Source organism: Diabrotica undecimpunctata, chromosome 2 (assembly GCF_040954645.1).
Source record: "Diabrotica undecimpunctata isolate CICGRU chromosome 2, icDiaUnde3, whole genome shotgun sequence".
Taxonomy (NCBI): domain Eukaryota; kingdom Metazoa; phylum Arthropoda; class Insecta; order Coleoptera; family Chrysomelidae; genus Diabrotica; species Diabrotica undecimpunctata.
Window position 1 is genome coordinate 4,985,182 of NC_092804.1, and position 288,358 is coordinate 5,273,539.

General features: G+C 34.0%; 6 protein-coding genes across 7 annotated transcripts; 4 read left to right on the forward strand and 2 right to left on the reverse strand.

The window, feature by feature from the left end:
* Window positions 1-6,348: 6,348 nt before the first annotated feature.
* Window positions 6,349-27,409, forward strand: LOC140434118 (para-nitrobenzyl esterase-like). The gene is made up of 11 exons (XM_072522157.1): window positions 6,349-6,459; window positions 6,518-6,652; window positions 7,030-7,164; window positions 8,206-8,359; window positions 11,287-11,472; window positions 11,557-11,756; window positions 13,283-13,460; window positions 16,596-16,765; window positions 17,207-17,336; window positions 24,175-24,316; window positions 27,198-27,409. The coding sequence occupies exons 1-11, from the start codon at window positions 6,415-6,417 to the stop codon at window positions 27,382-27,384; spliced, it is 1,662 nt and encodes a 553-aa protein (XP_072378258.1). The 5' UTR covers window positions 6,349-6,414; the 3' UTR covers window positions 27,385-27,409.
* An 8,835-nt stretch (window positions 27,410-36,244) lies between these two features.
* Window positions 36,245-55,037, forward strand: LOC140434120 (juvenile hormone esterase-like). Its single transcript, XM_072522159.1, has 11 exons — window positions 36,245-36,394; window positions 37,147-37,281; window positions 40,167-40,310; window positions 42,661-42,814; window positions 43,180-43,365; window positions 43,480-43,682; window positions 45,068-45,245; window positions 45,313-45,482; window positions 49,330-49,459; window positions 51,710-51,851; window positions 54,799-55,037. Exons 1-11 carry the CDS (start codon window positions 36,347-36,349, stop codon window positions 54,983-54,985), a joined length of 1,677 nt encoding a protein of 558 aa, XP_072378260.1. The 5' UTR covers window positions 36,245-36,346; the 3' UTR covers window positions 54,986-55,037.
* Window positions 55,038-60,295: 5,258 nt separating this feature from the next.
* LOC140433115 (uncharacterized) lies at window positions 60,296-120,536 on the forward strand. Its single transcript, XM_072521168.1, is given in 22 exon segments — window positions 60,296-60,452; window positions 64,939-65,073; window positions 66,742-66,891; window positions 67,755-67,908; window positions 68,146-68,331; window positions 68,574-68,776; window positions 69,397-69,574; window positions 69,629-69,798; window positions 70,097-70,226; window positions 79,124-79,265; window positions 87,476-87,659; window positions 95,948-96,091; window positions 97,306-97,455; window positions 100,185-100,338; window positions 100,851-101,036; window positions 108,324-108,446; window positions 108,449-108,522; window positions 108,907-109,084; window positions 111,514-111,680; window positions 113,649-113,778; window positions 119,804-119,945; window positions 120,316-120,536. Coding segments are annotated over 22 exon segments (3,315 nt in total). The 5' UTR covers window positions 60,296-60,404; the 3' UTR covers window positions 120,503-120,536.
* Window positions 120,537-124,423: 3,887 nt separating this feature from the next.
* Window positions 124,424-143,456, forward strand: LOC140434119 (venom carboxylesterase-6-like). Its single transcript, XM_072522158.1, has 11 exons — window positions 124,424-124,543; window positions 127,143-127,286; window positions 127,481-127,624; window positions 132,445-132,598; window positions 134,425-134,610; window positions 135,299-135,501; window positions 136,434-136,611; window positions 137,718-137,884; window positions 139,793-139,922; window positions 142,274-142,415; window positions 143,213-143,456. The coding sequence occupies exons 1-11, from the start codon at window positions 124,496-124,498 to the stop codon at window positions 143,400-143,402; spliced, it is 1,686 nt and encodes a 561-aa protein (XP_072378259.1). The 5' UTR covers window positions 124,424-124,495; the 3' UTR covers window positions 143,403-143,456.
* A 42,769-nt stretch (window positions 143,457-186,225) lies between these two features.
* LOC140434121 (venom carboxylesterase-6-like) lies at window positions 186,226-205,953 on the reverse strand. Its single transcript, XM_072522160.1, has 11 exons — window positions 205,819-205,953; window positions 203,378-203,521; window positions 201,867-202,016; window positions 201,546-201,699; window positions 200,357-200,542; window positions 199,701-199,903; window positions 196,072-196,249; window positions 191,269-191,435; window positions 190,311-190,440; window positions 188,275-188,416; window positions 186,226-186,483 (listed from the first exon to the last, which is right to left on the reverse strand). The coding sequence occupies exons 1-11, from the start codon at window positions 205,873-205,875 to the stop codon at window positions 186,294-186,296; spliced, it is 1,701 nt and encodes a 566-aa protein (XP_072378261.1). The 5' UTR covers window positions 205,876-205,953; the 3' UTR covers window positions 186,226-186,293.
* Window positions 205,954-216,147: 10,194 nt separating this feature from the next.
* On the reverse strand, window positions 216,148-240,937 carry Herc4 (HECT and RLD domain containing E3 ubiquitin ligase 4). 2 transcript variants are annotated; one of them, XM_072522162.1, is made up of 18 exons: window positions 240,781-240,937; window positions 240,374-240,648; window positions 237,109-237,345; window positions 233,870-234,052; window positions 233,373-233,590; window positions 233,008-233,257; window positions 232,462-232,796; window positions 230,958-231,140; window positions 230,659-230,772; window positions 230,222-230,407; window positions 229,317-229,403; window positions 228,831-229,010; window positions 226,234-226,411; window positions 226,088-226,180; window positions 224,203-224,392; window positions 223,311-223,514; window positions 219,952-220,087; window positions 216,148-219,618 (listed from the first exon to the last, which is right to left on the reverse strand). In XM_072522162.1, exons 2-18 carry the CDS (start codon window positions 240,597-240,599, stop codon window positions 219,466-219,468), a joined length of 3,153 nt encoding a protein of 1,050 aa, XP_072378263.1. In that variant the 5' UTR covers window positions 240,600-240,648; window positions 240,781-240,937; the 3' UTR covers window positions 216,148-219,465. The 2 variants fall into 2 exon arrangements, with proteins under 2 accessions (XP_072378263.1, XP_072378262.1); XM_072522161.1 differs by having other exon boundaries at window positions 240,359-240,648.
* Window positions 240,938-288,358: the final 47,421 nt, after the last annotated feature.

Here is a 288,358-nt window from a genome sequence, read left to right on the forward strand (position 1 = left end):
CTGTAACTAATATCAATGCCTTATCATTACAGATATCTTTTAATATTAGATGATGATGTATTTATGTTATGTTAATGAGGTGCTTTACAGATAAATGAGCCACTTGATATTTAATAATAAATAGATTAAGATAAGTTTGTTATAAGCATTTTAAATTTTTTAGACACTCTTTAACCTAGGAATATACAAGGGATTTTTAAGATTAAAACAGAAAGTTTTAAAAATTATAATTATTATCAAATAATTTTTGATAATAATTCGCATGTTATGTCTCTGTTTACTTGTTATATTGTGAATCTGGTGATACAAAGCAGATTTTTAGCAGACTTTTCAAATACAAACCATTTTTAATAAACAAAGGCATATATCTCTGTGAATAGAAGAGAAATGTTCAAAGCAATGAAAGAGCTAGAAATACCAAATCAGTTGGTAAATTTAACAAAACTAAGTCTTGAAAAAGTTGATTGTAGAGTACGAATTCAGGGGAACTGTCTGAAACTTTTTAAACAAATAACGGGCTGAGCCAGGAAGACCCTCTTTCCTGTATACTGTTCATTCTGGCTCTGGAAAAAGTAATACTTAGTCACATATCACAACTATTGGTTTAATCTATAATATAAAAATGAATCGCAAAATGTGTTGGTAAGCGCACACATAACTTAACAACGCATGGACCAATCTTAACAATTATTTTTTTAAAATGTTCCTTGAAGTCTAAGGATGGTTTTTACGGCAATAAAAATTAAAATAATTTCCGGGAAAACCTTAAAACAGCCCTTTTCTTTTTCCCATACAAATATTTTCTAACTAAATTTCTATTTAACTATTTATGAGAGATACCCTACTGTTGTTCATTTAGCTGTGCATTTAGAAAATGGACAAAGACAAAGTATATTTTACAGCACAGAATGCAGTACAAAGAGCTGCTCAGCCACCATCTACTACATTAACCAGTTTTTTTACATTATACCAAAACGATGCCTTTGCTCAAACATTGTTATATTCTGAAATGCCAAAATATTATACTTGGAATCAATCCTCAAGAAGATTTATACGACGGAAACAAGAAAAACCAGTTCCAAGATACCCAGATGTATATTCTACCGATGCGATTGGTCGAATTTATTCAGTACATCCAATCAATGGATGTACTGAATAAATTCGACAATGGATAAAATTTTCATTAAACATGCAAAGCAACGAAACTCCAACCTGCAACATTTCAAAGAACGCTACAATGGCAAAGGTTTTGCAGCAATGTGAATTGATTGTTTGGGATGATTGCACGATGGCACATAAAAAATCTTTTAAGGCTTTAGATAGAACCTTACAAGATCTACTGAGCAATCATAACTCATTTGGTGGTGCAATAGTTTTTTTAGCAGGAGATTTTTGTCAAACATTGCCAGTGATTTCTCGATCAACGCCAGCTAATGAACTCAATGTATGTTTAAAGTCCTCCAATTTGTGGAAACACGTCAAGGTATTGCACTTAAGCAAGAATATGAATGTCGAGTTGCAAAATAACCAATCTCGAGACATATTTCCTAAACAACTCTTTGACATTGGTAATGGAAAATTTCCTATAGACACCTTGACTGGTTGCATTAACTTCGCCTGCATTTTTAAACTCGCTGGAGTTACCAGGATTGCCACTTCACAATCTTCAATTGAAGGTTGGATCGGCAGTTATAATGTTGAGAAATATTAACGTCTTTGCAACGGCGCACGGTTAGCGATAAATAATTATTGAACAACGTGATAGAACCAACTGTACTGAAAGGAAAGTATAAAGGAGAAGACGTTTTGATACCACGCATCCCAATAATTCCGACTGATGTACCATTTGGATTTAAACGACTACAGTTTCCAGTGCGGATTGTTTTTGCTATGACCATAAATAACTCCCATGGCAATCCATAAGTGTTTGTGGTATTAATCTTTTTTTTTTTTTTTGGACTGAGGTGGAAACGTTCTAAACGGACTAGGGAAGGTGTCCCTAGTACTGTTGGACTCGATCCGGAAGGGGACACATGCTAACGCACGCTACCCAGTGTAGGGCCTCGTGCCCCGCATGCCCCCCTGACCGGTCGCCTACCAACTAAAACCACCCCTTCTTCGACCCAGAATCCCCCGGACGAGTTCCTTAGAGAACAAAACATGGGAGTATCCTGCGCTGTCTGGACGGAATGTGCTAGGACTGTGCCAAGATTATCGTACAATTTACCTATGCTGCTATCCTGATAACGGGTAGCAGATAGGGAAGGTTCGGTTTCCTTACAGGCGAGGAAGATGTAATATAATACTTGTCGTTGTTAACCGGGAGTAGTGATGGTGTACGCAGACTAATGAGAGAGAGAGAGAGAGAGAGAAAAGGAAAAAAGAAAATATAGTAGGGTACGTGCTTAATGGCTAGTAGGGCCATCACTTTTTTTTAGAACCTTTATTATCAATACATAGCCCAGTTTATGCGTTATCACGTACTTACGTTATTATGTTACGCGGCGATTTTCAAAGATTGCGCAGCACGTGCCGATAAAGTGTAAGGTGCGGGAAGACACCTCCCTCATCTTGCTTGTTGAGCTCTTTCTATCATGGTCTTTCTTTTCATTATCTTTGTGATGTGGTCTATTATGTACTCAAAGTTCTGTTTATTAAGCATCTGCATTATGTTATTGGGCGTTATTGCTCCTAGCCTGTTCAGCAGCCTATTTTGTTCGGGTGCGAAGACATTACATTGGAAAATGCAATGCTCCGCGTCATCCTTTACGTCGCATGTTGAGCACCTATCATCGTTGGATTTTTTGATAGTATGTGTGTAAGACCTGAAAGATCCATGTCCAGTCAAAAACTGTGTAAAGTAGTAATTTACTCGTTTAAACTTACATTGGTACCACGCCACCACATCAGGGATGAGCGTTTTGGTCCATTGACCTTTCGTCGTCTGTGCCTCCCATTCCGTTTGCCATTCTATAAGCATTTGTTCCCTTATGGTAGCTCTGGTCTGTGGGATGTGGCCGTTTTGGTTTTCATAGAGCAACTGCCGCTTTCTGGCCAGAAGGTGAATGCGGAGTGTACCCGCGATTGTCTGTAGGGCCACCGTGGACGTAGTTCTGTACGCACTCGTGACCTTAAGAAGAGGTTTTCTCTGTGCTCTTGTTAACAAATCTTTATACTTTTTATATCTAAGGACATCGATCCAGACGGGGGTTCCATATAGGAGGGTCGACTGCACAATATGTAGGTAAAGTCTTCTTTTATTGCTGCTTGGCCCCCCTAAGTTTGGTATTATTCGCTGGATGGCTGCTGTCTGTGCTTCCGCCTTCTTGGTCACTCTTGAGAGATGGCTTGAGAAACGCAAGCCTCTGTCCAAATCTATACCTAAATATTTAGCACAGTTGGTTGCTTTAAGCTCATTGCTACCTATCCGGAAGATCAATTCCGGTCCGTCTCTCGGGGCTTTAAGGATGACCGCTTCGGTCTTTCCACCCGACAATTCTAAGTCATTATTCATCATCCACCTATTTACTTTATCAAAGCAGTTGTTTACTGCATCGACGACTTCCAAATAATTGTCACCCGTTGTTAAAATGGCTAAATCGTCAGCATAGGCTATTGCCATGCTATTTCTACCGTAGTCTATGTCTAATACCCCATTATATAACACATTCCATAACGTTGGGCCTAGTACGGATCCTTGCGGTACACCGGCTGTCAGACTGATTTCTACATTTTTTGCCACAATTAGGTGTCTATCACTTAGATATCTTTTTATGACATTTACCAGGTATGCCGACACCTCGGCGATCTCTAGTCTATTAATGATGTGAGCCCAGTTTGCGGAATTAAACGCGTTCTTCACATCAAACATTGTTAGGACAGCCCATCTTCTTCTTGTGTTTTTTACGGTGTCTGTAATGTGTTTGACCGCATCTATCGCCGACCTTGATTTCCTAAATCCGTACTGTCTAGTCGAGATGATGTCTTTTTCACTCAACTCCTCTTCAAGGCGATTTTTAATAATGTTTTCGTATAGTTTCCCCATGCAGTCTAAGAGACAAATCGGCCGATAAGAGTTGGCTTTGTCCGGATCTTTGCCGGGTTTCGGTATGAGTGTCAGTCTCGCACGTTTGAGGTCTTCGGGAAACTCTTGTCTCACAAGCAGCTGATTAAAGATGCGTATTACCGTTTCTGGTTTTAGCATTGTGATTAATTTGATCGCCTCTGGTGGCACACGATCTGGTCCAGGGGATTTACCTATCTTAATGGACTCTGCCGCTCTGGTGAATTCTGCAGTACTAATGCCTGCCGGACATTGTGGTATTAATCTAGAACCATGTTTCTCACATGGTCAATTGTATGTTGCCTATTTGAGTGTTGAAAAATCATCAGATTTGTTCGTATATTCACCAGGTAATCAAACAAAAAACATTTTATATCATAAAGCACTACAATAAAAATAAAACAGATTTTTGTTAAAAAATATGATTCACAGTGAACGAATTTATATACCTGGGGGCGTTCCTTAACACTGAAAATAATAGTACCACACAGATAAACCGCACAATTTTTACGGCCAACAGATGCTGTTTTGGATTCAATCGCATACTTAAATCCACAATTATATCGAGAAATACAAAAATGTTGGGACGTTTCGAAAGAAAAATACTAAGGCGAATCTATGGAGCAGTGAATGACAATGGAGTGTGAAGAAGACAATACAACTTTGAACTTTATAAAATATACCAGGGATCTGATATCGTAAAACATATTAAGATAGGACGTCTGAGGTGGATAGGAGAAGACGATGGATAGGGATGACTGGAGAGAAATTCTTGAGGACGCTAGAACTCACGCAAGGTTGTAAAGCCGGAATTATGATGATGAAGGCAAATATCAAGGTACCTACTATGCCCCTAAAGATGCTCTGTCCGCGAAAGTACTTCGGCGAGATTTAATAAAAAACTTGATATCTGCCTTTTATTTGTAATGTTTAAATATCCAATTGCTATCGATGAAAGATACTTTAGAACCTTGTTTGTTATTTTATCTGGTCCAATTGCTTTTCTTGGTGAGCTTATTCTAATCAGCTAACTTATTTATCTACGTGATGTAAAGCGTATCTTTGGGCGTTTCTTGTTGTGTTTCGTCGACTTCTTCTTGTTGGTGATAATTCATTGCACACTCTCTATTGGTAGTCCTCCTCATCACCTCAGCTTTCTCTTCTATGCAGCAAACGATCCCGTTGTTACTGTATAGTGGGGGAATGATTTCGTTCTTGTTCTTTTGGCCCTCTTTTTAGCTCTGTACTTTTCCCTTATAATTTGGCTTAGTTTCTGGTTAAAATATGTAAATCTTTCCATTTGTATTGTATATTCTTCTTTGGTGCTGATTCTTAGAGCTTTTTTATACCTAATGTTTGCGAACTTTTGTACTTTTTCTTCTAAATCTTATGCGTTGCCTATGGTTGGGATGTTTCTCATTTCTATGCTTACAAATCTTCCAATATGTGTCCACTTTGTTTTCTTTCTTCTCTTTGTTGTTGGTGTGGTCTTCTTCCTATGTACCTATTTATAGGAGTATGAGGTTATGATATCCTGATTCTTCGTTTAAGGTTTGGATTTCTGTCTGTAGTTCTAGGTTATTTACTACTACGAGTACTATATCCAGAAGGGTTGGTAGAGCATCTCCTCCTGGAAAATGAGTTGGTTCGATGGGCCCAATTGCCATGGTGTGGTAAAGCCATAAATGTAGTTTTAAGCCTTTCGGATGGTAATATTTTATTAAATAAGCAACATAGATGTTTTTAATTCCTTAATTTTATCATCTCAGCTTCTCCAGGCGTCTTTCCGTTTTTAAATTTTTGATCTATTTCTAATACCAGCATAGTCTGAGTTAGGTGTAGAATTGCTAAAGTAAGTTAGATTTGATGCTGTTCGGGCATCGAAATATATGGTGTTAACATATTCCTCCCCATTCTAAGTGAATTTTATTATTGTCTGTCAAAATTTTGTTTTGTTTAAAGACGGTCATGATTTTATTCTTACAATATCCTGTGATCTGTTTTAATTTCTTGTAAAAATTAAGTGAGTTATGGTTCTGCTTCTTGAATTCCTGAAGCCAGTATTCTTTTGTTGTCTTATTTTATTACGTATATCGCTATGTTACTCTACTTTATTGTTTTTCAGTTAAGCTATATAGTTTCATTCCCGTCTTTAATGAAAAATATGTTAGAAGAATCATTTATTATTACAAAAATGAAATCCTCTTTTATGTTTTGGTAACGTCAATGCTTAATTGAGTATTGTACATATATTTTTTTATATAATTTTTAATAATCTGCATAAGCCAGGCTATTGATAAATACCTTTCGAACAATTGGTTTTTTGTAGATATTTCAGTTAACTTATCATCATGTTATTGCGAATATATTGTTTAGTACTAATCTGTGTATATACTGTAAGTACGTTATACTAAATGTAAAGTATTACTATTTACAAAAAATATTATTTTTTAGAATGCACAGATTATTGTTAATACTCCTAATGGACAAGTTAAGGGAACCCAGGAACCTGGTACAGAGGGTAGCTCCTTTTATATGTTTCAACAAATTCCATATGCTAAGACTCCAACAGGATCATTGAGATTTAAAGTAAGTAACACAGTATGATTTTTAATGTTTATAAAAGATATGGCGCTTTATAAGAGACCAAATTACGGATATAAAGAAACTAATAGACACAAAATACGTAAAAAGGAATACATGGTTTGAATATTTAAAAAAGCTGTATATATAGGGAGAACAAAGGACAATCGAACAAGAAACACCAGAAATAATTATAAAAAAATAAGTTTATATAAATACACAGAAAGTTCAAAACATATTTGAAAGAGAGTAGAAAAGCTGCAGGTAAAAATGGGAGACAAAATGTAGAGCATCCATATGCATTCATAAGCGTACATAAAAACAACAACAACTTAATTCCACATGCTAAATATTGTAAAATATACTTGCTTTTTATTTTTAAGGAACCACAACCAGCCGATAAATGGGAGGGTGTCTTCGACGCAACTATTGAAAATAAAATGTGTTATCAACAAACTGCCGATGAACAATGGGGAGCTACTGAAGATTGTTTATATGTCAATGTTTACACCCCAACGGTAAGTATATATAAATATATAATAATAATATTATTTAGCTAAAGATGACAGGCTTATTAGTCAAAAGGTCACCAAAAAAGGATATAATGAGACATTCCTCATCATCAGCAATGTTGTGGGTCTTACGGTGACATTTTTTTCTATATATATATATATATATATATATATATATATATATATATATATATATATATATATATATATATATATATATATATATATATATATATATATATATATATATATATATATATATATATATATATATATATATATACCCGGTATTTAGGCGTTCCACGCCCTTCCGGTAGGGATCTATGGAGCAGTATCACCTAGCCGCAAGCCCTTATCTCTTGCCGTACTGCTCCACCATAGGCCGATCAGATACCAGCATATTCTAGACTAAGCCGCAGATTCATTTTAGAATTTTAAACTACTGCGTTAGCCTTTTTGTTTGCTATTCACCGAGCCGGGGATTTGAACTGACATCTCTCGCATTGAAGCGAAGGAGAAGCCAGCCGCCCAGCCCGCTTGGCTATCCGACCGAAACATTTTTTTCTAAATTTTTTAAAGAGAACGTCTCTTTGAGACCTCTTTGACGTCTTTTTCAGGGCTTCCAAGGTCTCAGTCTCTTAAGCCCCCCGACACTGCTATACTGATCATTAACCAATGCACTAATGCCACTGAGAAGATGACAGTTCATTTGTAGCGTCGATGGTGACGTGCTTTGGGTGGAGGTTGGCGTGGAAGTTAGCGTGAAGATTGGCGCGGTGATTACCGAGGGGGTTGGCGTAAACATTTCTAACAGTAAGATTTTGATTGGCGGGTGGAGTGGACGATATTTTTTATGAGAGGTCATAAAGCACAAAAATTGGCTTCTTTTAATTAGTTATTTGACGTCTATTTTTATTAGGTATATAGAAACCTGCTGCAGCTTTTTACTTTGGATTGAACGTATTGTGTTTTCTTCTAGTGTTTGAATGTCGAGTTACTGTAAGTGAATATGTTAGTTTATCTATAAAAATATTAAATCGCTTTTAGTATCCATCACCAGACCAAGAAATGCCAGTTATGGTCTATTTCTATGGAGGAGGATTTATAAACGGCGCTGCTAATTTTCATGGTTACGGACCACATTACTGGATGGAACAAGGAGTTATTATCGTGACAGTTTCATATCGTGTAGGTGTATTAGGTAAGTCAATCTGGACTTATTATAAGTGAGTGTGTATTGTAATTATTACACAGTACAACAGCCATTTTATTGTCAAAGAAATAAGAAATAAAAAGAATTAGGTTATTTACTTATAATATGTAATCCGGAATTAATAAAAAAATTAAAAATGGAAAGACAAATGGCAGGAGCTGGACACATAGGAAGGCAAGAATCTAGACAAGCTTGAAGATTTATAAATAATGTAAGGACCAACAAAAGAGAAGAAACTGTGATAAACTCCATAACAAAAACGAAATGGAAAGGGCATTAAAAAACATAATTGGTAGTATAAAAAACACCAGAATATAGTACCGTATCACAAAACATAATCGAGGTCGCAGGAAAGCCAATCAATATAAACAAGGAACCGACCTAAAAAGCAATAGCCTTATTAAAAAACTGCTGCTGCCCATGGCCGAAAGAAAGAAAGAAAAAATCAGAATTTGAATGGACAAATCCTTCTTACCATCTCTGTTATACCTAACCGGTACCACAGACATGGAAAGAAGGATTGCTAACATCTATACATAGGTGAAATGTAGTAAACAAAAGCCAAATAACTACAGAGGTATTAACGTAACTAGCACACTAAGTCAACTATACGGATGAAAAGGCCTCATAAGTAAAGAATACCATCTCTCGTCTCCAGGACACTGTCGCCTTAGTATTATAAACTCGAGCCTAATGACTTCGTAGAATAGTCACCAAAGGCCATAATAGACTTTGTTAAAAAGGCTGGGCTGAAAAGAGAACTTTAACCTAGGGATGAGCCACAATATGTCTTATGTTTTTATGAAACAACTGGCATTTATCTAGTAAGGAAGCCTGTAGTATTGAGATTAATAACTCTTAATTATTATCAAGACTCTTATAATATAAATCCTTAATTCTTAAATATTAATCTTAATTGACTGAGAGGCCACTGGCATTTACTGCGCACATAAATATACACCATACACCCGTTGACACTTAATTTTTTGGCAACATGGTAGATTTACATTAAGAATGAAACGATAACGTTGTCAAGAATTTTTATTAACAAGTAATCAAAAAAAAAATTAATAATGTGTTTGGCGACCCCGTAGCTGAATACACTCCTGTATACGTCTAGGCATTAACAAAATGGGATGATCGATGTCTGCTTGTGTCATCTCGTTCCAAGCAACTTGAACTTCATGTATTAACTGTGCCAGAGTCTGTGGAGGATGGTGCAAAGTGGACAGTCTCCTTCCCATCATATCCCATACATATTCGCTAGGATATAAATCCGGAGCACGGGGTGGCCACGGCAAAACATTAACGTCAGCTTCTTGGAAAAAGTCCATATTTTGACGAGCAATATGGGGACGCGCGTTGTCTTGCTGAAAAAGGACGTCTCGATATCCGTCGAGATAAGGCAGTAAAGTGGTTTGTGAGATGTCATCAACATAACGCGTAGCTGTCATATTGCCTCGAATAAACACAAGTGGTGATCGGCTACCATAGGCAATAGCCCCCCAAACCATTACTATAACTGTCCTGTGTACATATCTCTCAACAGCAAACTCGATATCTCGTCGCTCTCCACGGCGGCGTCTTACCATCCTACGACCATCATGCATTTCTAAACAGAATCTTAATTTATCGCCGAATGCTACATTACGCCATTCTGCCACCCAATGCTGCCGTTCTCTGCACCAATTCAAACGTTGATGAGAGTGATCCACAGTCAAAGGAAGCACTAGTCGTGGGCGGAATGAAACCAGTCCAAAGGCTCGAATGCGACGATATAGTGTACGCATACTAACAGGTCTACCTACTACTCCAAACCATTGATCAGCAATTTGACGCGTAGTAGCAAAACGGTCTCGCAGAGCAAGTAATCTAAAGTGCCTATCTTGACGGTCTGTGGTACGCTTCGGTTGACCAGTAGGTCTTCTTCGTATTCCTCTACCTTCGTTTGTCCACACACGACAGACACGCATAACCGTCATTGCCGTACAATTAACGCAACGGCCTATTTCGCGATACGACAAACCCATATCTCTATACGCAGTAATTCTGCCCCTGTCAAAATCGCTTACATGATGGTAATTTTGATGTCTTCGAACTCAAGGCATTTTCTTACACTGAATACGATTAGACTGAGGAATAATAACTAAAAATTTCAATACAAACCGGTTTTTACAAATCAGTATCTTCACAAAAAAATTTAAAGGTAAAACTTTATTTTTACAAAAAGTAGAAAAGATAAAACATTGATATTGTTATCGTAGCATGTTTTAAATGTTGTCATTCTGTTGCCAAAAAATTAAGTTCAAAAATTTATTCCTTCTAGGTGTAACACTTCTAATGTCATTGAGTATATATAAATATGGAGTACCAAAATAGGAGGTATTATTATCATTTCGTTACAGTTTATTTCGATGCTTTCCTATATTGTTTTAATCAATCATTCTTGTAATTGTCAGCAAGTCCGATCAGTATTGTTGTTTTTGTTTAGAATTATGTTCGTTTACCATTCGATAATATAAACAAGTTAATCTGCTGGCGTAATGAAACTAAATATTATAAATTCAATAACTAACTAAGAAACAAAGGCGCATCACATCATTACAATTGCGTTCTTTAACTTAATATTATGATTTTTAGCTGACAGATGCTTGTTTTCCGCAGTAGTTCAGCCCCATTAGTACAAATATCCGTCCTATATACATTTTGCTACGTGTTTGACTGGGTATGTTTTCCCGATAAGATGAGAGTTATGTTGCTTTCAGATCCAGGCTTGTTTCCGGTCACGGATGATGCTTATCGGTACTCCTACGACCGGATCTCCATCGAAGTATTTTGTAGCTAATACTCTTCTGCACTTGCATCAGCTCTTCCGCTGCCGTTATAATACTAAATTTATTTTCAATAATTTTCAGGATTTCTTTCTACTGGTGATACGGTTATTCCAGGAAACTACGGTTTGAAAGACCAGCAGCTTGCATTAAAGTGGGTTCAACAAAATATTCAATCATTTGGAGGAGATCCAAATAAAGTGACAATTTTTGGTCAAAGCGCAGGTGGAGCGTCTGTAACTTTCCATCTAATAAGTCAAAACTCGGCAGGTGAGCTATTTTAGTATAAAAGTCTAAATTATTTGTTCAAAGTTTAATTTTCATGGGTAGATATAACTGATTTTATCTTTCTAGGTCTTTTTAGAGCTGCTATAGCACAAAGTGGATCTGCACTCTGTTCCTGGGCGTATCAGTGGAAGCATAAATCTATAGCTTCCATCATAGCAACAATTATAAATCCAAATTTTAATCCAAACGCAACTTCTCAAGAAATATTAGATTTTTTGCAAAATGTTGCTGTAGAAGACCTTGTATTGGCATCTACAAAAGTTCCAGTAAGTAATCATTATCATAATCATAGAGTCTATAGCAGCCACTATTGTATGAAGAACTATCTTAGTTGGAGTTCTTACTACGTACTTTCCCACTAAAATATATACTCTAGAAGCAATAATAGACAGTTATGGTAAATTGTAATTTTCAATTAAAACTTTTATGATCATATGAAGAGCATTTGTGAATCTACACTGATGTTAACCTCTTATAAAAACAGCTTTTTAGAAGAATTTTACACATATTAGAAGACATATTATAATTTTGTATTAGAAGCTATGATAAGAAACCAAATCGATTATTTTATCGCTAACAGAAGATTTAAAAATGTGATTAAAAGCTTGAAAACATATCCTAGTGCTGATGCAGACTCCGACCACAATTTACTTCTTGCCAAAGTGAACATTAAATTGAGAAAACAACAGAAAAAAAGTAACATTAGAAGCTTGAGGGTGAAAAATGTCAACAACAAATAAATGAAGCGAAGTTTGTGGCACCAAATATAGTTGCTTTCCATTCATTCTCTTGAAAAATATGTCATTTTCTCTTGGATTTGTATCGATTTTTTCGATACTCGTGCTCATTTCGTCCATTATTAATTCTGTTCTCGTGATATGCGCGGATAGTGCTTCGATTCTGGTATTCTCGATATCTGTCCTCGTTCCATTGGCGGTTTTGTCTATTTTCGTTTTCCCTCCTGGAAATGAATTCTCTTTTTGTATAGTTCCTCCTATAATTTTGTCCTCTATCTCTGTACTCGGGGTGTGTTTCTATGTGTTTCTCTGGGTCTGTAATTTTCGTGTAATCTTCTCGCCTTTCTTTCTCTCAAGCATTTGCTTTTTATGTGATACTCATCATATCTTTGTATCTTCCATCTTGCAATTCTTTGTTGATTTCTAATGAAAGTTTCTAAGTTTCTAAGTGAAAAATGTCAACAATAAATAAATAAAGCAATTGCACCAGCATTCACAGAAGCGTCAAAAAAAAAGATATTAAGAGTGCCTGGAACGAAATGAAGGCAGCAGTACTTAACGCTGGCGAAACGTTAGTGGGTAAAAAAGAATTAAGTGCCAAAAAGACTGCATGACACCAAATATTATAAAGCTCATAGAAGAAAAACGAAAATACAGAAATACAAATAAATAAAAATACAAGCAAATGAAGAAACTAGTAGAAACGCAGATCAAGATATCGGGGCCACATACATAAACACTATTTTCTACACGTCATCGTGCAAAGAAGAGTAGAGGGAAGGAAAGGCTTGGTTGAGGAATATCAGAGATTGGACTAACCTCAGTATTGAACAGATATTTCACGTTGCAAAATATAGGGAAGCCTTTAAAGAAATGATCGACAACCTTCGTTAGAAGACGGCACATTAAGAATAAGAAGCTTTAGGTAGGACAATGAAATTCTTTCTCAATTGCACTTTTGCAATAAATACCTACCTTTCTTTTAAAAATCTTTTAATATATCTTTTAATTTATAACTACTTAACATATCGGTATTTAGTATATTAATTTTACAGGCAGAATGGCATGAGTCTGAAATAATTAATGGATTTCTTTTCACACCAGTGGTTGAAAATGAACACGAAACGGCCTTTTTGACAGAAAGGATGTACGCAGCAATCGAAAACGGCCATGCGCAGCGAGTTCCTTTACTGATGGGAATCAATTCAGAAGAGATGATTTGGGATGGAATGAGTAAGTCACTTTAAAAATGATGAATTGCTTACACATTTGAGTCCATTTCTAAATAAGTAAATAGAGCAGTAAAGAGATTTATTCACAATCAGTTTATTATTATCTTGGATGTCCGGTTTCGATATTTCAATGTTTTGCTCATCGTTAGGTTCCCGATTAGGTTAGTTAATAACTAAAAGAGAAATTACAGTTGTTCTAATTAATAAATTATGACAACGTTTAATCAAAATTTTAATTTTATGAGTGTTTCAATAAATTATACTTATATAAACGTATAAAGGATATGCTCCGTGGTGAGCATACTGTATAGTCAAATAGGTCAAGACAGTATTTATGGAGAATATACTTTTTCGCACATCGATAATAAGTAGACTTAGGCAAATATGCAAATTGCATATTTTGCATATAATGCATAAAAAATGCAAAAATGTCAAATTTTGCATATTTTTATAAAAGTGAGCATAAAGTGCATATAATTTGAAAATTTGGCGTTAAAAATATATTTTTATATTCAAACTTACAGATAGCATAAAAATGCCAATATTTAATTTTGTTTTATAATCCCTTGGTATTCAAATTCTTGGTATAGTAACTAATAAAAGACAGCGGCTTAAAGTTTTTTCACGTTTTGTCCTGGAAGTAAGGGTTTGTGTTTGCCAGTTTATGTCTCTAGGTAAAAATTTTTATTTTGACGGTCAGTTTCACTTGGTTTCACTTTTGTTGTAAAATTGGAGGCGTAATCAACGTGTATTTCTAATTGTGAATAATTACTATGCTTTGAAAATGCCGAAAATAAGCAATGTTTCAACTTGGATAAAACCCTTACAAAGATGGATAATCCCTATGGATATGGATTAAGTTTATTGCTCATGTTGTGGCAAAACCGTGAGTACATACGTATTATTTTTTATTTTATTTTAAAAATTTACACGGTGGTACCAACAAAGATTTTAAAATTGGAGATTATGTTTAAAAAAGTACCGACACAAGGCTAGTTCGCAATAAATCGATGTATTTTTCTTTTTTCAAGCATTTTTTAAACTCCTTGCGATAAAAAATAGGATATTTAAAATTCAAATCATTCAATAGTCTACTGAAAGGTAGCTAACATTTTTCTTCTAACAATAGCATAGTTTGCTTTAATTTTGCTAAAAACAAAAACATACCATATATTGGACTTAATTAATTAAGTGCTTTTAATTTATGCTCACAATATTTTTTCTTTAAATGTAAACAGAAAAGACCAAGAGCCTCTTTTATTACCAGGTTCCTTCTGAAGTGATGTTCATTTTTAGACCTATTGTTGAATATACCTTTTCTAATTCTTGTAGCATTTGTCGGCAAAACGCAGATGATTGGGCATTTCCCGTCTATTTTCATTCCTCTATTTTCCCATTTTAAAGGCATATTCTAGGACCGTTATAAATAATTTAGGTGAGAGAGTGTCGCCCTGTCTCACACCACGCTTTATATGAATTTCTCTGGTTGTATCATGTAGTTTTAAACGTATTGTGGCGTTTTGGTACAATGTTTGTACTAACTTTGTAAGCCGGTAGTCTATTCTATTATTGTTCAGAGCAGTTTTAATGCTGTCTAATTCCACAGTATCGAAGGCTTTGTGAAAGTCTACGAAGATCAGTACCAGTGATCATTTATATTCTATCGATTTTTTTATTAAAGTTTTTACTGTTTGTAGGTGATCGTTTGTTCTGAATTTTGAGCGGAAGCCAGGTTGTTCTCGGGGCTGGTAGAAATCCAATTTTTTTTCACATCTTGTAGATGTGCTTCAATAAGCTGATTGGCCTATAGTTTTCTAGGTGTGCCTTGTCCTCTTTTTTGTGTAGTAAAATTGTTACTGCATTTTTCCATGTTTCCGGTAAGCAACAATCTGTTAGACAAAGGTTAAACAAAATTTTTATTTGGTTGAGAAAGACACTTCCGCCAATCTTTATAGCTTCTATTACGACATAGCACGCATGGTGCTTTGACTTGTGTATACTTCTTGATAGAAGTCTTCAACTATGTGTAGTAGTTCTTCTCTATTTGATGTGGAGACTCTTTCTTTGTTCTTTAGTTTGTTTATTTCACATTATCCATTGTTTAGCCGTCTTCTCAGGACTTTCAGACTTTTATTCTCTTCTATAGTTCGGTGGATCTTTTTATTCTTAAATTTTCTTAAATCTACATTATTTATGCATTCATTTTGTTGTAGGATTTTATTGATATTGTCGTAGTATTCATTTAAATTTGTTGGGTCATTTCATATCGAATTGGCTTTCTTTCAAAACATTTGGATCTAGTTTGGCTCTTACCATTCTATGATCGCTGCCTGTGGTAAAGCTATTAAAGACTGTGACATTTTGAATGTATGTTTTTTGTCACTGATTACTTACTTCTTAACTTAGTAGAACTATTTTTAAAGGCTTTGATCAATTGTGGAGACTTAAATTATGCTAGAATAAGTTGTGCGTTCATTCAGATTATAAATCTTTAAAAAACTCAATAACAGAGAGATACACTGAGATATGAGACACGAATATTGGTGTTACACTTGTCACTTTTTTTTAATTATTAAGATTAGTTTTTACGATCTTTGTCAAGAGGAAGATAGACATTTTAGAAACTTTTTTTGATACCCTTTTGTGATAACTGTCTTTTTTATCGAACACGATTACTGTTGACAGCTCTTCTTCTAGATTTTTTTAATGTGGCCATCATTTCAGTAGGTTTATATACATAGTTTATTATTTAGAAAAGTTTTTTCTTATATTAACATGTTTTCCTTAAAAATTATTCCACCCGTACATGTGCACAAAAGTATAGTCCTCAAAATTGCTATCTTAGCCTAATTAAGCACATTATTATGTTTACCACGCGCTACATACCTTGTACCGTAATAAAAGTATACTTTTAGACCACAACCTCAAGTTATAGCACCTGTTATTTCTATTTTAGTAATTTAGTAACCTTATGCAGGTCCTCACGATGAGCATAAAATCGTCCAAGGTAATATTATACTGATTGTGAGTATTTTCCAATTTACTCACTTAAAAAATGTTGTTTCCATTATTAAATAGCTTCAAGTTATTTTTTCTTTTGAAACTTTTGAAAACCATCTCATATCGATTCTTGTAGATAAAGACGACTTTAAATGGACAGCATACTGGCTTGACAATAACGCGAATGGGCTCGTTAATGAAAATATGCAGATACATGACCAAAACCAAATAGACACTGTAGGTGCTGCAATTAGAGAAGTGTATACAAATGGAAAATTCGAAGATCATCTTGGTGATGCCATTGAAGTAAGTAAAGTTTAGTATGATTGAGTAAATGAGTTGGATCTTACCGATCCTATATCTACAATTGTTAAGAAAGAATTCTGTCATAAAAAATTTAAATTCACTCCTCCATTTTTCGTTTTACGAGCTGTGTTTTATGAATTTAAGATACAAAATTTATTTAACACTAATGGACAGAGAAAAATACCTATAGATACTTATATAATCTACTTTTCCTCGTTTTCAGCTATTGTTTTTTGCACTATTTATCATTTTTTATTATTAAAAGTAAGGTACTGTTATTTGATATACATTTTTGGATTTATGAATTGGATTTGGAAAAGTTTAGTAATAAAAAATATTTCTTAGACCTAGTATAAATATGTGTTCAAATTTAGTATGAAATTTTACTGAACTTTATAAAATATAAACTACGAAGATTCAGAATTCAGTTCTGTTTTACAGTTTTTCAGTGATACCTCATTTGGAAGAGCCATTATTCAGCATGCCAAGCTTCAGTCCCAGTTTAGTGATGTATACTTTTACCAGTTTTCATACCAAGGAACTTTACCAGGAGAGCGCCCATACTACGAAGGTAATAATAATTTGTTGTTGACTTTATCCTTTAGCCCTTGTGTTAATTTTCTTGCAAATGCAATAATAGCTTAGGCGTTATATATATAGTAGCCAAATCAAGAGCACCTTGCCCAAGCACCTGCACCAAGCTGCCTTTATATGGATCCCCTCTCACATTGGTACATCTGGCAAAGAACTCGCAGATTAGCATGCTAAAAAAATTTCAATAGATACCACTTTAATAACTCATCCAAATTTGCAAATATTAACCGGGAATATCCTTACATGCAATCACCCTCATTGTATAAGCCATTATATGCTTGCCCAACTGGACAATCTAGACAAGACCTTACAATTATACGAAGAATTCATATAGGCACACCAACTAAGACACAGCTTCCTGATGACATCAGATGTCCGGCTAATCTGTCAAACACTCCAGTGCCAACTAACAGTGAAACACATTCTTACCAAATGTCATTAATGTAGTGAAGTAAGATGTCAGCTAAATCTTAAACCGCAGTTTTATATGGGCATAACTTATTAATGCTATTAGGTATACCTTTTGTAAACTTGTTTGTAATGGCCCCCGTGTGAGTGGCTATAGTTGCCGACCACGTAAATGTAAATAACTGCAACTGGAACCAAGGGGTGTCTGGGCCATACCTTTTTCATTCTTAAACTGTAAATGTATTTAAGTTTTTTGCTGTTGGCTGTACTACAAGAATGTGCTTTCCCTCCAAACATTAATTCTAACCTTCATATTACTTTCGGTTGCTGTGAGAAGTTCCAATTTAAATTCGTAGTTATTTTTTATGAAATCAACGTGGCGTGCTTGTGATTTACATTATTGTTTTGATTATCAAGGTAAGTGTTTTACGATGTATTTTAGTGTAAAAGTGTTTGATTATTATTCTATTAACAATGTTTAAATTGTAACTGGGACAATGACTAACAATTGACTGGGACCCATATTGGAAGTAACTGGGACAAGTCCTGGTCCCAGTTACCCCTCAGGACACCCAGTACCTAAAATTTTTTCCATCCTTTACTTTTCAAGCCTAGGTTATATCAGATTGTTTGTATTTCAGAAAATGGTCGAACGTACATAAGAAAAACTCAAAAAGTCTTAGACCCTGCTAAGACAATTGAAGATATTAGAAATAGCACCAAGACGATACGGGGTGCATCATTATTTTGCAATATTCCACGATCTACACTGAAGCATCGAGTCAAAGGAACGCGTGGAACTGGACTGACTTCAAAAGAAGTACCACTCAGTAACTATCCTTCCTCAGCCACAGTACAATCAGAAGACAGTTTAGGCCTACATTTTCAGTAGCACTACAACAGATGCGAGTCCTGTTATAGCCACTGGAAATCAAGAAGACTACAATTATTCAAATGTAGGGCAACAAGTATCCCATACTTCTTCAGATACGGTACAATCAGATGTCTCGAACGCTTTAATCCTAACAGAACAGCCAGGGAAACCTCTGTCTCTACCTTTGCAATGGTTGAAAGAATACAAGCTAGTTCTGCAAACGAAGTTCAAGTAGAAAAAGAAAGCCTTGTCTCGCAATTGAACTTCTTTACAAACACGTAAATCATTTGAGAAATTGTTAGAAATTATGAAAATCGATAAAAAAAATCACAGAATTTAGGGAAGAAACGAAAAAACTGGTCATTAATGTGAAATTATCACCTGAAAGGAGGAGAAAGAAAAAAATGAAATAAATTGAAAAAAAAAAAAATATGAAAAGAAAGGATATACCGAAAGCTAAACGAAGTAGGCCTACACTAAGCTTTTTAAAACACAAGAAAAAGAACAGCTTTGATTGTATATCAGAAGTAGTGATGATGTTGATTTGCAAGATATTGTAAAAGAAAATGAAAAATATTTAGATTTCAATCTTGAAATATTGATGAGCAGACCTGCGACATTGTCAAAAAAGTTGGTGAATATGTAATCTTAAGTATGAGAAGAGTATTTTCCAGGAAAAAAAAGCTTTACAGATGCCCAGGTTGAAATTTCATCGATACAGAAATCTTTGAAGTCTTGGAAGTGGCCAGATAAAGCAGATATTGGAAAATATGATTGGGATGACGTTATTGGTGCAATTTAAGAACCAAAAATTATTTCTAAAAGAGGGTTTTTGCATGTGAAAGATAGCAGCATTTGTGGGACATTATATGAGACTATAAACGCTTCTTTACTAATCGTATTTTTCAATTTGCAGTTTCTGTTGCATGAAGAATCTTGTTTAGAATATATTAAGATATTAGTTTTGATTTGTTCAGTTTTAATAAACTCTTTAAATGTAAGTTTATAAACTCTTTAATTTAATGGAATTAAATACAAGTTGTTAGCTGCAAACTGTGTATAATTTGTTCATAAACCTTATCTGCTATGCGAGACGATACCCTTACATTGAGTCTGGTTTTAAATCCGCTCATTTAAATTATTGTTTGAGGTTTCTTTGAAAAGTGTAAAGATGTGCAATCAGGCCCAGATAGCCCACAATGATTTCTACCAGCTTTTATGAGATTTTAGGCTGGCTGCTTCAGTTGCCCCCTGTTAATTCAGGTAACTGGACCCACCGTACGTACAATATTATTATTTATTTTATTATTACTGTAATACTATTTAATAAATAGTATTAAATAAAGTCATGTTTTTATACAAATAGTTTAAAATTGACTTATACTTTGATCATTAGGTAACTAAAAATTTGAGCCGAACGCAGATTGTTGTAAAATCATGATCCAATTCTAAATTCTCCTTTAAAAGTGGCCTATTCTAAAAATTGTAAAAATTAATTTGTCCACCGAAAACTGAAATTAGAGCAAAATCATTGTTTATTTTCAATGGTCCTAAATCTTTAATATTTCGACTATCCAAAACCTAAAATTTTAAATCTATTCATATAAAAATTATACCCATGTGAAAACTTGCTATTAATCAAATAAAAACGGAACAGGATTTTTACTGGTTTTACAGTGAAACCGGATTTATTGATGAATACTAGTCACACCAATAACAAATAACGTAAACATTATTCGATAAAACGTTAAACCAATTAAAACAGACAGGTGTAACTCACTTACTGCGAAGCAGGTTTTTTATTATTCTTACAGGTAAAAACCAAATTTACGTATTTACATTTTTATTGGTGAATCGATAGTTTTGGGTAGGTCCGTGTATTACTGGTCAGACCACTGTCGAATAACTATTTAATTTGGTGTTTTTTTGAAGTTGTGTGAGTAACGCTTGAATATTATTCGATAAAACTGTTAACCAATAAAGAAAGAAATGGCGTGTAATTTAGTTACATTTAGTAAATGCTAAGCAGGTTTTTTATATATCATTAGCGATAAAAGTAGAAGTAATTATATACAAAGTGACAGTTTATTTTTTTATCACTCCGAGATATTTCGGACTGAATGTTTGTTCTATAAGATCGATTCAAACACATCAGTCCCATCACAGATCCGACGCCGAACTGGTACCATCTCGTCACAGAACTTTTATAAACTATAATAAAACAACTTACTATCTTGACTTCAAGTTGCAAGATATGAGTTGGCCTACGAGATTATTCATATTAACTATATCGAATGAAGCTTATGAACCTCCTCTTGAAATTAGAAGAAATTTATTAAGCGAAAAAAAGGGAACTCAAAGCCCATTCAACAAATCCCAATTATTTTCCAGTATATGTCAACTTAACGAATCAGATCTCACTCACAAATATTGGATTAAAAAGCCATCTCCACCTTTGTGCACTGCTTTACAGAACAATTCAATTTTTCAAAGAATTTTGCCAAAGTGCAACTGAAGTTATAATACCCACATATAGTGACAACATCAAATTGAGCAACAATATTCTGAGATCTGTTTTGAACTGTAATAGTGATGCCACAGTTATATACACGGACGCATCTAAATCAATAGAAGGACTGGCTGTGCCTATTTTCTACCCTCAGGAGGTTCTGAATTAAGTACCAAACTTTCCAATGAGTTTTCAATTTTCTCGGCTGAATCATTGGCCATACTCGAAGCTTTAAAATATGTTAAAAACTCTTATATTAAAAAATCGTTAATTCTTTCAGATTGTCTTTCAGTTTTACAGAACATAAAAAACACTTGTTTGCTCAAAACATTCAGTAATCCTTATATTTTTTTAATAAAGGATCAATTAAAGCACTTAGCAGACTCTGGCTTTAATATAAAATTTATTTGGGTTAAGGCACATATTGGACTCAAAGATAATGTAGATTACTTAGCTAAAACCAGTATAATATCAAGCACTTATTGTCATATTCTTTATGTGTATCAGATGCCATTACGATTTAAAAAAAACAGCTATCGACATGAAAAGATGAATGTAATCTTTACTGCTTTACAAACCAAACAAGATACACCACTTTACAACCAGTTATTCCAAAAACTACTTGGTTTCTTCTTCATGTGCCTTGTCCGTCCGACCGTTGGCAATCAACATGGCTATTCTGACTTTGTTTACGGCAGATCTGAATAGTTCAGCAAGTTTTAGAGCACGAGTGTCTTCTCCTCCCTGGACCCCTTCTGCTGTCTACTTGGTTTAAGAATTTTAAATCTCTCCACGTAAATATATAACCACCATAAATAGACTACGTCTTTGGGACATGTTTTATCCGTGGTCCAGTTTTGTTTGTCTACTAAGAATGTCTTGATAGGCCCCTAGACGAGAAGCAAGTGACCCTGTAAGTTTCCTTGTCGCATATTCTTCTATTAATTATCCGTTAGTGTTCTATTAGGGATAGAGTTGTGTATTTGTCTGATTGGAGGAATCTATTGCAACTGGCTGAATAACAAATGTCTATGCCATTAAAAAAAAAAAATTTATATCGAATGCACCTTTTTTGAGGTAGGCCTTACGACATTATTACGTTAAAAATTTACAATTATATTTTTGGTAGATACATGGTTATATTTCCTGCACTTGTGAGCTACTCAAGACAGAGCTAGCTAACAGTTTCTTTGAATTAAAATCTTAGGGATACAGTCTGCACAACAGATGTTACATGTTATTTTTTATTATGAACTTATATCTACCTAAAGGACATGAAATTTACCAATAAACTGTTAAATTGTATTTTAAAGTAGTTTCGAAACAAATTCAGAGTTCTGCTTTAATCTGAAACCTTCTAAAAATTGCAAGGTATAACAGACGTTGATAAAGATGTTAATAGAGACATGGGGAATCTAAAATTTGCATTCCACGACATGTCTATCAACTAAGCAGAAATCCTTAACGAATTTGTTTCCTTGTACTCATACAGAGTAGATCCGAATAAAATAAAAAGACAGCAAAGATTTGATTTCACGCACAAAGCGGCTATGTATCTGTTGATACGTATTTAGACTTAATAAGTCTCATCAGAACAGTTATTCATAGGCGTTCTCAACGTGAAAAATAAATCTTTTCTGTCTTAAGAAGCAACAATAAAATGGCTTCGTTATGGACGCAAGTCATTCTTCGCAAATCTTTGTTCTTTTTCATTTTATTCGGATCTACTCTGTATGCGTATAAGAAATAAATTCGTTAAGGATTTCTGCTTAGTTGATAGACATGTCGTGGAATGCAAATTTTAGATTCCCCATGTCTCTATTAACATCTTTATCAACGTCTGTTATACCTTGCAATTTTTAGAAGGTTCAGATTAAAGCAGAAATCTGAATTTGTTTCGAAACTATTTTACGGATGTTTCTATCAGATGTCGCTTTTGCGTCCATAACGAAGCCATTTTATTGTTGCTTCTTAAGACAGAAAAGATTTATTTTTCACGTTGAGAACGCCTATGAATAACTGTTCTGATGAGACTTATTAAGTCAAAATACGTATCAACAGATACATAGACGCTTTGTGCGTGAAATCAAATTTTTGCTGTCTTTTTCATTGTATTTTAAAGCTACAAATTGAAAAAAAGGCTATTAGACTCTTTTAGGCATGATCATAACCAGTGATCGAATAAACCGTTGGTTCAAAGCTTGCCGCTCTTCTATGAATGTGTCAGAAAGCTCTTGAAGTATTGGATAGTTGAAGATCACGAATATTTAGTTGTTTTCCACATTTCTGCAATCGGATTACAATCTCGCCAAGGAAGCCACTTCATACGAGTAATACCTCTAAGGCATAAAAATAAAATTTAGGCCAATCTGACCAGCAAAGAGCAGTAACGAGCAACTTATCTGTAACTATTTATTGTTTGTCTGTCAAGAATAAGTAGGTTCGTGCGTGATTCCAAAGCAATTCCAGTCCAGACAGAAACACATCCTCTTTTATAAATGCAACACTTGAAGCTATATATTTTGCGAAGTATCTATCGCCATGTTCTTTCCATAATTAGAATACGGCCATCTAAATGATGCAAAACAAATCTAAATTAATCCGCGAAGAAATCGTTACGCCATTGCACTGCAGTCCTGTGTTGATGTTAAGTAATTCAAGTCTACGGATTAGATGTTTGGTTCTTGTTAACTGGGGATGTCGAGCACCTCTTCTGGCTCTGAGTCCACTTCTGTGCAATTTTTTGAATGATAGATCAGCTTTGGGGAATGCCCTTGTCTGTTCTAAGCATAGAAACCGATAATCTAAGATTTCTTTTAAAAGTAAACTGACGGAAAAGTGGAAATTGCCAAATTCTCTTTGTAAAGAAAAGTATTTTCTCAGTCAATTCTCTTAGTAAATAATACCTTAAAAAGTATTAAGCGGCATTCCGTTAATATGAAACAGCGCACTAAAAAACCCTTTAAATTATAATGTTTTTATATCTACGTAGATATATTTTTCACTCAAATGTTTTTATTTTAGGAGCATATAAAGTAGCCCATAATGACGATAACAGTTACCTCTGGGTGTTTGGAAATTACACGAATTTGAATACCTTTCCACCAGGTGATGTTTTGACAAGCAAAAGATACCGAACGTTATTTAGTAATTTTGCAAAAGACTTGTAAGTATCTGTGAAAATTTTATATTATTTTTCTATTTATGCAAGTGCATTAACAAATTATGATATACATATAGCTTTTTTCAAATGCAGCGGAGAAAGGTTTCACAAAATATTTTATCGCATAAACAATAGAAAAAGCTATGCAGTGGCGTTGCAATATTTAACAATTTAAACAGAAAATATTATATCTGAAACCGCAAAATATTGTATTACTCACTCAAAAAATAACTGAAATTTGCTTTACAAAGTTTTTTTTCACCTTTTAAATCATAATTATATACTCATTAAGGAGATGAAAAGAACTGATAAGAATTATTTCGGAAATTTTTAATCATTGGATTTAAAGGAAGATTGTAACTCAGTTCCAATAAGTATTTTTAGTCTCACAAAGAAAGATGCGAATACGCGATATAGAAACTATTTTATAAAACTATTTTATAGAAGAAAGACGGCTAATAGTAGCACGAGTAAACCTGTAGTAGAGTATTTCTGAACCTTAATGAAGCAGCCGTAAAATCTAACAATGGAAATTTATTTGTTCTTATTTTCCGGCTTGTTACATCACTTGCACAACCAATAGAGTTTGTTGGATGAAGAGGATCTGATGAAGTTTTGGAAATCGTCATCCATCAAAGATGGAATTTGGAAGGAATCATTAAATATGATGATAAAAAAATTATTACACCTAAATCAACTGAATTGGTGTGCAGTTGAATGAATGATAATGAGTTTGAAGAAATATTGCTTCTTCTTCTCCTTCCTTCTTGTATGTAGGTTTAAAGCCTGTTTCTTCTTCAATATTAGCCTCCTAAATTGTTTATATTATCGCACCATCTTTTTCTTGGTCTGCCAATACTTTTTTCTTTCTCGTCCATTTGGTGACTTATCTCTTGCTATTCGCACTATCCTATCCTCTGCCATTCTACTAATGTTTTCATTCCACTCCTATTTCCGTTTTATCACCCATTCATTTACGTCTTTTATATTGCATGCTTTTCTTATGTTTTCGCTTCTCTCACTATCCAACAGACTTTTCCCTGATATTCGTCAAAGTATTTTCATGTCTGTTGTTTCTTATAGTCGTCTCATTTTGATGTGTCAGGTCGTGTCTCCGCTGTGTATGTTAATATAGGTCTAATTGCTGCTTTATAGATTCTTGTTTTTTGTGTCTTGTCTTAGGTGTTTGTTCCTCCAGATTGTGTCATTAAGAAATCCCGTCGGTTTAATTGCTTTTAAGCTTTGTTGTCTTACTTCTTCAACATTTCCGTAACTAGTTATATCTATTCCTATATATCTAAACCTTGCTTCCTGCCTTATTATTTTCTCATCAATTTCGATTTTACATCCTAGTGAGTATTTAGATGTTGTCATATACTTGGTTTTTTCTGCTGATATTTACATATTGTATTTCTTGGCTGTTGTATTGAAGATATGTGTTAATCTTTAGAGCTCGTCTTATGTCTTGGCGATTAACACAATATTTGGAATTCTTTGGTTCCCATTCTGTAACCATGACTTTGACATAGTGGGGCTTAACGAGTCACCCTGTCTGACTCTGCTTTGTACTGGTATAAATTGTGTTAGTTTTTCATTTATCTTTGCCTATATTCCATTATGGAAGTAGATGTTTTCGAATATTGCCATTCAAAGAAATTTTGAATCATCCCGGTACGTCACAATCTGATATATTAGAATTAAGAATGAGTAATTAAGTGAAAATGAGAGTCAAGATGAAGAAAATGATGACACGGTATCGATAAAAGAATAATTCACCAGGAGGCTGAGAAAGCTAAAAATGTTCTACTAGATTATTTTGAGCAACGAGAACTTTCCGATAATATCCACACTTTGAACTTGCGCAGAATATATCAAAAGATTTAAAAAATCATGACTTTTAACACAGGCCTAAGTGACTGACTCTTTTTTGAAAACCATAGCTACCCAAAAATATATAAACGCTTTATATAAACTCAAGTTAATCTACATACCTACGTGGTTTTTATTTTTCTTACTCAGTATAAAAGTTTATTTATGTAGAAATCTATATTTTTTCTAATGTATATTTTTATGCAATTTAAAAGTTAGGTTCATCCCATATTGGTATCACAGGCAACGAACTTGCAGACAGCCATGCAAAACTTGCCTCAACATCATCTGATAATACGGTTAATATACAAATTAGTAAAGATTTCAAATCTCACATTAAGAAACGAGCAAGAACCCGATGGCAACAACACTGGGACACCAATAACTCAGCATTACATCAAATCCAACAGTTAGTCGATAGCCCCCTTGATTTGATCTCTGCCAGTATGTCCAGACGAGATGCTATTGTAACACGAAGACTTCGAATAGGACATACAAGATTAACACACGGATACCTGATGTCATCCAGCAACCAACCCACTTGTGAGACCTGTCAATCACATCTAACAGTTAACCATATTCTCACCGAATGTCATCAATATTCAGCAAAAAGACTATTTTATTGCCTTAAAAGTGATATAAAAGACATACTCAATAACTTGGATCAAATAACCTCAAGTCTAAAATTCCTCAGAGACGTTCAGTTATATTATAAAATATAATTTTCATTGTATTCTAACAATATGTACTCTATAACATATTCTTGTAATTTATTGTAACAGTTTTACATTTGTAACCGTTTTCGTGTAAGTGGCCTTTGTTGCCGAGCACGTTAATTTTCAATAAAAAAAAAAAAAAAAAAGTTAGGTTGAACTTATCAGATTTATTTTTTCTGTTATCTTTTTATGTTTCATATGTGTATATAGGTATATAATGTCTACGTATGTACAAAAATAAAAAATAACACTTTAATACAATAATGTTAATATTTTCATTTAATAAGCCATTATTTTAGGAATCCAACATCTGAATCTACTGACATTTTGGGAATAAACTACTGGCCAACAGTTAAACCAGGCAACTTCCAATATTTGGACCTTAACGAAACCCTGACTATAAAAACTGATCTTAAAAAGCAGAGGCACGATGGCTGGGTCGATATTTATAACAGATATGCTGCAAAGCCTTATTATACTTTTTGAAGGATTCTATTCTATAAAATAAAAACTATTTAACAAAATTTGTCTTATTTTAAGAAATATCATTATGAGCAGTTAAAAAATGTGCAATATATCTTCTTGAGGAAGGTTCAGCGGAGTGAGAACAATGCCTCATGAGTTTGCAATCTCAGCTGAGTTTTAAATTTTGTTTTCACCTATTATACATTAAAAAAAATAGTGAAAACCTTTAATTATCTACGTCCGTCTTCCAGTAAACTTAACTATACCGTTATTAGAACAGATAGAATGGGAAATGAGATGTCCAACGAGAGATTACAACTCAAAGATGGTATTAAAGGAGAGGAATTGGACCCCATTCTTCTGATTCCAGAGTTGTAACCAGAATTTTAACTGGAAGTATTGTTTTATATCAATTTTTTTACATTAACTGGAAAAGTAAAATGAATTTTTAAATTCTGTTTAGTTCAATATTTGAAGAAGTGCTTGTTGTATAAATCGCAAGCATTAAAAACTCTATAATCGACCATCTTGTTCCTTAAACTCTAAGACGAAAGCTTTTGATTCTGGCAAGCCAAATTAGGTAAGATGTTTCATATACATAGAACTTTTGGTTCAGGAGTTGTAACCGGAAGTACCACATTATAGTCGCAGAAACAGTACATGTGATATATCAATCCACGAATATTGAAAAGTTATGACCGGAAGTTTGGCAAAAATGATTCAAAATTAGTGACATCGTGTATCAATTGAAGAGAGTTTAAATATCGACTTCTATTTCTACTTCCAGTCACATTGGGTGAAAACCTAATATTTACCAAGTCCAATTATTTGTTTCGGTTTCCTTTGGTGTAAGCAGTTGGTTAAATCAATGTTTCAAGTAGGAGCTGGTGTTTATATTTTTCTATGATCTCTTGGAAAGCACTCGTTGACCGCTAGCGTTGGACGTTGGTAAATCAATAAAAATAATACAGCACTAGGCCGAACATTTTTAATTTACAGGTATACTAGGTTTACGCTAGAGCGGTGATGTTGTATGCATTATCAATATGGAATTCTATGGCAAAAACCATATCTCTTTTTGGACCTATCAAAGGCATATGACTGTTTAGTGCATGACCTATTATTTGATAAATTGGAGAAATATGGTATACGTGGACCAGCATTGAACTGGTTTAAGTCCTACTTGGCAAATAGGAGACATTTAGTAAAAATACATAAAAACACTGAAATAAGCATCTCATCTGAAAGCACTATCAATATTGGAGTACCACAAGGAAGTGTGATTGGTCCTTTACTGTTTGAGATCTATATCAATGATCTTCATGGTCTAGTGGCTAATACTACTTCCAGCATAACAAATTATGCAGATGATACAAACATTTTAGTCAGTGGTAAAGACATGTCTGTTCTAAGCGTTAATGCTAGTTTAGAGTTCCAGAAAGCTAAAGACTGGTTTTCTATGAATAGGTTGGTTTTAAATCAAAATAAAACAGATCTTCTTTTGTTTAAGACAAATTATGCACATTCAGATATGCCAAACAGTATTATTGTAAATAATGACACTTTAAATATTAGCAGCAGTACCAAATTTTTAGGATTATATATTGACAGTTTTTTATGTTGGGATAAACATGTTGACCAGTTATGTATGTCTTTGAGTAAAGTGATTTACAGCTTTAGAGTTCTAAAAAAATACATGAATAGTAACTCATTAAAAACAGTGTATCATGCTAATTTTGAAGCAAAATTTAGATATGGTCTAATAAATTTTGGCCACAGTAGGGACATAAATAATGTATTTCTGGTTCAGAAAAAAATAATCATGTTATGTTTAACTTAAAAAGTAGGGAATCATGTAGAGGGCATTTTAGGAGTAATAATATTTTAACAGTTTACGCTGTATTTATTCAAGAATGCTTACTGTTTCTATATAAGAATAAAATACTCTTTAGGAACTTTGAGCCCAATAGTATAGTAAATACCAGGTTATATAATTATAAAATTCCAATACACAGGTTAAGTATAACAGAAAAAAACGCTCTTTATTGCTGCATCAAATTGTTCAATAAACTGCCTGAACCTATTAAAAGGGAGGAAAGATTAAGTTTGTATAAACATCAAATATTTAAATTACTGGTAGCTCTTGAGCCATATTCTGTGGAGGACTATTTGTATATGAAACGGTTAGGAATAAGTAAATAATATTTTCGTTTGTGACTCTGTTTTTTTTAAATAATTTTATGTTCACGGAATGTATATTATTTTCTAAAAATGAAGATATTGTTATGTTATGTTATGTTAAAACAAACTGGATTTGTCAAGACAGGGTAACAAATGTATCCATTCAAAAAATATTACAGTACAGACCTCTCAAAGAGGTGGCCGTCAAGATGAACAGTAATTTTTGCCATCATGTCATAATATACAAGTAGTACGTAAAGGTCATGGTTACATAATGGAGAATAAAGAAATATTATGTTATGCAGACGACGCCGCATTAATCGCTGAGATAAAAGACGAGCTTCATAGATTAACACACATCTTCAATAATACAACAGCCAAGAAATACAATATGATAATATTAGCAGAAAAGAAAAAATACCCACTAAAATGTAAAATCGAAATTGATGGAAAAATAATAAAGCATTAAGCAAGGTTTAGATATCTAAGAATAGATATAACTAGGTAAGGAGATGTTGAAGAACAAGTACGACAACAAAGCTTAAAAGCAAGTAAAGTGGTGGGACCTTTTAATGACACAATCTGGAAGAACGAAGAGTTTAGACAAGACACAAAAACAAGAATCTACAAAGCAGCAATTAGACCTATATTAACATACACAGCGGATACAAGAGCTGATACATCTAAAACGAAACAACTGAGATGAAAATGCTTCAACGAATATCAGGGAAAACTATGTTGGATAGGGAGAGAAGCGAAAACATAAGAAGAGCATACAATATAGAAGACATATACATGAATGGTTGAAAAAACGGAAACAGTAGTAGAACGAACACATTAGTAGAATGGTAGAGGATAGGATAGTACGAATAACATGAGCTAAGTCACCAAATGAACGAGGAAGTATTGGCAGACGAAGAAAGAAGAAAAATATGGTGCGATAATTTAAACAATTTAGGAGGCTAATATTGAAGAAGAAACAGGCTTAAAAGCCTACATGGCGCTGCGATTATACCAGGGAAAACATATACTAATAAATAATCTGATCAGGGTCTAGTCAGGTGGTTGCTGAAGACGACCAAGCAGACATGTAGATAGAGCGCTAAAAATAGTACTTACTGAAGCAGACGTCCAGGAACCAAGCAGCAGTAGAACCAGGTGCCCAAAAAAGATAACAGGATCTAATTTATGCTCAAAATTAAAAATCCTGATAATTATGTATTTTTAAATTATGGTGTAATGACAATATAATTTTTTTGTAGTTTTTTAACTACAGCAGATATGACATTTTTATGGACGGATTCTTTTATAAATAATATTAATGTGTGTTGTCCAAGTATAGTTTTGTTGTTATTCTGTATTCTATCTATTGTGTTAATTAAATTCTAACAGGAAAGATTAATGTTAGAAGATGTTATGACAAGTATCTTACTTAATGGTAAACAAAACGAGCAAACAAAACTATTTACAAAAGCAATTTCAGCACAAGGTCAATGTCAGATTATTTTCTAATCTATATACACAGCATACGAAGAGGTTGTGGTAGACTTTAAGTGATCCTCTTGACCTTCATCACAATAACAATACTTAATTTCATAAGAAATCATTCATATAAGCTTGTCGCGAAAATGTTTATCTATAATATATTATACATAATCATATATTGAGTTTTAAATTCAAAATTTTGAATAATGCGTGAATTATGTATGCTGAGATTTCTTAAACACCATCTCTTACTACATTGATGTAATATGCCTATCAATATTAAAAGGCATAAATAATATTACTAATAATAATAAAAGAAATTGTACAAATTAGTTTTCCCTTTTTATTTCTAGAGGATCTGCTTCATCTAGAATTTCCAAATGGTCCGTTGGAATTGGTCCAAATCAATTTTACTATACAAAAACGTAAAAGTAGCTTTCAAATTACAAAAGCGGTCAGGTATCACAGCATACAAACAGAAATTCAATGAGGTATCAAAGCATACTAACCACCTGAAATATTCTCAAATGTTGTTATCTCCTCTTATGAACGATCTTAAACGCATTCCTTGATGATTGAGGTTGTCGTATTAGCCAAGACAGTGCCATTGCTTCTTACCAGAACCTTGAGAAAGGCACTCTGCTGAAACAGCTGTAGTGATAAAATATTATAATAAATTTTGTTGAAGTATTAAAAACAAAGTTTTCAGTGCTTTATTGCTATATAAAATGAATTTCCATAAAGCCAACATTTTTATCCTAACAATTCCGGGATGTTGGTCATGCAAAAGCCTTAAAACTTGGCAGAGGCGTAACAAAAACCTTCGCACCTTGAAGCTGGTGGGGGTGCACCAAATCAGGGGCCCCATCTTGTCATCTAATATATAGAACCACATACGTAGATTTTTTTGTTGTGTTGAACCACTTACGTAGATTTTTCAGCCAGGAAATCTGTCTTTCAAAAAATTAAAGTTCATGAAAAATCTTTTTTTAGCTTAACGTAAACCTTACTTATCTTAATCATTCATTTGGAAAAAAGAATAATTTGTAACTTAACAGAAAAATGACTCGGCTGTTGTGTGGTATGTTTATAAAAAAAATACCGAAATTATATTTTCAAGGACTATTTAGACAAACTAATACAGAGTTCTATATATTTTAGGTAAATATATTACAACACAACTTAAAAAACTAATAATCATCTTTAAAAGTATAACAAATTAAATTATTTACAAGAATTAACAGTATACTAAGAATATTCACATGTCTTTGTCAGAAGAAGACTCACAGTCACTGTCACTCGAATAGTCCTTATGATTAACGAAGATAGGATTAATTTCCTAATTTAGATTAGTTTGTATTTCTCTTTCAAAATATTCTTCTTCTATTTTTATAACCTGATTGCACCGTTTTTTCCTTTCTTTAATATCGCTTTTATTAATATTTTCTGCTAATTTTCTTACGACCTCCAGGTTAAACGTGACATTTCTTTGACTTACGTTATTCTTAACCGTTGCCCAAATTAATTTGATTGGGTTCAAGTCTGGGTAATACTGGGGTAACCGTAAAGTAGTGTGGCCATATTCTCGACACAATTCATCAAATGCGTATGTTACATATCGGTACTTATGAAATTAAATGAATTCATGTAATTCTGGTTTTAAAGCCGTTGGAGTAAAAGGTATATTGTGCTGTGTCAACCATTTAATCATTTCATTCTTCAAACAATTGGAATTCTATCTAATTAGCCTTCTTCGGTTCATCTTTGGACATGTGCCTCTACAATCCTTTTCCATTCTTCTCTGTCTGTCGCTACACTCATCCACGTAGAGCCCACGTTCTTCTTGATATCATCTACCCATCTCATATGGGACCTTCCTCTGCTTCGTTTATATTCCCACGGTTTCCAACTTATAAGAATTTTGTTCCATCGGTCTTCTTTTTGTCTTATATTGTGTCCGGCAAATCTCCATTTCAATATTGCAACAACTTATCTAACATCCCTCACTTTTGTTTTCTCTCTTATCTACTCGTTTCTCTTTTTATCCATTAGTCTTATGTGCAATATTTGTCTTTCCATTGCTCTTTGGATCTTTATGATTTTGTCCATGTTTGTTTTTGTAAATGTCCACATTTGAGAACCATAAGTGAGAACAGGGAGTACGCATTGATTGTATATTTTGATATTAAGGTGCTGTGGATATCTTTTGTTTTTAAGACTGTAGCTTAGTTTGCCAAATGCCCCCTATGCCAGTCTAACTCGTCTTTTTATCTACGCTGTTTGGTTTTTTTTTGTTATGTTTTATAGTTTGACCCAGATATATATAATCTTGAACTTGTTCTATTTCATCTTGTCCGATCCTCATTGTGATGTCTTCATCAGTATTTGTTATGATTTTGGTCTTGCTGTAATTCATATTAAGGCCTATCTTTCCAGCTTCTACGTAAAGTTCTTTCATCATTTCAAATAATTCTTCTTTTTTATCGGTTATCGATCCGAAGTCATCAGCGTAGCTTAGATGGCTCAAGCGATGTCCACAAATTTTTATAACTTTTTCTTCCCATTCTAATCTTTTAAAAATATCTTCCAGAGCCTGATTGAAAAGTTTCGGTGATATTGTGTCACCCTGTCTCACGCCTCTATTTACTTGTATTGATTTTGTTCCTTCATATAGTTTAATTGTTGTTTTGGCTTCCTTATATATATTGAGTATTAATTCCGTATATCTGTGGTCAATTCTGCTGTTAATCAAAGAACTTTTCACTGCCCAATGTTCGACATTGTCAAAAGCCTTTTCGAAATCTATGAACGCTATATATAGAGGAATGTGGTATTCATTTGCTCGTTCTATAAGTATTTTGATACTTAGTAAATGGTCACTTCTGCTGAATCCATTTCTAAAACCAGCTTGTTCTTTCGACTGGTATCCGTCGAATTTTGTCGTCAATCTATTGGTTAAAATTTTTGTTAGAAGTTTATACATTATATTAAGGAGTGTTATAGGACGGTAGTTTTTTTATATCTGCTTAATCCCCTTTCTTGTGTAGGATAATGGTTACGGATTCTATCTTGTTAAAAAGGGAATGTAGAGTATTAATTACCACTTTTCCATCATATTTCAGCATCTCTGCAGTTATTCCATCTTTTCCAGGCGATTTGTTGTTTTTCATTTCTTTCAATGCCTTTTTTATTTCTGATTTGTTTATTTCTGGCTGTAGCTCTGAGTTGACATTTTTTATTTTAGCCTTAAGTTGGTTTTTAATTTCTTCTAATGGTTCCTTTTTTGTTTTATATAATTCTGAGTAGAAATCATCCTTTATTACATCCTTTAATTTTGTTTATTTCACACTTACCTAATTTTGGTCTTAACAATTTCAAATTTTTGTTGTTCTGTCTTTCTTCTATTTTTATTTCTTGTTATTTTCTCTTACTTTCTTTTATCATTCTGCTTATTGTTTAATTGATTTCTACATATTTTCTAAAATTTCGTTTTGCCTTCTTCGTTCAGCTTCCTTATATTTTCCATAAGCTTCTTTGTTTCTGTTGATATATAGTTGTTTTTTTTAGATCCATTTTTGCTATTTCTTTTCGTGATGCAATCATCGTTGCTGTATGTTGTCTATTTCGTCTATATCTTTATCATCACTGTCTAATTTTTGGGTAAGTTGTTCTTTTAATAGGTTTTTGTATATCTCTATATTGCCCTAGTTTGTTTCTATCTACTATATCCCAGTTTCTAACTCTTTTTCTTTTTATTTCATAGTTACCGTCAATACTAATTTTTGCTCGGACCATCCTGTGATCGCTACCTGTTGTGAATCTGTTAAGAACTGTTACATCTTGCTATAATGATATATCGTTCCGTGGACAGTATTTGGAATTACGCGCTTGATTTATCTGTACATTGTGATAACTAGCATTATCACAAATTATTACTGAATTAGGTGGTACGTTGGAAAAAAGTTAGGAATTACATGTAATTAGCATTTCTAACAGGATTTTTACGCATGATTAACGAAAACGAAATTATCTTATTATTTCATGAATTTGATTATTGTGCTAAATGTCAGTAGATTTATTGCGATGAAAGATACCAAGAATTTCTTATTTTTTTTTTCACAAAATTGTCTTTTTGTATATTTTTTAGTAAGCTGGTTTTTATATACATAAAAAAAATTTTAATGTGAACATATTCAATATATTGAAAATTACTGTTCGTTATAAATAAATTACCTGTTGCTTATGAAGTTTGTCGTTTGATATATTCTAAAGTAACATCTTCTTTTTTTGTTTTATTAAAATGTTTAAATATGTACATTAAATATTATTTCATGACTGTCCTGATATCACGGATCTATACTTTTTATTCACAAATCACCAGTCACTTTGCAAATACAGACACAAGAAACAAACAATTATATCTGTACATGTACAATCGTTACTGGCAAGTAGGTACGCTACTGACAGTAAGCCAGAATAAGGTTAATAAAGTGTAAGTGGGCGTGTCGACGCCCATTCTGCGGGGGGGGGGGGCGAAGAAGTTTATTTATGCCACTCCGTCTCCTGGTGATTTTAAATTTTTTAATTTTCCTATTGCTTCTTTTACATCTACTCTTCAATGTATATTTCTTCGTTTGTGTTGTAACCACTTCTAGTGTTGGTCGTTCATTATCGTCCACATCTGCCAAGATGTGGAAATCCAAAATAAGCCAAAATAAGAATAGGAAAAGCTTAAGTAAATATTTCTGGATACATAAAGGGCTACAACAAGGCTGTATTATTTCAAATGATTATTTGTAAAATAAGTTATTGAAAGGTAACAATTAGGGTGGTATGGCCAAATATGCAAGACGGCGGATAGCAGATGGGTCAAAGTAGTTTATGAAGCAAAAAATATAAAAACAAGGAAAAGAGGAAGACTAATGGCGGCTAAAACGTATGTACAGCAGACGTACGAGATCGGAAATAAAATCATTAAATCGTTAGAAGAAATGAACGGATTATTAAAGTTCAGAAACAATGAAAAAAATCGGTAAAAGAGATATAGAGAGATCATAGTCATCACTTGTAAGGTAAAGAAGGAGAAACAGAAAGAAGATGAAAAATATATATTTCTACGTAGAATTTATGTTGAGTAGTAATCAGTCAGCAAATCGCTAGTGAATAATCCTAATCAGCAAAGTTTATCATGAGATGATCCTAAACTGCATAAATGAGCAGATAAATTTAATATAAATAGCCCACTAATTGCATCAATTAAATGTTTATCTAATATTCGTACATTCGCAGATGAGTTGCATTTTAAGTTATTTATAAAATGCGTACGTTGCACTTTTTAGGACTTTTCTCGATATTATTTTGCATTGTAAGTACTTTATTTTATTTCCTGTAGCTCATTAAGTAACAATAATAACGTCAAAGGTCTGAAAGTAATAATAATTTGTATTAATTATTTATTATTAATCTGTAATCTTTCGTTTAATTAATAATTTTTTATTTTTTAATACCGATATCTAGACTAGATTATTCATAATTAAATCAATGAATAAAATGTATTTATTAATAGTATCTTCAAACCTTAACATTTATTTACTTTTTTATTCTTCTTTAATCTGATAGAAATATATGTACTGTATAGAACACATAGCTGTAGTCGGATATTTCGCCAGAATGGATGGTAATCGATAAACAAGAAAAAAATTAAATTTGGACCAATGGACCAAACAGGACAGAGTAGATCGGAATGGACATTTCTTGAGGAGGCCTACAGTCAGCAGTGGTCTAGATTGGTCCGATAAATATGTATATTGTGGTTACTTTGTCACAGAGCTTCTTATAACATATAAAGAACAAGTATTTCAAACAGATAAAAAGTATTTCTGATGTTCCAAATTCTTTCTTGAAATTAATTTGTAGTTCTTGTTTTTCCTATAATGTGACTGGGGCTAAAGGTTCAAACCCAAAGTCAAAATAATAATAATAATAATTTGTTAAGGTATGACTTATCTGATCTAAATAATAGTTTTTATAAATATGTGTTTCTTTCTTCGTTTGTATAGTTTATATATAAACGAATAGCTACATTGATAATAATTTAGAGTCGCTTATTTTTTTCAGAACGCTGAGGTAATTGTAACAACTCCAAATGGGAAAATTCGTGGAAGACAAGAATATTCCCAAAGGGGAATATCGTTTTACGTTTTTCAACAAATACCTTTTGCCAAACCACCCGTAGGATCCTTGCGATTTAAAGTAAGTAGCAAACTTTTCATAACATTGATGAACAGAAGTTCATCGAAAAACATCGTAATTTAAGAAGGCTATGATATTAGTTATTTCTCTCAGTTTATAATGACGTGAAATTTATAATTGGACATGTCATTGTAATTTTTCGTTATGCCTATATGTTTACCAAAGATTTTTGGCAATACTAAGTAAAAATGGTATTCAACGCCGTAATTATAATAACAAATATTACTTTTAAATACATGCAAAGCAAGCAGCCAGTTGCAAAATTGTGTGTATTTCAAATATTTATGACAGAATAATAGGTTGGATCCGTGTGAAGTTGTCTGCCTTCAATAGGACGCGGTCCCAGGTTGTGGATACGGGAACGCCCTAACCGATCCTAGGACAGGCGGGTAGGTGAGAAACAAAATACCACCCACGAATCAAGACATACTAAGGTATGGTAACCCCAACAAAAGAATATCTGGTTCTTCAGAGAACCCTAAAAAAAAAGAATTGTTACGAGAGTTGAAAGAACCGGACGGACCTTATGAAGACTGGCAAACGGAAAAATGATATTCGATTTATATAGAATAGAATATAGAAATATGCTTTATTGTCCAATTTTACAATTTTATGGACAAAGCTTAGAAAAGTAAAAAAAATATAATAATAACAATAACAATTAAAATTTAGGTACTAAAATTAGATAAATCGTCAATGTTACCAAATAAAACATAATAAAATATACAATCCATTGCAAAATTTCACTAAATTGCAAATTGCATAATAAAATAATTGATGGATTCTACCGTTACTTGATGGAAATTCATTTTAAGTAACAATAAAACAATGAAAACTTTGTTTTCAAAACTTCCACAATATTTATTTCAAACTCTTATCACTACAGCTATCTTTGTTAGAATCTATGGAAATCAACAAATTAAAAAACACAGATATAATTCTGAATGACCAACTTGAGACAAACAGTTCTCCCCTCCTCAACCTATTTCATTAAAGACTATAAAGTGTAAACGCATGCCAAAAATAGATCACTAGAAACAATTTGAACATTACAAAAAATTATTTTTTGTAATATAAGTGTGTACCGCATAATCATAATACCTTTTCTCTCACGGTTTACTTTATTCTCGCGTGATTATCTTAATTGTACCTTACCTTTCTTCCTCTGCTAAGAAGAATGACAATGGATAATTAACGAAAAAATAAGTTACGTAATACTGGAATGGCATATGTGGGCTATAAAGATAAAGACACCGCACACGCGCTGTGCAGGAGTACAATTATAACTGCAGATATAAATGCAACGAAAACATCTCTGAAGGAAAACGTTTAGTTATTCAAAAGCTTTTACAAAGAAGAATGTACCTAGATCAAAGTTGACAGGGAAAATAAAAGCGACAGTACAGAAATATTACTTTTAAATAAGCGAGTTCGCAAACTGTTCTTTCTTCGAACATTAAACATAAGTAATAAAAATTTCGAACTGTTTGTAAGAAAACTGATCAGGTTGGTGTATGTGAAAAAGATCTGAGAGGGCAACAACCTACTAAAAGAATAGATACACAGAAAGGTAATAGTGTTATTGAGCATATAACCAAATTTCCAAAATATATAAGTCGTTATTCAAGGAATTTGAACACAAGATACTTATTTCCGGATTTAAATTTAAACAAAATATACCAGTCATATGTTCCACAAAATAAAGAACATGAGGATCTAGTGAAGCTATCATGTTATAGACATATTTTTAACACGGAATTTAACCTACGATTTCACATAGCCAAATTAGATCAAGAGCTTTTCATCGTCGAAAAGCGAAGACGGCTGAAACAATGAAAAACAAGATAGTAAAAAATACAGGGCATCGATACAGGGCAGATACGAACGTCGTCTGTTTTGATCTTTAGCAAACCCTTCTCACTCCCTTAGCAACTCCTTCCAAAGCATTTCATTTTTGACAGCTTTGGGCATACAATTTTTGAATTGTATTGCCACCACGAGTTTTACAACAAACTTCCCCATGAACACAAAAAAAATCAAAAATAAATATCATTAACGAAGTTTCTGAAGAATCTCAAGAAAAAACTGAAACGGTTGAGTCAGCATCTTAGCAAACTAAGTTTGGAGAAGATATTGCAGTGCTGGACTCTGATTATAAGTGAAACCTGCTTAGTGTAGAGTTAGATATAAGATATTTTTGTCGATAATTAACCCAATAAAGCTATTTTTCAAAAATCAAAAAATATTTTTTTTCTTGCAAAGATCCTTAGTGTATATTTTAGTCCGGATATTAATTAGCTGGCCATTCAGAATAAGAAGGGTACAAGTGCTTTTTTTCAAAACATAGCTAAATTGGTTATTTTTTTGGAAATTTGCGTGGGTATGTTAATGTAAAGGGAATTTTAATTATCCAAAGGACTTTAATCTTAAATATCTCAAAACTAGTCAAATTGCACTTGGATCCCTTTTATTCTAAGCCCCTCAATTGCTTTATTGAGTTATGTTTGTACTATTTTTCAATCATTTCACTTTATCCAAATGCGACTTTAGTTTAACAAACTTAAACAAAACGAGCGTTTAAACAAATTGTAGTTAATTGTATGCTTAAGTACATAATTATCTTTTTATGTGACCAAAGAGTTCGACGTATAAATAAGGCAGTTTGCTTCTTGTTTTGCCAAACTGTCAGATTGTTATTTGCTCCTGATCTATTTATGATATAGCATCAATATCGAGGTTACATTTTTGCTCGCTGTCAGTCTCTTAAAACTTGGCTTGTAGTTTTAAACCACTATGACTCAAGTAAAAGATGTTAGAGACTTTAAAGTGAAAGTAAAAGTGGTATTTTATTAAAAAAAACACTAATTCTAACTTAACTTGTGTAGGCTCCTATACCAGTAGAACCATGGAGCGGGATTCTAAATGCTACCAAAAATGACAGGGTATGCTTTCAACAAAAATATCCGTTTCCTGGGCCAGAGATACCTCAAAACGAAGATTGTCTATATTTAAACGTCTACACTCCAGTGGTAAGTAAAACTTAGATATTTCTGACTTCTTGATAGTAGATCAGTAGGTGACAACACTAGATACTGAATCCAAGAAAATATTTTCTTCCAACGTATTTATTTAAAACCATTTTGTTCTTATTAAACTGAGTTTATTAGTCTAATTTATTACATTTATTTATTATAAAGTATTCTAACACTTAGTTTATTAAAGTCATTATTTGTACAATATTACACAATATTGTTTATGTACAACATTTATTACAATTTATATTCCCGACAATACGCGCGTCACATTTCAAAACTCGACTCGATATTATTATTCAGACTGACTAACACAATGAAGATTCCTCTATATATATTTATTAAACGTTGTTCTGGAATCCCTTCAAAGCGGACGGATAATGACCTGTGCTGACCCTTCGCGAATGGTATGGAACGAAGACAGGTTTTATAGCGGCTCGCAGAACCTACGAGAAAATACTTGAATAATAAAATGTTTACAGGTTAAATATGGGTCATATTTAGCGTAACATTATATTATAATGTTGATAATGAATATATAGTTAACAACTCGATAAACCATCGCCTCAAAATCCATTGATGTGGATATAATTTCTTAAATAATAAATAACTTTAGTAATTTTCCTAGTGAAGTAGTAAATATCTTAGTGTTAACTAAAACTGTATTAACTGGAAAAAGTTTGTGATAGAGTACCCTTTAATAATACGAAAATGGTTGCGTTTCGATTTAATTTGAGTTTCTTACCACTCCCTAACACGTGTTTCTGGGTCTTCCCGTCATCAGAGAGAGCTTGTAAGAAAACTCAAACTAAACCAAAACGCACCGACTACTCTGGCAATTATAGAAAAAATAATTACCAGAGTATGCTACTAGAGACATCTAGTGATGAAAGATGAAGTTAAATGTTTAACTTCATCTTTACCCTTTAATAAGTTGTGGCTTGCTATGAAACATTCAAATATCTCACTTACTTATGTAGACGCTGTTAAAAAATTCTATGAAGGTAATTTTAGCTATGTGAGAACACGGAACGACTTCTAAAAAATGTTTTAGTGAAATAAAAGCAAGAACAGGGTTGTTGCATGTCACCAAATATTTTCAAAATATACGTCAATGCTTCTTTGAAACAATGGACAACGAAATGCCATTACCAATCAACCAGGTTGTCATTACTGAAGATGGGGATGATGCGAACGACATAAAAAAATATTTGAAAAACACTCAACAGAAAGTTCTGAAAATTATTGTTAATAAAACTGAGTATCTCACAATAAGAAAATATGACGAAAATGATATAAAAACCAATACAAAAAACATTATAAAATTACAATGTTGCCAAAATTTAGGAGTTCAACTAAATGCATATGGAAATAAAATAGGAGCAGGTAAAGCTATAACAAGAATATTGGAAGCAAGTAAAATAATTGCAGCCACTTACCGAATGTATGTACTTTTACCGAAAGTAGCTCTGAATAATCTTGTGTATACGGTTCGTGTGCGGTACTTAAAGAAATCTGACGAATGCAGTAGTAAAATTAAGGGTAGTAGTTATGTTGAAGGATCTGAAAAATATTAAAAATACTTACACACTTAATAGGCGTAATAGGTAAAGCTATAAGAAGAAAGTTTCCTACTATGGAATAAACGTTTGTCAAAGAAAAATTTGTTCAGATCGTTAGTAGAAAGCACTGTAAAATACAGAGCAGAAGTGTGAACATTGTCTTCAGAAAATAGAAAAAATAATACGTTTGAAACAGGGTTTTATAAAAGAAGTTGTCAATTTGCATTATTAAACTGATGTCAGAAATGAAGAAATTCGAAGTAGAATGGGAATAGAAACAATTAAGTAAACATGATAGAAGCGAAATAACTGTACGAGCATTTGGGAAGAAGGCCACACAAAATATTACCAAATCAAATATTATTGAGTCACACAAAGAAGAAGAAAGAAAAGCCGTTTTACAAAAAGATGGAAACAAAGGATCAAAAAGGTGATGAAAAAAAGAAATTTTGATGAAAACTCCCGGAATATAAGTATATACAAAAGAAACTTGTTAATAAAATCTTGGTGTATTAGCACCTTGTTAACAATGAAATTTTCGGCAATGTAGTACTAGGTGATTTGATTGGCTTAAAAAAACTCGTTGCAAAAGAAACCACCCAACAGACTGCTAATTCCCTTACCAATGTAGCTGATTTCTTTTCCAAAAATAAATACGTCATTGTTTATCCCAATTGCTATTCAGCCAGTAAAGTGGACTCTAGATGAACCTGAACAAGTACTACGTATTTTTCTAAAATTATACATAATAGCCATTTTATTACAACAGAATCCTTTTTTTTAAGGACCCATCAAAGAATGTTTCTCTTCCTGTTATGGTCTATATCTATGGAGGAGGATTTGTAACCGGAGCCAACCACTTTGATTTCCACGGTCCTCATTATTTAATGGAACATGGTGTTATCATTGTCAGTGCTAATTATCGCGTAGGTCCTTTTGGTAAGTACTCTCCTTTTTAAATAAGCAATGAGCAGGCTCGTAGAATGATAACAGTTAAAAAAAGATAGTTGAGCTCAAAGGACAAAAGGAGTATGGCAAATAATATTAGGTTAATAATGTAAGTCCTTTAAGTTTTCTACGGAAGAACACAATAAAGTGACTCACATGATATTTTTGCTAAGCAGACAATAATTCATAAATATTTTATATTTTTTTTTCAAAATTTTTAGAAAAAAAAATTGGTGGTTTGAAGTAGTATATAGATCTATAACCATTTATCTATTTAGCTCATTCTTTAGATGATATATTCACATCGACTCTTATGCTAGTTATAAGATATAATCGAACATGTCGTCTGTTTCAAGGTTTTCTTTCAACTGGAGATTCAGTTATTCCTGGTAATAATGGATTAAAAGATCAGCTGCTAGCTTTAAAGTGGGTTCAAGACAATATTGAATATTTTGGAGGGGATAAAACCAAAGTTACTATTTTCGGTCAAAGTGCAGGAGGAGCATCTGTAACCTATCAACTTATGAGTGAGAAGTCTAAAGGTATATATTTATAATTCAGTAGAATTAGAAAAAGCATATTGGTCTTCATAACTTATCCACTTTTGATTAAATAAAACATTGTTAAATTGACTGAAACATTTCAATTTTTTTCAGGACTTTTTAGAGCTGCAATCTCTCAAAGTGGATCTATTCTTAGTCCGTGGACTTTCCAAAGAGACTATCGTAAAATAGCTTATAATTTGTCTATTGCGCTTGATCCAGCCTTTAATCCAAATGCTAGTTCACAAGAATTGCTAGAGCTTTTGCAAAAGAAATCCGCCAAAGAACTTAACGATGCAGCCGTTTCATTGATGTCGGTAAGAATCTGACTAATGATTTTATTATATCATTTATGTAATTTATAAATTTTTATATATTTTTGTTTATTCTTCTTGTGTTGAATCAGGTACGTATATTTTTCAGCCAGGAAATCCTTCGCCTTTCTGGTTCTCGTTTTCCTTCTAGTTTTCCTTGTAGATTTAATAGCAGCAACCCATATCTTTCGCTGTTCCTCATGATATGACCGAGGTATTCGATTTTGGTTGTTTTTATTGTGGTTAAAAACTCTTTTTATTTTTGCATTCTTAATAAAACGTCCTACCACACTTCGTAAGACTCAATTTTCTTGCAAGTAGCGTCTGTGAGAGTCCATGACTCAACTCCGTACAATAGTATAGAAAAAAAAAACATCGTAATAACCTGATTTTTACGGGTATTAATTAATCAGGACATTTGAATAGCTTAGCCATTTTTTCGTTCCGAGTTCCGAGTGGAATGTTTGCCGTTCTTACTTAGAGCTCTCTGATTCGCTTATTGCGATGAATAACTCCGCATTCCACTTGTATGTTGTCAAAGTTTGTTGTCTGACTTATCTTTCGTTACAGCTTTCTTCCACTCATTTCGATATGTGCATAGTTCCCTCCAGTTTCTCACTTTCAGAATTTTGATATTTCTCATGACCTGGTCCTCCCATCTCTCTCTGGGTCTTCCCCTTGGTCTTTTAGTTGCTGGTATCTATCTGGTGATCTTCTTAATCAGTAGGTCGTTTTTACCTCTCTCTGTCCCAGCCATCTCAGCTTCTGTGCTTTAATAAATCTAACTACATCTTCTCCCTTCATTATGTCTCTTAGTTCATAATTCATTCTTCTTCTCATTTCTCCGTTGTCCATTTTTATCGGGCCCATAATCCGTCTGATGATTTTCCTTTCGAAAAATCTCAATTTTTCTTCATCATTTTCCGTCAGGCACATTGTCTCAGCTGCGTACGTATATCATAAGCCGTACGTATATCAAGGAAATAAAAAAGCTATAGTTTTCTGAAGCCAGAACTGTTGATACCACTTTCTGAATTACACCTAATTTTATTCGTAAGTGCTAATTGCGATCAGTTCTTCTTATGTTATGATATCCATTTTTTGCAATGCTACAATATAGGATGATAATCCACTGTTGTAATTCCATACTCAAAATATCTTTAAATCTGGTAGTAAAATCTGTAGGAAAGGTATTTAAATATTGAACGTGGACTCAACATTCTGGACATTTAACAATGACAATTTGAAGAACTGATAAAATTCCATTTGTCAGATTGCTACCCCTCAAAAAGATGGAAGATAAAGAAAAGCAGGACCTTCGTATTTGATACCTACAATTGGTTTCGTTCTGTTATCAGAGTAAATCCTGTAGATAACTTTCGTTTTAGGAAACGGATTATAACAACCAAATAGTCCAAGGATTTCAGTTCACTCCAGTGATTGAGCCCAATCACGACGATGCGTTTATAACCAAAAGAATGTACGATGCTCTAATAAACGGAGAAATGCAAAGAGTACCATTAATAATAGGTATTTGTTCCGAAGAAATGATTTGGAATGCTTTAGGTACGTATTCTTCTCTTTTTAATGTTCCATGTCTTGTTTTTATTAAAACATTGTAAATTCTTTAAAGATCCCGAAATATTCAAGCAGACTGCTCGTTCATTAGACAGCGATCTCAGCTTATTGGTCAATAACAATATGCACGTATCAAATGTAACTAAGAAGCACGATATAGGAGCTGATATAAGAAATGTATACACTAATGATTCATTTATAAATAAAATTGGACATGCTGTACAGGTAAGTAATTATATTGTGTTAAAATTTTACAAACTAGATAACATTAGGGATAAGGTTTAGAAATTTGAGCTTTAAATAAAAATATATTTTAATAACAACATATTCTTCTCCTAACTGGAGAAGTAAAATAAATATGTGACATGGGAGAATATCAGTGTGGATTCAGAAGAGGGCGCAGCACAATAGCAGAAAGCTACTAAAGTGGCCATGTTAATTAATTTTAACCAAGCTTTTGACAGAGCAAAATGTAAATAAATATACAAGGCACTGTGAAAAGGAAATTAATGAAAAATTAGTAGAAATAACACAGAATAGGGTTAATATAAATGGACGAGTTATGAAGCAGTAACGAAGAAAGCAAAACAGATCTGCAGAAAAAAGAAACGAGAATACTGTAAAATGAAGTTCCCAGATATAAAAAATCATATGATAAACAAAAAGATTAAGAATCTTTACTAAGAGATCAAAATCAATACAGCTATGGATCTCGGAGTTGCATGCTTCTACAGAAGTAATACGTGAGTAAGCTAATATGTGACTTATCAAGAAAACTAAAGCAATGAGTAGAATACTTTAAGGAACTGCTACACCCAGAGAAAAATACTAATACATTACAATCATAAACCGGACCGGAGCAAATCAACAATGAGGCCGAAATAAATAAATCATCGGATCAGGAGAACAAGGGTCTAGGAAAAAACGGTATCACAGCAGAAATATTCAAGGAAGGTGGTCAATTATTACTCAAACAACTAAATAACCTAATACAATAAATTTGGAAAACTCGGAAATTGCCTCAAGGCTGGAAAAATGCATCCATATACCCTATCCATAAAAAGGGAGATAAAAGTTTATGCCAAAATTATAGAGGACTAGCTCTATTAGATGTAGAGCATCTAGATGTGTATGTAATATAATATTGGCTTTATGTTACCGACTAACAAAGAATGAATCTAAAATAATAGGTGAAAATCAGGGATGGCTTAGAAGAAGCAAAACTACAATGAATCAGGTTTTTACGATGAAACAAACATTGCTGTTGTGCAATGCTACGAACAAAATCTAGGTTTACGCAGCCTTACGACTAAATCGATAGAAAAAAACTTTACGAAGCGATGGATCTTTTAAAAATACCAAACTTAATAATTTAATGAAAATGACTAGAATTATTATTCAGTAAAAATTTATCAGAGTCTTTTATGGCAAGGAAGTGATCATAATAAGAAAATCCACTGTCCACAATTTTATTTAGTTTATCCTAAAAGCTATCCTACAACAAAGTGGTGTAGAGACAGATGGTATAATGTACTACAAAAGACAATTGCTTTGGAATAGAAAAACAAGTAAGGAAATGATGGAGCTCTACAGTCTACATTCAACCAAGCATAATAAAAAAAGTAAAAGCACAAAGATCACGTTGGATGGGATATGTTTATAGGATGCCCACAAACAAAAACGTTTATTGAACTTGTGGGAAATTCACGAATATGACTTGTTATGCAAGATGGTGCCCCTGCTCACAAGGTCAAGGCAGTGTCAAAGTTCTTGAATGATCACAATATCAACGTATTGGAAAGGCCAGGTCACTCGCCCGACCTTAATCCCATCCATAATGCCTGGATCAATCATTTTAACCTTCCTACTCTCCCGAAGTAAATGTTATATTCTTTGTCTATGGGTACGGGTGGACCCAGTGGATAAAACTCATACCTGTTGTGAATTAAATCGGTGTATCAAAACTAAAAACCTTTTTTTTGTAATAAAAAATATAATAAAACTTTATACTCAATTAAAATATTATATTTACTCAATGCAACTTTTACAAAAGATATTTGAATGATCAGGACAAATAAACCTCTTACATGCTTGACGTCTTGTACGAGATTTTCTTTCATCCGCAGTCTTTACACCTTTCATGTTTTGGACTTTCATTTGAATTTCCACTTGTTCCAGCTACTGCATGTAAATTTGTTTGGATTTTTGTGGAACTTTTTTTGTCATTCGGGTAGTTCGGAATTTTTCTGTTAAATTATATGCCAATTCTTTTATAAAAAGCCTTCTTTTATGTAGTTTCTTCCTAATATATCGAGGATTTACATGCATGTATAACACATATGCGGTAATTACTGCCAAATCTAAAATATTATAAAATAAGCAAAGTGGCCACTTTTTTTTGCAGGTATAAGCTGACGCTAATTAATCTGTTGTATCTACACCTCCTTTGGTTCTCTTGTATTCAGACAGAATATACTGTCTGAAGGGACACTTACCTCTAAATGGTACAAGTTGTTCGTCGACAGTGAGGCTTTCTAAGGAACAAACATTTTGGGAAGTTGTGCTACAAATAAATTAAAAAAACTTCTAATTGGAGCTAACTTATCGTGCCTCCGTCGAATAGGCCTATCCTTTTTATAATCAAATCGCAAAAAGCAGCTGATATTACAAATGACCTTTATGAACACCAGCCAGAAGAAGTAAACCTTGAATAAAAATGCAAAATTTCAAGTTAAATTATTTTATAACTGTAATTAAAGTATTCACCTATAAAAGCTTTTAACTCTTCCAGTGATATTTCTTTTACATTTAACATTTTTTCATTACATATGCGACCACGTTCTCTGTTAGTTTCCACTAAGAGTAAATTTAGCATTTCGTCAGTAAAAATCAATCTCATTGAAGATATAGGTTCATCGGTAATTCGTTGAGTGGCAAATCTAGTGGGACCTGGCACAGGATTTAGTATATTCATGGATCTAACCAATATATAACGCAATTAGTAAAACCCACAAATTTAGTAAGAAAATATGTGTAGCACTCTAGCCACCACTTACCTTACACGTGATTGAGGTGGTAGATATTTATTCCAAACTGTCCCATCGCGAGCAGTTATTGTAAATCTTCTCGTTCAGGAACTTCTATTTAATTTTTCGAATTTTTGCTTTCATCTTTGTCATCATCAACCGTAGATACACGATTTTCTCCAGAAAATTCTTCATCTACTAACTCTTCATCACTAGTGACGGTTTCTAAATTGGTAGATTCATCTTCATTTTCTGAGTATTTTTCAAGCATTTTTCATAATTCCTCTTTCGTGAGTCCTCTGCTGGAGCTCATTTTTCAGCAAGCGCTTATTATTCTGTTTTTTACAAGTGATTGTACACCACACTCTCAACTTTAAACTTCAAGCGATCAAGTCTGGTACAACACTAAAGATACTTGACAAACGCTTCCGAAAATAGAACCCATAAAATCTAATCACCCTTCTAAGAAAAATAAACAAAACAAACATTACGTACATTTGGAAACACCTCTGGGTACAGTTGGACCCATAAACAACAGATGTGTTTCTTTCATTTCAAAGAAAACCAAACTGATCTTTCAAAACGCAAATACGTTAAATTGTATATAAACTTATCTTAAGAATATCATGAAACATCTAGTCTCAAATTTACCAAATATTAAATATATAAACATTTAAATTTTACTACTGGTCCAGGCGTACCCAGAGACAATACAGAGGTTAATAACACCCTCGGTGCATAAATAACCATCAAATATATTTAACATATATTTTAAGAGCCTATTTTACACGATTAGAAAAATCGTGAATTTTTGGATAAAATATGAGTTTGGGATTTTTATTGACCAAAAACCTCCAACCCTTGAACGCGGCTCGAAGCAAAACTTATGTATTAGTACTTCACTTTACTTTGCATTTTTAAATAGAAACGATTGCCCTTATGACGAATGGCCTTTGTATTCATTACTATTTCGATGTAAAAAATAAGATCTTTTAGTAAATTTGCAGCAAGTTGTATAAAATAATAAACGTAACGATCAATTTTAGTTTTATAGTGACACTTCATTTGGAAGACCAATTATTCATCATGCGAAGAAGCAATCACAGTTTAGTGACGTCTACTTTTATCAGTTTTCTTACTATGGACAAATTCCAGGACCGCGACCTTATATAGAGGGTGAGATATATTTTTAGATAAAATTATAATGTCAATCAATATAGGGTTAATAAAAATGCTGCTTTAAATAAATGAACTAACATTAAGTAAAGCTTTAGTTAAGAAAACTTTCTATATGTAATAAATGTTACTCTATTTTACATTTTTTTAAAAGTTGTTGGAAAAATTTAAATTTTTGGCAAAATTATAAACAAATTAAGATAGCAATAAATAGAAAAAAAAAGGAAGTAGTTTAATAAAGCTTATAGTGTAATTTGTTTTTGACAATTATATTGCCAACTCGAAAATTTAAAAAGATTGAAATAATCCGAAAAATTTTTTTTCTCTAATTCATAGATACCCCAAAAGAATGCAACGAGTATATGATAAATAAAGCTAGCAATGTAATGTCTTGGTAGTGTTATATAGAAATAATTTAGTTATAAATTTTACTTAGAATTTGAATTTTTATCTTTTGTTCAAATTATTATTACTTTTGTTTACAGATACACATACATTTCACTCGGATTAATATCAATTCATCATCATGATTGTGGTTTACAACCCTGTGTGGCTCCTAACTTCCTCAAGAATTTCTCGCCAGTCGTCACTTCCTCCACCAAGCACGTATTTCCATATTTCTCATGTCTTCATCGATGTTATCAAGGAACCTTGTTCTGGGCATTCCCCTTCTTCTCTGACCTATGGATCCATCAAGGAGCGTTGTTCTATCTGGGTCATGTTGTTGCATCCGCATTACATGCCCTATCCACCTCAGACGTCCTATCTTAATATGTTTTACGATATCTGGTTCCTGGTATATTCTATAAACTTCTATAGAGTTCTCCTCACTCCATTGTCATTCACTGCTGCATAAATTTGCCTTAATACTTTTCTTTCGACACATTCTAACATGTTTTCATTACTTTTTGTTAGAGTCCAGGTCTCTGAACCATAGGTTAGGACTCAGCGTATTATTGTTTTTAGGAGTTTTATTCGTCATCTATGTATCCGTCAAATTTCGCATAAAATCACGATACTATGCTATGCCGATGATGCAGTACTAATTGCTGATAACGAAGATAACCTACAAAGGCAGCTCCACACCTTCAATATCACAGCAAACAAACTTAATATGAGAATATCAGTAGAAAAAACTAAATGTATAGTGATCAGTAAAGAGCCGCGTAGATGCAAACCAGAAATAGACGGCAAAATTGTAGAACAAGTAATGAAATTCAATTACCTAGGATTAGAGATCACTAGTGACAGGGATATAAGAACAGAGACCACAAGGCAAGCATCAAAAGCGGCAAGAGTAAGTGGTTGCCTCCGAGAAACCATATGGAGAAACAAATATCTGACCATGGAAAGCAAAATGAAAGTATACAAGACAACAGTAAGACCAATCCTAACATATGCAGCGGAGACACCGATACAAGAAAGACGAAACAACAAATCAACAATATCGAAATGAAAGTATTAAGATCAATAGCGGGCATATCATTAAGAGACAGACAAACCAACAGAAGTATACGCGAACAATGCAAAATTCAAAATTATTAACCGGTGGATAAAAACAAGAAAAAAAAAACTGGAACGAACATGTAAACCGAATGGGACCAGATAGATTAGCGAACATCTGTAAAAACAACAAGCCGCATACCAGAAGACCCGTTGGAAGGCCGCCAAAAAGGTGGAAAGATAATGTACAGTCAAAAACGACTGAAACAAAATAAGAGGCAGACAAACAGGAGTAATCCTAGTCGCGCGAAGAAGAAGAAGAAGAAGGAGTTTTATTTTTGTATTTCTCGATATAATTGTGGATGTAAGGAGGAGATTGAGCCTAAAATATCATCTGTTGGTCCTACAAATTCTGCGGTTTATCTCTACGGTAGTATTATTTTCAGTGTTAAGGAGCACTCCCAGGTATACATATTCATACACTGCTTCGATGACGTCGTTTTCTATAACAAGTTGTCGTAGGATTTGTGGTTGACAAACCCATGTTTGTAGCTGAATTTTTTAATGCTACATACGCCTCTCGTACACCGTTTTCAGTTCTTCCAACAATATTGATCCGCATAGGCAAGGATTTGCACTGATTTATTATATATTGAACCAATGGTTGTGATTTCTTCGATGACGTTGTTTTCTATAACAAGTTGTCGTAGGAATTGTGGTTGACAAACCCATTTTTCTAGCTGAATCTTTTAATGCTACATACGCATAATCATTTCTATTATTATGTTTATAAATAATTTATTTTAGGTGCCTACAAAGTCGGCCATTCAGATGACGAGATGTACGTTTGGGCTTTTTTGAATAACTCCAACTTAAACTCATATCCAAAACCAGACATTCTGACAAGTGAACGATATCGCACCCTGTTTACAAATTTTGCAAAAACTTTGTGAGTATTTTGTTATATTTTGTTTAATTAAGTTATTTCAACTTAAATTTTTTTAGTTAATAAACAGGAAGCGAGTGGTGTGTTAAATGTTAATGTAATACAAAGATTCCAATGAAACTGAAATGAAAATTATAAAAAACAGCCATAAAACCAGTTATATTGTACGGAAGTGAATGTTGGATAATTAAGAAGAAAGAGGAATAACTAATGCTTGTGACGAAATCGAGAATGTTTAAATGAATGAGTGTTTAGAGTAAAAAATAAAGGTTGAGAATGTGTTTATTGCGGGAAGTCTCACCAATTAATGTTAAAATTAGGGAGCGTATGTAAGGTGGTTCGGGTATATACAACATCGTGATACTAATCCCCCAATACGAAGATTTGCTAATTTGTAAGTTTTTGAAACGAGTAGGAGAAAAGGCCTGAGGCCTGAGGAGGACAGGACATGTCGATATATTGTCGCCAAGGTAACCAATCACGACAAAGATTGTTACTTTGGCTGGCCAACCACAGCGCATGTTATTAACTGCGCTGTCATTGGCCTCTCGGCGGAAGATTGCTGCGAATGCTCAAACAGGATGTGTATAAAAGAGCAGCACATCTTCCGATCGGGATCCACTCGTCATACACTACTAAACTTGAGAATCAAATTTGTAGGCAGTAAATTCTCCGAACTGTGAATGCGATAAACCAACAACATCGTTGCCAGTTTGTAATAATAGATATTCTAGCAATTTATCATTTAATCATTGACATGCAGCAAAATTATCATATTAGTATTATAGAAACAAATAATATACCGATTGCGAGAGGGGTTAGGCAAGGATGCGTCTTGTCTCCGACGCTTTTCAACGTGTACTCACAGGTCTTATTCAGAAAAGCCTTATGGGAAAGAAAAGAGGGAATAAGAATTGGTGGAGAAATCATAAACACCATGAGATTTGCAGATGACACGGTAATTATGACTGAGAGTATAGAAGATCTACAAATTTTACTAGATGCAGTAAATAGTGAATGCATTCAAATGGGACTTGACATCAACACAGATAAGACCAAATTTATGATAGTATCAAGGAGTCCAATAAATAATGAACAACTAACTCTTGGTGGACAGCAAATAAAGAGAGTGACAAAATAAAAATATCTGGGAGCTTACATTAACACAGAATTAGATCCAGACCAAGAGATCCGGGTACGAATAGAAATGGCAAGGGCAGCGTTCTTAAAATTCAAACAATTGTTCTGTGACAAAAATCTGAATATTGAGCTGAGACTGAGGTTTGTTGAATGTTACGTCTGGTCGCAACTATTGTACGGGGTAGAAACATGGACACTAAAAGCGCAAATAATTAAAAAGATTGAAGCCTTTGGACTTTGGATATACCGGAGAATGTTGAGAATCCCATGGACTGCCAGGGTCACCAATGAGGAAGTGCTGAGAAGAATGGGTCGAGACAAAAAATTGTTGAGAACGATAAAAGTACGCAAGACTGCATACCTTGGACACATACTAAGAAATAATAAATATAGCCTTCTGCAGGTCATCATGCAGGGTAGAGTCGATGGCAAAAAGGGAATAGGTAGAAAGAGGAAGTCATGGCTGCGAAATATTCGAGACTGGACAAACATGACTGTAGACGAATTATTCCACGTTGCAAAAGACAGAGAAGCTTTTAAAAATGTGGTCGCCAACCTCCGTTAATGGGGACGGCATAGGAAGAAGAAGAATATTATAGCCCGTGAGACCTTGTTGGCTCGGTGTGCTACCACGCTACCTTTAAGTTTTATTATTTAACCAATATCCTGCTATCGTCGAAGACGTCGAAATTCAAGAATAATTATCCAAGGATAGTTATCCAATTTAGAAGTTAAATCATCAAGAGTGCAAGAACCGGCTTGTCGACTACAAAACGCTTCCTGGCAGTAGAACACGACTTTCTGAGATAGAAAAGACATTGATCTAGAATTCTAGAATCAATGAGATAGAACTATTTCAAATTGTGTCGAACTGACCACAGCGTTATTTGGGCCTGTCACGGTAAAGAGCAAATGAAAGCCCCGACGGGGACTTATAATTGCTTTTCCGATCAGGTGAGCTGCAATAACACTTCGTTTCCAGAAATCTTATGCAAATAGTAACTATAAGAATTACTGTTAGCGAAAGGTAACAACACGAAGCGACTGGCAGCAGGAAGAGTCGACATTGCCGGCATTCTTGTGCTTCTCTTGAAGAGAGGGAACGCGGCTTCACGAAGTGAGAAGGCCGACATCTCTGTGGAATTTGAGGTATACACCACGCATCAGAATTCTAACACAAATTAAGTCATTGTAAGAATATTTTGTCTGTAAGAAAGCTCAAACTGTTAGAGAATTCTGATTGCTGGTGCCCCTCACCTACCACAAAGGCTCGGTGGAACTTCTCTCCCGTAGAGGCAGGTATCTCAATTTAACTCCTTGAAACCTCGAAGCCTGAGATACTCTTCGAGAGTGGCGGTCGTAGATCGTCCAGAAACCCCTGAAAACCAGGAGGACACTACGGCCGTACGACAATATAATGGCATTGATTGGGTTGGGATGGCCCAAGATAGAATTTTATGAATACATGCAATTTGTAAAGCCGATCCACATACGGATCTAAGATAAAGGAAATAACGATGATGATTAAAATCCCAAAGGTTTAATCATCAATGGAAAGGTTTCAAATAAAATTTGACAAAACAAAAAGAAACTACTGGTCGTACGATTGGAAAAAATTAGTTACGTTAGAGATACGATATTGAGAATGAAGAAGATTCGTGAAAAGATCGAATAACGATCATAAGAAGCTAATACTGTCCATTTTCTGATTAAAATAATAAGTTTGTTTAACATTTAGTACGAAGTCAATTTATTCCAACCAGTTTTCACTAAAAAGAAATAATTTAATCTAGTTTTCTTCTTATTCTAGGGATCCTGTTTCAGATAAAACAGAACTACTAGGAATAAAATCTTGGCCGAAGGTAACACCAAATGAATTTTACTATTTAGACATAAATGAAACGTTGACGATAAAAAAAGATATCAAGAAACACGTATACGACGGTTGGGTAAATGTGTATGAAAATGATGCTATAAAACCATATGATACATTTTAACAAAGCATTAAAATAATAGGTATAAAAAAAAATAAAATATAAAGTTATTTAAGTTTAATGTATAAGTGTTTTATTTATTTTCCATTAATTAATATTTTATTGTTCAAAATATTGTCGATTTTGATCTAAGCAATAATAAATTGTATTTTCGAAATCGTCTCGGCCGAACATTTTGGAAAACTTTAGATGAACAGAAGATGAAGTTAAATTAAGCAAGTTCGGATTTTGATATATATTTTCCATACCTACGTTTCTATGAGCAGTAGATAACTCTTAAAATAAAAACGCAACTACATACAATATATTGAAAAAAAAATCAAGATTATGGTCTGCAGCAATCACTGACTTTTCTCACGTTTATGTTTCCTCGTATAGTACAAGAATTTTCATTATTGTTGTTATAACAACAAAAACCTGATAATTTACAGCTTCTATAGCGCTTGCGCTGACTAAAAATCCGCACTCTAATCCACAAACTCAATGGACCTGTATCTAAATGATTACGAACCAGCTAGAAAAACTCCGCGAACAGCAAACTTTCTGTCAAAGTCCCAGATTTTTAACACCACGAACGCTCAACGCAAATAAGCATGCGCATTAATCAAAAACCAGTCATGGATTGTGTCCGCGAATAAAGCTATAATTTCTCGGGTCGCTTGAATACCACGTGTTGGTTAGTTGGTTAATAACGCTGTAACTACATGACCTGCCGCCAAAATGATGGGATATTTTTTGTCATACGCAAACTCGAAATGGAGGTAAATTTATGAGTTTGCTGTTTTTATCGAGAGATCCCTTTTGGTTCAAACGCTTTATTTCATTAGAAAATGACTGTGATTTAGAATACGGTTAAATGCAGAATGTTTTTTATCCACAGAAAGGGGTTCAGAAGTCCTCTCCTTATTTTTACACATGCGGATGAATCTGAACACATATGCAGCGGTTCTTATTAAACGTAAAATATTAGAAAAGCACTCAAATAAAAATACTTCCCTATTCTGTGTTTTATCAAGCCTGTTAGTAAAAAGCTTTATGTTTTTTCTCGTTTCGCTCGTTTCAGCAGGAGCAACTTGTAAATTTGGCCACTTATCTGAGTCTTGCATGAGCCACTCCGTTCCATGTCACTATAAGTTGCATTCCATTATTTTATCTGGTTCCACGCCTATGGACACTAGATCTGCAGAATTATCCTTGCCTGGCAGATGACGCCACTGCGCAATCAAAGTGGTTTCAGAAGTTTTTAGAACGAAATGATTCAGGAAGCTCTCGCAGAATATGTCCAAGTAAGAAACGAAGTAAACGCATTAAAAGAATAAAGAATAAAAATAATAAAATTAATCAAAAGAAATTATTGGGCTAAATTCACCAGCGACATGGACTACGACCTACATGGTGCCCAAAAGAAAGTATGGAAAATGCTTCGGAACAGGAAAAACCCAGTTAACGAGTTCGTGCAGACCAAGGGAGTACCTATAGAGACATGGCAACAGTATTTTAAGGAGCTATATGATGCTGAAGAAACACTGAATATAAACGAATACAAAGTAGATATAAGTGCTACAATCAATGACGAAGAGGTAGGAGCAAAGATCAAGAAGCTAAAAAACAGAAAATCACCTGGAACAGATGGTATACCCAATAAACTCCTAAAATATGCAGGCCCTGAACTTGCAAGTAAACTGTCACATCTATTTAACAAAATCTTTAACGACACAGAAACACCAGATGAATGGCATAAGAGCATCACAATTCCCATATTTAAAAAAGGACAAAAAACTTGCCCACAAAACTAAAGAGGAATAACCCTCTTAAATACAACGATGAAACTTTTCACGAGTATTCTTAAGGACAAATTGGAAAGACAAATCACTAATGCTGAAGAAAAACAAGGTTTTACAAGAGGGCGGTCTATAACAGATGCAGTATTCATAATAAAACAAATAAAAGAAATAGCTGTAGAGTTCGGCATGCCAGCGTATATGTGCTTCATTGATCTGACGAAGTCGTTTGACAGGGTTCGCCTGGGAGACATTTTAAATATATTAATAGAAAATAAAACACCGACCAAAATAACCAACATAACAAAGATAGTCCCTAACCTAAATAACAACAATGTAACCAAATTTAGAGCAGGAGACCAATTCACTGAAAATATTTCAACACCGAGAAGAATTAGACAAGACGATAGTTTAAGCCCCTTTTTGTTTAACCTACTCATGGGCAAAATCATAAACAAAGTAACATCTCTCAATCTCGGATACAGATTATGCAACAAAAGAATTGGTATGGTGTGTTACGCAGATGATGCAGCAATTATTGCCGAATCAGAAGATGATCTTCAGAGACAGCTTTTTCAGTTTTTTTAAATAAGCTGCCAACTAAATATGAACATTTCTACCAACAAAACTAAATGTATGACAATAGCAAAAGATCCGCTCAGCTGTAAGTTAGTGGTTGAGAACAACCCCATAGAGCAGGTGATACAATTTAGATGTCTTCACATAGATATATCAGGGGTTTAAATGGGGTAGTGATGCGCATTATAAGGTGTTGCTTCCAGTTAACACCTCTAGCCTCTCCTAGTCAATTCCTATCCTCACCTCCTAGAAGTGTGATCCGGATCACACGGGTAAACCCCGGTAAACCTGAGCAACCCTACTGGAGACTGGATAACCAACCCCAGTGGAAGGTGGGGTCAGGGCTGACGAGAAAGGGAGAAATGGTCCTCCGAAAAGGGAGTTGGGCAGTGGGTTAACACCCCCCTCCCGTAAAAAAATTTTACGTTACGGAAAATTTACAACAATCTGCCGGACGGTCTATTTGTCGACGACTTGGCAAACGAAATAAGGCTAATGATATTGGATAATTCACTTGAAACGTTCGTACGCTTTATAGCACAGGGAAGCTAAGATGTCTCTTAAAAACGCTAAATGAATACTCAGCAGACATTATAGCACTCCAAGAAATTAGATGGACAGGTAGCGGCAGCCTGGAGAAAAAGGACTACGCTCTATACTACAGCGGACATGAAAGCAATCACACTTTTGGCGTAGGCTTTATACTAAACAAACACGTAAAATCAACAGTCATATCTTTCGACCCAATAAGCCCAAGAATATAAGAATAGAAGCCCAATAAAGACTCCTCCCCTACGCCGAACAAATAGTGGTAGGATATCAGTGCGGTTTCCGTCCTAATAAATCAACAACGGACCAGATATTTACAGTGAGGCAGATCCTTGAAAAAAACCCTAGAGTTCGGCGTCGACACCCACCACATATTTGTTGACTTCAAAGCCGCATACGACTCCGTTAATAGAAATAAACTTCTACTTGCTATGGTAGAATTTCGCATTCCATTTGATCTTGTCCGGTTAACTGAACTTACACTCACAGGTGCAGAGAGCATAGTAAAAATCCAAAACGATCTCTCAAGACCCTTCCATTGCAAAAATGGACTAAGACAGAGTGATGGACTATCGTGTCTCTTATTTAACCTGGCATTAGAAAAAATAATTCGAGAGTCGCAGATTACTACGAATGGTACTATCTTTAACAAATCAGTACAAATTGTCGGATACGCAGATGACATAGACATCATAGGTAGATCCACAGAATCTCTGACTGAAGCATTTCGGTCGTTAAGAGCATCTGCACACAGAATGGGACTAAATATAAATGTTCAAAAGACCAAATATATGTGTTGCACTAGGTCAAGCAACCCGACACCTACACGAATAATAATTGATGACCTAGAACTGGAAGGTGTTCACACCTTCATATATTTAGGGTCGCTGCTAACCAAAGATAACAACGTCAGTGAAGAAATAAAAAGAAGAATAGTGCTCGTCAATAAGTGTTACTATGGCTTAAGAAGACAGATGGCCTCAAAAATGCCTAGAAAAATTAAACTGACTGTATACAAAACACTAATAAGACCAGTGCTAACATATGGTTCAGAAACTTGGACACTAACACAGAATGACCAAGAATTGCTCAAACGTTTTGAGCGAAAAATACTAAGACGAATATATGGAGGCATAAAAGAACAAGGTTTGTGGCGCAGGTGTTACAATTTTGAGTTGTATAGAAGATTTGGAGAACCTGACGTTGTAAAATTCATTAAGGTAGCACGCCTCAGATGGATAGGTCATGTAATCAGACGAGAGGAAGAGGGCCGATCGGACAACGAAGAAGAGGAAGACCGAGACTTAGGTACCAAGAGAACCTAGAAAATGATTTGAAGTCTATCGGAATTAGAACATGGAGAAGAGTTGTCTGAAGAAGGCTTTGGCTCATAAAGAACTGTAACGCCACTGATGATGATGATGATGACATAGATATATCAAATACACACGACCCAGTAAAGGACCTAAGGAGTCAGATCAACAAAGCATCCGCATTGTCGGGATGTCTGCGAGAGATAGCCTGGTCAAATCCGTATATGCGCACAGATAGTAAAATTAGAATATACAAGACTTGCATACGACCGATCATGACATATTATGGCATAGAAGTGCGCAAAGATACCAACAAAATGAAACAGATGCTAAGGGTTGCCGAAATGAACACCCTAAGAACAATAGGGGGCAAAACAAGAAGAGACAGGGTGAGAAATACAAACGTCAGAGAGCAGTGCAAAATTCAAGATATTGTAAGATGGGGAAGGCAACGTAAGAGGATGTGGTATAATCATGTAAGACAAATGGATGCGAATAGACTCCCAAAAATTGCCCTAGAAAACAACCCGCCCGGTTCAAGACCTCCGGGAAGACCACCTAAAAGATGGAGGGATAGTTGGCAATCTACCTCCAAGGAAATTAACCAGAGGCAGCTTCAGAATTAAACAGATCGAAAGATCTCCAAGAATTAGAAGACGAAAAGAAGAAGAAGATTTTAAGGTCATGTTAATAACTCCTCCCAAATCACCCCCGAAAGTTTACAGGTGTTTAATTTAATTTAATTTTCCATAATATACCCCCACCCCCTTCCACTTTGGAAACTTTAGACAATTTTTTTAAAATTTTAAATGCGCTTATTTGTTGGTGTTTACAGTGTATATTTAGAAAATAATTCATTATAGAAAAATATCTCATACCTACAATCATTAAGAAACACAATAAAAACAACTTATGCCTGGCATTTGTGCTTGAAAGTGCAAACTTCCATTTTTTTATACTCCATCCTACATTTATCTTCCTTTGGGTTTGTGTAATTTAGTATCACCATCAGCGATTCATTAAATCGGTAACGAGTTGAACTCATTTAAATATGTTTACCGGAGATGAACTTGAAGTACAATATAATCAGCTGACAAATTAAGTGGATTGAATAATTGACTGATTACATTAATCATATCAGCACACGTAATGATTCAAATATTTGTAAAAAAATTTTGATACTAGTTAGTTGCAAGCAAGATGCGCTGGTTTTACTTTTTGGGCCTTTTTGCAGGGTTTTTGCATATTGTAAGTACTTTATTTTGCTATTTATTTGCATTACGTACGTTTGCATTTCGTAGACGTAATAATTAGAGTATTTTATTATAGCCAGATGGTAAACAATCTAGGTCATCTACTTCAGTTATTAGGATTTATCCTTGAACATATACTTTTTTTTCTTCTTTTACTAGAATTTTCTGACATGGCCATTTTGTAAATCGATAGTTGTTTTAACCCTTAGATCTTAATGACCTTTTTAAATTTGATGCATATTTAGTAATTTATATAATTACTAACTACTTGAATTCCTTTAATAGTAAGTGTGACACGATGTGTTTTAATCTAAGAAACATTTTTGAATCATATTTGATGTATCCTCGATCTGTTACTAACTTCCTAATAGTGGTATTTTTCATATATTAACTTCTTCTTTTAATATGGGTAACCAGATCCTACTGAATTCTGCCGAGGAATTCGCGACACAATTGGTCTCATTTAGCATAATTCGAGCAGCTTCTATAGAGGCTTCGCTTCAAAAACTAGCCCAAATCTAGTCTGTTATCTCTTTACGAAGACAACCAAATTCCATGATGACAGTTATATTCTCCTGTTAGTGATTCCATAATAAATCATGAGGAAAAACCAGAAAAAAATACTATCCCGACGTGGTAAGTATTCGGTCTTACATTTAGTTTACTTTCAATAAACACCAAATTCTGATTTTATACAGGGTGAGTCATGAGGAACTTTACATACTTCTACCATTCATATGTAGAGTCCCTCAGGGAGCATATCATGTGGCCACTAAAAAATGTCAACTCATCTTCTTTATTAATTAACAGGGTGATTTGTGTAATTGACCATTTATTTCATTTTACTGTAGTGTTTATACGGCTCATTTGATTTTTTTAATTTTTGCATGATACAGTACACTACTATCAAGCATTCGACTGGTATTAGCTAACCTAAAAAATTCCAGGACTGGCTTTGGAAAAATTAATTTAGGGATTCGTATTAAATATTACACCCTGTATAATTTTTTTTTAAAATGCAATAAGTGATTTTCAAACTACATAAATAGCCAATGAAAACGACATATGCGACAATGTTGTCGCACTTTTATTAAATTTTTAGTGAACGATCAAATCTTACCAAAAATAGAACAACCATAATGAAGTATCAAATTATAAGGTATTAATTTAAACAAATGTTATAAATTTCAAACATTTTAATTAAAATGAGTTCCTACAACATAATCTAATATGTAGAAAATTAACATCTTTACTATTACTTTGTATTATCTCTACGATAGAATCAATTGTTTTTCAATTTTAAATTTTTACTCATAGATCGTATTGGGGCATTATTTTCGATAAATAATAAATTAAATTGATTAAAAAGTCAAACCTCTTGTATGTGTTAGTTTTTGTTGATTGTAAATGATTAAAATTTTATGTCAAATAATAATACATTGCATCAACTGTACTAAATAAAAATAAATCTAAAAAAGTTTAAAATGAAGGTTAGCGTTGACCGTTTGACGTTTTTTGATATTTTATACCCATTGTCATTATTGTCATTATCAATTGTTACTTATGTGTACAAGAATACATATTTCTTTTGTCATATCTACGTTAAGTACATTGTGTTAGTTTTGGTAGAGCTTTTGTTACTTTCGTTCAAAATGCCACATCAGTTTTCGACCACAGAATATGCAGACATAATATTTGTTTATGGATTCTGTAATGGGAATGGTAGGGCTGCTAGTAGAGAATATCGCAGGAGATTTCCTAATCGTCGAACATCCAACATTTGGGCCAGTTTTTATTTATTTGCGAGAAAATGGCACTTTTCCTAGTGGAACAACAGAGCGACATGTAGATGAAGCGCAGGAAGATGACATTATGGACGCCGTTACTATGAACCCTACAATAAGCACTAGACAAGTAAGTCGAGAACTCAATGTTACTCAATCAAAAGTAAGTAGAGTCTTACAAAAAAATAATCTATACCCATATCACATTCAAATGGTTCAGCGACAACATGCTGGAGATGAGATCGATAGGTTGGAATTTTGTAGATGGATTAACAATAATCGACCAACGCTATACAGGACACTATTTACAGATGAAGCCCAATTTACCAGAGACGGGATAAATAATTCACGAAATTCACATGTGTGGGCAGAAGAAAAGCCCCATGCTATTCGAGAACGTCGTTCTCAGTTAAGGTTTTCGGTTAACGTGTGGATTGGTGTCATAAATAACCAATTAGTAGGTCCTCACTTTTTTGATGGTCCTTTAACAGGGCAGGTCTATTTGAACTTTCTACAAAATATTTTGCCGAATTTGCTTGCCAACGCGAACGTTGCTATCCGAGGGATGTATTTTCAGCATGATGGGGCACCCCCACACTTTTTACTGGCAGTGAGACAACATCTCAATAATGTTTATGGCAACAGGTGGATAGGACGTGCAGGTCCTATTTCCTGGCCTTCAAGATCCCCTGATTTCAATCCCGTTGATTACCATATTTGGGGACGATTGAAGCAACTAGTTTACGCAGTGAATATTAATAACCGACAACAATTAATTGATAGAATTATACATTATTGTAATACTATTAGAAACGATCCCCAGAGTATCCGTAATTCAATACGTCAATTAACAATTCGGCAACAAAAATGTGTACAGGCTGCAGGGTTCCATTTCGAAAATCTATTTTGAATTATTTTTATTTTGTTACCATTATTGTATCTTTTCCAGTTCTAATTTATGGGTTTATCATAACTATGTACATATTTTTAGTTTTTTTTAAATTGTTCTTCGTTATTGTTAGTAGTTACTGTTTTTTGTTGTGCAGTGACTCAGTTTATCATTTCAATTAAAATGTTTGAAATTTGTAACATTTGTTTAAATTAATTACCTTGTCGACGACCTTGTTGACGACAACATTGTCGCATATGTTGTTTTCATTGGCTATTTATGTAGTTTGAAAATCACTTATTGCATTTTAAAAAAATTCTACAGGGTGTAATATTTAATACGAATCCCTAAATTAATTTTTCTAAAGCCAGTCCTGGAATTTTTTAGGTTAGCTAATACCAGTCGAATGCTTGATAGTAGTGTACTGTATCATGCAAAAATTAAAAAAATCAAATGAGCCGTATAAACACTACAGTAAAATGAAATAAATGGTCAATTACACAAATCACCCTGTTAATTAATAAAGAAGAGGAGTTGACATTTTTTAGTGGCCACATGATATGCTCCCTGAGGGACTCTACATATGGTAGAAGTATGTAAAGTTCCTCATGACTAACCCTGTAACCCTGTATGTTTGTTATTTAAAAAATATGAATAATGTATCGTCGATATGTTACGGACTTACTAATAGTGGAATTTTCTTTTACTAACTTCCTCTTTGAATATGGGTAACCAGATCCTACTGCTGAGGAATTTGCGACACAATTGGTCTCATTTAGCATAATTAGGGCCGTATCTTTGATTTTTCTCTTTTTACCATCTGTGTCCTTTTGGACTATACTTAACCTTCATCGGATGAGTCCCGAAAAAAACTGTACCACTAACACATTATTTTTATAGTATTGAACATGTATTAGACTAAAGCATACACAATACTACAAAATACATTCTACTGCTGACGCTAACTGACTAAATAACAACTACATACTATTTGTACAATGTACACAAACTAACTATGATTTTGCGTGTTCTAGACATACAAAATTGTTACATTTTACACATATTTTACTAGTTTTTCTGTCTTTGCCTCTACAAAACACATGGCACCGCCTCCTTATATTTTTTGTTTGTTCTACTCTGAACTCATTAATATTCATAAGTTCTGGGAATACATCTGCCATATGACGCTTTTTATTCTTTTCGGTGTGCTTAACGTCTGAAAACATATTCATAAGTTCCTTGCACAGTGCCAAAATATACATTTTACGCTTACTCATATTGTGCTTTTTCCAATCAGGATATTTTAGTAGCCACAATTTATAAGAATTGATACCTGCTACATCAATAAGATGAGAGAATATAGCCATCGGCCAACGTTTTGTTTTTACTTACTTACTTTTAATTACTTATTCAATACTGATACCATCAATGTTTATTTTACATCTGGTTGGTTCTTTACTGACTACTATTGTTGTCATAATTTCAAATATATCAAATTGTCTATTTATAATATAAGATTTTAACTTATTCCAATTAAAATAGTAATTCCTTGAAGATGTCACAAGAAAATAGCTTCAGAACAATATCTAAACTAAAATCTCCACATTGTGAGCTTTTCTTTAAATTTGTATGTCTAGATTTTAAAGTGAATAATTCTTATTTTGTCCCATAAATCTGCATCTTCAGAGTTTTTATTTTTTATTGTACTTTTATAGATAAGACTTTTGTTTTTCATGTATTCAATTTATATAAAACACTCAATTAATTTGGGGTAATTTAAATAAAGAAATATATTCTTCCTGTTTTAGAATGCCGAGATCATTGTCACAACTCCAAATGGAAAAATTCGAGGAAGAGAAGAATATTCTCAAAGAGGAATATCGTTTTATGCCTTTCAACAAATACCTTTTGCCAAACCACCTGTGGGATCATTGCGATTTAAAGTAAGTAGAACAAAATTTAGTTTCAAATCTCATCAAAATATCATAGCTACTATATATATATATATATATATATATATATATATATATATATATATATATATATATATATATATATATATATATATCGATTTGAGTATGCGTTTAAAAGACTAACATGGCAACAGAAAGGAATATCAATCGATGGAGAAAAATTAAACCATCTACGTTTTGCGGACGATATCGTGCTTCTGTCAGATAATCTGGGAGAGATCAAAGACATGCTCCAAGAACTGAATTACATACTACAAGAAACTGGGCTGAAGATAAATTTCGAGAAAACCAATATGATGACCAATATGGTTCCCAGCGAAGAGATACAGATCAATAACAACAAGGTAGAATTAATCGATAAATACACATACTTGGGTCATGAAATCAGAATAACCAGAGACAACCAAACCTGCGAGCTAAATAGACGAATCACGTTGGGATGAGCGGCATATGAAAGGATGAGAGACATTTTTAAAACAAATACCCCAATTCACCTGAAAAGGAAGGCATTTAACCAATGCATCTTACCAGTCTTGACCTACGGAGCAGAGACCCTAACTTTAACGAAAGCTACTGCCGAAAAACTGAGGGTAACACAAAGGCGAATGGAGAGATCAATGCTGGGCCTGACCTTGAAAGATCGCGTGAGAAATGAGGAGATACGCCGACGAACTGGCGTAGACGATATTATACTGCGAATCAATAAACAAAAGTGGAGGTGGGCTAGACATGTTGCTAGAATGGAAGACGGAAGATGGACAAAGAGATTATTGGAGTGGAGACCAAGAGCCGACAAGCAAAGTCGAGGCAGACCACCCATTCGATGGACCGACGACCTAAGGAGAATAGAAACAAACTGGATTGCAGCAGCTAGAGATAGAGAGAACTGGAGACGTTTGGAGGAGGCCTATATCCAACAATGGATGTGAAAATGGGGCTGGATGATGATGATGATGATGATATATATCGACACAGTATCACAATAAATCGGTTCGTCTTAGAATCATCAAGAAATATTTGCCAAATAAACATAGGACTCAATAGGTCAAAATGTGACCAAACATCATTCTAAATAACAAGATTGATATAGTTACGATTTAAGAGACGATGGACCAGAACAAGGTTGAGACAAAAGGGGGACTACTGAGATAGGAAGCACTGGAGTCACTGGAAGCTTAGGCATATTCTCCACCCTCTCTGCGCAGACGGCAAGCTCTTGTTAAAGGAATACAATAATATTATAAACGACAATAAATTAGCCACTTACCAGGATTTAGCCCGGCTGGTTACAAAATCAACTGCAATCCCGAAATCCACTTTGGTTTATTGTTAAACAGCTCGGTGACGACCACTTCGTCCTCGAAGCTGAATGGTTTGAATTGTGGAATGAAAACGATAACGGCTACCTACGAGATTCAATAGATGCTGCATATGAAAATGCCAGAACATAATTAGCACAAAACATGGTTCTCTGCACCTGCGGAATTATAAGCCAATCCACTCGTCATATTTTCAAGGAATGTGAATTTTTTGTTGACTCAGTGACCCAATATTCTTTCTCGCTCCCATGTCTATGTGTCTTAACCTGCATCTTATTTTAAAATATAATATGAAATTACACATACTATCTTGTTTTAGGCTCCTGTACCAGCAGAACCATGGGATGGTATTCTAGATGCTACAAAAAATGATAGGTTGTGTTTTCAACAAGCAAATCAGTTTCCAGGACCAGATATAACGCCACTTCAAAACGAAGATTGTCTGTATTTAAACGTATACACCCCAGTGGTAAGTAAAAAAACAAAAATGTCAATATTTAGTACAGTACCATCTTTAAAGTATGTGTTTGGCAATAATGTGGGATTGGTTCGTTGATACACTTATCACTCAACACAAAGCATTGCTGAGTTATAAGTTTTTGTAAGAATGAGGAGAGCTTATGTAGAATGCCAAAGAAGACCTAGGGGAGTCTCTCAGAAAATTGAAATTATATAGTTAGTACTAACATATTAATTAATTTTGCTGTAATCATTTAACGAACATTATGAGCTCCATAAATTCACAAATCACTCAGTATATCCGTCTTCTCTTTAAATACAGCTGATTGTTCTATCACGAAAGTATTAAAATACCATTTTAACCATAGCTGGAGTAATAGTCTTATTTGAAACATTCTTTAATGATTTTTTCCAAATGACATCTGTGAATGGCCTGTGAAGATAAATCTTTTCCTCTACGCAACCTCGCAAAAAAATGAAGTGGCGTCAAATCTGGAGACCGACGAGGCCAAATATTTTCAGAAACCCGATGTATAACTCTTTTATTAAAACGATTTTTAAGGTATTGACTTACATAACACTTAACTAATTAAAAGGTACTTTACTCTTGAGCGAAATTCATATTTTTGACATACCTCGTATAAATTTGAAAAAATTTGCTATCTGATGATGGTTTTATCTTAGGTTTTATTCCATGCAGTACCTTTTAGGAAAAATAACTTTTTTTTTTCTAGAATTAATAATAAAAAAGTTTCCCATATGTTGCCAAGTTAAATAGACACTCTGTATATATATATATATATATATATATATATATATATATATATATATATATATATATATTATACATATGAAGAATATTTTATGTTTAAGGATCCATCAAAAAATGGTTCCCTTCCGGTCATGTTTTACATATACGGTGGAGGATTTGTTAACGGAGCTAACAACTTTGATTACCATGGTCCCCATTATTTAATGGAATATGGTGTGATCATTGTCAATGTTAATTATCGTGTAGGTCCTTTTGGTAAGTGAATAATTATTATAAATTCTGTTCTTGGTTTAAACAAGAAATATGAAGCCTTGCATAATGAAGAAGCCTGGAAGAAAGAAAGTTGGGCTCAAATACAACAGGGGTATTCACGTCAAATATAGAAAATCCACATCTTAAGAAGTTGACCCATATGATCGTCTATTTATTGCAACATAATTAGTTTAATCGCTTTCTAAGCAAACTAGATTTAATAATTTCTGTTGTTTCTAGGTTTCCTTGCAACTGGAGATACCGTTATACCTGGTAATAATGGATTAAAAGATCAACTACTCGGTTTAAAATGGGTGCAAGAAAACATTGAATATTTTGGAGGAGACAAAACTAAAGTGACCATTTTTGGTGAAAGTGCAGGTGCAGCATCGGTGACGTATCAACTTATGAGTCAAAAATCTCAAGGTATGTATCTTTTTCCGTGTAGAAATATCCAGGATAAGAGTGGCACCAGAGGGAGAAGATATCTTACCTTAATGTTATATTATTTATTAGTAGACAGTTCCTGGAAAATGTTCCTATCAAACCAAATCAAAAATGCCTTTAAATAAATTCGTTGCAAATATAAAAAAAAACTAATTTCCTCCATCAACAATTCTTATAAAATCTGTCTTTAAAAGATTTATGCCATTTATTTTAATTTCTAGGTTTGTACAGGGCTGCCATTGCACAAAGTGGATCTATTCTCAGTCCATGGACCTTCCAAAGAAACTATCGTGACATAGCTTACGGTTTGTCTACTAAGCTAGATCCTACCTTTGATCCAAAAGCTAGTTCCCAAAAATTACTGGAGTTTTTGCAAAGCAAAACTGCAAAGGAAATTAATGACGCAGCCAAATCTATGATGTCGGTAAGAATTTTATTTCTGAAATTATATATATATATATATATATATATATATATATATATATATATATATATATATATATATAGAATAAATATACCAACTTCTTTCCTATGGTGTAGCCATCGCCACCTCCAGAGTACACCACCTATACAGAGAACTAAATATAAAAATAATTAAAATCCACAGATTGAGATGAGGATCAAGTCTTTATGATGAAAGATGAAGATCCAGTCCGAAAATCGATGTTTGAAAAGTCTGTCGGATAGAAACTACGAGTAAGACCATGGCTGACCATAGTTTATGGTCAATATAAAAGCAAAACTAGTAGCACTGGAAATAAGAACATGAAGAAGACTGTCCCTGAATAGGGAATGCTGAAAAGATCTTTTAAGAAAGGCCAAGGTTCATCAAACTATGAACTAAAATAAATCTATCTTACCCTTGTGCATACTAAGTCTGCATTTAAAATAGTTCTGTTTTAAACAATATTATAGAGATGTACAAACCTTTGTGATAACCTATAAATTATATAAAACTGATGACAAAACAATTCTAATTTTGGGTTTATAGACTTATGTAACGTGAAGTTTCGGAGCCCATTTTACATAAAACTTTTATTTTAGCAAACAGATATTAACAACCAAATCGTCCAAGGGTTTCAGTTCACTCCAGTCATCGAACCCAATCACGACGATGCTTTCATAACGAAAAGAATGTACGAAGCACTAGTAAACGGGGAAATGCAAAGAGTTCCTCTAATATTAGGAATTTGTTCGGAAGAAATGATCTGGGACGCCCTAGGTAAGCATTTTATGATTAACTACTTGATGCCAAACTAAGTGTATATGTTTTAAGATCCCGAATCATTCAAATGGACTGCTCGTTCAATGGACAGTAATCTTACCTTGCTGGTTAATGACAATATGCATATAGAAGATGCATCCCAGAAACAAACTGTAGGAGCTGCTATAAGAAAGGTGTATACTGATGGGTTATTCATAGATAAAATTGGAAATGCTGTAGAGGTAAGTACCTTATATTATTTTACAATACCTGACATTTGGATAGAAGGAAAATAAGTTTTGAACAAATTTAAGTAAAGATCAAAGGCATTATGAAACAGCTTAATAGATAAAAATACAGTTTAAACTATTCCCTACATTCTGTATGCCATACTTGCCCGTTTCGGCGGCGCCTCCTTTTGGGAGCATGTAATTGGATCCTACGTGTATGAAGTTCTGCTTGAAATAAGTACTGGTTTACTAAGAACATATGAATTATTCAATTTTATTGTTATATAAACAAAGTAACAGTCTACTTTAGTTTTTTAGCGATACGTCATTTGGAAGACCAATTATTCATCATGCCAAGAAACAATCCCAGTTTAGTGACGTCTACTTCTACCAGTTTTCTTACTACGGAACCATTCCAGGAGTGCGACCTTACATAGAGGGTAAGCTGTTACATATTATATTAAAACTGAATAAAAATATTTGTAGAGCAGCTATTTTGGATTTTTACATGTGACTTTTGACATTGTCATACTTACCAATCTTATCAGTTTGACAATAATTCCGAAATGTTGCATTAATTCATACACCTTGCTTCGTACAACGCTATAATATGCTATATTGAAATCCTCAAGTGAAAGATGTCGGTATAAAAGTCTCTGTTTTTTTTCAAAGATCTACATTACTATGAAAATCTGGTATAATCGTTTTCATCGTTCTTGGCGTGTGCGTGTAAAAACACTTGCAATAAGTTGTTTCATCTGTCTTTGGTTGTCTAAGCTCGATTCGTTTACCTCCTCCAGTGGCGGAGCAAAATGTAGCATGTCAAACGAAATAATAGTTATAAAAGAAAATTATAAATTATTTTTCATTAAATTTCTAATAACGGAATATACGTATAAAATGCGAAGAAGTATTTTTCTAGCTTGCAGTACAATAGGACAGTACATTACAAGTACATTTTAAAAGGATTTTGAAATATACCCAAAAAAGTGTTAATTATTTAACCCACTTTAATTAAAAAATGATACAGATTTTTTAAGTTTTAAGCACTGTAGCGAATTCTGAACTGTTACAACGTACTGACCTTGATTAATTAGCTAATCAGTCAGCGTCTTCACTGGAACTGTCTTCATCATTAGAATCTTCCGCCAAATCGATGATAATCCTACTTTAATTTTCACCATATGTGATCATTTTTGCCCAGTCGTCCTGAATTAATTTTTCAGTATGGTTAACACAACTCGCCCACATTGCAGGTGTTGCCTCAGCTAATGCATTGCCCCAAACTTTTTTCACTGTTTCATCTCCACGTCCATGTTCTCCAATATGACGATCATAGTATTGTTTAGAAATGCCCCAGACCAACTCAATCGGATTATATTGACAGTGATATGGAGGCAATCTCAAAACCTGATACCCATGTTCTTGGAGTAGCTCGTCTATAACGTACCTAGTATTTTGTGGTTTATTCTGGCGACAAAGACTCAATAGCTCTGTCTTGCCGGAATCGTCGTCAAAAATTATTTTTTTCGCTCGTAACCATTCTTGTAAGTCCGATTTTTTCCAACTGGCATTCGGTAACTTTTCTATTAAAGAGCTATGGTATGAGGCATTATCCATAATAATTAGAGATGGTTCCTCCAACATTGGTATCAGCTTTTCGGAGACCCACTTTTTAAAAGACTCTTTATCCATAGAATCATGATAGTCTGCACTTTTCGATTTCGTCAAGTACGTTTATATACCCCTTTTAGGAATATCCATGTTTCATCTAAAAAAACGAACTGAAGTGGGCTTGGACTTAAAAAATTTCTCATATAATGCCTCAAAAAATACAGTCGTTTGGAGACAATACATGGTCGCCAAACGCATCGGTGTTATTGCTACAAAACTGGGAGACGTGAGTGGTCTCTTCATTCCCTTCTAATCGCACTTTACCATGACGAACGTGACTCGCACAATTGAATTACGCATCTGTGTATCAGAGAGAGACGAATATTAAAAATTCCGTAGTAGCTTATTTCAGGCACACTCCAAGAACGATAAAAACGAGTATATATTGCTAACCATCCAAGTCTGAATCCACGTTAATACCCACCAAGAAATTCCTCAAAAGATGGGCTTAGACCTGTGTAAATTATATCAATAGATCCCTTATGCTTTTCGTGTCCTGAAAATGTCATTTGAAAAAACCAAAAAAAAAAAGAAATGTAGAGTAGAACCAGAATGCATTTTTCTGAAAATCGATTTTTTTTAATTTTCCACAACTTTTCCGAGGTAAAATTTTTCATTTAGACGACCTGTCGTTATGTCTTTTTTGCAGGGTTTCTTATTGTGAAAAATAATAAACTTTCAAGTAAATGGAAGAAAAAAACCACTGATATTGATCTATTAATATTATAATAGTAACAGATAACCTAGCAAATTTACAGTTTTTGATGGAAAACATAAACACACATACCAATAAGTATGGTCTAAAACTGAACATCAAAAAGGCTTAAATTCATGATTGTAACAAAGAAGCTATACACCGATGTGAATTTAACCATAAATAATCAGCCAGTTGAAAGAAATTTACGTCCTACAAATATTTAGGAGTTTGCTTCACTGATACTAATGACCAGACAAGAGAAATCAAAAGGCGAATAGAGATAGCGAGACAATCGTTTGTCAAAATGAAAAAGTTCCTATGCAGCCGGGATATAAATATAAACTAAAAACGAGAATGTTAAGGTGCTATGTTTTCTCCGTTCTGCTGTACGGCATGTAAGCCTGGACATTGAAAAAGATAAACATCAAAAACATTAAGGCATTCGAGATGTGGTGTTACAGGAGAATGTGAAAAATACCATGGACAGAAAGAGTAACAAATCAAGATGTTCTGCTGAAGATGGGGAAGGAATGCGAAGTCATAAAAACCATACAAACGAAAAAACTGGAATATCTGGGACACATAATGAGAGGAAAGAAGTACTCTCTGCTTAGACTCATAATCCAAGGAAAAATCTCGGGAAAGAGAAATGTGGGACGTAGGAGGATTTCCTGGTTGCGAAATTTAAGGGAGTGGTATGGGTGCAGTTCAATACAGTTGTTCAGAGCTGCAGCCAACAAAGTAAAGATTGCTGTGATGGTAGCCAACCTCCGATAGGAGACGGTACTACAAGAAGAAAGAATATTATAAATTTAGGACATAATTAACACTCTTAGGACACTAGTACCCTGGATGATTGTAAAATCGAATAAGGGAGGAATTTTTACAAAAGAAGGTTTTTTTTTCAAAAGAAAATTCAATTTTTATGCAAATTTTTCCAGTAAACCCCAACTACTCTTCTTTATGTTATCTTTCAGAATTTTCAAACACATAGGGACAAACAATTCAAACAAACAAGTTATTCTCCAAAAACAATTTAGTTTTAGAAATGGTCTTGCGAAACAAGAGTATTAAGTAGTTTCTGATTTAGATAGCACAAAACGTAAACTGTGTTTTCAAAAGTCATTATTATCATCTTTGGCTCTACGACCCTGTGTGGGTCTTGGCCTGTTCAAGAATTAGTCTCCATTCCCCTCTGTCTTTCGCCCTGGCTTTCCAATTTCTGACCCCTAGATTCCTCAAATCATCTTCGACTTGAGTTTTAAATCTAGATCTTGGCCTGCCTCTCTTCCTGGTTCCTACTGGTTCTTGATATAATGTCTGTCTTTGGGGGTCTCCAGTGTCCATTCTTTCAAGATGTTCTAGCCACCTTAATCTATTAATTTTAATAGACCGGACGATGTTGCATTTTTCATAGCATTGATATAACTCAAAATTGTAACGCCTGTGCCATATCCCGCTTTCTTGTACTCCTCCGTATATGTGCCTAAGTATTCTTCTTTCAAAACGGCATAACAGTTCTTTGTCGCTATAAAACCATAGTCCATGTCTCTAACGCGTATGTCAGGACAGGTTTAATAACAGTTTCATATATTAGTATCTTGGTTTTTCTGCTAATTATGTGTGATGTTAAGAGCTGCTTTAGTCCAAAGTAAGCTCTGTTCGCCAGGTATATTCTTCTCTTACTTTCTACGCTTACTAGGTTGCTGTTATTTAGTTGTGTTCCAAGATATATAAACTCCGAGACCCCTTCAAATGTGTGTGCTTCTGTCACCAGATCTTGTGGTGCCGCTATTTGTGTGCTGTTCGTGACCTTCATGTATTTCTTTCTTCATACCTTTCATTGTCTTCGCGGATTTTTTTAATGTTTCAGAAGCCTGTATAAGGTCTCTTTTTGTCCGTGTTACTATGTCAATGTCATCTGCGTAGGCCAATATCTGTACACTTCTACTGATGATCGTACCTCTCGTTATTATGCCCGATTTCTCTATGGCTCTTTCTAGCGCGATTTTAAACAATATGCACGATAGACTGTCTCCCTGGCATAATCCACTATGTGTTTGAAAAGACCTTGGCACTCAGTTTTGTACCTTGACCATAGAATAACCGAACACACATAGAAGCGACGCAACGGTCCAAAAGCGTGTACCATTTTTGTATACGCATGCCCGATTCTGGTTGTTTAACTGTCAAAAACACGTGCTTATTCTTTAATTCTGGTTGTTTTCGATAGTCCGTAGGCGTCTATGGTAAATACTCGACACAGCAAGTGCATTTGACCATTTATATAATTTATTTATAGTTAAAAGGTTATAGTTAAATATATAAGTTTATAGTTATAGTTTATAGTTAAAAGTTTAATTTATATTTAAAATGTCTGGATATATTTGTGCGATTCGCGGATGTTCATCTGTGACAGGAAAAGGAATAAGTTTATTTAGATTTCCTAAGAATAATAACAGGTAATTACTATTGCTTTGTAATTATTATTAGTTATTACATAATAGTATTGGTTTGACTTTCGAACAGTAAGCCGACGCCGACGTATCTGTCCGAGCTATAAAAAATAAACTTTGGTCTGCCAAGGGATAGTTCAAAATTAAAACATTAAATTTGGTGTCAGTGCTATTTCTTTTATTGAAAGACGCAAGTCTCCGAAGGGTCAGGTCAAAAAATCAACAGATGGTTGCCGGGTGTCAGCGCGCTCGAAGACAACAATACGAATATAGTATTTTTAGGAAATAATAATATATAGAGGGTTTTATACACGAGAATATTTAATTTAAGAGAGTAGTCGCAAAATTTCGGGCAAATGTTTTTTAAATGTATTCATTTTTTTCGAATCTTAAAAAAACTAATAAGTATTTTTGAAAAATTTAAACGCAGAATGAAAGACCACACTATTACTGAGGGCCAAAAGTCTTCGAAAACTTCTATAATGTTTATTTTAATAAGTTACAGGGGTAAAAAAAAAAGAGAAAATTTAGTGTGATTTTTAATTTCAAATATCTCATTCAAAAAAACTTTTTGTTTATTCTAAGGGACTTTCGGCCCTCGGTAATAATGTAATCTTTCATTCTGTGTTTAAATTTTTCAAAAATATTTGTTAGCTTTCTCAGGATTCCAAAAAAATGTTAAAAAGCATTGGCCTGAAATTTTGCGCCTACGCTCTTAAACGAAACAAAGAAATTACTAAAATGCTCAAACTAAAAATTGTTGGAAACATAACTAGACCGATAATTGGGAAAATCTTAAAATTACAACAGAACAAAACTTCAAAATTGCAAAAACATGGTTGCAAATAAACAAACTTACATTAAATTATGAAAAAACTAAATAGGTACTCATCTACTTTTTGCTATATACAAAAGTTGTCTGCCAATTTTTAATTCGTTAAATATAAATAAAAAAGATCAAATATATGGATCAAAGTACATAAAATATTTAGGAGTTTTAAATGGGAATTACAAATAAAAAATATTAAAACTTTATTTGTTGCATATCTCAATATTTAGTGACATTTTTGTGATTTAGGAGAAAACTGTAAATTTATTAAGATTAGATATTGACAAAAGTTAAATATTTCATTACTTACAATATACTTAGAATATACTAATACTCTTATAGTTGTAAGTAATAAAGTATTATTTATAAATACAGAAAAAGTTCTTTGTTTAAAATTTTTTCTGTTAAAAATTTGTGGTGCCAATGTGTGGATAGAAGCTTGCAGACGAGAAGATTTGTTATTCAAAATGGATTTACTTTATAATTATAGGATTTTTGAACTGCATTTTGAAGATAATGTTATTGTAAAAGGAAATAAAAGAAAAACATTGGCGCATGACGCAGTACCTTCAATGATCTTTGTTATTTATATTTAACGAATTAAAAATAGGCAGACAACTTTTGTATATAGCAAAAAGTAGATGAGTACACTCTGACTACACTGTCATAAGCGCTTTTAAAATCTATGAAGAAGTGGTTGGTATAGATGATAGTAAAATAGAATAAGGGAGGATTTTTTTACAAAAGAAGGTTTTTGTTTTTCAAAAGAAAATTCAATTTTCATGCAAATTTTTCCAGTAAACCCCAACTACTCTTCTTGATGTTATCTTTCAGAATTTTCAAAGGCATAGGGACAAAATCGTGGTTGAACTTCGTCGAAAATCGGACGGTCTATCTTCTTCTTCTTCAAATGCCATCTCCGCGGCGGAGGTCGGCAATCATCATAGTTTTTCGGACTTTTGAGACGGCTGCTCTGAAAAGTTCATTTGATGTACATCCGTACCACTCTCTCAGGTTGCGCAGCCATGACATTCTACGCCTCCCTATGCTTCTCTTTCCTTGGATCTTTCCCTGCATAATCAGACGGTCTATAACGAATATGAAATAATAAATATGTCTCGTATTTGGGTGAGAAGTTAAGATATTTTTCCTTAGATATTTTGGTAGCAATCTCTTCCACAGGAGTTATTCTCCAAACACAATTTAGTTTCAGAAATGGTCTTGCGAAACAAGAGTATTAAGTTGTATTTCGCTTCTGATTTAGATAGTACGAAACGTAAACTGTGTTTTCAAAAGTACAAGTCAAAAGGACAAAATAGATATCGTACACAAAAAAATCTAGATATTCTTCTTCCTCTTTGTGACATAGACATTTCCGTTCTAGATAAGACATTGAAAAGAAAATTCTCTTTCCATACATTGAATGCCTATGTGAAATGTCATTTAAAATGTATGCTTCTGTAATGGTTTCAAGATTGAGTTTCTCTTCTTTGATTCACATTTGTTCACATTCAATAATCCTTGAGAGACTGACCTTCGAAACTCAAACGTGGTCATCTTTTCAATAAGGTCACAGTGTATGATATATGAATTTATAAATGCAATATCTAAAAATCCCCAAAATAAACGGTGATCTACCCCACCCATGTGACGATTATAATCCTCCACAACTACTGGACAACTTATGTCAGATTTTGTCATCTTTATTAGTTCTTTTGACTGATGTCAGCTCGGTTCCGTGGAAGTTAGTTGCAAAATTCACGATTGTATTGTCATTCCATTTGAAAATACCTATGTTTGTGTTGGAATATCTATAGTGAAAGTCTCCCCTTTTAAGAGTTTTATCTTCAGCTAAAGTCTTAGGAAAATCCTTTCTATTACTGCGAATTGTTCCACATGCTAAAGTATTCTCAAGTCGTAGTTTTTCCAGTAACGGTATTGATGTGAAGTAATTATCGAAATAGATGATTTTATTTTTGCCCTAATGTGGTTTTGTTAATGACAACACAACACGTTCTCCTAATCCATGGCGTCTAAATTCATTTTGCAGTTGTTCATTATTGCCTTGATACACATCAAAATTTGAAATATATCCTTTTTGGTCAGCTAAGCACCAGATTTTATATCCTCGTTTTATAGGCTTCTGGGGATTATATTGTTTTAGGGTCGACCTACCCTTGAAACGTATCATACTTTCATCAACAGCGACCCTTCTTGTTGTTTTGTAAAGAGTTTGAAAATTCTGGTTGAGTTTTTCCAGAACTAGACGTAATTTATATAGCTTGTCTGTGTTATTTTTTGGAATTTCCAAGTTATTGTTGCAATGAATATTTGCCAAAATTTTCTCAAAGCGATTACGTGACATTGCATTAGTAACTAGAGGAATGCCTAAATCGGGACTTCCATTTCAGTAATGTTTCCAGTTCGGCAGTTGGTGATAGGCTATGAAGAAATTGATGCCAATGAAACTGAGGAGCTACTTTTCCGTGAGATCTAGTTGTATATTTCTCTGGACAGCGTACAAATTACTTTGGTAAGTGATATCGCTTTTTGTCGATATTTTGGTTTTAACACTACACTTCTTCCATCTACGAGCAGGTTGTTCTTGAACTTCATTATTAGCAGACTCTTCTACTTCAACTTTTGACAAACGCAGCTTTCTGTTTATAGTCGCAGTGTTTTGTTCACAAGATTTTCTTGAAGTGCACGCTTCCAACGATACAGTAGTGATAGTGACTGACTCAGTTGAAACGGTTGGAGAGAATCCAATATCTTGTAAACCTTATCCTGCTTCTCATCATTATTACCATCCAATTTATTTTCAAGTGTATGTGGATATAAAGAACTAGACTCTGTGGTATTATCTTTATCATTCACTTCACTTGAAATGTTCGGAGGCAGTCTAATATCTTGTAAAATATTCACTTTTTTCTCATCACCATTTCTTTTGAAATTATTTTTAAATGTACTTGGAAATAGTGAATCGAAGTCAGTGTCACTATCGTTATCACTTTCCTCTATATCAGTATCAAAATTATTATCTAAGGGTAAGTCATCACCTGCCATAATTTCATTGGCGATGTCTTGCAATTCTGTTTCAGAAAGAGGTTTGTTGTAAAACCATTTTATTTTTTTATGCTCCATATTCCTGACGGTACTTTTGTGGACTCTGAAACAAATAAGGTTTTCTTAGCTAAACCTCTTTCTAAATACAGAATATTTGTTTTCTGTGCATACTAGATATACCAATTTACATTATATATATACAATTAGAGCTTACCTTTTCTTGCGAAATGTCGAATACACGATAACAGTTAGGACTAGTTTGAAACTAACCTCACACCATGCACTTCAGAACATAACTGATGAAATATGAATGCTAATATTACTTCTGCACATGCGCTGCACCTGAGAGGGAGAAAATAGGAAAATACATTGGACTCCTGTGTACCGTCAGGCAGAAGCGAAACAAATATATGTACAATATACACGCGTTCAAAATCTGTGGTACTTTAAAGTACCGTCGGGCAACAAAGGGTTAAGTTTGAATAATATTTTTTAGTTTTTCTTTAAAAATTTTTTGTGTGTGTTCGTAGTAAAAATATCTTGGTTGTCGTAAACTTTTGTATTTATTATCTATCCATTTCAAACTTTTATTAATAATAACTAAATTTATTCTAGGTGCCTACAAAGTAGCACATTCAGATGACAACAATTACATTTGGGTTTCACTCAACAACTCTAACTTGAATACATATCCTAAAGGAGACGTTTTGGCCAGTGAACGTTTTCTCACCTTATTTACAAATTTTGCAAAATCTTTGTAAGTATTTTGTTAAATTTGTTGCTTGGTGTTTCTTTTATGTTGTTTTGGTGATGCTCATTGGCATATATTATTAAGATTTTAAAGACGAAATATCAGTGACAAGGAAAAGTTATATAGAAAGGGTAAAAATTATAGTTTATTCGTCTTCCGGGTTTGGACCGTGTCATTTGTGAGTGACCCAAAAGTGGGTTCATCTCGACGTTTCGCTACAATTGTATGTAGCTTCTTCAGGAGAACAAAAAAGAAAAGAAACAAAAGAAAGGAAGATGGGTAGTTAGCAACGGTAACTCAGTTACTCAACGCAACCAGAGGCGAATACTAACTACCAAGATGGGCATTTGGTCACAGTAACTCAACTACTCAACGCAGCCAGAGGTGAAAACCAAATGCCAGGACAGGGATTCACGTCCAACAGCTCAGAACACTAACGCGTCGAGAGGCAGGGAGTGAATCCGACGATTACTCCGCTACCGCTCTATTTATAGTCGCGGTGACCTGTCGTGTCGGGACGTATCGGCACACTCCGTGGCGCGAACGTCAAGAAGCGCGCGCTGGCCAATCATGTGGCTGCATTGTGGTAGCGGGACCGGACGGCGGCTCTAGACTGGGATTCCAGATGGGAGACAAGTAGTATCCTTCCTCTCGATTGATATTATGTGGATTTTTTCGGATCTCTAGAGATTCGCGGATTTTCCTGGAATAAAAGAAGGGGCTCTTAGAAATAATATGGGTTTTTTCGAACAATATGGAATGACCGGTTTCTTGGCAGTGTTCTGCAACTGCAGAATGGGAGAAAAGACCTGATCGAATGCATCTTTGATGCTCTTGAATCCGAGTTTTGACGGAGCGACCAGTTTCGCCAATATACACTTGTCCACATGAACAAGGAATAGAATAGACACCACAGGAAGATAGGGGCGGTAATGGGTCCTTAGGAGAGGGTAGATATTGTGAGATTTTCTTGGGTGGTCGAAAGGTAGTCCTGATACCTTCTTTGCGAAGAATTTTGCCAATCCTATCAGTGACACTTCGAATATACGGAAGAAAAGCCACAGGAGTATTACCCGAAGATTCTGAATTTGTCGTCCTAGGGTGTAAAGGGGGATGTAGATGTCGGTGTGTAATATTTTGAATTGTGGACTTGGAGTAACCGTTGGCGACAAGGGTTTTTTGCAGATGGCCAAGTTCTTCTCTAAGGTTGTCAGGTTCAGAAATCGAAATGGCCCGATGGATGAGAGAGTTGATCACAGAATTCTTTTGGGCAGGATGGTGGTGTGATGAAGCATGTAGGTAACGATTCGTGTGCGTCTTTTTTCTATAAACAGAGTGACCCAATCGGCCATTGGGCTTGGAGGTGACTAACACATCGAGAAAGGGAAGGGACCGATTATTTTCTACTTCCATTGTGAATTTTATACTCGGATGTTGTGAGTTAAGATGATCTAGGAAGGGAGAAAGGGTATGTTGACCATGGGGCCAGATGATAAATGTATCATCAACGTAGCGGAACCAGACTTTAGGTTTTAAGGGGTAAGATTCTAGGGCTAAAGACTCAAAGGCTTCCATGAAAATGTCAGCAATGACAGGGGAAAGGGGAGAACCCATTGGTGTTCCAGATATTTGTTTGTAGAAATTGCCTCTAAAAGAAAAATATGTTGAAAGGAGGCATTTTTCCGCAAGATCTGCCAAAACCAAAGACTTGTTATCATTGGTCAAGTGATCTCGCAGAACAACTAGAGAGTCATGTATGGGAATATTGGTAAATAGGGATGATACATCGAAACTGACGAGAATGTCTTGGGGATCGACCGTAAGGGAGGAGATTAAGGTGATGAAATGTGTGGAATTTCGGACATAAGAAGAGGTACGACCAGTATAGGTCTTAAACTTGTCGAATCAGTTTAAGACCTATACTGGTCGTACCTCTTCTTATGTCCGAAATTCCACACATTTCATCACCTTAATCTCCTCCCTTACGGTCGATCCCCAAGACATTCTCGTCAGTTTCGATGTATCATCCCTATTTACCAATATTCCCATACATGACTCTCTAGTTGTTCTGCGAGATCACTTGACCAATGATAACAAGTCTTTGGTTTTGGCAGATCTTGCGGAAAAATGCCTCCTTTCAACATATTTTTCTTTTAGAGGCAATTTCTACAAACAAATATCTGGAACACCAATGGGTTCTCCCCTTTCCCCTGTCATTGCTGACATTTTCATGGAAGCCTTTGAGTCTTTAGCCCTAGAATCTTACCCCTTAAAACCTAAAGTCTGGTTCCGCTACGTTGATGATACATTTATCATCTGGCCCCATGGTCAACATACCCTTTCTCCCTTCCTAGATCATCTTAACTCACAACATCCGAGTATAAAATTCACAATGGAAGTAGAAAATAATCGGTCCCTTCCCTTTCTCGATGTGTTAGTCACCTCCAAGCCCAATGGCCGATTGGGTCACTCTGTTTATAGAAAAAAGACGCACACGAATCGTTACCTACATGCTTCATCACACCACCATCCTGCCCAAAAGAATTCTGTGATCAACTCTCTCATCCATCGGGCCATTTCGATTTCTGAACCTGACAACCTTAGAGAAGAACTTGGCCATCTGCAAAAAACCCTTGTCGCCAACGGTTACTCCAAGTCCACAATTCAAAATATTACACACCGACATCTACATCCCCCTTTACACCCTAGGACGACAAATTCAGAATCTTCGGGTAATACTCCTGTGGCTTTTCTTCCGTATATTCGAAGTGTCACTGATAGGATTGGCAAAATTCTTCGCAAAGAAGGTATCAGGACTACCTTTCGACCACCCAAGAAAATCTCACAATATCTACCCTCTCCTAAGGACCCATTACCGCCCCTATCTTCCTGTGGTGTCTATTCTATTCCTTGTTCATGTGGACAAGTGTATATTGGCGAAACTGGTCGCTCCGTCAAAACTCGGATTCAAGAGCATCAAAGATGCATTCGATCAGGTCTTTTCTCCCATTCTGCAGTTGCAGAACACTGCCAAGAAACCGGTCATTCCATATTGTTCGAAAAAACCCATATTATTTCTAAGAGCCCCTTCTTTTATTCCAGGAAAATCCGCGAATCTCTAGAGATCCGAAAAAATCCACATAATATCAATCGAGAGGAAGGATACTACTTGTCTCCCATCTGGAATCCCAGTCTAGAGCCGCCGTCCGGTCCCGCTACCACAATGCAGCCACATGATTGGCCAGCGCGCGCTTCTTGACGTTCGCGCCACGGAGTGTGCCGATACGTCCCGACACGACAGGTCACCGCGACTATAAATAGAGCGGTAGCGGAGTAATCGTCGGATTCACTCCCTGCCTCTCGACGCGTTAGTGTTCTGAGCTGTTGGACGTGAATCCCTGTCCTGGCATTTGGTTTTCACCTCTGGCTGCGTTGAGTAGTTGAGTTACTGTGACCAAATGCCCATCTTGGTAGTTAGTATTCGCCTCTGGTTGCGTTGAGTAACTGAGTTACCGTTGCTAACTACCCATCTTCCTTTCTTTTGTTTCTTTTTCTTTTTTGTTCTCCTGAAGAAGCTACATACAATTGTAGCGAAACGTCGAGATGAACCCACTTTTGGGTCACTCACAAATGACACGGTCCAAACCCGGAAGACGAATAAACTATAATTCTGACTCTGGCCGTGGAAGCCTACGATTTCAGAAAGGGTAAAATTTGTGAAAAATATAAAAAGTTTTAGGAATAGAAGTGAGAGGTGTTACACAATATCAGTCAAAACATATTTAGAAATTACAGACCGTATTATTCGACTAAAGGATAACAGATGGAATAAGGGGAATATAATACTCTTTTATAGGGATTTTTTAACTGATTTTTAATATGTTTTTCTTAAATTTTAATATAATTAAGGGTCCCAAAACGTGGCCAGACCTATGATAGATAGATAGATAGAACGTTTATTGACCACTTTACATAAAGTTTGAAGTCCGTATAAAAAATACAATAAAAGATATAATAATGTAAACTTAAAATTAACTTAACCATATTGGCTAAAGTAATATACATATGTAAGTATTAGCAGAAGAATTAGAATTAAAAATTTAAGATAAAAAAATCTCTAACCAAAAAAAAAAAAACAAACCTAAACTGTCACATAAAAAATCTTTGAAATATGGAAGTAACAAAAATGTGCAAATAATTAAGAATATTCCCGAATCGATGACTAAATAAACTAATACATAAAACTTAGTACATTTTAATAGCAATAATACAATGTGATATGTAGATAGTAAATCGACAGTATTCTGACCAAACTGGGTACACGTTATAAAGGTGTATTGAGGTATTCTGTCTTTGAGTAAAAACAATATGTTAAAAAATGCTTTCTGATCCTATTTTTAAACAGTGGTGGAGACAGAATTTTTATTTCGTTAGGCAGATAGTTATACAAGTGAATATCAATTGAATTCTTTGTGCTCTTTGATAGTCTGAATCGTTGTGACCTAATTAAATCCCTCGATCTTGTTAGATGATCATGTAATTGGGAGTTTATAGTAAACTTATTTTTATTATCGTGAATTTCCAACAGTGTTGCATACATATAAAGCGAAGGTAGAGGCATAATACCCATGTTCAAAAATAATGGTTTACAATGATCCCTTAAATCCGCTCCAGCAAGTATCCTCACCACCTTCTTTTGTAATTTAAATATTCTGTCGGCATGACCAGAGTTGCCCCAAACAGCTATTCCATATTGTATATGACTATGAAACAATGAAAAGTAACACATTTTAAGGGTACTTTTAGGTACCAAATAAACCAGGTTACGCATTACAAATATTGTACTGGCGAGTTTAGAACTTAATTTGTCTATATGGATGCCCCAATCTAAGTTGTCATCCATAAAAATCCCTAACAATTTGATGCTATATCCAAAAATGTGTCTTCGATCTGAACTGAAAACTATATTTTGATTTTTATCCTCGTTTAGTTTTAGTTTATTATGTGTAAACCAGTTTTTAATTTTAAGCACATCGTTTCCTATTTTGTTATTTAAATTATATTGATTCTGGTCGGTACTAATAACGGTTGTATCATCTGCAAAACATATACACCTTAAGGGGTGGGTATAATGAAATATATCGTTGAGATATAGAAGAAAAAATGTAGGTCCTAATATAGACCCTTGGGGAACTCCATGTTCAACATTGTGAAAATTGGAGTAGTTATTATTTAAAAAAACGGCCTGTTTTCTGTTTATTAAATACGATCGAAATAAATTAAGAGCATTTCCCCTTATGCCATATTTGTGCATTTTGTCTAAAAGTAAAGTGTGTGAGACACAATCAAAAGCCTTAGATAAGTCACACAATGTTAAAGACACGAAGTGACCTCTCTCTAGGCCATCAACTACTTCCCTTACAATTTCCTGAATTGCTTGAGTAGTGCTGCATTTTTTTCTGAAACCATATTGATTACAATGAAGTATTTTGTACTTTTCTATGTACTCTATTAAGCGGTTATTCAAAATACTTTCAAAAATTTTACCAAGAATGGGAATAATAGAAATAGGGCGATAATTTTCAATTTCTTCTGGAGATCCTTTTTTGAGTAGCGGTAACACTTTTGTTACTTTTAATACATCGGGAAAAATTCCTTCGATAAGGCAAAGATTATAAAGTATGACCAGTTTATCAATAATAATATCCAGAGTTTCTATCACTAATTGTTTATTTAAGAAGTAAAAATCAGTGCATTTTGAGTTTTTCAAGCTGTATAATGTATTCCTAACTTCAGTATCACTAACAGGTGTTAAAAACAACGAGTGGCAAGGGGAGTATATTCCCTCCAAAAAATTCATGGCATCATTTTCATCTGTCTCATCCAACGAGTTCAATATATTTCCCGCTACCGAAGTAAAGTAATTATTAAACTCGTTTGATGAAATATTACATGAAGTTACTTTTTTATTTTGAGTTTTATTCCTATGATAATTGATGACTTTCCAAGAATCTCGAGATATATTATCAGATTTTAAGAAAAACTGCTCATATGCCAGTTTTTTCTTTATTGATATTGTTAATTGATAGTGTTTTTTGAATTGATTATACAGAGTGTAATCACTAGTAAGGTTAGCAGTAATTTTTATCTTCGAAAGGTTTACTCGCATTTTCCTTAGTTCATCGTCAAACCAAGAAACAGGTGCCTCAAAATGAATTCTTGACTTTTTTACTGGAAAGCAAACTTCAGTTAATTTTACATATGTGTCAATTATGAACTCAGCTAATTCCGTTGCTGTTATTGAATTGTTTATTAACGACCAATCCACAGATTTTAGTGATTGTTTTAACATTTGGGTGCCTTTACATGTTATGTGTCTTCTGAATATCCTATCATTGTCAATTTGATCAGATTTTATTTTTAAATTCAGGAATTGAGCACAATGATCAGCAAGGCATGGGTCTACAACACCACACCCAACTATTTCATTATCTATATTTGTTAAAATATTATCTAAACAACTTGCTGATGTAGCAGTGATTCTTGTAAATTCATCAATCCTCATAGTTAAACCAAAAGAAGAAATTAGATCGGAAAAATATTTTAATTCATTTGAAGTGCCTTTGAAATCAATATTAAAATCCCCAATTATAATTGTTTGAACATAATTATTAGAACAGAATATTAATAATTTTTCAAATAGGCCTAAGAAAATTTGGAAATCTGCGTTACCTGTTCTATACACTGATACTAGAATAGTTTTTATATCTATAATTTCCAAAGCACAAAATTCACCTTCATATTCACAAGATATATCATTTAAAGAAACTGGACGTGTAGATATTTTGCCATCGCAGAAAATAGCAACACCCCCATGTTCTCTATTTTTTCTACAGTAACAAGTTGATAAAAAGTATCTGTCAATTATCACTGTTGTTAATTCAGATTCTCTAAGCCAATGTTCAGAAAAGCACAAAATATTGTAAGTTTTATCTTTTAAAAAAATGTTAAGTTGATCAATTTTATTTAATAAACTTTGTGTATTTATATGAAAAATGCTTACCAAACTGGTTTGGTCAGGATTTACTACCAACTTTTGTTTATCAGAACTTATCATATCACTTTCACAAAAACAGGTGTTTCCTATATTCTTTTGCACTACCGCTGATTCTATTCGTACACTTTTATCTACATCTCTTGCGGCTTTCTGGGTGTTACGTGAAAAAAACGTTGTACGTGAGCTCCACATGGCCATATTTTAGGAGACATAGCTTCTTTAAAATTGTTATTAAAAATTGTAACTTTAAATGAACTGTAAATATCAGGATGCTTTGATTTTAGGGATTCTACCTCTACTTCGGGAAATGTAGTCTTCATAAGTTCCCTCATATTTTCCGCAGTCATATCGGGATCGACCCTGTATACATGTAGGTCTATCAACTTATGTACTCCCTTGATTTCTTTTCCATTTAATATCATTTCAGTGTTTTTTCCCACAACTAAATGCTTTCTTTTTTTCCTTCTATCTACTTCAGTCCATTCAGATTTTTCCTGGTTACTTTCACCTACGTATATGTACTCATTTAACTTTTGTTCTGTAGTTACTTGTAATATCGCTTCTGAAACATCTTTCTTTGTAACTTCACATTTCTGGGAAGAACTGGCAACAGTGCGATCTTTGTTCGCGTTGATGGGTTGACGAACTGATTTTGTTTCGACTGAATCCATAAGTGTGTCTTTGTTTATTACCTTATTTTGATGTATAAGTTGTTCTTGATTTTCGACAACATTTTTTTGCGAATTTAATTGTTTTAGTAAATCAATATGTTGACTCATAAGGTCAATTTTTCCGTATAGCTCTTTAATTAGGGTATCTTTTTGTCTAATTATATATTTGAATATGTTAATATCAATTACCTTATCATCTGTTATTAAGTTATCCATTGCTTCCAAAAATATTTGATCTTCAGGTTTCACTGGTAAACAACATTCAATCAACTCGTCATTTATAAACTTAACATTGCTAATCTTTCGAGCACAACTCACATGGATGCTAGCGTCACAATTTATGCACTTTACTCCATTTACTACAGTTTTTTTACACTTTTTACAATATTTATTTTGGAGAGACATTTCACACGTCTTTACACCTGCTTGCCGTGTTGCCGAATGCCGACCTATAATGATTAGTTAATTGATTATGTTTTTCCTTTTAGGGATCCTGTCTCTGAAAACACTGAATTATTAGGGATAACATCCTGGCCGAAGGTAACACCAAACGACTTCCATTATTTGGATATAAACGAAACTTTGACAATAAAAAAAGATTTGAAGAAAGATGTATATGAAGGATGGGTAAAAGTATACGAAAATTATGCGGTGAAACCGTATGACACATTTTGAAAGTGTACTCTACTAGGTACAGACTATTAAAAATAATATTAAATGAAAGTGTTTTATTATTTTACTATTTTCCACTACTATATAAAAGTCTGTCGTTTTCATTTAAAAATATTAAAAATGTTTTTAACTTTTGCGTAGATTTTAAATTATCATTTAAATACATAATTTCCCTTTACCATTCCCGACTTAATCCATTCTGTTTGGCTGTTTCTCTGTTCTTTAGGTTTCCACTGGAGTTTTTTCTTTTGAAAAACTTATGTGTACTTCCTAAAAAACAATAATTAAAATTTTTTATCTGAGATGCTAATTAGTGCCTTTTCAAACTAACCGTAAAACTTAAAATTTCGCACTATAGCTGATATAATACATTTCAAAAGGCTTAGAGCGAAAACAAAATACATAATAAAAAACAGTAAACAAAATTCATGAAATTAGTTTACTATAAATCTATTACCAAAGATACCTCCCCGACTCAAGTAGGTATGGTCAAAAATAAAGAGACTGGAAGGACATTATACATCATACAAAATTTTAGCTCTCATCATTTAGGACAACGTAATTGCAGATTACCAAATCAGTGGTATACTTTCCCAACACTTTCATAATAAATTAAATAATCCTACCAATCCTCAGAACAAAATTGGTACTACTCAAAAACTTGAGTAGTACCCTCGCTTGAGAGCCTTGATTTAGAACCTTTAGCCTATGTAATTAATATAAATATTCGTATTCATTCATTCAGGATTATACAGGAAGGACAGTTTTCACTCTCATGGGTTCATTAGATCGACTTCATTATAACACACAAGACATAAACCACGGTTTATGATATAACACACACACAAAGGAAATATCCGTTCAAAATTTAACACGAGAAAGTCTAACAAAAATACTGTCACTTTACAAAGTTTCACGTTTACCTTGGACATATTAGTGATATTTTTAATACAAATAAAAGCTACATATTGATTAAATTTACTGTTAAATTGTAACGAAATTATTTTTCTTGCCTACCTCAGGGTAAGAATATGGGGTAGAAAATTGGGGACAGAAACTATGGGGACAAAGATAAATCAAGCAAAATAAACGCTACTAGTGCGTACGACACTCAGTTGGTTGTTGGAGAGCTGGGGTCGTGGATAAGTTGAAATAAATGGGTCGGATTGGGGTATCTACACAAAAAAATGAAACAACGGGGTTACTTACATAAATCTCCTGGACAACTGAACAATTAAGACAAGAAGAAAGGGCTTCTAGCTATTTTACAGGAAATACAAATATTTTACGTTTATTTTTGTCTCATGCAAACAGTTATCAAACATATAAATGGCACAAAAAATATACTATATAAATAGTTGCCTAATACAGAATAAAAAAACTTACATGTGTCCGTTTACAAACTCCGTTTACAAATGGATTTTAGATACTACAAAAACTTACAAATGTTACCGCACAGAGATTAACCTTTTTTTTAAAACAAACAAAACAAATTAATATCGAAACAAATAAAGCTAGCTGTCATATGTTAACATTAAATTAAAAAAAAAACAATTAAAATGACAGCTAAGTTAAAACATAAGATTTACAATTTATTAAATATTACAATTCCTTTTAAATTTTAATGAAAGCAATTATTAATAATTATCAAAAAAAATTGTCTGTCTTTACTTTAAAATTTAAAATGTTAATTGTTACCTTAATTTCACTTGTTTCACTTAACTTCGAAAAAAACTTGCTACTATCTCTGGGATTGGAGCTGCAAAAGACAAAACTCTCAACTTGAATAAAAAGAAACCATTTCCATACGCAGGCAGGAACGATTAAAACAGGAACTTGGTGGAGGAAATCAATCTGACGACGGGGACATCCTATATACTCATTTTACAAAATTTCTTCAGTGCCGGTGCACAAATCTTATGGTGATTACTCTGTTTTAAACTGCCATTATGCAAAGAGTATTATCACTTAACTGGTCTTAAGACATAACACAAAAAAATTGAATCGACTCGCGATTCAAAATCGCCCAAACATCTATCTACTCTGAAGTTTCTTGCTTGACTCCTCTGCGTTAGATTTTACAAAATTCAACGCAAAATAAATTTCCCTTTACGTCTCACAGCTAGTTTTAGTTTATGAACCTAAACAAACAAAATACCCTCTTTTGATCTCGTTCTTAGCAACGAACCGACACAAAAACATCTTGATTATTTACTTTTAAATTGGTTAACTGGAAATTTTTTACCTCACAATACATACAGAGAATAGGAGAATTTTAATGTAAACAAAGACAAAAACAACTGAATACCAAAACTTGATATTTAGAATCTCAACTTAAAATGCCATAATATATTGATCGTTTTAAAATTTATTTACAAACAGAAAAACGAAAATATTCCACCGACAGGGGCGTCTTTAGAAATTTTTAACATATAAATATTTCGTAGTTTAAAACGCTACAAAATATAAAGACTATGGCGAAATGGCGAAACAAAAAATCAAATATTGTAACTTACCGAAACAAGGTCTGAAAAATATATGAAAAATATAAAAAAAATTTCTTCCCAAAAATACCTAAAACAAAATTTTTTAAATAAACACTCAGTGACTCAATAAAAAAATTTCTGACTCTTTAATTTCCTTAGTTTCGCTCCGCTAGACTAGGAATGATTTTAACACATTAAAAGTAAGAGGCAAGGCTTTACGAGATAGAAGGTTTCCAAAGTACTTAATGAATTTGGTCTCGGACTATCTGTCAAAGAGGAAAATTGTGGTAGAAAAAGGAGTGGTGCATTCTGTTGTGCAATTGACTAGCCTCTACGCTGCTCCTCTCTGTGGTACTAAAGTTTTAACAAAGGCATAAAGAAAGCAGCTTACCCGAGCATATAGAAAGAGTCTGTTGAGGATTACATGTACGTAGAGAAAGTATGTGTGAGGCGCTAATAGCTATCACCGGGTGTATTCCGATGCACGAGCTAGTGAAAAAATGGGGAAGAATATACGAGAGAAGAAATAAAGATATAGTAACAGAACGTTTGAAAAAAGAAGAAGAAAAAGGTTCATTATGGTGGGACAAAAGCAAAGGGACCAGATGAGACGGGTGATGTAGTAGACGAAGATGCTGATTTCTAATCTCAGAAGATGGGTGGACTGCGAGCATCGGCGTTTGGATTACTTCCTGATGCAGATGCTCACGGAACATGGTTGTTTCAGAGCATAATTATAAAGAAAAGGTAAGGCAGACAATGACAAATGCCTGTACTGTGAAATATCGGTCACCGTCTCACATACTCTATTGGTAAGCGATAGATGGTTAGACGAAAGGAGCCTGCTTAAGAGAGAGCTAGGAAGTAAGGTACAATTAGTCAAGGAACTGATGGAGATGCTTAGGTCGTCAGATCGGTGGAGAGCAGTGCAGAGATATGTGAAGAGAACGTTGATAAAAAAGGAACAAGAAGAAAGGCAACACGAAGGGAGACAGGGTACCCAAGAGCAAGAAAGAAGATAAGGCATAATTATAAGGGCCAAGATTAAACATGAACAGGGAGGATCGAAGGAAGAGAAGGGTTCAGTCAAGTGGGAAAGTGCGACAATACGTGAGAATTTTGCGTGAATGAGAGATCGGTTAAATGTCGTCCCGAAGTTGCGTTACAATCAGGGCGGTCCAGCAGGTAATTTACGGTTGAGGAGAGTTATTTTAGCATGTAGGTCTCTGGCATTGACGGCGATAGTGTCTATCATTAGTGGACTCAACTTTGTCTATATTCTCGAATCTGGTACTTGAATATTTCTTATCCAAATGAGAAGGTATTAGGAAGATTAAGGGTTAAGATTGATTAGATGTCAAATGCTTGATATTTGAATTGTCCAGTTACTAATTGTTAATTTCCGATAATATGCTGGACATCCAAATATAAATAAATGATTAAGACAATAACCTAGAAGTAACACATACCGTTGCAAGAGGCTCTGAATATTTAGAGAAAAGTCACGGGAAGATGATGGATTAAGCTTAAGCTACTATATTTGGAAAAACCGGCTAGGTGCTGGTCCTCAAGTGCAAAATTGTCTCGAGCAGAGCTTGATTAAGAAATATTAAATAATATTGTTGACATAACTTCAACGTCTGAAGACAGATACTATCTTTCAGACAGTTAAGCTTTAATTGTGGCTATCTTCAAGGTCAAATAATTTTGATGGCACATTAAACAGAAGATATCTAGAAAAAAATCTTTGCGATAACGAATATAGTAAGTCACTTGTAGTATTATAATTGCGGAACTTATCATTGGTGCTAAGTCATTGTCATTTGTGCCTAATCATCATGATAATTGTACTGAGTCATCGTCATTAATGCTCAGTCATCATCCCTATTTTTAAAAATCATATTTCAAGTGAAATTTCTTTTCAAGTATCTTCTTGTCTACATATATAACAACACATTTTTGAATAAATTTATTCTTGTAGTCGCAAAATTTAACTTGAGTACTACAAAAAGTTGTTTTCCCGTAATTTAGATCTGAATCCATTTTTTTAACATTTAAAATATTAAATCAACCCCAACAATAATGTACACCGTATTTTTTGTGTTTCAAATTTTATTAAAAATTTATGTAGTAAGTATTCATCAGTGTATGTTCTAAAATAATTTGCGCTAACGTAATTTGTTCCAAACAGTAATTTGATTAAAAAGGTTCTGAATCTGTTTTCTTGTAACATGTCTAAATTAAATATTATGTTTGTATGGAATAAGATCACAATTGATTTTAATGAAAAATATATTTATTATTGTTATTTAAGGTTTCAATTTCCTCTTCGAAAATATTTAAAAAAAAATGGAGGCTGTCATCTCAAGTCTTTGTTTTTAATGTATGTTTTATGCTCGTCTATCCTCATACTTAGTTGTCTTGCGGTTTCCCCCACATAAAAATTGTTGCATTCACAGGATATTTTATAGATGCAGTTCTTTGATTTCTGTTGTGGTCTGTTAGGAATGGTTTGGACAGAATATATCTCAATGTGTTAATTGTTTTGAATGTTGTGATGTGTACTTAAATTTGATCTTTTTTAATTTTTCCAATAAACCCTTTACATATGGTATAATTGTTATCTTTAAATCCCTTCTTGTGGGTATTTCTGGACCAATCTGGTGAAATTTCTTGTTCACAAATGACTTTTTTTTGTTAAAACCTTTGTTATCAGGTTTTTCTTCCCGAAGTGCATTTTCATTAAAGCAGGAGTTTTAGGCTCTATTATATAATTTTCTTTTTGATGTTTAAGTTGTGGTTTGAATGGTAATTTAAAATAAACGATCTATTGTTTATTATATAAACCGAGTCAGCTTTTCGGAGATAATTGAAGCTTCTTCTTCTTATTCTTCTTTGGCCCTATCCCAAATTGAGCTTTGGCCTCTTTTATTTTTTGCCTTTACCCTTGCATGTCTGTCACTGATCTTCTCCATACACGGACTCCTAAAAGGGCTTGTGCGTCGCTGTTTACTGTATCCCAGCGCTTTCTTGGCTTTCCAACCGGTCTCTTTTCCTGTAATCTAGCATTCCGTGCTCTTTTTGGTAGCCTATGCTCTCCCATTCGTATCACATGTCCGGTTCATTGCAATCTTTGTATTCTTATGAAGTTTGACAGTGGTGCTTTCATATAAAGTTGATAAAGCTCGTCGTTGTATCGATTTCTGAAGATTCCGTTTTTCCTCACAGGTCCTAGTATTCTCCTTAGTACTTTTTATCTTTTTTAGGTATTCGTAAGCCCCTCTAATTTCGTTGTTTTTAAAATTTTTTTCAATTTTTTCTATTTGTCCATTTTCATAGGCTCTTTTTTTATTTCTACATATCTTGTCTTGCAACTTCAAATGATGTTTGTCTTTTCCGTGTTCTTCTTGTTATATACATTTTCTGTGCTTCATTTCTTTCCTCTATTTCTTGCCTGAATTCGTCATCGAACCATGCTCCTCTTCTCGCCCTTTTCTTGTTTCTATTTTAACATTATTCCATTTGCCCTCTATGGAGTGCAGTTCTAGCGTCCTTAATTCATTTGCTAAGTGAAGCTTCCCATACTTAAAACTCACTGTGTATCATTATGTACATTATTTACTTTTGATACTGGTATGGAATTTGTCATTAGTACTTATTAAAAAAATATAGACCATATTTCAAATAAAACTTAACTTAATTATCTGTGTATCTCAAAATATTATCGTATTTTAAAATATTTATCATTTAGTTATCTCAAAATTACAGTTAAGTGTTTACAATTACAAACTTATATTATAAAATTTAGACCTGTAGATTATATTTGATGTTAAAGATTAATCTACAAAAATAATGTTTGTTATATTATTCGTGTTTCAAATTTTAGTAACAATTTTTGTGGTAAGTCTGCAATGATTTCGTAATAATTTGTCGTCGGAGCATCTACTACTGTTGATTATTTAGTCATTTCCTAATATATTCTTCTTCTTCTTCTTTTACGGCACTACAGCCCACATTAAGCCTTGGCCTTCTTTATTTTTTGCCCCCACCCTTGCTTGTCTTTGGCTGATCTTCTCCGTAAACGGACTCCTAAAAGGGCTTTTGCGTCGCTGTTTACTATGTCTTCCCAGCGCTTTATTGACTTTCCAACCGATCATTGCAATCTTTGTATTCTGAAGAAGTCTGACAGTGGTGCTTCCTTATAAAGTTGATAAAGCTCTACCTTATACAATTCTGCTGGTATTTTGTCAACTCCCGGGGCTTTATTGTTTTTCTGGGCCTTAATAGATTCGAGAACTTCCCCTATTGTTGGAGCTTCTACTCCTTTCTCTACTTCATTCTTTTGCCTCATACATAGTCTATTAAGTTTCTGTGAATAAGTGTTAAAAACATGAATGTAAGAGTATACAATTATATCTGTTTGCTCTGTTTACGCGGAATTTTTTGAAAATGTCTGTCTCCCTTATTTCAACTACTTTTCTATAAAATTCTGTATTTAATATTCTGGGATAGAATTTTTTATTGTTATTTTAATATTTTATCTATAATATATCTAATCTGATGCTGTTTGGCTTTTATATTTTTCTTCAGTTTGCTTGATCTTATCAAGTATGATCGTATAGATTTTTATATATTTCTTATACATTAGATTTTGCTACTGGTGCTTTCGTTTTCTTCTTGGCGACTTATAATTGTAAATATTAGTATCCAACCTATTCTCTTGCAATTTTTTATAGCATTTTCACGTTGTGTTTATTTTTCTTAAACTTCATTTGACTATCACCAGATCCGTTCTACTAATCTAGATCACTATTCTACTATTCTTGATCTGAATAAATCTTCTTTCTAACCTATTATCTAATTGTAGAATTTTGATTTAATTATCTTCTTAGTCTCTGGCTTTTTTTATTATGAGTATCGCATCAACATTTTCGTCTTCCACAGTAATTTATTCTCCAAGTGAACTTCTCTGATACCTCTATCTATCATAGCATTTGCTAAGTATGTTTACTATCTTTCAGCAGATCCCCATCTTCTTCCCGCTGGGTCCCAGTCCAATTTTCTTTTCAATTACTTTGTACATGCCCGTACCACTGCAGAACTCTATCTTGCAACTATTTTGGAATTAAGCCTTCTATCTTTATTCTGTTCCATATTTCCTCTGTTCTTATTCTTTCCTCTCTGGTGATTTTTAGACCCTCTCTTCAATCCTGACTCCCCGGAGGGAGTGTAATGTTCATCGTATCCTTGCATAATAAAATAAGTCTTTCCATGTTTTCTGTGTCTGCTCTCATAACATGTCCCAAGTATTTTTGTACTATTATTTTCCTGTCATTTCCGCTGTTATCATATCTGGACCTAGTACTTTGTTATACTTAAGTTACCTGATCGCCAATCTTATTTTATTTTCGAGTATTTTAGGTTCTTCTTCGATTTTTTCAGCAGGAGTTTTATGAACAAGTTCCTGACGTGTTTTCTCTATCTTCTCTGTTGGTTCTCAGGGTTTCTGTGTGGTCTTCAACGGGCTAAGTTCTGGCTTTAAAGTCTCTCATAAATCTGATTCAATTGTTCTTATTTTATTTCGTATTAATGTTATTATTGACTATACTTCCGTTCCATATTAGGTAATATTCATTTCTGTGCTCTGAAAGATCCTTTTTTTGTTTTCTTTGGATAAAGTGTTCCATATCATTCGAAAATATATAAATGATGTATTTTTGAATATTTTTTAATTTTACACATAACAGTTACTTCAAAGTTCACTTTATCCTGTTTTAAAACGTAATAAACATTCTGTTTTAGGAAGCTCAAAACATTGTAGTTGAAATTCCAAATGGAGCGATACAAGGAAGAAAAGAATACTCATTGAGGAAGACAAAAACCTCATTCTATGCTTTTCAGCAAATACCTTATGGAAAACCACCAATTGGGAATCTACGTTTTGCGGTGGGTATCAAAAAAAATATTATTAAGTCATTTAAAGGTAATACTGAATTGATTTATTGTAGGTATTGATACTTTTAACTATGGATGCGAAACTTGGGTATTTACTTAAAAATCTGTAAACCAGTGGTTTCTCGTTGCCTTCTGCATCCTTACGCCGACCGTTGATCTATTTTTCGGTTCATTCTCCTTTAGGCCCAGTTTCCCAAACCCTGGATAAAAGAGTGCCCCTTCCACTTACTAACTCATCCTCCCGAAGCTGTTGGTCAGTAAGTGTGAGATTGCTTATACCGGCAATCATTCGGTGAATTACCTGTTGGTCCATGGCAGGTATTTTATTTACCTACTACGCATGGTAAATTTGATCAAGCAATGCCCCATCTGCCACCCGGGGGCACGCTTTCCAGAAGTTACTGGTTTCCCCGAGAGAGGGAATACTAAGCTCTAAAAACGAGATCAACAGATGACAAATCAGATACAATTATGACATAAATAATATATACAAAGAACCACCTTTATCTCAACACGTCGGCCTTCAGCATCTTCAACGGATAGATGTATTTAGGATGGAAGAAGGGTAGCAAAAAACCTGTTGAATGCAAGACTGCAGGGAAAGAGACCCATTGAAAGACCGAGAAAGTGACGGGAAGATGATGTTGATAAGGACGCAAAAAATGTTCTTGGTAGTCGATTCTTCTTCTTCAAGTGCCCTCTCCGCTACGGAGTTTGGTAATCATCATTGCTATTCGTATCTTTGAAGCTGTTGCTCTAAATAATTGGTTAGATGTGCACTGGAACCAGTCTCTTAAATTGCGCAGCCAAGATATACGTCGTTTGCCGTGAATCTTTCCTTGGAGTCGATTGTGGAGGAGAATTGCTAGACCATAAAGATGGATGTAAATTTTGGTACTAACAAATATTCGTACACGTTTATCCTTGCGTTATTTGTATATTTAAGTCTGTATTATTGCTGCGTATTTGGCAGTTTTATTTTCCACATTCTAATGTTATGAAACAAGAAAAATGTGTGTCTCAAAATACCAATTGAATGTTTCAAGTATAATAAAGCTTCCGTGATAAATAAAGAAAATATATAAAATGTAGTAAGATTACTCAGTAACATTAAATGTTTTTAAAAAGTCCGTATGTATGACCAGAGCACTATAGGTTAATATTTTATCAAGGTGATTAAAAGTGATTTGGGTCTTTTGGTTTAGGATCCCGAACCAGCAGAAAAATGGGACGGAATACTCGATGCTACCCAAAATACAAAAATATGTTATCAGCAGAGCAATATGTATAACGTACCGAATCTTGAGGAACTGGAAAACGAGGACTGCCTTTACCTAAATGTATATACTCCAAGAGTAAGTATATACAATTACAATTTTTACACATTTAGTCAAAATTTGATTATATTACAAAGAATGTTTGATCTATATAATCGAGTTTTACTTGGTTATAAATTCAGTTTAAATAGGTGGGAATTAAGGGGATAGTAATAATTGGATTAGGGTAACACTTCTTCTGGATTTAGAATTTAACACTTTATTTATTTCGTTTTTTATTAATACATTGTTTACACTTTGTTTTATATTATTTTATTTTCTTATTAAACGAGTATTGTTTAACAAAAGTATTAACTAAAAAATGAGTATGAGTATGAATAAGACAAAGCCACAGGCTGCGAGAATGAAAGAATGGAGGAATAAAAACATCGGGGAAGAAATGAAAGGCAAAATTTACAAAACAGTCATCAGACCAACAGTGGCATACGTGGCAGAAACATGGCCTGACACAGAGAGAACAAAAATAATGTTAGAAACAGCAGAGATGAAAGCTCTTACAAAAATTGATGATAAGACACTACGGGACAGAGCTAGAAGTACAGGTATACGACATTGATGGAAAGTGGAGAATATCAAGAAGTGGATAAGAGATCGGATACCAAATAAGAGAATACGTGAAGTGATGGGAGTCAAGCATACAATAGTTGATGACATAAAAACAAAACAGTTAATATGGTACGGCCATGTACAGAGAATGCCAGATGACAGGATTCCAAAACAGATTTTGACGTGGACACCACAAGGGAGAAGGAAAAGAGGAAGGCCGAGAAAAAGCTGGAGAGAGGGAATTGAAAAAGAACTAGAGGAAAGAGAAATCCCTCCAGGCCTATGGCTGAATAGAGAAGAATGGCGGTTAGGAGTCGAAAGGCGTCGGAGAACGCTGTAAACCGATAGTAGTAGTAGTAGTAGGATAAGAAATAGAAAAGTAGAATGGAACGATAATACTAGCCAAATGGCAGCAAATAGAGGAGTAAAGACGGCAAGAGACGGTTCCCCAATAGGAAGATGGTTAGTAGGAAGACCATCAAAATCATGGAACGACAATTTACTGGAGGCACATTGAAAAACAGACAGACAGAGTCATGTCTACATAAAAAGAAGAAGAAGAAGTTTATAATAACGCTTACCAATATTACTGTGGTCTATGCTAGCGGTGTTTACATAAGCAGGTTTCGCTTATCGCATGGCAAGTTTTCACTTTCGGTATTCACACACGATACAACGTGGAGTACGCCAGGGGGACACCATATCGCCGAAACTGTTTACTACGCTTTTGGAATATATATGTAAAAGGGCAAAACTGACCGACAAGGGCATAAACATAAACGGAGAAAAGCTTAGCCATCTAAGGTTTGCAGATGATATTGTACTAATAGCTGATAGGATAGATGAGGCCAAAGAACTTTTAAATCAGCTCTACCTTTCCTCGCTAGAAGGGGGATTGAAAATAAATATATCTAAAACCCAGATGATGACAAATCTTGTAGTCAGCGAAGATATATGCGTAGGAACAAGATCCATAGACCAGGTAATGGCCTATAAATACCTAGGTCATGAGATTCGCATAGGAAAAGATAACCAAACCGTTGAGCTTCTCCGTCGTATAAGACTGACTTGGGCAGCCTTCGGCAAGCTGAACCATATTTTCAAACCGTCTGATATACCAATATGCCTTAAAAGAAAAACGTTTAATCAGTGTATTTTGCCAGTGTTAACTTACGGTGCCGAAACGTTGACCATGACAAGGAGAACAGTTCAAAAGATCCGTGTGTGTCAAAAGGCGATGGAGCGTGCTATGTTGGGCGTTTCACTAGTAGACAAGATCCCAAATCGCCAGCTACGACAAAGAACAGGAGTGGCTGATGCAGTAGAGAGAGTAGCAACACTAAAATGGAACTGGGCAGGTCACGTGGCTCGAATGACAGACAATAGATGGACAAAGCGGATACTGGAATGGAGACCAAGAGATGATGCCTACCGAAGTAGAGGTCGTCCACCAACACGTTGGACTGACGATCTAAAACGTTGTCATAGGAATTGGATGCAAGAGGCACAAGATCGAAATAGATGGAAAATTATGAGGGAGATCTATGTCCAGCAGTGGATAAGCGAAGATTAAATGATGATTCACACACGGTGATTTCTCATATAAGTTTTAATTTGTCTTTCGCGGATACACGTGTATCCATCACTGGCCATTATCACTAAGATAGGCAAAAAAAGCGTCTATCCTCTACGGGAACCAAATTAAGAGAAGCGACAAACAACGTCGCTGTTCTCTACGGTATCCAATAAGTAAGAGAGGCAAAAAACAACGTCTACCCTTTACGAAACTAATAGGTAAGAGAGACGAAAATAAACGTCTGTCGTCTACGGCAACCAAAATAAGAGAGACCAATAATTGTCTTTTTCATTTTTCAAGAATGTTTGTATTTCTCAATCAGAGATCAAAATAGGTAGAAGGAATTATTTGCTAAGGGTTGGTTTAAGAAATGATTTTGATATTAAGGTAATTATAGGAATTATACATATAAATACATGATTTTGATAATTTTTTTTTATTTAGTTTAATACAAGGAAAGTTAGAGTGTTAATTAATGTTCCTCACGCGCATCCCATGAAAAATATCAGCTTATAGAAGTTAGGAAGTCTTTCACTTCCATAAGCTGATATTTTTCATGTCAATAAACAAACCTTTTGGTCTAATTTTGATAAGAAACTAAGAGTTTTGTTTCTATTTCTTTTAGGAACCATCTCAAAATAATGCACTGCCCGTAATGTTCTTCTTCTTTGGGGGAGGATTTGTAAATGGAGCAGGAAACTTCGACTTCTTTGGACCTCATTACCTCATGGAGCATGATGTGATTGTTGTAACAATTAACTATCGTGTTGGGCCTTTTGGTAAGTAAGATAATATAACGTGAATTTAATTCCAGTAGAATTAAGACCAAACTTTTTGTTAAACACTAATGATATTTGTTTGTTCCTATTAAGGCCTTTTTATTTATAAGTCCCCATAATTCTAAGACTTTTTTCTTTCTGGCTTCCTCTGCTCACAGGAATTCAAATGTTTCTGGACCTTTGCCATTGGTGATGAGGACTTCCTACCATCGCTCACATCGAAATAACAAATATCAAATTTATGGTTTTTTTATCAAAAGGTCATTGTCATCAGGGATCAAGGGAAGACTAAAGTCCAAATCGAGTAATGAACTACATGGCAACAAGGACAAACCATGCTTATGGTTCTATCGTACAGAGATCTAATATATAAGCAACTGGATGGAATACAAAAGTATAAAAACTAAAAATCGAAAGGCTACAAAGTTTATGATAATCTACGATTACTTACTTCTAGAGTACAAATCACAAAGTACAAATAAATAAATAAATTTTCTTCTTAATAATTTTAGGCTTTCTTACCACTGGAGATACAACCATAGCCGGCAATTATGGACTAAAAGACCAACTGTTGGCACTTAAATGGGTAAGAGATAATATTAAATATTTCGGTGGAGATGCAAGCAAGGTAACGATTTTTGGACAAAGTGCCGGAGCCGCATCAGTAACCTTTCATTTAATGAGCAAGCAGTCTGAAGGTAAGACTATATTGAATTATAAATTTTTAATATTTTACTTTTGGTATTTTTGGATAATCTTGATATTGAGCGTTTTTGAACGTTATGAAACGATATGGCTTCCTCTTATACCATTGGAATTTTGCTTCAGAGTTTTAGTTTAAAATACTTGAAAAAATCCTCTATTATCCACATTTATCACAATACCTTACAATAGTCCATACATCGGAAAATGCAGTGCTCATGACGTCACCAACGACAATGGAAATAGAATATTAGGATTTGCAGCATCCAAGGGCATGGTCGTTGGAAGTACCTACTTCCCCCATAAGAATATCCATAAAGTAACATGGACGTCTCCTGATGGTACAACCAAAAATCAAATAGATCACATCCTAATAGAAACCAGGCACTTCTCTAATCTAATGGATGTACGTACTTATCGTGGAGCTAATATAGATTCAGACCACTTCTTAGTAGGCGCAAAAATTGGAGCAAGAATCTCAAATGCAAAAAAAGAAAAGGGCAAGAAAAGTACTCGCTACAATTTAAAACTCTTGAAAGGGCTCCCGTGGACTAGAAAGGTATCAAAATTACCTTGAACATGAAAGCACAACAGATGAGAATTTAACAGCTAGCGAGCAATGGGATATATGTAGAAGAACAATTAAGGAGGCGGCAAACAACGTCCTAGGACCAGAAGAATCCACTCCACGCAACAGTTGGTTCGACGATGAATGTGAAGATATCACTAAAAGAAAAAATTATGCATATAAACTTATGCAACAAAGAAGAACACGGGATAAGGAGCAAATGTACAAAGATCTTAGGAAGGAGGAAAAACGCATACATCGAAGGAAAAAGCGGACCTTCGAAAACCAGATTATGCAAGAGCTTCAATCATTAAAGGGGCAAAATGAAACTAGAAAGTTCTATAATATCCTAAATAAGACAAGAAAAGAATTTAAACCACGGCTGACGATGTGTAGAGACAAAAATGGACATATAGTCAGTACCGCTGACGCAGTACAAAGCAGATGGGTTGAGCACTTCAAAGAACTACTTGGTACCGAAGTGGAAAATGATGCGTCACCCCAAAAACCAAGAAATAACACTCACGTAGAACCTCCTTCAATATTTGAAGTGAAAGACGCAATCACACGACTCAAAAATAGCAAGTCCCCAGGAGTGGATTGTATCCCCGCAGAGTTCATCAAACATGGAGGTAACAGCATTATGCACCAAATTCACAACATAATAGTCAAAGTCTGGGAAGAAGAACAAATGCCAGAGGAATGGTGCACTGGAATCATATGTCCACTGCACAAAAAGGGAGATTTGTTGGAATGTAAAAATTATAGGGGTACAACTCTTCTGAATACAATGTACAAAATATTCTCCAACACCCTGTACAGCCGTTTAAGTACGTACGTGGAAGAAATCCTTGGTGAGTATCAAAGCGGTTTTAGGCCAGGTAGGTCAACAATTGACCAGATTTTTGTGCTACGTAAAATCTTAGAAAAAACCAATGAATTTAATATTGACACGTTCCATCTCTTTGTGGACTTTAAGTCAGCGTATGATAGCGTCCTAAGAGGTAAATTATACGAAGCCATGAATGAACTTAACATTCCCCATAAATTAATAAGGCTCGTAAAAACAACTATGAGTAAAGTGATCTGCAGAGTGCAAATACAAGGCGATATGTCACAAGCGTTTGAAACATTATTATTATTATCCAGATTTAGCCATACGGCTCACACTCCCTCTAAGGGGAAAATTCACTCATCCCAGATACCTACGGTATCAAAAGGATTGAGCTCTGGTGGGACTCTTTCCATGTTATCGAGTCCTAGGTGACTTGGTATGTCGGTGTATCTCCCAAAAATTTTCGTACGCATCTGGACGTCGAAAGTAACACAGCTTTCTGCATAATCTTATATAGATGTTCGTTTAGACCCAGCTTTTTTATGTTTTCTAGGAGGCTCTTCGGGATGACTCCAGTGGTAGAAAGAATAATGGGTATCGTCTGGGTACTTTCCATTCTCCATTGTCTCCTGATTTGTATTTCTAGATCTCTGTACTTGGCGATCTTTTCGTTGTATTTAACACGTAAATTATTGGTGTTGGGTATCGCCACATCAATAAGTGTTGTTTGCCTAGTAATTTTATTAACTAGTATAAGATCGGGTCTATTATGGGCCACTGGTTGGTCTGTAAGCACAGTGCGGTCCCAGTATAGCTTGTAGTTGTCATTTTCAAGCATTCTATCAGGGACGTATTGATAATAAGGAAGATGGTCGGTTTGGAGAAGTCCCAGTTTGTCAGCTAGTTCTTGGTGGATAATCTTTCCTACTGAGTCATGGCGTTCTTTATAATCAGTACCGACAAATACCTGGCAGCCGCCGGTAAGATGTTGGATGGTTTCTTGGGCTTGGCATCCATATCGGCATTTGTCATTTTGGGCTTGAGGATCTTTAACAATATATTTCAGGTAATTTTTAGTTGGAATAACCTGATCCTGAATGGCAAGTAGGAAACCCTCAGTCTCGGGAAACATCTTTCCTGATGTCAACCAATAGTTCGACGCTGTATTGTCGACATATTCTTGGCTGATCTCATTGAGATGTCGCCCATGCAGAGGTTTACTCATCCAGGTGCGCATTTTGTCTTGTTTAGTCAGGTGGTTTATGCGCATTTCTTGTTCCCTCAGTTTAAGCGGCGTCGTATCATCTACTGCGCAAATTGCTCGATGTAAAGTAGATGTCTCAGCCTGTACCTGAAAATAAGTTCTTAAATTAGCAATTTGTTTATCCAATTGCTCACCTATATCCATAAGTCCTCTTCCCCCTTGATACCGCGGTAATGTTGTTCTTTCTACTGCACTGCGTGGGTGATGTTTTTGCGCCTTTGTGAGAAGTGTTCTTACTTTCCGCTGAAGACCCTCTATATCTGTTTTTGACCACTTTATAATACCAAATGAGTAGCTCAGCGCGGAACAGGCGTACGTATTTAATGCCTTAAACAAATTTTTACTATTAAGATATGACCGATTTAGTTGTCTTACTCTTCGTACGAACTCCGAAGTTAGTTCAGTTTTTATTTGTTTATGGTCAATTTTCCGCGCTTGTTTTACTCCGAGATATTTGTACATATCATTTTCACCCATTGCCTCGATGTTTTGGCCATCTTGCATATCGAAACCTCCGGGCTGAATCTTTCCTCTGACTATATTTAGTATACGGCACTTGTCTAGTCCAAAATTCATACTGATATCATTTGAGAAATTTTCTACAGTTTTTAGCATCTCATCTAGGTGGTTTCGAGTGGAAGCCATTAATTTTAAATCATCCATATACAACAGATGATTAAGCTTCGCTACAACAGTGTTGTTATTTTTGATGCTAAAACCTGAGTCAGTAGAGTTCAGCAGCTGAGATAGTGGGTTCATTGCTAGGCAGAACCAAAGTGGACTCAACGAGTCCCCCTGGAAAAGCCCCCGGTTAATAGGGATATTTTCAGTTTCGATATTAATTTCACCCGGTATTTGGAGGTGAATTTTAGTCTTCCACTCTGCCATTATATTCTTCAAAAAGGTCACGAGATTATCATCGACTTTATATATTTTCAATATATCTATAAGCCATTCATGCGGCACTGAATCAAAAGCCTTCTTGTAGTCAATAAAGGCAGTAAAAAGGTTTCTTTTTTTGGTGTATGCCTGGTTAGAAATGACTGAGTCGATAATAAGTTGTTCTTTGCAGCCCATGGAGCCCTTAGCGCATCCTTTCTGTTGAGGCTCTATGATATTGTTCAGAGCACAATGTTGGTAGATACGCCGGGCCACACAGGATGTGACCAATTTGTACAAAGTTGGAAGACAAGTAATTGGGCGGTACTTTGCTGGATCTTGGGTATTACTTTGATCCTTCGGTATTAGATAAGTGGTTCCCTGAGTAAGAAATGATGGTATTTCCTGTGAATTAGAAATAATATTATTAATAAATACTGTTAAAAGCTCATGAACACTCCAAAACTTCTTTAGCCAGAAGTTTTGAACTCCGTCTGGTCCAGGAGATTTCCAGTTATGAAGCTCTTTGATAATGTTCGAGACTTTTTCAGTGGTGAAAGGTTCATAAGGAATATTACTGTAGTGTTGACAGTTGTTCGTCGTCTGTTCAATCCATCCAGCATTGTTATTATGAGTAGCTGGCGTCGAAAGTTGGTTTCCCCAAAACTCATGAATTTCTTCTTGGCTTGGGTGGGATTTATTATTTGCATTTTCTACAGTGGAATTAAGTTTCCTATAGAAAGCCTTCTCTGCTTGCTCAAAAAGTATGTTGTCGCATTTCCGGTGGTTACTAACCTTGTACCTCCTCAGGCGGCCTGAGTAAACAGATAGTTTTTGTTTTAATGTGTCCAGGCATTGTTGAGGTGTGTTGTTTTCTGGATCATGTCGTGAGTGTCTTAGAGTGTTAAACAATATTTCTTCAGCTCTTTTGATGATTTTTCTACTTCTTACTCCTCTTATGTATTCTGTTATTTGTCCAATGTCCCTACGCAGTAATTCAATCTTCCCCAGCAGTCGTTTTTCCCAGGGTGCTATTCTGTTTTATTTATTTATTAAAATTAAATAAAATTTATTATTATTATTATTATTATTATTATTATATTACAAATAAGGGCAGAGGAGCGAGCTCCTATTATGCCCAAAAATCAAAAATAAAAAAAAACATCCTTATAAAACTAATACCAATTATAAAGTTAAGTAAACATAAACAATTAAGTATATCATACAAAAGTTGAATGGTGAGACAATAAATAAATAAATAAATAATGCTGTCAAAGAAAAAAAATCCTATAAATAAAATAAACCACTATCAAGTTTATTTTTAAAGATGTTAATACTAGTTGCCGATATGGTGTCTTGATCCAAATTGTTCCAGATATTAAAGATTCTATTTGGCAAGAAGTTCACCCTGGACCTTGCAGTAGTTTGTTCTTTTTTCAATTTGTATCGATGGCCTCTTAATCTTTCGTCTTGATTCAAAGTGAATATGGTGCTTAGGTTCCCAAAGTTATGTTTTAAAATACGGAAGGACATAATTAGATCACCTCGAAGACGTCGCTGCTCGAATGTCGTAAGATGAGCCATGGATAATCTATCTTCATAGTTAGGTCTTACACGACCGTATGCCAGTCTTGTAGCTTTACGCTGAACATTTTCAAGTAAGATCTTATCGCGAATGAGATCTGGATTCCACACTGGTCCGGCAAACTCAAGAATAGGTCTAACGTATATTGAGTAAAGTTTACTAACAGAAGTTAGAGATATACGTGTAAAACATTTACGGATCAAAAACAGTTTCGAGTTTGCACGTTTACACACCGACACTATGTGATCAGACCAATTTAAGTCACTATTAATTATCACTCCGAGATCATTGTGGGAGGTTACCGAGCTTAAGGGATGTCCATTAATAAAGTACGGTAGTGATGGGTTATTTTTGCCGATATGTAAAACAACGCATTTTTCAATGTTAAGCGGAAGTAACCATTCTGAGGACCATTTGAATATTGCGTCAAGATCTTGTTGAAGAACATGTTGGTTAATGGTTGGATTCACATATAGTTTCGTGTCATCAGCGTAAATGGAAACCTTACTGGATACGATCAGCGGAAGATCACTAGTGTAGACACAAAATAGTAGCGGTCCAAGTACTGATCCTTGTGGGACTCCACTCTTGACTGGCTTATCTAGTGAGTGGTCTTCCCCAACACGAACCCTGAAGTATCTATCGGATAGAAAATCTTCAATCCAAATGTTCAACTTTCCGCGGATACCATAGTGATCCAATTTAGCTAGTAATCGACGTTTTGGAACACGGTCAAAAGCTTTGGAGAAGTCTAAGTAGACATATGCAGGGTTAAGGCAGGGAGACGCGCTGGCGTGCCTTCTCTTTAATATAGCGTTAGAAAAGACTATAAGAGATGCCGAGTTACACAATAGGGGAACAATCTTTAATAAATCAACGCAGATTATGGCTTACGCTGACGATCTGGATTTGATCGCACGTACTACACGAGGACTTAAAGAGATGACTTCCACCTTCTTGACAGCCGCACAAAATATGGGCCTTAAAATAAACGAGGAAAAAACCAAAATGTTAGCATCTATTCCAAATAACAGAGATAGAGCTAGAAACGCCGAAGAAAACTTCAGTATAGACCAATATAATTTTGAGGTAGTAAATAAGTTTACATATTTGGGTTCTCTCATAACAAACGATAATGACACATCTGAAGAAGTAAAACGGAGGGTACTGCTAGCAAACAAATGTTATTTTGGACTAAGCAAGCAGCTAAAAAACAGAAATTTAAGCCAGAAAACCAAACTAATAATATATAGAACACTCATCCTCCCAGTGCTGACATATGGGTCAGAAACATGGACCATCTCCAAAACAGACGCAAATCTTCTGCTCGTCTTCGAAAGGAAGATACTAAGAAGAATAATGGGCGCATTCTGTGAGAATGGTATTTGGAGCAGGCGATATAATTTCGAATTGTACGAGAAGTATAAAAAAATAGTAAATGGTAGAGATGTAATATCCTTCATAAAAATAGGTAGGCTCAGATGGGCTGGACATGTGTCAAGAGCAAATGAAAATTACCCACCCAGACGAACTCTATTATCGGTCCCAGTGGGAAATAGGAGTAGAGGCAGACCACGACTGAGATGGAGGGACGGTGTGGACGAGGACGCAAGGAAAATCGGCGCGGCAAATTGGCAACGGTTGGCGATGAACAGAAACGACTGGCGAAATAGACTGGGGAAGGTCAAGGCTCAACTAGAGCTGTAGCACCACTGATGATGATGATGATCACAATACCTTAGAAAAAAAAAGACAAAAAAAATATTGCAATTATTGAAAAATTTCGTTAATGAGTGATTTACATAAATATAATTCCATCCAATTATTAATAATATAAAATGGTCTGTTTATTAATGAATGATATGATAATAAATTTAAAGTGAACATTAAATAAACTAAAAATCCACTTAAGTGTAAGTTTCAGTGTTCTTCAAGTTCGAATTAATTCAAAAACGAATTTATTTATGTACACGAATCAAAAGTTTACAGAGAAATAATGAATTGCTTAGAATAAGCTATTCAATTTCTGACAGAAGAAAAACATAAAGAAGAAGAATTGAAAAATGTTTGTACGGTAACGATTTAAAGACTGTATCTTGTACTATGATTTAGATTTGTTAAATTAGAATTAAACTTTTACTGTTATTTTTAGGGCTATTTAGGGCAGCCATTGCTCAAAGTGGTTCCATCTTGTGCCCATGGGCGTATCAAAGGGAATATCGTGATATGGCTTATAGACTTGCTAGTGGCTTAGATCCTAGTTTTAAAAATACCAGCTCTCACAAGAGTTACTAGATCTTTTAAGGGGCAAATCAGCTGCAGAGATTAATACAGTAGCAAGCAGTTTTAAGGTAAGTGTACGGGAAAGTAAATAATATTGCGGTTACTTTGTGATTAGCATAAGATAAAAGTATTGTTACGAACATACTTTTGGCATGGCCCAGGTAACGGTTGCATTGCATCTCTAATACTCTTCGAAAACATTCGCGATGTATCGAGTGCGAGAGAGAATAGCCGGTCACGTAGGCGAATTAGAGGTGGGACAACGCCAGAATATTCTAGAACATAGTAACTTTGTTATATATATATGTAACGTTTTTAGGAGTGAGTTAGTTGTTAAGATACTACCGAACTGTAAAGTTATAAATAAATGTATGTATATAAATTCGAACCGCTCGTTGTATTTACTCTCGCTACAGTATATACTTATTAAGTAAATATTTGACTGTTTGTAGCAAGCTATTGGTAATGAGCAGGTTGTCCAGGGATTCTGGTTTACTCCCGTAATTGAACCTGAGCACGAAAACGCATTTATCACAGAATATCAGTATGATGCTATTTCAAAGGGGCATATGAACAAAGTTCCTTTAATGATTGGTATATGCTCTGAAGAATCCATTGCACGAGCCTCGGGTAGGTTATCTTTATATTATTTATTCCCGTATCAATATTTCTATATTTATGCTTATCCAGTCTTAACATATATCCTTAGTTTACATGGTGAGCTCTATCAGTTTTACGCAGATCTTTAGTGAATAATTTTTCCTCTAATCAAATATGGAGCGAATATATAACTTAATATTACTTATTATTGGATTGTGCGCTCGGCACAATCCAAAAGAACAAAAAGAATACTCCATTGTGGTGGACAAATGACATCGCCAATGCAGTACACAACAAGAAACAAGCATATCAAAAGTGGCTACAAACAAATGATCCAGATGATAGACGAACATATGCAAGATCAAACAGAGAAGTAAAAAATTTAGTAACTAAAGCAAAAAATATTTCCTGGGAAAGTAAATGCGAAGAACTCAACAAATATATAGGGTCAACAAGATCAAGGGAAGCATGGAAAACGGTAAAAAATCTGAGAACAAACAGAAAAGAAACGAGAAGAATAGATTTAATAGAAGAAAGATCTTGGATCGAACACTACTCACAACTTTTGACTGAAACAAGACCTCAATTGACAAACATCAGTTCAACAACATATGAACTGGAATTCAGTGAAGACGATGAAATAACAGTACAGGAAGTCGAGAATGCAATACAAACTCTAAAAAATCGGAAGTCATGCGGACCACAAGGTATACCAAATGAATTATTAAAACATAGCCCACAAGTATTACGGCAATTACTGGCGTTTGTCTTCACCTTATTCTATAATGGACACGACTTACCACCGGAGTGGACAAAAGCACATATTAACAACATCTACAAAAAAGGAGATAGAAAGAATTGTTTAAACTACAGGGGGCTAAGTGTCATAAATTCACTCTCAAGACTGTATGGAAAAATAATAAAAAACAAAATTGAAAAAGAGATGACAGATGTTGAAGAACAGAATGGCTTTCGTGCAGGCAGATCCTGTATGGACAGTATATTCTCTCTAAAGCAAGTTATCGAGAAAAGATTAGCCCACAACCTTTCAACTCATATAGTCTTTATAGATCTGACAAAGGCATACGATAGTGTACCACTTTCAATGCTTTGGGTAGCAATGGAAAAACAAGGAATAAGCAAAAAAAATATACAAGCAGTACAACAACTCTACAAAAATATGACGGCAAACATTAAAACTGGAAATAGATTAACTAGAGAAATTCCTATTAGTAAGGGCCTAAAGCAAGGCTGCTGCATAGCACCTACACTCTTCAAAATATATCTAAATGAGGCACTCTCAGTGTGGAGAAGAAAGTGCTGCAATATGGGCATCCCAATCGAAAATGATAGATTGTACACGATACACTTCGCTGACGACCAAGCCATTCTAGCTGAAGACGAGAGTGATGTAGGCTACATGCTTAGAAAACTGGAAGATGAGTATACCAAATGGGGCCTCACAATTAATATACAAAAAACTGAGTACTTAGTTGTAGGAGAAAAACCAGAAAGCCTACAAATCGACATGGGAACTATAAAACCAACAGACAATTTCAAATACTTGGGAGTCCAAATAACATCAAAAGCAGGAAGTAGCGAAGAAATACACTCCAGGATTGGCCAAGCAAGATCAGCTACCAGACAGCTACACGGACTATTATGGAATAAAAAAATAACAAAAAAAAATAACAAAAGAAAATAAAAGAAGAATCTATAAAACAATAATAGAAAGTATTGGGCTGTACGGCGCCGAACTCTGGGAAATAAACCAAAGAAACAAATCAAAAATTAAGGGCATAGAAATGAACTACTGGAGACGATGTTGCCAGCTCACTAGACTTGATAGGGTGAGAAACGAAGATATTCGGAGAGAAATGGAAATCGATCTAGACATAATAGACACAATCGAAGCCAAAAGACTTAACTAGTATGGACACCTTACTTATTTAAAACGGTTGATACTTAAGGAAATAACACTTCTTTGGTTGTTTTTTTTTTATTACGTCAGTTATATTTTAACGCTAAGCACTCAACAATCGCTTTAGCGAAAATTATTGAGTGTCGATCTTATGCTTAACTATTTTGTTTTGGTAATCTTTACAAATTTAATAGAGACTAATAAATTTCCCAAACTTTCTACCTCTAGAAGTTGGGTCTGTTTATTGCAGATTATCCCTACTAATGTCCACCTTCCTTTGTACTTTCTAAGTTCTGATATAATCTAAAAAGAGCAGAAGTAAAAGGTAAAAGTAATTGATATTTGTTAACCAGATAAACAATAGTTTTTTGGCGTCAAATGTGTCTAATGCTAATATGTGGAACAAATCTTCCGTTTATTTCTACTAATGGGTATTAAATTTATATGGGATTGAGTCACAATTGATTACATTTTCTTACTTCTAGTTTAAAATTGGGAGATTATCTTTTAATATGAGATTTTGTGGTCATATTTCTAGCCGACAACTTTTTGTCTATTGTCAGACAATACGAGCATGATGTTACTACATTAGTTAATAGAAATATGCATCTATCTGATCCCGTTCTTAAGAAACAAGCTGGAGAAGCAATAAGAGACATATACACAGACGGATTACTTCAAGATAATCCTGGAAAAGCTGTTAGGGTAAGTTATTTTCTTTTTTTTACATTTAGAGTTAAACGGTTTACAAGAACTATGGATTATTAAATTTAGACAATAATAAATTGATGAGAAATCTCTACAAAAGCCCTGTTAGATGAGCGCTAATGTCGCCGCGCTAATGCCGCGGAAAACAGAGTGTATAATTTCCAATTTATACGTGGCTGTAGTTGCCCCGTTGCCCGACCAGTCGTGCTGTCAAAACTCGCCCTCGGGTTAACGCGAAGACATCGACAGCAATGAAATTTTTATAATTAACTTCATTGTAGTACCATTGCCCGATTGGGCCGATGACACTGGCACAGCGCGGCTAAAACGATCACATAACATAGATGAAATGGTATGGTCAAGACAAATCTTACGAAATAGACAAAAAATATATGATAAAATACTAAAATACTAAAATAAGTCCACTATAATAAAGTAAAGTAGAGACGTGCAATCTACACTAGATTACGTATTAGTCAAAAGAAGTAAGTAGAAATTAATAATATACGAGGCGATCCGATAAGTATTTAGCCTACAAAAGAAAAAAACATTTTGGAAACTACCGAAATACACGTGACCCAGCGACGCCTCAACTTCTTTAATCCGTCTGAAAAATAAGTTTTCTCTTAAGAAGGAAGTAAAATAGACTTCGTGGCGGCCATAACCTCCTCATTCGACTTAAATTTCTTCCCCGCGGGTGACTTTTTTAAGTATTCAACAAAAAAAGTTACACGGGATCAAATCTGGAGAATGCGATGAATGGGGCAGCAGTTGGTAGTCCAATTCGACCAATTTAGCCGTAGCATTACTTTTTAATTATGCTTTGTGAATTTTAGAAAACGGTGGCCATCATCTTTGCGGCCGATAGGACAGTTCTCTTCATTTTTGAACCAGTTTCGCCGGGTAAACTCTACTGTTTTCACCGTTCCTTGGTTTCTGGTGTGTACCACAGTGAATAGCTTTTGGTGTGTATCAGAACTGCGATAAATATAGCCAATATGATAGCTAACGTTCAGTAATGGACATGGTACGGAAAGAAAAAGAACCAATAGATACATATGTAGTCGAGAGTCACGAAATAACGCAGAAAGGTTTTAAGCAGTGTTAAATACTGTTCTAAAGTGGTTTTACGGTCGTCGTACCTGTAATTGTAGTTTGGTAAAACCAACGTGTTTTTTGGGTATCTGGCGAGGCTCATCAAAATCTGATGAGCGACCATGTTGAAACTCGTTAAACGAATTTTTGACGGTTACCATCGAAGAGAACAGTGACCGTACACAGCACCCAGGCGCTCTTTTGCGCGATTATCCTTTCAAAAACAAGAATCGAATCGCCAACCGATGTTGCTCTTTTTCCATTGTTCGAAAATTCGCGAACACGTCCGATTCCACAAGCTGTCAAAACAAAACTACTGGTCTGATTCGGTTGAAATTTTGACATTTGCCGTCTATTTGCAGTGGTAGGTTTTATGCCTCACGGGAGACAAAAGCTGGAAGCAAGTTATAGCGGTAACGCTCAGGACGCTTCATACAGCGAGAGCTCTGCCCGGATCAACAATCTTTCACCGTACTGGTAGGGGAGAGATTTTATAAGAGAGAAGGATGCGCGACCGATCACAGGCTTAAGCACGGATTGATGACGGGGGTTCAGCTGAGTTTTAAAAGAAATCGCCCAACCGGGCATGCTCGGACTACAAACTAAAAGAGGATATGGCTCCACTGATTTTTCTGACGTCTATTCTGAATAAAAGTCCCTTTTCTTCTAAAGGTATCTATCTTGTAATGTGGGTGACTACGTTGACCTATCTAATTCTGTTTACACTAGCTTCAAATATATAAGTTGACGTTAGAATAGTCCATTTTCTAAAATTAGGGCCCGGGCATTTGCCTACGTCCAGGGCTTCTGTTAACGACTTCTTTAAACAAACCATTAATATAGTTGATAATTAATATATCGATATTTCAGTATTTCAGTGATACATCCTTTACAAGAGGTATAATCCACCACGCTCAATTACAGTCACAATTTAGTGATGTATACTTCTATCAATTTTCTTACCATGGACAAATTGGAGGGAACAGACCAAATCTTCCAGGTATGTAAATTAATTCATAAAAAATTGTATCTAATATAATAACCATGATCTGTCATTTCTCTATTATTAGATATGGCGACTATTAACCTTTAAAAATTATTGTTAATAATTATAGTGTTAATAATTTAGTAGTTAATAATATTATAGTGATACAAAAGTGGGCAAAATCAGTCTTGTTCTTCTTAAGGTGCCATGCATTTCTGCGTAGGCGTCCACCGTACATCGTCTTGTCAGGTGAGATGTTAAATATTCTGGATTAAATAATTCTGTTTTTAGCAGCATTGCGAAGCATTTCATAGCTGTGGATTCCTGTCCATTGTCGAATATTGCGCAGCCATGACATTTTTTTACGTCCGAGACCTCTCCTACCCTCTATTTTCCCTTCGAGTATCAGTTGCTGAAAAGTGTATCGTTCTCCTCGTATAATGTGCCCCAAGTATGCAGTCTTCTTACTTTTTACATAATTAAAAAGTTCCCTATCCTGTAAGCCCGCTCTTCTGAGTACTTCCTCATTTCTGACCCTGTCCGTCCATGATATTCTGAGCATTCGACGCAGGCACCACATTTCGAACACTTCAAGTTTGTTAATGGAACTGGCCTTTAACGTCCATGCTTCCATTCCGTACAGGAGAACAGGCCACACGTAACACTTAAGCATCTTGTATCGGAGGTTGAAGTCCAATTTGCGATCAGTCAGAAACTTACGAAGCCTCAAAAAAGCATTTCTGGCTTGTGGCTTGTCTAAAATCAGTCTAAAATAGACTATTTATTGGCAAGAAAACAAGATATACGTAAATTTAAGTAGTGGAAGATAGTAGCTCAAGAGACTAACAGAGAACGACATAGAAGGAAATGAAAAAACCATAAAAATCAAACAATGAATGTTAAAAGGAGAGAAAGAAGCTTTGAATATGGAAAAAATGTAGAATATGGAACTCTAACATGAAAGGAAGTTTTAATACAACTTTTAGAAAGATACTGCTATTGAAAAAAAGACTTAGGAAGAGAAGCTTAGGTATGAAATGTTGATATAGGGGATTCATATTGGTATAAACTAAAAAAGAAATTCATGGAGCAATGTAATTAAGGTAGCCGACTCTGCATAAGGGATAAAAGAAAAGAGAATAATGGTAATGTTGAGATCATGTTCTCATAGTAGTAAAGCAGGTAAATCATTATAAATATTGTGGTGGTTGCATTAACTACAAGCTAAACGTGAAAAAAGAAATTGAGGTGGAAATTGCTCAACCTAAAGATATTTTCTTTACGCGATCTACTTTGAAATACACATCTTGATAAAAAACTGAGATTAAAACGTGTAAAATTTACCGTTTGGTTTATTTTACTTAATGAAGTCGAAAGATGGACTCTGTAGTAGAGATAGGTGATATAAAAAATAAATCCAATAATTTCTAAATATATTAAATACACAGAAACACTCATTGAAAATGATCAGAATAAAGAAAACAAGTTATTTCTGTCGTTTAAAACATCACGACTAAAATATTATATTCCTCAATTATTCATTAAGGGTATAGTAAAAGGAAAACGTATTGGAAGAGAAAAATTGTCCTAATTGCTTAAAATTTAAGATTATTTTAAGTTGTTTTTCTCCCATTTGGTATTTTTTATCCATAAGGAGGTTGATCAATAGAGGACTCAGGGAATCTTCCTGTCTTATTCTATTACCAGCTTCAATAGGATCAGTTAGTTCTTTTACTTTTACTTTTCTCGTGTTGTTTTGGTAGGTATTTTTAATTGTTTTGATTATTCTTAGAGATATATCTCTTGCGTACAATAAGTGGATAACGTCCTTTAATTTTACCCGGTCAAATGCCTTCTTACGGTCCAAGAAACGTAGATATGCCCTTTTGTTGTCTTCTAATAATTGTCGTTGCATGATCTTCCCTACCTAAAAACTTGTTGTTTTTCTGCTAGTGTTATAATTTCATTCACATTATTTGTTATCACTTTTGTTATTAATTAAATTAATTCCTCTGTAGTTTTCAGGGTCCGATTTATCTCCTTTTTTGAAGTGAGGTATATGGATGCTTGATCTTTATTCTTGACGAATTCTGTTTTGTTCTATTATTTTTTGGATTAGTTTTGATAGTTGTTTCAGATCTGGTCCTCCGTACTTTAGGAGTTCGTTCGATATTCTGTCCTCTCCTGGTGATTTTCTATTTTTTAATTTCCTTAATGCTTCCTTTACATTTTCCTCCTCAATATTTATTTCTTCGTTTGTCATAACCTCAGGTGTTGGTGGTTCGTAATCGTCACCTTTAGCAAATAGGAATCGAAAGTAGCCTACCCGTGTTTCCTTCAGAATGTGTTTTGTTTTTATTAGTTCGTTTATTTCTTTTCTTTGTCCTCTAATCGTTCTTCATATGTCTTTTTGTGTTCCGTAGAATTCGTGTTCTATCTGTTTTAAGAAGCTGTGACTGTGTTCCCTTTTTATTTGTCTAACTAAAGTATTTGTTTCATTTCTAATTCGTTTATAGTGGTTGTATGTCTGTTGTGTTTTTGTGTTCTGTATTGTCAAAAGGCTTTCTCTTTTTCTTAATATTTTGTCTTCACTTTCTCTCTTAAACATAGGGTTTTCATTGTTAATATATTAGTATTTGTTACTTTTCTCTCCCAAAGTGATTCTGTTGCTGGGCTACGTTATTTTTAAGTTTCCAAGTTTTCTCGATGTTATCGTTTTCTAATATTTAATTTCCAACGATCTTTTCTGATATTTTTTTTCTACTAAGTATTCTGTGGATTTCGTATTTAGTCCTTCGACTTTGATTTTTGTTTGTGTTGGCGCCGCTCTCTTGGGTGTAATGTATTTCTGGATGATTCTTAGTTTACATAATACTATACTATGGTAGCTACCTACTATCTGCTGAGTTGAGGTATCTTACGTCGATTATTTTTGATGGATATATACCTCTGTTAATTATAACATAATCTTATCATAGCTCTTTGTACACGGATGATATTGAATGTATATTTTTGTTGGTCTTTGTGGTCAAAAAATCTATTGTTTATTCTAAGTTCGTTATTCGTGCAGAAATTTATCATTGGTTTTTTATTTTCATTTTTAATATCTAACATTGTTTCATATGTTTTAACTTAATTCCAAGTATTACTTAACTGCCTATTTGAGCATTAAAATCCTTCAATGTTATCATCATTCTTCTAACTTGATCTACTGCTTGTTGTAATTCGTCATAAAACGTTTTCCCTGTTGTTTGAGGCTTGTTATTTACTGGGCCGTATACTCCGATGTTGATAAGGTTTTCTTCCTCCATTCTTATCTTTTTAGTTACAATCCTTTCTAATATGTATTGACACGCTTTGATATGATTTTGTGTATTAGTAAGGTTATACCTTTTTGGCCCTGTTTGTTTTGCCACTTCACTGTAGATTACATGTTCTTCTAATTTTGATTGTCCTTTTTTTTGTTTACTGTAGAGCGCAAATGTCTCTTCGTTTCTGTTTCAGCAGTTGGCCTATTTTTACTTCCCTTAAGTTAAGTGATCTGATATTCCATGCAGTAATTCTCATGTGGGTTTTGAATAATTTGGATATATTGGTTTTGTTTATGAGGCACATGAAATTTGAGAAATAGTCTTTTTTTATTCTTGTTTTTTATATTGAAGATCTTGATATCTGATAAATTAAATGTGTGGTCTGTTGTGTTGGAATAGTGAGCTATTGCACAAAAATGTTTCTTTATTTTGCATTTACATTTGTGCTACGTTTTTCTTTGTTTTCACCACTATGAAGTATGCCCTAGTATACGTATGCCTAGTATATATATATATATATATATATATATGAAGTATATACTGCCAATTACATTCGAGACAAGAAAAATAAGATGACCCTGATTTAAAAGCGGTGTCTGGTCTCCAAGCTTCGAGAGTAAGCTGTAATTTAATATGCTGTTATGTTTAGCTATTTTGTAACTTTTTGTAAATAACGGGATCTATTGGTCTGTTATCACATTGCCCGTCATATAAATCTGAGTTGCAGATACGTTGCTTATTAACTGTTTTACTAGGAGAGCCGTTATTAAAAAATTAGTTGTATATTGTTTTTAAATTCTATTGTAAAAAAATTTCATTGGTAATGTGCAAAATTCTGTTCTTCATCGCAAGAGTTTATTACTTACTTGACTTGGTTTCTTTAACAGATTATATATTTATCCATACATACCCACGAACATAACCACGAACATAACCAGGAACACGAAACTGCGCCTAATAGCGGCTTCCCACGATCGGCGATTCTACAGATCATCGCGCACAGATGATGAGCACGAACGGCAACGCACCGCAGACAGAGCTCTTCCTACGGTCCGTGACAGTCTGTGTAGGTCCGTGACAGTACTGTTCGATTTAACTTTATTTCAAAAAATTTAACTCTTTTCGAAATAGTACTATTCTTTAATTGATTTTTTATTCGGTTCAATGCATCGTAGGTATATATCGTTCCGGTTCTTATGCTCTGGCGCCGTAAAATTCCATAAGTTTGGTTCATTTTGATACAAATTTAAAAAATCAAAAATAACTTCGTTTGTCCATTCCATTTTTTAGCAAAAACTTATAAAAATACTCCAAAACAACTTTAACAACACTACAGACAACTACTTGTGTCAGCTAATGAACAACTTCTGACTTGCACCTGTCTGTTCAAACACGGACGAGCTCGGAACGTGTCGCACGGGTATGTACGGCACCTTTGATGTTACCGACTCTCGATGGATAGGACGCACCAGCACAGACGTGTCTGTGCTACCACGGACGAGACATTTCCCACGGTGCGTCGGTGCGGGCTGGACGCTTATCTTTCCTATCGCTACCCATGCGTCAGAAACTTGGACCATTAAAAAATCCGACTCAGGACGTATAATGGCCTTTGAAATGTAGGTATGTCGTAGAATGATTTGCATACCCTGGATCGCACATCGCACAAATGTCTCAATATTGACAGAACTCGATTTAAGCTTACCACAATCTTCAACCAAAATATATTGAGGTACTTTGGACACATTACCAGACGAATGGAAGGCATGGAGAGGTTGGTGGTTGAAGGCAAGGTAGATGGTAAAAGAACTCGAGGAAGATCGCCACTCCGATGGTCCGACCAAATAAAGTGCGCCACCGGTTACTCTCTGTCTGAGGCAGCACGCCGCGCCCAGGAGAGAGAAGAATGTATAGCAACCATTCGTCAAATACCATAACGTCACCACATCCTTACGAAGGATAAAGGATAGAGAAGGATATTTATCCATAATTTTCGTGATTATCTAGCCTCCACCTCCACATAACTTTTTAACGTTTTTAGTCCATCCTTTTTTTCTTCGTTCTCGAGTATTTCAGTTCCTTCCTTCTCGATAAGACCTGCAAGTTTTTATGATATTTCTTTAACTTATTTCTGCTTTATCTTCTTAATTTTTTGTTCGGGTTAATATTTACTCAGTACACAGTTAGAAGATTTCTCAAACACTGAACATTTTTACATAAATATGAACATGAATAAACCATGAATGGATTGTAATAATTACATTTTTTTGTCATTTTAACGTTTTGGTTTTCAATTCGAAAGTCGTTTTTAAAAAACCCTGAGAACCAACACATACCAACAGATATTTAAATTACCATTGACATCACATATATGCATATTAAAAATGGTATCACCAACTTAGTATATGACAGAGTGCAAAATATCTGCTTAACGAAGATACTTTTTTAGAAGAAAAAAAACTCTTTTTAGAACCATGTTTCAAACACTTGTTAACAAACGTCTACTGAATTTGCATAATTGTAGAACACAATTCTAACATAGCCTAGAAGCATAGTTCTAAACATTCATGCCTTACAGTACAGAAGCGTGGATGTTAGGCATTAGAGGCTGTCTAATTTCCCTTCAGGTCTGATAAATTTTTCGCCTTTTATTAATACAAGACAACATAATAGATATTTTGACATCTACATGTTTTACATACTTCATCTTATTTTTCCTTACATTTTAGGAGCTTACAGAGTTGGGCACGCTGAAGATAACCATTACTTATGGGTTTCCTCTAATCATTCTTACCTAGATAGATATCCTGAGTTGGATATCAAAACAAGTGACAGATATAGAACTCTGTTTACTAATTTTGCTAAATATTTGTGAGTATTAAAATATTTTATATTCTATAATGTATAATATTCATATAACAACATTAAACACGAATTTATAGTTAGACCAGAGCATTGTTGATTTTTAAAATTAAAGAAAACAAAACAAAAAAGAATTTAGCACCATTAAAATAATTAAGGCAGGTTCAATCCTGAAATGATATTCATAGGACAGATAAGACATGACTTGGAATGGGATTAATATCAATTTTGTACCAGTGTTCAATTATTTCTACAAAACGTTTCAGTGTAACATTTTAGCTGTAACGAGATTTGGCAAATGAATCAAGTCAAAGTTATTATTTTATTGTTAAGACCCTGGATTTATTCTGTAGAGTTTTATAGTTGTACTTGCTTTTAGGAACCCTACGCCAGAACCAAGTGAACTATTGGATAATATCACATGGCCTACAGTAAAGCCTGATGACTTTCAGTATCTAGATATAAACGAAACCATCACGTTGCAAAGAAATCCAAAGAACGATGTTTATCCAAAATGGGTCAACTTATACGAAGAAATGGCTGCCAAACCTTATGATACATTCTAATCAAATAAAAATATAAATAAAGATGTTTATTATATTCCCTAGTTATTATTTAAAATCTTTACAGGTTTTTTAAGCTTAAAACCATATCAACCATAAGGTTATCACCGAATGTTACTGTAATTAATAACAAAACTTTGTGAAACACCATAATTAGTTACTAACAAAAACCATTTAAGTAGTCTCGAACACAGATGTTTTTGGTTTCATATCTATCTTTGGAAACTGGTGCATATTAAAAAAATTAAATAAAATAAAATCAATTCAAATTTTTAAAGAAAAAAATTTGCATTTTTTAAATTGTAATGAACTTAAATATGTGTTTTTATTATAAGAGAATAATAAAAATTCAAGTTAATTTAATTAACATGCATATACACACAAACTTATATGGAATCACTATGTATTTTAAACCAATCTTATAGATTTATAATATATCAGATGGTCTCCAAAAATTTACAGCGACAAACTGCCAGATCAACAGGGGAACATCAAGAAATATGCATATGGAACAGATACACACAAGATATTTTAAACATGTAAATGGAATTTTGCTCATGTTTTGGGACAAGAATCCACTAGCTACACTTTTTTCCAGTGCAACAAACCGCGTTTGATAAAGATTTTTGGCGTATAAGTAAAGACGTTAACACGAAAGTAAAACTTTCTAAAAAATTTGTAGATTAATTAATAAGTATCATATATCAATATAAATTAATAAAATATATTAATATAATTAATAAAATATGAATATAATTAATAATCAATAAATAGCACGTACCGCACTTATGATAACTTTTGTCTGATAATTTTTAAAATCCTTGGTACTTAAATTATTTTGTAACAAAAACAGACGATAAGTTAATTATTTTCACAATTATCTTTTGATAGATACGTAAATGCATTGAATTATTTACTAAGCGTCTTGTATATTTAAATATTAAGTAGAGCGAAGCTCTTTCCTTTCGCTAATGTAGTTTTTTACAGCCTTCCGCCGTGTATACTTACATATTTCCAGAGTCGCCTTATCATCATCATCGTTATGTTTGCCTTTCTTCTTATGTACAGTCAGCTTTCCCTACACATCTTTGTATGCTTTTAACTTGTTTTATATCAATATTAATTACCTTCACAAATGATACATGTTTAGTCAGAACGGTAACTCACATAAAGGACAAAAACACCCCAAGTAGTTCGTAGAACCTGGATAAATTCGACCAAGAACGTACAGTGAACGAACTGGACATCGGCATTACAAAACTTAAGATAGGTAAAGCGGCACGCCAAGATGACATCAGAAATGAAACCCTTAACACATGAAAAACATGGGTATTAAAGTTCCTAAACCAATGTTGGGCTCAGGCTAAGATCCCAAAACTATGGCAGCAGTTTTAATTGGTAGCTGTATTAAAAACAGTAAAGGATCCATATGACGCAAAATCTACCGTCATATCTGTCTCATGTGTGCAAGATGAATATTGTATGACAGATTGATATTGAATAGAATCAGTCCACGCGCAAAAGAAAACCTTATAGAAGAACAGGCAGAGTTTTTAGAGCGGAAAGATCTTGTACTAGCCAAATACTTAATCTTACCCAGTGCATCGAGGACGAACACCAAAAGGTGTTAAAGACCGAAGTCGTATTGATTCATTTAATACCTCTGAACAAAATGTACAAAATAATAAAATGCTACAAAATGGTTAAAGTCCTCCGCTGTGTACGATTAAGGCATGTACATGTACAGCTGGTTCCTAAAAAAACTGATACGACTCTTAAAGCGTATTGTGTAGAAAATTGAGCAATGTATTTTGAAGGATAAATACTTATCCTTACAATAAAATTACAATTACAATAAAAAGTCAGACATAGATAAACTGAGCAACATTTATTGTTACTTACTGGAAAAACATCCAAATTAAAATTAATATCTACCTGCACCCGTACCCGCACAAATTACAGTTATATGCATAACATGTTGCATACCATTAAGACAGGTTTAAAAATTAAAATCACCTAATATGGGCCTCTAGTATTTCTTAAAAAGAAATATGATATTAAGTACACCTAATTACTTTTTAATCATAGGTTTTTTTTTTGTTCTCTATGTGCCAGAGTTAAAACACACCAGTAAAAGATGACAACAAAATTTTTACTATTTTTACCTAAATTTTAAAGAATTTTAAAATGTATTTTGTCCACTATTTTATATTTTATATGTGTGTTATTAATGTTGAGTGTCTATGCTTTTATAAATAATCTCAACGACTAGTAAGTTGCACTGAAGATTTGTGATATTTTATAAATATTTACACTTTTTCTTATTACAGTGTCTTGAAAAAGGAATAAAACCATTCCGAAAGCTAGACAAACAGTCATAAGAGTGTTTCATTAACATCCGGGCAATTTTCTGACTGCAACCCTAATAAACTATGTTGTTTGTATATATTGTTATGATTGTTTATTTTGAGTTCAAACTTAGTTTATTGAGCCAATTAAAAAAGAATTGAAAAAAAGAAGTGAAAAACCAATTTTACTTATAATTTTCTTGACTTGAAAAAAGGAAACCATAAAACTTTATTTTGATTAGCCTAACAAAACCTCAGTTCTTAAATTTGAATGCTAATGACCATGATGTCGAAACGATCCTTCACAGATATAAAATTCAATTGTACAAACACTTACAGTTTATTTTCTTCTTGAGTTGTATGTTGGAACATACCCAGAAAAGTCCAGTCTCCTCAAAGATGTGATCTCCCCTCTTTGGCACCTCGGCTCCTTCTTTACGTCTCTGCAAACCTCCTGCAGAATACACAAAAAACACCTGATTCACTTCTCCAAACTCCGCTACTTATTTATGACACCAGGACCTCCTTTTGTCAACTTGATGCCGTAAGAATACTTTCCCATATACTTTATACAATGCCCACGGTAGATACAAAGACCTCTTTTAATCTACTTGTTATCTCCTTCTTCAAACTATTCACTTCTTTTCGTTACGCCGGTATCCAAACTCACGAACCACACCCTATCTTGAGACACACGACTGTTTCCTTTCGATGACCAAAATATGACTGACTTCTCCTGTCTCATCATCGACTCCCAAATTCCCATTTAAAAACGACCGTCCAATCAAAAAGCTTAAATTGTGTTTACCATGATATTGGAAAAGCCTAATTTCGGTTTCAGAGAAAACTAAATAGCTTACTTTAAAATTGGTTTTTTTCAATACATCATTTATACATATTTCAAAAGATTAGAATATGGTCATTTAATACTCGACTCTACAAACAATGAAGAGATTAACTTACAGGTAAAATGTCTTCTAATTCTAAACAAAGGTTTTTTGATAATTTTGTTTGCAACGGAAACAGGTCGTTTGCCAAACAAATTTCTATTCTTATCTACACTAAATCTTATCTTAAATTACTATATACAATTTGTTTATATTGATTTCTTAAAAATTTATTCCGATGGATATTTTTATTTGTTTTTCTTTGGTTGGGAAAGAAAAAGTATGACAATATATATATATATATATATATATATATATATATATATATATATATATATATATATATATATATATATATATATATATATATATATCTCATCTAGACCATTAGCTTTTCTTGTTTTTCTACAGTTAATAATTGCTCCGATGACTTTTGTAGTTAGTATATCAGATGCCTCTTCAATATGTTCCTTGTTGTTGAACAAACTGGGAATTTGTTTGCAAATAGTTCTATATACCTATTTATTTCAATATTACATAAATGCCATTGTTTATTTAGTAATATATTTTTTATATATTATTTAAACATAAGCTACATATAATACTAAATAAATTTCTATTGTTTTTTATTCATTACTGATTATTTTTGACAATTTAAGTGGACGCACTTATTAGACAGATTAAATCAGTTTCAAAGTTTTCTATGTAACTAACACTTTATATAAATGTAGAATGAGATCTTTTAATACCATTCCATCAAGATGATGTGGAAGACTTTTATTTGTGTGACACTCTGTTTAAATTTTGTTGTAAGTATCTACTTATAATATATATATATATATATATATATATATATATATATATATATATATATATATATATATATATATATATATATATATATATATATATATATATATATATATACCATAGCATATCAGTTCAATAGCATAACAAGTCCAAAATTAGAATATTTGAGAAACCGAAGAAAAAGAAATTTCGTATTTTATATTCTATTTAATTTTTTCAATTTTCATTTTTTATATACGAAAAGAAGTAATTTAGTTTTATAGAAATGTAGAACATTTTAGTGCATGAAAATATTTAAATAATATTTGTTGAAACTAACTGAAATTTAAACTTTAGTGACATTGTTACACTATTGAACTAAACTTCTTTCTTGAATTACGACATACATTAGCTACATTTTGTAAATAGAGGTCGGTCTGATGTTTATAGGATTTGAAATAAAATTAACTTCTTTGAAAATTAAACTTTTAATTTGAAATAAAATTAAATAAATACAAATTATTGTTAGTAGGACTCAGGCTCCTCCTCCACTCCATCTTTTTCCGGCAAATGTTGGTAAAACGGCCAATAAACCGGTCCTTAAACCAGCCGTCAATAGTCTTGAAAGTAACTTGTGTATTCGGGTGCATTTTTTCTATTATGATAATTTTTAAGTTATTCCAAATAACTTTTTCTTTTTCTGTATTTTTACTGAAATTTTTACCCATTTCGCTACTTAGTGACTTTAAATCATAAATAGTGTAAATTTCATTTACATTGTAGGAAATCCCAGTTTTTTTGCTGATTTGAGTATACTTGCCCATTGTGCAGGGACGTAAATTGGACAACTTTTAATAACACGCTTTTTCTCTCTTTCTGTGGTGGCATGCATGCTATTACCTTTATTTTTAGTGTGACCCTTCTCTAAAAATTTGCGTGCAATTGTCTTGATTTTGTTGACATGCATCAACAACCCTGTCTAACACCTCTTTTAATTACTATAGTTTCAGAATCGACATTTTCGATTCTAACCTTTGCTTTTTAATTCCAGTCTTCTTCTTAAAGTTTCATCTCCTATCAAAGGTTGAATATTATAACGGCTATGGCCACTTTGTTGGCTGCTGCTCTGAAAAGTTGTAGTGAACTACAGTTAAACCATTCTCTAAGGTTCTTCAGCCAGGAGATGCGTCTTCTTCCTATGCTTCTTCTTCCTTGGATCCTTCCTTGCATAATAATTCTCAGCAGCTCATATTTTTCTCCTATGGTTATGTGACCCAAATATTCTAGTTTTCTTCTTTTTATGCTGTTCATAATTTCTAACTCCTTATTTAGACGTCGTAGTACCTCAGCATTGGTAATCCTTTGAACCCACTGGATTTTTAATATTCTTCTGTAACACCACATTTCGAACGCTTCTATTTTTCTTATGTGTTGTTTCTTCAATGTCCAAGCTTCCATTCCGTATAGTAAGATGGAAAATATGTAACATCTTAGAGCCCTCAATCTAAGATGCAACTGAAGGTCTCTGTTGGTAAGCATTGTCTTCATTTTCACAAATGCTTGCCTTGCAGTTTCAATTCGGACTTTGATTTCTCTGCTTTGGTCATTTTTGTCATCAACCCAGATTCCCAGATATTTATATGTCTCTACTTTTTCTATTTGGGTTTGCTCTATCATTAATCTTTCATTTCCATGTTGCGTTTTTGAGACAATCATAAATTTAGTTTTTCTCTTATTTATTTTTAGTCCGTATCTAATGCAATAATCGTTAATTCTATTTACCAATTCTTGTAGCGATTCCAGGGTGTCTGCCATTATAACGGTGTCATCAGCGAATCTTATGTTATTTACTATTATTCCGTTTACAGAGATTCCATCACCCAGATCCGCTATCGCTTCCTGGAATATGGCTTCACTGTACACGTTAAACAGTAATGGTAACAGAACACAGCCCTGTCTTACTCCTCTCTTTATATCTATATTTTCGGACTTTTGTTCTTCTATCTTTATATTGGCCTTTTGATTCCAATACAGATTGATAATGATTCGTAAGTCTCGTCTGTCTATATCTTTGTTTCTCAGTACTTCTATTAGTTTTTCATGTCGGAGCCTGTCGAATGCCTTCTCGAAGTCGATGAAACAGGAATAAATATCTAGGTTCATATCTAAGCATCTTTAAGAGAGGACATTAAAAGCAAACAATGCCTCTCTCGTTCCCAGTCCCTTGCGGAACATAAACTGAGTATCATCCATATCATCTTCTAGTTTTCTATATAATCTTCCATGAATCACCTTTAGAAATATTTTGAGGGCATGGCTTATTAGTGATATTGATTCCAGTACGGATTATCAAAACACTGCTATAACGTTATTTCTGTATACCTTACAGCTTCAGACAGTCAAGTAGATATAAACTCATACACGGAAAACCAACGAATGCGTCCTGTTATTTTCACTTCTCCAGTGGTAGCTTATTAAGATCGGATGCAATGGAATTATTTACGGAAGGAATATGTTCAGCATTGGACTTAAAACGGCCAATGATGAGGATGATATTCTTTCTAATATGTTTTATAATATTTTTAAAATAATTTAAAATAAAGTTTCTTATATGTTTAGAGGGCAGATGATCTAATAGTAAAAACTTTAAATGGAGAAGTACGTGGACGAATGGAGTACTCCATGAGAAAAACTGGAGTTCCATTTTATGCATTTCAGCAAATACCGTACGGAAAAGCTCCGGTTGGCGATTTAAGATTCAGGGTAGGTTTTTTAAATATATATGAAATTTGATGATTGTTTTATCCAAGAAAATGGCACTCTTTCTAGGAGATTCTAAATAAGGAAATTATTTAGAAATAGCTAATTCCTCTGACAATAATAGCAATTTATGATGCAGAAAAATTATTTTTAAGTAGCTGTGGTTGAACAATTTTTTATATTTTTGAATTATGTAGGAACCACAACCTGCTGACTCGTGGAATGATGTGTTTGATGCTACAAAGAACACAAAAGTTTGCTATCAGGTTTGGAATTGGTTTGGTAGTTTGGGAGATATAGAAACGGAAGATTGTTTGTTCCTTAATGTCTACACTCCCAAAGTAAGTATTGATTACTTTTTTAATAAATGTTTTAAGATCTTACTTAGATGTATGTTTTTTATTGTATTCTGATTCGTTAATTTCTATATTCAACCATCTTAGGGGAGCTAATCACTTACGAACATTTTTTTCTGGGAGCTAATCATAATAAATTATATTAAAGATAAACAGAAAACACCAGTTATATATCTAGCAGACCATTTAGATGATGAGACCTGGTCCAACGAAGAAGAAAATTGACAAATATAACCAAATTATATCCTGCGTGAGTCATTGAGTTTTTAGCGATAAAAGTTCTAAATTATAAAAGATTTTCCCAATTTTAAATACCAACTTTTATCTGAGCAGTATGAGTAGGTAATTTCTTTTTTGTTTTTTATGTTTCTCCAATTATTGATGTTATTCTTCTTCCTTTGCCCTATCCGTTTCGGACGTTGGCTATTAACAAGGCTATTTTGACTTTGTTTACGGCACCTCTGAACAGTTCGGTCGATGTTAGTCCGAACCATTGTCGCAGGTTATGCATCCATGAGTGTCGTCTTCTTCCCTGTCCCCTCCTACTGTCGATTCTTCCTTGGACTATTAACTGTAGCAGCCGGTACTTAGTATGCCTCATGACATGTCCGAAGTACTCAAGCTTCCGTTTCTTTACGGTGAAGATTATTTCTTTGCTTTTGCCTATTCTCTGCATTACTTCCACGTTAGTGATGTGGTCTGTCAAGGATATCCGAAGAATACAGCGATATATCCACAGCTCAAAGGATTCTAGTTTCTTCAGGGTGGCTTCCGTTGTGGTCCATGCCTCTGCTCCATAGAAAAAGACCGGGAAGACATAACACTTGACCAGTCTTAATTTTAGTTCCATTGAGATTTTGTTTGTGAACCACTTTTTCATATTGTTGAACGCGTTTCGCGCTTTTTCAATTCGTGATCTTATTTCTGTTGACTGGTCCCATTTTGTGTTGACTGTAGTTCCAAGGTATGTGTATGTCTCCACTTGTTCTATTTTTCGGTTGTTTAATGTCAATTGTATCGGAGGTTGTTGTGTTCTGCTGATGAGCATGCATTTAGTTTTGGTTGTATTGAGTTCTAAACCATATTCTTGACTTGCTGTGTGTATGCTTTGCATGAGTCTTTGAAGCTCGTTGCAGTCATTTGCGATAATAACTGTGTCGTCAGCATATCTAATATTGTTGATTACCTCTCCGTTTACTTTGATACCCTCCGAAACTTCTCCCAGAGCTTCTCTGAAGATTTGTTCAGAGTATATATTGAACAGGAGCGGCGAGAGGACGCATCCCTGTCGTACACCCTTTTTAATATCTATCTTCCCACTGTATAAGTTGCCCATCTTTATCTCAGCACTTTGGTTCCAATAGAGACTGGTTATTATGCGCAGATCCTTGCCATCAATATGCATCTTCCTGAGCATTTCCATGAGTTTATCATGTTTGACCTTGTCAAACGCCTTGGAGAAGTCGATGAAGCACAAGTGGACGTCCTTGTGCATGTCTCTGCATCTTTGAATTAAAACTTGCAGACTGAAGATTGCCTCTCTTGTGCCCAATGCGCTTCGGAATCCGAACTGTGACTCCGATATATTTGCTTCGCATTTGTTATATATTCTATTGTGTATGATTTTGGTGAAAACTTTGGTAATGTGATTTATCAAGCTTATTAAGCGGTGTTGATCACAGTGTTTTGCACTTGGTGTTTTAGGTATGGCTACAAAAGTCGATCGAAACCATTCCTCCGGAATCTCCCCTTTGTCGTAAAAGGTGTTAAAAAGGCCTGTCAGAAAATCGAGGAAGTGGTCATCCGTTTTGCATAGGAGTTTTATGATCTCGCCCTGTATGTTGTCGGGACCTGGTGTTTTGTCGTTTTTTTAGCGATGAAATGGCATTTTCCACTTCAGACTTTAGTATTTCGGGTCCAGTCATGTCGTCATCTTGGTCCACTGTCGCTCTGCGTTTATCGTTAAAAAGTCGTTCTACGTAATCTTTCCATGTGTCAATGAGCTTCAAGTCGTCTGATATAAGGTTACCGTCTGCGTCTATTAGTGTCGGGTGGGGATTATTGGTTTTCTTTTTAGTTGTTAATTCTGTGATCTTTTTGTGCATGTTGTGGTAGTCATATCTTCTGTCGCACTCTTAGATTTCATCGCATTTCTCCTTCAGCCAGCGTTCCTTCGCTTCCTTTATCTTTGTTTTTATATTGTGACTTGTTTCTTGATACTTCACTTGATTTTTGCATTTGTGTTCTTCCTGTAACAGAAGTGTCTTGTTTGTCATTTCAACAGCTCTTTTTATTTCTTCCCATTTAGCAACTGCGTCTTGTGCGGGTTCACTCAAGTTTCCAATGTTTCTTCTTAAGGAGTCCTGTACTTGTTGTTTAATGTTGGGATCCTTTAATTTCCTAATGTTTATCTTGGTTTTGTTAGGCTTCCCTTCTATACGTTTTAGTTTGATTCCCAGTTTACCCACCACTGGGTTGTGATCCGATTGAGCGTTAGCCCTGGGATAGGTTTTCACTGATGTCATTGAGTTTCTGAATCTTTCTGGTATGGCAATGAAGTCGATCTGGTTTCTTACATTTGTTTCTTTCGAGTCTGCTGGCGACTTCCAGGTGTAAAGTCTAATTGATGTTATAACTGGTTTATAATCTCATTTTGATGTTATGGCGAAAGAAAAAAGATTCCATAGTTTCTCTTTGTGATTGGTAATTTGAATGATAGTTTCATCCTAAAAATTCTTAAAAATTTCTACCTAAAATAGAAAACAAAATTTATCTACTTTTTCGATTTTTCATAATTACCGTTTGTTTAGGAATATAGGTAAATAGGTATATACAGAAATAAAAATATTAACGCTATAACGTTTCTAAATTGTCAACTTACTAATTTACTATTAGTTATACACCCGTTCGTTGTTCGTTCTTTATTGGTTTACATTTTTATCCAATAATATTCAAGCGTTACTCACATAGCTTCAAAAAACATTAAATTAAGCAGTTATTCGACACTGGTCTGACCAATAACACACAGTTCTACCCAAAACTATCCATTCGCCAATAAAAATGTAAACACGTAAATGTGGTTTTACCTGTAAGAGGAATAAAAAAATAAGTAAGTTACACGCCCTTTCTTTCTTAATTGGTTTACCGTTTATCGAATAAAATTCAAGCTATACTCACACACCTATAAAGAACAATACATTCAACAGTTATTCGACAGTGGTATGACCAGTAAAAAACAGTCCTACTCGAAATAGTCGATTCACCAATAAAGATATAAAAACTTGAATCTGGTTTTACAGCTAAGGTGAGTTAAAAACCTGCTCCTCATTTTACTACTACCTATAACTAAGTGACACGCCCTTTTTCCTTCATGGATTTACAATTTTATCGAATAATATTCAAGCGTTACTCACACAGCTATAAAAAAGCTATATACATTCAGGAGTTATTTGTCAGTGGTGTGACCAATAACACTCAAAACTATCGGTTCACCAATAAAAATTTGCGAACGACAATCCAGTTTTACTGGTCAGTAAAAGTAGTAAAAAACCTGTTCCTTATTTATTTGACTAACACCAAGTTTTTGCATGAATGTTTTTGTTGTATGGATCGAAATAGCTGAAATTTTGAGGTGTTATTAATCACAAGATCCAACTATGAACTCAATGTTAAAGATTTAGGCTGATTTTTATATGATTTGAATATAAATAACGATTTTGCTATAATTTTAGTTTTCGGAGCACAAATTTATGTTACAATTTTCAGAATTGGCCATTATAAAAATTTTCAAATATTTTAAAACATGGTCAGATAGATAAGTGGGGACGGACGGCTGACTCTCATTCATTTTACTGTCGAAATTCTTTACAAAAGTGTCTGATCGAACTGTGGTGGAGCAGTACCTACTGAAAGTGATAAGAGCTTGCGGTTTTGTAAATGATCAAATTATTTGTCAAATTTCATATGTTTGTTAAAGTTTTTGATAGTGTGCCCATATATTTATCGCGTTTGCCGATAGTGTGCCAATGAGAACGTGAAGTTTGACAATCAAAGTGAGCGTTTACGGGGCCATAATACTCTTCCATAGATCTTTATCGGGGAGATTTAGGACAGTTGGTGTCTCTTTGTATAATTCTCCAAGGGAAATCTGTTTCTGTCGCCATATTCATTCTCACTGCAGCTTTTGCGTTATTATATATATTTCGAAGAAGAGTGGTGTACCTATGATTAATACTGTATAATGTAAGGCAGAATCTCGATTCATCGGAAAACAATACACGACTCCAATCCTGCATTGTCTAAGCCAAGTGTTCTCGTGAAAAATTCAATCTGGCATTTCGATGTTTACGGAAAAGCGTCAGTCCAGTTAATTGAGTTTGACAAGAATAACCAGCAGCATGAAGTCGCCTCCTAACTGTCCATTCACTTACGTTTGCATTTCTCACTTCTTGTAGATAATTTCAAACGGATACTGCCGTGATCATTCGGCATCTCAAAGCACTAGAAAGAACAAAGCGCTTATCTCTCGCTGTTATAATTCTGCCTCGATCTGAATCAGGTCTTCAAGTAAGCAGACCGATCTCTTTGTACACTTAAGAGACTCACATCAACGTTTCCCGCAATTTTGCGCTGACCGTGGCCATTTTCTATCGGCGCCACAGTTTTTGCCGCAACAACAAAATTTATGTTCATTCCAATAACATTCATGGATCAATTCAGTTTTTAACAGCCACTATTTTTATTAATTCTTGAATTGTTAAAAAATAAAACGCTGGATTCCGTTACTCTAAATAATTTTATTTTAGAAACCAGTCCATGAAAAAAACCTACCTGTACTGGTATGGATATATGGAGGAGGATTCGTTGCCGGCGCTTCCAACTTTGAACAAGCAGGACCTCACTATTTTATGGAGAATGAAGTAATGGTGGTAACTATCAGTTATCGTATTGGTCCTTTTGGTAAGTCATCATTACTCTTTATTGCAAGCTTACCATGATCAATTCGGTTCTTCTTGTCAACGTAGTCAAATCATAAATAGAAATAATATCACTTTAAATGGTATTACCAATGAATTACTAAACATCCTAGGAGCAAATCTTGAAAAATATTTATCAGATTAATCAAACACATAAAAATAAGTAAGAAGAAAGCAGCAGAGCAGTAAATAAGGTTAACAAATAAAGGAAAACAAGACCAAATATATGGGAATAAGCAAAAAAACAAGAAAAGAGAGAGTCGCTCCTAAAGACCAACAACAATAGAATAGAATTCTTCAAAACTGCTGCAGACAAAGCAAAAATTTGCCGTGATAATCGACAATGTCCTTATAATGGGACGAGGGACACTAAAAAGAAGACTGTTCTTGGCCTTCTTCAGTAACTATCTCTATCTTAACTAGTTTCAGGCACATGTATTATGTCCCTCTAACGAGATTGCCAAAGATTGCATTAAGAATATGGCAGAATTTATGGGAAGAAAAAGATCCAAAAGACGGCAGCTAAGAGCAGTGGAGGCATATGTATGAAAGCTAAACGTTATAAAGTGGAACGGTAGGGCACATAATATAAGAAAATAAAGGGAAATCTGTAACCAAACTCTAGGCATGCAAGACGTGTATAAAATCTATTAATTAGAAGATAATTCTATTATAACTTGTATATAATCTATAAATTAGAAGATAATAGAAGATAAAACTACATTATAAACGAGGTAGAATATATTATGCTTAATCAAGGATTTCAAAAAAGAATATAAAAGTAGTAAACACTTCACGTTTCCCCTAATCATAACTTACTAGAAGCCAAGTTTCAGTTTTCTCTAAAAAAGATTTTGAAAACGAAAAGTCAAAGAAAAGTAAAGGATATAAAGAAATTACATATTACAAAAACCGAATTAAATTTCTAAAGACATAAAAGAAAAAATTGTCAAAGATCGCGGAATAGAAGATTAAGACACGATATGAAACCAGCGAAAAATAATCTTACAGAAATCTGAAGAAAACCCAAAAATAACGCAGCAAACATAAAAGAAATCGTGGACCACGAAAGATTCTAGAGTTAGGAGATGAAAGGTGGCATTACAAGAACAAAAACAGGACATAAAAAGATACGTAGACTGACCAAAAACCAAAATAATTAAAGGTGAAGAAAACTTTATGATAGAGACGTACGATGAACTAGATTTTTCACACAAAAAATTATAATAACCAAAAGATTCGTAAGATTTTGAACTTTATTTCATATTTATTTCGTTTTATTGATGTTTAATTTCGTATCATTACAAGGTATTTTATGCCTATTATCTGTTAAACTGGATATATGTCAAATATTATTTTTACGTATTTCAATAGATGTAAATAGTAAAAATCAAACTTCAGACTTTACAAAAAATCATTTACACTCATACATACCCATATGTATATAGGTCAGACAGATAGAAGTTTCAAAAACCGTACATTTGAACACAAAACTTTAGATTTTCTTCAATGAAAAGACCTACGAGTAATGTACTATGGTATATTATTGAATGGACAGCAGCATTGGACAAAAAAAACTTATGGATGTTATATATTTGATACTTTTCAAAAGTATTTGACCCAGTACTAAGACGAAAATTGCTTTACAAACAAGAAAACTTAGATGTTCTCTAAAAACTTTCTAGTCATTTTTATGTAATAAAAATAACAGTAAGAATTAACATATTAACCAAAACGGACCTAACTTTAAACTGTCAAACAGGCAGACTAATTCTTTTATGTTCTTATAATAAATAATTATTGCTTTAGGCTTCTTGGCTACAGATGATTTATCCAGTCCAGGAAACTACGGTCTTAAAGATCAGAGCCTTGCGCTAAAATGGATCCAAAATAACATTGAATATTTTGGTGGTGATCCCAATAGGGTAACGATTATGGGAACTAGTGCTGGTGCAGCTTCAGTGACGTACCAGTTGATGAGTCCAAAGTCTAGAGGTAAGTTAATGTGTCTATATTAGTCTAAGTGGAAACAATGGAAATCCATGTTGTGTTTCCAAAAGATAAAAGGCGTAGACATTTCAAACATGTCAAAAAAATTTAAACTTTCATAATACAAATAATATTACGTCACTGGAAATGCTTCCACTTAGATGTACTTTATAGTTTTTAAGAACATATTTGTGTAATCGAGAAGAAGCAGTTTTAAACGGTTTAGATCATTTGTAATTAGAAAGATTAAAATTCAGCGTTTTTTGGTTATATTTCAAATGCCTTATATTTGTCACCAAAACTCGATATCGAAATTTCATGTCATAGGTTTTAAAGATCAGGTTATAGAAATGAAAATTCAATAGTGACAATTAAATGAAAGAAGAGCTTATTTAAAGCTTTATAAAAATAACTTCATTTGCTGAAAAACGCAAAAATTGCTTAAGAAAACTTCACTTTTTACCTTTATAACGCATTTTGATTTTTGTCGATTCGACCCTCTGAGAGTTTAACTAGTTTATGAAAATAATAACGACAAGCACTTTATTTGTAAAAGAAGCATGTTAACTGACAATAATTCTAAATTATATGCAAAAATGTGAAGAAACAAGATCATTATAATCTGGACTTTCCTAAATAAATAATTGAGGTGAATGGCTAACACTTTAACGAAAAAATGTCTATATATTTTCAGATCTCTTCTGGGCAGGTATAGCTGGAAGTGGATCGCTGTTAACACCATGGGCGTATCAAAAAGACTCTAAGGCTATTGCATATAAATTAGCAGAATTTATTAATCCATCATTTGATCCATCTTCGTCAACTGCTGAACTAGTCGCTTACTTAAGATCTGTTCCAGCTGATGTCTTAAACAACGCTTCTTCAAAGGCTATTTGGGTAAATATATATCTAACTATTTATTGATAAATATATATCTACAGTTACAAATGCTATATCTGAAAAAACTGTAAAAGTATTAGAAAGAAAAATCGTTAGATGCTCTTAAAAAGATGAAGTGACAGTTGATGCTAATACATGTAAACATGTAAAAAAATGCCTACCTATATAATGAAGAAGATACATTTTCTATTTGTCTCTGACTAGTATCTCTCCAAATTATCTCGTATATTATTTTTGGTTTTTATCTGATTCGTTTTGATTACCACAATCTCGCATAGCACTTCTTTGTTTCACTTATTGTTTCACAATTTTTTTTATTCCTAGTGGCTTGATTTGCGGTCTCTTCTGATCCGCTTGTTGCGGAGATTCACTCAAGAATATTATTTTTTTACATTCTGTCTCTTCTGCTTGTCAGTTTTCTATTTTTCGTTCTATTGGGCACATAACTGTTGACACAATTTTTCATAACAATGTCTTAACCATTTTTTGCCCGTCTAGTTGCTTGCTTATACATTTCGTTACATATTTCTGCTTTGTTTTTTGTCTTTCAATAGTCTTTTGTAACTTGAGTAGTTTTTTCTTGCACTTTATTACCACTTTTTATTTAGTCTGTATCTTCTTATTATAATATAATCTATTTGGTTTCTTACCATTTTATCCTACGTATCCTGAGACAAATTCCAGGTACTTAATCTTCTAGATGGAAGCTTGTATAAAGTGTTAGCTATTACCATTTCTTTTCCATGGACAAATTCGACCAACTTTTCTCCTATTTCATTATATATTATACATACTTTTTTAAAAGCGTACTGCCGGAAGGCCATTAGGACGTTCGATAAATAAGGACTCTAATTAAAAGCCTACATTAAAATTAAACAGAATTGTCCTTATACCAGAAGTATTAGTTACATACTTTTTTATTTTATTAGGACACCCTTGGCAACGAAGAAATCATCCAAGGATTTTTCTATGCTCCTGTGATTGAACCGGAACATGAAACTGCTTTCATTACAGAACATATGTATACGGCTGTTGAACAAGGAAAAATGAATCGACTTCCATTAATGATTGGTATTGAAAGTGAAGAGGCCCTAGGCAGAACTCTGGGTAAAGTAATTATAATATTTATGATTAATAAGATAGAACATAAGTAAATAGAGTTAGGGCGCAACGACACTGGTTTGAAGTGTTATTAATTGATTCCAACCAGATGTCATTAAATGCCCCATCTATTTTTATGAACGCATTATTGACACTTTCATTGATGATATAGTATTTTCAAGAAATATAACAATCCAATGCATGGCATTTTGGTGGATTTATCTGGTTGATAGGCAAAATGTTTTGCATGAGATCGTAGAAGGATTCACTTATTATATAGATGCCTCACATATGATTTTAGTTCGTCTGAAGAATGTTTGTCATTTTTAGATATAAAGGAGATCCTAACATATCATTATTATTTTGGAACCTAACCTAGAATGCATTCTCAAGAGTTTTATTTATTTTACGTGTAGTTAAAATTTCTGTTAATCACTGGTTCATATTGATTGAGAACTCAACAACTATTTTAAAATTATTATGGGCGAAACAGAAGAAACGAATTAAAAAAAACAGCGACTGCTCTCTACCAGAGGCAAATTGGATGTAAAAATTAACATTTTAAGTATGTTTTCTCGTATGAACTTCTAAAAGAACTAAGCACTTAAAGGATTTTATAGAGATTTGTATGATATACAAAGTAAAAAGAAAATACTACAACAAAATGCTAGAAGTAGTGGTTACTTTCACTTCCTCTTAAGGGAAAACGCACTAATCTCAGGTATCTACGGTATTTAAACTATTAGATTCTGTTGGGCTCGTTTTATATTATCGTGCTGTCATGCTGGAGTGTCTTGAAAATTTTTTTTACGCATCACATCGTAGCGAGCAGTACCACTTTATCAGGAGATGCTGACTAAAACTCAGTTGTTTGATTTTTTCCAATAGTTTCTTTCGAATAACACCAGTAGTAGAGAGAGAAAAATAGGTATCGTCAGGGTACTTATTTTTGTCCATTGTCTCCTCATTTATTGCGATCTTCTCGTTATATTAAAGACCCAAATATTTCTGTTTAGTATGCCACATCGATAAGTAAAAAAAAATAATATAAAAACAATAATTTACTAAAAATATAAATTCTTCTACTTATTTCGATTTGTGAATTTTTGTAGGTGAAAACTGGGCAGGAGCGCTTCCTAGCTTCGACGATGATGTTAAACTCCTTGTCAACCATAATATGCGCATAAGTGACAGCAAAACTCTAGAAGAAGTTGGCCAGAAAATAAGAAAAATTGTAACGCATGGATTGTTGCAAAATGATTACGCAGGAGCAATTAGGGTAAGTTTTTATTCGGGTTTTTATTAAGATGATTTTAGAATTGATTTGAGTATGCAGTTTACAGTTTAACTGTCAATATGAGGCCAAGAAAGTAGGAATTGGATTTTAATATTTTTGATGCTCTAATTCCAAAATTTTTTTTCATAGTCGTACTTCTTAAGATAGATTAGGAGATCATCCAATGTTGGACTTTTATAGAAAAGCAAAAAGTCATTTCTTCCATAGTTATGTTTAACACAACATTGTCCAAGTTTCTTTTTAAATAAGATTAAAATTGGTGAATGACTGGACTACAATAATAAATTTGTCATTTAATTAAGAATAAAGATGGTGGACGACTGATAAAAAATAGCTGAACTGCAACGGTTGGTCGCTTACGTAAAAGTGCCCTGCAGACGATGTGATAGATAAAAAAAATTAAGACTTGACAGCCGCCATTTTAGTTTTTCCATTATATAGGACTTTTCATCAGCCGCCATGTTTTTCATATAGACAGATTTGACAATGACGTATAATATATATTATACGTCATATGTACTGGTTTTTAAATTTACCAAGAAATATTTTAATAAAAAATATTTATTTAAAAAAAAATTTATAAATAAATATTTTTTATTTAATAAAGAATTATATATTCCATAATAGCACCTCTGAGCGAAAATGCAGGTGTGTTTCTCCTTACACCTTGTCCTGATGCCTTTGTTTCGCGCACCAGTCTGGTTGGTCGCGCTGGTTTTTTCCCTTGGGAAACAAGATTTGTCCTTAGGGTAATAGGTTCACTTTATATACTTCTTTAAAGTAAACTTATTAATGTCCCGACTGTGTTAAACTTTCTGAAGTGCGGCTGGCGCGAGTAAGAGCCTAGCGCTCATCCAATGCTGGATTCGAACTGATACGAACTACCTTGAATCACTACGCTCGTAATCGTTTCTTAACATTTGAAATCTCCCTCCTGAGCCTCGACGTATATAAAGGATATGTTTACATGTCGAATACCTTTGACTTTTATTTAATTGGTAAAATTACCTGAGAAGGGTAACTTTTGGTAATGTTGGGAAATTTCAAATGACTCAAACCGATAATTTGGAATTACTAATCCTTTCATTGTTATGATTCTTTAACGATTTTAGAAGCTTATGTCTACAAAGTTATTTGTCTTAGAAAGTTTAAATTTGAATGCAAGCTATCGGCGCCGTACAGATTATTAGATGGTACAAAGGAAATTTATAAATCTAAACTAATACACAGTGTGATATAATGATATGATATAAAATAAAATAAGAATATTAAATAGGTATCAAAAACGATTAAAAAATTGATTTGCCAATTGTGGCACTTTCTTTTTTTCAATAACTAGACTTTCTTTGGTGAAGAGATGGAAGCCCTAAGGAAACAGAACAAGAGGAAGGCCCCGTAAAAGATGGATAGACGACGTAGAGAGGGATCTTTAAACCATGAACATCATGCAGTGGCGAAGAAAAGTATCCGACAGGGCAGAATGGAAGAACATTGTTAAGCAGGCCAAGACTCACAAAGGGTTGTAGCGCCATTAGAAGAAGAAGAAGAAGACTTTTTTTGGTATTCTTTATATGGATTATCTACATTATTTTTATTACTAACCCAACCTATTTCTTTACAAAATGTCTGTTCGAAAAAAATGGCTGACACTATTTTTTATGAAAAGTCCTATTCACAGGTATCAGCATAAAGATACTAAAGAATTATTAGAAAAATAAATTCTTATTATGTATTATGTCTATGGCTATCAGCAGCCTTGTTGTATTGCCAACGTGTTGACAGATGACAGCCGCCACCTCATTGGTTAGCAGCTGACTGACCATTCGTCGGTATCATAAAAAACTAATCAAATTATGTTAAGTGTATTAAATTAACCACATTTTGGTTTAGTATTACAGTGACATGTCATTTAATAGACCCATCATCCGTCATGGTGAACTGCAATCAAAGTTTAGCGACGTTTATTTCTACCAATTTTCCTACGATGGTAAACTTGGCGGGACAAAGAACTACATAGAAGGTATGTACTAAGACTAGATTAAAAATAAATAAAGCAAAACATGAAATAAGTAGATAATAAAATAGTTGACCAGTTGAACCAAACTTAAATTTATTTTATCAAGAGATATAATTAACAATATTAAAGTTAATACAATGAAAATATGTGAAAAAACGATCGGAGAACTTTGAGCTGAATTCAAAAAATTTACATTTTTAGCATTACCACTCATTTGCACTCCCATTTTAACAGACCGAAATAAAAAATGTAATTCTTTTGTTATACGAGTTTAAATTTAATTCCAATAATTTACAAAGAGTTTAACAATTATTAATTTATTGTTGATATTCTACTACGAAAACAATTATTATAGAAATCGCACAAAAAATTTTAAATATGCCTGATTTTAATTGTTTTAGTTTTTATTGTATCTTTTATTTAATGAATAGGTATTGTTTGCTTTTATTTACAAAATCCTCAAACATATTGAAATATAAAATTATTTTAAATACAATCTGGAACCGAATCCTCATAACTTTATTTAAAAATATTTGAATAACTTAAATTTCTTCCCAATGTGTACCTGCGTGTGTGCTATTTCGCTCGAAATTTACCAAATAGCTTGCTAACAATACTGCAATGTATGCTGAGGTATACGAGCGGCGGAGAAAGATATCCAAGTCAAAGCAGAGTCACAGCTTTATTTGCATTTTTTTTAGCAATATACTGCGACCGAGGACCAGGAAGAGTCAACGAATTACAAGCGCATACGGAGCTTAATCAGCGAAACTTCACATCAAAATCTTGCACAAATGGATATTACGCACAAATAGAACACATCTTTTTATACCTAATGGACAAATTGGGGTTAAATACCCAATCAGTTAATAAATAGATTGGTCCCAATGACTTTTGTGGACTGTAATTATTCACCAACGCTTTTGTTCAATATCACATCCCATAAGGAGGTGACAAACAAACATGCCCCAATGATATATGCTAAATTATACACTTAGGTGACAATTTTCCTAACTCACTCCTATATAAATTACTTACTTACTTACTTAGACCTAACCCTTTCTACCGTTAGGTGTAAGGCTGGTGGGGTTAAGATTTGCACTGTTGTCTCCATGCTATCCGGTCTTGTGTTAGATTTCGTGCACTTTCCCATGTCAATCCTTTCTTCTCAACTTCTTTTCTGATTTCGTCTACCCACCTAACTCTTGGTCTTCCTCGTTTGTTTTTCCCTTGCATTCTCGTTTCAAACACTCGTTTTGTTAATCTTTCATTCGACATTCTACACACGTACCCGAACCATCTTAGTTGCCCCTCTACTATTTTTTCGTTTAATGGTTCTAGTTTTAGGTTTTGTCTGATTGTTTCGTTTCGTATTTTGTCGGTCCTCTTTCTGTTTGCTATTTTCCTCAGGAACCTCATTTCCATAGCATTGACTCGAGATTTTTGTCTCCCAGTCAATCTCCATGACTCGCTATTATAGATGATTGTAGGTCTAACTACTGATTTAACGACTGCCGTTTTTACCTTCTCCGGTATTTCTTTTTTCCCCAAAAATGTTGTTTTCATAGTGTTAAATAAGCTTACTGTTCGTCCCATTCTCTCATTTATTTCCATGTCTTGTTTACCGTTTGATTCAATTATTGCTCCTAGGTATTTAAAATGTTCCACTTGTTCTAGTTGTTTTCCGTTTAATTGTATTTCGTGTGTCTTTCTCTTATTTGAAATTATCATTGTTTTTGTTTTCTCTGTATTTATTTTCATATTTATGTTTGACAGTTCTTCTTCTAGGATTTCAAGGTTGTTCTGTAGGTCTTCTCTGTTTTCTGCTATCAAAATCATGTCGTCTGCAAATAGAAGCTCTGATAGTTGAGTCTGTTTCATTTGCCAGCATCCTAATGTTAGTTTTCTCATTCTTCTCTTGGCTTGATTGCTTCATCCAGTACCATTGAGAACAGCAGTGGGCTCAACACGTATCCCTGTTTGACGCCTTGACTTGTAGTAAATTCTTCGGATTATAAATTCTTCTATATAAATTAAATGGAGTTAAAGTACAATTATGTTAACCAACACTGTGTTCAACTCGAACAGAGAACTTTAAGGACGGACAAAAACATTTTCTTCCCGCCCTTCCTACTGATAAACGTGGATATAATCCAGCGGCTTATTTATTACTTCGCGCACTAAATTTCGACTTTAAAATCAAGTGCTTTTGGAACACCTACCAATAGTAACTTCTCAACACCTTCAACTAATATGATTCTCTCCCGCACATAAAAACAAGCAATATTCGTTAAAGTTTAAATTAATAAAACAGTTATTAAGTTCCCGGTAATTCCAAACTAACATCTTTTTAGGCGCAGAACGGGTACAACATTCTGAAGACACCAACTACTTTTTGGTCTATGGAAATTGGTCCGTTTTGGACACTCTCCCTCCAGAAGATATTCTCACTAGCGAAAGATGGAGATTGTTGATTACCAATTTTGCTAAATACAGGTAAATATAATAACTTTAAATAAATTCATCGTAAATCTTAAAACAATTTTTCTTTTTATTCTGTGCCGTGCTTGATAATCATGCATTGGCTATCAAATTGGCTATACTATTTTTGTTGACGGCAGATCGAAAAAGTGATACCAAGGATCTGTTAAATCATTTTCTTAGGTTTCGAAGCCAGGGCGTTCTTCTTCGACCTGGCTCGCTTCTTTCGTCTATCTTGAATTGTACTATTAAATAAAGTATAATATTTCTGAGCCTCTGAGACATATAGTATATTATATCAATATGGCTCAGAGGCTCAGTCAGCTATACGCTTCTACAAGCTTGACTGCTAACTCCGCTTAACTCCATTCTATACGTTTACAAAAGACGATTTCTGAATATAATATTCCGAAATTCAAACTCTTGTAAATTGTATTGTGAGTGGGGGCAGCGAGAGACAAGCAAGGAGCGTCTCTTCCGGACAATCTGCTGGTTTCACGTCATCAACCCTTGGTACCTTGACCTGGAGATAGTCTCAGAGTGAGAATCTGAGTGAAGAACACACCCCGCACGTTTTTTCAACTGTTTGCTACTTGTTTCTTTGTTCGTTCTTTTTGTTTCGTATTTGTTTTAGATAGAACCACAAAGGGTCTTGAGATCGTCCGCCTCAACGGACAAAAGTGACTGAAGACGATCCATAACCTCCCCTAGATCAGCCTCAGCGACATGGCTTTTAGATGTTTTACTATAAACACGCGCTTACCATTTTTAGAAGTTTATACCGTAATGTTGAAGCTGCATTTTTTTTACAGGAATCCAACTCCTGAAGAGAGCGAAACCTTGCAAAATATTATCTGGCCCAAAGTACAACCAAACAACTTTGTTTACCTGAACCTCAATAATTCTTTGTCTATTGTACAGGATTATCCAAAAAGCAATACTTATTCCAAATGGGTAAAACTGTATGAGAAGTATGCCCAAAAACCATATATTAACTTTTAGGAACAGATTGCTTGTTGTATTTATTTCTTAAATAAATGTTTGTTGTTGTACTGATTTGTGATGATTTATTTGTACGTTTAAGAAATATAGTGGACACGAATTGTTTCAGATATGGACTGATAATAAAAAACTATCGTTTTTTATTGATTGAATTTTTGATTGAATAAGAAATAAATAAAATATTATTATATAGATATTTAGACCTAAATTTTTTTTTTATTTTATTTCTTTATTCAGTATTAATTGCTATTTTCATTTTTTGTTTTAGTTTTTTTCTTTGCTTAGCCTAATTTTACCTTTTGTGGTGCAGCCTGTTAATTGAGCTACTTTAAACTTTAGATGAGATATGTTCACGTTAAATCTTGCAATTAGTTTCAATGCATTAAATTTTCTGTTACCTTTGTTTCAAATCATTTGTAGAATATGCATTTTCCCGCGACGTAGTATTTTACGTCTTTTATCATTGTCTTGATAGGTGTCTTGGCTAGAAGAGTGTGTTTCTGTTCTTCCAATGTCGATGTAAAAGTCAAGAAGTTTTAACCCAATTTCGTCTTCTTACTTATTACAAAGGCTTTCGTTAGCCTAGTAAAGAGTAATAATTATTTAAGTAATTATTATATATTCCAAATTAATAACGAATAAATTCGACACAGTTTAACGTATACATTTCAAATTAAAAACAAAACAATTGACCCAGTTTAACTCAAGCCTGAATGTTTAAAAAATTACGACACTTAGACCTTGTTGGAAATTAATACAAGGTACGAATTGTTAAACAAGTGAGAAGAATTGAGCTGACTAAGAAGTTCTACATAGCGTGATCCAGTTTAATACATGAAATAGTTGGCATAATCAGCGAAAACGTAAAAACAAATCTCTACTTCGGACGTGACAAAAAGAATCTAAGGTACGAGTTGGCGATACATAAAAAACGGAATGAAGTGGGTCAGACAGTCCAGTAATAGCGCGGCGCCTGAGAGGGCCCCACGCGAGTGGCGGACTAGTGGGAAGTTGGCACTCTAGACGCTCCACGCCATAGTGTGGAGATCGGACGATACGCAGCCAGTGGACGCGCTATTTAACTCGACGGGATAGTGTGACGTATAAGTGTCGGCAGCTGGAGATTCGAAAGTTCACAATCTCAAATCCCTGTAAGACTGGAGGCGTATTCACTAGCTAGAGCCTAGAGCCTAATGATACGGAATTGTCCGACCTTTAATTCCTTGCTTGTCTCTTCTCGTCTCTCTTCGCGCCTGATCGAACATTTTGGTCATAACTGATATTTTGTAGTGTACAGTCTAGTTAATACATTGTAAACTTGAAATTTGTTTTTGTTATTCCTAGCCGTTACAGGTCGAGACTAGAAGAGATACACATTTCGCTTATGCAGTGCTCCGGCTTCTAACGTAAGCCCATAGCCTCTCACTCTTTGCAGGACCTGAGACCGAGAAGTCCTTAATTCCCTTCTTTCCAAAAATTTCCTTACCCTCTTGTAAATCCGCGAGGGCGGAACCAGTCAGTCCAGACTAGTGGAACCAGTAAGCCTTGCCCCGCTCGCAGGAATAAGTAACCCCTAAGAATTGTAGAGGCATTGATAAGGAGATTGAAACAGACGTCTTCTACAATGATGACAGCCTTTATCAGAGTGGAGAAAATTCATTGGAGGGGATTATTCGATTCATTTACAGCTTCAATCCTAAATTATCACACCTGTAACCTCCCAACTTATTAGATTATTTCTAAGGCTTTCGGGATACCCAGATAGCCTTTGTGTGCTTCTTTTTAGTGCCAACTACCTTTAGTTTAATTCGATTCGAGACCAAACCAAAGAAATTAGGACACGCATTGAAATAGCACGTGTATCATTCATTAAACTTAAAAAGTTTCTTTGTTGTCGGGATATAAGGTTAGAACTACGTCTGAGAATGCTTGGATGTTACGTGTTCTCTACTCGTCTTTATGACCGGAAGTGTGTACACTAAAACAAGTCCATCTGAATAAATTGTCAAAGATTCAAAGAATGTTAAACGTGGAAATAACTAGAAGGTTAGGAAATGAGGCGGAAATAATATTAATTATCAAAAGACGAAAACTTGAGTACTTAGGACATGTGATAAGAGGGCAAAAATACGCATTATTACAACTTATTATGCAAGGCAAAATCCGAGGAAAGCGACATGTGGGAAGACGAAGAATATCCTGGCTTAAGAACTTAAGGGAATGGTGTAAATGCAGTAGTGGAGAACCTTTTAGAGCGGCAGTCAACAGAGTCCTCATAGCCATGATGATTTCCAACCTTCGATACAAGACGGAACTTAAAGAAGAAGAAGGTGACCAAGCGTTTATACTAACGCCACTTTTTGATCCCTCGATGTCGACTTTTCAATTCGTCACGCGTTGGATTGTTCACCCATACACATGTGAGCTGGGTCCAGATCGTCGCGAGTCAGGTTAATTTAATCATACTGATGAGTTGTACCAACAAAAAAATTGTCCTGATAGAGAAAAATCATGGCTTAAAAACTTAAGGGTGAAACGGATAATAGACTATATGATTATTTAGACCTGTCATCAATAAAGCCATAATATTGAATATAGTAACCAACACGATATCCAACAATCAATAACGACCATGGAATTAGAAGAAGTATTTAAGGGTTTTCCTTGTCTTTTGTCTCAATTTGTTGAAAAAGCTTCATTTTTCTAACTATCTAAATAAAACACATTTGTCTGGTCTTCTGAGTCATATTTGTCAATATGTTAAATTTTATAGGGATTGCAAAGATTTCTATATCTTTATAAATTTCACTTTTATCTACTCTATGATAGGCCTGTTTGAAATCATTCGATTCTTACGATTCATACGATTCTTTTGCAGGTTCTTGTATTGTTCAATAAAAAAATTCTTATATAGTTTATACATATTACTAATATTCAAATCGCCAGGAAGTTATTTAGCAATCAGATTGTCCTTTCTCGAGTAATGGCTACAGTACTTTGTAAACATCTCAATGTGGGAAATTACCATATTTTTTTAACATTGTTTAATTTTGTTTGAGGGCTCTTTCTTTCCTCACTTATCAAGTTCACTCGTCCCGAACTCGTTGCTTTTGAATAAATGCTTGAAATCTTGCACACAGCAATATCAAAGGTACTTAAAACAGTTCCCGTTATTACATATGGATTAGAGGTATGGACCCTAACTAAAACAGATGAGTCCTCTCTATCGATTTTTAAAATAAAAGTATTAAGCAAAATATTCAATGCGGTCTATGAAAACGGAATATAAAGGTGTGGTTTTAAATTTGAACTCCTAAAACAGGATGCTGGGAAGATCAGTATTGCTAACTGAAAAATCCAGCAAAGTACAGACCAGATTGATGTAGAAAGCGTGAGTCGGTCGGGCCTCTTTAAAGGCTGTAACATTATGATAGTGATGATGATGATGATGACGTAAAAAACATTTGGCTGACACATTTTCGGAGCACAGTTATTATTGCTTTTTCATCAAAGCTTCTGCCTTGTGTCCTACAGTTAATTATATATTATTAACCTATTATTTAAAACATACCGTGCATTCTGTAATCTAAGATTAAAATATTGTGCGGACTGGTAGTCCGTACGTGTCTTAATAAAGATTTAGTACAACGCGCCCGTTGAAAGGTTAAAGAGAATAGGATAGGTAGGATAACGTTGGTTTATTAAGATATAAATAATAAACAGTGAACTCCTTGCATCTAACTCTATTATATTACCTAAAACTATTAAACAAGGTGCTGCATATTATCAATTATTATCAGTAGTGATTTTTCTTTTAACTATTACTCTAATATTAAAAATATTACGATTCAATTGTGCATTTATAACGTGAGGTACTAATATCAGGTGCAAAGTTTCAAGTACAAATTCATGTTTTCCGTAATTTTTCATTTGGTTATTAAACATTGTAGAATACAATGAAAGTATATCCTCCTTTTAAAATCTAAAACAATAGAAAAATGTTAAGTTGATCGTTTTATAAATATGATTATTACATGAATAATAAAGCATTATTACACAAAAGCACATATTGATTAAGAAGTGATACTATCTTCTTCTTCTCGTGCCACTCCTAGCGGAGATTGGAAATCATCATGGCCACTGCGACTTTGTTAGCAGCGCGCCTAAAAAGTTCAATCGAACTACACCCGAACCATTCACGTAGATTACGAAGCCACGATATTTTTCTTCTTCCCACACTTCTTTTGCCCTTAATTTTGCCCTGCATGATATTTCTTAAAAGTTCGTACTTTTCACCTCTCACAATGTGCCCCAAGTATTCCTTTTTTCTAGTTTTTATCTCATTTAGAATTTCGCATCTTTTGTCTAAAGTTTGGAGTACTTGCGTGTTAGTGACGCGGTCCATCCATGATATTCTGAGAATGCGCCTGAGTGATACTATACATTGTGAAAATTTAAAAACACCAAAGGCAAAAAAAACACTATTGAACAACAGACAAATAATAGAAAGAGCGAGGGAACACAATATAGGATCAGTCCTTAGCAACCACTGCTGTGCTAATTAAATTATGAGGTTTGCAAGTGTATTTTTTGTGAAGAGCAGTATGACAGTAGAAACTGAATCGAAGCACAAACAATTACTATTGAACAAAAGCGTAAAAATTATTAGAAAAAAAGCCTGTTTTAGATATTTGAAAGTAGAAGATTCTTCTAAGAAAAGTAGAGGACGTTTGAATTGTAGGTATATTGTCTTGTAAATTTCATGCTGTTTTGATGTGTCCAATTATTAGACAATGGTGTGGTTCCATTCCAGAAGAATTATTTCGAGCAGCAGCCGACAGAGAAAGGTTTCAGGAAATTGTAAACATGATGATGGCCAACGTCTGAATACGGACACGGCACCCAAAGAAGAAGAATATCTCTAATAATAAAGTTGGTACATCGAACTTAGGTATTAGTTGTTCGGAAGAAAATAGTGTCAGATGATTGCTAATTTGAATAGTACATAGTTTTTTTTACAACCTCTGCGAATAAACATAAGAAGTGCACATGGTATTAAAGAGATAAGGGCACTTATTGCCACTGCATCGTAGATGGATTCAAAAGGACTTTTGAACAACAATATAAAATATACAAGGTAAATGCGAATGAAGGAGACTACTCCTATTCATGTAAGATTCCTTAGATTAATCAAAAATTAATGCAGATATCCCTCCTGTTTATGACGGTCCTTGGGTTAAGAAATTCAGTGACATGAATATATCGCTCAACGATGTTGGACACACAGCACCAATTGACATTTTGCTTGGAGTTGATGTTGTAGGTCAATTGTATACAGACACGAAATATCAGTTACAGTAATATCTTGCAGAAGTTAAAACTTTGTTAGGTTAGACTCTTATGGGCAACTTACCGGCAGTTGCTTCTAATTTCAGTATAAACATAATTTCATTTTTGTTCTTCTTCTTTAAGAAGGTTCGAAATCATCATGGCTATGCGGACTCTTTTGACTGCCGCTCTAAAAAGTTCTGCACTACTGCATTCAAACCATTCTCTTAAGTTTTTAAGCCAGGATATTCTTCGTCTTTCCACATTTTGCTTTCCTCGGATTTTGCCTTGCATAATAAGTTGTAATAATGCGTATTTTTGCCCTCTCATGACATGTCCTAAGTACTCAATTTTCGTCTTTTGATAGTTAATATTATTTCCGCCTCATTTCCTATCCTTCTAGTTACTTCGACGTTTGACATTCTTTGAATCCATGATATTCGTAGGATTCTTCTGTAACACCAAAATTCAAAGGCAACTTATTCAGATGGACTTGTTTTAGTGTCCACGCTTCCAAGCCATAAAGTAGAGTAGAGAACACGTAACATCGAAGCATTGTCAGATGTAGTTCTAACCTTATATCCCGACAACAAAGAAACTTTTTAAGTTTAATGAATGATGCACGTGCTATTTCAATGCGTGTTGGTATACATCTGATGTTATCCATGTTCCCAAGTATTTATAGTTATTAACACTCTCAAGTGCAGTATCTTCAATAATCAATTGGATATTTGCATGTGCAGATTTAGTCATGATCATGTATTTAGTTTTCTTTAAATTTATCTTCAGTCCGTACTCATGATAGCGTTCATTAAGGCGTTGCATTACATTCTGTGAATCATTGTTGTTATCCGTCATTATTAGTGTATCGTCTGCAAAACGTAAGTTATTCAAAACTTCTCCATTGATAGATATACCTTATATTCAGTCTGAGAGCGCTTTTTGAAATACCGCTTCACTGTAGACATTGAAAAGTAGTGGGGACAGCACGCAACCCTGGCGGACTCCTCTCTGTATTTTGATATTTTGATTGTACTGGTTGTCAACTCTTACCTTGGCAGTTTGATTCCAATATAAATTAGATATAATTTTGATATCACGACTGTCATCATTTTTGTTGCTCCTTGATAATTCTTCTATACCTATACCATATACAGCAAATGTTCGAATCTCAATGGTGGGAGGGCCCGGAATGGTTGTACAGAAAATGATTGGCTACAACGAAAAGTGGAGGTTGATGAAGAAGAAGTCTGTACAGAGAAAAAGAAAAAAAGGTAGTTCTATTGAATAGGACGTCCGACGATTGCTATCTGCGCTACTTGTCTATCATAATGGTGAATTGGTCGCTGAGGAAATCATTGAAGCCGAAATCTTTGTATTGAAGCTAGTGCAGAACGTAGCGTTCGGTTTAGATACTAAACGAATTTCCTCGCTGTCCATGAAATGGGACTTAAAAGTTTAAAAACTAGTGTTACTGAGAGACTTGATATAGTAGATTTTTGTCTGCCTCTCGTACTTCTAGGTGAACATTTTATAGTGCATAAGTTAATTTTGGACTTATACATGTAGGCTCTTGTCATGTAGGCATACAAGGAATACTTAGTTTGCTCAGCGAAATATATTATAAATATAAGGTTGAATGCTCGGATAAATGAACTTTGATCAAATAAAAGTCATATATCGAGCGCAGTTTAATTTAATCTTGCCCAAGTACTTTCGATCCCTAGATCATCTTTAGGGGCATTTCGTCAATTGCGGCCTATCCGACAAGAATAAAATGTCATAAACATATAATTGTACAACACACTATACTACCCAAGGACAAACAAACACTTTAAAATTATTGAAAAATAGCTACATTGCGTACAGAAGCCGGAGACAGAATGTCAGAGACAATATCTCTGTCTCCGGCTTCTGTACGCAATGTAGCTATTTTTCAATAATTTTAAAGTGTTTGTTTGTCCTTGGGTAGTGTAGTGTGTTGTACAATTATATGTTTATGACATTTTATTCTTGTCGGATAGGCCGCAATTGACGAAATGTCCCTGAAGATGATCTAGGGATCGAAAGTACTTGGGCAAGATTAAATTAAACTGTGCTCGATATATGCCTTTTATTTTATCAAATATATTATACTTTAGGGGGTAGGTATTGTGTGGTCCATTATAAAAGAATGTGATGTGTGCAAGGGACAAAAAGGGAAATCACGGAAAATACAAACTCCTTCGTTGCCAGATAGAGTTCGAGATGTTACAGTGTTTAAAATTTACAAAGTGGGCTTAGCTGGACCTCTTTTTAATTCTCTTTAATCTTTAATTCTCTAACCTCTAGAAGTAATGCGACTTCAGAGAGGATGATTCAAGAAAACGTTTAAACCCTACTTAAATAAGGAAATATATACGCGAAGTGGCCGGGTGGTTGTAACTCCTCATTTTCTTGGATTGTAAGTTTTGATGAGTCTCTGTTTTTTTTGAGAAATTGTGTCAAATTTCACAAAGTGATAGAGTGTCCTACGTTGTGGGTCAATAAACACTTAATAGGTTTACTTAAAAATTCCTTCATCATTCCTGTTCACACCGAAAAATTTTATAAAATAATAAAATTTTACGAGTTGCTGTCATCATCGCTTGCTTAATTATGACTTTTGTAAGTAGGGAGCATAAGAAGTGGGTAGCACTAAACGATGTATTTAATTCACATTTATTTTCTATTATTTTGGAACCCGGTAACTTCGCGAAAGGTGTCTGAGGTTATAGTTTGTATAGTTTTGTAGGCATTTCCTTCTATTTACTCATATTTTTAAGATGATATCTGAGACAGACGCAGAAAGCAATAGCTGTGTATTTACCTTAATAAACAGTTTAGTTCCCAAAAAGTATATAGTACCAATATCAATTTTTAAAGGTCTTTGGGATCGTATCATCATCAACATAAGACTTCTCTTGGTAGATTCGTCCAAATCGTACCATCCGTTAGAAAAAATACTTGATGACAATTTTTTGCTCTGAAAGAAATGTACATTATTACTAATAAACAAAATAGAGATATAATTTAAATGGGAACTACTTCCGATGAATTTGTTTTTTAGGCTTGGAAATTTTTTAAAAACTTAACCTAACTTAAAATATTTCTATATACATTTATCAAAATAGTGGAAGAATGTGTACCCATTTTCTTATAAAATAGTTAAAATACGAAGTGTTCTCGTAAGAAGGTAGTAATTTTCTGTTAAAAGTTTAAGTAATGGAATATTACAATCTAAATGTTTGTTATAGGCCTTAAGTTATTAGGAATCGATTCCGAAATTTGATTAGATATTATTTTTTTATGGACATGTTATATGATTTTTTTTAATTACATTTATTTAATATCATTCAAACCACCTGCGTTATCTTCTTCTTCTTCAAGTTCCGCTCAAACAAACCTGCGTTATAGACGAGAACAATGGAAAGACACATACAAAGGTTACCATATTAACTACATAGATTTTATTGTTCTGAAGCTATTTTCCTGTGGTATCTTAAAGTAATTATTAATAATATTCCCAAAAAAATAGTAATTAGTAATTAAAAATAGATCACTTGAGAAAGGCACGCTGGGAAAAAATTTTCTGGGCACTAATGGGTTATAGATATAAAGAATAAAAATCCGAAACTAAATCGAGTTAAAGATAGGGTGAATAGGATAATAAAAAGATTGGTGCCTATTTTTCCTATATTTATTAATATTGGGCAAATGAATACTACTTACCGTAACTATTAATTCGTTCGCGTGATAATTAATGTACCAATTTTCCACGATGATCACAAACACTTTACTAAAGTGAAACAAACTCTCAATATTCATTTTGGTAGCACTCTAAAAAAATTCAGAAAATAATTTTTTTATATTACTCACATTAAAAACATTAAAATAAAACCAGTCAAATAATTACAACATGCCTTCGAATTTTTTGGATGGTTAGGTGCTTTTACCATTTTTTTGGTTTTTTCCATATTTATTAGCAGATTTAGATTTTTTAAATTGCTTAAAAAAACATTTATACCTACACAATACAAAATTTACTTACTTTTAGAAGGGCGTAAAGAAACTGGCTGAAATTGTACGATTTTATAGTAAAATCTATGAAAAAACACCAGCGTAAGCAATCATTAAGCTCCTGGACAAAGCTGAAAAATACGGAAAATATTAATATTATGCGAAATTATAAAGCGTAAAAAATTATTTTTTCGGGTGCGACTGATAAAAATTTGCTAAATACGTTAATTTTGGTGTTAATTATGTGGAATAATCCCACCTTCTACCAATAACGGTATAGGTGTAACTTTCAAAGGTATGGCAACTCTTACAGAAGAGTCCCTAGACCTCTAGGTTGGGGGTTGGGCCAAAGGCCTCTTCCTATAAAAAGCATATGTTACGAAACCTCAGGAACTATTAGCTGGACAAAACTTACGACGACAACACTGCAAACGAAAGATGAAATTGAGATTAGGAACATGGAATACCCTAACCCTGTACCGAACTGGAGCACCCACATCTTTACTAGATATAGTGAACACGTACAAAGTAGATTTTTAGCATTGTAGGAAATACGGTAGACCAGCACTCTTGATAAGAGAATCTATTCCATATATTATAGCTGAAATGACACCCAACACATAGATGGGGTGGGATTTATTGTAAACCGAAGAACGAAAGGCCTTATTATTGACTTTAAAGCCTATAGTCAAAGAATGGGCTATTTGCGCTTAAAATTGAACTTCTTTAATTACAGTTTGATCAAAGCACATGCACCAAATGATGACAAACCAGAGGAAATAAAAGAACACTGCTTCGTAGACCTAGAGCAAGCCTACACAAGATGTCCCAGAAATGACATTAAGATTGTATTAGGTGACATATGCAAGAATAGGACGAGGGAGAGTTTTCATGCCCACGATAGGAAAGCATAGCCTACACAACATCAGTAGCGATAATGGATGATAAACTTAGAAGCAGCACTAAATATGACACTCGCTAGCACCTATTTTAAACACAAGAACATTGAAGCAACTGCAAAAGATAAAATAGGAACAGAAATTTGTGTCTGTAACAATCATTGGTTTGACGATGAATGCAAGAATACAACAAAAGAAAAAAATGAAGCCTACAGAAAGATGCTTACCCGACGAACTAGAACAGCTGTAGAGATTTACCAGACAAAGAGAAGATAAGAAAAGAGGATACACAAAAAACATTGGACTATGTTTTCACGCTTTTAATCCATTTCTAAATCTTTTGTTAACGAGAATGTAATCGATTTGGTTTGTTATCACATTATTTTAGTTGTCTCCTGGGGCACCCCATATGTAAAGTCTCTTTGGTGGTAATTGATAACAGGTGTTTGTGAAGACTAGTTATTTTTCTTGACAATATTGTACTAATCGGTCTCCTCTTTCGATATTTGTTAGGTAGGTCATTAGAAACGAAGCGTTTCAGCCTGCTTGCGTCTCGCAATTGGAACAGTCAATAATTCCGCTTCTAAGGCGGTTGGGTGTCTGCGTAAGCGTAGAGAATAATTTTTGGAAAATCTACTAATTTCAGAATTAATTGTCTTATTTTTTAAGGTCTTTTAAAATATTGCAATTTAGAATGTACAGCTAGTTCCTAAAAAATTGATAAGACTCTTAGTGAGATTTGATCATTTTGAGCAGTGTATTTGATTGGTCTGACATTATATTATATTTATTATGACAGACAAATCATAAAATAAACAAACAAACAACAAACAATTGATTACGTATGTTAATTCATAAATTGAAACAATTATTAAGGTCTAAATTTTGATATTGTTTTGAATTCCTGCATTTTATAAAAAGTATATATGTAAATGATAGTTTTTACATAAACTAGGGTCGTTGTTATTATTTTTATTATTATTAAAGAATAAAACAAACGACTCAATAATATAATAAAGCAAGAATTGTAACCAAGATAGAAGATAACTGGGCACTATCAGAGGTAGCAAAATATTTTAACATAAGCAAAACCACAGTTTTTCTATTACTAAAAAATGAAGGGAACAAGAAACTCTCGAAAGAAAGCGAGGGGGTGGAAGAACAAAACTATACTAAATTTAGGTAAGTATGTAAAACTAAAATTAATTGCATTAAAAGCATTGATAACAGCTTGTAGTCTTCGGTCCCAGACCATCTCCGATACCACCTGGTCAATTACTAGTTAACCAACAACCTATAACACAAATCACCAACTTTTGTTATCTGGGTGCAAACTTAAATGAGCTGTAGGACCAATAGACGGAAATTAAGATAAGGATAGAGAAGGCAAGATCAGCTTTCGTCAAAATGGAAAAAATCTTTAACAGCCGCGATATAAAATTGAAAATAAAAGTGCGCGAACTAGTCGTAACCATAAAACGTGATATGACCTACGTCGGACCATACTTCAAGGTAAAGTGAAGTGCATGGGAAAAGAGGTCCAGGACGAAGAAGAATATTCTGGCTGCATAACCTGCGAAAATGGTTTAACTTAACCACTACCGGACTTTTCAGGGCAGCAGTCAACAAAGTCAGAATAGCCATGGTAGTGTCTATAATCCGTAACGAATAGGCACCATAAGAAGAAGTCTTCGGTCCATCTGCGTGAAAGGAACTATGGAATTGTCTTCTTCAGAGAGCTTTTCCCAAACCTGTTATTTTCTAATTTTAGGAGTAAAACCTTTTCAAGTAGTTTTCCTAGAATTGACAATAGACTGTTTAACTTGTACTTTAAAGCAATCATGTAGAACGCTCTGGCAAATAAGGCTGCCGAAATTACACTAAACAAAATCGCCATTAACAATCTATATTATTAATCCAAAGAATATAAATGGTTTGTCTAAACATTTTTTCCCTAAGTTACAGTAAGCATTAGCAAAGTTAAAAGGCTAGTTATGTTTTCTTGTAGTTATATATGGTTTATATAAAAACTTAAACAAAACAAAGTTTCTCATATTTACCAAAAGACTCAATAATAATGCCCAACTCATTATTGCCAACCAAATCGTTATCGTGTACAAAAATACGCTTACAAAAACACTTATAAACGATAATGATTTCTCGATTTAACTAAGAACATAAATTAAAATTGTATATGACTTATTTATGAAAATAAAACAATTCTTTTCTAAAAGAAATTTAAGTAATAACTTAAAAATTCGCAAGAGGTTTTGCGAACACACTCGAAAGAACCAGAATTGAATAGTAAAATAATAATATGAAAATTACAATATTGAGACCATGTGATAAGAGAAACAAAATAGCAGCTTCTACAACTTCATCATCATCATAGCTTTGGACCAAGGCAAATGTATTTTTGTAATCTCTTAGCATAATTCAAGTGTTCTTCAAATCAAATTGTTAGAGCAGTTGTAAAAAAATATAAACAATTATGACGATCACCCTTCGAAAGAAGACGCTATCTTAAAAAGAAGAAGAAATTACATAAATTAAATTAATTTTTAGCTAACACTGGATACTCCATTTTTGTCGGACGCTTCTATGTAATTTTTCCTCTGCTTCTTCTTCTTTTTACGTAGACATGACTTTGTCTGTTTTTCAATGTGCCTCCAGCAAGTTGATATTCGATCGTTTACGTGGTCTTCCTACTGATCGTCTTCCTATTGGGGAACCTACTTTTGTCGTCTTTATTACTCTATTTGTTGTCATTCAGCTTATATGATCATTCCATTCTACTCTTCTATTTCTTACCCAGTTCTTGATGTTCTCCACCTTACATCTACGTAGTATATCTGTACTTCTAGCTCTGTCCCATAGTGTCTTACCATCAATTTTTCTAAGTGTTTTCATCTCTGCTGTTTCTAATATCCTTTTTGTCCTCTCTGTGTCAGGTCTTGTTTCTGCCGTGTATGTCATTATTGGTCTAATAACTGTTTTGTAAATTCTGTCTTTCATTTCTTTCCCGATATTTTTATTACTCCATATTGTTTCATTCAGGCAATTTGCGGCTCTGTTTGCTCTATTCACTTGATCTTCCACTTCAGTTTCGAGCTTTCGGTAGCTAGATAATGTGATGCCTAGATATTTAAACTACCTCAGTTGTTCTATAATCTGATCTTTCAGCTCCAATTTACATCTTAGTAAATTTGCTGTTATAACCATGCATTTTGTCTTTTTTGGGGAAATTAGCATGTTATAATTTTTCTGGCAGTTTTATTAAATTAGCCTCTTTTAGTTCTTGGTTTTTTTTTAATATTTCATTTATAATCAGTTTAAACAATAGAGGACTCAGGGAATCTCCCTGTCTTATCCCATTGCCAGCTTCAATAGGCTTAGTTAGTTTTTCTTCTACTTTTAGTTTGATTGTATTATTTTGGTAGATATTTTTGATCGTTTTGATTATTCCTAAAGATATTTCTCTTGCATATAATAGGTGGATAACGTCCTTTAATTTAATCCGAGCAAATGCCTTCTTAAGGTCCACAAAACATAGATATGCCGATTTGTTCTATTCTAATGATTTCTCTTGCACTGGCCTCATTATAAATATAGGGTCGGTGCATGATCTTCCCGACCTAAACCCTTGTTGTTTTTCTGTTAGTGTTTGGGGTGATTACAGGGTGAATAAAGTAGCTCTGCATTACCACAGCCAGTCCCAAGGCCGGGATAAAATGTGAAGGGTAATTGGCAAGGTTAGGAACCTACACACTGCATACTGCTAATTACATATAATAATAATAGCGTTTATTGTCCAACAGAATCCATTTATAGGACCAAATACAATACTAAAGTTAAATGATATATTAATAATTTATAAGTAGTAACTAAATAACACATTTTTCGAGTATTTTACCTTAACATAAAGAAACTACTCAATCACCTAGGTAGATCTCAGCCATCCTAGTAAGCTGCTTTAAACTGCAGTGAAATATATCGTAGTAAGCACTTAAGGAATTATAATAGTTGCACATGAGAAATAGAGGAGAATTTAACATAAGATTAGTTCTAGCTTGTGTATTTCTGAACGTAATCGAATTTCTTACTGGATAAGATGGAACGTTAAAATTTATTTGTCGAAGAATATCAGGGCAGTCAATGAGATTATGTAGTAGCTTGAACAGGAATATTAGGGAGGCATTAATTCGTCTAGATTCTAATGATACTACGTCCAAACCGCTACACAACTCACTATTGCTGATGCCCCTCTTGGGATATATGCCGTTAATTTTGAAAGACAAAAATTTTAAAAATTTACGCTGCACCTGCTCTATAAGTTTGATATGTACATCATAAAAAGGTGACCGAATGACAGAGGCATAATGCACAGCTTCTATGTAATTAGCAGTGGATATTGTAATAATAACCATTAAGAGTAAATATACTTACTCAATCAAATCATGGTGTTCTTTAATCAACATTTTTAGCTCTTTTTTGGGAGAACATACGTTTTGTCGAGCAGATTCTATAAAGTCACTGATATGATGATCCAAAACTTTAGTTCTTGCTGATGCAAACATAATAATACACCCAAACAACATATCATGCGTAGCAAATGTTGCTGTTCCATACAACACGTTAAAAATTTGCCACAATGCGCTAACGACGACATTATCTTCGGTTTGAAAGGGACACCAAAACGCAGGCATTAGAGTTTGTTTAAACGGAATAAAGTATATTCCCAATATAAGCCCTTGCGCTCCCATTAAAATATATTGTACAATAAAAAAATTAAACAGTTTATTATAATAGATAACGTCGTTCTTAAAAATATTCCTAACTATTGGATTTGGACTACTGAATAATTTTTCTTCCATATTCTGCGAGAAACGTAGCAACTTTTGGAGTTTTTCTTTTTGACAATATAGTGATTTCACAATCAAAGCTATCACTGGAGCCAAATATTGTATAGTATCTTCCCTCTTCTTGGCATCAGATACAACGAGGCCAATTAACAAACCAATGAAAAAGAGAAAGTACTGGATTTGAATGAAGATTCTATAGAATTTGTACCATTTTAACGATTTGGAATTTAATGTCTCAGGTACATATAAACCAGCGATTTTTATCAAAAACATTGGTCCCTTAAAGAACCGCATTTTACTGAGCGTAAAAACGATATTTCTGAATAATATTTCAGGATGCAGTAAATGGTTTCTAAAATTGGTGTCATTAGTTTCTGCAATTTTGTATATCGCGAACCAATTGGCAAAGTACACGTATAATTTTACAAGCAATTTGGAACAAACTGTTTTTATTGACGAAACGTTAAAAACTTTTGGGAATATTTTATGTCCGAAATATCAAATTAGTTATTAAATTGAAAAGTATTGCTTGCAAAATTAATGTTCTGAGAATATTTTCGGGTGAAATTTCTTTTAACAATTAATTATAATAATAATGGACATAGCTGAGTGATTCGAAAAATAGGTAGGTCTGTAATTTAGGAAGTTATTTTCAGGAATAGGCTGAGAGCTTATATCATAAATTATTTTATTGAGATAGACTCCTACTGGACCAGAATAAAGAAAGATCTTCTTCTTTACGTGCCGTCTCCGCGACGTAGGTTGGCAATCAGCATGGCTATTCTGATCTTAGATGCTGCCGCTCTAAATAGTTTGATCGATGTGCATTCGTACCATTCCCGTAAGTTACACAACCATGAGATTCTTCTCCTTCCTACACTTCTCTTGTCCTAGATTTTCCCTTGTGTAATTAATTGAAGTACGTTGTATCTTCTCATTACGCATAACATGCCCCGGGTATTGCCGCTTTCGTGTCTTGATGGTTTCCAATATTTCCATTCTTTTGTTGACTCTTCTCATGACTTTGTTGTTTGTTACATGCTCGGTCCATGGTATCTTCAGGATTCTTCTATACATTCACAGTTCAAATGTTTCCAACATTTTAGTAGTCGACGCATTAAGTGTCCATGCTTCTATCCCGTAAAGCAGAGTCGAGAAAATATAATACCTTACCAGCCTTACTCTCAAGTCTAATTTCAGTTCTCTTGCACAAAGTACCTTTCTCATTTTATTGAAGTTTGTTTGTGCTTTCTCTATTCGAACATTTATTTCTTTAGGTAACCCTTTGTGTGATTAATTATTGTGCCAAGATAATTGTAGTTTTCAACTTGTTCTAAAGTTTTACCGTTAATTGTCAGGCTTTCATCATTATTTTGGGTTTTTGAGATCCTCCTAAATTTAGTTTTCTTGATGTTTTTTGATAATCCATATTCTGCTCCATACTCAACTATCTTGTTTATTAGCTTTTGGATGTCTTGGAGGTTGTTTGCTATTATGATAGTATCGTCCGCATATCTAATGTTGACAATTGGTGTTCCATTGACCTTTATTCTTGCTGTTTCTCCCTCCAGAGCTCTTTTCATAATTTTTTTAGAGTATGCATTGAATTGTGGTGGTGACAATAAACATCCCTGTCTCACTCCTCTTTTAATTTTAAACTTTTCTGATGTGTGTTCATTAATGCGTATGTGTATTTGCTGTTTATAATATAGATTTACTATAATTCAAAGGTCCTTGTATTGTAATTATTGTTTGGCTTTGAGGACGTCCATTAGCTCTTTGTGGTTAACTTTATCAAAAGCCTTGTTATAATCTATGAAACAGACGTACATATCTTGGTTCACATCCAAGCATCTCTGGATTGGTACGTTAAATGCAAAAAGAGCTTCACGGGTACCTACTTCCTATTCTACGGAATCCAGATTGGGTTTCTTCAATATCCATATCAAGTATTTGGTAAATGCGTTTATGGATGATCTTTAAAAACATTTTAAGTATGTGAGACATCTGGCTTATAGTGCGGTGGTCGGTGCATTATCTAGCATTTTTCTTCTTTGGGAGACAAATAAATGTTAAGGTCAACCATTCATTGGGTATGCCACCCGACTGATAAATTTTATTAAAGAGCTTTAAGAGGATATCCATGTACTCATTTTCTATTATTTTAACGATATCAATAGGCAGTTGATCTCGACCCTGGCCTTTTTCGTTTCTGATGTTCTTTAGTGCATACAATATTTCTTCCTTTGTAATTTCCATACTTGTTTCTCTGTCCTCCAAAGATGTGCCTTGTAGGTTTTCTCTTTCGTTGACGAAGAGCTCTTCCATATATTCATTCCATCGTTTTAGCTTTTTGTCAGTCGTTATCATAGTATTTCTATTTTTATCTAAAAGAGTTGAGTTGTGGTTTGTTTTGGTATTTTCATAAAAAAGACAAACTTACATATGTCCTATTCGTTTATAAACTCTGTTTACAAGTGAGAGATGCTACAAAATATACAAAAAATTGTTACTGCATGGAGAATAACCTTCTTAAACAAAACAAAGCAAACTAATGTCAAATATGATTAGATAGTACAATAATAATTACTACAATTTTTTTGTTATGAAAGCAAATTATTATTATTAAAAAAATGTCTATCTTTACTTTAAATTTTAACACAAAAAGTTACCTGGATTGTACTCGGGTTTTACACAAAAATTCTGGGGGTAGAAACTAGACTTCACTTCACTAGAAACTCTGTACCACTCGAACAAATTCATCTCCACTGTGATAGGACAAGACAAAAATGAGATTGGAAATTGGGGCACTGGAACACAAACTTTGGAGCTCTACTTCTTAAAAAGACTGGAACAATGTGGGTATATTTCAAATCCTCACTTTAACTGTAACTATTAAATGAACAATTAACTGCTACTAAACTTATTTTCCATAACGTAAGACAAAGAGCAAAAGGACATTACAAATTTGATGAAAAATTTGGACTGACACTGAAATCAATTGCTTCTGGCAGCGACCTTAGCGAGAATGAGTTAATTCTTAAAAATCCTTCGATTCTTGGTATAAACAAAACACTTAGACGGGAACGGGAACGCAAAATATTTATTTGAAAATGCAGTTTCGAGCGGTTTAACGATCAAAGAACGAAATACACTAAAAATATTCTTTGGTGTTTTAGCAAATACGAGGGGATTTCAATATATACCAAAGAATTTGCAAATTCTACAAACTCAAGTTAAATTATTGAATAAAAATTTTTGAAACGAACAGCGCACGGTTCTGATTTTTCAGTCTATCGCCAAATTACCACATACCTAGAACTTCTACCAGTGTGCCGACACACTGCGCCGTAAGACCAACACTGCATTCTAACTGTGGCTTCTATTATAGAAGAAATAATGTTCAGAGCAGTGGAAGTCTTAGAAGTACCAACTAAATTGATACCACTTCACCACTTTGGGACAACTTTCAATTTTTTGAAGTAAAATAATTTCGTAAACAATGCGGATATACACTCTTTTTAACAAAATACCTTAATAGTTCTTTTTGAAAACGACTTTTTGGACCGGAATTCGAAACGTCACAGTTTTGGTTTAGACTGTAATTACACAGGTCTGCGACATAAAAATTGTTTAAAATTGAATAAGTGATTTTTATAGTATTTTCAACGCTAATTTTGGGAAAAATAGTGAAAACATTCCATCACGTATAGTTATTCCATAAACTGCTTGTCTATTTTTAGCTTTTTTTCGATATTTTTATACACAGTTCCGTACTCTAGTGAGTTTGAATTTTTGTTTTTTGGATCTTTATGAACTGTTTATTAAGCCCATAGTACTTTTAATAAGTATAAAAAATACTTTAAGGTATTTTCAGTTACTTAGCTGTTTTTTTACTATACAAGTTGTATGTAAAATAAAGAGTTGATTAGGAGAAACCAGCATTATTTTCATGTCGGTACTTGTCCATTGCCTCCCCTCCCTCGCCATCCACTTACTGACTCACTGAGCATCTTTTATTTCAGTGCCTGTCTGCCACAGTGCCCATCCCCCTCTCCATCACCAAGCAGTGAGCTTCTGCTACCTGTTCTTGAGTTCACAGTAACTCTTCACTCTGTGCTGTTCACGTGCTGTGGTTACTAGTGATTTGAAGTAGTGATTGTGAGAGTAGTATTAAATGATATCTCGTAACACCGATAGTTGGCAATAAAGTGTGAATCAAATAACTTTCAGTAATTTTTTATCGAACTACAAAGAATATAAATTCAAGGCATCAGCCTAAGCAGATTGTTTTCTTGTGGTGTGAAGTTGTTTTAGGAAAAATGGCTACCAGAGGATGTATCAACTCACCAGATTGCTTCTGCTACATTTGTGGTAACTATACAGTTAAAAATCAACAAAGAAACATGTCAGATTTTGTTGAAAAGGTATATTTTGCCTATTTTGGTATAAAGTTGGGTGATCAAGACAAGTCTTGGGCCCCACACAAAGTTTGTTCAGTGTGTGTTGAAGAACTGAGACAATGGTTTTAAGGTAAAAAGCAGTCATTTCGTTTTGGAATACCAATGGTTTGGAGGGAGCCCAAAAACCATAGTGATGACTGCTATTTTTGTTCTTGCAATGTTCAAGGTTTCAATTTGAAAAACAAAAAGGATATTTCTTACCCTAACATCGGCCATTCGCTTTGTTCCTCATTACCTGAAGTACCAATACCCTCTCCTCCAGTTTCTTTGGATGGTATTTTAGATGACCACGAGCAATTGGCTCAGCTAGGTGAAAGTGAAGAAGACAGTGATGGCTACGATCCTGGCACAACCGATCCCGTTCCGTTCTCACAATCTAAACTGAATGATTTAGTTAGAGACCTAGGTCTTCCTAAAGACTCGGCAGAACTTTTAGGGTCTAGATTAAAAGATAAAAATATGTTGGCTCCAGGTACGTCCTTTCTTGGTATCGTTCCAGGGAAAAAAAGTTTGTATCTTTTTTCTCTCAAGAAGGTGACTTGGTGTTTTGCAGTGATGTTCCTGGACTTATAGCACGTTTCAAAATAGAATATGCTCCTGATGAGTGGAGACTTTTTATAGATTCTTCAAAAAGAAGCCTTAAAGCAGTGCTTCTACACAATGGCAATAAGTATGCTTCTATGCCAGTTGGACATTCTGTTCACTTAAAAGAATGTTATGAAAACCTCGAACTGGTTTTAAACAAACTCTGCTATTCAGACCATAAATGGGCACTATGTGGTGATTTGAAAGTGATCTCAATGCTGCTTGGTCAACAAAGTGGTTATACAAAGTTTCCTTGCTTTCTCTGTGAATGGGACAGTAGAGACAGAAAGCAACAATACATTAAAAAAGTTTGGTCCTTGAGAAAAACCTTACAGGTGGGGGTTAAAAATGTTGAGAGGAAAAGCCTTGTGGATCCCAAAAATGTATTACTACCATCACTACACATTAAGTTGGGGTTAATGAAACAATTTGTAAAGGCGTTGCCAAAAGAAGGGGAGTATTTCAAGTATCTTTGTGGACAGTTTTCTGGTTTATCCGAGGCAAAACTAAAGGAAGGAGTCTTTGTCGGACCAGACATTAGAAAACTGATGAGAGATCCCAATTTTATTGACAAAATGGAAACAAATGAAAAAGCAGCATGGACATCTTTAAAACTAGTTGTTACCGGTTTCCTAGAAAAGAAAAAAGGTCATAACTAAAAGACAATCGTCGCAGACATGCTCGACAATTTTAAAGCATTACAACATGAGCATTAAAGTTCATTTCCTCCATTCACATCTAGACTACTTCCCTGCAAACCTTGGTGATGTAAGTGAAGATATCAAGGAAATGGAAAGAAGATATCAAGGAAGATGGAACGTCAACATGATAGCGGACTACTGCTGGATGCTAAAACGAGATGACCCTCAACGAGTACACAGCCGGAAAAGCAATAAAAGAAGCTTCGACGGAAAGCAAAAGCGTTACTATAAGGACTTATGAGCTTAAAGAGAAATGTAAGTGTACTAGATATGTAGTTTATAACATGTATTATACATGAAATAAAATCCTTTAACTTAAGAAAAAATTTTGTTATTATACCAAAAAGTAATTCCTTTTTTGTGAGAAAACCTTAAGTGATAGAAAAAAATGGATTGCATTTTTGCAATCAGCGCTGAAAAATACATAAAAATCAGTAATGAAATTCCAAACAATTTTAAAAAATATTTTTTTTGTAAACCTGTGTTATCATTACAATTAATTGTGGCTTTATCTCATATAAGCAAATATATACCTTAGAAATTCCACAAGAAAACAGTTTTAGAACCTTATATACTTACTCAATTAAATCATGGTGCTTTTTAATTAACATTCTTATCTCTTTCTTTGGCGAACATAAGTTTTGCCGAGCAGATTCTATAAACTCAGTGATCTGATGATCCAAAACTTTAGTTCTTGCTGATGCATACATAATAATACACCCAAATAACAGATCATGCGAAGCATATGCTATTACTCCGTATAACAAAGTAAAGATTTGCCACAAAGCGTTAAATATTGTATTATCTTGGCCTGGAAAGGGACACCATACCGCAGGCACTATAGTTTGCTTAAAGGGGATCAAGTAAATTCCCAATATGAGCACCTGCGCCGCGAATATAATATATTGCACGGTAAAAAAAAATAAACAGCTTATTATAATAGATAGCGTAGTTTCGGAAAATATTTCGAACTACTAGATCTGAACTATTGAGTAATATTCTCTCCATATTCTGCGACAACCGCAGTAAATTTTGTAGTTTTCCTTTTTGACAATAAAGAGATTTTATCACCAACGCTAACATTGGAGGCAAATATTGTATACCATCATCTCTCTGCTGGTCATCTGCTACAATAAGGCCAATTACCAAACATATGAAAAGTAGAAAATAGTTGAATTGAGCGAAGGTTCTATAGAATTTGTACCATTTGACTGATTTAGAACTTAAAGTCTCCGGTACATATAGACCAGCGATTTTTAACAAAAACATTGGTCCCTTAAAGAACGACATTCTACTAAGGGTAGAAATAATATTTCAGACCAACATGTACAGTAAATGGTTTGTAAAATTAGTGTTATTATTTTCTGTAATTTTATATACCGCGAATTGGCAATGAATACGGTATAATTTTACAAGTAATTGAGAACACAAAGTGTCTTTATTGACTGGACGTTTAAAACTTTGGAAAATACTACGTGACTTAAATAGCTAACTGGTTATCAAAAATATACTAATTTTATTAAAACGATAATTTGATAATGATTTTTTGATGATTTTTATTCATAAAGCACTTTTGCGTTTCTCTAAAAATTTCTATTGTCCACCCATTTTGTTGTCCGTTAATTACATTTTTAGAAATAGATAATTTAGAATTCACGAAATAACTACATGTCTGCAAGGGAATTATGGCATTGTTAAATTCGAAGAGAAAGGATCTTACTTTAACAGAAAAAGTTAATGTAATTGAATACGCGAAACAATCCAAGTGGAGTCAAATCGAAATTGGTGGAAAGTTTGGAATTATACAAGCCCAGGTGAACACATTTTTAAAAAATGAAGACAGTTGAATCAACGTTTGGCAAGCTTATTTAAAATTAACCCAAAAACGAAAACACAGTGGAAAACATTCAGACATCAAACAGGCATTAGCCGAGTGGTTTACTGAGAAGAGGGCCCGTTTTAGAGGACAAAGTTGAAAAAATAGCCGAAAATTTTGGTAAGCGAACTTCAAGGCGACAAATGGATAGTTCTGCAAATGGAAAAATCGTTCATAGGTTTCCTTAAAAAAAAATTGTTAGAGACGCAAAAGATTCCAATGTATCTGCCGCTGCCAAATATATGGATAACGGATTTGTTACCTTCTAACGGAAGGTAAATTTTGAACCCAACTTCACAGCCAAATCGAGCTTGAAAAGTCTAACAAAATTGCGCATATTTCTGAGCAAAATCATCAGAATATGATTATCCGAAGCTCTAATTAAAATCCTTGATAGGGGTGCAATTTTATGAGCATGAAAAACAAGCTGCGTATTCACTTCTTCGTGGTAACATATAAAATCAGCTTTTTCATTTTTTTAACGTTGTAGCATTTGAAAATCCTTTGGATTATATATTGAAAATTATCCTCTCGTATTTGATAAAATATCAAAGAATAATTTTAGTGTATTTTTTTATTTAGAGTTGTTTATATCACGGACGTAAATTTTTTGATATTTTTCTTTGATCGAAACCGTTAAATATTCTGCGTTTCAAATAAATATTCCAGTTTATATGTTTTGTTTATGCTAAGTTAAGCGAATGAATTTGAAAGATTATTAGATCACTCTCAGTGAGGCCGCTGTCAAAGGCAGTTGGTTTCGGTGTTAGTCCGAATTTTTCTTTTAATTTGTAATGTTTGTTTTTCACAGACAGAAAAGATTTATTTTTCACTTTGAGAAAGCCTATGAATAGCTGTTCTGATGAGCCCTATTAGGGCGAAATACGTATAAACAGATACATAGACACTTTGCACGTAAAATCAAATCTTGAATGTCTTTTTCATTTTATTCGGATCTACTCTGTATGAGTACAAGAAACCAATTCGCTAAGGATTTCTGCTTAGTTGAGGAGACATATCGTGGAATGCAAATTTTAGATTCCCCATATCTCTATTAACATCTTTATCAACGTCTGTTTTGCCTTGCAATTTTTAGAAGGCTTAGATTAAGACAGAAATCTGAATTGTGTTTCGAAACTATTTTACGGATTTATTATCAGATGTCGCTATTGCGTTCATATCGAAGCCATTTTAGTGTTGCTTCTTAAAGACAGAAAAGATTTATTTTTCACGTTGAGAAATCCTATGAATACCTGTTCTGATGAGCCCTATTCGGGCGAAATACGTATAAACAGATACATAGACACTTTGTACCTGAAATCAAAACTTGACTGTCTTTTTCATTTCAGTTTTTTTTTCATTTTTCTTTTTTTGTCATGGGAAAATGTGCAGTATAGTAGGAGTGTGGAGTTTTAAGTGCAGTTAATGAGGTTGAAATGGGTACTTAGAGCGGGCAGACGTTTTAGTGTGACGGTAAAGAGACCGGCAAAAATTTGTCGAAAATAGTGAAATATACTCTATGTAATATAACAGTATAGAAAAGAGTGATCACTATTTCTAATTTTTTAAGTATCTAAGGGATTTGTGTTGCCTGCAACAATTTCGCAAGATAACCACATGTTGCCGTTGTGTCCTGTTTTTTAAGAAGCCCAGCCCAAAGTTTGTGTTCCTAACTTTCAACCTCAAGTTTTTATTTGTCCCAAGAAGCCGTCCCAGAGTATCCCTTGTAGTAAGTTTTGTAGTAATTCCCACTTGTGAGTTTGTAAACAGATAGGATATATGTAAATTTTGTTTTATTTTGGTATAAACTGATGTAATTATAAATATCATAATTACTTCTGCTTATCTGTATATGTAACTGTTTGTTTGAGACAGAAATAATTATTTCATTTCTCTGAACTATTTTGTTTGCTTTATTCTAGAATAATCTCCTAACCCTTTAATGTGTTTTTTATTTTAGGGATATTTTTCCTAAATCCAGCAAGTTTAGGATTCTTCGAAGCGGGGTCCTCCCTTTCAAATAGCTAGAAGTATTTTTCTTGTTGTCCCTATTTGACCAGTTGTCCAGGAGATTTATGTAAGTATCCCTTTGTTTCATTTTTTTTGGTAGTTGCCCCAATCCGATCCCTTGTCATTCAACTTATCCACGACTCCAGATCTCCAATTAACCCCTGAGTGCCGTCCACACAAGTATCGATTTGTTTTGCTTGCCCAATCTACACCCTACGCCCATAATTCCTGTCCCAATTTTCTACCCCTCATAATCTTACCCTATGGTAGGCAAAATATTTTCGTTAAAACGTACCTTATTATTGTGAGCTTGACACGAGTAGCACTAATGATCAATGGTTAAAAATATTTTTTTTTTCTTTGGATAATTGTAAATCAAATTTTTATTCGTATTAATTCTGCAATTTTTTTAAATGTTTGTGGCGTAGAGTACAGCTAAGGTGTAAGTAACAAAAGCCATCTATTATTTTAACTTTCAGAAAAGTGGGTATCTCATTTCGGTGTTTACTGTTAAAGTTTTTGCAAATGTTTTTAGGAGTTTTTAACATTTCACCAGTAAATGAAAAAAGCGCAGGCGGTATGGATGCGAGTGGAATGTAAAGCAATGTTTTAGATTCATGTTTGTGGATATTTTGAGAAGTAAAATTAATAAGTATGTTATGTTTTATAGGTTCCTCAAATTGCCCAGGAGTTAAAGAGTAATTTGAAATAAACTTTTATTTTGTTGACTGCCAGTTTCTTTGACATTTAGCAAGAAACCGGCAACTTCTTTAGCTTTGCCCGTCGAAATATGAAACAACTGTTGGTGATCAATTGTACGATTCATCGCTTCATTTATTCCCTTTAGGATACTATCTAAGTTTTTTGTGTCCTTTTGAAGTTTGTTATGGGAATAATAGAAATGACAATGCGAGTTTCCTAAGCAATAATAGACACCGAAAGAGAAAGAACAGAAATAATAAAAATGAAAAATGGAGTAAGACAAGGAGATACGCTCTCAACGGTATTATTTATTCTATCACTAGACAAGATAAAAAAAGCTGTCAAACGCAGGAATTATAAACAAGAATGCAGTACAAATAATAGGATATGCGGACGATATATCCATAGTAGCAACAAATAAAAAGGCATTAAATAAAACTTTCCAAGAAATAGAAAACGAAGCTAAAAAACTAAAAGGACTGAAAATAAATGAAAATAAAACAAAATACATGAACGTAAGCAAAAAAAAATGAACTGACAATAAATGCACAAAGAGGCATTCAAAGAAGCTGAAACCTTCAAATATTTGGGAGTACTAGTCAACAGAAAAAATGAAAGTGTAGATATAAAAAGAAGAATTCAAGCGGGAAATACAGGGTTTTATAAAAATAAAAACAAATTTAGAGATAAGAACATAAGTCCAAAGAGAACATAAAACAATAAGAGTACAAAAAAATTAGATTGCATGGACACATAATGAGAGAAAAAAGAGCAATCGAGAAATTCATATAAATACCCCTTTGTTTTATTTTTGTAGTTGCCCCAATCCAACCTCATTGTCATTCAACTTATCCACGACCCAGCTCTCCAAACAATTTTCGTTTCGTTTCGTTTATTTTGCTTGCCCTAACTCTACCTCCAGTAGTTTCTGTCCCCAACTTTCCGCCCCCATAATAATACCCGATATGGTAGGCAAAATATTTTGTTACAATTTCAAAATAGATTGTACTATTGTATGGAAGTGAATGATAGTAATTTTGAACAATTATTGTAAACATTTTTGGTAGTGAAATGTTTATTCTAAATGTTTGTAAAAAAATAATTTAAAATTTTTTTTCACTCCAGCTTTCTTACATTTGCATTTATTTTTTTTATAATCACTTTAAGCATCATGCGTTATACATTTTTGAAATCGGTATAAAGGGGAGAATCCAAACATCAAACAAAAAAAGGTAAGATTAATAAGAAAGCATTTAAATATGACATAATGTCTCCCCTTTCAAATATTAATTGACGTGTTTTTGCGCTTTTCCTAAAAATTAGAAGTTTAAAAGTTGTTTAAGGTGGATCACAGGTTGTAAGTGGTAAGCTGTTTAGAGTGAAAATCACGTTCATAAATGTATACCCAAAAGTTACCAAAACGCAATAGATCAAATAAAAGAGAAGTAAAAAAACGTCAATTGTAATATTTGCCATTTTCTAATTATTATAACCGACGTACGTTTGGCTCACATATTTTGGTTTATTTCCTATAATACGAATGGTGACAATATGCAAAGATCTAGCGAATCTACTTTGTTAAGAAACATTATTAAATTTGGATGCTACTGTAAGAATAAGAAGATGTGATAAATTTTTTTATTGGTTTACGTTTATAATTACGTTATATATTTGAATACTTACTTTATAAGTTTGTAGTGATCTTTAACGATTTCTGTTGTGAATTCTTTCTCTGTTATGTGAAATGTCTTGCAAATATTTTTAAGATTTTCCAAACGGTACAATAAAATTTCACCTCGTGTTGTTATGAACATAAATAAACATCCAAACATCAAGTCGCTTCCCACGTATATCATAACCAAATATTGAGCATTTATAATTTGAAATATTGCCCAGAACGAAAAAAGGTTGCTTCTAAAAGGATACCAAGCGGCAGGATATAATGAAATATGCAACAACAATAGGTGGACACCCATTAAAATGGATTGTAGACACAAGAAAGAACCTTGTATTAGAAAAAACATAAACACTTGATTATGGTACGAAGTTGCATTGTGAAGAATTTTTCTAATTTCTGGATCGGCGTCACATAAAAACTTTTTTTCCTTATTCATCGATGTATGAATTAGTTCTACGAATTTTTTCTTCTGGCAGTATGTGATCTTTAGAATGGCAGATACAATCGATAAAATGTACTGGATGGTTTCATCTCTTTTTTTCTCATCATTTTCAACAACGATTCCGATAAAAATTCCACTCACAAAGAAACCAAACACAAAGTGAAAGAGAGTGTTGTATACTTTATACCACTTTAAAATTGTTGAGTTTTTCGTGTTTGGCAACCATATAGCTGCTACTGTTAGTATTGCGATTGGCCGCTTAAAAAAGTACATTTCGGTCGAAAAGCATTAATACTTGACTTGATTAAGTTAATAAATAATAATGTGATTTATGATAATATAAAAACGCTAAGAAATAACGTGGCCAAAATTGCGTCAATCATTAAATGCAGTTTGTAATACGTTACTTCTGAAGTTATTCTACTAGTAATTTAGTTTTTAATCACAAAGTGTTTAAAACTTACAAGAATAAATAATAACAAGGAACCTAATTTATAAAATACACTTTTATTGCAAAATTAATGAATATCGAAGTTCAAACTATTAAGCAGAAATCTTAAAAATTCCTTTTGTTGGTCAAAGATGACGCAAGCAATTCAAATTTACATATTATATTAAATCGTTAGCTGAGTGAAATTTCCATAAAATTGTTGTGAAATTTTCTTGTAGGATAATAATGCAATTACCTATTTTTTGTAGGGAATAAGAAGCAATTTTACTTTAAAATAAGTTTATTAGAGAATCAATATACACTTCGGAAATCGTTCTTAATATAAAAAACATTAATAACTGATTTATTAACAAATTAAAGCCCAAAGTATTTTTTTTAAATCTTACTTATACATAATTATCAGTCATCTTGTTAATAAGAAAATATTCAACAAATTAATTTACATCTTTGCATTTTTGAATTATAAACCGATCTATAAATAGGACACTATTTATAGATCAAAAATTCACACATGAAACTACGTATTAATGAATTTAAAACGGTTATGAGAATTAAAATTTTCATTTGAATCTAATAAAAACAACTTTATTATTTTTGTGATACTGCATAAACATTTTTTAGAATGGATGGCATAACAGCGGAACTGCTTAAACACGCTGGAAAAAATCTGGAAAATCTTACCAGGCATATTTATGCAATGCCTAAGATCAAGATGAATACCAGACTACTGGAATAGGTACAGCAAATAGGGTTCTCATTTATAAGAAAGGTATCAAAGAGGATATCAAAAACTACAGACCTAAGTCTACTACCAATCGTATAAAAGATATTAACAAAGATCATCAACAACAGATTAACAAATCCATTAGATGATGCACAACCAAGAGAGCTTCAGATATGGATTTAGCACGCTGGATCATATACATACACTTCGATTCACTGGGGAACACATTTTTTGTTGAGTTAGATCTGACACTTGTTTTTCAATAATTTGTGTCTTCTGAATCTGAGAATAACCTCAGATCTTGTCTATCACGTCAACTTTTTAAACTACAGGGTATCCTCAAAAATCATGCATATAAAACAACATAAAATAAAATGTACCAGATCTACAGTTTACAAAACATTTAATGCAAGTCAAATCGAGTTCGTATAAATAAAATTGTTTAATTAATGAAGAGTACTTACAAATTAAGACAAAAATTTGCGTTTATAGCTTTTTCTGGAGTGTTCAGTTTGTGTACATTCGCGCTTGATGCTCCAACAATAGTCAGCCATCATATGTACGAAATTTATCCACTTTTGTCTATTAAAGCGTCAATTATATTTTTTAAATATATGAAACAGTCTTAATAGAAAAAAGCGGCTTTCAACCACGTTCCCTATCGTGGAACATTTGGCAATATTTGGAAGCGTTTATTTATAAAGTTGAAATTTATTTATCAAATTGGAGCTTTAATGAATACTTTTTTATGTATGATATTAGGGAGTTTATAAAACTTTTTCTAATTTCTTACTACCCATACCCATACTAATTGTTACTTGCATGCCAACTCTCATCATCCCCCTTCACAAATTAATTCAGTCATTAATACGTTTTTCTCCAGATCAATACGCTTTGTGATAATACAAGTAGATCCGCTAAGCTCTCTAGTTTAAAACAAGTCCTCATCCAAAACGGTTACTGTGATAATCACATCAATTGGAGCATCCACAGACATCAATCTCCCACCCAATCTCAACCCAAAGATTCAGACCCCCATCATACGAAAGCTTATCTTCCTTGCATCAAAGGTGCCACTGACAAAATCGACAAAATTCTAAAATCAAGAGGAATAAATACAATATTTACCCCCCCCCTTTAAAACTTTCATCTCTTGTTCGATCAATCAAAGACAACATTCCAAATTTCCAAATGGACAACATGGAGTTTATAAAATTCATTGTGCAGACTGCTGTCCTCGATCCAATATAGGCCAAACAAATCGTAAAATCCAAAATAGAATTTATGAACATTCCATTTCTGTTCGCAATTTCGACTCAATCTCAGCTCTAGGTCAACACCATCTTCATAAAGCTCACAAAATTAATTTTGAAAACTCCAGAACCATAGCCCCATCCGCTTCTATAAACCAGGAATTATCCGAGAAGCCATAGAAATTGAAAAAGGCCAAATTGTCTCAATAAAAGAGACGACGGCATACGGTTAACTTCGACTTGGAGATCTCTCATAAAGAAAATACCGTCCGCTTCACGCGTCAATCGAAATGCTACTGTAGAAATGTTCGCGATAACCTCCACTCAAACCACGTCACCATCGACGGTATAAATGACTTATCCTCTATTCCTAGCACCAGTAATTGGCACCAAAGTGGAAATTGAAACGTCAATAAATTTTATTTTATGCTTCAATTGTGGCTTATTCCCGTTAAAATAGTATCGAATATATGTATATATATATATATATATATATATATATATATATATATATATATATATATATATATATATATATATATATATACATTATATGAACATAAATTATAGAATACTTACTTAATAATGGCATAGTGTTCCTTGATTATTGCGCTTATGGCGTATTTATGTAGTTCGTTGTGAATATTTTTAAAACTGTTTAAACGATACATTAAAACTTTAATTCGTGATGATATAAACATAAATAAACAGCCAAAAATCAAGTTACCGGTCAGGTAAATTGTTACTACATAGAAAGCATTGATAACCTGGTATATAGCCCAAAAAGTAAAAAGGTAGTTACGAAAAGGATACCAAGCTGCAGGATATATTGTGCTTCCAAATGGAAAACGAGAAATACCCAATATAATGCATTGCAGACACATGAAAAAACATAGTACAATCGCAAAAATAAATGCCTTATTATGATAATTGCCTTCATTGAGAATAATGTTTCTAATTTCTGGATTTGCGTGATATAAAAATTTGTTTTCCACATCCATTGATACACGGATAAGTTCTGTAAACCGTTTCTTCTGACAATATATGGCCATTACAATAACAGATATAAATGCAAAAATATACCCAGCTGTTTCATCTCTTTTCTGCTCATCATCTTCAATTAAAACACCGATCAAAATTCCACTCAAAAAGATACCAAACTCAAGGTGAAAGAAAGTGTTGTATATTTTATACCAACGTAGAACTTTTAAATTCTTCGTATTTGGTTGCCAAATACCTGCTGCGATTAAGACGGATATTGGATACTTAAAGAAATAAATTTTGCTGAATAATCTTCCCTATAAGTATTGACTTAATTGGACGTCTTATAGAATATAAATACAACAAATGGGTAGCTGAAATTGTTTTAATTATTCCTTGCAATTTTTAGTATACCACTAAACCTTTTCCAGTTGTTTTAGCGATAATTTAGTTCTTTCTGATAACGGCTTCAAAGCTTTCAAGAAGGATAATATTAAGAAAATTAAAAAATGGACATCAATAAATCAGCAAAACATTGATTTTTCTTATGCTATTATGTTATCCTTTTATCTGAACTTTTTTAGTCCTGAAACTAGTATATTGTTGCATATTACCATTTAAGTAATATTTAAAAATCATTAAATCATTAAAGGATATATTAGCACAACCTGAACAAGTGGATGAGAAAGTAGCGCGGTTTGTTATACCGTCGTTTACTATAAGCAAATACAGACATTTTATATATACCCAAACAATGAAAGGCTATACCATGGCGTCTGAATTCATTAATAGTTTTACCTATGGCCTTTTTAATACAAAGAAACAATATAATGTAAACCTTCCCATCTCAAAAGCATACAATGGCAAACTTCCTATCAACTCCAAGAAATTAGAAGATATTTCCCAAATAATATAATAAATACCAGAAAACTACAGGGCCTTCTATGATGATATACTTACAAATCCTACAACAAATAGAGAGAACAGTGACCCAAAAGACTAAAAAGAATATAAATGCCATTTGTTTTAAGTTTGCTTCTGAAATAAAAATTAGTTCTTAGTAAATGCCTTGTTTAAAAATAGGCATGGACTGTTAGTACTTGGGCATTAAATGGACCCCCTTATGCAAGAAGGAACCAACTGACATTAACTTAGTTTTGAGAAAATCAAGAAAAATGTTTTATTCATTTGAGGATATTATGTGGATATAAAATTAATAAAAAACGACTCAAAAGTAAACACGTTTATTATAAAGTATGGATATTAATGCTATAATCAAATTAACAACTAAAAAATTAACTCCTAAGTAAGAAAAAAATCACGTGGTCCTTTGTTGTTAAATATAACATTAACAATCCGCATCTGGTTCGAAATCTGGATTTCCGTTAAATCAGTCTCTATCCTCGATTATAGTATTATCTGCTATAAGATTTGTATAGAAATCATGGTAACTTAAAGGTATTAAGTGAAGATAACTTTATATATCTTTAAGTTTTTTTTCCTAAACTGGCTTTCCTTTAGGCCACAATGGTTCCAACTACGTAGCAAACTGTAACCCAGTTGAAGGTTCTTTTCCTGTTCCCTTTTTTATGCTTACTTCTGTATAATCGTCAGTGTCTTGATAAGTTGTTTTAAAAAATATGCTATAAGGCTTATCTTTACACAATTTAATTTCTGTGGTTTGTAATCAACTTATTGTCTCGTTGGTTTTACTTTTTCTCTGTTGGTGATTTGTTTTTCTAATTTTGGGCTTCTCAAAAAATCTTCTTGTGTTATAATATTTACATTAATGGGTCGTTTTTGTCTACAAGTTTGTTGCCAAAATATATTATGTTGCCTTTTAAGCGCACATTCCATATCTCCAAAATCACTATCATTTGGAAGAAACGTATGACCTGGAACTAAAAGTCTCAACATGATAGTCTTTAAATGCTGTGATTCCTCTAGAAAACATTTTAACAGAAGTACTATTTTAATGTTCCTGTTTTGACCATCGCAAGAGTCGCTCCACAGAATAATATACTCAACTTAATCGCTAACATTACTGAAAATATATTTTCTTAGACAAGACCCCACTTCTTGAGCTCCACGGCCTGCCTGTCCTTCGAGCCATAAATGAAAAGTGGATTTTTTTACTTATCTGCATAAATTCCGCAATTATATATCCATAACTGTCGTTTATAAAATATAATACTTAAAGATATGTGAGGTAAAGGCAGCGTTTTTTCTAAATTAAAGGTCAGAGTTTCTATTTATTTGTTCATCTTCTATTGCTTTGGTTAAGTCAAGGTTCATTTGTTTTCTTCCTAATTCAGCTTGTTCCAAATGCAGCTCCTGTTGTCTAACAATATCCTCTTTTTATCATCTTTAATGCACTGTATCTTAATTTTAAAGGCATCACATTTATTACAGGTGTATTTTTTTGCCGTTTTTTAGTCGCAAGTTAAAATCATTCAAAAAAACTCTTTTAAAAGTTAAGAAACTGGCAGGATTTTCACTTTTTGGTTTGTAAAGATTATACATTATTGATAAAGTAGTTCCTTCTTGCAAAAATTCTTGGTCCATTGTAGGTGCTCTGCAGTAATGTGTACTCAAAGTTTTTACTTTTTGAAGAGTAGTATTTATGCGTTTAGTTGACACTTGCAATGTATTGGTATACATATTTCTACAAACTACTACTTTATTTATAAAGTATTTTCTTGAGAATTGTCGTGCTGCAGGAATTGTGTCCTGCAAATTTTTTCTCTGTGCAGGATATTCTCTAACGGATGTTGATATAAATGTTGTTTGTAGATTATAATCAGATAAGTGCCAATATTGTTCGAAAAACCGTTCAAGGGTTTGAACAGAAAATTTTTGATGAGTAATATTTCTCATATTACTGTTAGTTTTTATTTTTCTGCCTTTTCTGTCTTGTTGTGCAAATTTTCTCGTTCTTCCTTTTCTTGGACGACCCGAGAAAGATATTTCTGCATTCAAAGTAGACTGTTCACTTAGATTTTCATCTAAACTTTCATCTGAAGATATGTCACTGGAGGCAGATACGAAATTTTTATCCTTAATAGAATCATCAGAATCTTTTTCATTACCCACATCGTTAGTTATCGATATATCCTGTTCATTAAAATTACTGATTTCTAATTCTGCACATGAATTACTGCTGGTACTTGGTCCCTGCTTTTCCTCGCTGTTAATTGGCTGGACGTAAAAAATAATTTTGCAATAAAGAACCAACTTACATATTACAAAAAAAAATCAAACTGGAATTAAAAAATTATAAACAAAAAGAGCTTATTATTTTAAAAATTGTTAACTAACATACTATTAGATACAAGTAACTAAAAAATACAATAGGTATTCTAAACAATTTTACAAATGTTTTAAGGTTAGAAGTTAAAAAAATATAAATCAATACACATACCTCTCGCAAATTGCCAATATAAGCTTCAGTGGAAGTTGATGGCATCAACGTTACATTTCTCATAATTTTTTGCACTCTTTGCGATAGAAATTTATTTTGTTAAGGTAACATTTTCACAATTATTGATTGCCAATGGTAATCAGAAACCTAATGAAATAAATCTACAACATGGAACCAACTATCGGATGTTACAGATACCTGCAATAAGGAACCAAAGTTACTTGGTTCGAAATTGAAAACCTGTACCACCGATTATTCTGCAATATGGTTCTATCGTCCACTAGATGGTACTGAGATGCCAGAACATTTGGCTCGTTATTGCAGAACATGAATAATATTATTTACAATCTATTCGAACCAAGAACCTCATTTTCGAAAAAATGTTAGTTGGTTCCTTGTTGCATAACGGGGACCAAATGTACCTTGTCAAAGTACACAAATGTTCAATAAAAATGTTTTTAGTAAAACTAGCGGCTTCGGTGCAAAACAGTTTTTTTTTATTTTCTAAAAACATGGTTCGCACAAATGTTATTCTTTTTCCAACCACCCATTCATTATATGGAGAAATTTTTTCTTCTCAAACTAATATTTAAATTACAGAATACTTACTTGATAAGGAGATAGTGTTCTTTAACTATTATACCCATGGTGTATTTTTGTGATGTTTGGGACTTCTTGCAAATATATTTAAAATTGTTTAAACGATACAGTAAAACTTCAACTCGTGATGATGTAAATATAAATAAACATCCAAAAATTAAGTCACCTGCCATGTACATTGTTATTATATAGATAGCATTGATAGTTTGGTATATAGCTGAAAAAGTAAAATGATTGCTGTGAAAAGGATACCAGGCTGCTGGATATATTGTGGTTCTATACGAAAAAAGGTCAACACCCGTTAAAATGATTTGAAGACAAAAGAAAGCCCATTGTAATATCAACAAACTGAACACCTTATTATGGTATTTGATTGATTTGGTCATAATGTTTCTAACTTCTGGATCTGCGTCATACAATAATTTTTTTTCTATATCCATCGATACTCGAATAAGTTCTGTAAACGATTTCTTTTGACAGTATATCATTTTCACAATAACAGATATCATTGGAAAAATATGCTGTATCGTTTCAACTCTGTTCTGTTCATCATCTTCAATAGATACACCAAAAACAACCCCACACACAAAGAAACCATACCCAAGGTGACATAACGTGCTGTATATTTTATACCATCTTAGTAGTTTCAAGTCCTTAGTATTTGGTAGCCAAATACCTGCTGAAATTAGCATTGATAATGGATTTTTAAATATATGCATTTTGCTGAACACTTTATCTTTTAAATATTAACTTACTAGGGCTTTTTATATTATATAAATACAAAAAAATGTTCAGTTTAAATTCTTCAATTATTTCTTTGTAATTTTTAGTATATCTATGTATCTTTACTTTCCAGGTGGTTCTAGCATTCTTTAGTCTGTATTTATAATGTATGCAATCAAATAATTGGAAAGTATACATTAATGATTGGCATCAATATCTTATTAAACTATTGATTTTAGCTTTTTTAGTACTGAAGCTTTGTTTTTGCAGCATTTTACCATTTTACTCTTTACTATATTTTTTTAAAACATTACTTTATGATAGGATAGAACCAAAATTACTTTTTCAGATAGAAATGAAATAGACAAATAGATAATCACCGACATAATCCAGTAAAATATGGCAAAGAGGGGGCAAACCTCGGAATGAAAGATAATAAGCTGAAAATTTGCATACGTCTTTATTTTGATGGTATAAAACTTACCTCAAAAGTCTCATATAATCACGTGTCCGCGACTTAAGATATTTAAGTAAGGTCAAAAGTCACGAAAATGAGTTTTCTGCAAATATCTCGTTTCCCTTACACTTTATGACATTTAAGGTGGTAAGAAAAATTGTAGAATGGAAAATTCTCTTCAATTTTTGCCTCAAGTACTTTTATGTACCTTCAACCCTTCTTAAGATAGAGCGCAAAGAGTGGGGGACCGCTTACCTGTATATACGGTAACGCGAAGTCAGCCAGTAGGATTCAATAAATAATAAGTTATATAGTTAATTATTCACATAAAATACTATTATTATCATTAAATTTTTATTATTTATTATTTAATAAACTATATTTATAGATATTCATTATAAAATATATATTTGTTATATAATATTTAATTTATTTTTAACAAACATACAATATTAAATAAAATACTTTTCGTCCATATTACTACGAATATTATATCTCGAAATACAAATCCCTTGTACGGCGGTTGCTTTTTACACGCGTTTAGTGGATGTGATACGACTTCTGCGATTTATAGGAAAGGTAAAATATCGTTTATTAAAATGTTCGAAAAAAATCACCATTTACATCAGTCTCCTCAACTATTTCAACAAAAAAACTGCTCTGTACAAGAATTATTTGAAAATGGAGTACGTATTTTCTTAGCAGTGTATAATGCTCCAACATCAGAAGACGATATAGACTCTTTTCGATACACCCAATTCATCAAATCAACAAGACTCAACAAACCAGTGCAGTTAACAAGTCTTCCACCTTCAAGTGCAGCAGCTCGTCAGCATATCATTCGTGTCTATTATCAGACCCAAATTTGGTTGGGAAATAATTTAGAACCCCAAGAATTCGGCTGGGTAATGCAAAATGAATTTCTGGAACCAATAACAACATTATTACCGCCAGCACCAGAAGAACTACTGAGTACAATATTTTGCAATTGCAAGAAAGGTTGTGGTTCTAATTGCGGATGCAGGAAATCAGGATTGCAATGTACTTTAATTTGTGGGCAGTGTAATGGACAATCATGTCTAAACGCTTCATCAACTTCAGATGATTTCAATGAAGAAAGTGAATATGCACCTGATATTCTTGAATATTTATATTCTGATACTTTAATAAACGAGAATGATGATGATGAATCCGATATTGAGCAGTCAGAGGAAGAAGAAGAAGAAGAAGCAGAAGAAGAAGAAGAAGAAGAAGACGATGAAGAAGAAAATTAATACAAAAATATTAACCATACATAATAAAAGAATATATATTATATTTGTAACTTTAATAAATCGATTATTGGATTAATAAATAAATATATAATTTAAAAAAAATAATAAATATGATTTTTTCAGTATTTAATTAAATATAAAAATGATTATTGTTGAATTCTGCACTTAATCTTAATTTATCGTATATACAGCTGTTAAAAATATCATTAAAGTTCATTTGAAATATTTCATTTAATATTGTATGTTTGTTAAAAATAAAATAAATATTATATAAAAAATATATATTTTATAATTATTATCTATAATTATAGTTTATTAAATAATAAATAATAAAAATTTAATGATAATAATAGTATTTTAAGTGAATAATTAACTATATAACTTATTATTTATTGAATCCTACTGGCTGACTTCGCGTTACCGTATACACAGGTAAGCGGTCCCCCACTCTTTGCGCTCTATCTTAAGAAGGGTTGAAGGTACATAAAAGTACCTGAAATAAAAATTGAAGAGAATTTTATATTCTACAATTTTTCTGACCACCTTAAATGTCATAAAGTGTAAGGGAAACGAGATATTTGCAGAAAACTCATTTTCGTGACCTTTGACCTTAAATATCTTAAGTCACGGACACGTGATTATATGAGACTTTTGAGGTAAGTTTTATACCATCAAAATAAAGACGTATGCAAATTTTCAGCTTATTATCTTTCATTCCGAGGTTGCATCCTTATTTTACCGGACTAGACATTAGGGGGAGGAAAAACCAACCGCTTATAACCTAAAACCGGTTTTTTACTGCAATATTCGGTTTTTCCGGTTGTTTTTCGGTTCCGATTTTTTTCTTTTTAAAATAATAACCGGTCAAAAACCGAAATTTTTATATTTATATTTTCACTTTCTAGGGTAGAGGGAGGAGAGGTGGACCATATTTTAGAAAACTGAAGCCTGTTTCTTTATTAAATAAACATCAGAATAGAAACAAAATGTATAACATAACTTAACATTGGTATTTGTTTTGGTATAAGTAAAAACTAAAAATTATTTAACCTAAAAAAAAAATATAATGCACTGGCACGTCATCGGTCCATGTCTCCTCAACTGTGGAGGTAAGATGAGTCACTAGGAGTAGGAAAGATGGACCAAGCTAAACCTTTTCTTTTTAATAGCAAGAGACTTTCTGCACTTGTTACAGAGATTAGCGAAGCCAGTACAAATTTTATGTAACCAGTTCTTACAAAAAATACATTGTAACCAGTCATCTTTTTTTACATATTTGGCGATAGTCCTCGTTGCACCCAACACACTCATTTTCAATATCACTCATGCTTTCATCACCACTAGTGTCGTTTAGAGTAACATCTTCAGATAGTGACGATTCGCTTGGCTTTCTCTTATGTTCTTGTTCTTTTTATAGGTTTTGAGTTTTTTTAATTAAGGCATCCTTCTTCATTTTAATAAAGTCTTGAGCAGTAATCTCTCCAGTTATTTTTTTACGAACACTACTGCTGCTGCCAATACAGGTACGGGCGTTACCTCATAAAGAGCCTTTCCGGGAGTTATATCTTCATCAGATTGATGACTTGTTTAAGCTACCGTGCAATGAGGAAATTCTGATCTAACTGGAAAATTCATTGTTTCTGTTTCTGATAGGGTGTGTGTCAAAAATGCATATTCTGGGATTATTAATGGATTAAACGGATAAATTAACGTGGATAAATTTTTATATTGAAACATACAGCTCTTGCAAATGAGGTTCCTGTTGGCTTACGAATTGAAATTAGGCCCTTATGCCTTTTCATGAATAGGTCTAGTTACGCTTTACCTGCCATGTTGTGTTTAACAAAAGGGTGCGTTATGCCATTTCTTTCAGAAAGTTGATAGGCCATCCACCAAAGGTCTCGCCTGGTCAAACCAAAAAATGTAGATTCCATGACCAAACAATACTTAAAAAACTATTACTTTAATTCCGGAGGCAAAACAGTAGGTCTTCCTGCCCTAACAGAAGCTGCCTTTGCTGGTTCTCTATATTTTTCCATTGATAAACGCATCGGTGTGGTCTTGGGTACTTCAAAAGTCTTGTCAGCCTTCTTCCATCTCATTGTTTTATACGTTACTTTAAACACTACACTAACTTATTTACTACATAGTGTGTTAGATTAAAGTCTTACCTTCACGAGAACTATCGTAGGAAATAATAAGCAGGAACACTGCAAATATTCCAAGGAGACACAAAAATAAAAAACACTCGTCACTGTCTCAACTCACCCACTAACTCAAGGAAAAGTTTACGTAGTTTTCCCATTGGCAGCAGCTCCTCCATACAAAACTGCACTAGGGGTCCAAATTATCAACAGGGGACCAAATTTACCTCCCTCAAGCCTCATGTCCTAGAGTCGGAAATACATGAGGCTTTTGAAGTTAAACAAAACTGTATTGGAATGTTTTTCGATATTAGTTAAGCCTACGATTCAGTAAGAAATACTCAATTTTAAAAACCCTTAAAACTAAATGGAAAATAAGAGGTAATACTGTAGCGTTTTTAAATTTGTGTCTATTATATTATCTATAGAATAATATAAATTATGTATAAAGTTTTGTAGCACGTCACTATTTTGTTTATCTCGTTAGTACGCATTAAAAATTACCAGGAAATCTGAGTTTGTCTTTTAAAAGGGAATGTAAAACGATCGATATTATAACAAGTTTTGTATTCAGTTTTCAAGATTTTTTTTTGTCGCTGAACAACGATTTGTTTACATTCGAGTCCCCTAATATAATATTGCAAGTCAGGTGTACAGTTTTTCTACGACGTAATAACTGAGAATATTTTTTTTGTCTTTGTTTACATTAATATTCCCCTATTCTCTGTATATATTGTGAGGTAAAAAATTTCCAGTTACCCAATTTAAAAGTAGATGTTTCGAGATTATTTTTTGTCGATTCGTTGCTAAGAACTAGGTCAAGTGGAGGGTAGATTGTTTGTTTTAAGTTTGTAGGCAAAAACTAGCTGTGAGACGTAAAGGGAAATTTATTTTATGGCGTGGAATTTGTAAAATTTAACGCAAAGGAGTCGACTTTTAAATTGTAAGCAGGGCAGACGTGATAGGGGGAGTCAAGCAAGAAACTTCAGAGTAGATAGATGTTTGGGCGATTTTGAATCGCGAGTCGATTCAATTTTTTTTGTGTTATGTCTTAAGACCGGTTAAGTGATAATACTCTTTGCATAATGGCAGTTTAAAACAGAGTAATCACCATAAGATTTGTGCACCGGCACTGAAGAAATTTTGTAAAATGAGTATATAAGATGTCCCCGTCGTCAGCTAGATTTCCTCCACCAAGTTCCTGTTTCAATCGTTCCTGCCTGAGTATGGAAATCGTTTCTTTTTGTTCGAGTTGAGAGTTTTGTCCTTTGCAGCTCCAATCCCAGAGAAAGTAGCAAGTTTTTTTTTGAAGTTAAGTGAAAACAAGTGAAATTAAGGTAACAATTAACATTTTAAATTTTAAAGTAAAGACAGACAATTTTTTTTGATAATTATTAATAATTGCTTTGATTAAAATTTAAAAGGATTTGTAATATTTAATAAATTGTAAATTTTATGGTTTAACTTAGCTGTCATTTTAATTGTTTTTTTTTTTAATTTAATGTTAACATATGACAGCTAGCTTTATTTGTTTCGATATTAATTTGTTTTGTTTGTTTTAAACAAAGGTTAATTTCTGTGCGGTAACATTTGTAAGTTTTTGTAGTACTCCGTTTGTAAACGGAGTTTGTAAACAGACACATGTAAGTATTTTTTTATTCTGTATTTGGCAACTATTTATATAGTATATTTTTTATGTCATTTATGTGTTGATAACTGTTTGTATGAGACAAAAATAAACGTTTTGATTTCTTTCTCTGATCAATTTTTGTTTTTATTTTAGAACCTAACCTTTTTGTATGTTTACTTTTTAGGAAGGAAGAAACTTTCTTTCCTCCAGCAGGAAGTTTTCTCGAAGCGGTGTCCCTTTTAAATAGCTAGAGGTATTTCTTCTTGTCTTTTTTTGCCCAATTGTCCAGGAGATTTATGCAAGTAACCCTTTGTTTTCATATTTTGGTAGTTACCCCAATCTCAACCCCCTTGCCATTCACTTATCCATGACCCCAGCTCTCCAACAACCCCCTGAGTGCCGTTTGCATCAGTAACGATTGTTTTGCTTGCCCTATCTTCGCCCCCATAGTTTCTGTCCCCTATTTCCACCCTATATTCTTACCCTGAGGTAGGCAAAATAATTTCGTTACAATACATTCAAATATGTATCAAACATATTAAAAATTAGACAGTTTCAAGTCAGAGTAGACGACATTATACTCCTCAATAAAAAGTTAGGAAAATAGTATACCACTGGGCTCGAACCTTAGCGAAACTCTCTTTCTTATAGGTATAAACTCTATTACCGCAAAATATAAATCCTATAAAAGCTAGGACATATGCAAATGATTTAGTTATACTTTATAGAGGAATGCATATAATAACTATCTATAACCATGTCCAAAAAACCATAAATCATAGTGAAGAACGGTCATTAACAAGTGGACTTCAGTTCAATACACTCAAAACCAAAGCAGTGTGTTTTACTGTTTTACGAAAAGTCTCCAAATACAATCGAACAACTTATATTTAAATGGAGGACAGCTTAAATATGTGGACGAAGTTAGATTTCTCGGTATGATATCTGACCAAAGACTAACTTGGAAGATACATTTGGAATATTTAATTAAGCCTGGTATAAATTTATTACGATCCCTTTCAAACAAAAAATTGGGCGTCGACTCTTCTACATATCTACAAGGCCCAACTTGACCACGACTCAATTGCTTACGACTCCTCCAAAAAACGTACTTAAAAACAATACATGTGATTCAAAATGACAGGAGCACACCAGTCTAATCCAAACCTATACTAGGAGTCAGGAGAGTCTCCCAGTAGCATAGAGTGCTTGGTTGTACAACTTCTAGTTGAAGTCAAAATTGTACCAACATACCACAAAATAAATTACTAAATTACTTCTTCTTATAGTGCCGTGCACCTATAGTGCGTTGGCGAATTATCTTAAGGGTCAGACGTCTGTCTTTTGCGGCATGCAAAAGATCGCCAGTGTTATTTATGCCTGTCCAGTTCTTTATGTTCCGTAGCCACGACATTTGTTTGCCACCTACTCCTCTCTTGCCTTCAATCTTTACCTGGATGATTAGTTGAGGGATTGCGTATTTTTTTTTTCCTTTCAGAACATGGCCGAGGTATCCAATTTTTCGTACCTTACTAAATTACTAGACAGTTGGAATTGAGTTTAGTAAATAAAATAATATAGTACACTTTTATCACTATAATATCACAAAAATTTATTTAAAAAGTAGACACAAAACAAACAATTGGGTCCTAGAAGTTAATGTACGGTTTTTGAGCATATTTTTCATACAATTCTACCCACTTGGAATAGGTACTGCTTTTTGGATGACCCTGGACAATCGATAAAGAATTATTGAGGTTCAGGTATACGAAGTTGTTTGGTTCTACTTTGGGCCAGATTATATTTTGCAAGGTTTCGCTCTTTTCTGGAGTTGGATTCCTGAAAAAAAAATTAAGCTTAAACATTACAGACTAAAAACTAAAAATAATAAGGGTGTGTTTGGACTAAAACATCTAAAAAAAGATAACTGTACAATGATGAAGTTCATAGGTTTTCTACAATAAATATTACTAAAGAAATCGTATAACCAAAGAATAGATGGAGTAAGAAGGAGAGGCAGACTCAGAGCACGATTTAAGGATCAGGTGGAGGAACACTTGAGAATGTTGGGAGTACGAAACTGGAAAGCCAAGGCGAAGAATAGGAGAGAATGGGAACTAATCCTTGAGCAGGCCAAGACCCACCATGGGTTATGGAACCAATAATGATGATACTAAAGAAATCGTCCATTATATCCAATTAGTCTGGGCAATAAGCTTACCAATTTTTTGCAGTTGGATGGATCTCAATGAAACGTGATGCATTCGATTCGTTGAAGCGTGTAACGATGTGCCGAATGTCCTACAACAACAGCATTCAACAGTTCGAACCGTGGGAGTGTCGATAATCACGCATCCATTTCCACAACAAGACGACGAGGTGAGGTCCGGAGCGGCTATTTAAAGCAAGCGGCTGGTGGAGTTAAATCAGTCTTGTGGCTGACACTCTAGGCTTCCTGGCTCGCTAGTGCATTGAATCTGCGGGCCAACCCGGACAGAAAGACTTCCGCAGTGAGGATTATGCTCTGTCCTTAATCAAGCAGAACTCGTGGGTATAGTGGTTTGAACGTTACTGTCTACTCTGACTCAGAGTATAATGTGGATCTGCACAATCGAATATTTTGATTTGAGAGCGTGTGGCGCTTCCGCTGGACTGAGGTGGAAGCGAGTATAAGTCTGCGTGCGATCGAATTCGCGTATTTCATTTTCTGTTAGTAATAATAATTTTTCTTTTACAAACGTCCGCCGGGGAATTCACTCTCGCGGGATCCAGGCGGGGATAGAATATATTTTATTTTTATTTTTGTCCATACGTTAAAATTAATAGATTTATTTTTATTTAAACCTGTGTTTTACTGAGTCTGTCGCCTCGAAAGAGCTACCCGTCAGAAGCGTTAGAAAATTTTGTGAACTAAAGTGATAATGTCAAAATGAAAAGAATTACAGAAATCTGTATTAGCTTATAAATAAACTTTGATAAACGTAAATGGATACAATATGTTGTGGAATCCAAAAAGAGTTTGCTGAATACGATATATTGCCTAGAATTCGTGTAAATTATGGTTGACTATTTTAAAATCTCTGCTACAGAGCCTTAAACTATGTTCAGTAAGGAAGTCTCATATGATTCTAAGTTAATACTGTTGGTTTTCCGCAGTACTTCAACTGTGTCCGTCCAATATATTATTATTAATTTTAGAAAAAAGCGTATTCTTCATAAAAAGTTATGCAAAAGTTCTCCAAAATGCAAACCTAATTTTTTTAATACTTTTAGTGGTAAATAATAACAATGTCAAAAATTGTTATTATTAGTATTCAAAATCATGATCACATATTTTTGGCCTTGTGCGTATGTGATTTTAAAACATAATTGATGTATCCTCGAAATAGTATTGAATTAATAATAGTAGCATTTTATGTAAATATATTTCATTGTGAAATAGTTTTAACTGTCTAGTAAGCATGTGTCTGCTAGTCAATTTGAAGAATTCGATTAAAGTGATAAAATTAATAAATTTCAGTGGAGAAAAATACCTGATAAAGCACCAGATGGAAAAGGAGAAGTTTCAGGATCGTTTCAGGATAGTTCGTTAAGTTTTTTGTGAATTTGATTAAATAAAGTTACATTTACCTGTATTTAGCAAAATTGGTAAGCAGTAGTCTCCATCTTTCGCTAGTTAAAACGTCTTCCGGAGGGTAAGTGTCCAACACGGACCAATTTCCATAGGTCCAGAAGTAGTTGTTGTCTTCAGAATGTTGTACTTTTTCAGCGCCTAAAAAACGTATTAATTTAAAATAAGCTAGTACGTAAGAATTGCCTTTGTCAATCAAAACTTTACTTTGCTTTTTTTTAAACGAAACAAATAATGTTATTGGTTGAGAAAAAACTTTGTATCTGAATAACTATAACACATTTTCGTCCCAAAAAGTTATAATTAAAGTCCGGAATATAAACTCTTTTTTCTCTTTTTCTAAAAATGAAACAAAGAAATACTACAAATCCTTAAATAATAGGCGTCGAGAATTTAAACTACGAGCAAAAATTTGTAAAGACACTAAGGCTGAAATTGTACATGATAAAAACTCAGTTCTTAACAGATAGGTACAATATAAAGCCCCAGGAATTAATGAAATTTGTTCGGAAATGTATAAAAAAGGTGGTGATCAACTTTTTGCAGCAATCCATAAGCTAATAGTACTTATATGGCAGAATGAATTGGTACCAGAAGAGTGGCTAAAGAAAATAATATGTCCATTGCATAAAAAGGGTGATCAACTGGAGTGTAAGAACTATAGAGGCATTACTCTGTTAGCATCTGCGTATAAAATCTTCGGCAATGTATTTGAAAGATTTAAACATTTTACAAAGGATATTGCTGGTTAATATCAATGCGGATTTGCTGCTGGAAAGTCAACTTCACATCAAATACACATCATCTCTTCGTCGACTTCAAAGCAACCTATGACAGTGTGAAAAGAACTGCATTATATAATGCAATGATAGACATTGGGATCCCACCCACCTAAGTTAGTTAAGTTGACCCAGCTAACAATGCAAAACGTAAGCTTCTGCGTTAGAATTGAAGGAAAAAACTCTACGTTCTTTGACATTAATAATGGTCTAAGACAGGGGGCCGTGCTGGCGTGTCTCCTCTTTAATATTGCCTTGGAAAAGGTCAAGATCCACAACGCACTGTCGAGCCACTTATGATGATGAATATAAGCCCTTTAATTTTTTGGCTCTGTTTACTAATTATTTGGGGTTTGTAGTCAAATTTCCCTAACTTTCCTTAGCAGTAGCTACAGTGCGCCTTGCTTCCCTATTTGCTACCTTATACGTATCCCTATCTTCCTCTCTTGTAGACTTCTCATACCTCTTTCTAGCAACTTTCTTTTTCTTAACCTTGTGTTGCACTTTATCGTTTCAATACCCAGTTTCTTGGTCCCTAGCAGACTCTTTATCAGATGTTTTTCCTAACACTTCCTCTAAAATTCGTACCACAACTTTGCGATTGGCTTCTCACAAGTTATTTATCATTTCCTAAAGCTCTCCGAGCACCCTGACAACAAAACATTGACAACATACACTGACAACACTCTTCTAAACTAAAAACAATAATATGTATTGCTAAAAATCATTTAAAGCTATTTAAATGATGTGCTTCAAATCGAACAATGAGACTTAGGTTCAACTTAAACTCAAATCGCTGAATTGATTGATAATTCGTAAAAAATGTGCCAGTGGACTATGAAAAAAAAAGTAGTTTGTATTGAGATATTAAACTTAAAAAACAGCATATAAATAATTTTAAGAATCACTCAAGCAGGATACGACAACGAGTGTTGCCGGATAATAGCTAAAAATGAAGTAATGCATCTGACATTTTTCTGCATAATTTGGAATTGCTTTAGGATGTAAAGACATGTTCAATTTGTGCGTAATAAACCATAGAAACCTCCCTCTCTCTATCTCTCGATCTCTCTCTCTCTCTATCTCGCTCTTTCTGACTGTTGTAAACTCGTATACCTATCCTATAATGTTCTATCTATAATATCTAATACTAAATTCTAGTAACTGGCATATACTTTCAAACATATTTAGTACACAAAATAGTTTTAATGTTTAACATCTTACAGTCGTATTTAATCGTTAGATTTAGTACATACCTTCCACGTAGGTCTTCTTCCCGCCTAATTTACCGTCATAAGAAAATTGGTAGAAGTAAACATCGCTGAATTTTGATTGCAGTTCACCATGACGAATGATGGGTCTGTTAAAGGACGTGTCACTGAAATACTAAACAAAATATGATTAATTTAATATTTAGTAAGTAATTATTCTAGAAACTTCTTACTATACATAAAATAAAATAAATCAATAATAATTTACAATGTAGCCTACAGTCGCCAGATTGCTTTTTGCAATTCACTGACTGCAGTTTATTCCATTTGAAAGTATAGTACTTACTTCAAGGGTATTCTCACCAAATTCAAAGTTAATTTGAGCAATATTACCGGAGTTATAGAGATGTGAATACCGTGCGGTAATACACTCTCAGTTTAAAAACGCATTTTTCTCGATACTTTGTTTTTCCGCGCGGGAGGCACGATTTTTCGAGAACAAATTGACCGATTTTGCTAAAATTTTGCACAGCTTATCTTTATTGTATTGTTTAGTGATTGAATGAAGGAATTATAAAAAATGAAGTTTAAAGCTTTGACATAAGTTTGAAAAAATTTTCGTTTCATATTTTTTAACATTTTTCTGATTCTCATCGTTTTTTTTTTTAATATTTTTTTATATAAAACAAGAACGAGTCAACCCATTGGAAATCCCTTCGTTCAATTACGAAAGAGTACTATAAAGTTGAATTGTGCAAATTTAGTCGAATCGTTCTCGATAAATCGTCCTACTGTACGGAAAAACAAAGTTTCAAGAAAAACGCGTTGGAATTTTTAAAACGCGACGGCGCGGTATTAAAATCTCTTTAACTCCAGTAATATCGCTCAAATTTACTTCAAACTTGGTGTAAATAATCTTGAAGTACCATAATTTTATATGAAATAAATGATTTTTTTTAACAAGACCTATGTAACTCCTTAATAAATGCTGTATAAAACTTACCCTAATTGCTGCTGCGTGATTGTTTTGCAACAATCCGTCCGTAACAATCTCTCTTATTTTTTGACCAACTTCTGCAAGAGTTTTGCTGTCGTTTATGCGCATATTATGATTGACAAGGAGCTTAACGTCACTGTCGTAGCTAGGAAGATTGACAGACCAGTTTTCATCTACAAAAATGTGCAAGTTTGGTAAATGGTAAATAAAATAATACTGTTGGTTAAAAAGCTTCTATAGAATATAAACAACGCAGGCGAAGTCCTGCTACTGCATAAACTTTTACTTCTTGTCTGGCAAAATGAGACCATGCCCTGTGAATGGTCTCAAGGCTTAATATGCCCGTTACGTAACAAAGGCGATCAGCTCCAGTATGACAACTACAGAGTTATAACCCTGTTAACAACTGCTTAAAAAATACGTACGTACACAATAAACAAACCAATATTTCGTAAGTAATATGCATTTTAGAAAAACTCCGACACCATTGTACTACTAGTACTATATTTCTAAATAACCTAGAACTAAATCCTAGTTGTTGTTTTCCCACCTCCAAACGTGCACGTTTTATAACGACATATAAGAATTTGGAAGCATAGAGTAAAATTATCAAGGTAAGCTTTTTCGCCTTCTTTTTTTCTTAAGGGAAAGTAGCTGAAATTGTACCGGCGCCAATATTGTACCACCGCTGTATTTATCCTTTATGAAGAAGCCAGAGCGCTCTTATGTCATTTAGTGGAACTGGTTGCCATCTAGAGTTGACTGCTGAATTTTTACAACGTTCACATTCGTCGATTTTATTTTACTGAATTTTTCATGGTGTTTTAGTATAGGTTTCTAGTTCCATACGTAAGGTTACAGCATCTGTAAAGGTATGTGCAAACCATTTTGGTTCATAAATACAAAAAATCATATATTTAGGTGTATAAAATTGAGTTGTTTCCCTTTGATGGACCATTTTTAGGTTAGGAATCGTAGTTTATTTACATAAAGTGCAAGTTTCCCATATTGTACCACCCCGAGTTGCCTATATTGTACCGGAACAATTTCAAATACAACTGGGTATTTAAGATCTACTTATTTTCAAAAATAAATAAATAAATAAATAAAATAACTCCCACCGTTTTTGTGTGTTTTAGATATCCAAAGGAAAATATGGCACTTGGAATGTGGACGACATGAGCCATAACATTTCATAATGGAGACATAGGATTAAGCGAATGCTACGGGCAGTATGGGAGTCTCTAAGCCTACCTTGCTCCATCACTTTAAGGGGACCAATGTCAAGGCAAATTAAGAAACTAAGGCTTTTGGCCAAGCCAGTATGTTACCAACAGCAACAAGGAGCTAGTTGATCACATTTTAAAACTGAACACGTTGATGTTTGGCCTCACGATCAATGATGTTCGCCAGCTTGCATTTCAAATCGTCGAGAGAAATCAAATACCACACAATTTTGATAAAGAATCCCAAATTGCAGAAAAGAAGTGGTTTTATCCTTCAAAGCTCGTCATAAGGACATAATCTCACCGAGAGAACCTCAAGCAACGTCCATGATGCGCGCAAAAGGATTCAATAAAAAGAATGTTTACGTCTTTTTTGACCTTCTGAAAAAAAATTATTGATGAGAATAATATTGAATGAATCCGGTGTCAGCATTGTGCAGAACAAATGCCAAAAGGTTCTTGCACAAAAAGGTAAAAGGCAAGTTGGGTCAGTGTCCAATGAAGAACGTGGAGTCAACACGACAGTTGTAAGCGTATGAGAATGAACAATGATTTGAGGACTGTATGGTTGAGATATCAGAATCGGACTACATGACTAGTGACCTCTTTGTAAAATGGCTCCAGCATTTTATTGGTTCTGTAAACCCAACAGTAGAAAAAAAGTTCTTTTCGTACTGGATGGGCATACAACGCACTCCAAGAATCTTGAAGCAATTTTATGTGCTAGAGTGTCACCTCGGGGGAACAAATAAGGGTCTAACCACCTTTGGTTGTCTCCGGGTGCTCTGTAGAGGGCTTTGTAAAGGCTACTACACTTAATCAGTTGAAAAGTGGCTTCGTTCTAACCCCGAATTATTTGTTACAGAACTTCACGTAGCAGGCTTGTTTTTTGTTTATGGGAGAGCTGCAAGTAATGAAATTGCAGATAATGGTTTCCGAACTAGTGGAGTATGGCCTGTTAATCGCATGGTCTTCAAAGATTATGACTTTTGTGCAGCTGAAAATTTAAACGACCATAAAGGCAGTGAAACTTGGGAAGATGGTGAAAATGAAGAGTCTAATGAGACAAACAAGGAACCACTTATGTCTACAACAGGAGCTAATGTAAAGTACGAAATAATCTGGAATAGAACTACCTAGTCCTAAAGAAAGTTTAGCTATGACTACTACACCCACTAACCCTACTAAAAAAAAACTCGTAAAGAAAATCCAAAACTTAACATTTCAGTTAATTCAATTTCCCAGATACCGAATCCTCATCCAAAATCCAGGAAGGGAACAGCACAAAAGGTAATGATTTTGACGGAAAGTCTCTTTAATAATAAATTAGAATTAGGTTAACAGCTATAGTTAGCACAGGAACAGATAAAACAAATAAAAATGAAATTGGGGAAGGTTAAACTGAAATCGTCCAATAAACTTGTAAGTCAAGAAAAACTTGAACAAAAAAGAAAAGAAAAAAAAGAATGTGAAAATCCTACAGAGTCTGTTTCTCTAAATACCACGTCAAGCTCAAATCAACCTGACGTTGTTATAGAGATGTGTGTTAATAAATGGTTATGTTCAAGTTGCGAGGAAAAAAGAATTGAAGACATATTCCAATGCACCAAATGCCATGTGCAGAAGTCCAACCTAGAACCCAAACTTTTTCTTACTTTGAATGTAAATAAAAATATTATGTACGACCAAACTGAATGATTTCTGATATTGGAGAATAAATTGTATTAAACAAAAAATGATTAATGGTATTCACACTAAAATTTATTTTACTATACACTTATCCCTCTATATAAGACTACGGGTACAATTAAGGAAACCCATGGTACAATAAAAGCCACTAGGTTTCTAAATTGTAGAACTTGCAACCTACCAGGAAAACATACTTTTTTAACAGTAAAATCAATGATGTCAAGTTACTAAAATTATCATGTGTGTGTAAATGTTTATTATTTATCCTAATATATCGTTTAGTTTAATATGTCGTCTTCTTCTTCTTCTTCTTCGTCTAGCCATTCACGTCCACATCTGAACATAAGCCTCTTCAAGTCTTCCTTTCCATGGTTTTTTATTGTACGCTACTTGTAGCCAATTTTTCCCGGCAGTCCTTTTCAGATCATCTGTCCATCTCATAGGAGGTCTGCCTCTGGGTCTTTTGTGTTGGTATGGTCTCCAGGTTAAAATTGATCTGTGCCATTTGTTTAAATCGCTCCTAGCTACATGTCCAGCGTATTCCCATTTCAACTTTAATGATTTTTGCACCACATCGGTGACTTTGGTTTTCTGTCTTATCCATGTGTTTGTTTTCTTGTCCTTAAGTGATATACCTAGCATTGCTCTTTCCATCGCGTGTTGGGTGACTCTAAGTATATTCATATTCTTTTTTGTGATTGTCCATGTTTGTGCCGCATAAGTTAATATCGGAATAATGCATGCATCAAAAACTTTAAATCTAAGATGTAATTGAATTTGTTGATTTCTTAGTATATAGTTCAGTTTACCGAATACTGCCCAAGCTAACTTTCTTCTTCTTTTTATTTCTTCAGTTTGAATTTCCCTATTTAGTATTATTTTTTGTCCTAAGTATATATATTCTTCAACTTTTTCTATAACTTTATCGTTTATTATTGTCACGGTGTCTTCGGAGTGCATGACTTTTGTTTTGTTTAAATTCATTTTCAGTCCTATTTTAGAAGATTCGGTATGTAGTTCTAAAAGCATGGTTTGCATTTCTTGTAGGTCAGTAGCTATCAGGATTATGTCATCTGCAAATCGTAGATTACTGAGGTAGCGGCCATTGATGTTTATTTCCTTATATTTCCAATTTAGGTTTTTAAAAACGTCCTCCAAAACTAAGGTGAACAGTTTGGGTGATAAAGTATCTCCCTGTTTGACTCCCCTGTTTAATGGTACAGGGTTCGTGTGTTCATTTTCATTTAGGTAGTATGTAGCTGTAGCTTGGTTCATAGTTTCTTTTATTAAGTTAATATATGTCGTATTAAATATGTCGTATTTTATTCAAATTAAAATTCGAAATATGTTAAGTGGTACAATATTCGCAACTCTCCCCTACATGCGTGAATTAGTTTAATTTATTTTCTGTGGTACGGTACATTGATACAATAATTAGTGTTTGAGTAATTAACTCTAAAATGTTCTGTGCAGTACGTACACAATGAACCAAACTATGTTGGAACACAATGAACCATGATTCACGGTGTACCCATCCAATTTTTTAGATTTATTTTTGTTTTCAGGATGGGTCGCATTCAGAAAATAGAATCGAATGAAGGCAGCATTGGATTTAGTAACCAGGGGTATGAGTATTCGTAAAGCAGTAGTAGAAGGTAATTTAGCGTGTTTTACATTAAGGCGATACGTTGAAAAAAGAAAGTCTGCTCCAAACAAAAACATTAGATTTGTTCTTATATGTTTTTAAGCAAATGACTTAAAGGAATAATATCAAAACTCCTGATTTATTGAAAAATGCAGAAATGAATGTAGAATACAGAAATATGCAAAATATGCAATATATGCATTTTGCGTAATTGCCTAAATCTAATCATAAGTATGCTTATAATCTTACCATTAGTTCTGGCTAGCGCTTCTTCACTTTCAATACCAATCAACAGAGGAAGTTGCTTCATTTTTCCTTGTTCAACAGCTGTATACATACGTTCCGTAATGAAAGCATTTTCGTGTTCCGGTTCAATCACAGGAGCATAGAAAAATCCTTGGATGATTTCTTCGTTGCCAACGGTGTCCTAATAACACAAAAAAGTACATTGAAATTTATACCTCAAGTATTATAAAATTCAAATGAACAGTAATCAATCAATTCGGGAATATTTGAATTATCTAGAGTGTTGTAAAATATTTAAGAAAAATCTAGATAAAGATATTTGTTTACAATGCAGGTGTTTTTTGTTTGATAGAGGAATGAAGGAAAGATAGTAATTATTTAAGAGCCACTTGAACCATGGCATATCCTCCGAAAATTATTTCTTGCTATAGGAAATCCACTCGTTGTTGAAGTAATCTCTTATTTTTTTAATTTATATGTGGAGGACAAACTACAGTACACTCAACCAACTTACACCTCTAATTGATTAACGGAATTCGCAGAAAACTTTTCGTTGTAGTAAAAGGAACGGTCAACTGCACTGATGTTCTCCATAATTTTAGGTATAAAATAAATATATGTGTGATTAACCCGTTGTTCATAGTTTTGCATATTTTGTTACATTTTTTTTTTTCAATAAATAGTATTGTTGCATAATATTATTTAACGTAAATTTCTTTCACCTACTTGTTCAGTAATTTTTTTCTGAAACAAGTACTACCGGGCTAAGGATAATTTATATTCAAAGTAGATATAGATTATTCTTCTTCTTCATGTGCCATCTCCTCTAAGAAGGTTGGCAACCATCATGGCAATTCTCACTTTCGATACCGCTGCTCTAAAGAGGTCAGCAGAAGTGCAGTTAAACCAAGCGCTCAAATTGTTTAACCAGGAGATGCGTCTTCTTCCGCGACTCCTTCTACCCTGTATTCTTCCTTGTATTATTAATTGCAGCAAGTTATAGCAGATATTGCAGTTTTCTGACTTTAATTATATTTAAAACCTCTTTATCTTTTCCTATTATTCTCAACACCTCGACATTCGTGACTCTATCCGCCCAACTTATTCTTAATATCCTCCTGTAGGCCCATAACTCGAAGGCTTCTAATCTGTGTAAGTTGCAGTATACAAAATACTAAAATATCACTATTAATTTTTATTAAAAAATACTTCGAAATAAACAAGAACATTTTGTCAATTTAAATAGTGGTGGTTGGATTGACCATATGCCTGTTAAAATGTACCGTTTTTGAGACGTCTGCGATTACGGGTTAAAGTTAGGGTTTTGGTAAATAAATTTAACTTTTTATTTTCAATTGGATGCAGTAGATACGGTAACGATGCAGTTGGGGAAATGTAGCAAGAAGCTATTAAATCTGTAACTCTAGAAATATGGGCCAGAACTGTAAATAAATGTGAAAAATTAATAGAAGAGTGGTGGATCCGGGAAAATAAAATAAGTGAAATTAATCCAGTGATTACAGATTTACATAATGATAGCGGTACTGAAGTTAGTGACGGTGATACTGATTTATAAATTTAAATAACCAGTAAGTACACTATTATAATGTTATTTACAAAATAATTGTACAGCAGCTTAACCATTTTATTTATACCTTCATTATTCGCCAAATAAACAGTAATATTTAAAATTCCATTTGAATTTTTGATCCTTATTTTATACAAATTAACTCTAACTGATAATACAGGCAAAAATATTCTTAACAAAGTAAGTGATTAAAAAGATTATGGAGAACTCCAGTGCAGTTTACCGTGCCTTTCACTACAACGAAAGGTTTTCTACGAATTACATTAATCGTTTAGAGGTGTAAGTTGGTTAAATGTACTGTAGGTCGAGCTCCCACAGTAGAACTGTTTTAAAATAACGGTCAAAAACTAGCGGAAGTCTATTCTCCGGCGGATCGCTTCGTGGACGAATACCCGTGTTTTTAAACTGCCAACGGTAACAAAATAGTTGCGAGTGAAATCGGTTTCAGACTGTAGTTTTATAATTATAATTGTTTTGATAGATATAAAGATCGACCAATATTGACTTGATATTGTAGCATTTTATTTTGAAGTCCACTCGTATATGTGTTAATTAAAATCCCCTTATATATATGCATTATAATAACGAAGAATTTTTTCAATGTTTCTTAGTTCGTATCCTTCAATTTATAATCTTTCGTTCTTTTTAGGTCGCCGCCGTCGATAATAAATCGTTTTATTGTTTATTTATGTCACAGGCGCAAATTCTTCGATATTTCTTTGTTCAAACCGCCCGATATTGCGTTTTCAAATTAATTTACGTCTTAATTTCCGTTGTGTTTAGTTTATACCCTAAGTGCTTTGTTTGTTCTAATTTATGCGAGCAACTTTTAAAGATAATTTCGTCACTTTCGTTGGAGCCGCGGTGAAGGGCGGTGATCTCCAATCTCCAGCGTCATGTCCAAATTCAATTTGAATTTGTAGTTTTCTGTTTTTGTACCTTTTCAGAGAAATCTTCGTCTTACGTTATGGAAATCAATTTTAGTAGCAGTTAATCGTCTAATTCTACCTGTTCCGGTTTTTTAAGAGGCAGAGTCATAAGTTTTGTGCTCAGTGCCGGCTTCGGCCTCAAATGGTCGATCCAATTTGCAGTGTGAGATCCAGTTCCTTTTGTTCGTGTGTTCGTGTCCAGATTTCAACTCCAGTTTCCAACCTCAGGAACTTGTTTTTGTGTTATTGTGAAATCCAGGTAACATTTTTTTGTGTAAATTTAAAGTAAAACAGACATTTTTTAAAAAAAGTAATAATTGCTTTCATACAAAAAAGAATTTGTAATATTATAGTAGTACATTTTATGGTTTGACTTTAGCTGTCAATTTATTTATTCAGTTTTGTTTTAAATTCAATGTTAATTTATGACAGCCAGTTTTAGCATTTTTGATTTGTTTTGTTTTCTTTAAAAGAAAGGTTAGCTTACATTTAAATTTTGTTGTATCTCCAACTCCTGGAAATTGTAAACAGATGACACATGTAAGTCTCTTTTGTATTTTTGTATTTTGCGACTATTGTGGTAATATTCTGTATTTTTTTTTGAGCATTCTTGTGTTCTCTATGTTTTGTAACTGTTTGTGGTGACACAAAAATAAATGTTAAATTTTGTTTCTTAACATTTGTTTATTTTTTTAACTAACCCTTTTTTTGAGTTTCCATTTGAAAAAGATATGTTTTTTTATGTTTAATAATTATATCTCTAGTTACAACTAGCTGGTTGTAATAGGTATAATTAGGCACCTCGAGTGGCGCCCTATATTAAATTTCTTGAGGTGTTTTCGGTTTATTTTTATTCTGTTTGTCCCAAGAGATTTATGACCCTTTATTTCATTTTTCTGGTAGTTACCCCAATCCGACACCCTGTCTTTTACTTATCCACGACCCCAGCTCTCCTACCAAAACCTGAGTGCCGTTCGCATCAGTATCGATTATTTTGCTTGCCCTTCTCCACCTCCAGTAGTTTCTTCCCCCAATTTTCTACCCCTTGTATTAATGCCCCGTGTGGTAGGCAAAATACTTCGTTACAATATAATAAATAGATATAACATATTTACCCAAATAGCCTTTGAAGATGCGTTGTTCAAAACACCAGCTGGAACCGATCTTAAGTAAGCGACCAGTTCAGCAGTTGACGAAGATGGATCGAATGAAGGATTAATAGTTTTTGCTAATTTATATGCGATATCCTTGGAGTCTTTTTGATATGCCCATGGTACCAACAGCGATCCGCTTCCAGCTATACCCGCCCAAAAGAGACCTAAAAATATATAGAAAATATGTAGTTAAAATGGTCCCTCCTAACTTTATCTAAGGTTCAATATATATTAACGGTTAATTATATGGTAAAACATACCAAGTATATTAAAGACCGATAGTTGAGTAATACAGGAGTCTTTATTGATTTCGTGGCAATTTATTGTTCTGTGAACTTCCATTAAAATTATTGTAATACAGTAGGCGCCAGCTTAGCGCCTTGTTTACATCAATATCCACTCTGTTAGTAGCGCAGCGTTAACCGTTCGGTGTTGTTTATTATATAAAAAGCATAATCACGTTACTGTCCATCTCTTCGGGTACAGTCGGCACACGCCACATGCGCGAGGTTGGATTTTCCTATATGGCGTTTTCTGTAGTATCCTTTAGGATATTAGAAGTCTATTTATCACCAAATATCACCAACTTATATCTAATACGACATTAAATGACTCACCGTTCGATTTTGGACTCATGAACTGGTACGTTACTGAAGCTGCTCCTGCACTAGTTCCCATAATTGTTACCCTATTGGGATCACCACCAAAATATTCAATGTTATTTTGGATCCATTTCAGGGCAAGGTTTTGATCTTTAAGACCGTAGTTTCCTGGACTTGATAGATCGTCTGTAGCCAAGAAGCCTAAAATAAAAAATATGTGAAAATTCTTGTACTATATCTTAAAAGGTCCAAATATATAACATCCACATTTTTCTGTTCAATACAGTTGTCTATTCATTAGAACACAGTAAATTAAAACAAAATAATTTAGTAGAAGCTCTTAGCATTAAGAAAATTTTAAAGTTATGTGTTCAATTGTACAGTTTTTATTATTTCTACCTGTCTGACCTGTATATTTTGGGTGCGTACGACGACAATTGATTTTATGTACATCTGTAGTCTGTTTTGTACATTATTATTCTTTGTAAACACATACAAATAATAGGAATTTAATAAATATATCAAGTTAGACATACATCAACAAGTTCTTTATCTAGTGTCATCTGAAAATGGACTCAAAAAAGTCTGCGGTATCATACCAATTTCGTATGTTTCCAAGCCTGGAGTGTAATTTTCGTTCTTTTTTGTCATACTGGTGAGTATAAGTTTTAGAAAGGAATATGTTGCTTCATATAAAAGGTACCACAAATAAAAATCCTTTCGTTATTTCACCACACTTGCATGATTTAATTCTATTTATTGATTTAAATTTTAGTGAACATGTATCTGAATATCTGTATCATTCAACAATATTGGTCAAACGTAACATTCAATCACACACAGTGCAAGATTTAAAGTATCTCTGACTGTATGAAATATTTTTTAAATTTAGTAAAAGCTGCCTTAGGTGTTCTTATTATTACTTTAACTTTCTCATTACAATCACATTTGCTTAAAAGAGTGGACCCAAAATATTTAATTTTCTCAACTCTTCCAATTTTTTGGTCGTAGATCAATAGTGAAAGCGATTTAGAACGAAAACTGAAACAGTGGAAACAAGATCTTGAAGGAAAAAGTTTAAAACTTTTTAATATATTTCTGATTATAGTTGAAAAAAATACTGGTTTACAAAATGCACAAATTCCTTAGAAGAAAATGCAAAGAAAGCATTCAATCAATTGTCTAACAATGAATTATAACTTACCAAAGGGACCCACACGATAACTGATTGTTACAAACATTACCCCGTTTTCCATAAAATAGTGAGGTCCTGCTTGTTCAAAGTTTGAAGTACCACAAATGAATCCTCCTCCATATATCCATACTATTACAGGGAGATTCTTGTTATGAACTGGTTTCTAAAATAAAAGTATTTAAAAAAATAACATTGTGTGTTTTATTTTTAGTGATTTAAGATGGAAGAACTATTTTTTAAAGGAAAGAATATTCGTCCAACATGATTGTATTTAAATACTATTCCAATTAAGATCTACAAATATTTATTAACTAAATAATTAATACTTACTTTGGGTGTGTAGACATTAAGGAACAAACAGTCTTCCGTTTCCAGATCTTCCACATTAGGAATGCCAAAGCCATTTGCTACCTGATAGCAAAGCTTCGTGTTCTTTGTGGCATCTAACACATCATTCCACGAGTCAGCAGGTTGTGGTTCCTACATAATTAAAAAAATATAAATATAAGTTCTTTTTAATTGCTAGAATAACAGAACTACGAAAAATGCGAATCAAAGATTAATATACCCTGAGAGAAGACATCATAGGAAGTGGCAAGAATAATAGGAAAACTCAAAGGAGGAAAAGCTCAAGGAATGCAAGGCCTTCACAACAATGCACTAAAGGAGCTGCCAAAGAAGATAATAGTACAGTTTTTCTACATATACAGATACTACCTGTAGAAGTCTTTCAACTGGAAACATGCGCCAATTATACCGCTCCTAAAATCAAGAAAAGCTTAGAGAAGAAAATCCAAGAAAGGAAAGAAATTGTGAGCTGTAACAATAAAAAGTGATCAGCTATACAAAAACAAGAATAAAAGAACAGGAATGACTTTATTAAATGACATAGTTTGGAAAAATCTTGATGAAAAAGACGATGAAAATTTGATTACCAAAATGTTAAATGTATTAGAAATCTATACAACAAAAGACATATTGTATAAGATATATATATATATATATATATATATATATATATATATATATATATATATATATATATATATATATAAATATTGATTGTAAGTGGTTTAATAAGGGCAGTTACGTCAGGGTAGTATTTTCTTACAAAAGTTTCCCAACCAAGATCAGAAATCAGGATAAAAATTCAAGAAGCGGTCATCAAGTACCTACAAGTCCATCTCAACAGGAAACTCAATTTTAAATAATTTTAAATAAATTCGCAGGAAATCAACTCTACATATTCAGGACCAGCAGTACTCTATCGAAGACCTTGAAGAACCAATAATATCATATCTATGTTAGAGAGTCAACGTTTTTTGCAATCTCTATATGGAATTTCGCAGTAGAAACCAACTAAAAAAAGCTAACAAGAACAAAGAAGTCGTGCTACAGGCTCAGAGATAGATCTACATAACAGAGCAAAGTTTGAAACGTAACAATCCAAGAAAGGCTTTAGTATTAAGAAAGGTAGCCGTAAAAAGGAGTGGAAAAGTCAACCACCAGGCCACAAAAAGACTCAAGACCGAAAACATTCTCACCAACAACAGGACACAGCTACAATTCTGAGATAAGTATAGATCATTTAATTAAGTTCGGCCTAGTTGTTGCTGAGACAACCAAGTAGGGATGCAGATACAGCGCTGGAAGTGAAACTTACTGAAGCAGACGTCCAGAAGCCTAACAACATTAGAGCTAAGTACCCGAAGAGAATGTGGTCTCAGAAATTAAAAGATGCAGTGCAAAAGTTTTTATTTTTATGCTTTAATGAGCATATGTATGTTCTCGAGAATCAGGAGAATTTTATCTGATATATCATCACCTAAACAAAAACTTACCTTGAATCTTAAATCGCCAACCGGGGCTTTTCCATAAGGTATTTGTTGAAATGCATAAAATGGAACTCCAGTTTTCCTCATCGAGTATTCCATTCGTCCACGTACTTCTCCATTTAAAGTTTTTACTACTAGATCATCTGCCCTCTAAAAATATAAGAAAATATGTATTTAAACTACTTTTGAAAGCAATATAAAACAAATTAAAAGTCAAAATTCACAATTCACCCTGTATGTTATTAAAACAATGGAAGCTCAAACTTTCTAGTGGTCATTTGTTATTCCCCATTGGGGCCTGCATGCGAGGTAGGAGTATTTACAGTTTACTTACAAAAACGCCAATACCATCGATAAAGAATATTGTAAGCAAAGAATCATTGGAAGGACGAAAAAAACGTAGTGATTTTCACTCTCATCATTTGGACAGTGCTCAACAAGATATCATACGAAGCACAATATATTCCCTTTATGAAAATTAGACAGTTCCTACGTTAAATAAAGTTAAATTGAAGTTACCGGAAGAAGAAACAAATATAGATATTGGATATAAATCATGCCACCCTTCATAGAGTCATTTCTGAAATAGGTATCGTAAAATAGACAAAAAAGCAGTAGTCATGGAATCACACAGACTACCCACTTAAAGAGCTGAGTATCCCTCTGAAATTAAGAAGTATAAGTTAGAAAACAAATCTATCATATATCTGGATGCAACATGGTTTAATACTCATGATACAGTATGCAAAGTATTTCGTTAGACGAAAGCACCTTCAAATACAGGAAAACACATAACAATAATTTAAGCTGGATCGAAAGACATGTGGGTTCCAAATCATTTCCTCTTATCTGCGAAGAATATTGACTCTAGCTTAGACTATCATGGAAATACCAGTGCAGAACTTTTTAAAAATTGGTTTCAAAAATTTTGTTTCTATCACACGCTCCAACTGGATCGATAACAACGGAGATATGATGTAATGCCCTTTTGGCATGCCGAGATGTGTGTTTTTTCTGTATAATACAATTACAGTACCTAAAATATATTTTGACCAATTTCGCAAAAAAAGTAAGGCTATTTGAATTATCCATTTGTAGAAGGAATTAGCAATAAATCAACCCTCTCGTTTCAAGAACAAAATATGACTGACTCATAGGTTGAAATGTCAGTTGGTAGTTTAGATTGATTTTATAGGTGGCGCCACGAGTTATCTTATTTAATCTAGTTATTTTATTTAATTTTTTTTTTAATTTCAATTAATTTTATTCAATTTTACTTAATTTTATTTAATTTTTGTTTAATTTTATTGTAATTTAAATTAATTTTATTTTGTTGTTTATTTCTGCAGTATTATTATTGGTTTTATTGATTAAAGTTCTAAGTACTGATATTTTTCTACTTGTTCTATCACGTTACCATTTATTGTGTATATGTCGTGTATATTTTGTAGACTTTCTGTAATTAGCATATATTTTGATTTTTTAGCGTTTATAGTAATTCCCATCTCAGCACTATTCATACATAAGCTTTCGATTAGTTGTTGTAGGTTATTTATGCTTGTTGCAATGTTCACACTGCCATCTGCATATCGTAAGTTTTTAATTAATTTTCCGTTAACGGTAACTACCGCTGTGAGATTATTAAGCATGTTTCTGAAATTTTTTCGGAATATATGTTAAACAAAAGTGGCGATAAAACACATCCCTGTCTCACCCCTCTACAGATCATCATTTCTTTTAACTGTTGCCTATCAATTTAAACTATCGTACTTTGGTTCCAATATAATGTTTGGATTTTCTTTATTATTGTATTGTCAATGCGTTTATTGATAAGTAGGTATTGATATTAATTTTTCATATCTTACTCTATTAAAAACTTTTTTGTAGTCAACAAAGCACAAAAGTAGACCAACGTTTACATCACGACACGAGTTACTATTCCATTTAAGAACCCGAACTGCGTCTCATTAATCTCCTCCTTTAACATTTCATAGATTATCTTATGTATAAATCATAATATGTCAAAACAATTTCAATAATACAAACATGAAATCAAAATGAATGATGAACGATGTTCAAAACAGGCATTAAATTATGCCCCAAGGAATAGAAGAAGGAAAGACACATCAGTATTTAAATGGAAAGAAGGAATAATAGAAGATAGGGCCATAAATGAGGCAGAATAGAGAGACCAAGCTAGGTGGATGTAATCAAAATTTGAGATATGGCATAAGCTGTAGGATCTCCGCCCAAAAATATATTTAAAATTTTGGGACCAATAATACGTTGATTTGGTTATACCAAGCAACCACTTAAAGAAGAAGCCGAAAAGGTTAAATAAAACAGCACGTTATTTTATTAATTAATGTCTATATAACGGCACAATAAACTGCCATATAAAGAAGCAAAAGACAAAACAGAGCTACAAAAAATCATAATGTACTTACAATAAAAGTTTGTATAATGAAACCGAGTGTCACACAGATGAAAGTCTTCCACATCATCTTGTTGCAGTGATATAAAATTTTTCATTCTACATTTATGGATATTTATATAGTAAACTTTGAAACTAATTTTTCTTATCTAATAAGTACATTCACGTGAATTATCTAAAATAATCAGTGATCAATAAAAAAATAATAGATATTTATTTGTTGATATTTATAGCTTATCCAAATTATGGATTCCATTCACATAAACCATAATAAGTTCCATTACTAAGCAAATTATTATATTTATAAATAATGGGTACTGGAAACGCTGAAATTAAATTATTATCCATTGTCGTAGCTGTTTAATAATTATTCTTCCGAGGAAATGTACCTGAAACAATTGTGTGGTTCTAGTGGTATTTTATACGTAGGTGCTTAGAGATTGCGACAAATCACATAATAACGTATCTTTTAAAAGTTTTGGCACAAAATTCATTTGCTTTAATATTCCTCCTCCTCATTCCTGAGGACGTTTAAATATTATTAGTTTGGTGCCTTCATTGGCTGCGATCCTGTGCCAAATGGACGACTTCATTGAGGGATTTTCGCTTTAATATTAGCAAAAACAAAATAATATTGCTTTTGGAAACAAAAGATTGTTTATTTTGTTTACTGTCAGTTGACATTTATTTATTTTGAAGTTTTCGCTTTAAGATGTATAAATTAGAGATAAGAAAACGTTTTTACAAGTTAGTTGGGCGGGTATATAAAAATTGAAATCTGTCGAATATTCCAGAATAAAAAGATTTTACGCAAAACCATTTAAGAGTATAGAACAATAGCAGAGTGCAAGCAGGCAATACCCAGCCTAAATCTCGCAAAAAGTGGAAGATCACGAGCATTTATTGCACAGAGGTCAAAAAGATTGATAAGAAAAGCAAAAAATAAACAGGTTGGAATGTCCACAAGGGGATTGGCTCGTCAAAATAGATTTTTTAAGACTATTTTTAACAAATTTATGTTGTGTAAGTATTGGAAATAGTGAAACAGTGAAAGGATATGCAAGTTAAGAATTTGCACCCACTTCTTTGACCTAACAATGATAAACATTCACTGTCCAACAGAAGAACACGAACAACATACAAAGGAAAGCTTCAACAAACAGCTGGAGATAATATATGACAATGCGCCCAAAAATGACATCAAGGTTATAATGGGTGATATGAATGCTAAAATAGGCAAGGAGCCGCAGTTCTATGGCACAACAGGAAAACAACTACTGCACAATGAAACAAGCGAGAATGGTGAGTTTTTGATAAATTTTGCCACCAGTTAAAACATAAGTACATACACAAAATGACATATATGTCACCAGATGGAACCACAACTAAGTAAATCGACCACGTGCTGATAGACGAAAGGGCAGCCAGTAGTATCTCAGATGTGAGAACACGATCACACCATCTTTTACTCCAAACCAAATTTAGATGCAGAGTTGACCAAGGAAAGAAACGAAAGACAACAAAGAACAAACAAACTGGATCTGGAAAAACTGAAGATTCAGGAATATAAAGAGAAGTTCGAAGAAGAAGTCGCAAATGAGTTAAGGACGCTAGAACTGCACTCCATAGAGGACAAATAGAATATAATATACTCGGTTCGCTATTCCCAGTCCGAACTGTCTAGTGAATTTAGTAATTATTTTTTTGCGAAGTTAGTTACTTTTTGACAGACTAAAAGTGGCTGGAAATTACTATACAACCAAGCACACGTACTAATAGCCAATATTAATAGTAAACAAACTAAATAGTAAATAAAATACAACTTTGCGAATTACCGACAATTAATATTTATTTATCTGCACCATATAATAAATAGTTATGTTAAATTATAACAACTAAAATATATTTTTTAAATATATACTACCCAAAATTTGATGGGTTTAGTATACACTTCCGCTATTTAGAATAATTCTTCTTTTTTTTTAAGAAAGAAGTCTGCAATAGTAGGATACTTGAGCTATTAATACTGAGAAGTAGGAATTGTTGTGTTGTAGGTTTCCGACAATGAATCTGTCAAAATATGCCTGAGCTAAGCGAATGGACAAGCAATAGAAGAAAGAAATAAAGCACACAAAATGTATATAACATGAAGAACATGGGAAAGGCGATCATCATTTGAAGACGCAAGACGAAAAGCAGATATGTAGGTAGAAAAAAAAAGGAGCAGTTATTATTTAAATGGGAATAAGCCACAATTAAAGGTTAAAGTACGTTTATTGACGTTTCAATTTCCACTTCGGAAATCGTTCTCAAAATTTCCGAAGTGGAAATTAAAACGTCAATAAACGTACTTTAACCTTTAATTGTGGCTTATTCCCATTTAAATAGATATAATAGGGATTTCAGGATTTATATTTCATTTCATTTCTTTTTGTACTGTTAATTGCCATTTGATTTCTCATTTACAATATACAATTTTTCCTTCTCTCTTTAGTACCTTTTTGCTTTCTACAGTTTTATTTAAGGCACAAAATTGATATTTCAATACTATAGCGAGTTTTTTATTTAAGATCCTGCACCTGTATTTACATATACTTCTCTGATACAAGATCTTTTTAAGATCTTCGGCCACTCGGTTCACTCATTTTTAATAACTGTGAACAACAACTTCAAAGAGTAAAAAGCCGTTATCCTAAAAATCTGAATCACTGTTTATATGTGTTAAAATTAGCCTCCGTCTTTTACCTGCTGGTGTTTTTAAATCGAATAATAACCCTTCAATAAAGGCGATGGCTTCTAACTTCAAAATCTTGGCGCACGTATGGGACAGTATGGTCTTGATTTAGTTACGTTTTATCTCAATTGTATATTTTCCTTACTTCTCGACGATACAAGTTATAGTCTTGAATTTTTTTCAGGTAATGTTTTGCCCACAAAATAATATTTTCTATTTCTAGTTAGAATTTTATTTTGGACGAAAAAAGCATCTGGTTTCAATTTCAGTTTCAAGTAGTTCCAAATAGTAATACATTTACTGTTTCTTTATCTATGTTTCCTTGGACCACAAAAGGATCTGATACATAAATATTCTCAGGAATATTCCATGAAGAATAACTCGGAAAATTTAAAGGAGAAGTAGTACTGATTTAAACTTTGAGGAAATTGATTATTGTTTTAAGGTATTATTGTAATTATGCTTGGGTGATAAATACTTATTTCTAACTGATTATTATCTAAAATTGAAATGTAAGTTTGTTAATAAAAATAAAATTAAAGACAGTCAAGATTTCCTTTCACGCAAAAATAGTCTATGTATCTGTTGATACGTATTTCGCTTTAATAAAGCTCATCAGAACAGTTATTCATAGGCTTTCTCTCTCTCTGAATTGTGTTTCGAAACTATTTTACGGATTTGTTAATAAAATTTGATTTTTTTTAGAAAATTGCTCAGTCATTAAAGTGAATTGTACACAGGTATCTAAAATTGTTCTAGCTACTTGAATATCATACTTATTTAAAATGTCATAGTTAACTTATCAATCACATAAAACAGTAATATCAGAAGTGATTAGATATCCATCAGGTATACTTGACAGAAATACCTGAATAGTGTGTTCTCCTGTGTGAACAGGTCTACGTATTTAGGTGTACCTGATAGTGAGTGGCCGGCCTAGGAAAATGTTCCTTGTCTCTGTTTCTTTACTAATATTTCTCTCTCTCTCTCTCTCTCTCTAGAAGTATATTTTAGTGTTCTATTTGCCTAAATTTTTCTTAATATCGAGTTTCTTTTATTGTTTCTTCTTATTATTTTTTTGGTATTGTATCTTGTTCAACTACGTTAGCGGAAGGAAATAACTTCACGCTATTTAGTATTTAAACATAACAGACGCCTATTAACTAATTTAATGCATTTTTGTAATTATCGAAAGATAATTGTGGAAATAAATAATTTAACTGTAATTTTTATTGAAAAATAGATCAACTATTACAAATAGATTAAGGATATTAAAAATTATCAGTTAAACGTTATCTGAACTGCAGATGTGCTAATTAAAATGTATTACATAAAAATACAGATATATTTATAATAAAATAATTACTTTAGAATTTTCCTGAAAATGTTCCATTATAGAAAATACAGTACAGGGACTTTTCATACGCCACATCTTTCAAGTTCCTTATATTTTCATTTTATTGCTCTCTACCTCTCTCTCTCTCACACACACACACGCACACACACACACACACACTCTCTCTCTCCAATGGCGCTACAGCCCAAATCTAGCCTTCTCTCCTCCAGACTACGTCTCCAACCTTGCCGGTCCCGCACCTATCCTCTCCAGGTTTTCACGTCTAGCAAATTTTGCACGTCTGCTACCACTTAATCCTCCCACCATTTCCGTAGCCTTCCTTCTGGTCCATTTTATTTATTATAACTTTATTTCCTGGTATAATTATACCAGTGGACCTTAACAAATGCATTTATGAGGCTGTAAGTGAAGCTTTGCGCTATAAAGACAAACATGAAACAAAAAATCAAGAATGGTGGTCAGAGAATATGCACACGTTAGCAAACAAGAAGAAAATGATGAAATGAAAATGAGATGTGGGATCGAAGATGTACAGAGTTGGGCAAGCGTCGAAGGTGATAAAATCTCTCCGGAGGGAAGGAAAGGAAAAATCTAACTTACAGTTAACAGATCTGAAACAGTGTAAATACAATTATGAGGTCTTACTGACAGAGGATAGACGTAAATTCCAAGAGATCGAAATGAAAGAAATATCCGAACATACACAAATAATTGAGATAACAATCGTAGAGTTACGCGATGTCCTCAAAAGATCGAAAAACGCTAAAGCAGCAGGACCTGGAGACATCCCAATTGAGTTGGTAAAGTATGGACCAAAAATTATTACATGATATGTTGGTTCCACTATTTAACAATTGCTTAAAAGGACAAAATATTCCTGATGATTGGAATGTTGGATACATCAGCTCAATAATCAAGAAAGCGGATAAACGCAAATGCTCTAATTATAGAGGAATAACTATTATCAGCTCAGTAAGGAGGTTGTACGGTCGAATAATAAAAGAAAGAATAGAATCAGGATACGAAGACATAGAGGAACAAAATGGATTTCGTGCAGGAAGATCGTGCACTGATGGTATATTCGTTCTGCAGCAGGTAATCGAAAAACGGAAGGGAATGAATCTATCTACCCAACTATTGTTTGTAGATTTAAGTAGAGTAGAGAGTAGGATGTTAATTCTATCGCAAATATATACAAAAATGCAAGAAGTGTCGTTAAAAAGGGAAACTTTATATCTGAATTATTTCCAATATCAAAGGGGCTTAAACAAGGATGTTGTCTATCTCCGACCTCATTTAAAATATATATTCAATTATTGCTAGAGCAGTGGAGGAAACAAGTATCCTGAATGGGAATAGACATAGGCGGTGGTAAATGTCTAACAACTTTTTTTTTCGCAGATGATCATATAGTCGTAACGAATGATGAGGAAGCTATGGACTACATGTTTAGAAAACTAAAGACAGAATATGAAAAATGGGGCCTCAATATGAATATGTCAAAGACAGAGTACCTTAAAATAGGAGATGATGAAGAAGATCCAGAGTTAAAAATTAGAAACACAAAAACATGCAATGAACATAAATATCTCGGATCTATAATATCTAAAGAAGACACTACCAAAAGAGACATCGAAAACAGAACGCAGCACGGAAAAAAGGCGGTAAACATTCTAAACTCTCTACTATGGTCCAAAGATATTAGACAAGAAACGAAATTGACAATCTATCGAACCTTGGTAAAGCCTGTATCTGTAGAGTAGGGAGGGCGAGTTAAGTTTCACAGCACTTAGGCCACAATTGATCCACTGTGCATCCTCCCAGGGAGCTGTCACCCTTAGCTCATTGTCCATCCTGCCATTTCTAGGAAGGTGGACAAGTTACCAGGAGACATCTCTCTTATGTGGGCAGGTGTGGGCCAGGACTCGCCGAACGCGTACTCTCGTATTAACGATAACTCATGCTCATTCACTGTATTCACATAGGTCATGCTCTACAGTTTCGTCTTCTCGTTCACACTTCCTACATAGAGGTGTGTCTGCTAGCCCCAGTGTGTGGAGGTGTTTGCTTAGTTGCCAATGACCAGTTAAAAAACCAACCGTCAAACGTAGGTTTTTCCTGGTCATTCCCAATTACTTCTTTGATGTTTACTCTTCAAGGTTACTTAGTGTTACCCTGGCAATTTTACATCCTTGACCTTCTTCCCATCTTTTTACGGTGTGCATATGGCCTTGATAAAGCCTATTATGACTTATGGGGCAGAAGTTTGGCAGATCACGAAAAAAGATAGAAAAGAATAGAAGTAGTAGAAATGGATTTTATTTCACGTTTTTCCTACGGTAATAAGTTTGTTTTTAAAATTAAATTCAATTATTGATGAAGTGGCAAATGTGGTGACATTAAATTTGCTACCAAAGAAAATAGAAAGAATATATGAAGGAATATTGGAAACTGTATTTGAAGTTGAAGCAAAAGTACTGGGCAGCTTCAATCACAACTTTCTCTTTAGAATCTTTATCCGATGAATGTCCTTGATCAAATTTATCAGGCACAAACTCGTCATTTTCATTATCAGATACATTTTCATCGCATCATTCTACTTCAGATTCATTATCTGACAAATTCTGCTCCGTCAACTCCGACCCTTCCTGCTTCGTCAAATATCGACGAGATATGATAACAGCAAACAGGAGAAAAATCACGATGGAAAGTCAAAATACAGATTGAACACGCACTTACAAAGAGCACACAACATATTCAAAAAGTAATTACACTAAGTACCTGTTAAAGAGATATTATAATCCTTAAATAGATTTAAGTCTTAAATTATTAAGTTTTTTAAATAGCTATGAATAAGTAATTCAGAGGGCCAAAAATAGAATGCGGTCAAAATGACCGCTCTGGTGCTTCTAGTGTTAAGCTCAAATACTTAAATCTTTTCCTTGTGTCTGCGCGAGGTTTCTATCTTCGTTGAGCTAGCCTTAGGACACCTGCGTTATTCTTTAAAGGATGTACCTTTCCAGTCAAATTTAGTGTCCCGCCTAGTAGTGTCCTCTAATCGAATCCGGCTGGAGTTAGGTTGACGCTCTAAACTAAGTAAACGAAAGATAGCCAGGTCAGGTATCCGAATGGAAACCTTATCGGAACCACAAAACCAACGAACAGCACAACACAACGAAATGTCACTCCGTATCCTTGGCTCAAAAAGCCATCTTATGAGCTAACTACGCATGCGTTTCACTCTACCGAGTAAGTAAACAACCGATAAAATTGGTTTAAAACTTATTGATGATTACATTGACATTAGAAGAATGGGGAAACAATCTTCTTGCCTAAAGACCTATTAAGGCTTATTTTCTGAAAGAGTAAAAACTAGGTTACGAAAAGGTGAAAATTGTACCTACAAAAGGTTTAAAATAATGGTAATAGAAAATTGGAATGACAGGAACACAATCTGCTAATTGCAGAATTTAAAGATAAACTTGAAAAGATCTCATCTAAAATGTACAGTAACTGAATTAAAATACTTGCACCATAAAAAAACAGAGTGAATTCTAAAACTAGTTTAGAACTCACTAAACTGAGACCTCTACTTGCAAAACAACCAATCTCCACTTTTGAGACAATCTGACCTAAATCCGCCACTAGATTCCTTGTAAAAATACGCATCCAGCTATACATAAATTTCGTAACATAACTACCAAACTGATATTGAAATATTGGTTGTTGTTTCAAAACGACCATTCTCCACGGTCGTGTAGGTTTCAAAATAACCAATATCCCTCTCACCAATCAGAGCGCTAGATTGTATCACGTGGTCGGTGATTTTTAAAATGTTTGTCGTACTAGTGTCAAAGCTGAGAAAAGGAACATTATTCTTTAAAGTTTTTGTAATTTAGTAGTAATAAATGGAGGCAACACCAGAAGTATTAACGCCTACAAAGTGTAGAAAAAGAGTCGTACATCCAGAGAAATGGGCGAGAAATGTGAGAAAACGGCTTAGGTTAGTATATTTTTAGATCCATATAGAAGAAAAAATGTCATCTGTCGTGAGTGTAACATGCTTGGCAGTTTTGTTAAAATGCAGGGAACATGCATTTTTTATATTCAAAAAACGATTTACATATAATTACTAGATATCTAAAATAGAATGTGAATTTAATTTATTTGTAGTTATGGGGAAACGAAGGCATCTAAAATGCCTACATGCAAGCACGATAGGAGAGTCTACCAGTGCACAAAACTCAATGTTACGGATGTGATGCCATTTTATAAAGATTTTCATAAAAATGAAGAGAAAGTTAAACAAGATACTTTTATACTGCAATTTCTAGAGTTAAACCCTGTTCGCAGACGTCGCCCACAAACTGGAATTAATCGTAATAAGACGACTACATGCAAGTATTTCATAAAAGGTCCAGATGGCAAGTTACCCATTTGCCAAAAGACTTTCACTAATGCCTTGAGGATCACAAGGGGCCGACTCTGAACTATAATGAACAATTTTAGAGGGGAAAGTAATCTTCCTTGTGAGAAAAGGGAAGGAGACAAACGAACGCATCAACATGTCTCTCAAAGAGAGACTGAGGTGGCTGAATTTATGAAAAGTACAAAATGCGTGGAGTCTCATTACTGTAGGGATCGAAGTGAACGCAAGTATGCATCAGGTGATCTGAGTATTAATAAACTTTGGAAAATTTACAATGCTGAAGCCAAACTAGAGACACAGGTAAAAAAGGATATTTTCGAATGATTTTTAATGGAAAATTCAACATTTCATTTAAGGCGCCACTGACGGACATGTGTTCGACATGTCTTTCACTCACTAAAAAAATCTCAAAGGAAACGACACCATCGGTGAAGCAATCCCTCATGGCCGCTAAAAGAATTCACAGGCTTAGATCGAAAGCCTTTTGTGCATTATTGAAGGAATCTAAGCCTGAATTGTTGACTTTATCCTTCGACCTGCAAAAAAACCTTCCGCTACCTAAAGTCCCAGATCAAGCAGCGTACTACCGCAGACAGCTATATGTACATAACTTGACAATTGTAGTTAGACATTCTAAAGCCCCATTAACGAAGGGAAATTGTTTTAGCTATGTATGGTCAGAGGATGAGTATGGCAAGGGTTCTAATCAAGTGGATTCGGCAATGTATCACAGGCTAATACTGATTTAAAAGATATCAGTGTCGTAAGATTAATGTGTGACGGATGTGGAGGCCAGAATAAGAAGATACAAGTTCCAAAAAACATAAAATATATTGAAATAGTGTATCCTGTTAGAGGACATTTATTCTTGCCGTCGGACAGGGTGTTTGGGACGATCGAGAAAAAAAAAATGCCGACACCTGAGGATTATTTTAAAATAATATCTGAAAGTACACCTTTGCAGCGCCCCAATGTGGATTTCAAGTTCTACGATTGAAAAACCGAAGCATTGTCTACATTCAAAACACTGCAGAGTTAGCACTTTCAGATATCGAAAATAAAAAGGATTTGTTTGGCAAGATCAAGAAAACAAAATAACGTCGTATTGGTTAAAGGAGACGAAAGCTACAAATCAAGCATCGCATCGGTTTGTTTAGAAGTATTTTAAAAAAGGAAGATCGACCATTAACATCAATCCAAATGAAATATGAGTCGAAAACTTGGCCAACATTAGCAAAGAAAAATTGAAGGACGTAAGGAAGCTACTGGAAAGTCACTACGGCGAAGAATAACAAAATGATCCGAAACTGGCTTAGTTAAAAAACGTCCTACATTACGAAAATGTTCCAACCGTCCCTGAAGAAGACGACGTAGGATTTATGCGGCCGTCTCCGGCATTTGAAACGAGATACTCAATTAAATTTGATTATATCATACAAGGCGGGTGGCACAGATCAGGACCTGACCATCAAGTACAGCTCATAAAACTAGTTGTCTTTTTTAATTTTTGGGAAAAATTTAAAAAGTGTAAAAAATTAATTTCAGTATATAGATATATTAATTAGATATTATACTTATATATTATAGACAGAAATTATATGTTGCTTTTATTTTTTTTTGTCTCAATTTAATTATATTTTTTGTTGAATCTCACCTTTGCCTACTTTACTTGGCCGGCCGCCGCTGACCTAAAGCTGGTTGTGCTTCGTTATGAAAATGTTATATTTGATCGATAACAACTACATCATAATAACCATTAAAGTAGCTTTGGAACATTTTTTTTTTATTTTACGGTATAAAGAAATAAAGAGAAACACACAAAAATCAGAAATACTTTATTTATAAATCTTATAAATGCAACAGAACAAATTATTCAAGTATATCACAATACACTAAAACAAAAAAAAACATTTAAAAATACAAAAAAAAACGAGGAATAAAATAAAAAGAAAACCAAACAACTTTATAATATTGACAGACTTTCACCAAGGTACACTCCATGTTAATGACTGTAATACAGTGTTGTACTGTTTTAGTAGATTAAACCCATTACCTCTTCCGTTTACATTTAAAGATGCTAGTCATAGGAAAGATTAAGAGTGTAGCAACACTGCAATACGGAGTGTACTCAAGTGAAAGTCGGCTCAAAATCATCTATTGCCCTCATCTGTTTATAAAAATAGTCTTTTACTTAGTTCTAGACGTAATTTAAGACACTATGTGACCTAGAACTTTTATAACGTATTACGTACTTGTATGTATGTATGTATATAAATGTATGTTACGTTACTTTTTGCCATTTTGCCCGAAAACAGTTGTGACAAACGGTCCAACTGGAACGTACTGACTTCTAACATTTCGTATACTTTGCTTGTTGACCGTTAAGTATTCCCTCTGACTAAATTATCATGGATTACCATAAAATTCCTTCATTTTATAAAAGTCAGTAAATCAATCCATTTAAAAAATAATAAAAAACCTTTCTTGGACATCCTCAGTAACGTGATCGTCATCAACAAACAATCAAATAAAACTTTCACAAAAATAAATCACAATAGTCGAACATAACCACATCTTTTGTGGTTTTCAATATATATCTGACAATATACACCTATATATTGGACGATTATTGTTAAGTTTAATTATTTTTATTTAACCGAACATAAATCTGTTTATTAGTAGTAATAAAATATCATAAAATCCTTATGAGACACATGGCACAATATCGAATTATATAATTGCCAGGTGAACGCCAAAACTAGTCAGTTTTTTAGATTTTTAATACATGGCCCAAGGGTTAATACCGAATTTGCAATTCATTTATATTATATCAAAATATTGTGATTAAATATTGTATTTAAAGGTTTATGGACAGGGTATTTACACAAACATACTTTACAATTTTTTATTTGACCTAATATACTTGTTTTAATATCAATAAAATGTCTATGGAACATCCAGTATAATATATTGAACGAAATGGACAATAAAGTTAACTTAAAGTTAACTTAAAGTTAACACAAACTATGTTGAATTGACGTAACATGTCAGCGTTTTGCTTCATCCATTTCCATTATAAATGAAACATTTCAATGGCATGTTAGAATCGAATATACTTCGTCAATGGATAGATCTAGAGGAATGCAAAACAAGAAGATAATAACAGAATACGAATCAGTACACATAAAAGAAATATGGGAGGTATGCTTCTACTCAATTCTAAATAAGCAGAAGAAAGTCGCGAATGCAAGGATGGGAAAGTAGAGGGCGAAGAAGAAAAAATATAAAGTGAAATGCAGAAACAGTAAAAAACGGAACCGATAAAGAAATCGGCCCGGAAATACAATAAATTGTAACTAAAACAGAGAAACATTTATAGAAATGTTAATAGGCGAAAGCGTGTCATAATCCTATGACATTAATCAACAATTAACCTAACCCAAATCTGTTATCAATTGTTCAGAACATGTTCCCTTTTTGGCTGCAATAATCCCGCAGGCACACAGACCGCATAAAACCAAAGAAAGGTGAGAAATGAAAAACGCCCCTCTACCACAAATCTCTCAATAAATATGACACTTACGGCCTTTAATTGACAGAAAATATCAGCTGTCATATGTCAGCATTTTGATTATACATTTTTGTTATAAATGTTTTGTGAATGTGTTGATGTTAACTGACTCAATGTCCATAAAGTTCATTGCATTTCATCAGACGGTTTAATTTAATTATTTGCATTTAAACCAATGTAAATTGTTTTATTAATATTAATAAAATAAAAAACAAATTCGAACGGGACATCCGTTACAATATACTAAATAAAGGGGTGCAACAATATTAACTTTTAGACGATATTTATGGATTAAAATGAATAGCTAGTCTAACATTGAGAAACTTTACAAATAAATGTTTTTCTATTTTTCTCAACACCGGAAGGCATAATTTCCGGCTTTAGATTTTTCCTAATATAACTTTTAATACTGAATCCGAATACGTTATCAGCTCTGTTCAATAAGTTCAATTTTGGCTGCACTAATCCCCAGACAGAAGGACCGTACAAAAGTAAACCATGGATTTTTTTCAACCTTATATTTCGATGCAACTAATTATTTGGATAATCAGCTACACACACAAATTAAATGATCCTACAAGACCTTGATTACGACCGCGTCTAGTGCCAACAGTTAATAAAAGTAATAGTAGCTCAGTCAAAACGGCATTATTGATATTATTTTATTATTATTATTTTTGTCTACGATTATTATTAACAAGAAAAAAGTACTTTAAATTTCTCAAATATTTCAATAAATTTTACATTTACCCCCTTTCATATCAACTCATACAACAAAACTCTAGTAACTCAATTTTTGTATAACTGGAGTTACTACCTTCTTCTGAATTATTCTATACGTAGCTGTAACATAGAATATTGTGGTAACTCTAGCGGCTGTATAGGCAACTTAAAACACACAATTCAGTTTTATAGTATCTCAAATAACCTACTACATTTTCAACCATAACTGCATTAGGTTGAGTTACTGTAATCTTCGCTGTATAATCATCATATTTTTTAAACAATATTTGTCTTATATTGTCTTATTGATATGTATACATATCTATAAAAGTTTTGTTTTGAACAGTTTATTTTTCGATATTTTAGAAACTGCTAACCAGTGTCTATGCTTTTAGTAAATTAATTTTCTCAAAACTATCTAAAATGACTTACTACAGTCTTCGTTGCATGAATCGATATGTCAGTTGTCATATGTCAACGTTAAGTTTAATAAATTTCGGTTATAAATGGAATGTATTACAATACATAACCCCCGCAACTTACTCAAAATATTTTAAAATGTTTTAAATGTCCTGATCTTTACTGAATACTAAATAGACAGCGTTGGAAATCTAAGCATGTAAATAGGGATCACATACTTACCGCAAATACTGAAAATAAATGGACCATATTTACCTAAACATTTATGTTCGACTAATGCGTTTTGTACAAAATATACATATTCAAGCGTTCTTCCAAATTAATTTTATTATCATTTTGTACAAAATAAATACTTGTAACCGAAAAAATATTCATTTAGGTTATCTCTATGTGGATCACGTTGCAAAGGAGTATCAATTGAATAACTTAAACGAGGGAAAATCCTTCCGTCTGTTGTATGGCTTGCATCAGCTTATATTTAAGCCGCTCCTTCGTTTTGTACTTGGGCAAGTCGAGCAAGTTGAAACAGGTGTGAGCCACTGGCAAGTACTTCTCGTCGTTTGTTGGTTGGATATATATCTGGAACGAAAATGAGTGGTACAATCATAAAATACAAAAATGAAAACGTTTAAGAGTTCCTTGCACATCTTACTGTGAACTTAATAGAAGTGATTGTGCTGTCAAAAATGGTCCAAAAATGTCAATTTGTCCCTGTCAAAAGTCAATATGGGAAATTTTCTTATTGGAAGTGTTTGATCTACAGTAAAATATAAAATAAATGCTAAAATAAAGAATTGGGAAAGGAATTTTATTGTAAAATGAATAAAACTAAAGTTACTAAAGTTTTACTCAGTAAAATATTAAATCTACAAAAAATTAAAAAGCGATAATATCCTTTCCTAGATAACTTACCTTTACTCCTTTCATTCCTTGAATAGGGATTCTGTAGCTGCCAGTTAAGAATAATAAAAACTTTTTCTTCTCTGCTAAAGACATTTCATGGATAACCTCCCAGAACCATCTGATCGTTTTATCCGACGATTTATACCTAAAAAGAACTTACACATTACTATAGTGTTACAAACTTCATTCCTACTCAGTTTGGTGTTAACAATTCAGTCTCAGATAGTGTTCCCCATTTTGCTTGGGATTAATTACAGGTTGAAGTAGTTGAGGTGTTGTTAGAACAGCTTTTTATTGAAACAGGTGATAAATTATAAAGGTATTTATTGGATAGTTTGATGTATGAATTAAACAGGAATACTTGAGCAATGGGTTCTCCATTATTACCTATCCTAGCTCTCGGACTATAAACTTTGGTGGAGAACCGAATTGAATAGGGTCAGGTGGGGTAAATGTAAACGATTTTTGCACTTTTCAACTAAAAATTTACATATTTTGTGTTTAACAGAGAAAATTCTATATATTTGGTAATACCTACTTAGTTTCAGTTGTTTTACCCATTTTATCGAAATTTCGTGTTCGTATTGGTTATTACAAGGGCTTCAGGGGCTGTTTACAATTACCCGAACCAAAAATTCAAACTACAAAACTATAGGGGTAAATGGAAACACGCAATTCGTTGTCCTATTAATTTTATATTGAATTTTTACGGGGAAATTGTAAACGACAATGCAAGTGAACATTTTAAACACATGTAATGTACTTTACAATGATGTTCACAATTACCCCTATATACAGTTAGTGCACACAAATGACGACAAAAATAAGCTGAATCAAAGTTTATTTTTCGAAAACACTGACAGTGCCCGGAAAAATGTTTTTCTACTTTTATTGAAATTGTGGGCTTAGGTAGCAAGGCCTCGATCATTTCAAATTCAATTGACGAAATATTGGTTTCCTTTTTAACGAATTCAGTTCCAAATTTACAGTTGCGCCTAAATCCAACGACTGTAATGTCACCATTTTCTTCATCTACGTCGCGTACACGGCAGACATATTTATAACATGTGTTTTTTCTGCTTCCTGCAAGGAATTTCGCTTATATATGTTTGACTTAATTAGGTGACATTCTGGCAGTTTATACTTAACATCCGGAAGATTTTCTGCTGCATCGTCTTGGGCCCATTCCATTTCATGTAGCTCTTCAACCGAGTCGTCATTATAGGGAACTTCATTTTCTTAGCTTGAACTGCACTCCTTATGTTTTCCTTTTAGTTTCTCTTTGGGAGCCTTTTTCATACGAGGGCTAGATTTTCGTGCAGTTTTCTCCTCTTTTTTACGTTCTGCTTCTTTAAGTCGTAAGCACCTCTCCATACTGGGCTTGTTTTAATCTTGGTGTAACTTTTTTGGGTTATACAGAATTTCTGTTTGGGTCCACATTTAGTGTTTTAACAATTTCTGATGAGAATGTAGCAACAATATCTGAAGCAGCAGTAATACACTTGACATCTAAAGTGGCAACATCTAAAATGGCAGATCCGGACGGACCCTGCTGTACTCCTAGTGGTTCTGCCTCTGTGGGAATTCCGTCACCATTCTTTGTTTCTACTATCGACTTCACTATATTCGCCCTGTTGATTGTTATGATCTTGAATGGCTCTCCGCTGGTAGTTTTAAACCTATTCAAATCAGTAGGATTAAATTCATCTTCTGGAAACTTCTTAGGGTTGACTGGAAATGCCCCTGTGGTTACATATCCGCTTTTAATATTATTCTCAGTGAAAGCTTCATTCCACAATCCTAAAATCTCAGTAAATTATTTCTTCTGTACGCGTCCTGTTCCGTGGCCCATATGTTTCTTTCCATAAGCAATAAGCTTTTTCTCCCAGCAAGTTTTTACCGGGCCGAACACACACTTACCCAGTGGCTGCAGCCTGTCTGTTAAATGGCTGGGAAACTTGACTAATACTATTTTATTTTCAAGTGCGCACTCAATAATCCTCAAACTTATGTGACTCTTAATGTCCGTCATATAACAATAACGCTTTCTGGTCAGGTAGATGTTTTGTCGCTCGCAAATCCTTCACCCACTTTACGAAAACAGAGAGGGACCAATTGGCCTTCAAACAATGGCCTACACTGCACACCATTTAAAAACAATGAAGGGTGGTAGAAAAGAACCATCAGCCGCAACGCAAGCCACAACACTTGTGGACTCTCTCCCCGAACCACCAGAGACTCTTGAGAGAGTTTTTCCTCGTTCTCCAATCGCCTTTATTCTCGATGGATCGTTCCAAAGCCACTTTCATCTGCATTGAAAACAAACGCAGCATTATCAATCTTTTCCTCGATAACCACCTGTTCCAAAGTTTTATAGAAACTATAGATGACTTCTGGTTTTCTCTGACCTTTGTGGCCTTTTGGAGATGTTCAGGCTTCTTGAAGGTCAATGTTTTATGTCGATTCATAAAGCTGTAATAATAGTCCAAGCCAGGACGGCCATCCTTAAATGGTGTTTGTAAATTACTTCCTTTGAGAAAAGTTGCAATTAAGTCTCGAAGTTCTTCTTTATTACAGGGGTATCCCATTCGTGTTCGAGCCTTTAAACATAGTACTATTTGTTCTTCCACTTAACACAGTAGGACGTCCACCTCCCATTTTGGTTTCTGGTACTTTTCTGCTCTTGATTCTATGAAAGATAACTGCCAGAGGAACATTATGCAATTTTTGTTTTTTACATCACTAACTGCTCTTAACAAATCCTCTTGAGAGTATCTCTCCACAGTTTTCTTTTTAATATATTTTCTGGGCATTTTTATTAAACCCTGGAATAAAATAAATACGATAAGTTGTTGTTTAGAATCATCCCCCCATATTAGTGTTTACATTTTCCCCACAGACAAATTTTGAAGGGGTAAATGTAAACACTCATTTGTTCAGTATTAGTTCGTAATATTGAGGTTAGACCAACAAAATGCATTTATTTACATGCACACATTACTACTCACAGCAATAAATGATTTGAAACTTACCTTTCAGTACCTCTTTTATTCACGAGCACGTAATGCGACCGAAATGAATTAATAAATATAAAACACTATCCAAAACTTTTCAGCATGGCACGCCTCGAATCAGCTGAATCACACTGAACTGTACGGCTGCGTATCGGACCGGTGTGTGCCGAACAACATAGGCGCGCGAAGCTCTCGTATTTTGAATTTCTGATGAATCAGAGTGTTGTTTACAATTACCCCTAGTTCACATTTACCTCACCTGATCCCATCTTTTGACATTTTTTGGTGTTCCAATGCTGTATATTCACTTTCGAGACTATTCAACTTAAGTGACATAAAAAAAGTGACACTTACCCGTTTTTGTATTCTGCCGCCTCTTCTAAAGCGTGCCAATCATAGTTTTCGTTCCCAGTTATCATGTCCATTAGTTCGTGCGAGCGAAACAGTTCTAACAGCTTACTGTCGCACACCCTCATAAATCCATCACGAAAAGCTTCGTACTGATGTTTGACGCTTTCATTGAAAATGTAGTTAACGTAGAGTGTGACATAGTCTTGTCTAAAATGAATAAATATTTCACTCTTCTGTTACATCAAACAACTTACTAGAATCAAGAAAATTGGGGTAGTAATCTACACATTGACTCTCGCAGTTGATTATAGCTTATAAACTTCCGCACAATGGCTTCTAAAATTGATTGTAGGTTTTAATTAGAATTTGGTAGTGCATCCCACAGTGAAGGTCGAATCTACACCTAAAGATCCCAGAAATGTCAATAACCAGCGAAATTATTGGTTGCGGGCTACAAAGTGACTCCCAAATTAGGTAATAAACTGGTATTTAGTACTGTATTTTTTGGTAAGGTCGAATATACTTCTGAGATGACTAGAATCAAGAAAATTGTTGGCTGTAGTCTACATATTGACAACCAAAGTTGATTTTAGCTTATAAACTGGCATTTAAATTGAATATAGGCTATAAATTGACTTTATACTGAATGTGTATTACAGATTGAATTTGAAAAATTTGTCTATTCTTGCCATGTTATCAAAAACTAACCTCTAATAAATATTTCTCTATAACTCTCGAAATAATAAAGAAATTTGCAGGTATATCTGTTATATAATATGTAGTTTACCAGTATATGCAAAATTAGTGTACGTTACCTAGAAGTAAAAGTGCAGGAGGTACATTCCTGATCGATATTACGTTTAAAACCGCAAAAATCTAATTTTTGCCTACTTACTTGTTCTCCTGAGTTACTGGAATATCTGAACCGTTAGCTTGTAAAGGAATAGTGACGGTCTCGCCGAAGGATTCTCTCGATATGTCAAAATATAAGGAAAACACGTCTTGCATATCATTCTCTGTGTAATCTAAAAGACACTGGAGTGAATTCGCTACTGTGGGTGAAAGACCTTTTAGATCTGCTAATCCTGAAAATAAATAGTAGTAAATTATCAATTTAAGAATACATTTCATAGAAATTTGACCATGCGAACTGGCTGATAAAAGCGCGACAGAATACCTTTTTTTCTTTACGTTTAACCTGAGAAAAAGCGAGAGTCCGCTGGGAAGACAATTTTGGTATGACACTTACCAATATTTCGATATATACATACAAGAACTGATCATTAACTTTCAGGACTTTTCATATACCAAGTTAACGTCGCCCCATTTTAAGTTCCGTAGTTTTTTCGATGCTCAATATGCACACTTTTTTTTTGCTTCCCAAAGTCACGAGACCTTTGAAAGGATAGATATTTAACTTAAAAATATTAAATAAAAATTATTGGAAGAGCTAAACATCATACTACAGTGGCCCTTTCAACATTGAAATCAATGTTGGATGAGGTGAAATTTTAACCATTAGTCCTGGAACTTTGTGATCACTCATTGTATGTCCTTATGCAATAAGAAACAAATGATAAACATAATACAGCATATATGACAGATTTGGGGATCAGTTAACAGACAACATAAAGATAAAAAGAGGTGTGCGACAGGGATGTATATTGTCCCCATTTTTGTTCAATACATATTCAGAGCACATTATGAACCTAGCGCTAACGGACATAGACGAGGGAATACTTATAAACGGAGAACGATTGAACAAATATGATACGCTGATGATACTGTCATTTTTGCAGACAGTCTTAAAGGTCTGCAGACACTTCTTGTCTCCAGGGTGGCAGAAGTTAGTAGCAGGTTTGAGCTTGATTTTAACATAAAAAAAACCAAATACATGGTTATAAGTAAAAATAGGATACCACCTGGTCAATTACTAGTTAACCAACAACCTATAACACAAATCACCAACTTTTGTTATCTGAGTGCAAACTTAAATGAACAGTGGGACCAATCGACGGAAATTAAGATAAGGATCGAGAAGGCAAGATCAGCTTTCGTCAAAATGAAAAAAATCTGTAACAGCCGCGATATAAAATTGGAAATAAAAGTTCGTTTACTAAAATGCTACGTATTCTCTGTTCTTTTATATAGCGTGGAGTCATGGACCTTAACTGAAGCATCACTGAAGAGACTCGAAACATTTGAGATGTGGTGCTATAGACGCATGTTGAGGATTTCTTGGATAGACAGAGTTACCAACGAAGAAGTACTACATAGAATGGGTAAAGAGCGCGAACTAGTCATAACCATAAAACGTCGCAAACTAGAATACCTGGGCCATATAATGCGCAATGAACAACGATACAACCTACTTCGGACCATACTTCAAGGTAAAGTGCATGGGAAAAGAGGTCCAGGACGAAGAAGAATATCCTGGCTGCATAACCTGCGAAAATGGTTTAACTTAACCACTACCGGACTTTTCGGGACAGCAGTCAACAAAGTCAGAATAGCCATGTTAGTGTCCAACATCCGGAACGGATAGGCACCAGAAGAAGAAGAACCTGTTACGAGTGTTTTGGCAATAATTATTTCCGGAAGAACAAATATTTTTTGTTGGTTCAATTAATTAGGATTAAATAGATTATACCACATTGTTTACAAAATGACTAGTATTGTTATTTCTAACACTAAAATCAATAATAAATTTTAGCGCAAACCTTTAGGGCACTTTCGTATGTCATTTTTGAGTGTTTAACCGTCCACTCCCTCTTATTTACCTATAGGTTCGCCTAGAAGCTTCTTGTAGAGAGCCAGAGGAAAAGGAATGTCTATTATAGTAAAGTTGTAGATCGCCAGGCCAAGAAACTTGCCTAAAATAAAAATATAATTAAAAAAAGCTCGTTAAATCTCACCTAAAACTGACCTATGAAATTGTATATTGAAATGTCTTCGAAACACGACTCGGAAAACCATATCGCTCTAGTCTCTTCGTATTCTTGGAACATCCCGTATTTGGGATCTAAAATTTCCCTTAATAACAGCAAAAAGAATTCTTTTGTAACACCTCCTGCATCTTCAGCCTCTTCTCCGGCAAACCTAACCTAAAAATAGAAACCAAATAAGTTCTTGTTTTGATAAAACGATGATATATAGCTGATAGCTCAGTTTTGTACTGAAAACATGAAGTTATCAGTAATGGGCAATTATAGACTTTGAGGACTGATCAACAAAGTGGAAAAAAATTATCCAAAATGTGATCAAGAGTATCCAGATTACTTCACTATTACAGAGTTCATTATGTTAATCAAAAATTGGTTTGCTAACGTTGTGTTAAGTGGGAGTCGATATCAAGATTCTTAAAGGCAGGACGTGGATTGTTACAACAAATGTTTTCTTCGTTTTCTTCTTCCTCTTTAGAAGCAATTCTGCTTGTTCATTGGCGGATTAATACCTCTATGGAAGGTTGTTACTCCATCTTTTGCGCGGTCATCCGATACTTCTGCCGATTGGTGACTTATCTGTTGCTTTTTTGACGACACTGGTCTCCTCCATTCTGCTTATGTGGGTATTCTCTCCATTCATTTATTCACTGTACGTCACATTTTCTTCTAATGTCTTCTCTGTCGATCTCCTAACGTATTTCCTGTAATTCTCAGTACTCTCATCTCTGCTGTTTCCAGTAACCTTTGCGTTGTGGCTGTGTCGGGTCTTATTTCTGAGGCATACGTCATTATTGGTCTTACACTGGCTTTATAAATTCTTGACTTGTGTTAATGTGTCTGTTTCGCCATATAGTACTATTAATTTGTTACCGCTTTTGATGATGTCATCCATGATCAAATCGAAGAGTTGGGGCTCACTGAATCCCCTTGTCTTATTCCTCTGTCCATTTCTGTAGGTTCTGTAAGTTGTCCATCTATTCTGACTTTCATTTTGTTGTTTTGGTAAATGTTTTCGATAGTCTTTATAATATTTAGTGAAACTTTATATATATATTTATTATACAGAAGATGGATTACATCTTTGAGTTTTATTCTGTCAAATGCTTTCTTTAGGTCAATCAGACACAGAAATGCTGGTCTATTATACTCTATACAACAATACAATACCTCTGCCTGCAGTTTTGTTCGGTGGATCGAGTAGCTCGACAGAATTGTTGCCGGTCCCAAGCCCGGATAAAGGAGGAAGGGCTCTACAGCCAGGTTAGAACCCTACTGACAGTCTTTAAAACCATACAGCTCATAGAAACAGGATTATGCCTTACAACAAATGTACGGTGATTTATTCTACTTGAGGAGTCTCCATGTTTAAGACATCATCTCTTTTATTGGGTCAATTAGGGCGTTTTTTTATCTCAATGACTTCTTCCTTGGTTTATAAGAACGAATAGCTCGATGATTTTGTAACTTAAATCTACTAAAGATGCTGGGTCAGTGCAGAAATCGAATCGGAATTGTGGACTGACACTGAATGCTAATATATTCTATTTTGAATTCTTCGAATGGTTTGATCTATCGAAAATCGTCGACAGTCTGCACACCGACATGCATTGTTTTTATTGCCTTTGATTTGAGAACTGTATCCATTTTGTCAGTGGCATCCTTGATATATGGAAGAAAAGTATTCTTATTAAGAGTAAATGGGGTATTGATAACTGAAATAATTTGTGCAGGTAGATGGTAGTAATTAGTATCCAAATAGTAGTAGGTGCGAGTAACTTTCCGATTTTATACATTAAAAGAAATCCTGGGAGTGATTTTTATTTACCAAGACGTCTAGGAAAGGCAAGAATGAACCAATCTTCATCTCCATCTTGAATGATACAGTAGAATCAGTAGAATATTCAAAACACTCAGAAACTCAGAAGTTTTATACACTCACCTGTCTTTATATACCAATTTTTATCCCAGAAGCTATCGAAATAAAAAGACAATCTAATTGTTTCAATAAAAACGACGCAGACATTTTATTAATATGGAGTTTTATGCAAGTTACCGATAGTATATACGTACATACGTGCAATGAAATTGAACTATGTAATTATGAAGTATTATACAGACCTCAAATGGGAATTCTTAAGTTAACTAATTAATTTCTTTAAATAGTAAGCTTAGTTATAAGTTTCATGAAATCCGAACATCCCATAAGAAATAAATTGAAAAGTGGTTATACTTAAAACCTAAAATATTAGTCAAAGAAGGGTAGATTAGGTTATGTTGGGTTAGATTGTAATTATGGTACCCTATAGAACTGCAATCGCAGACTTTTTGAATTTAACGTAAGTATTTTGATAATAAGAATAAATTAGAAACTCAGTCGAGTATCGATCATATACCACATCATTCAGATTCATATTTCTGCGAATACAAACTTAAAATATGTTATTGCACCCCATACCATCACACCCTGTGTATGCCGCATATGTGTATTCGAAGATTCCGCAATACCTAAGATCTCTATGAACCAGACAACTAAACTATTCCTACGTACAGATTATTTTTAAATATTGGACGTGCTTACCCTCAATGGCTTCTTCAAATCATTAATATCACTGTTCATAAGTTCTCTTATGGCGTCTTCAACAATATTTTCCCTGGTAACGTTCAATACGAGGTGGCTTTGAATGGCATGCAAGTTGTGTGGCGAAAACAGCATAGCCATGGCTGCTCTCTGAGCGGCGTCCGTTATCGCGTTGTGCATCTAAAGTAGATAAGAAAAATATCAATTTATTGGCAGATACACTGAATTTGGTACATTTTTGGTCGGCAAGCGCCTTACTAAGAGAGGAAGTAGTTACGACGCACGACCTGACACTCCCATAATAACAAAGAATGCACAGCTCAATCATGTAGATTTTGTTTATTTTATTTATATTATTTTTAGAAATTTTTTTAAACATCAAAGTCAAATATGATTGGGCAAATGAAAGCGCAGCTTTCGCAGTCAATATCCTAACCATATACAAATAAAATTTGTTCGATAAAAATATAATACCAAAACACTTACCTGTATTTGTTGGTCTGTTTCTAACAACTGAACTTTTGCATTGGCGTCGAACACAAAGGGGTAGCTACATAAAAGCACTCTATCACTCTAGAATGAAAAAAAAAAAAATTTCAGGATATCTTGAAAAAATTCAGTTCAATCTGTATGAAAAATTAAGGATATTTTCCAAACTTAGGGTTGCGTCACCCAGTTTACATAAAAATACGATAAAAAATAAAAAAGATGGACAATTTGATGAAGGAAAAATTTAAAGAAGATAAAAAGGTGGCGAATCCTGAAATGTCTGCAAATTAAGCAGATAACAAAAAAAACCTCCCAACAATGGCTAGAGGTTAGATGGATAGTAGACAAATTAAAAAAAAATAAAGCACCGGGATCAGAGCAGCTAGCATCTGAGCTGTTTAAAAAAATGCCATACACGAACGAACAATTTATATGGGTGAACAATCAACTACCAGATGAATGGAACACTGGTACCATTACATGAAAAAGGAGAGCAGTTGGAATATGGAAACATTCCTTTATATGTCGAGGTTAGCATTATTAAACATAATTTATGAAAGATTAAGATCATACGCCGAAAAAATAGTTAGGCAAATCATAATATAGCTCTGTATAAAAGTCTGCACACGTCATCTCTTCATAGACTTTGAAAGTGTTTTTTAAAGTTTACTTTTTATATTACAAAGTAATATACATTGAGAATTTCTAATTCAAGCGATAACAATGTTTAAAGTACCCATACACCTAGTCTTATTCGCGAAAGGAGCACTACGATTATCCATTTCTACAAAAAAAGAAGCTATTGAGATAAAATACCGCCCTAATTGTCTCAATTAAATTTAAAATATTTTACGAAAATAAACACCGGGAGAAAAAAATAAATAATTTAGATATGCACTTACCTGAACACGTGTCGCTTGCTGTCGCAACCAATAAACATAGTCGTATCGGATATTCATAAATTCTGTAAGGTCACTTATGTAGAAGGTATCGTATGACACCTTTAAACCTCCCTCTAAATGATTGACATCGTTGAGAAATTTAAGAACATCCAATACAGCAACTAGACTGGGATCATAAAAGATTAACTAAAAAGTAACAAAATATGTAATACTCGAACAATATTTAATAATAAAGAATATAACAAGATTTACGGATTTATCTACAACTGCGTTAGATACTATGAGAGGAAGTGTGAGAGGCAACATATATGTAACCGTTTAACCGTTACAAATTGGCGCCCAACGTGGGGACTCAATTGTCGAGATCATGACATGTCTAATCAATGAATCGACAGACGATTTTTTCACATAGTGACTTTCAATTTATTGTTACTTACCGATCCCTCAGGTACTTTTTGATTTCGTATTATGAAACTAGCTACAGACTTAAAGGAATTGACTAGTCTTTCGAAATAATCATTGCTCATCATCCTCCACCAAGCACAGACTATCTAAAATAGATAAATTAAGCTAATCTGAAAACTTGTCGCTTGTTAAAGCACTTTTTATTAATAAAAAGTAGTGGTAGTTTGGTCGGAATAGTACTATTAATATTAATAGTTTGATTATCACATTTATCAGAAAGAAATTTGTTAAAGAGAATTACTACACTAAATATTATTAAAATTTCACTTACATTAGTAGCATTTTTGGTTAACATAAGTACAGCGTTTGCGAACGGTTTATGCAGTTTACTATGCTGTTTGGGGTTGTTGAATTCGTGATATAGCGGTAGCGTTAGATATATTCGGAGAGCTTCCTGGTCAGGAGGCGACGGAATAAGACTAGGAATGATGTTATCCACTATGCCGTTCCAAATCTAAAAGGAATATAAAGTTAAAAAAACATTTAAAATATATCTGGATATATATCTCTTATGGGATAAGGCTGGCATTCTGGACGGCATTTGTGGTGAGAGTATGATATTCAAAACTGTGCCTTTCTATTAACTTACTTACATCTTTCCATCTACCTTACATTTTTATTTGTACACTGCTCCAACACAAACTAGTACTAGCAAAAATAATAATGAAAATAACACCAAAACATTTTCGACAGGAAATCACCGAGGAACAATTCAATGTAGAATCACTGACTCTATAGGACTTCTAATAGAAGACATACATGCAAGGCATTTATGTCTTCTATTATTGACAGACCAAGAAAAAGATGGTGCAATAATTTAAATAATTTAGGAGGCTAATATTGAAGAAGAAACAGGCTTTAAAGTCTACATACAAGAAGGAAGAAGAAGACACTGCTCCAAGAATTGCCTCATAATTGCTTCCCAAACATATCCCAAATATGTTCTATTTTATTAGGGTTGAGACTACGTTCTGGTCAGTTCTGGATCATGCACTAACAATATTTTGAGCAATATAAGGGACAAAAGACCCTACATGATCCTGAAGGATGTACAATATGTACTGCTTAGCAATAAGATTTACATTATTCATTACCACCAAGTCCGTGGATGTTAAGGAAATGCCTCCCATACCATACGCGAGCATACAGTTCATTTTGCCTTCTACAAACTAGTCTGTCAATTGTATCCAATCAAAAGCGTGACTCTATCCAGAGAACTCATTCTAAATCGGCTTCTATCCAATTCACATACTCCCTACCAAAACTTAATACTGCTCTACGATGACCACTGGAACTGGAACTCGAGCACCAATTTAGGCATTGAGGCAAATTTACTTATAGAAGATGTTGCCAAATCCTTTTCAGTTTTATTTGGAAGCCACTTATGTTTTGAAGTTCAGATTGTAACTGTCACGTGGTTCCAAGTTTTTATCTTAGAGCGAAAAATCTTAACGAATAATCTTGAGCTGGGGTAGTGACATGGTTTCTGCCTTGCTCAACTTTTCTGGTATTCTTAATAGGAAAATAAACGTTCACTTTGTCCAGTAAAGATGATTTTTTATTCTCTCTTAACTACTTAACATTGAAAAGAATCTGCACCTGCCAAATACTGCACTTTCCTCCAGCATTATTACACGAACTTTGAATAAGTTTAAATAAGTACAATATGGTAACACTACGATTCTTGTAGCGAACCCCGGAAAATGAACAGAAAAACAAAACAACAGATGGTCAACAATATATCAGTATAAAACAAATCTACTGAGTTAACTTACCAAATTTTTGATACTCTCGTTCTCAATCTTCGCTATATAAGAAAAGGCATCCTCGGCTACTGCCACATTGACACCGTGATGTCTAATGTTGCAGATGTAGTGAGCGTCATTGTCCAATAGGAACGAACCGTTCATGCAGGCCAAACTTTTGAACGCGGTCTCCAGGAAAGTCCAGACGTCTTGATCGACCGTGTCTTTGGCTGATATCCGCAAAAGATTCTTTACAAAATTATAGGAAAGGATAGTTATTTGAGTCGAAGGATCGATGTCACGACCATCGAACGGAGGCACTTTGCTGTCTTTTTTTATCACAGATACGAAACAATGGTCACCACCTGAAATCAACATATATTGACATATACTAAGTGACAGAAACAATAACTGAATTATTATAACCAATTTCTAGGAGTATTTGTTTGAGTTAGGACACAAAACGATTAAGAAAAAACGACAAAAAGATTCGTAATAGGAATCGTTGATTTATTGATTAGTTTCATTTCACATTAAGTAAATTATAAGTGAATATTTACAAATACATATAATTACCTGCAAATATTCGATGGATGACTAAATTTTTAACATCTTGGGCTACAGGAATCAGTGACATACCACTTGGAGATACCCATGGACCTAAAACTACTTGGGGCGTTGAGGCGTTCGTCGTTTTTCTGGCACCCAATTGCCCACAACCGCCCGTGCCGAAACTGTACACTCTTCCTCGAGACGGAACGAGCGCAAGCGAATGCTGTCGACCGCAGGCGATCTGTGTTATTGTCGATCCCATCAGTTCTATAACCTGAAAGATCCAGAAACAAATACATTGTTAAGTAAAATCTTCACAGATCCGCTAAAAATCTGATTTACTGAAGAATTTTGTATTTTATGTTCATCAAATTTGAATATTTATTTACCTGTCTGGGTAATATTTCATTGCTCATCGTCCCGTGTCCTAGTTGTCCGTACATTCCAGACCCGCAGGTAAGAACTCCTCCATCTAACGTTAAAAACATAGAAAACTCCTCCCCGCACGCTATATATCTCACTCTAATATTCCTAAGTGTTTTCAGATGTTCGGGAAACATTTTATTCTCGTTATGGTTGATCCCCAATTGCCCATGGGTGTTTTTTCCTAAAAAATCATTGTAAAACTTAAAAATGATCGTAGAAGATTCAATATTTCGATATAAAATTAATTGTAAAACATTGCGAAGCGGCTTATCTTTTGATATTGATAGAAAAGTCGTAGAAAACTTGTCAAATAGGTTTCTCTTGGTTCACGAAAGCATTTGGCTTGAATATGCCAAGGCTATCATATTGTTTATCTGGAAAATCCCTCCAATGCGATATCCAGAAGGAAAAAATGTTAAACAAAAAAAAATCAATAATTTTTAGGTTGTATTATACATACCCCAGCCAAATACTGCACCGGATTTCGATATGGCAAAATTATGGTTAGCACCGCAAGCGACAAGTGCTATGGGAACACCTAACAGAGTGGATATTATTTTTGGGTTGGATTCCACTTTGGATGGAAGATGACCTACTCCAAGTTGGCCAAAATTGTTTGCCCCCCATGTTAATATTTCACCACCTGCAAAAAAAACACTGTTACAGCAAATGAACAGACAATAAGACAGAAATACGAAAGATACAAATCATCCATTTTTGTTTTATTTTAAACAATACAAATATTTATTTTTGGATACACAAAACAAAAAAAAACGAAACCACCTAAATGAGGAACTTAAATATATAGAAAATCTCAACAGAGAGAAAGAACTCAGAGCATTCCATAATTAGTGTTGCCCAAATACAAGAACAAGACGAGACTTAGACAGTCTTGGTCTTGCGCCAATACACCTGGTCTTGGTCTTGGTATTGCACTCCCGGTCTTGGTCTTGCAGCAAGAGTCTTGCAAATCTTGCAGTTACCCATTAGCCTATTGCTATTTATTAAACGTTACTAGGGGAGTTTGAAGCCACGATCTAAGTGATCCGTGCCTATGCTCCAACTAACCCAGCTATCTACCATGCCCCACGAAAGTCAATCAAACATGGTTAAAACACAAAAAAAACCAAATTAATGACATGACTCGTACTTGACTGTATTTAAAAGAACATTTTCTGTCTAGAAAGGTATTGATGGACCTCCACCATATATGAAATAGAAATCTTAAAAAAGATTGGTACGTGGCACAAAATCCACATACAGGTATCAAGGGCACATATTCTTTAGGTGATAAGATAACAAACATATAATCTCCACTTATTAAAGCAACATAAATGTTATTAACAATCTTAGCTCTACTTTTATATAAAAAACTAACTTGAAAAAATAAAGAATAGGTCAGAAAGCAATGATAATCAAAATAAGTTATTTTAAATTAAGGAGATATCTACTTAATAAATACATTAATTTACCAAAATAAAGTAGTAGGAATATTTTTTTTAGGAACCAGAATTTTGGTTTTTCAGGAAGAAATATTTGTAATTCTTTTTTGTGAAAAGATATTAGATGCTTCCTTAAACCTGAAGTGTTTCTGTTTTTCATTTTCATTTTAACCTTTCTATGTAGGCACAATTTAAACAAAGCAATTTGGGATGCATGAATTATTTCGAAAAACTCATCAAATTTGCTTTTAGGTCTTTTAGATCTATAATTCCAACGCTCACTACTCCGACTAAAACTATTTGAATCTTTGTCCCCCATGTCAAATTGTAAACTTGTCAAATGAAGTTTAGTGATGTCGAAAAAGTAACTACTACTATAAATGTCCGTTACTATTCAATACCGTTAATAACAAACCGAGAATTATATATCGTTACTTCGTTATTCTAAATATTTCGGTATTTTGTTTACACGGTAAGCGACATTATCTGTTATTAATAAACTTATGAATATTAGTCGCGCTCTTTCAGCAAATTTGGTTTAACCGAATAATCTCATCGCACACTCAGCAGAAACAATGTTTAGTCTTAGGCCGATAAGATTTGTTTATTTAGGTTCTAAATTCTAAACTAAATTATAATGGGAAACAAATTGAATTATTAAGTGGGTGTCCGTAATAATAATAATTTTTTATTAGCTAAGGTGACATATTTTTAAAAAATTTCGATACGATATTACTGTCGGCGTAGCAATGCAAGATTATTTTATGATTAGAGGGCGGCTATTCTCAAAATCTGGACAATTAATTTCAGAGCGAAGAAGTCGTATGCTGGAAAAGAATGTACAAAATATTTTATTTTTACATTGTAATTATGACCTCTGAGCACGTGTCAAATGTGTTGTTTTTAATGAATATTTTGATTGATGATTTTGATGCGTGTTTATGGTAGTGTTCGTAATGCGCGTAAGTCCAGTTTTTCAAATTTTTATTACATATTTTTTTGCGTCTCATATGTAGAGTCTTTAAGCATATACCCGAACTACAATACTCGCTAAAACGACACTCCGTCCTAACTGCAAGACGCAAGAGTCTCGCAGGCTTAGTCTTGTTCTTGCGTAAATCTTGCACGGTCAGTCTTGGTCTTGGTCTTGCTAAAATTAGGCGGTCTTGGTCTTGCTAAAATTAGGCGGTCTTGGTCTTGGTCTTGCGAAAACGCAAGAACAAGACCAAGACCGATTTTGGGCAACACTAATCGAGATATACAAAAATAAATCTCTACATCTTCTTCTTGTGGTGCCCTATCCAATTAGTGGATGTTGGCGACAATTCTGGCATACTCCTCTCGGTCTTGTGTGGCTCTAAACAGAGACCTGGACTCTAACAAAAAATAATGAAAAGATGTTAGGATGTTTCGAAAGAAAAGTACTAAGGCGAATCTATGGAGCAGTGAATGACAATGGAGTGTGGAGAAGACGATACAACTTCGAACTTTATAGAATATACCAGGAACCAAATGTCGTAAAACATATTAAGATAGGATGTCTGAGGTGGATAGGGCATGTAATGTGGATGGAACAAAATGACCCAGCTAGAAAAACACTCCTTGATAGACTCATTGGTCAGAGAAGAAGGGGAAGACCCAGAACAAGGTTCCTTGATAACATCGATGAAGACATGAGAAATATGGGAATACGTGCTTGATGAATATTTATTTTTGAAGCGAAACTTCTATACTGGCATTGTATTTTACTGATTAATCATTAAATTTGATTAACAATTTTTGTAGCTCACACGTATTTTTTGTTTTGTATATTTATTGAATTTTCATTATAGTTTTATAGGCTTATTTACAAGAAAGTTAGTTAATTTAATATTTCAAATTTTACCTGTTTAGTAAGTGAAGCAAAATTTCTTAAAAGATTATATGAGTTGCCCACTGATACATTTCGGCTATAATTTCTCCCACTACCAAGACTATTTCATGGTTTTCAAGTTTTGTAAAAGTTTGTGTATATAAAAAGTATAATTGGCAAATATTTGTAGAAGGACAAGTGAGATATGCAGAAAATCTTAAATAAAACAAACGAAGAAAGCTGAACAGAAGAGGTATATGTCGATAGAGGAATGACAAACATGGTAAATAGTAGAAAACAATGGACTTTGTGTACCTATAACTGTAAAAGAATAGAAAATATATGAAAAAACTGGATGTAATTTAGCTTTACTTCAATATAAAATAGTATCTATATATCACTTACTGCTAGCTAAGGCCACAGAATGCCTCTGTCCCGAACAAATCTGAACTATACTGTAGGCGGCTAATCTCCTTATTGTCTTCGGTATTGCTTGGATTTGTTCATCAGTATCGTAGCCCAATTGTCCGTGCAAATTCGATCCCCACGAAAACACTTGTCCCCACTGATTCAAGGCCATGGAGTGCCTGGAACCGCATGTTATTCCTACTATATGATGAGCTTCTAGTCCTGCTACCGGTTCTAAAATAACAAAGATATTTATTGGCTGAAACAGAAAATGTTTAGATGTATTTACATATTTTGAAATAACAAATTAAACAAATAAAGTAATTCAGTTGTATAGTACAGGGTGTCCAGAAACCCTCCTGGCAAACGAAAACCGGAGATTCCTTAGATAATTTTAAAATGATTTAACCCAATTCAACTAGTCCGAAAATGTTTCCTAAGGGAGCTAGAGCTCTTCGAAGATGACGTCTTGTAAGTAGTTTTTGTTAATACCTCCAAAACGCTTGTATTTAGAAAAACCAAAAAACTGGTACGATTATTTATCCTCCAGATAAATAATCATAATCGATATGTTTCACAATTATACACAGTGAAACTATACAAATTCAGAAAATTAAGATTAATGTGAGATTACAAGTTAATGGACTCGTTAAACATTAAATTAAATATTAAATACAGATTCATAAATATATTTTTGCATGCAAGTAAAGTACAAACAAGTAGTAGTGACTGTAACAGTGCTGGCACATAAAGAAATAAAATGTTAATTAAATAAATGATACTTGCCCATTTTGTGTTAGTATTTATCAGTGCTACGATATATATTTAATGATGAAGATGAATGGTTTCAACAATTTTTATTTACAATGACTGTTTTTAAATTAAAAAATTTAACTCAAGGGTGGTTTAACATTATTCTTACCTTTAATAAACGGCATTACAACTCAATGCATGTTGGTTTTGACATTTGACAAAAACAACTATTAGTACCAATCTAATTTCACTTAAAATTTCTTTTGGGAAGAGATAAAAATAGTAAACAAAGGGCCTCGTTAGGTGTATTCTCAACAGTCTCTACCAGACCTGTCCTAATAGTAGTTGTTACTCCCTCACACATCTCTTTCACAATCTTTACATATTCACCGGGGAATTCTTTCTTATCCAGTGCCCACCACAGAATCTCCTGAGGAACTCTATCATATGTTTTCTCAAGATCAATGAATACCATATGAGCATTTGTTTCTTCATTCCTGTATTTTTCCATCAACTAAATCACTTCCGGATTATCACACTTTTTCTCAGCTGAGGACCAACTGTAAATTGTTAAAAGCTGAAGGCTACAGAAATCATATGTATTTAACAGAATTATACTGTCAAAGTACTTTTTCCATCTCTTTTTGACATCCTTTTCGTGAATTGGTATTATACTATTTTCATCTCAGATACATCTAATCTAATTAGAACATTTTGCTTTCTTTGTTCTATGTTTGGCTATTTTATAAATCTTGGTTTCTCCTTCCCTGGTATCAAGTTGACTGTATAGATTAGTATACACTTCTGCTTTAGCTTTTGATAATGCCACTTTTGCTTCCTTTTTGGCGACTGAATAGTTTTGAAGATCTGTGTCTGACCTATCTTCTTGCCAATTTTATTGTCCATTTTAATAACAAAACTCACAAATAGGTGACATAAGTGACACAGAAGTGAATTATCTTTAGATTTAACTTAATATGACTATACACTGCACTTTGTTGCTGAAGAAATACTGTAGGACAGACTATGTATTGTGTTTTATATTATTATTGAGGTCATTATTAATTATGTCATAAAATTATTTCAATTCGAAAGTCATTATTAAAATAGAGTGATCAAAATCAACTATTCTTTGCTTGGTTGGACTAAAAAAATAGAACCAAAGACTCTATATCACATTCACAAAACCGAACTGCCAGGAACGATACAGAGTTTTATACAACTTCTCAGGAAAGCAACACAGCCACGGAACACAAAAGACAAGGAAAGAAACATTTAAACAAACAACTCTAAACATACCCACATAACATAGCGTAGCCACATAATGTCTAGTATTATATATATTGATAAATAATATCAATGGCACTCATAATGACAAATGAACACAAAAATATAGAATAAAACTTTATATAAACTATAGAATAAATAAGAATCTGTGGTTCATACAGACTGTATAGCTCCTTATGAACCACAGCTTTTTTCAAAACCACCCCCTTTTCACTATACACCTGATATTCTCTACTGCCTATGTCAATTTGATGTTGTTCAAAATTATTTAGGTATAATTTCAGTATAAGACTAAAAAATGGGATTGTATTTAAAGTGATTCCCTGGGAAAACACTATTTACCGATTGCTGATTAGATTAAATGAAGTTAGCCAACAAAGACTCGCGATAGGCTACAAATTTCATATAATCTCAAAAAGTGAGCTTTACTTAACTGCAGGTAAAACTAACAATAATAGTGGACATAGTGTGCATGAACTAGGAGCAACAATTAATATTGCTATGCTAACAAATACTTATAAAAGAGAGAAAATTAACCTATAAAACAAAACAAAAGTAAAACAGGGACTGAAAATCAAATTCTATAAGATTGTTATACATAAGTATAAGACTAGTATGTACTGCACTGAATGGTGAGCAGTTCAAAAGAAAAAAAGAACCACAAATACATATTGCAGAAATGAGAAAGATTAGATTTATCACTGAATGGAGAAAAAATGAGAAGATCTTTTGTCATTTTACAAATGCTGATATTATTTTAAAGCACTATTTCTGAAAATGTAATTTATAATATGTTAGTAAAGACAGGTTAGGTTATTTATTTGATATTATTGCCATGAAAGATACTACATATATACACAGTATATGTTAAGGCATTATTGTTTATACAGTAAACAGCATTTAAGTAATTATAAGTTAGGTATAGAGAATGATTACTACAAACATTTGTTCTGGGATTTACATGAGACAATAAGTAAAATCCATATTCTTAAGAATTTGATAAACACCTGCAGGCACACATGTCTTCAATGTTTACAATCATCCTTTTGGATGTTCATTATGGTTTTTCCCTATTGATTATTAGGTAAAAATTGTAAAATTGGACTTTCTTAAGTTAGTTGTGATTAAATGCCTTTTATGAACTATACACTAAATGAAACATCATGAATAACATTACACAAACCAAAAAGCAAAATGGGGCACATACTAAATAAAGACATACGTGGCCTCTTCCGTGGCTGGTCATGCCCCAACTGTCCATAGTCATTGCTTCCACAAGAGTATATCTTCCCTTCTTTGGTGAGGAGAAGAGTGTGGTTTTCGCCCAAGGCTGCTTTAATGACTGTGTTGGCCAAGTACCAGTCTACATTTGTGGGTGTGATGATATACTCCTCTTCAATACCACCCAATCCTAATTCGCCATGAATAGTACTTCCCCAGCCGAACATTTTGAGGTGTTAGCTATGACTTTCGACGGATTGCATACTTGTTTGTTTCCTGAAATCAGATAAGCTAATAACATTCTAGATTTAGATCAATCTAGAACAATCATGCACTATGGTTATTCATTGATAACAAACTTTTGACAGTTTGTACATAAAAGAAATTTCAATATTCTTGTTAATTTACCTGCGTACTTTGGTTTCCTCTATTGACACTACTGATTTAATGAATCATTACAAGTAAAAAAATATAATTAAAATACAATAAACTGACTTTTTTCTTGACGTTTCTTGTCGAGGTTATCTTTCATAGAAATTATGGATTGACAGTTGAAAGTTGAAACAGTAGCTTTAAACTTTATGTTCTATGTGAAAATTTTACATGTTTTAAGTTTGTGGATAATTAATTATTCTAAAATCATTAAGAATTTTCTAGTGGCAGTCTAAAATGTATATTTATTTCTACGTCTTGCAAATTATGGCTGTGAAATATTATTTCGAAGAATAATAAATAATATAAAAAAACCTGCGTATTATGAATCCTCTACCACAGAATAAATAAAATTGTTTATTATTCTGTGCCTCTACCTTGCCTATCAGTTTCATAAGTCGGAACATTTTTTTCATCCTATTATGAAAATTTATAGTTTCAGCACTTTAACACTAACATAATATAATATAAAAGTAACGTTAATTGTAAATTGGTCTCAATTAAAAAAAAACAAACTATCGTCTTAAACTATTTAGTAAGTACAATAACTAAAAATGACATCAACATTAATGATTTATGTGACTATAGTAGGAATATCTTCGTATAGAAAGGAGAGAACGGATAGTTACTAGAAGACGTACCTACAATTTCACCGATGTGAAAGTAGTGGACCGCAACTTAATATACATTATAAAAAATCCAAGTTCGCGAACGGTGTGAACGGTATTTCTCTCACATGATGCCGAGAGGTAAATAAATAAAAAATAGGGATCGAAAGTAGTCTGTCCAAGTTTACTTTTGAATGAATTTCGTTTTTATTAGTTGGTTCATCTCATTTTGTTGTCCGTTGATAATACATAACTTTTACGGAACACCTAAGAGATTCGATACAACGTTTATGTCTTGAAAAGAAAGGAAGTAGGAGGAAGATTACTTTTGGTCTCAATCCGATGAAGGATGAATATTGTTCCAAAAATGCTATGGTTGCGCAAACTGCTCCTGTTCTAGAGAAGAAGACAAGGATGATGAAGCAACACACCTTTGTACTAGGTCTGAAACTTAAATTTTCTTCAAAATAATGTACCATTTTATCTTCTTAACAATAAAAATACATTTTAAAGTCAGATAGTTTAAAATAGTTTTTGATATGTTCAACAAAGTATATACAACAGGAGTAATACCCGAAGATCGGTTGCTGTCAACGTTTGTAACACTACCAAAGTCATTACATGCGACAGAATGCTCCCAGTACAGAAAAATTTCCTTAATAAGCCACACACTGAAGATATTTTTCCAAATAATACATGGAAGACTATACAAAAAAATAGAAGAAGATATAGATGACACCCAGTTTGGATTCAGAGAAGGACTAGGAACGAGAGAAGCTCTGTTCGCTTTTAACGTTCTGAGCAAATACGACTAGATATAAACCAGGATCTCTATGTCTGCTTTATAGATCATCATCATAAGCTTAATTCCATACGTTGCATCAGCCGTGCGAAGTTTCATGCCACTCTCCACTGCTTTTATGGCATTTTGAATATCATCTTCAGTTGGAGGCACTTCTGCACGTTTTCTTTTATATGTACGTACCATCTCACTTAAAGAGTCAACATCAAAGAAGTACTTGGGAATGAGCAGGAAAAACCTACGTTTGGCAGTTGGTTTTTTAACTGGTCATTGTCAACTAAGTAAACACCTCCACACACTGGGGCTAGCAGACACACCTCTATGTAGGAAGCGTGAACGAGAAGACGAAACTATAGAGCATGTCCTATGTGAATTCCCGGAGTTATCGTTAATACGAGAGTACGCGTTCGGCGAGTCCTGGCCCACACGTGCCCACATAAGAGAGATGTCTTCTGATGACTTGTCCACCTTCCTAGAAATGGCAGGATGGACAATGAGCTAAGGGTGACAGCTCTCTGGGAGGATGCACAATGGGTCAATTGTAGCCTAAGTGCTGGGAAACTTAACTCGCCCTCCCTACTCTACAGATACAGATATACTTTATACAAATTACAGTAAATAAGCCGACGATACACAATAGCGATTGACTTGTTCTAGTGTTGAGAGCGAAGTGAGTTAGTAAGGTGTTCGGCTCCAAAAACTGGCTTCTCCTTCAACGAGTTAGAAATAAACATAGATGCGAAAAGGAACAGATGCGTTTAAATACCGAAAACCTTACTTTCGCTTTTACGTTTGTAAACGCAATAGCTTATGCAACTTCACACTAGTAGTATAAATGTAGCCAACACCATATAACAAAAATTAATAATATTGCGGTGCTTATAAGAGGGAAATTTAAATTGTTCAAATCCACCCCACCTTCAAAAGTGTCCTCTCCTTCCCTATGTGATTCTCATTTTTCTCTGTGATTTTTTAACGCAATTCAACGAAAATATGTGCTCTATAATAACGATCCTATTCGTTATAGTATCTCTTGTATTTTAAAATTATTGTACCGTTAAATCCGTGCTTTTTTAAAATCAATCATATTAAATTTATTGATACCTTTCGTCTATATTAACTTCAACATTTATAAGAGAAATGTTGAAATTTTGGAATTCTCATTTTATTTAATTAAAATATGGCGGCACGGGTATTATTTTAATGCATGCTTTTAATTATTATAAATTAATTACTGTTGTAGATATTAAAATGTAAATACTTCACTCAATTTAGATTGCCGTATGAATATTAATTCATGAAAATTTTAGTTATATATAAACTATTACATCTATGAGTAAATGTTTAAATGAAAAATGAATACCGGTTTTTTGTCTATTTTTGACGAATTATATAGTAACAGCAAAATAACTATTGTTGCATAAATTATTATGTACCAATATTGTGCACCAATTTGCATAAATTATTAGGTACCAATATTGTGTACCAATCAACACTACATTTAAAATATTGGCTTCGATATTATTAAAAAGATTAGTACCATACGCCGAAGAAATAGTTGATGACTACCAGTGTGGTTTCAGGCCTGACAGATCGACTATTGATCAAATATTTACAATAAGACAAATGCTTGAAAAGTATTAGGAATATAATCACGACGTGCATCAGATTTTTATAGACTTCAAACAGGCTTATGATTCAATTAATCGTGCAACATTATGGAAGGCAATGATCGAGCTCAGCGTACCCAAGAAACTAGCTGCGATAACACAAATGTGTGTAAGTAAGTCTTTTGCACAAGTTAGAATAGGGGGAAAATATCAAATGCTTTCTGCGTAAATTCTGGACTGAGACAGGGAGATCTGTTGTCCCCGTTGTTGTTTAACCTGGCCTTAGAATATGTCATGCGAAAAATATATCCAAAAATCAAACCAGACATAACTGCTCGAGGAGCAAAAATCATACTCGCCTTTGCCGATGACGTAGACGCAGTAGCACAATCAACATTAGCATTGCAGAGACAGCGTGACAAACGAATGGAGGGGCAGATACAATAACGAGCTAGAGTCCCTATTCGTAAAAGAAAATCTAGTCAGATATATAAAGGCCAATAGACTCAGATGGGCAGGGCATGTGATACGCAGTAATGACAATCGCCTTATAAATAATGTGTTCTGGGAAAGGCACGTTTGTCACAATCTCGAAGACGAATAACGCCAGAGAGTGTTCAGACCACAGAACTATAGCATTGATGAGCCACACACTAAAAGTATTTTTAAAAATAATTCACAAAAGAATATTTAATAAATTAGAAGAGGACATAAGCGCCACACAGTTTGGATTCAGAGGTGGACTGGGAACACGGGAAGCTTTGTTTGGTCTGAGTGTGTTAATGCAAAGATGTTTGGATGTAAACGGATGATTTTGAGAAGGCCTTCGATAAAGTCAGACACCAAAATCTGCATGAAATCCTAAGAAGCAAAAACATTCACAGTCGCGACATTAACATCATATCTAGGTTGTACTGGGGACAAACATCAAAAATCAAAGTTGAAAATGAGTTAAACGAAGAAATTGAGATTCGTCGAGGTGTGCGTCAAGGTTGTGTGCTTTCTCCACTATTATTCAATATATATAGCGAAACAATATGTCATGAAGCGCTCCTAGAGCAAAACATTGGTATGAACATTAACGGAGAGTTAATTAACAATATACGATACGCTGATGATACGCTAATAGTAACAGATAATCTAGCAAATTTACAGTTTTTGATGGAAAACATAACCACCCATACCACCCATACCAAAAAGTATGGTCTAAAACTGAACATCAAAAAGACTAAATTCATGATTGTAACAAAGAAGCTATACACCAATGTGAATTTAACCATAAATAATCAGCCAGTTGAAAGAGTTACGTCCTACAAATATTTAGGGGTTTGCTTCACTGATACTAATGACCAGACAAGAGCAATCAAGAGGCGAATAGAGATAGCTAGAAAATCGTTTGTCAAAATGAAAAAGTTCCTATGCAGCCGGGACATAAATATAAACTTAAGAACGAGAATGTAAAGGTGCTATGTTTTCTCCGTTCTGCTGTACGGCATGGAAGCCTGGACACTGAAAAAGATAATCAAAAACATTGAGGCATTCGAGATGTGGTGTTACAGGAGAAAGTGGAAAATACCATGGACAGAAAGAGTAACAAATCAAGATATTCTGCTGAAGATGGGGAAGGAATGCGAAGTCATAAAAACCATACAAACGAAAAAACTGGAATATCTGGGCCACATAATGAGAGGAGAAAAGTACTCTTTGCTTAGACTCATAATCCAAGAAAAAATCTCGGGAAAGAGAAATGTGAGACGTAGGAGGATTTCCTGGTTGCGAAATTTAAGGGAGTGGTATGGGTGCAGTTCAATACAGTTGTTCAGAGCTGCAGCCAACAAAGTAAAGATTACTGTGATGGTAGCCAACCTCCGATAGGAGACGGTACTGCAAGAAGAAGTGAAAGGCTAAAGGGAAGAAGGTCTGTAGGGCGGCCTAGAAAAAGGTGGAAAGATGTAGTCAAAGAAGATCTAGAGAAAATGGAAGTGCAACAATGGGAATTACTGGCACAGGACCGAGAAACATGGAAGACAATAATAAACGCGGCAAAGAATCACGAAGAGTTATAGCGCCATTGATGATGATGAATATTGTGCCAAGAAATTTAAATTTAATTATTGAAAACTCGCATTATACTACAGGTGAGGGCTGTTGCCAAATAAAAAGTGTCTAAAGTATATTTTACGAATTTGTGACTGTTTTGGATTATCGCTAGACACCCGACAGCCAATGGTCCATTCTACTTTCGTTCTAGATCTAGACCATTGATGACTGGTTAAGAGTTCAGCGACAAATCAAAATATAATGTTTGCATGGGAGACTTTCGAAAACGAGTTATCAGAAGCATTCCATAAAGATTGCCTCAAAAGAACTGTGAAGTTTCCCAAACGAATTATGATTTGGGGCTGCATGTCATCAGCGGGTCTAAGAAGATATGAGGTGATGGAAGGCACAATTAACGTAGCAAAGTATCGAGAAATTTTGAAAAATAGTCTTGTACCAAGTGCTTTCGATCTCTACCAGGACTTGAATTTTATATTACACAGGACGGTGCTGCATGTCATACAGCTAAAACAACTAAAAAATGGTTTGAAGACAATAACATTATAAAGTCCTTTCATGCCTTTCGAACAATCAAATCCTTAATGTTATTAAGACATTGTGGCATAAGATGAAACAGATATTGCTTAATGATTCCCAGACAACCGTCGCCGATTTGAAGAATAAATTAGGTGAATTATGGGCTAATTTCGATCCTGATTTGTGTAAATCCATAGTACGAGCAATGCCAGACAAGATTGTCGCGGTTGTAAAGCGACATGACGATGTATCCTTATATTAGAATAATTTCTTGAATTTTCCGAACATTTTGTTGTCACTATGTTGAGCAACATTTTCGTTTACTTTGCCGCCAACGATGCAATTCAAAGTTTAATGAGACCGAGCTATTTCAATAATATTTTGTTATTAATGATAGAGTAAAACGCATTACTGATCTCGTTTTTTTTTTTTCAATAAGAAAGATCCTGAAGATGAAGGTTTTCATTAATAAATTTTCATTTGTCCGAACATTTAGTTGAAGGGCTCGTAGTATAGTAGTTTTTAAACAATGTATAATAGTTTTTAATCAAAGATATAACTTTAAATTTAATCTTATGTTCTTTTGTGTCAAATGTAGGTATATGTAACGATATACGGTACTAAACTTCAGTAGAAGCTTTTAAACATTTTCTAGAAGCTTTTCCGTATCATTTATCAAAACCGTATGATCTCTCATGCATAGATTTTGTTTCTATTTAATTAGAGGCAGGTGGAAAATAATTGGGAAAACAGAGACCGCCTCGAGACTTACGACATTGTATACACCACTGCTGAAGTCGTAAGTCTTCAGGGAATAATTATAATGAATAATAAATGGAAATAATACACAGCGACATCTCTACGTCGACCGAACGAATTCCCCTTGGATTTATGAAGTCTCTAATAAGTTAGGCTGAGAAACGTGAGTCAGCTTGCTAGATGCCGAGGTTTTGGTTCGTTTCGGGATTGTTAGGAAGTTGTTAGGACTCTCGAAACAATAGGAAGTAATGAGATCAAGTTTTAGTTTAGATAAAAAGCGTTTAAAATTTCGTTCTTATTTATATAGGTACTTAGTATACGAATTCTTCTGGAAAGAAAATAGCAACTATTACGAAATGACAATAACTTTACTTGTAAAGAATTAGGGTAAGGTGATGGATTTGCGTTCACTTAAGGAAAATATGGTATATTTTTTTAATTATTTAGTATAATTTAAAATGAATAAAATACAGAATCTTTAATTATCGAGTAATCAACAATTTTATAACAAAAGCATATTATTCTTGACCCACTAATAGTAGGAAATTATATAAAAAAAAAGTGTTTGAGCGGCATTACCACTAACTTTGTACGCCGCCAAGGGTACAGGGTAATGATATATATATATATATATATATATATATATATATATATATATATATATATATATATATATATATAAAATCTATCTATCTATATAAAATTTTTTACAGCTGTCGCCGCCTTCCTTCGTTCAGCCAACGTCTCCAGTCCTTTCTGTTCTGCCATTCTCCATCTCTAAGGTCTCGTCTTTCCATGACCTCGTTCACTTCGGACGCACATAGCATATAGCACAAATTTTCTTCATCTAGAGCCGTTACCACTTGGTCATCTGCAAAGCTTAATGTGTACAAGAAGTTTGCCGGATTGGTATTCCCATCCCTTCACATTTCCTTTTCCATGGTTTTAATATTTGTTTGAGGAATATCTTGAACAGTGTCGGAGATGTAAAGCATCCCTGCAATAAGCCTTTTGTGGTCTTAAATTCGTTGGAGTATTCATTGCCGGTTTTAACTCATACCTTGTTGTTGTTGTAAAGGTTTTTTACGGCTTCTAATAACATCTGAGTTTTTTCGATTTCCTTCATCGTGTTCCACAGTTGTTTTCTGTGGACCGTGTCACATGCCTTCTTTAAATCTATGAATGCCATGTGTACTGGTCTATTTTTTGCCATTTTTTTTTTCAAATAATTGTTGGAGTGTATATATGTGGTCTATGCAAGATCTTCCTGCCGTGAACCCCGCCTGATCTTCTCCGATTTTATTTGAGATAGATTGTTCCAGTTTTTCTTTCAGTATTTTTTCATATAACCTGCCCGTACATGCTATCACACTAATGCCTCTGAAATCCTGTAACTTCTGGTCCAGTCTTCTCTGGTATAGGTCCCTTATGGATTCCTCTTGAAGTAAATTTATGTTGAACTTCATTTCTTCTTCTTTCTGTTCATTTTCTACTTGGTCTTCTTCGTGTTCTTTCTTTCTTCTAGTTTGGGTGTTCAACATGTATGGAGACCACATTTGTGAAATTATTATTCGGTAGTCAGTGCCACATTCGACTCCTCTCTTTACTCGTGTATCTCTAATTTTGATAGTACTACTTTTGCTGACAATTATGGAATCGATAATGGATCTGATGTTTCTCGTTGTTTGTACATACGTGTATTTATGTATGTCCTTATTTCTATAAAAGCCGTTAGTAATTTTCAGATTGTTCAGTTCGCACAGGTCAATTAGTCTTTCTCCATTATCGTTTATCACATCTTCTCCAAAACGGTCTATCGTGCTATCATTTTGTCGTTTCCCTGTTCTTCCATTTAGGTCGCCTGCTATTATTATTTCTTGTGTTGGTCTCACTTTTCCGATCTCTTCTTGTAATGTATCCATGAACTGATCATTTTTTGCTACCAGACTGTTATCCGTAGGGCCGTATACTCCCAGTATCACGATTCAATTTTTTCCACTTCTTCCGGCAGATTGCTCGCTTTCTCCAATTCTGCATTCCTATACCATTTAAATCACTTTTAACTGATTCTAACCACTTTTTTCGTGGTCTTCTTCTCTTCATTTTACCCGCGCCTCCTCCAAAAAGCACCTTTTAGACACATTTCTCTGGTATTTAAGTGATGTGACCTAACCACCTGACTCTCTGTGTTTTGATTTTTTGTACAATTAGGGGTTGTACATACATCTCCATTATCTCTTTATTTCTTTTTCTTCGCTAGATTTCCTCCGCCGTTCTAATACCACCAAAAATCTTCCGCAACACCTTTCTTTCACAGATCTCGATTTTCATTTCATCTTTCTTATTCATAGTCCAGGTCTTACAGGTATACACTGCCACTGGCCGAATGACTGTTTCATATATTCGAATTTTTGCTGCCCTACATACATTTTTTGTTTTTAGAATATTGTTTAAAGAGCCCATTGCTCTATTTCCCTTTAATAGTCTCTTTTTATTTCTTTTTCTTTTTCTTCTTTACTCGTTATTATTACAGCCAAATACTTGAACTGGCTGACATTTTCAATTTTATAATCCTTTCCTATCGTTTCAAGTGTGACGAATTTATAATGTTCTGTTATTTCACCACGCATTTCCATATACTTTGTTTTCGTTTCATTTATATACAACCCAAATTTTCCTGCTTTATCTTCAAAGTTCTTAAACATGTGTTCAAGTTATTTTTTTGTTCTTGTTAAGAGGACTACATCATCTGCGTACGCTATGCATTGCTGTTTATAGTGGAAAATGGTACCCGTAGTTTGGATCTACCGTACCGAACAAGCAAGACAAGCTTTTCTTAAATTTAAACCGCTACTTTGTAACCGCAATATTTCCTTCAATCTCCGTTACAGAATGGTTAAGTGCTATGTATGGTCCATATTGTTATACGGCATGGAGACATGGACGTTGAAAATATCTTCCATTAACAAGTTGGAAGCCTTCGAAATGTGGACCTTGCGAAGAATGTTCCGCATACCATGGACAGATAGGGTGAGAAACAAGGAAGTCCTAAGAAGAGCAAATACTGAGAGAGAATTGCTCAGCTTGATCAAGGCACGAAAGATTGGATACCTGGGCCATATCCTGAGAGGGGAAAAATACGCAATCCCTCAACTAATTATCCAAGGAAAGATTGAGGGCAAGAGAGGAGTAGGTCGCAAACAAATGTCGTGGCTGCGAAATATAAAGAACTAGACAGGCGTAACTAACACTGGCGAACTTTTGCATGCCGCAAAAGATAGACGTCTGACCTTAAGATAATTCGCCAACGCACTATAGGTGCACGGCACCATAAGAAGAAGAGAGTTTGGATCTTAGTTTCTCTCATTATTTCCTCCAAGACAAAGTTAAACAGATCAGTAGAACGTGGAACCCCTTGTCTTAATCCTCTTGTAACCGTAAACAGATTTGACATACTTCCTTCCATGACCACTCTATTGTTTGTACTTGTTAGCGACATTTTCAATAATTTTATCAACTTTTTTTAAAATCCTTAATTTTCTAGAGCTTTATCTAAACTTTTCTAGATTGATAGAGTCATACGCCTGTTTAAAATCAATGAAGAGCATGTGGAGTCCTAGGTTTTGTTGGTAACTGTTATTGTGTATCAATTTTAAGGTACCTAAATATTTGATTCACTGTTGATCTTCCCGCTCTAAACCGAACCCTCCTTGGTATTCACCTACTATGCAATGCTCGTATTTTTTCAATTTATTACGTATAATCTAATTACGTAATTTTCACAAAGTCACCTTTCTTATGTATTGGTCAAATTACGGTATTACGTCAATCTCTCTGGCATTTTCTCCTCTCTCTACATGGTAATGATGCTCAAACATATTTTTTGTTATTTTTGGATACATATATGGCATACATATATGGCATGAGCTCACAATCCGCAGATAGTGCAGCGATACTACAACTTATTATTTTTTCCGGCTTCTTCGCAAAAAATGCATTTGTTATATAATCATCATCCACATCAATTTCATCATCACTATCATCGTCGCAAAGGTGCCTATGTTCAAGTTCACACTTTGATGAAGTTTTTTGAAAAATTTTTCAGTTTCTCCTCTAATAATAATAAACAAAAAAATGTATGTTAAGTCAAAAGGTTTTATACTCACAATCCGAGTTGTAGGTAAAGAAAACGATGACCGTGGAAGAAATTATTGCACTAACTAAAAGAAGAAAAAGCAAATACGAATAAACGTTGAAAATACTAAAAAATAAAGCAGTAATAGAAATGCTGGATAAGTTAATGGAAATAAAAATCTCAACCTCAAAGATAAAATGATGTAATGATGGAAGCTAAAAGTTTTCAAAGAAATTAGCTGGTTTGACTAAATAAATAAATACTAATTCCACCGTTGGAGGTTATTGCGTTTTATTTATTCACCACAGTAGGTATATAATGTACTCTTGATTCCACTCACCCTCCCGCACTATTTCAAAATCAAATCTCGAATAAATATTGCAGGAGAGGCGTGCCGTTTACCGCCCCAACGACGCACCCCACTGCATTAAACATGGCAAGATTCTCCATTCTCTTGTTGTGCCTTCGAAATCACGAATTTACGATTAGGGTCAGGGAGTTGAAAAAAGAAAACTTTTATTTCGGAAAGAAAAAGGTTAAACCCATCGCCCATAAAAATTGTTGGGCATTAAAAGTTCCCACGTGTTGAGAATTTGATAAAAATAGAATCGGCGGTAGGGGATGGCGTTCGGCAAATATTTCCCGAATCCAGAGACAAAGGTTAGAAAGGACTGTTGTGTTCACTATATAAATCTATAATTTATATAAATCTTGTTAAAATTAAAATTTTGTCGTAACTGCTCAGTTGTAGAAGCTCTGTTGTCTTAAATGAATTAAATAAAAAAAAAAGCTTCAAACTATTCTTCTTCTTACGATGCCTATCCGTTCCGGATGTTGGCGATCAGCATGGCTATCCTAACTTTGCTTGCTGCTATTCTGAATAGTCCGGTTGTCGACGTATTAAACCACTTTCTCAGGTTTTGAAGCCAAGATATTCTTCTTCTTCCTGGTCCTCTCTTTTCAAATACCTTGCCCTGAAGAATGAGTTGCAACAAGCCGTATCTCTGTTTATCCCTCATAACATGGCCAAGATATTCTAGTTTGCGCTCTTTGATGGTGTTAATAATCTCGCATTCCTTGCCTATTCTACGTAGGACCTCAACATTAGTCACACGATCCACCCATGAAATTCTTAAAATACGTCTGTAACACCACATCTCGAATGCCTCGAGTTTTCTTAAAGAAGCTTCGGAAAGTGTCCAGGCCTCTACTCCGTATAATAATGTAGAAAATACATAGCATCTAATGAGAGAGATTTTTGGTAGCAAGTGGTAAATCGTGACTTCTGAAAAGAGACTTCATCATTATGAACGCCGATCTCGCTTTTCCTATGCGTTGTTTTATTTCACTGGAGTGATCCCATTGGCTGTTAATATTGGTACCAAGGTATGTGTAGCTGTCCACTCTGTCAATTGGATGTTGGTTAACCAAAAGCTGTGTATTTAATATTTCGCGCTTACTGAATACCATGTACTTTGTTTTCTTCGTATTAAGAAGTCGTCGCCTTTTTGTAGTCGATAAAATAAGTATACACATCACAGTTAACATCCCTGCATCTTTGAATAAGCACTTGCACAGCGAATAGAGCCTCTCGGGTGCCTAAGGAATCGCGGAATCCAAACTGCGTCCATGATACTTGTTCTTCGCATTTTTTATATATTCTACCGTGTGTCACTTTCAAGAACGTTTGAAGTAAGTGGCTCATTAGGATAATATTGCATTAAATTTAATATTGCATTAATAACTAAATTTTGTTTGGAAAACCAATGATTAATAAAAATGGTTAATTGTCTTTAAATAGTCATTCATTAATATCAGAATATTTTTGTTCAGTCGATTATAAGCGACTGAAGAGATCTGACACAGTTGTTTTTGGCAAGAGTGAATAGTGAGTTTATAGAATATGGAATTAACGTGTGATTATACACCAGTTAAAAAATTAAAGTTGAATAATTTATCACTTAACGAAAAGAGTGTTATCCTCAATGTCTAAAATTATTTTAAGCAATACAATCCTGTTGATAGTATAGTTGAAATTTCGTCTAAAGTAATGGGATTTTTAAAATCAACTGTATATAACATTTTAAAAGAGGAAAAATCAGCTGGTATAACCCAACCCAAACCGAGAACAGGAAGACCAAAATTGTCGAAAGTGAATGTGGATGAATTTTTCAAAAATGCAATTCGTAGAATGGTCCACTTATTTTTAACAAACAAATACCAACTTAAGATAAAGTTTTACAAGCCATTACCGATGATCCCGAGTTACCCTCAATAAGTAGAGACAAACTTTGGAAAGTTTTGCATGATTGATTACATCATGCAAATCATTCGATAAGTGCGAATTTGGCGTGATGAAAAGTGCTCAAGATAGAGCACAATGGACAAAAATGAGGGAGTCCTATGTCCAGCAGTGGACGCAAAGGGCTGGGTGAAGATTATGATGATGAACTTTAATATTAGGGTATTTATTATTTATATTTCAAACAAATTATACTAGGGGAAAGTGGTCCACATTCGGCCATAGTGTACATTCGGCTATCCTCAATAGATCCGAATTGCATTTGAATTTAGCGCCCAAATTCGTTTCCTGTCTAAAAAAACAATATTCAGTCTCTTAACAGTGTGTTAGCAGAAGATGAGTATTCTTGTTTAATTTAATACAAAGTTTTAAAGGAATATTTTAAAATAAAACTTTCGATCCCAGTGCAATTGATAATAAATTATTTACTTTAGCTTTAGTTATTTCATTTCTCGACATTCTATAAGGTTTTCCTCATTAAGGATCATCTAAATCCCTGACGTATTTAGCCTTCTTCTATTGTTTTTCACAGTCAAGGCTCCGGCATCATAGGTTAGACTAATTTGGACAAAGAAATCATCATCATCTTTGGCTCTACAACCCTGTGTGGGTCTTGGCCTGTTTAAGAATAACTTTCCATTTCCCCTATCTTTCGCCTTGGCTTTCCAATTTCTGACCTCTAGATTCCTCAAGTCATCTTCGACTTGAGTTTTAAATATAAATCTTGGCCTGCCTGTCTTCCTGGTTCCTAGCTCTTGATATAATATCTGTCTTTTGAGGTCTCCAGTATCCATTCTTTCAAGGTGTCCTAGCCACCTTAGTCTATTAATTTTAATAGACCGGACGATGTTGCATTTCTCATAGCATTGATACAACTCAAAATTGTAGCGCCTGCGCTTTATATCGCTTTTTTGTACTCCTCCGTATATGTGCCTTAGTATTCTTCTTTCAAAGAGGCCTAACAGTTCTTCGCCGCTTTTTACCATAGTCCATGTCTCTGACGCGTATATCAGGACAGGTTTAATAAGAGTTTCATATATTAGTATCTTGTTTTTTTTGCTAATTATGTATGATGTTAAGAGTTGTTTTGGTCCAAAGTAAGCTCTGTTCGCCAGGTATATTCTTCTCTTAATTTTTAAGCTTACTAGATTGCTGTTATTTAGTTGTGTTCCAAGGTATATAAACTCTGAGACCCCTTCGAATGTGTGTGCTTCTGTCACCAGATCTTGTGGGGCCGCTATTTGTGTGCTGTTCGTGACCTTCATGTATTTTGTTTTGGATACGTTGACCTGCAGTCCCATTGTCTTCGCGGCTTTTTCTAATGTTTCAAAAGCCTGTATCAGGTCTCTTTTTGTCCATGTCACTATGTCAATGTCATCTGCGTGGGCCAATATTTGTACACTTCTATTGATGAACGTACCTCTGGTTATTATGCCCGATTTCTCTAAGGCTCTTTCTAGCGCGATGTTAAACAATAGGCACGATAGACTATCGCCCTAGCGTAATCCAGTATGTGCTTGAAAAGACCTTGACACTCTGTTTTGTACCTTGACTTTGCACTCAACTTTCGAAAGAGTTGCCTTTACCAATGTTATTAGATGCGACGGAATATCTAGTTCTGCCATGGCATTATAAAGTGTGCTTTTGTCTACACTGTCATAAGCGCTTTTAAAATGTATGAAGAGGTGGTGGATATCAATTAAATATGATCCGTGATCTTTTCTGAACAAAGAAATATGATGCTTACTTCAACCGAGGATAGCAAACTAAATCAAATCTTACTTCAAGTTCTCGCACCATCTTCCATTTTTCCGTCTTTTGATTGCAATTATTTTTTGCCTTCAATGAAATGTTGATTAAATGACTGTATAATAGACACATTTGGCATTCTTTTTATCTATTCATTTCTTATTTCCTCAGACGTATCCAATAATGTGTGAAAGTATTTTACTCTACGTTATTATTAAGGCCAGTACCAACTTTCCGGATCATTACATGTGATTCATCACCAATAAAATACAATCTAACTTAACAGAATAGACAAAAATAATATAAACTAAAATAGAAATATCTTTATTCTTAAGAATTGGTTTAAATAAATAATTTATATTAATTCTAGTGACTAGTATTTAGATATAAATGCATTAAAAAATGAAATATTAACAATTAATGCTTATTGTCATATTTTATTATTTAACAATTAACAATTAACATTTAAGATAAAGTTGTTTTAGCGATTTCAGAAAAGAATTATTATTTTACATATTTAATGACCGATATTAATACTCCGGTTGCCTGAGTTTTGGGTAAAATTTCCTGGAGAGAGTGTGGTTACATTCCAATTTGGTTGGTTAGTGAAATTTCCAGGTACGGGTGTAGTCAAATTCCAATTAGCATCAGTACTGTTGGTCCAGTTCGCTGGGTTTTGGGTGAAATTTCCAGGAGAGAGGGTGGTTACATTCCAATTTGGTTGGTTAGTGAAATTTCCAGGTACGGGTGTAGTCAAATTCCAATTAGCACCAGTACTGTTGGTCCAGTTCGCTGGGTTTTGGGTGAAATTTCCAGGAGAGAGGGTGGTTACATTCCAATTTGGTTGGTTAGTGAAATTTCCAGGTACGGGTGTAGTCAAATTCCAATTAGCACCAGTACTGTTGGTCCAGTTCGCTGGGTTTTGGGTGAAATTTCCAGGAGAGAGGGTGGTTACATTCCAATTTGGTTGGTTAGTGAAATTTCCAGGTACGGGTGTAGTCAAATTCCAATTAGCACCAGTACTGTTGGTCCAGTTCGCTGGGTTTTGGGTGAAATTTCCAGGAGAGAGGGTGGTTACATTCCAATTTGGTTGGTTAGTGAAATTTCCAGGTACGGGTGTAGTCAAATTCCAATTAGCACCAGTACTGTTGGTCCAGTTCGCTGGGTTTTGGGTGAAATTTCCAGGAGAGAGGGTGGTTACATTCCAATTTGGTTGGTTAGTGAAATTTCCAGGTACGGGTGTAGTCAAATTCCAATTAGAACCAGTACTGTTGGTCCAGTTCGCTGGGTTTTGGGTGAAATTTCTAGGAGGGAGGGTGGTTACATTCCAATTTGGTTGGTTAGTGAAATTTCCAGGTACGGGTGTAGTCAAATTCCAATTAGAACCAGTACTGTTGGTCCAGTTCGCTGGGTTTTGGGTGAAATTTCCAGGAGAGAGGGTGGTTACATTCCAATTTGGTTGGTTAGTGAAATTTCCAGGTACGGGTGTAGTCAAATTCCAATTAGCACCAGTACTGTTGGTCCAGTTCGCTGGGTTTTGGGTGAAATTTCCAGGAGAGAGGGTTGTTACATTCCAATTTGGTTGGTTAGTGAAATTTCCAGGTACGGGTGTAGTCAAATTCCAATTGGAACCAGTACTGTTGGTCCAGTTCGCTGGGTTTTGGGTGAAATTTCCAGGAGAGAGTGTGGTTATATTCCAATTTGGTTGGTTAGTGAAATTTCCAGGTACGGGTGTAGTCAAATTCCAATTGGAACCAGTACTGTTGGTCCAGTTCGCTGGGTTTTGAGTGAAATTTCCAGGAGAGTGGGTGGTTATATTCCAATTTGGTTGGTTAGTGAAATTTCTAGGTACGGGTGTAGTCAAATTCCAATTAGCACCAGTACTGTTGGTCCAGTTCGCTGGGTTTTGGGTGAAATTTCCAGGAGAGAGGGTTGTTACATTCCAATTTGGTTGGTTAGTGAAATTTCCAGGTACGGGTGTAGTCAAATTCCAATTGGAACCAGTACTGTTGGTCCAGTTCGCTGGGTTTTGAGTGAAATTTCCAGGAGAGAGTGTGGTTATATTCCAATTTGGTTGGTTAGTGAAATTTCCAGGTACGGGTGTAGTCAAATTCCAATTGGAACCAGTACTGTTGGTCCAGTTCGCTGGGTTTTGGGTGAAATTTCCAGGAGAGAGTGTGGTTATATTCCAATTTGGTTGGTTAGTGAAATTTCCAGGTACGGGTGTAGTCAAATTCCAATTAGAACCAGTACTGTTGGTCCAGTTCGCTGGGTTTTGGGTGAAATTTCCAGGAGAGAGGGTGGTTACATTCCAATTTGGTTGGTTAGTGAAATTTCCAGGTACGGGTGTAGTCAAATTCCAATTAGCACCAGTACTGTTGGTCCAGTTCGCTGGGTTTTGGGTGAAATTTCCAGGAGAGAGGGTGGTTACATTCCAATTTGGTTGGTTAGTGAAATTTCCAGGTACGGGTGTTGTCAAATTCCAATTAGAACCAGTACTGTTGGTCCAGTTGGCTGGATTTTGGGTGAAATTTCCAGGAGATAGTGTGGTTACATTCCAATTTGGTTGATTTGTAAAGTTTCCAGGTACGGGTGTAGTCAAATTCCAATTAGAACCAGTACTGTTTGTCCAGTTGGATGGGTTTTGTGTGAAATTTCCGGGAGATAGTGTGGTAACATTCCAATTTGGTTGATTTGTGAAGTTTCCAGGTACAGGTGTAGTCAAATTCCAATTAGAACCAGTACTGTTGGTCCAGTTCGCTGGGTTTTGGGTGAAATTTCCAGGAGAGAGGGTTGTTACATTCCAATTTGGTTGGTTAGTGAAATTTCCAGGTACGGGTGTAGTCAAATTCCAATTGGAACCAGTACTGTTGGTCCAGTTCGCTGGGTTTTGGGTGAAATTTCCAGGAGAGAGTGTGGTTATATTCCAATTTGGTTGGTTAGTGAAATTTCCAGGTACGGGTGTAGTCAAATTCCAATTGGAACCAGTACTGTTGGTCCAGTTCGCTGGGTTTTGAGTGAAATTTCCAGGAGAGAGGGTAGTTACATTCCAATTTGGTTGGTTAGTAAAGTTTCCAGGTACGGGTGTTGTCAAATTCCAATTAGAACCAGTACTGTTGGTCCAGTTGGCTGGATTTTGGGTGAAATTTCCAGGAGATAGTGTGGTTACATTCCAATTTGGTTGATTTGTAAAGTTTCCAGGTACGGGTGTAGTCAAATTCCAATTAGAACCAGTACTGTTTGTCCAGTTGGATGGGTTTTGTGTGAAATTTCCGGGAGATAGTGTGGTAACATTCCAATTTGGTTGATTTGTGAAGTTTCCAGGTACAGGTGTAGTCAAATTCCAATTAGAACCAGTACTGTTGGTCCAGTTCGCTGGGTTTTGGGTGAAATTTCCAGGAGAGAGGGTTGTTACATTCCAATTTGGTTGGTTAGTGAAATTTCCAGGTACGGGTGTTGTCAAATTCCAATTAGAACCAGTACTGTTGGTCCAGTTGGCTGGATTTTGGGTGAAATTTCCAGGAGATAGTGTGGTTACATTCCAATTTGGTTGATTTGTAAAGTTTCCAGGTACGGGTGTAGTCAAATTCCAATTAGAACCAGTACTGTTTGTCCAGTTGGATGGGTTTTGTGTGAAATTTCCGGGAGATAGTGTGGTAACATTCCAATTTGGTTGATTTGTGAAGTTTCCAGGTACAGGTGTAGTCAAATTCCAATTAGAACCAGTACTGTTGGTCCAGTTCGCTGGGTTTTGGGTGAAATTTCCAGGAGAGAGGGTTGTTACATTCCAATTTGGTTGGTTAGTGAAATTTCCAGGTACGGGTGTAGTCAAATTCCAATTGGAACCAGTACTGTTGGTCCAGTTCGCTGGGTTTTGGGTGAAATTTCCAGGAGAGAGTGTGGTTATATTCCAATTTGGTTGGTTAGTGAAATTTCCAGGTACGGGTGTAGTCAAATTCCAATTGGAACCAGTACTGTTGGTCCAGTTCGCTGGGTTTTGAGTGAAATTTCCAGGAGAGAGGGTAGTTACATTCCAATTTGGTTGGTTAGTAAAGTTTCCAGGTACGGGTGTTGTCAAATTCCAATTAGAACCAGTACTGTTGGTCCAGTTGGCTGGATTTTGGGTGAAATTTCCAGGAGATAGTGTGGTTACATTCCAATTTGGTTGATTTGTAAAGTTTCCAGGTACGGGTGTAGTCAAATTCCAATTAGAACCAGTACTGTTTGTCCAGTTGGATGGGTTTTGTGTGAAATTTCCAGGAGAGAGGGTGGTTACATTCCAATTTGGTTGATTTGTGAAGTTTCCAGGTACAGGTGTAGTCAAATTCCAATTAGAACCAGTACTGTTGGTCCAGTTGGCTGGGTTTTGGGTGAAATTTCCAGGAGATAGTGTGGTTACGTTCCAATTTGGTTGATTTGTGAAATTTCCAGGTACAGGTGTAGTCAAATTCCAATTAGAACCAGTACTGTTTGTCCAGTTGGCTGGGTTTTGGGTGAAATTTCCAGGAGAAAGTGTAGTTACATTCCAATTCGGTTGATTTGTGAAGTTTCCTGGTACAGGTGTAGTCAAATTCCAATTAGAACCAGTACTGTTGGTCCAGTTGGCTGGGTTTTGGGTGATATTTCCAGGAGATAGTGTGGTTACATTCCAATATGGTTGATTTGTGAAGTTTCCTAGTACGGGTGTTGTCAGATTCCAATTAGAACCAGTACTGTTGGTCCAGTTACCTGGGTTTTTGGTGAAGTTTCCGGGCGAGTTTGTCGTTGCATTCCATCTTGGTGAATGTGTGAAGTGTCTGTTGATCTTACTAGAATCTCTTGATTCAATGCAGGTCTGAAATCAATATAATATATTTATATTTCCAATTTTTATAATTTGTTACTTGTAAGTTTTTATAAATAAACTTTTAGACATATTAAATAAAATTTTTGGATAAGATTTTAGGTGTATAAATATAACTTCTGGATTTTAGTAAATTCTTGAATAAGTATGCAATTGATGAACGAAGGTCTTTTTTACAGACAATAAGATCCTTATCGCTGAAGATGTTAATAACTTGGATTTAAAATTTCAGTGGCGATTTTCAAGATCCTATTATAAAATAAAATATTGTGAAATTAACTTAAAGACTTTTTTATGTATTAATAATCATTGTCGTGTGTTGCCAAATATATATGAAAAATTTACTACTAATATTGCAAGAGAAAATGATTGAAATACAGTATTGCCCAAAATAAACAGTACTGAAACTGAAACATAGATGTCTCTTTGTGCGCGCTGTCATATTCAAATTAACTAGTATAAATTTGTCAAGTAATTCTTAAACAATTAATTATTAAGGCCTAATTGTTAAAAATGGTGTTGGGTACAGAGAAAAAGTGTTTCTTGCGGAGCATTATTTTCGATCATACCGAATCGGCCGACATAATAGTGCAAGTCTGCAATACGTGTGTGATCAATTCACAAAGCGGTTTAATAAACGTTCTCCAAGTAATGCTGTAATTTTGAAGGTTGTTGAAAAGTTTAGAAATACGGGTAATGTATTGTGACAACGCAAAGTAAACTTAGGGCGTCCCAGGACAGTTGTTAACAACAACGATAACCATCAACGTGTTTTTGAGCGAATCTTGGAAAATCCGAAAGCCATCTAGACAAGAACAGCGTTGTATCTTTGCTTAAAACGAACTTCCTTGCAAAGAATCCTAAAGAAGCTGGGTGCATTTTCGTATGTAATACAGGTACATCAACAATTACATCCCAGGGATTATCACAGTAGAGTGGAATATTTTGCCAGAATTCTTGTATTACAGTATGAAAATCCTGAATATTTGAAAAATGGGAAACATGATTTCTGGGCTTTGCCAGACCAGATGAAGTTCAAGAAATTCATTATAATAGCGCAAAAGTGAGTGTCTGGTGTGCAGTTTCGGGGCACGGAATCATTGGTCCAAACTTTATCGAAAAAAATGGTAGGCAAGTCACACTTAATCAACAGAGGTACATAGAAATTTTAACACGTTTCATCCCTGATCTACGTCAATTTTGTCGTGCATGTAATTTGTCATTTTGAGACCAATTTTTCCAGCAAGATAGGGCAACTTCCCCTATCCTGCACATTCTCCAGACTTAACATCTCCAGACACATACATTTGGAGCATGGCTAAAACTGCCGTTTTTAAACGGGCACCACAAACCATCAATGAGTTAAAGGATGCGACCTTGAGACAACCTTTATTCCATAACATTACAAGAAATCTAGAGTATCGATATGAAGTATGTCTTGAGAGAGGAGGAGCTCATTTAAAACATTTTATAGAGTGTCAATAAAATGTATTTTTTAAAACAATAAAATAATTACAAGTTCAGTACTATTTATTTTGAGCTATACTGTACTATAAAAAGTGGAACAAATCAAAATATGGTTCGATGATTCTTAATTGAAACGGGATTCGATTAATCAATAGCATGTATTCAAAAAAGAACAAGTATCAGTAAAAATAGCAAATATATGTATTATTGAATGCATGATCTAATTTTCTTGAATATATCGCATTGTTTATGAAGAAGTCATCCCGTTTACCAAAAAAATTTACATCTATGAAATATTGTAACAGTAACCAAAATATTGTGTTACAGATATAATACAAGAAATAAGAATTATCTACAAAAATGGAAAGGACGAAGAATAATTAAATGTTGGACATTTAAATTCTGTTAGTTATGTCTAAATAAAGTAGGAACAGTGCAATAGAAAATATGGAGTGAAAACATAAATTAATAGCAAGAGAAATTGAACAAAATAGTCAGTTTTTCTGATAAAAAGATCAGTTAAAATGTAAATATTTTTTAAAGTATTAATTATTACTATAGTGATACTTACAAATGCAAGGATAGTTATCACTACTTTGAGGAGTACCGCAGCCATCATTTTGAACTCTTATTCAAGACTCCAAGCTCGAGGACAAGATGCTTTTCTGTAGTTTAGTTTCGTATTTATACCATCTTTTTATCTGATAATAATCAGTGTTTTTTTTTAATTAATCCCTTTACAATGAACCTATACATACTTGTGATTATGAATCATTCGAGAAGTACCACTTGAAATTGATAAACATAAAGGAAACTAATAATTGTCTAATATTTAAAATTTATATCTTGATTATTATTGTAAATATTTTTTTATTGTATTTTACCCATAAAATATATTAAAGATAAACAGTAAGTCTACTTTTTGTCTTTTTGCGTGTAACCAAACTTGTGTAAATCTCGAGTTGGTTTAGAATGAAAATGTTTGTCCTATGAGCTGTCCAAGGTACGTACAGCATTCTTCTCCAGCACCACATCTCAGAGGCGTCAATTTTTTGGCCCTCACGTCCACGAAGGAAAACATAAATCTGAAGAAAACCCCAGGATACGATCTTATTACTGGAGAATTACTTAAAAACCTTCCTCGCAAAGCCGTAGTAAAATTGACCAACCTAATTAATGCTGCTTTTAGATTTAGATATGTCCCAAATTTGTGGAAAATAGCTGAGATAATAATGATACCAAAACTAGGGAAATCACCAACAGAAGTCTCTTCTTACATGCCAATATCACTCTTACCAGTGATATCAAAGCTGTTCGAGAAACTTTTGCTAAAAATAATAAAACCGATAATAGAAGAGAAAACACTGATTCCAAATCACCAATTTGGCTTCAGAAATAAACACTCTACTATTGATTAAGTACAAAGAATTACTAACATAATTAAGAAATAGAGGAAACGAATATATACTGAAATCCTTTTTGCCTAGAAAATATTCACAAACTCTACTGTCATACATATCTGATAGATACTTCAGAATCAAACAAGAAGACGTTTACACAGATTTAAAAGAAATTAATGCAGAAGTCCCTCAAGGAAGTGTATTAGGTCCGGTCCTCTACCTGTTATACACATGCGACATACCTGAACTAGAAAATGATGCTATAGCCACCTTTGCAGATGATACTGCCATTCTAGCAGTATGTGATACTAGTGAAGAAGCAGCAGAAAAATTACAGTTGTCAATAGATAAAATCCATAAGTGGACCAAAAAATGGAAAATCAAACTAAACGAGTCTAAATCAATTCACGTTAATTTTACAAACAAAGAAATCCAAAACATTCCAATTAGAATAAATGATGCCCAAATATCGCTCGCATCTAATGCAAAATACTTGGGTATCACACTTGATGCAAAGCTTCGCTGGAAAGCCCATATTAAAAAGAAAAAAAAGGAACTAGGTATCAGTTACAAGAAAATGTATTGGCTAATGGGAAGAAATTTAGTTTTGTTCACACATAATAAACAACTGATATACAAGTAAATACTGAGACCAGTATAGATGTATGGTTGCCAACTCTGGGGCTGTGCTAATAAAAGTAATATCCAGATCCTCCAGAGATTTCAGAATAAAGTACTAAGGAACATCGTTGATGCTCCTTGGTACATCAGAAATGTCGACCTCCACAAGCACCTTGAGATGGAAGATGTAAATAAAATTATCAAGGAGATGGCAGGTAGTCACGAACAACGGCTCTATAAACACGTAAATATCGAGGCCATCCAGCTCCTCGATAATACTGGGTTAGAAAGGAGACTCAAACGAACAAAACCATTTGAGTTAGTGTAAAGTGTAATTAGTGTAAAAGCAGAGCATAGTGCTGTGTTGTGAATTTGTATGCTGGGTATTAGTGCATAGCTGTTAGATAAAATAAGAGGACGCCATAGGGTAAGCTCTTAGAATGTATCCTTTAGTAAATTAAGACAGATAAAAATTGATAATTGGTCAGCTTTGACCAGATTCCAATAGTATAAACACAGTAGGTGTTTAATATAAAAAAAAGTCTACAAAGAGTTTAAGTCTCTGCCCCGTATAGAAATGTTGAGAATACAAGGGCATTCACCCGTCTTATCTTGATATTTTATGAGATAGATCTATCTTTCCAAACTTTAGTTAGGAAACTCGTCGCATTTTTTGCCATACCAATACGTCTCCGAACCTCTGCTTCACAGTTACAATCGTTAGTTATACCGGACCTGAGATAGACAAAACCGTCCCCTATCTGCCATTCCTGTAACATGTTAGTCAGTTGAATTGTGTGTAATCTGTCGACCACCATTATTTTTGTTTTAGCTTTATTGATTATCAGACCAAATTTATTGCTTTCCTACCAGCTACTGCTTCGAGATTTTTCTACCAGCCACTGTTACTCCACCGGCACATCCATCTAAAGCCATCCTCATGACACGTTTACCATAAATGTTGAAAAAGTCAGGTAACAACACGCAACCTTGTCTAATACCTCTCTCGGTCTTGAATTGGTTTGAGGACTTCTAATTTAGTCGTACTGTTGTTATATTGGACTTTTACAGATTTTTAATAAGTGTCACCAGCTGCATTTGTGTGCCCATTTATATTACAATGGACTACAGATTTATCAAGCTTACACATCAAATGCCTTTTGGTAGACAACGAAGTATATAATCATAGGTATTTGAAATTCTCTAGTCTTTTCAATGAGTTGTCTCAGGTTCAGGATTTGTTTCCGTGTATCTTTACCCTTTACAAACCCCACTTGTTCCTGAGGTATTTGGTAATGTAGATAGGTTTTTAGATAGTAAACAGCTTCTACAATGACTTTAACGAAACATTCAATAAAACTAAAAACGAAAAAGTAAATTTGATTTTAGGTGACTTCAACTCGAAGGTAGGGAAAGAAAGAAATGGAGAAGTAGTAGGAGAACACGGACTGGGAACACGTAATGAAAGAGGTGAAAGACTAGTTCAGTTTTGCAAAGATATCGAACTCATTATCAAAAACACGTGGTACAAACTCCCAAATCGAAGAATATATACATGAAAATCACCTAGAGATGATGGTGAAATTTTAATAAGAAACCAAATAGATTACATAAGAATAAATCAAAGATTCCGAAATGCCATAATATCGGCTAAAGCGTACCCAGGAGCAGATATAACAAGTGACCACAATGTAGTTCTAGCAAACATCAAACTCACGTTGAAAAAGTTTAAAACAACTGCCAAAACACCGAGAATCAATCTGAGAAAACTGAAAGAAACTAATATATACCAACAAATCAAAGAACAAGTGCACAAAGAAGTTCAGAAAGTAGTAAGGCAAAAGCAATTGACAACAACAGATAAATGGAGGAAAGTAGAGGAGATATTGAGAAATATCACAAATCAAAAATTTCAAGAAGACACATCGTTTAAAAATAAACAATCGATCACACAAGAGATAAAAGAACTGATGACGGAAAGAAAGGCACACAAGAATAAAAACGAACAACAGTATAAAAAAAATTATAAAATGATCAAACAAAAAATCAAAGAAGCTAAGAAACTGTGACTATCAGAAAAGTGTGAAGAAATGGAAAGGTTAGATAAACTACATGACAGTTTTAACATACACCGGAAAATCTAAGAGACAGCTGGCATATACAAGAAGAAGGGTATCAGAAATATTATGGATAAAAATAACAAGATAATAACGAATGTACAGATAAAATAATTGAGGTCATTGAACCAAGAGGAAGAAATGGGCAACCAATCATCAAAGACGAAATTGAGAAAGTGCTAAAACGTTTAAAAAATGAGAAGGCCATGGGACCAGATGAAATACCTACAGAAATCTTAAGAATATTAACAAAAAATCATATGAGCGCGCTAATAGAATTATTTAATGACATTTATTATACGGGAGAGATTCCGAAAGAATGGGTAATATCAATATTTATTCCAATACCAAAAAAAAAATGAAGTGTGAAGAGCACAGGACAATTAGCTAGATGAACCATATTCTAAAAGTATTCATACGAGTGATACACGAACGCATCTATAAAAAGTTAGATGATAGAATAGCTGAAAACCAATTGGGATTCAGAAAAGGCTTTGGCACCAGACAAGCATTATTTACTGTACAAACACTAATCGAACGATGTCGAGATGTCAATTGCGACGTATTCATATGTTTAGTCGACTTCGAAAAAGCTTTCGACAAAGTACAACACCGAAGAATGACAAAATACTGCAGAACAAAGAATTAGATGACGAAGACGTGAGAATAATTGCCAATCTATACCGATATCAGAAAGCCATAATACGAATAGACCAACAAAAATCGAAAGAAATACCTATAAATCGTGGAGTAAGAGAATGATATGTGCTGTCCCCTTTACTTTTTAATATGTATTCAGAAGAATTATTTAAAGAGGCATTAGAAGACGTAAATTAAGGCATATTTATTAACGGAGCACTTCTAAATAATCTTAGATACGCAGATGACACAATACTCCTTGCGGGTAGCAGAGAAGGACTACAGATCGTGGTTGATCGCATTACCCAATACTGCGAAAGGTATGGAATGGTACTGAATACAAATAAAACAAAAATAATGATGGTAAGCAAGAACAAGATTGAGGAAGACAGTGTTTATTCTGAAGGAAAACTTTTAGGCAGGGTGCACAGATATCAGTACTTAGGTTGCGAACTAAATGTAGAATGGGATAGAAGTACGGAAATAAAACGACGTATTGAGATAGCTAGAAGAGCTTTTAATAAGATGAAAGCAATATAATGCAATGGAAAACTCAACATCGAAATTAGAACTAGAGTATTGAGATGCTACGTGTTCTCTATCCTTTTGTATGGAGTTGAAGCCTGGACAATTACAGAGGCGACAATGAAAAAACTCATTAACTTTGAAATGTTAAAAAGTCCCTTGATCATGTTACATACTCAAAAATGATTCTTTGCAAGTTCTGTATGAAAAAAAGATTGGAAAATGATAAGACTTCATATGTTATTTCATAATGTCCCGAATTTGAATTTGCAACAAATTTGAATTCTTAGTAAACATTTTCGAGCTCCGCAGGTGATAATTATCTAATATATAATTTTTTATTTATATTGTCTCTTTATCTGATAAAATAATTGTCGTTTTATAATAAATTAATCAATAATTTCTCGTTAGGTACTCGTACTTATGAATCATTTTTCAAGCACCACTTGAACATGAACAATTTTGTTGTTTATACATGTAAAATTTTTTAAATGTATTTTGCCATTAAAATAAATTGCAGATTAAGTTGCAAATTGTTGATTAAATCTGCAGAAACCAAATGCTCCTGCCTTTCACTTGCGAAGAAGTCAATATAGCTCTCGAGGATGTAAAGCCAGGTAAAGCCTCAGGTTTTGACAATATTCATCGCAAATTCTTAATTATCAGCGGCAAATATGCGAGAGAATAGATGGTTCACTTTTTCAGACATTATGAAGACCGATACCTTACCACAGGTACTCAAATGCTCGAAGATCATTGCCATATTAAAACCAGAGAAACCAAATGATACCAACCCTAAGAACTACAGACCAATAGCCCTACTATTGGCGACGTTCAAGCTACTAAAACGCCTTATCTAAAACAGAATTAGTCCAAAGCTACTTGCTTGTATCAATACCGGTTAATCAGGCAGGTTTCCGATCCAAAAGAAGCTATGCAGATCAGGTTCTTTCACTTACCACATTTATTGAGGTAGAGTTCTAGAAAAAACTTAAAAATGCAGCCGCATTCATAGACCTAACAGCGGCCTTACGATACAGTCTGGAAAGAAGGAATGATATTCAAGCTCCTCCGTACAATCTCCTGTACATCCACCGCTCGAACAATCAATAGCATGCTAGCCGACCGAATAATTCAAGTAGTCATGGAAACCGACATCAGCATCCCAAGAAAACTGAAGAATTGACCGCCTCAGGGATCTGCCTAGCTCCTCTTCTCTTTAGCCTGTATATCGCTAATCTACCAGAAACCATATCAAAGAAGTTTGGTTACGCCGATGATTGGGTCCTTGTAACAAGATGTAAGCCATTTGAACAAATAGAAGAAATTACGGAAAGAATTTCCGTAAATGGAGGCTCCAACCAATCATTACCAAAACAGAGGTTTCCAGTTTTCACCTAAATAACAAGCTTGCAAGAAGGACACTCGCCTACAATAAAACACCAAAGTACCTTGGGGTGACTCTTAACAGAACCCTATCTTTCAAGGAACAACTGCCAAAAATAGCGAAAAAACTTAATTCCAGAAACAACATCATCCAGAATCTGTGCAGCCCAATATGGGCTTCCACCTTGCGATTATCAGCCCTAGGCCTTGTCTTCTTAACCGCGGAATACTGCTCTTCAGCCTGGCTTAATAGCCTACTTATACACAAAGTAGATGCCCAATTGAACAATACAATGAGAATGATTGCTGGTGTTATCAAAGCTACCCCTATGTAATGGCTCCCCGTACTAAACCACATTCCACCACCCAAACTACGGCGCATGCACTCCCTCACTAGTAAGTATAAAAAGATACTTAGTAACGAGATCCTGCCAATCCATCAAGATATAGATGCTGCCAAAGGTAACCGTCTACGCTCCAGACGACCACAAATAAAAACAACACAGACTGCTGTGGAAAATGAGTTCAACTTAACGATCACTTGGACTCGAGAATGGATGGAACAACAAAATAGCAGCTTACCCTGCATCCCACCAGGTTTTGACTTACCAAACAACACATGGACTATGCTGAACCGAATCAGAACCCAACACGGTAGATGCGGTTACATTATGCACAAATGGGGTAAACGACCATCCTCACTCTATGACTGCTGACAACCACAAACCATCTGTCACATCACAGAACAGTGTCCCACTCCTACCAAGGCAGGTCAGAGAATTTCCTAATGACGACTTCGGAGTCGATAGACTATATAAATGTTACATGTTTGTTTGTAAACATACATATATAATGTTTTATACAAAATATATGTAAAAGTGCCATACGATAAAAAAACCTGCAGAATAAATTGCATGTAAATTTTGTTTTCAAATTTTTGCACATTTTGATTGGGGCGATATTTGCAATGCGAAATGTTGACATCTGAAACCAAAGAAAGTTCTAGGGTTCATCGTTCAAGGTATTAAAAACAAACAGCTCTACAAAGATGCTACGCTAAAATATAAGACAGGAAAAAATCAACGTGATAAATGACCCATTCGATTTTGCATAGATAATCAATCAACCATCACAAATAGAGTGTTTAAGGATCAACTTCGTCGTCTCACTATACAAACACCACCATCAGACCTACACAAAAACGAGAATACCTGTGCTCAAACCTAGTGTAATATGCAGACCCTACCGTAAATAAAGCTACGATTTGACAGAACGTGGAGCAGTGTTTTTTATTGGCGAATAGAAATAGAAAATACATAACAGCAAAAGAGAAAATATAAAAACGGGAGCCAATGCAACGTAGAATACTGTTTTTATCCTTAACATTTGTGGTCTATAATTGTGCAAAACTGTCTATTTATGGCCAGCGCGTCCAGTACTGTTGTTTTTCGGTAAATTAACATGGTTTAAAGGAATTTATAAGATAATTTATAGCACATACTTATCCAATCAAACCTTTCGACGTGACTAGGGACAGATACGGCCAGGATATTAATTATGGTAATATACTGACTACAGTCGGTACTACTTTATTTTATTGTACTGTTGATCTACAGCCCATTACAAAGCCATTATCATATGAATGTAATTGGTTATGAATACCATTAGTGATTAGTTAGTGAATACCATTGTAGGACCGTGCTTTTTTGACGTTATTGTGAACCCGTCACAAAAAAGCATTTGAAGATGTTGCAAACCTACGTAGTTCCATTTTTAACCTCAACATTTCCAGATGTCAATTATCCTGGTCAAACAGATCCAATCATTTGGTTTCATTAGGATGGAGCAAGTCCACATTATGCTGCAGTGGTTAGAAATTTTCTAAATGCACTACTACTACTACTATCGGTTCACAGCGTTCTCCGACGCCTTCCGACTCCTAACCGCCATTCTTCTCTATTTAACCATAGGCCTGGAAGGATTTCTCTTTCCTATAGTTCTTTTTCAATTCCCTCTCTCCAGCTTCTTCTCGGCCTTCCTCTTTTTCTTCTTCCTTGTGGTGTCCACGCCCAAATCTGTTTCGGAATCCTGTCATCTGGCATTCTCTGTACATGGCCGTACCATATTAACTGTTTTGTTTTTATGTCATCAACTATTGTATGCTTGACTCCCATCATTTCTCGTATTCTCTCATTTGGTACCAGATCTCTTCTTGATTTGCCTGCTGCTCTTCTCCAGAAGTCCATTTCTGTTGCTAGTAACAGTTTCTCTGTCTTTGTTTCATTGGCCAAACTTCACTGCCATATGTGATTACACTTTTAAGTATGGTGTTGTATAAGAGTTGTTTGTTCGCTTTAGATATTGTTTGGTCCCACAGAATGCCGTTCATCATGGATATGGCTTTTCTACCCTGTATGTTTCTGTCTTTTATAGCAGCATCGTGTGTTCCATCTTGAGTTATCTTCATACCCAGGTACTTGTATTCATCACAGTGTCTAATTTCTACCCCATCGTCTAATATAATGGACTGCTTTGTCCCTCCAATACACATGATTTCAGTTTTCGTAATATTGACTTCGAGACCCCACTTTTTATATTCTTCTATTAGCTTCCGAGTCATGTAACTCAAGTCGTCATGATCCTGAGCAATCAGTATTTGGTCATCAACTTTTGCCAATTTGAATTTGAATCCCATGGACTTTTCTATTTGGGGTAATTTGAAAAGTCAGGTATATGTGAACCGACCTACCAATTTGGTAGACCTCAAACAGAGAGTTCGTTCTAAAATGCAACCAATCACACCAGTGATGTGAAATTCATTGGACGTCTTGTATACCTACTGTCAATTAAATCAAGGAGCTCATTTAGAGCATTTTTATAACTATATTATTTGTTTGTCTTTAATATGAAATGACTTCTATAATAATTTTCTTTGTAAAATAAATTTTGAATTAAATTTCGAGAAATACCAGCATTGGTTTCCTTTATACCCTGTATACTGAAGTTTGAATGTGATGAGTTTGGTACGGTTGTACTCAAAAAAATATGAGCTTTTAATTTTTTAGATAAAAATTAGCCCTTTCTATTTAAAAAAAATATCGATGACGTCATATCTGCTAAGGTAGTGGGGATAAAAGTAATTTTTTCCAAAATCGACCTGTTAGAGCTTTAACTCTGAAAATAAATAAGGCATGAAATAGTAGGCGGTTCCACACTTTATAAATGCACTGTAGGATCAATCGTCTTCGAAATTGTCTCGCTCTCCCACTCGCACATTTAGATCTTCTAAAACGCATGTTTTCTATATTCTTATCAATTCCTTCTAAAAAATTTAAAATATTTTTAGCTCTGCATAGAGTCTTTTTAAATTTCCATACTGGTATCTTCGCTGGAAGCGTATATACAGTGATGAGTGTCTTACCACCCGACAAAATAACGGAAAGGATAGAAGACAGATTAAGTTGTGAGATAGTACGAGGTAAGGCTAGTTATTAGACGTGTCTATTTGACTTTAGTCATAATTATACGGATGACTTCAAAAATATTTTATTTTAATAATTTCTGATGTTAGAATAAATGATTAAATATATTAAGATATATTTTAGTAAAAAACATTAATTAGTAGCGATTTTAAATTATAAATCTTTAAGTTTATTTAATAATAAAAATAACTCAACTGAAATATTTGACTAAACTAAATAGGTATGATCAGTCCGAAAACAATTGTTGTATGTGAAGTTGACGTAATAGTTAGAGACATTGTCTATTGATAAGAAGACTGTAGTTCAATTCACACCAAGGGTAAAATTTTTGTTTTACTCAATCAAAAATAATAGAAAATATGATACATATTAGGTAACAAGTTTTCGAAAAACTTATAATTTACAATTTATTCTTATTCCAATGTTATAAAATAGAAATACAAAATATTTCAAATTCAATTCCAGTTTTATAGTCTTCAGTTGTGAATGGAAAATAATACATTGAAGACTGTTTAATGTCAAATCCATCACTAAATTCTCAGTGTTAATATCAATTCCTCTGTACAGGTAATGATTTTCAAAACAATTGACGACATTGGAATGGATGCGCGCGAACAGCTACCTGCTTTATAGCTAACCAAATCATCAAGCCTTCAAGTTATCAAATAATAACACATCGAGAAGTGTTTTTTTACGGTAAACAGAAACTATTTATTGAAAAAAACAATTCGTGAAAAGAATTTTAACGGTCGAGGAAAAAGTGCAAATTGTTGTCTGGCATGTGAATGGATTATCAGACAACACGATTAGACAACAATTTGTAAATATGTTTCCAAATAGGCCGGCTCCAGCACGATCAACAATTCAGTCTATTATACGTAATTTTTTTACTTATGGATCCGTGTTCGATCCGAGAGGAGTTCTCAAACGAAGGGAGGTAAATCCAGATTTGGAACTAAGGGACACTTTGATTTGTGCAAGTATTGAGCAAAATCCTACCCAATCAACACCTCGTCTCGGAGAACAATGTGGAATTCCAAGATTTAGAGTAGGTGAAATTTTGTAAAGACATCGATACCGTCCCTATAAACTTCATAAATCCAACGAACAATTCCCTGGGGATCAATATAGACGTTTAGAATTTTGTCAAACTGCAATGGAAATGTCACATCAAGATGAACATTTTTTAGAGAACGTTTTGTTCACCGATGAATGTACGTTTTTATTGCATGGCCGTCACAATTCAATCAATGCTAGGTATTGATCTCGAGGAAATCCTCGTCAGATTTATGTCGCTCGTACCCAGCGTCTTCGAAAAGTAAATGTTTGGGGAGGCATAATAGGGAATCATGTCAATGGTCCATTTTTTATAGACGGTATGTTGACTGGGCGGAAATACTTAGAACTTCTGCAAAATGAAATTGTCCCAGCCCTTTGTAATTTATCAATACCTTTCGATTCCATATGCTTTCAACACGATGGTTGTCCTGCACATAATTCTCGCATCGTCAGTGAATATCTCAGTGCGACTTTTCCTAATCGATTGATTAGTGGCCACGGATATTTTCTTATTTTTGTAGAATTTTTACTTATTTAAACATTCTTTAAAAGTTTTTACTTTATTTTCGAAAGTACGACGATACTGTTTTGTCAATAAGATTTTTTGTTTTAACTTTAGTTTTTGTTTAGTTTTGTTTAGTGATTTGAACTCTAATCGTCTGCGATGTCTGTATCGCAATGTTGAATTCTTACTACTAATCCACAAAGGATTTATAATTATTCCGTGACAAGAGTGTATGAAACTCCTCAAATCATAGTAGAAATTATTCTTGGTCATTAATTTAAAACTTTAGATTAAATAATCACTATTAATTAAATTATTTTATTCCCATTTTGCTTTATTGTGGTCAATCAGTTTTTACTTTATGCGAAATTAAAAAATGGAAATACGTCACACATTCGACGTTACTCATAATAATTATGACCGAGGTGATTTAGCTCGAATCTAACGTCTAAAGGTGTGAGACTATCGATAGTGGTAATGTAATGTAATATAAATTATAGGTTTTTCCGATTATTTCTCACCTCTACGAGTTTCGTCTCATTTTTATTTCACAAGGTAACTGTGTTTTCTATCTCTTACGTTAAAAAGCCGGGTGGTAAGACACTCATCACTGTATAACTGGACAAATATAACTAGAATATGTCCATTGTTTTAAACCCTAGGATAATAATTTTTGTATGGTAATTTCTACCCATGAGTAGGTATATCGCAATGACATTCTACATCATTTATAAAACCATGTATTTATTTATCAGTTTATTTACAGCTTATATTAATACAGTTTAGTAACGTATCGTAAAAAATTTCATTAGGCGTAAAAATCTGAAAGTAAAACTTGCTTTAAAAATTTGGCACATTCAATATTTACAATAATCTAAAACAGAAGTAACAACAATAATGATCTTATAAAAATTTAAATATTAATTGTACTACGTGAATCTTGTTTATTATAAACTGAATTTTATTTTAAAATATATTCATTTTGATAAAGTGGATTTGCTGCAGCTGATGCAATATAGGCTCAATCGATTGTGATATAAACATGCAGCAGTATATAAAACATTTATTAAAATAAAATGAAAAGTGAGTCAATTCTTAATTAATTAATTTGGAATGGGTTTGGTTTAGTTGGGATGTGAAATGTGAGTTAGCAACGAAATGTAAGAACTATACCTACTTTCATTAAGCGACGCAGGGCGTATAAACAAAGATAAATTTAACAGATGATTGTTAAAGATGTTCCAAATGAGTCTACTCGTTCCGATAAGTAACAGTATAATTATGACACTTTATTAATTTTTTTATTTTCTCAACTATTAGTGTTTATTGCATAGTATATAAATTATTTTTATTACTGAATACATAGTAAGCAAAAAAATAATCCGATTCATAAAAGTAATGAATATTTTATGCATACATGCAAGTAACAGTTCTTCAAGAATATTTAAAAACTAACCGAAATGTCCATCTTTATTTCGTTACTGCCGACGTCGTCGGAACTCATACAGGTTCGGACACGATTTAAGTAGGTATTATATTTCGGTATTGAAATTTTGTAATTTGAATCGATTTGTGAGTATATTTTTAGTCATCTTGATGGTCAAAGGACAATCAATTATATTTATGCTGTTAATGTTGAATTAGCAATTATTTGTTGTGCGATTTAAAACTATTTAAATATATATTTTTATTTGTATAACGACCCTATCTATACGTGATTGTGATTACTGTAACAATAACCACGTATTTCAATAACTGATATTGAAACCAAAAATGTCATCCAATAATTCTGCTGATGAATTGGTTAAAAATACATGGAGTCCTCCTTGAAAACGAAGTAAAAGAAGCCCTCTTAGCGTTGAAGTTAAAGAAATCATTTTAAATGTTTTTAAATGTGAAAGACAAGAAAATCCTGGGTTAGTGGTTGAAGATATTGTGAAAAAAGTGGCTAATAAAGTTGGAGTTTGTGATAGAAGTGTGTTTACGGTGAAAGGAATAAAAAACGAATCATCAATTCGCTGGACCAAAAGTATATCTGACCCGGAAAAAGAAGTTTGACAAAATTGATGATTTTGACAAAAATGCCAAAATTAGAAGACTGGCTCATAAGTTGATAAGGTTTTAAAGAAGGTGAACTATGACCCTGATTTGCCAAATTTTTCGAAAACCACATTTTACCGAATATTGAAAAACTTAATTTTCACTACAAACGTAGGGAAAGAAACGCTCTTTTACTATATAGAGACGACATTGTGATGTGGTGAAGAGAATATCTTCAAAAGATGAGAGCTCATAGACTTTACGTTTTGTTCTGATGACATATTTATAGTACCTACATATGCATTCCCCAAAATTTTCAGATTTACATAATTTAACAGTGACGAGTCATTAATAATTATATATAATTATATATATATATATATATATATATATATATATATATATATATATATATATATATATATATATATATGTATATATTATTTCAACATAATTGAGTAATGAGTATTTTTTATTATTATGAAACTTTTTAGAATTGTACAAACAACTAAGTATAGTAAAAATTAGAAATAAAACTTATATTTTTTGCAGGCACTCTGTACATAAAATTGTTGACAAAAAAAATAAATTCTTGGGTTTTTCGCCCTGTATAAATGGTTCCTATTATCGGATATCAACTAAAACAATCTGGTTCTTTGTCGAGCACTTTTGCAAAATTAAAATATAAATTTCGTATTTTATAAGATAATATATATTCTGACTAAACAAAAAGATAATCCCAAATGCGGCCCTGTTGCAGGCCTACACGTGGTGATGTTTACATCTTCCTGCATCGGTTAATGAATTTTACTGTAGAACGGGGAGCAGCATGCGGTTCGGACCACAGGCGTGGAAGCTCATCAGCACAAAAGGAAATGTAAATAATACGCATATGACTTATCCAAAAATTATTTCGTGTTCAGTTTATAGTAAACTAATTATCTCAGTAAGAACAATTATACAAAGATATACCTACATCGATTATTTTTGATTTTCTTTATTACATAGTTTATTCATGTTTTACTACAGAAAAAATGTCTAGGTATTTGTTTTATGCACAATAATTAAGTTTATTTAATCCAAGCTAGCTATATCGTTAATTTGAAGTTTGAAAAACTTTTTAGACTCCGGAAGCTCTGATGAACATTCCAAAGAGAGAGAGAGTTGAAAGCGTAATTTTTTTAATAATACCTATAGTTCTGAGACTATTTTCTTGTAGCATATCTTTCATTGAGTATTTTAGTTTTTCTACACATTATAGTTTTTTTCTTTGTTTTATGCTACTTATGTATTAAGTTTAAAATTGTTGTCCGTTTTAACAAATATTTGCCACCAAGAGAATATTTTACGATCTAAGGCAAGTCACTTAAATATAGCTAAGCAAAATCATAATTTGTAGACCATACAATTTGGGAATTTTAACCCTTAACTTTTACGGCGTTTTCTGCTAGACAACTGTTTCCAAGAAAGCAAAAAAACACACAAAAATAATTATTTTATTAAAATTACATGTTACAAACATACCCTAATATATTTATATAGAAATGATGTATTAGATTTTTGTTAAGGAAAAAATATTAAATAAAACTGAATTCCATACAAATAGTTGCGAAAAAGTACATAGTTTTGTAAAGTAAATAAAAAAAACTATAAAAAACAACATAAAACAAATTGCACACTAAACAAAAAACTAGGTGAAATAAAGATCGATAAAAAATGTTTGTTTCCAGCATTTTTACATGGTGGTTTTGTACATCCCAAACATACAGGCTTTTTGCAACGAAAGCACAGATATTTTGTCAACCTGCGCTTTCTACTAATACATAAATTACAAATCTTACGTTTTTCTAAAATAAGAACATCCGCGTTATTGTCCTATTGTTCTTCTTGAACTCCAAGTATCTGGCTAACTGTAATACGTATTTGACGTAAAATGTTTGTCATTGACAGAGATGTGACAGAGAGATACGTAGAAGGCTGACTATTGCTAAAACAGCTATCATGAAACTGGTAGCAATTTGGAAAAATTCTAGCATAATAATACACACAAAACTAAGGCTGGTAAGGGCGTTCATTTTTCCCATAGCGACATATGCATCCGAAACGTGGACCTTAAAGAAAGCGGATAAAAATAAACTGGACGCTTTTGAAATGTGGGTATACCGCCGCATGTTGAGAATATCCTGGATTGATCATCGATCTAACGTATCGATATTAGAACAACTTAAAGTAAAGGATAGATTGTTTAAACAAATACAACAGAGATATTTGCAGTATTTTGGACATATTGCTAGAAGAACAGGTACGCTGGAAAACTGATAGTCGAGGGTAGAGTTGAAGGAAAGAGACCTAGGGGAAGATCTCCAAGCCGCTGGGTAAATCAAACAAAAATACTGATTAACCAAGGGTTACATGAAGCCGAACAACTAGCCCAGGACCGAGAAGGATGGAGAGAAATCGTGAAAAAACTGTAAAGGCCTGATGGTGTCACCACATCCCAAAAGGATTAGGACTGAGGAGGAGGTTTGTCATTGTCATTCGTCTTTTCATGTGTGCTTGCACTGCACTCTAACTGCATAGCCAACTCCAAAGCAAAAACACTTTTTTTTATTACTGGATTGTTTTTGTAGCACTGATGAAAAACGTATGGATTTGCTATAGAAATGTCCAATACGCGTAAAAAATTGTTGTGGTTTTGGAGCATGCCTCATCTAGAGAATCTACACCTTCCTTATTCTCATTATATTAAGAAATAATTTCTAGTTTCTTACTAGAGGGATCACTATAACATCTATTATGCATTGAAGATATAAGTACTAAAGCCTTTCCACTTTTTTTACATGAGAAATTAAGGTACATTCTTCCCTATATCCATAATTCCCTATTGGGCAGAACAGATGGAGGTATTTCAGTTTTATTTTTTTTTTCAATTTGCCCACATAAGTCAAATTTTTCTTTCGCAAAATATCCACCACTTAAATAGAAAAATACCAATTATCAGCTGTGATATTTCGGGTGCTACCAAATAGCGCAACACAGCTTGTGTGTGCTTAAAAAGTTTTTTGTAGTCGTAACTGATACCAAATCCATCTGAGTCTTTTCCGCTGTAGAGATAAGCATTATACATATAACTATTACGTGCATCCGTAAGACCCTGTATTTTGAGTCCGTATTTAGCCAGTTTGTTAACCCGGCAACTGTGTTGTGGGGTGAAAATCACCCACGTCGTTCATTACCGCTTGTTAAAATAGTGGCTACATCGCCAGATTCATCTGGTGCCACGAGTACCTTCCCATAATATAATAGATCTTGTATTGCATCATAAATTTCAGTATATAAATAAGATTTGAACGAGTGGTGTCGCGTTCTTTGGACTTTTGGGTGATTTTAACCCCACCACACAGTTGAAGTGCAGTAATATTTAGTTTTTGGGTAATTTTAACCCCACAACACCGGTTAATTATTAACAGGTAAGTTCTTATACTAGCACAATTTATCTTTATTTTTTTAACAGAAACATAATGTACTTGGTAGGAATATTGAAAATTGATTAGGTATTTTTAATTTCAGACATATAGAAATATGTGTAGTTGGGAAAAAGAACAAGAAGCTCTCTTGAAGCTTTGGCAGGATGAATTAACTGGATCAGAGTTGGGATCAGAAAGCGAATCTGAAAATGAATGTCAGCAGGTTAGCCTTTGTCTCAGTAAGGATGTTTTAGAAAAGCAACTTCAATCAGTGGAAAATTGTCAGCCTGGAAGTTCTAATCAGAAAAATCAATCATCGTCGGAAGATTCCTCTCAAGACAACAATAAGTTTGAAGATAATAAAGTAAGGCAATCTAAGTTTTTTATCGGACGGGATGGGAAAACAAAATGGGCAAAGAACTGTCCTAATAAATCGGTTAGAACACGACAAGAAAATTTAATAACTTTACTTCCCGGTGTTCGAAATAATGCAAAATATTTCAAGTCGCCCATTTCTTGCTGGGAATTATTCATGGATAATATTATTGTGGAAGATATTGTCCACTGCACTAATAAAAAAATCAGTTTAGTGGCTCAGAATTATAATGACCAACATAAATATATCTACTATATCTATAAGTCTACGGACGCAGAAATTCGTGCAGTTTTCGGATTATTATATCTATCAGGCGTTTATAAAGCCAACAGGTTAAATCTGGAGGATCTGTGGGCTACAGACGGAACAGGAATTGACATTTTCAGGCTAACAATGTCCCTGCAAAGATTTATATTACTTTTAAAATGCTTACGATTCGATAATATCGAAAATAGAGAAGAACGAAAAAGAGTAGATAAACTGGCAGCTATACGAGCTGTTTTTGATTGATTTGTATCCAATTGTCAACAATATTTTATTCCTAGTCAATACTTGACGATCGATGAAAAATTAGAATCTTTCCGGGGACGTTGTTCCTTTCGGCAATATATCCCCAATAAGCCGTCCAAATATGGAATTAAAATATTTACCTTAGTGGATGCCAAAGCATTCTACATTTTAAATTTAGAGGTATATGTTGGCTCACAGCCTGAAGGACCTTTTCAATTTAGTAATAGACCGTTTGAACATCGGTTAACATCTGTTGGAACTATTCGTAAAAACAAGAGGGAAATACCGACAATCTTTTAGAATTCCAAAAACAGAGCTGAAAACCACGCAATTTTCGGATTTAAAAAGACATTTCTTTGGTGTCCTTTGTCCCGAAGAAAAATAAAATAGTGTTAGTAGCTTCTTCGCTTCATCATGATACAGAATTTGACCACAAATTAAATAAACCTGAGATTATAGACTTTTATAATCACACAAAAGGTGGCGTAGATATGGTTGACGAAATGTCTGCGTTATAATGATGTGTCTCGTAATAGCAAGCGATGGCCTCTAACAATTTTTTTTCACTGCTTAATAATGCAGGAATAAATATTTATGTTATTTATCAACATCACAAGCCAACTGAAAAACTAAAACGCAGATTTTTTTTAAAAGAACTTGGTTTGGCACTAATTAAACCATATCTTGAAAAAAGAGGTAACAATCAAAGAATAGCATCAGACATTAGAGCCAAACTAAAAAGAAATGATGGCGGAGAGGACTCTCAAGGACCTCCAAACAAGAAGCAACGAATAACATCCTGATGTGGAGTGTGTCTCCGTGGAAAGGACAGAAAGTGCCAAAAAAATGTGTGAAATGTGACATTTTTCTTTGTCTTGAAAATTGTGTATATTTTTGTTCTAAATGTACACATAATTGTTAATTATGCTATTTAAACAAAAGTTCCTAGTTACTTTTTATAAAATTTGTATTTTTTGTTATTCTATATCTCTAATAAAAATTTTGGTAACAAAAATTGTGGTAGTGGTTTAAATATAAACTAAATTTTAGTATATTTTTTAAATCGTTGAATTTTTAACGGAAATTTTTTAAATGATTTATCTTTGAAAAATATTATATAACAATATAACCATGATTTAAAATCTTAAGGTTGCATGTAAAAATAAAATATTTTCTCAATTTTATAAATAAAAAAAAAATGGGGTGATAATTACCCCAACACACAGCTCCTGTCAGAAAATTTCACCACACAGTCGCCGGGTTAAGCATGTACATTTTAAACCGGCATTTACCTCAAAAACTTACAAGCATTTTATCAATTGTGACAGATAAACCGAGTCCATACACATTTTGACAATTTTCTATGAAAGTATTGAATATAAATCAAGTAGCTGTAGTTGGATCATCTTTTTTGCGTTCCTCCCTATCTTCACGATAGAAAGATGGATAGAAAATGGGATGGAAAGTAAAAACACATCAAATATTTTTTTGCTTATGCCTGCTTTGAAGATTTCTCTTCCAGTTTCATCTATTGCAAATAAACGGTCTATATTTTCGTGACTGGAATTGAAAATGACATCTGAGATGACAGAAGGATTTGCTTATCAAGGATCAGTACTGTTGCTGGCCTTTGCTGATGATATAGATGCAGTCACGCATTCTACAGGAGACGTGAGAGAGGTGTTTTCACAGCTCGAGGAGGAAACAGGTAGTCTGGGTCTCCGAATAATTGAAGAAAAGACGAAATACATGGTAGTAATCAAAAATCCAAGAACAAGAGTTAGGCGGAACATCAGTATTATTGATCACAACTTCGAAGTTGTAAAGGAGTTTAAATACCCGTGGGCGATAATCACAGCAGACAACCACATAGAAAAAAAAGTCTTAGCAAGGATAGCTGCGGGAAATAGAGCATTTTACTCCCTTTCAACATTATTAAGATCGAAGCTGCTAAAGAGAAAATCTAAATTAACACTGTACAAGTCGATTATTCACCTAATTATTACATATGGCAGTGACACATGGACTCTCAACCAGCGGGAAATCAATAAGCTTCTAGTATTTGAAAGAAAAGAATTTCTCAGAATAATAGTTGGCCCTCAAAGAGATGAGTTCACAGGAGATTGGAGAAGACGCCGCAATGCTGAATTGGTGACTCTGTATGGAACTGAAAACATAGCAAACCGAATGAGATGAGCAGGTCACGTGGTACGATCAGAGGATGACAGAGTGTTAAAGACAGTGTTTTTTAAAAAACCAGATGGTAGAAGATCAATAGGCCGACCGAGAAAAAGATGGAAGGATGATGTTGAAGCCGATTTATCTAGAATTGGGGTACAACAACGGGAAATAGAAGCGCAAGATCGTAGAGGATGGTGAGCGATAGTGGATGCGGCGAAGACTCACCCCGAGTTGTAAAGCCAGTGAGGAAGAAGAAGAAGAAGAATTGAAAATGGCAGTGTAAACAAGAAGTCTCAAAAATGCTCTTAACTGAATAACATGCATGTCTCTAAGATGATGGATAGAATTAGCAGAATATTTCTCACGCATTGCTCGTAATTTTGTGTTTGTATTCTGCTCAGTATGTTCTAGAATGTTAGTAGTGAACAACATATTCCAAACAGACGAAGGTATCGCAGCCTCACCCAGCATTTTTGCCTTTGTTTTTACAATGGGTACTTTTATTACAATATTGTGTTTACGTGTTTTAGATGAAGGGATAACTTCTGACGTACACCATCTGTGTCGATTTTTACCATAAACATAGTTTTTGTTACTATTACTAACTGATAATTCATCACAATCTGCCAATCGAGAAAATTCCGAACATGTATCGTGTTCAGATTCAATGTTATCGTCTACATCACTGTCACTATCACATTCCTTATTGTACCACTTAAAAAGAGTTTTCTCATAATGGTCATCCCGTTTTGATGACCCGGCCATAATTTCTAAAAATGCATGACACCCAAAAAATAACACAAACAGTCCGGCGTCGTCTCAGTAACTACTCTCGAACTAACTGTTGCCACAACTTTTAGGAACTGAGAGAAATTTGTCTCAAATACACCCACTGGTCAAACTCCTAAAGGATTAGATAGAACGACATGCCTATCTTCTTCTTCACGTGCCATCTCCGCGACGGAGGTTGGCAATCATCATGGCTATTCTGATCTTAGAGGCTGTTGCTCTGAATAGTTCAATTGATGTGTATCCGTACCATTCCCTCAAGTTACGCAACCATGAGATTCTTCTTCTTCCTACACTTCTCTTGCCCTGGATTTTCCCTTGTATAATCAATTGAAGTAGGTTGTATCTCTCATTACGCATAACATGCCCCAGGTATTGCAGCTTTCGTGCCAATTGCCAATAAGAAAGAATTAAAAATATTGAATCGTCTGTCAGACGACTCCGGACCAGTTAAGGGTTTAAGTATTAGAATGTGAAACATGCAAAAATGAAGAAGTTTGATGCAGTAAAATATTTTTTAAACTCTTTTTTGTAAATACTTGTTTACTTTGCAGTAAATATTAAAATAAGCTTAGCTTCTTATCTTAATATTTTAGATGTTTTATATTTTGTTTATGCACAATGAAGATTATAAACACTGATAATTTGTAAAATTTAGTTAGTAAAACATATATAAACTATATATGAAGAATATCCATTAACCAACTTTAAATAATATATACAAAAATCTCTAACTATACTAATTGTCTATATATCAACACATTAAAATAGCTTCCCCAAGTATGTCAACCTATTTAAAGTTTGTAATAAAAACTTGTTATTGTAATCCTTTTTTTTTGTATTAGTTCTACAGAACGAATGAAACTTAATATTAAGGCAAACATTCAAATACCCACTCTTGCCCATCGAAAACTTTATGGTTGATCTCGTCATTTGTTCATGTAACATAATATGGAAAAATCTATACTGTATAGCTGGTCGTTGGCATTTTATAGATTTTTCCTTCAGTTCCATTTCATATGCCACACAACACACCGCTCGCTAAATACATACAGTGTGGATATTAAGTCTTACCTCCCCTAGTGAACTCCTTTATTTAAGACAAAGGTGAAAAACGCTCGGACCCATCAATTTTTATTTTAATAGAGGTATTTTATAACATAAAAAAATTGTCACCCCTTTCATCCCCTTCACTTGACAGCTACCCCCTTAGATTTTTTAAATGGCAATGGGGGTCGTGCAATAGTTCGTTGGAAAGGGTTTGAAAAGAAGAATTCTAAAATCTATCACACTTTACTTTAACTTTAAGGATATGTTTGTTAATAACGATTTATTGTTTGGAGATACACTTTGCAATACAACAATACAAAAGTAGGTACACCGGTTTTGCTTTAATATGGGACATTCGGTATAACAAAATTTATTTAATTTTTATTCTTGAACGTTTATACCGAATTTTTTTGCAGAATAAATACTTTGTGTCGTTAAAACATATCATGGTTAGAACAATTTTTTAAATAATCTAGTTGGCGTGTATAGTTTTTGACAACTGTGATAAAAACCAAGCAATTAGCACTGTTGATTGTAAAGAATATTGTCAAGAACTTGAGATTTGGTGAGCTTTAGTGGCAAATTGTAAGTTTTTAGTATTAAAAATTCAAAACAATCAAAATGGCACCACCTCGTAGATTAGTAGATAAATGTGAAGCAATTTTAATATTTAGCGAAGCAGGCCGTAACTACCATGAAGCTGTGAGAATATTTTATGAACGTTTTCCGAATCGTCCAATTGATCGACATTACTATAGACTACTTGTCACCAAATTTTTGTGAAACTGGTTCTGTCGAAAACAAGAAACGGGATGGTAGAAAAAAGACTTCTGAGGAAAAGCAAGTAGATATTTGGTCTCAATTTGTAGTAAATCCATCCAGTTCAACTAGAAATGTTGCTCGCGAATGCGAAGTAAGTCACAGGACTGTCTTAAACATTTTAAAAAAGCAAAAATTTCATCCCTATAAAATGAAAATGGTGCACGAATTGACAGAGGATGATTCAGATCGACGACTGCAATATTGTAAAACTATGGATAATAATATTTCACAAGATCCAAGTTATTTAAGACATATTTGTTTTTCCGATGAAGCTACATTTTATTTAAATGGTTATGTACATCGACAAAATGTAAGATATTGGTCTGACGAAAACCCTCGATTGTTTCGAGAGTGCCATACTCAATTTCCCACTAAATTCAATGTTTGGGCAGGTATACTAGGGGATCACATTATAGGCCCTTTTAATCTATTGGGAAGACAAATAATTCCTGCAATTCATGATGTGCTTAGAAACAATCCAGGCGAATTCACCCAAGATATTATTTTCCAGCAAGATCGAGCTCCGCCTCATTACGATGCTGGCGTTCGAAATTTTTTAAATAATTTGTATCCGAGAAGATGGATTGGACGTCGTGGATTCATTGAATGGCTACCAAGATCACCAGATCTGACTCCTCTAGATTTTTTCCTATGGGGTTACCTTAAATCCAAACTGTATGGGAGCCAGTTGACGACAGTTAATGAACTCCGTCAAAGGATAATCGAAGAATGTGATAGGATTGATATACAGACCCTACAAAGGGTTAGGGAGGCAACGAAACAAAGAATCTACTTCTGCCAGGAAGTAAATGGAGAACATTTCGAGCATCTCCTGCAGTAATTTAAGTTTTCTTAAGGGTAATTTGCCAGTTCCTTTAATTTTAAAGATGTAATTTAATACATTATTTTTTGTATATTTTGTGAAGGGGATGAAAGGGGTGACAATTTTTTTATTGTTATAAAATACCTCTATTAAAATAAAAATTGACGGGTCCGAGCGTTTTTCATCTTTGTCTTAAATAACCGAGTTCACTAGGGGGGGGGGGTAAGACTTAATATCCGCACTGTATAACTATCCAAAGCTATCATTTTATTTGTAGTAATATCAATATTCTAAATACTTTGTTCTTGTTCTACTAAGTTTTAAGCATTTTTCCTCAAAACAGCTTGTCTCCACCCTTTCAATATTGGTTATAAATTCCTTTTAGTATTTCTTACTAATACTATAGTATCGTCTCGGATATTATCCTCTCCCACTACAATTCTTTAATTAGAGGCTTTAATTTTTTAGCTTTGACGACAATAATAAAAGAAATATTACTAAAGCCGTAGAAGAGAAGAAGCCTTAATTAACGTTAATAATAGGAAATCTTTATTACTAATTTAGGAAAGAAGATAAGTTCAAACGAATGCAAAATTAAAGAATATCGATATGACAAAAGAAACAACCTAGATCACGTACTGATTAACTACTTACAAAAGAAAAAAAATTTGGGATGAAATAATTTTTCAGCGAGAAACCTCAACGAAAACTGGATATGCAAAATTAAAAATAGCCATTATGATTGCCAGCCTTCATAGGAAGGCGGCACCCTAAGAGGAAGTCCCGATGGTAATACCAAAAATGAGATTGATTATATCTTTTTAAGAAATAAATCTATCATTAAAGACATAACTGTGCTAAATCGTTTTTCTACATGTAGTCATCATAGACTGGTGCCAGCAAAGTTAATCAACAATAGCCATTTTAAGATCAAGAAGCAAAATCAAAAACACCCAGAAATTATACATGAAAAATCTGACACTAGAAAAACAAAAATATAAAGACAAAATAGAAGAAATATTACCAAGAGGGAAATAAAACCTTGTAATCATAAATCAATGTAGTCAATGGGCAAGACCAGAACTTAGGTGCTCAGATAACGTAAAACAACAAGTTGGACAGAGATGGCGTAAGATAGAGAAATCTGTCATCGACCAAGACATCTGTCTTTGGCCAAGAACATCTATCTTTGGTCCTCCGTCCAAAGATAGATGTTCTTGGCCAATTATATAGAAAGATATTAGAATTAATCAACAAGGCTACGGTTAAACAATTTACTGTAAACTCAAGAAATTCAAATAAGAAGAGGTGTATGCCAGGGCTGCATTTTCTCTCATTTGCTCTTCAATGCATATGTAAAGAAGATATTCGAGACTAGAACGTTTATACGCTGGAATCATAATATGATACTTAAAGAAGAAGTTTTAATACCAAAGTTCCTCTTTCTCTTTATAGTCTAGGCGGGATCTGTTTTGGATTGGACATTTTCCTTAGGAAGTTATTTTTTGCTGGAATTCCTTCAGGATGTGCCCAATATCGATAATCACGATATGCGCCAGTCGCAAACCCTGTGCTAAATTTTTTATTTAACAAAATCTGAAAACAATTGAAAAATTTTTCATTTTTTTGCTCCTATTTTCGTTTATAATTCGGAAAATATTGATCCTAGAGAAAAAATTATAAGAAGTTAAAAGTTTCGTTATTCAATTTTACACAATATTTCGTTAGCTAGAAATTAAAAATTTAATGTTTATTGTTGAAAAAATAGCAATAATTGGAAAAAAAAAGTACAAAAAAATGAAGTTAATCCTTTAAATGTTTTCGACTTTCTAAACTTGACTTACAACCTCCATATTCCGCCTAGAAAACCTTTTAATATGTTTAAAACGTGTGCTAAATTTTGTTAAGATCGGTCGGATAGATTTTGCATAATAATTTTGCAACCCAGCCTACTGGAAAAAAATCGCAAATTTTCAAATTTATAGTAGGACCTAAATAAGGCCCTCAGATAGTTGCAAATTTTTTTACACATAAGGGAAGGCTCAAACTTTCAAACGCTTTTTGTAAAATTCAAATCGGTTCACTAGGAGAGCCTAGAAAATTTTTTAAAATTTTAAACATTTTTTATATATATTAGGCTTCAAAAATTATTATTATTATTATTATCAGTTTCAAAATTTATACACTTAAGGAACAATAAAAGACGCTTCTTTAAAAAAAAGATACATTTGGCTTACTGGTTGCCGAGATATTGAAGGTCAAAGTTAACACACATTTGCCGTGTAACCATAAGTGATAGAGGGCTCGTTTTTAAACAAATACCCTCGTCTTGTCAAGTACTTTTAATATGAAAAGTTTTACGTAATGCGCTTCATGGCAACATCCATAAAAAGATAAATAAAAACCGTTTTCGCGTAAAATGTCGCTCGGAATGCATGAGAGGTGGTGGTGGGGGACATTCACTCGAAATGTGAATCGGCGAGTTCAAAATCATAGCGCGCGCTAAAAATTGCATTATCTCGATTCTTGTTGACCAATTTTGCTCTTATTTTGAATCGATATCTCGGATTTCAAATATCATATTTTCAAATAGCATTTTTAATTGCAAATTGGGAAATTTGCAATTAACAATAATTGTATGTTAAACAAGTAATTGCATTTTTTCTTCATGCACTTTTTTGAGCTTGCATATTATACATTGAAGTGAATTGTTACTTTTAGTAAACAAATATGTATTTATAAATTGTTAATAAATAATTTAAACTGTTAAAACAAAGGCGAACAAACAAAAATTTTTTTTTTCATAAATAAACTCTATTTTGACTCAATCTTCAATAATTTTTTTTAGTCTTTTGTGGACGGAGTAAGCCGAATGTATCTTTTTTTTTTAAAGAAGCGTCTTTTAATGTT

Coding starts and splice junctions, on each gene's coding strand:
- LOC140434118 (XM_072522157.1), top strand. CDS start 6,415: ATGTTATTGCGAATATATTGTTTAGTACTAATCTGTGTATATACT. Junction 6,460..6,517: donor TACTAATCTGTGTATATACT/GTAAGTACGTTA, acceptor ATTATTTTTTAG/AATGCACAGATTATTGTTAA. Junction 11,473..11,556: donor AATAAGTCAAAACTCGGCAG/GTGAGCTATTTT, acceptor TTATCTTTCTAG/GTCTTTTTAGAGCTGCTATA.
- LOC140434120 (XM_072522159.1), top strand. CDS start 36,347: ATGCGTACGTTGCACTTTTTAGGACTTTTCTCGATATTATTTTGCATT. Junction 43,683..45,067: donor CAGCCGTTTCATTGATGTCG/GTAAGAATCTGA, acceptor CTTTCGTTTTAG/GAAACGGATTATAACAACCA. Junction 45,483..49,329: donor AAATTGGACATGCTGTACAG/GTAAGTAATTAT, acceptor GATCAATTTTAG/TTTTATAGTGACACTTCATT.
- LOC140434119 (XM_072522158.1), top strand. CDS start 124,496: ATGATGTGGAAGACTTTTATTTGTGTGACACTCTGTTTAAATTTTGTT. Junction 134,611..135,298: donor GATGAGTCCAAAGTCTAGAG/GTAAGTTAATGT, acceptor ATATATTTTCAG/ATCTCTTCTGGGCAGGTATA. Junction 139,923..142,273: donor GACAAAGAACTACATAGAAG/GTATGTACTAAG, acceptor ACATCTTTTTAG/GCGCAGAACGGGTACAACAT.
- LOC140434121 (XM_072522160.1), bottom strand. CDS start 205,875: ATGATGTGGAAGACTTTCATCTGTGTGACACTCGGTTTCATTATACAA. Junction 203,522..205,818: donor TCATTATACAAACTTTTATT/GTAAGTACATTA, acceptor TTATATTTTTAG/AGGGCAGATGATCTAGTAGT. Junction 201,700..201,866: donor TTAATGTCTACACACCCAAA/GTAAGTATTAAT, acceptor CTTTTATTTTAG/AAACCAGTTCATAACAAGAA.
- Herc4 (XM_072522161.1), bottom strand. CDS start 240,599: ATGTTCGGCTGGGGAAGTACTATTCATGGCGAATTAGGATTGGGTGGT. Junction 231,141..232,461: donor ACGAGAGTATCAAAAATTTG/GTAAGTTAACTC, acceptor TATTCCTTTTAG/ATTTGGAACGGCATAGTGGA. Junction 226,181..226,233: donor TTCAATATACAATTTCATAG/GTCAGTTTTAGG, acceptor TTTTTATTTTAG/GCAAGTTTCTTGGCCTGGCG.